At 39.6% G+C, this 208,799-nt stretch overlaps 3 protein-coding genes across 4 annotated transcripts; 2 read left to right on the top strand and 1 right to left on the bottom strand.

The window, feature by feature from the left end:
• Positions 1–16,631: 16,631 nt before the first annotated feature.
• On the top strand, positions 16,632–20,078 carry LOC115221609 (A-agglutinin anchorage subunit-like). The gene is made up of 2 exons (XM_029791808.2): positions 16,632–17,051; positions 19,232–20,078. The coding sequence occupies exons 1-2, from the start codon at positions 16,682–16,684 to the stop codon at positions 19,504–19,506; spliced, it is 645 nt and encodes a 214-aa protein (XP_029647668.2). The 5' UTR covers positions 16,632–16,681; the 3' UTR covers positions 19,507–20,078.
• A 6,855-nt stretch (positions 20,079–26,933) lies between these two features.
• On the bottom strand, positions 26,934–114,826 carry LOC115221616 (kinesin-like protein KIN-7I). The gene is given in 31 exon segments (XM_036510717.1): positions 26,934–27,450; positions 30,542–30,612; positions 36,070–36,277; positions 43,396–43,496; positions 44,564–44,708; positions 46,314–46,431; positions 48,390–48,514; positions 51,338–51,410; positions 55,071–55,148; positions 57,277–57,404; positions 58,813–58,909; positions 62,653–63,153; positions 65,849–66,178; positions 66,181–68,583; positions 77,631–77,730; positions 78,929–79,014; positions 82,783–82,943; positions 84,447–84,516; positions 86,742–86,891; positions 88,828–88,953; positions 90,883–91,015; positions 94,117–94,247; positions 98,066–98,140; positions 99,375–99,442; positions 100,848–100,932; positions 102,367–102,477; positions 105,555–105,673; positions 107,711–107,800; positions 109,318–109,412; positions 111,522–111,581; positions 114,712–114,826. Coding segments are annotated over 30 exon segments (6,099 nt in total). The 5' UTR covers positions 111,572–111,581; positions 114,712–114,826; the 3' UTR covers positions 26,934–27,379.
• A 667-nt stretch (positions 114,827–115,493) lies between these two features.
• Positions 115,494–157,554, top strand: LOC115221618 (coiled-coil domain-containing protein 84-like). 2 transcript variants are annotated; one of them, XM_029791818.2, is made up of 9 exons: positions 115,494–115,704; positions 121,061–121,230; positions 124,152–124,244; positions 141,538–141,604; positions 142,327–142,389; positions 147,477–147,590; positions 149,624–149,741; positions 152,420–152,552; positions 157,224–157,554. In XM_029791818.2, the coding sequence occupies exons 1-9, from the start codon at positions 115,573–115,575 to the stop codon at positions 157,399–157,401; spliced, it is 1,068 nt and encodes a 355-aa protein (XP_029647678.1). In that variant the 5' UTR covers positions 115,494–115,572; the 3' UTR covers positions 157,402–157,554. The 2 variants fall into 2 exon arrangements, with proteins under 2 accessions (XP_029647678.1, XP_036366609.1); XM_036510716.1 differs by having other exon boundaries at positions 115,495–115,704; positions 149,627–149,741.
• The last annotated feature ends 51,245 nt before the right edge of the window (positions 157,555–208,799 follow it).

Here is a 208,799-nt window from a genome sequence, read left to right on the forward strand (position 1 = left end):
TCCGAAGACCCGGCAAGACTAGTCAGTCCACCTGTGCATACCTTTCTTCTTGTGACACTTGTGAAGACCGGTTGAGGCAAGTGAAAATCAAATCAAATCAAATCAAAATAGACAAAATAGATGAACATCAATGGAATTTGTATCTGTGGTACCAGTGCCTGTGGCACACAAGAAATCCATCAGTGCTGTAGTCAGTGCGGTGGGCACATGACAAACACCATCCGATCGTGGCTGTTCGCCAGCCTCATCTAGCACCTGTGTCGGTGGCACATAAAAACACCATCCGAAGACCCGGCAAGACTAGTCAGGCCTACCTGGGACGTAGTCAGTCCACCTGTGCATACCTTCCTTCTTGTGACACTTGTGAAGACCTGTTGAGGCAAGTGAAAATCAAAACAAATCAAAATAGATGAACATCAATGGAATTTGTATCTTTGTGGTACCAGTGCCGGTGGCACGTGGCACACAAGAAAACCATCCGAACGTGGCCGTAGCCAGTACCGCATCGACTGGCCTCCGTGCTGTGGGCACGTAACAAGCACCATCCGATCGTGGCCGTTTGCCAGCCTCATCTGGCACCTGTGTCGGTGGCACATAAAAACACCATCCGAGCGTGGCCGTCTGCCAGCCTCGTCTGGCACCTGTGTCGATGGCACATAAAATCACCCACTACACTCTCGGAGTGGTTGGCGTTAGGAAGGGCATCCAGCTGTAGAAACACTGCCAGATCTGACTGGACTGGTGCAGCTTTCGGGCTCCCCAGACCCCAGTTGTACCGTCCAACCCATGCTAGCATGGAAAGCGGACGTTAAATGATGATGATGATGATGATGATGATATGTATATATATATATACATGTTTTTTCTGAATTTTTGTGAATATGTATAGAATAATATATCAGTTGAATGGCCTGGTTTTCACGTTTTTTATTATGGTATTTTACCATTAAAAAATATATATTTTGCAATGTTCATAAAGTTCATAATATTTATAATGCTCATAAAGTTGAATTAGAGCTTTCATACTTTCGTAGTAATCTTCAAATTTCAAAATGTATTTAATTGATAATTTTGAGTCGAAATCCAGCAGCTTCTATGGCTTACCTAAAATACATAAGTCAAAAGAAATTCAAAATGCCATAAAGGAACAAGGTAGTGAATATATAAAACTACTACAACCAAAAGACCCCTCATAGCAGGTCCAGCCTGTCCTACACATCGTCTGAGAAACCTCATTGACATTATCCTAAAACCATTATGCAGTCACATACCCAGTCTCATTCGGGATGACATCGTTTTCCTATCACATGTGCCCAAAATTACAGAATCCAATTCATTGTTAGTTTTGATGTTACAAACTTATAGACGAATATTCCACATGATCTGGGAATTACTGCCATAAAATATTGGGTCGAGAGAAGCAATCCTCAGTAGATTTACTGTAACCTTCATTCTAGACGCGGTCAGCTACATCTTCGAAAACAATACATTCCTTTTCAATGGAAAAAAACCTATCTCCATATTCAAGACACAGCTATGGGGTCGTGATTTGCTCCAGTTTTCGCGAACTCAGTATTGGGATACTTAGAAGAAAATCTACATAAAAAAATTGAAGAGAACTACAGCATGACCTTTAAAAGAGGACACATGGAAAAGATACTTTGATGATTGTTTCCTAATTTGGGCCAAACCCATAGAAACTCTGGAAGAATTCAGCACCCTCCTCAACAATCTACATCCTAGTCTAAAATTCAGAAGAGAAATGAGCAATACACAATTACCATTTCTAATGGTAATTAAAAACAACACAATCACAAGTGATACTTATTATAAAAGCACAGATACATGCAAGTATCTATATTTCAAATCATGCCACCCAACACACACGAAACGCAACATCCCGTACTGTCTAGCCAAGAAAATTTGTACTATAGTAGATGATCTAAATACCAGAAATACAGAACTTGTAGAACATTAAAGATTTCTGCTCAAGCAAAATTATACTCTCCTACTTATAGAAAACTAGCAGTATTGCCCGGCGTTGCTCAGGTTTGTAAGGGAAATAACTATATAAGCGTTTTTAGAGAGTTACTTCCCTTATATAAACCAAGCAAAAAATGCATTAAAAATGCGGAAAATGATAGTAAATTTTTTTTAAATCGTAGACTCATCGTAGATGCGCGTTAATACCCAGAAGGGCTCGATATGAATCATGACTATAAGATACCCGCTTTTGGTTAAACTGCACCGCAAAATGTGGAAGTAGTTAGGAATCTAAATCGGAGTAGACAGACACACACACAACTTCAGTTTTATATATAAAGATAGCATACAACAAGCAAATGGGATAGCTATAGAACTTAGAAAAAGACTAACCCATCAATGGAACAAAATACCATTTCTAGTAACACACAATCCGCACCACCAAAAGATTTTTAACATCATCAAAACAAATGTGCCAATCATAAAACAAAGTGAAAAATTTTTTTTTAAATCATAACTAATCAAAAAATTTATCTTAAGCAAAAGGCAACCACATAACCTAAAGAAACTTTTAACAAAGGTAAAATTCAACATGAAAAAGCAGGATAAAACATTTACAGTATCAAAGTGTAATAACAGATGTGCAACGTGTCAATAGAAACATACCGGTAGATCAATAGAACAAAAAAAATGGACAGATTTTTGCAAATGCAGATATGAAATGCAAAAGCAGAAATTTGATCTGCTGCATTAAATGACCAAATTGCGAGGAACAATATATAAGCGAGACAGGGAATACATTATCTGAACACTCACGAGTCCACAGACAATAAATCCAGAACACCAATGTTCGCCAAATTCCACTGAGTGAACATATAGAAACCTATGGTCAGAGAATGTTTCTAATTTTTCCTTTCCACAAACCACAAGACACAAGTGAGGTTGGATGAAAGATAAAAGAAAAACGGTTTATTAAAATGTTCAAACCTGTTCTGAATGGAAATAACAAATATATAATAACCAGTTAATGATGTGAATTAAAAAAATGTCTTTAACATATGAATATAAACAAATTACAGAATATCAGTATGACCGGCATACTGTGATGTTTAAGCTGCATGCTGATTGGTTAAAAACCGTATTCCAAAAATTCAGCTTGTTGGAGCATTCTAAGAGGTACTACAATTGTCAAGAACTCGACTGTCAGTTAAATACATTTTGAAATCTGATGATTACTATGAACGTATAAAAGCGCTAATTGAACTTTATTAACATTACAAAATATTTTTAATGTTAAAATACCATAATAAAAAGCATAAAAACTAGACCATGTTTTAACTTTATTCAACTGATATACGCATGTATATCTATCTATCTATCTATCTATCTACCTACCTACCTACCTACCTACCAACCAACCTACCTATCTCTCTCTCTCTCTCTCTCTTGCTCTCTCTGTATATATATATATATATATATACATATATACAGGGGTTGGACAAAATAATGGAAACACCTTAAAATTTCAAACAAATTAATTTTAATATGGGGCAGAACCGCCTTTGGCAGTAATTACAGCTTGAATTCTACAAGGTATGGACTCATATAAAGTGCCTTACGAGCACCAAGAACTTGACCTCTTTGAAAGTCCAATAGATCTGTAATTTTAATGAATTTTAATTACCTTTTTCTAATGATATCTGAAAAGAAACAGCAATTTTAGCAAAACATATTAAGCAACACTAATAATAAATCAAAAAACATAAAAATATCAGGCTTTTGACAGTTTTACAGATATTTCAAAATTATGATGCTATGATGCTAGGGGTTTCTATCATTTTGTCCAACCCTTGTATGTATGTATATATCGCCACTACACACATTTTTTTTCTCTCCTTGTTTCTTTGTGTTCCTTTCTGTGGAAGAGCGTAGGCTCGAAACGTTAAAGACTTTCAATTCCCGAGTGTTATACTAATACATCTGTTTATTTTCTTCATCACTTGTCTTCCTCTTGCTTTTTTCGTGAATTCTCCCTATACACACACACACACACACATATATACATATACATACATACATACATACATATGCACACACACACACATTTATGTATATATGCTTATATGTTATAATTAACAGATTTGGAAGGTAGTCTGCCAAACGTAACTGAATGCCAAATGAAAGAATCTTGTCCAGGTCTTAACTTTTCTAGGTTGAACTATGTGAATGCAGGTAAGGTATATAGTTCTGATGCTGTTGTTGTTGTTGTTGTTGTTGTCGTCATCGTTGTCATCTTGTTGTTGCTGCTGCTTGTTGTTATGCAACAAGACAGGTAAGGGTGATTAGGTGATGGTCTAGAGCTTAGGGGCGGGAGACTCCAGACCTTGGAAAAAACAAAAAACTTTGGTCGTCTTGTAGTCGAGGGCTCTTCGTTGATGCCTAACACCACTGGGAGGTGGCCCTCGAAGTCGCTGGAAATAGAAATCTCCAGGTTCAAATTCTTGAGCAGCTGTTGCTGCTGCCGTTAATCTTGATTCTGTTTTCAGCTTTTCAGAGAAGAAAAGCTTAAATGAGAATGGAGAGGATACACACACACACACACACACACACGCATGTACATAAAATATATAAAAAATATCTATGCATACATATGTTTATGTATATGTATATATATTTATGTGTATGTATGTATATATATATATATTTCTCCTTCCGGTCTTTCAAAATGTGACCTCATGTGTACCAGTGTACCGTTGGCGATTTTTTTTTCCTCTGTCTTCCCTTCTCTGGATCTTTCCTTCTCCTATGTTTCCGACGAAGAGCTCCGCTCGAAACGTTAAACCATCCTTCTTCCCTTCTTTCCTGAGCGTCCAATAACACTATATTTGTTCCACGTCCTTGCGTTGTTGTGTTTTTTTTGTTTTCTTGTTTGGATTAACTTTATATATATTATATATATATACAAAATGGCACAAGAACGCAAAACATTCAAATAGACGATACAAAAAACACGGACGGGTCATTCGAAGCCCCTAATCTTCAGTCAAGAACCAGATCATCCTCGCAATTTTGATGCACACACTCGTTACTTGCTGAGTGTGGAACATGATCTATGAGACCGGTGTAGCTTGGAATGCAGAAGCTGATTTGTGCAGGGCTGAAGGTCTTAAACGCAGCAAGAAGGACAAGAAGTTGAGAGGTGAGTGGGTGGAAGGAACGTACTTGTAACAGCCATGAAACTAGTCAGCTCCGAAGAAAAGAACCTATTATAGACAAGTGAGACAAGTGAGACCATAACCCGTGGCTACTACATGGGATGTAGCCAGTCCACTTATGCATACCTTTCCTTCTTGGGACACAAAACTCTACTTGTGAAGACCTGTTGAGGCAAGTGAGAATCGAAATCGATCAACATCAATGGAAATTGCAGCTGTGATACCAGTGCCGGTGGCACGTAAGAGAGCCATCTGAACGTGGCCGTTGCCAGCGCCGCCCCGACTGGCCTCGTGTCGGTGGCTCGTAAAAAGCACCATCTGTTCGTAGCCGTTGCCAGCCTCGCCTGGCCCCCGTGCCAGTGGCACGTAAAAAGCACCATCTGATCGTGGCCGTTGCCAGCCTCGTCTGGCATGTAAAAAGCACCCACTACACTCACGGAGTGGTTGGTGTTAGGAAGAGCATCCAGCCGTAGAAACTCTGCCAGATCAGACCGGGCCTGGTGCAGCCTTCTGGCTTCCCAGACCCCAGTTGAACAGTCCAACCCATGCTAGCATGGAAAGCGGACAATGATGATGATGATGATGAAATGGCAGAGACAGAGAGGAGACAGCACGCCTGTGAGTCAAAGACAGAATAGTGTTTGTCAGTGAGTGACTGCCAATCATTCGAGTGATCCTTTATTTTGGCTGTTCTCTAGCATGTCGGTGTGCATGGCTGCAGCACTGTCCAAGAAGTGAGAGCAATACTGAACTGTAGTTCTCACTCGAGCTTTGTAGAATATCAGCATCCATCCATCCATCCATCCATTCATCTCTCTCTCTCTATCTATCTATCTATCTGTCATTTATCTTGTTTCAGTCATTTGACTGAAGCCATGCTGGGACACTGCCTTGATGGGTTTCAGTGGAAGAAATCTACCCCAGTACTGTTTTTTAAATCCTAGTAATTATTATATCGGTCTCCTTTGCCGAACCGCTATGTTACGGGGCACACCAACCGGTTGTCAAGCAGTAGTAAAGGAGACACGCAGACATACAGATACAATGAGGCACACACACACACACACACATACACGACGGGCTTCTTTCAATTTCCGTCTAGCAAATCTATTTATCAGTCTGTTTGTCTGTATGTATGTATGTATGTATGTATGTATGTATGTATGTATGTATGTATGTATGTATGTATGTATGTATGTATGTATTTATTAGTTAAGCCATAGGTATTTACACGAAAAAATTATATTACTCAATACAAGAATAAAATATAAAATGATGCAATGTGTTTGTAACAATACATAGTAAATTAGTTTCATGCTCAGCTCTTGTTACACACACTTTGTATACAAAGTGGTGGTATCTTCCTGTGTTTCAGGAAGTATTTGTCAGAGTGGTGACATTAAATGAAGTCGCAGATCTGGAATTTAAAGTTTGCTGATTTATTAAGGATTTTGAGGGCCAGAAAATCTTCTGAGTTATAAATAACCCGTAAATTTGGCCCCATTTCTGTATGGCCTGCATCTTCCAAGGATGTTGCACATTATACTGAAGTCAGGAGTACATTTATTTTAGCTCCAAAGATGACTCAGAATTTTTGTTGTTTTCCTCATTTCTATATTACTGAAAGTAGATTGACTGGAGTATAATCGTTTAAATATACGTCCGACAATATTTAGTACAAGTATTCGAAGCAGCAAGGTTAACATAAAGGTGTCTGCATTTATTCTTAACAAGTTTCTGCTCGAGCGTGAGAGGCATACGCTGAAAGTTTTTGATTCGGAGAAAAAAAACCCTGTAGAGATATTATGTGTAAAAATACATCAAACAGAACTGCACTACACATGAATTCAGCAGACTATTACGGTGTTTCGACATCATTTTGTCTCTCCAGTAGCAAACATCTCATCGGTTATCTTGAGCTAGGCCGAGATTTTTTTCTCTATACAGAAAACAGCAAGCAATGCATTTGCTGGTGTGTACTGAGGCATGGTAAACTGGAATTAATTTAGTATAAGTTCTACGAGAGCAGATCTCATCCTAAACAGCAGTAATAACAATGTATTTTTAACTTAGTAACACTTAAATTGATGACATACAGAAAAAAAAAACGTCCTTGAAAGTATAATTGAAAAATTTGCATCAAACCAACAAATATTGTAACCAATTGCAAGCAATAATGTTTAAACTTAAGGAATCCATGAAGCTTACCCATGTATTCCTTTACTTTTTAAAAGCTCTTTTATGTAAATATATTTTTAAATCTCTTTTATTTGAAATATATTTTAAGGTTCTTTTATTTAAAAAATATATTTAATAGCTCTTTTATTAAAAAAATACTTTTAAGGTTCTTTTATTTAAAATATATTTTCATTACACGAATGTTCTGGTTATTGATCTTATAGTGTGCCTGCTGAAATTTCCTGCTGTGTTGCCTAGGAAAGTAAATATATTAACAGATGGAGACATACTGTTCTGGAAATCTACATCAATTAGTCAGGAATCGATGTTTTGCTATCATGGAGACAACAATTTACAATTTAAGAATATTTACGTAAACCACACTTGGTGTTCTGATAAACAGGTTAGTTATTACATTATATTATAATCGTTAACAGCTAAGATGCTTTAAATAACTTCAGAGCTTTAGACACTAAGGTCAGTACTCGACTGGTACTTTGTATCGACCCAGCAAAGATGAACGGTCAGTTTAATAGCAGCAGTATTTAGGCTCTATTATTATTATCATTATCATTATTTCAGGAATGATGGACAATTTTCAAAAGTACTTGGCCTGTCAGTGGAACGGGGCGCTTTGGTCTATTCGGAATAAAGCCTACAAACATGGTTATGTTTGAATCATGTGCAACTGGACTCGTTCAATGTCAGTGCTGAATTTGGAGATTTATGTCAGACAGTCGCTATCACATGCTAACAGCCGAGCCTATCGAGTACATCGACTCACCACTTCCCTTTGGCAAGAAAAAGTGGGTAGTCTTACGTTGTGTGGAGACTATGGTGAAAGAGGATGTATTAAACAAGTTTGAAAGAACTTGAGACAAACACTTTTCTCTTCGATCAAAACCTCGTCAACTGTTTCATGTTACAACTGAAAGTGAGGAAAAAAACGAAAGTGCCACCATCCATTAATTTATGAAAGATTGCTGAGAGGGGCCAAATCGGTGTGGTTAAATGGGCCTACACAGTTGTGGGGTTGCAGTAAGAACTAGTTGAAGGTACTTGTATTTTGATGTCTCAGATAAGCCGGGGATCTATGCGAATATGTTTTCTGAATTAACCCCATGCGATTATTATACCTATTTCTTTACTACCCACAAGGGGCTAAACTCAGAGGGGACAAACAAGGACAGTCAAACTGGTTAAGTCGATTACATCGACCCCAGTTTGTAACTGGTACTTAATTTATCGACCCCGAAAGAATGAAAGGCAAAGTCGACCTTGGCGGAATTTGAACTCAGAACGTAACGGCAGACGAAATACGGCTACGCATTTCGCCCAGCATGATAACGTTTCTGCCAGCTCACCGCCATGCAATTATTATACCATTGAAAGGTTGTTGTGTCTTCTTTTGCAATCTTTGGGAATGGTTTTATCAAACAAGAGTTGATCCTTCGTACCTACATTTCTTTGTTTGCAACCTTTTTGTTCGTCTGGAAGTATGTTTTCATTTTCCAAGAAGAAACACATGCTTTCTGATAAAATACTTGTGAATAACTTGCAAAGAATAGGAAGGCAAGAAGTAGGGCAGAAATTGTCAGTAGCTTTCCATTTTGGTGCATCCTTCAGATAAAGTACTGCCCGTCCAAGTGTCATCTATGAGGGTAATGACTTTGCATTGTTTAAAATTCTTTGTCTTCTTACTCTTACTCTTTACTCTTTTACTTGTTTCAGTCATTTGACTGCGGCCATGCTGGAGCACCGCCTTTAGTTGAGCAAATCGACCCCGGGACTTATTCTTTGTAAGCCCAGTACTTATTCTACCAGTCTTTTGCCGAACCGCTAAGTTACGGGGACGTAAACACACCAGCATCGGTTGTCAAGCAATGCTAGGGGGACAAACACAGACACACAAACACACACACACATACATATATATATATATAATATATATATATAATATATATATATATATATATATACGACAGGCTTCTTTCAGTTTCCGTCTACCAAATCCACTCACAAGGCATTGGTCGGCCGGGGCTATAGCAGAAGACACTTGCCCAAGATGCCACGCAGTGGGACTGAACCCGGAACCATGTGGTTGGTTAGCAAGCTACTTACCACACAGCCACTCCTTCTTGATCGTTTTTGACATGTATTTCACATCACTCTCATAACTTTGTTGTTATTTATATTGTTAAACATTGTTATATAGTGTAGATTTATCACCGTTACATAGATACTCTAACGAGGACCTTAGGGAAGTGGTTAGTTTTTCTCCATCTGCAGCCCCTAAGCGTTTGTTTAAGCTAATACACCCCTCAATTTTTGCTTAAAAGAAGATGGCAGACAAGAATTGTTCGCCCGTTGAAAAGGACGGCCAGTCATCCGCACATCTGCCAAATCGTAAAACTGAGTGTCACCACCGTCACCGTCACCGTCACCTTCACCACTACCACCGTCACCGCCACCACCGTCGCCGTCACCGCCGTCACCGTCACCGCCACCGCCGTCACTGTCACCGCCGTCACCGTCACCGCCGCCACCATCACCGCTGCCACCGTCACCGTCACCGCCGCAAATGTCAACCAATACAACAATGACCAGGAAAATCAGGATACATAAAAAATAACTTTTTTTTACACATAGCACGTGCATATTCAGCCACCACTACCGCCGTTAATGCCAACACAGTAGCGGAAACTGACAAAAATGACAAATCTTGACCTAACGGGTTCGTCGTATCTGCAGTCTGGCAAACACAAGAACACAAAAATCTGTCGACAGCTGATTTAAGAAATGAAAAATCCATATTAAAGAGAAATTGAAGAAGGGTAACTCTTAACACACCCGAAGCCATTGTGCAGGACTACTGAGCAACAATAACTTATAAAACAATAGGAGTTAAAAGCCGTAGATTAGAACGAGCAACACAACAACAAATCGAAAAATGTCTACGTCCAGTGTAGGACACTAAAACCTATGTCGCAAGAGAGAAGAAATATGGTACTGTAGAGGTGAGGTCTGCCAGAGGAGGAAGCAAGGAAGCACTCCACTTTGACCCTAAAAATGAGAACTTTTTCCGGTATCCATATATCTGGGTCGTAGAGTTGTAAAAAATTTGAGACGTACCATCAGAAACAGACATCTGCTGGTTGGTAGCAGCTGTCCTCCTGGACAGAGAGGACAGAACAAACATTCTACATGCACGGAAACTGCTTAAACAAAACTGACTAGGGCAAGGCTTAGAGCTGGATAAGTTTAGAAACGATTCCGGACATCATAAATTAACCTGTGTGGGGACACAAATCATCTAAATACCTTTTGCTCACAACAAAAGAGAGAAGTGAGTCTTCCCTCACCTTTGCACGCACCACCACAATAATAACAAAAACAACTACAACAACAACAGTAACAACAATAACAACATCAGCAGCAGCAGCAGCAGCAGCAGAAGCAGCAGCATCAGCAGCAGCAGCAGCAGCAGCAGCAGCAGCAACAACAAGTGGAGGCGCAATGGCCCAATGGTTAGGGCAGCGGACTCGCGGTAGGAGGATCGCGGTTTCGATTTCCAGACCGGGCGTTGTGTGTGTTTATTGAGCGAAAACACCTAAAGCTCCACGAGGCTCCGGCAGGGGGTGGTGGCGACCCCTGTTGTACTCTTTCGCTCCAAGTTTCTCTCACTCTTTCTTCCTGTTTCTTGTCCCCGACTTCCTACGTAACTCAGTGTCGGTGGTTGACCTGCTTTCTCTTCTACGGGTCTTACGAATAGTAAAGGACCACGTTTCGGACTTCTCTCATCTTGCGAGCTCTGGGACGAAGACCATTCGCTCCACAGCAACAATAACAGCAGCAGCAGCAGCAGCAGCAGCAGCAGCAGCAGCAGCAGCAGCAGCAACAACAACAACAACAACAACAACAACTGCAACAGCACCAGCATAGACAGGTGACCACTACGATAGCAGCAACAACAATCACAACAGCAAACAAGAACAGCAGTGGAAGCAACAGCAACAAACAGAACAGCGAACTCACCAACATCTATGGCTTCTACATACCAACAGTAATAGTAGCCCTAAGAGCCGAAGGGGAAATTAAACACATAATGTGGAACGTTGTACCAGAGTGACCAATAACCCTGCAGTGTTAAAGAGAAGCGTCAAAAGACAAGTTCATTAATGAAGCAAAAAATATAAAATATCTGTGGTCAGCGAATGAAAATAAAAGAAGGTTCGGGTAAGGAAAAGCAAAACATATATTCAACACGCGACGGCGTACTGATGTATGGCCAAGGGGTAGTGATACCTGATACTCTACAAAAAGGAACGTTGAAAGAATTCCATATTGGAATTCAGGGGGTCGCAAGGATGAAAGCGCTTATGTGCAGTTATGTTTATTGACCAAAGATGGACAAGGAAGTCGAAAACGTAGTAAAAGGCTACAGAAGATCTGCTCTGGCAGCAAAATTGCCTACTAAAAAATGGGAGTCTTGGCCACAAGTAAAAAGTCCATCGACAAGACTACACACTGATTTCGTGGGTCCGTTAAATGGTTATTACTACTTAGCAGTAGTTGACAGTTTTACAAAATGACCGGAAATAGTTAAGTGCAAAAGACCAGCCTCCTAAACGTTAACAAATGCTTTGCATGAATTATTCGCAAGATTTGGCACCACAAATGTGATTGTATCTGATAATGGAACGCAATTTCTGTCCAGTGAATTTAGAAAATTCTACGAAATGTTCACGGTAGAACATAAAACGATATCCCCTTACCATCCAAGATCAAATGAACAGGCAGGGCGTTTTGTGAATACCCTCAAAAGAGCTTTGAGAAAAGCAAACAAGGAAGTCACAGACGAAGTCGCTTTGCAGTAATTCCTAAGAGTATACAGGGTGATACCGAACCCCAGTACACCAGCAGGAAACTCATCAGCTGAACTGATGTTCGCAAGGTTGGTGAAATCAGTTTTTGATAAACTGTTACCTGGCGAGGGAAGAAAATGTACCCGGAAAGACAATCCCAAACTTTTCAAAATTGGTGATAAAGTGTCCATGTGGTCGTATAAAAATGGAAAGCAATACTGGAAAGAAATAAAAATTACAAAGCACATAATAAAAATAATGTACGAAATAAAAGGCAGAAAAGCTACTGAAAAGGGCACAAACCAATTGAAGAAGAGATTCATAGAAAATGAACCGGAAGAACCTATGGAATGGCTGTAAGACACATTACAGGTGGTTGAATCCACGCGTACAAGTGGAAGAAAAAGGAAGAACAAATAGATGCCAAGAAGAAGAATATTAAGTTGAAAAAAAACACGCTAAGAAGGGAGGAGGGATGAATAAAGTAAAATAAAATTACTTGCTTCCCAAAGGAAAAAATGAAAAAAGACTAAATGTTGTAGTGAAAATGGTACACCCTTTCTCACAGGAGAAAGTGGTTCATACCACTTTGTCACTATAAAGTCAGATAGTCTGTCGTTGTAGGAGGTCAGGGGCAGTAGAGTCGTTGTACGAGTTCTCAGTTGGAGTCAGTGTCACTTACGTGATACATACGAGTTCGAGTTACCGTCAAAGTAGACATTACAAAGACGTTGTCTTGTGGAGCAATCAGTGATAGCACGACAGACGAGTCAAAAACAATACTGGCGACAAGAATATTACAGTGCCGACGACACATACATGTAGACGATGATCCACATTAAAAATGAAGTATGTGAAGTTAGCACATCGATGCTGAACCACTACAGTTCATCAGGGGAACACTTTGTTGTATTTGCAACGCCCATGCAGAGGATTAACTACAATGGTAAAACGCACGTAGGGAATAAATGATATAAAACTTGTTTATGATAATTTCTCCTACATTTTCTATGTACATCACAACCGCTAATAACTACCGCGTACAGTAGTAACTAAATCACATTATTGGAAGTAGACTGGAAGAGTTTCACTTACATGTAGTGAAAGAACTATCTCAGTTGCTTTTTGTAGACATGTCTTTACTGATTTAGTTATTGTTTTTTTTTCAATGATATTAATGATGAGGTTAAATTGTAAACTGGTAGTAATTACTGTAAATGTGAATAAACTCTTATAGTCTCTAAATTTTACTGTCTCCCTCCAGGTTAACTTCACGTGTATCACAAAGGACTGGATTGAAAATTATAAAATTAATTTGGTGAAAATTAATGATCATTGTTCTGCGGATATGGTCCGTAAGTATAGTTCTAAATGTGTCAGAGTCACAAGAGAGTCGGCTAGACTGGTGCTTTGAAATATTTGTTCCGGCACTCTGCATTCAAATTCTATTGAGGACTAGTTTATCATTTATCCATTCAAGGTCGACGAATAAAGTACCAATCAAGTACTGGTCCAATTTCAAACACACACTCTCTCACCCGCTCATATATATATATGTGTGTGTGTGTGTGTGAGAGAGAGAGAGAGAGAGAGAGAGAGGGAGAGAGAGAGAGAGAATCGAACCCAGGACTTGACTTGTACTTTATTCATCGATCTGGAATGGACAAATGATAATGTGCTCAACAGAATTTGAACTCTGAGTGTAGAGAGCCAGAATAAATATCTCAAAGCATCAGTCTAGCAGACGCTTTAACCACTCTCTCTCTCTCTCTCTCTCTCTCTCTCTCTCTCTCTCACACACACACACACACATACACACACACACACACACACACACACACACAAACTTATTAGTAGCCCTAATAATGTAAACATTATCGATGAGCCAGACTTACTGTATGTTTTTTTATTTATTTATGCGCTCATTAGTTGCGAGATAGTATCAGAGGGGAAAATCCCTGAATACCTCGGACTAGGGGAGACAATGTGCTGATGTGCATTGGCTGCGAGATAGCGTCAGAAGGAAAACCCCTTTAAGACGCCGAATGTTGAAAAACACTAAGTTTGTGAAACAAACGAAAGTAGTAGCAATTAGCACATTTGGTAGGAGTTACATATATTTCTAAGATGGAAGAGTCCTACTCGTTCACGAAACTTTAAGTCATATGGCGCTAAGTTAGACTGTCCATTCGACTAAAGCGATTCAAGGTAGAGACCCAGCATGGCCACGGTCCAATTACAAAAAATAAGTAAAGATAAAAGATATGAAGTAAAATATACACGTATGCATACATCTGTCTATGTGTGTGTATACACACACACACACACATGTACTTGTGATCGTTTGGGCACTTACCACATCAGTAATTGTGAGACACTGCACTTCCACAGAACCAGAAAAGACACAAGAAATTACGAAATAGTTTTAAACCATAGCAATTCTACATGCTCATTAACATTATATCCTTAGCAATCCTACATGCTCATTAACATTATATCCTTAGCAACCCTACATGCTCATTAACATCATATCCTTAACAATCCTACATGCTCATTTACATTATATCCTTAGCAATCCCACATGCTCATTAACATCATATCCTTAGCAATCCTACATGCTCATTAACATTATATCCTTAGCAATCCTACATGCTCATTAACATCATATCCTTAGCAATCCTACATGCTCATTTACATTATATCCTTAGCAATCCTACATGCTCATTAACATTATATCCTTAGCAATCCTACGTGCTCATTAACATTATATCCTTAGCAATCCTACGTGCTCATTAACATTATATCCTTAGCAACCCTACGTGCTCATTAACATTATATCCTTAACAATCCTACGTGCTCATTAACATTATATCCTTAACAATCCTACATGCTCATTAACATTATATCCTTAACAATCCTACACGCTCATTAACATTATATCCTTAGCAATTCTACATGCTCATTAACATTATATCCTTAGCAATTCTACATGCTCATTAACATTATCATCATCATCATCATCGTCGTTTAACGTCCGTTCTCCATGCTAGCATGGGTTGGACGGTTATCCTTAGCAATTCTACATGCTCAGGGCGTGTAAGTGACTGAGAGTACAATACGTACGTCTACCATTCTGAACAGGACCTGAATCTGTTGCAGAGTTAACCTCACGCTGTTGCTGATCCTCATTTTTAGCTGAATGAACTGAAGTAGCGTGAAATGAAGTGATTTGCGGAAGAGCAAGCACAACACGATACCCATACCAATATCGAAACCACGATCTTATGGTTGTGAGTCTAACAGTGTAACCATTTGGCCAGGCACCTTCACACATGTGAATCAGAAGTGTTTGATTATATAAGCGTTGGATCTTTTCCTTTTGAAGGCCAGATTTCAACACAATTTCTAGTTAACTAAACACTTTTAAACTTCGTATACTGGCAGAATGTGTTTATAAAACATTATTTTTTCTTGGCTTTATTGAGAAAATTCTATATGTTGTAAGATATTTCGTCTGAAAATCTGAGCATTTTGGCAATTTTAGCCAATCGATTACCTCCATTTAGGTAAACAACATTTGCTGCGTCTAAAACTAAGACAACATCCTGTAACTAACCTTAACCCTAATTTTTTTTCTTAATTGTTAAAATGATTTAATTGTTATGTGTGTAAAAAAACCCGAAAGCAATGGAAAGTGATTTAAACAATTAACAATCAAAATAATTCTATAATTTTTTACACACGCTTTCCGTACGTTGTGTTGAAATCTGGCCTTCAAAAGGAAAAGATCCTAAGCGTTTGATAAATGAGTTGATACGGCTAAGGACTCGTTGTACAGTACGGTCCGGAAATCGGATCTACTACATTACAAGCATAAGCTTAAATCCTAACCACTATTCCACGCACTTTTGCTTGACCCTTAATAATCTACTTGGTCAAAAAAAAAAATACACATGCCCACAAACACTTTCTCACACTAAGACATGCTTTCACACTCAAGCATACACGTATACTCTACACCAGTGGTTTTCAACCAGGGTTCCGCGGAACCTTAGGGTTCCGCCAGTACAGTCCAGGGGTTCCGCAAGAAGTTACAAAACTGCTAAAATCGGCAGTAATTTTTAATTCTCCTGTGCAGATATGTGTGCATAAGACTATTAAATTATTGCACAGGGGTTCCTCCAGCCAGTGGAATGTTTCTCTGGGGTTCCGCTCCAGCAAAAATGTTGAAAAGCACTGCTCTACACGCAAACACACACACACACACACACACACACATACTCACACGCACTTGCTTACGCTACCACATACACATACGCTCACCTGTTAATACATGATGTTGTTAAAAGTTATTTAATTTGTTTTGTTTTTCCCTCCTCTGAAGCCCTGAAGAGTCGTCCAACGGTTGCATCAACAACAGCGACAACAACATCAACGATAATGCAGTCGACTAATACACAATCTTCAACTTCAACATCGCTAATAACATCACTAGCCCCCTCCTTTTCCATTTCTTTCTCTTCTTCTTCCGTCTCCTCATCACCTCCGTCTACATTATCTTCCTCCACCTCCACCTCTTCTCCATTGTCTGTACCATCCTCTACTTCCTCCTACTCATTCTCCTCCTCTTTCTCATATCCCTCATCATTATGGTCATCGTGGTCGACACTGTCATCGTCTTACCACAACGCAATTACACAAGAAGGAACATCTTCAGTAGAAGCTGACCCAGTCGTTACCTCGACAGTTACAGAAGCAGGAGGACCATCAAATGCTGAAGGCCATCCAGTTACCATAGTCCCAACAACCCGTGAGTTTCTCCAGTCTTGATTTCACACTTTCGAAAATTTTTTGGGGTCCATAAGCTCTTGAAGGAAACAAATTTCGGGAAAGTAATGAGCGAAAATGAAGCATCAGCTTGGCTAGCCTTTGCAGAAGTAGGGCAAAATTTCCTTGGGAAACACAAAAGTGAAAACTATAAAGACCTTGTTACCAACTTGAAATCAAATTTTCGTGACAAAATTCGCATTAAGTTACGCTTAGCGTACCGTTTTACTTCCACACCAGTGATTCTCAGCTGGGACCCATAGAAATTCTTTTGGGTCCAAACAAGCAAAATAATAAATTGAAGATCCACAGTGGTATTTTATGGACTCTGTGTTGAAATTCCGCCGGGGTCGACTTTATCTTTCAGCCTTTCTGGGTCGATAAAATAAGTACCAGTTCAATACTGGGGTCGATGTAATCGACTTACCCTCTCCACCGAGATTACTGGCCTTGTGTCAAAATTTGTAACCCTATTGTAATATTTTATTTTATATAAAGGCGGCGAGCTGGCAGAATCGTTAGCACACCGGGCGAAATGCTTAGTGGTATTTCGTCTGCCGTTACGTTCTGAGTTCAAATTCCGCTGAGGTCGACTTTGCCTTTCATCCTTTCGGGATCGATTAAATTAGTACCAGTTACGTACCGGGGTCGATATAATCGACTTAATCCGTTTGTCTGTCCTTGTTTGTCCTCTTTGTGTTTAGCCCTTTGTGGGTAGTAAAGAAATAGGTATTTGGTCTGTCTTCACATTCTGAGTTCAAATTCCACTGCGGTTGACTTTACCTTTCAGTCTTTCGCAGTTGATAAAATAAGTAACAGTTGATCACTGGGGTCGATGTAATCGAGTAGCTCCTTGCACCTGAAATTGCTGGCCTCGTACCAAAATTTGAAACCAGTGTGGTGAGTAGCTTGCTAACCAACCAAATGGTTCCAGGTTCAGTCCCACTGCATGGCATCTTGGGCAAGTGTCTTCTGCTATAGCTCCGGGCCGGCCAATGCCTTGTGAGTGGATTTGGTAGACGGAAACTGAAAGAAGCCTGTCGTATATATGTATGTGTGTATATGTATTTGTGTGTCTGTGTTTGTCCCCCTAGCATTGCTTGACAACCGATGCTGGTGTGTTACATCCCCATCACTTAGCGGTTCGGCAAAAGAGACCGATAGAATAAGTACTGGGCTTACAAATTATAAGTCCCAGGGTCGATTTGCTCGACTAGAGGCGGTGCACCAGCATGGCCGCAGTCAAATAGCTGAAACAAGTAAAAGAGTAAAAGAGTAAAGAGTATATGGATATATGATGACAAAATAAGTCAAAAAGAATAAAATTTCATGTTTTGTCTAAATAAAAATAGGTAGGATAAAACTTTGCACCCCAATATCAAGTATTATTATCATCAATCCATGGACATTACTGTCTCAAGTTCAAAAATTCATAGGGTCAGTTACCCGATTTCCATTGCGTATAGGTGACCAAGGTCACCATATTCCTGTGAACGGGATGCCAGTTCGTCCCAGGGTTACTCATTTAAAGCTGAGTGAACAAAAGCAACATGAAATGACATGTTTTACTCAAGAACACAACGTATCACCTGGTCCAGGAATTTGAAACCTCGATCTTGCAATCGTGAGAGCAACACCCTTAACCCACTAAGTATGCGCCTTTCACCCATATATTATACGCACCGCTAATTTTGAACTTGATATTAGCAGAAAAAGTGTATACAGTACTTACAGATTAATGGATTTATAACTTTCTGTTACCATTATCACTATTATCTTTAACCCTTTAATATTCAGATTAATCTGTCAAATGTAAAGCCTGTTTAATTACATTATTTTAAATTAATTGTACAGCATCTTGTAACTCTGGGATATTGATGATGTCCCTGTTTATTTTTAGAATGACTTTGTAGGGTAGGTGTGAGAGGTCAGAGCTGGCTGGTTTGAGAATAAAACAGGAAGGCAATTTTGGCCTGATATGGCCGGTTTAAACACTAGAGGGTTAAAGCTACCAATCACTGTATTGGTAACTTTTCGTTACCAATATCACTATTATCTTCTGTTACCAATATCACTATTATCTTTATCAATGTTACCAATATCACTATTTGTAGTAAATGGTATGTTCCAACAGTTAGCCTAATTCTCATATTTCTGTTCCAGCGAATTTATGCTGGTGTCCTTGTTCACAGACATCGATGAATTTGACCCAAGAGGAACTAGGGATGAAGTTACGCCAAATCTCTTCAGAGTTATCCATTCCACGTAAAATCACATCCAAGTACATACGTTCAAAAATCAGTATAGAAGACAAAAGAGCTTCTTCTTTCTATATGGGCTCTGCCATAGTGCTTACCATCACCATTCCTTTTGGCTTGATCATTCTCATGGATCTATTCCCATTGTTTAAATGGGCATATGGTTATCTAATTTCATAAAAGAAACCCTAACAAAATACTCATTTTTTTATTTTCTGTCTTCAAATTTTCATTGAAAATATAATTTCAATGATCTTTTCTTTTGTTATTATTTTACGGTGGTTGTTTCACACTATTTTATCACAGAATGCTATGTTGCTTAAGCTTCTCCTCGTACACAAATTTTCACAGATGTGCAAATTAATGTCACATGCTAACTGCTCCAGGTGTACAGCTGTGCTACATCTGCTGTTGTTGACGGAAATTATTTTTCTTTTAACGAGGCCAATTTGAAAGACCAGCTCACACTCTTTCTCAATGCGACGATGGCTACTTTTGTTAGCCACTTGTGTGAGCAACTCAGACTACGAAGTCGAATGTGTTGGAAGGAAGGAAAACAGTGTCAATAATTGCTGGTCTCCTGGTTGTATGCACAGGTCTCAACTGATTTGCCCCAAGCTTGCACTGTGTGGTGCCTTATCGATTTGTCCCACAAAAGCACATTCTATGGTACCCTGTCTATTCCTCCCAAACATTCACTGTATTGTAGCTTAGCGAGTCAATTCAAGCATACATTATTTGGCACCTTACTGATTTGCTCCGAATACCCTCAATATGGTATTATACCAATTCACTTCAGACACTAAATTAATGTAGAAAACACTTTTATGGGATAAAAATTTGATTTTTTGAATTTTGAAATTTTCAATGTATTTTTCTGTTAAGTGGAATAAAAAAAATTTTACAATTGTATCAGACGTTTCATCTTATTTTTATCACTTCTCATGTAGAAATTCCCCGTGTTACAGCATACCGCACTTTTGAAAATCTTGCCGTAACGCAGAATTTTGTAGTATGAGACCTATTTTCCATTGATGTTATAAACTGAAATTCATCCCGAAAGTTTTTTTTGAAAACGTATAAATAAATAGATAAAAAAAAGAAACAAATCAACAATACAACCATTTTTGTGCATGAAAATATGCATGAAGTCACTAAAAGATGGGCACTATCTTCTACACTACAGATTATCATCATAATTTGCTTGACGAGTGAATAAGTGATACAAAATTGTTTGATATCAATAGGCGACAAATTTCAACTTTTTTTGGTTACAGATGCAATGTATTGGTTTATGTCTATCACTGTTTGAGTTGCATAATAGTGGTTTTATCTCCAATTCATATTATATATATATATGTTGTTTAGGAAATAGACATAATTCCTGTACAAAATCGGTCTCCTGATTCCAAATATAACCTTCTTTGTGACATCAAGTCTAGTTTTTAAGTTATTGAACACTACTATAGTCACTATGTATGTGTGTACGTTCATTACCTTGTTCTAATTCTAATTTTTAAAAAAACTTCCATATGTAACGTGAAAGGATCTATCATCGAAGCACTGGTAGGGTGTCGAGATCCTTTCTAGTCACATACAAAATTCTTGCAGAAAACAAAAAGACGAAACTCAGGTTAAAGGTGAACAGACAACTTGGTTTATTGATTCATGGTTGTACGTTGTCTGATGGGGGAATAGACAGCCTCTGAGATACTGCTGGTGTTGGTCGTTGAGGTTGGTTGAAGTTGGTTGAAGCTGGTGTGTGGCTGTCAGAGCCAGGAAAACCGTGACCGATCGCAGTGCTGTCTTGAGCCGAAGAGAGAGATTTGAGGTTCGCGGGCTCGAGAGATGTTTTCCCGCACATGCGCATGGGGAAGACTTCCGGTGGCCACCCGGAAGTAGTCCCATTCTGCGCATGCGCGCCGAACCCTACACAGTAGCATCACTACACATACTTTTTAGATGTGGTGAACTGAGCAGTAGAAAAGGAGCAAGATATCCTTTTTGAGAAAGGTGTTGCGTTAATTCTACAAATGTATTTTGTTGTTTGTGGAGAATACACATTACCTGAAATTTGAAAAAAGAAAACATCACTGATTTTGTTGAAAGAGCGTATATGGCATATTTTGGGATCAAACTGGGGGAGCACCACATAGTGTCTGCAAACAATGTACAAAACATTTGCGACAATGGACTACAGGGACATCGAAAAGTATGAGGTTTGCTATACCAGTGGTATACACACACACACATGCACTCTCTCTCACTTTCTCCTCATTCCTCACCACCCCTACACATTCAATAATACTATAAAAAGAGACAAAAGTTAAGGATCACATGTTTGAATGTTCGTGGCCTGGGCTCGAAGAGGAAGCAGGCTTTCCTTCTCGATGACCTCAGGTCACACAGAATAGTTGTGATGGTTGCTGCAGAGACCAGGTTGGGCAAGCTGCAGGCCTTCTCAACCCTCCTGAACGACTACAAGAAAATAATTTCTCCTAGCCAGGAGGGAGGGAGGGAGTAGAAGGGTGGCAGTCTTGATCTGGAAAAGCCTGGCTCTGCAGACATGTACAATCTTCGTGGACACGGAAGGCGAGTCGGTCGTTATGGATCTAACGTACAGTAGTAAGGCTTTCGGGTTGGTTGGCATCTACGCGCCTGGGAATGCAGGCAAACAGGTTGACTTCTTTCAACGCCTGGAGAACTTTCTGGTGACATCAAGGACAGTAGTTGTGTTAGGCGACTTTAACGCTATACTGGATGCATGCTTGGATAGCATTGGCTCAAAAGATAGAAAGAGTAACTCATGCCTCATCAATCTGATGAAGCGATTCAGGCTGGCAGATCGATATAGACATGATCATCCGAGCATTCCATGTGGATTTGGGCAAGAAATGACGGATCGATCAGGTCTTATATAGACAGGATAGTGGTAAGTATTAGAGATAAGTCTAGTTTTACTTGTCCACAATTTACCTATGTACCCTATACGGATCACAAATTAGTGACATGAGGTGCATATAGATAAGGTACATAGATAGGGATCTGGCTATTAGAAGCTAAACAAGACACTATTGGATTGTGAAGCATACCGTAGCCAGATTAAGGTATTAGTTAAGAGGGCACTAACCGGTGCGGTGATTAACAACTGGTGGTGGAGTGCCCTCAAAAGAGCCTTTCGGATTGAGTCAATTAGATTTAGCAAGCAGTTAAGTCTCGAGCGGACTAGAGTAGAAAGGGATCTAGTTAAGACATTAGAAGAGGCACTGAGATCGGGTCCTGTATCACAAGTGTTGCCAAGCACGAGGGATGCAGAGTCCGGGCTAGGATACGTGCAATGGGCTGTGAAGGTATCAATGTTGCCAGATGGGCTCACTCAGAAGAAACCCAATGTGGCATCAATGCTACGATTGGGTCTTTGGCAGATGAGTCCGAACAGGAGATCCAAGGACAAGAGGAGATATGCAAGGCCTTTCACAAGCACTTTGCCACATTGTTCAGGAGGACCATGGAGATGCCTTACAGCGTTTTCTGGCTGGCGGCCCGCGTCTTTCGGCCCGTGATGCTGAGCACTGCGAAGGACCAATCACAGCCAAGGTGGTCAGAGAGGTACTGTCCAAGTGCCACGGGGACAAGTCGCTGGATCTGGATGGTCTTCCTTACGAATTTTATAGTAGCATGCCAGACTTGTTCGAGAACGTACTGGCCAGTCTGTACACGAATTGGCAGCAGAATGGGAGGATCCCCAAATCTGTAAGCCGAGGAGTGGTGACACTGATCAAGAGGAGCAAGGGGGATAACGTCAATAATTTTAGGCCCATAACTCTGTTAAACATAGAGTTAAAGATTCTGGCCAAGGTGCTTGCGAAGAGAGTTAGGGTTGTTGTGGGCGACCTAGTGGGAGAAGCACAGACATGTGCCATCCCAGGAAGGACGATACAAGACAACTTCACCTCATTCGCTACGCCATAGAGCGGGTGGGTAAAATGCATGGCAACGGTGGGGCACTGGTGAATTTGGACCAGTCTAAGGCGTTCGATAGGGTTGACCACGAATATCTGGCGGCGGTCCTCCGGGCGGCCGGATTTGGCCCGACCTTCCGAGGCTGGATTAAAGCCATATATGGCAATATCGAATCTGTAGTCCGGGTGAATGGGTTCTTCTCGAGCTCCTTCGCGATCAAGTGTTCGGTTCACCAGGGCTGTCCCCTGTCTCCGCTACTGTACGTATTGGCGCTTGAGCCACTGCTGCGGAAGCTGAGGGACACTGGGGTGGACCCACGTGATCTGAGTTATAGAAGAATGTGTCGGCGTATGCAGATGACATCACCATCACTGTAACTGATGAAGGGCAGCTACCTCGTATAGAAGACGCCATTAAAGGATACGAGATGGCAGGAGCCAAAATTAACCAGGAAAAATCAGTTGGCTTGCAACTCGGCACCTGGTTGGGCAAGTCGATGCCTCCCAACAGCGTCGTTGGTCGCTGGACGGAGGGCCCAGTTAAAATGCTCAGGGTCTGGTTTGGACCAGACCTCCAGGTGGAGGGAACTGGAGTGAGGTGGCGAGCAAGGTGACATCCATAGCCCAGAAGTGGTCTGGGAGGAAGTTATCCTTGTTGGTAAGGGCGGAGTTTGCGCAGGTGTTCATGGCATCTGTGATAACCTACCGCCTAACTGTCGTGCCTTACCCCGGTTTGTGGATGACCAAGTCGGAGAGGATCCTTTTCCACTTTTTGTGGGGAAGTAGAACTCCACTTGTGAGGCGCTCCATCTGTTGCCAGAAACCGTTAAAGGGTGGGCTGGGGATGCCCTGGCTAATGATGCGCAAGTACGCACTGAGACTGAGACATCTCCGGTGCCACCTGGATGGTGAGCAGGTGTGGTCATCGCATGCCGAGCTGGTATTCCCAAAGGTAAAGTCACTTGTGAACTTAGGTGCATGGATCCCGCGGAGACCCAAGTTGGGGGAATGGCGGGAGGAGTGCAGACAAGCACTTTTCCTCTTCTCTCAAGTGAGCAATGCTGACAGCAGGGTTACCACAGCGGATTTTTACAGCGGGTTGGTAGAGCTTAAGTCCGATGACGACCTGGGAGAGACTCTAGGCTTTGATAAGGGCCAGCTAGCCAGCCTGTTCGGGAGGACTTTTGTGTCGAGATTTCTGGATAACTACCAGAAATCTTTGACCTGGCTGTGCTACTGATGGGCTTTACCGGTTCGAGAAAGGTTGTCAAGGCATGGTATTGAAACCTCTCCCATGTGTCCAAGTTGCAGGCGTGCCAGTGAAACGGTTATGCACGCCTTCATACACTGTGAGGAGTTGAGGGAGTTGATGGCCTTTGCCGAACAGCTGATATCAGATGCAGAAAGAGTACGGCTCTCGTCCGAGTCCATGATAAGATTGTACCACCTTCCTCTTTCACCAAAGAAAAGAAGGTAGCTTTTCTCTGCATAGTAACCATACTGAAAGATGTGGTATGGAAGACACGAGCGGAAGGAATCACGACAGGTCAATTCATCTCCGGACATGGGCTGGTGAATTACTTCGTCACCCATCTTTCAAGCAAAATCTGTCTGGAGAGGAGGAGCCTGCCACAAAGAGTATTCGGTAAAAGATGGAAATTGTAAGGAAGCTGATATGCAAGGTGCTGTGCTTGCACGGTCAGCTCACGTGCAAGAATGGAAAGTAATCACTTAAAAGGAAACCAACCGGCGGGTTAGTCTACTAACCCGGATAGAATAATGTAATACCCATCATGTATATTTAATTTAATCACTTGTTTTCATATCATTTTGTTCTCTTGTATAAACCCATCCATTTTTAATTGTGTAATGGGTGGATTTGACTCTTATATGTTCCTTGTCTGTCCTTGTTTGTCCCCTCTATGTAAACCTTTATAGGAAAAATAAAGAAATCCTTTCGGCTTTAGACCTTTTAAGGTCTAGTCACTGACCACAGAGCTACTCAGTCATGTTCCAGCTCCAGCGACAGACGACCAGCCATGCTCCACCTTCAGCCACTACAACGCTAATGTATGCCCGCAATGTAGGACATTCTCAATCTCCGCCGCCGTCATCACCATCGTCGTACTTCATCTTCATGTCGTCTCCACCATCATCGACTTCAACAACATGTACACATCAACACCAACCAAGTTTAACTCGCGCTGTCAGTGTGAATCTTTCACCACAGAATACAGTTGCAGTATCTCTAAAGAACTTACTATATCAAGACTCGGCACGGCATGATAGCCCCAACCTCTACAAGCGTAGTAACCGGCTCTGACACGTGAACCGCTACCATCTTGTTATAGAACTCTTACTATTGTGTACCTCGTGAACTGGTAAACTAACTCTATCTTAACTCAATATGCTGAGACTTATCCTATGCTCTGTATTTCTGTTTATGTGCATTCACCTTTTGTCTGTGACTTCTGTCGCACACACGAACACACAGACACAAATACTTGTCGCATGCACTCACACACTCTCTCTCTCTCTCTGTACACATTGACGGTTTGTTGTCCTCCTTCCTTTACTCCTTTGGCACCGTATGTTATATTATCTCTTATTATGGCATCTCTTATTATGCTAGGGAACGACCGTGCGGTGTTCTAAAGGGGACATTTATCGCCAACTCCTCTCGTGCGGTCGTCTAAACCCTACACACACATAAGCACAGGTATGATCACAAACAGAATCTGAATCTCTCAAGAGTATATCATGTGGAAAATGTATTAAAAAATTATTCATAATTTTATTAGAAAATAAAATGAAATTATGTTTGAAATAGCATTACTGACAAGTAATGGTTTCTCCTTTGTAATTCGTTTCCCTTACAAGGCCAGTTACCTGGTTTCTATGGGGTACAAATGACCAAGTTCATAGTGTAGACAACCGTAGTTGAATCCATATCCGAACGTTGGTCATCTGGAGTTATCTCCCCAGGTCACATCATTAACGAGGTGGCGCTCGTGAGATAGGGGATAAAAAGACGGGCAGAGCCAAAAACGGCTTCTTTTTTGCTGACCAAGCGGCCTGTTACTAACGGCATTGGCTCCCTCCCTGCTACTGGACTACACAGTGTCGATTTGAATTGAGTGGAATTTACTATACCAGTCATGGAAAGCGGCAAGACGAAAACCTTTTTTTATTCAACTTCATTCTGTTCTGTTAAATATACAACCTGTGTACGAAGGCTCTCCTCCCGGATTGGAATAATTATACCAAGTACATGAACGCCTCAAAAACTCATACAAATTCTTGTTGTTTTTTACTGGATTAATTCCTACAGCTATTTGAAGGATGACCAGACATTATATTTAAATTAGTGGGCTAAAAACCTGCTAAAGTGGTGACCCAGACGTCGGAAACTATTCGCCGGATAGTTTCTTTAAAAGAAGAAATCGGAAAAAAAATAATGCATTTTAAATAGCTCGTTCTCCTTTTTTATTTTTTTTTTTGTCATCCACCTGTGTGAATGGTTTTCGTCTCCATTACTTGACCATGCGCTTCATGCATGCATCCTAATGCATTTTATTTACTTTGTTCTAAAAATATTATTTAATTTATGTAAAAAAATTATATACATTTTTTTTAAAAAAAACCTTTGTTTGTAAAAAATAATTTATTAACAAAAATTATTCACTTTGCGTTTTAATCGCGCATGGGCGAATCTATCCATTTGCATACGCGCAAGTCATAGGATCAACTCCTTATGACTAGCTAGCGCGGATGCGCAACTGCACGTGTGCGTGCACCGGGACCACTGTTCACCAGTAGTACCTTAAATTAGTGGGCTAAAAACCCGCTGAATTAGTATACCCACCGGATGGAACAGCAGTCCGTTAAAAGTCTTGAGGCCCGTAATTTTGAGGGGAAGTTGGTTACATCAACCCCTTTACTTTATTTAGTCCAAAGAGAGGAAAGGCAAAGCTGACCTCGGCAGGATTTGAAATCAGAATGTAATGAACTGGGAGAAATGTTACAACACATTTTGTCCAATGCTGCCAGCTCACCATCTTATGAATTTCTTACAGGTGACCAAAATGGTTTTATTGGCTTTTACAATCATCTTTCATACTTCTAGATGGAGTCAAAGGCGGTTTTATGTTCACTGGTGATTCTGAAAGGGAAATTTAAATCACATTTTAATCTTTCTCAGTCTAAACCGTCAAACCATACAAGAACATTCATATACTAATTAGGACCTAATTTTAACATAAATGACAATATTAAGGCATGAGTTGACTAACATCAACATAATATTAACATTTTGCATTTAGATTGGCCATAAGGGGCCTGTTTTATATTCTGCTTGTTGTGTATTCAAACAATGTCATTCTAAAAATAACAATTACATCGTGAAATCTTTAAGTGATTAGATAATGCATGATTAATTCAAAACAATGTCAATGAATAAACATTATGTTTGACAGAGTAATCTGAATGCTAAAGAGTTATGCGATATAAAATTACAGATATTTTATGCTAAACCAAAATCAAGGTTATAATGAAAATGCGCTGGACTACAGGTGAAATATATTCATACAGGTGTGACTAGATTATTAGATGCATCTCACGTTCAGCAATGCATCCTCCTCCTCCTCATCATCATCAACACCATCATTTTTGTTTAACATCCGTTTTCCATGCTAGCATGGGTTGGACGGTTCAACCGGGGTCTGGGAAGCCAGGAGGCTGCACCAAGCTCCAGTCTGACATGGCAGTGTTTCTACAGCTGGATGCCCTTCCTAATGCCAACTACTCCGTGAGTGTAGTGGGTGCTTTTTATGTGCCACCCACCGGCACAGGGGCCAGGAGGCTGACAACGGCCACGATCGATTAGTACTTTTTACGTGTCACCGGCACAGAATAATCAGGAAAATTATTTATTTTCTTTATTGCACACAGGGGGCTAAACATAGAGGGACAAACAAGGACAGACAAGGGGATTAAGTCGATTATATCGACCCCAGTGCGTCACTGGTACTTATTTAATCGACCCCGAAAGGATGAAAGGCAAAAATTCCGCCAAGGTCGACTTTGCCTTTCATCCTTTCGGGGTCAATTAAATAAGTACCAGTGACGCACTGGAGTCGATATAATCGACTTAATCCCCTTGTCTGTCCTTGTTTGTCCCCTCTATGTTTAGCCCCCTGTGGGCAATAAAGAAATAAATAATCAGGAAAATTAGTTCTTATAGCATTAAAGCTTATGGGGGGCCCAAATCTGATTATAAGAGCTGAGGTGAACTTTTGAGACTTTGAAGAGGCTAGGGATCACTTACAGTGGAGTGAGCAATAGAAGGCCCCAAGTGCCTCTGCTACAGATATAATACGGTGGTCACTAACAATGCACAAACTGCTGTTTTAATCCTTCATGCTCTCTAGCTTTCATGGTTAGCTTCTATGTAGGTTACTACAACAAAGGAGATGTGTGGCTTAATGGCTAAGGTATTCACCTCACGATTGTCAGGTCATGAGTGTGATTCCTGGCAATGCATTGAGTCCTTGAGCAAGACTCTTTATTTCTTGTTGCTCCAGTTCACTCAACCGGTAAAAACGAGTTATTGTTGTACTTGTAATCCAAAGGGCCAGCCCTGTTGCATTCGGTATGTCACGCTGAATCATCATCATCATCATCATCGTTTAACATCCATTTTCCATGCTAGCACGGGTTGGACGGTTCGTCCGGGGTCTGGGAAGCCAGGAGGCTTCACCAGGCTCCAGTCTGATCTGGCAGTGTTTCTACAGCTGGATGCCCTTCCTAACGCCAACCACTCCGTGAGTGTAGTGGGTGCTTTTTATGTGCCACCGGCACAGATGCCAGGGGAGTCTGGCAGCGGCCACGATCGATTGGTGCTTTTAACGTGCCACCGGCACGGAAGCCAGTCTCTTTGAGAATTACATTAAGATTACTCATGTCTGTGGAGTACTCAGCCACTTGCATGTTTATTTCACAAGCAGGCTGTTCTGTTGATAGGACCAACTAGAACGCTCTTCATTATAACCAATGGAGTGCCAAACCACCACAGACAAAAGGAAATTAGCAGAGACATCAGAGACATTTGATAGAATGTCAAGTAGAATTTGTTCAGGCTCTTTGCAGACTTGGGATCAAATCTCGCCAAAGTTATCACCAGGAATGATAAATAAAGAAGCAGTGGAGTACAGGAGAACACATTCCTCTTTCTCTCTCTTTTTCCGAAATGGCTATGCTGTACTGTAAGAAGGTTCCTGCAGGACCACTTACACTCCTCCCATCATGAGTAATGGAGAAGAGTTGAGCAAGAGAAGTCAGAAACTATTTTGGTAAATAAAAATGGATATGCTACTGGAATTGTCCAAGGACTGACTAATGTGCAGTACAGGAAGGGAAGGAACTATAGGAGATAAAAAAGGGGACACTACTACTTTTACTACTATTACTGCTGCTGCTGCTGCTGCTGCTACTGCTACTACTACTACTACTACTAATAATAATAATAATAATAATAATAATAATAATAATAATAATAATAATGATAATATTTCTTTCTGATATAGGCACAAGGCCTGAAATTTTTGGGGTAGGGTAATCGATTATATTAACCCCAGTACTTAACTGACACTTATTTTATCGACTCCACAAGGACAACAAAAGGCAAAGCTGACCTCAGCTGAGTTTGAATTCAGAACATACAAACTCCACCAAGGTCAACTTTGCCATTTCAACCCTTCACAGGCATTGGGGTCAATGTAATTGATTAGCCCATCTCCTCCAAAATTTCAGGCTTAGTGCATATAGTAGAAAGGGATGTAATCGACAGATCTCCACCTCCCACAAGCTGCCCTTGTGGCAAAAATTTGAAATAGTTATTTCTGCCTTAGCGAAGGCAGAGGTATTGTTTTCAGTGATGTTTGTTTGTTTGCTTGTTTGTCCAAGGACAAGATAACTCAAGAACTGCAGGATGGATTCAGATGAAACTTTCAGAGATGTTTGGCCCTGTGACTGGCATGAACTGATTAGATTTTGGGATCAATCCAGTACTGGACAAGGACTCTGGATTATTTTCTGATTTTTTACTTAATTTTTGAGAGCAGTCAGATTCATTTTTAGCATTCTCATTTTAAAAATCATCTCCGGCTAAACGTTGGGAGGACGGTGTTGGTGCCTCGGCACAGGTTTGCACACTCTGAGTGCTTGTTATTATTATTTAGATTTAAAAAACTTACCAGCTGCTTCACACCTTTCAGTACCAGTCGACTTATTTACAACAGCTAACTTCTTTGTGATGGCAACATTTCTGTAACAGCAGAGATAACAGTTATTAATTAATTAGCAAAACAGTCAGTCATCTTTTACAATTTTTGTGTTAACATGAATTGTGAGATATCTTGTGCATGTCTTTGCATTCGTGTGTATTTCTTCAACTTGAGTGAGTACAAATATAGAAGCATTGGTATCAGTGGTTGGTATGTGTCTACACACACACAGAAATAAGAATGGTAGATACCATAGCCACTCATAATATAGAGGAGTACTGGTGGAATGTCCCAGTGAAAACCTCAATAAAATGTAAACAATAGACTTGATATAATGATTTAGGATGTTTGTTCCTTCTCGAGCCATGCCTGGCTCATAAGGGCCGGTTTCCGGTTTCCTTGGCATATAGGTTCCCAACCTGCACGGGAGGCTGGTCCGTCGCAGGTGGGCTGCAAGATGCAGGAGGAAAGAGTGAGAGAAAGTTGTGGCCAAAGAGTCAGCAGAAATTCGCCATTACTTTCTGCCGGAGCCGTGTGGAGCTTAGGTGTTTCACTCATAAATACACACATCGCCCGGTCTGAGATTCGAACCCGCGATCCCTCGACCGCTGCTCTAACTACTAGGCCATGTGGCTCCACAATGATTTAGGATAGAGAAGAGAAACTGTGTACAGTTGTGGAAATCAGCTACCCAATGGATGTTAACAAAGCTACAGATCAGTGAGAAAGAAAATACCTATGTTGAACTTTTGAGAAATCTGCAATTTATCTAAATGACAAGTTCAGGTTTATACCTGTAATTATTGGAGCACTGGGATATGTAATACACTGCCTAAATACCTGTCTGGAGAAATTAGGCTTCTCAAAACCAGAAAGGAGAAGGCTGATTTGAAGACTACAGATCCAAGCCATCACTGGAAATGTAAAAATCTGGAAAAGTCCTTAGGGATCAGAAAGCATGGAATAATATCATCACAAGAGTCCATCATCCAGCAGCGCCCACAGTAGTGTATTGGTTGAGAGGGCAGCTTCCCCTTTCAGTTGTCAGTCAGGGATTTTTTTATTTTTATTTTTACTGAACCCAAAACCATATGGTTGCAAAGAGAGCTTCTTAACCCTTTAGTATTCACAACCCTAACCCTAACCCTAGCTACATGGTTTCAGGTTCAGTGCCACTGCGTGGCACTTTGGGCAGGTGTCTTCTGCTATAGCCCCGAGTCAACCAAAGCTTTGTGATTGAATTTGGTAGGTGGAAGTTACTGCCATGTGTGTATGTGTGCGTGCAGGTGCTCAGTGCCTCTCCGAGAGGGAGAGAGGGCTTACTCTGTCAAAAGTCATGCCTGGTAAGTTCTAGCAGTTTATCATCTAAGTATATGTATAAGCATGTCTAGATATGCAAGTAGATGCAATGAGGAAACACTGTAGTGGGAGGATTCGGACCACCTCACAAAGTGACTAAAGGTGGACAGACTCATTGTTATAAAGCAAAGAACTGTGAGTGATTGGCAGTTTCGGTTGGTAAGCAGTTTACTGTGAGCCCTGATTGAAAGCATTGAATCTCGTGCAATAGAGATAGTAGTGCATCATGTAAACACTTTCTTTCCCCCTGCTCCATTAAATTATATATCCAATATACAAGGATATAAAACATACATAAAAAAAACATACAAATCTGTATGTATACACACATCCATACATACAAACAAACTAACAAAACATACTGTGTTGTTGATGTTGAAATTCCAATGAAGGTGCCGTGGATCTAGATTACAAACTGGCTCTTTCTCTAATGGCAAGAACACTTGAAATATAACTGAATAATGACATACATATATATATATATATATATATATATTATATATATATATATATATATATATATATATATATATATATACATCCCTCTATCTCTTTCTTTCACTCCCTCTGACTAGGGTAACCATGTACCACCTCTCCAGCAAGACAGCTGTTTCTGTCTCTCTCTCGCACTCTGACCTCTCATCACCTTACAGATGATCACCTTTTCTCAAAGGATTTTTGTCTTGCAAATTACTTGGTGACCACACTGGTGCTGGTGTCACATAAAAAGCATTCAGTCCATGCTGTAAAGTGGTTAGCATTTGTAAGGGCATCCAGTAGTAAAAACCATGCCAAAGCAGACTTTGCCAGTGCTGGTGTCATGCAAAAGGCACCCGGACCACTCTGGAAGATAGGAAGGGCATCCAGCCATAAAAACCATGCCGAAACAGACAGTAAAGCCTAGTGCCAAATCCTGTCAAACCATCCAACCCATGTCAGCATGGAAGATGGACATTAAATGGTGATGACAAACATCATCATCATCATCGTATAATGTCCAACCCATGCTGGCATGGGTTGGACAGTCTGACACAGAGCTGGCCGGCCAGCTGGGAGCTATGCAGACACTAATTGTCTGATTTGGCATGGTTTCTACGGCTGGATACCCTTCCTAATGCCAACTTCTTAACAGTGTGCTGGGTGCTTTTAATGTGCCAGTGACATGGGTGCTTTTTATGTGGCACATGGACTTGAAAAGACAAGCTTGTATGGGTACATTTTACATGCCACTGGCATAGGTACCATATCATCATCATCATCATCGTTTAACGTCCGCTTTCCATGCTAGCATGGGTTGGACGGTTCAACTGGGGTCTGGCAAGCCCGAAGGCTGCAACAGGCCAGTCAGATCTGGCAGTGTTTCTACAGCTGGATGCCCTTCCTAACACCAACCACTCCGAGAGTGTAGTGGGTGATTTTATGTGCCACCGACACAGGTGCCAGACGAGGCTGGCAGACGGTCAACATATGACATTGGTAAAAGCCACAACTACACTTACATGGTTGTTTACTTATGGGGATGTAAACAAACCAATACTGGGTGTTGAGTGGTGGTGGGGAGGACAAACAGACAACAAGACTGGCTTCTTTCTGTTTCTATCTACCAAATCCATTCACAAGGCTTTGGTTTCGCCTGGGGCTATAGCAAAAGACACTTACCCAAGATGCTACACAGTGGGATTGAACCCAGGAAAAGGTGGTTGGGAAGCAAACTTTTTACCACACAGCCATGCCTACATGACACTAGCAACGGCCAATACCACAGTTTCACTTGGCTTGATGAGTCCTCTCAAGCACAGCATATCACCATGATCTCGGTCACTTGTCATCACTTTTTCACTTAGCAATTTTACTTAGCTTGACGTGGCTTGTCAGGTGCAGCAAATTGCCATATCTCTTGAGCTATTACTAGCTGAAGTAACAGTAGTCGCCTGGATGCTAATTCTGTGGACATGGTTCTGTTTATTTGTAAAACGAAATGACTTAGACATACTCTTTACTCGTTTACTTGTTTCAGTCATTTGACTGCGGCCATGCTGGAGCACCGCCTTTAATCGAGCAACTCGACCCCGGGACTTATTCTTTTGTAAGCCCTGTACTTATTCTATCGGTCTCTTTTGCCGAACTGCTAAGTAACGGGGACATAAACACACCAGCATCGGTTGTCAAGCAATGCTAGGGGAACAAACACAAACACACATATATAAATATACATATATATACGACGGGCTTCTTTCAGTTTCCGTCTACCAAATCCACTCACAAGGCTTTGGTCGGCCCGGGGCTATAGTAGAAGACACTTGCCCAAGGTGCCACGCAGTGGGACTGAACCCGGAACCATGTGGTTGGTAAACAAGCTACTTACCACACAGCCACTCCTGCGCTACAATTTTTCATGTAGCTGTTCATGTATATTTGTCTTCATGCACACATGCATCATCATCATCATTGCAGGATTTGAACTCAGAACGTAGCGACAGGCAAAATACAACACTAACGATTCTGCCAGCTCACCACCTTAATGATGATGGTAATAATGATGAATATGTAAGAGTTAGCACTTCCTTCTCTAAGCTTGGATTTGAAATCGGATCCAAGAATCATCGATTGTCAAATACCAATGCATGCAAAGGCGTGAAATTAAGATTCCTTTGTTCTGACAAAAAGTGATTGATCGTCTCCCTTTGACCTCCGACCTGAGCCATGTCAGGCGAAGTTCAAGGGGACGAACGATGATCTACTTAAACAGTAACTGTGTTGCGATATATCTATTTTTCTGGCTATTTGAGATTTTATAAATAGAACGGAAAAATCGGCTATACACAGAGAACCGGAGCTGACATTAAAGCAGACACTACGCGTTTTGGAGACGACTAGAGAATATGCCTAAAGGTGACTGTCCTGAATGATTTACTCACACACACGCAAACATATTCTTCTTTAATATGTATTCTGTACAAGCATTCTTTAATATGTATTCTGTACAAGCATTCTTTAATATGTATTCTGTACAAGCATTCTTTAATATGTATTCTGTACAAGCATTCTTTAATATGTATTCTGTACAAGCATTCTTTAATATGTATTCTGTACAAGCATTCTTTAATATGTATTCTGTACAAGCAATGCGTAGCATTGCTTACAAAATTTATGTAGTGTAAATAAATCTCTATTTAATCATGAAACAACTTATGTATTTATTAATACATACACACATCCACTACAAATATATACATCCTCTTTTATCTTTTACTTGTTTCACTCATAGGACTGTGGCCATGCTGGGGCACTGCCTTGAAGAACTTTTAGTCGAATGAATCAACTCTAGTACTTGTATTTTTAAACCTGATACTTTTATTCTATCAGTCTCTTATGCCAAACTGCTAGCTTATGGGGATGTAAACAAACCAATACTGGGTGTTGAGTGGTGGTGGGGAGGACAAGCAGACAACAAGACCGGCTTCTTTCTGTTTCTATCTACCAAATCCATTCACAAGGCTTTGGTTTCGCCTGGAGCTATAGCAAAAGACACTTACCCAAGATGCTACACAGTGGGATTGAACCCAGGGAAAGGTGGTTGGGAAGCAAACTTTTTACCACACAGCCATGCCTACACCTTTACAGCCACACCGTCATTTAACTTCATGTGCAAAAGTACTAAAATACATTTTCTTTTACTCTAAATTGAGTTACAAGTAAAAAAAAGGAGTGGCTGTGTGGTAAGTAGCTTGCTAACCAACCACATGGTTCCGGGTTCAGTCCCACTGCTTGGCATCTTGGGCAAGTGTCTTCTGCTATAGCCCCAAGCCGACCAATGCCTTGTGAGTGGATTTGGTAGATGGAAACTGAAAGAAGCCTGTCGTATATATGTATATATATATAAGTGTGTGTGTATGTGTTTGTCCCCCTAGCATTGCTTGACAACCGATGCTGGTGTGTTTACGTCCCCGTCACTTAGCGGTTCGGCAAAAGAGACCGATAGAATAAGTACTGGGCTTACAAAGAATAAGTCCCGGGGCCGATTTGCTCGACTAAAGGCGGTGCTCCAGCATGGCCGCAGTCAAATGACTGAAACAAGTAAAAGAAAAGAATAAAAGAATAAAACTGCTGATATAAGTGAAGACAGAGCATAGACTTACTTGTGAACTGATAATTCCTTCTTCAGGTCTTCATTATTCTTCAATGAATTCAGAAGCTTCTGCTGTAGAGTCTCTAATTTGCGGTGAAGTTTTGCCTTTTCGGCCTCCAGTGTGACAATAGCCAGCTGGTCAACAACGCCACGTGATGGGATCACATTCGATTTATGTGGACTGGATGGTTTTGCAGGGACTTCCCTTTTGATGCTTACTGTAAATATTAAAAAGAAAAAGAAAAGTTTAGAGAGGAAGGAAGGAATGATACAGAAAGTGGGAGAGAGTAACAGGAAGAGACATAGAATAAAAGAGGGATAACAAGGTGGAAATGAGGAAAAACAATGAGAAAAATTCCCTTTCATCTCTCGCATGTCTCATAATTCACAAACCCCAGCCTGTTGTATCTCACTTCCTTAAAATAATACAGCTTTCACATATTTTGTTATCAAATCACCAACAATTTAAATTGACCCTCTAACTGTACAATTGCCCACTTCATTATCAATAAATTTGCAACATAAAAACCTCTAAAGCCACTAAAGATATATATACACTAGCAGTATCGCCCGGCGTTGCTCGAGTTGTAAGGGAAATAACTATATAAGCATTTTTAGAGAGTTATAGCCAAAAAATAGCAAAAAAATGCATTAAAAATTGAAAAAAAATTAAGGTAAATTTTTTTTTTAAATCGTTGACACATCGTAGATATTTTTAGAGAGTTACTTCCCTTATATAAAAGCGAAAAAAATGCATTCAAATGGAAAAATATGATGGTAAATTTTTTTAAAATCGTAGACACATCGTAGACGCGCGCTAATACCCAGAAGGGCTCGATATGAATCACGACTATAAGATACCCGCTTTTGGTTAAACTGCACCGCAAAATGTGGGAGTAGTAACGGATCTAAATCGTAGGAGACAGACACACAACTTCACTCTTATATAAAGATGCTTTTTTTTTTCAGTCATAGAGTTAGATTTATGAAGGTCTTCAGTAGAAAATCCTTCGAATTCTGACTCGCTGCTTGATATAATGAAATTCGTATCCATTTTTTGTCAGAATTACAAATTTTGAAAACACAATAGGAACAAATTTCAGAAAAAAATCTCCCATAATTCACGGAATTAAAATTACACTTCGATTTTTGTACAAAACTGTATTTAAAGTGTTTACGAAGTATAATACGTGTTTTCACGAATGTACTAAAGAGATTTACTCTGATATTCTCATTTAAATATGAATAGGTAAATTCGGGCAGTTTGGTAACGAAAGGGTTTATATAAGTGTCGTCTGTTTATACATAAACACTGTTTCATACTTTCAGTTTAGTCTTCCTCAAATCACTTGCTATTTACTCTCTTTTGTCGCTATTTACTCTCTTCCAAGAACATTTTCACTCACTCTTATCTGTTAGCTTGCCATACATTTTACTCATGTATCTATCAGCGTGATAGACAGAAACAAATATTACATCTAGTTTCACTTTATTCGTTGCACACTGTGCGTTTGCGTGTGCTGTAAACCAGACTAAGAAAAGCATTTGACATACACACCAGAATGTGAGTTTTCTGTAAATTTTGCTTAATTGGAGTTTAAATTTTAAAAACTGGACCTGGCAAAACCCGATGCATTCTACTCTTAAAAATGCTAGGTAAATTGTAATTGAAGAAATCCTATATTGTAGATTTCTATAACTGACAAAGGGAGGCAGATAAAATCTGCCTTTTATAATAAGAGATACATACACACACACACATATATATATATATGTATAATTCTTTTACTTGTTTCAGTCATTTGACTGTGGCCATGCTGGAGCACCGCCTTTAGTCGAATCAAATCAACCCCAGGACTAATTCTTTGCAAGCCTAGTACTTATTCTATCAGTGTCTTTTGCTGAACCGCTAAGTTACGGGGACCTAAACACACCAGCATCAGTTATCAAGCGATGTTGGGGGGGGACAAACACAGATACACAACACACACACACACACCACACACACACACACATATATATATATATATACACACACACACACATATATATACGATGGGTTTCTTTCAGTTTCCACCTACCAAATCCACTCACAAGGCTTTGGTCGGCCTGAGACTATAGTAGTAGACACTTGCCCAAGGTGCCACACAGTGGGACTGAATCCAGAACTATGTGGTTGGTAAGCAAGCTACTTACCACACAGCCACTTCTGCACACACACACACACACACACATATATATACTCACATACACACGTGAATTAATAGTTGCACATTGCACTTTGTGAACAACATCATTGGTTACAGGTTCTTGACAGGTCAGTCACTGGTTCCTACATTTTTTTCTAACAAGGGATTGTCTGTGTGACTTGATGAAACAAACATCACAAGGGATTTTTCTTAAAAAAACGCATTTATTCTTAGAAATAGATTAAACAGGATCTTAAAAAAAAAAGTCTTCACTGTCATTTTCTCCAAGTCACACTTGCCTCAACAAATAGTTTCAAATGTGACATTCGTCAACAAAAGGCAAGCTGTGAAATACACTTTAAGCTTTTAGCATTCAGATTAATCTGCCAAAAGCAATGCTTATGTATTCACATTCATCATCATCATCATCATCGTTTAACGTCCATTCTCCATGCTAGCATGGGTTGGACAGTTCGACCGGGGATCTGGGAAGCCAGAAGGCTGCACCAGGCCCAGTCTGATCTGGCAGTGTTTCTACAGCTGGATGCCCTTCCTAACGCCAACCACTCCATGAGTGTAGTGGGTGCTTTTTATGTGCCACTGACACAGGTGCCAGACGAGTCTGGCAACGGCCACGATCGGATTGGTGCTTTTTACGTGCCACTGGCACGGAAGCCTGTCAAGGCGGCACTGGCATCGGCCACGTTCGGATGGTGCTTTTTATGTGCCACCGGCACGGAAGCCAGTCTAGGCGGTGCTGGCATCGGCCACATTCGGATGGTGCTTTTTATGTGCCACCAGCACAGGGATCACAACTGCAGTTTCCATTGATTTTTGATGTTGTTGTACTTGACTCAATTGTTTTCAATTAATCATGTTATTATCTCAGCTTTGGGATTTCAATGGTATGATTGTTTTTTTTGAGAACTGCATTGTAGGGTAGGTGTAAGAAGCTGGATCTGGCCAAATGAACACAAAAATTAGTAGAATATATAGACCAGACATGGCTAGTTTAAATGCTAAAGGGCTAAATTTATTTCATGAGGTGTCTAAATTTTAATTAGACAACTTCAGCTCGGCCATGTTCTATAACCAGTTTTCTCTCAACTCATTAGTATTCCATTGCTCATACACATTAACTCTCTCAGACTTGGGGCCCCTGTGTCTAACTTTACCCTCCACCTGGACTCCTGAGCAAAAGAAAATAAATAGTTTCATATCATCATCATCGTTTAACGTCTGTTTTCCATGCTAGCATGGGTTGGATGGTTCAACTGGAGATCTGGGAAGCCAGAAGGCTGCGCCAGGCCCAGTCTGATCTGGAAGTGCTTCTACAGCTGGATGCCCTTCCTAATGCCAACCACTCCGTGAGTGTAGTGGGTGCTTTTTATGTGCCACCGACACAGGTGCCAGACGAGGCTGGCAAACGGCCAAGATCGGATGGTGCTTTTTACGTGCCACCGGCACGGGGGCCAGACGAGGCTGGCAACATCCACAATCGGATGGTGCTTTTTATACAAGGCAAACTAATGGACGGAATCACAATAGAATTGGGAGAATAATAATAATAATAATAATAAGCCTTTCTCTCAACCACTGAATTCGTTTATAACAGATTCAGGAGAATAACAATAATATGCCCATCTTTCAACTACCATATCTGTTCATGTGAATCACTGCTTTCCTCATTACTTTTGCCAGTTTGATTGTCCAAATCACTTTCATTGTCTGAGTAAGGTTAAACTCTTCATCCACAGAACAACTGTATTTTCCAGCAATCCTAATATCATCAATAATTTCCTTAACTGCAAAAAGTCTCGGCCTTGCCACGTTTACAAGACAAAGTGCTATACTCACCACATGCTCAATTTCATCACAAAATCATTTTTCCCCCTCAATTAAAACCAAAAATAAACAATAATTATGAGAACACCATTAACAATGAACCATAAACAACATATTTGACTGCAAAGCTGCCACATGATCAGTTGTCTAATTTTAGTATTTTGTCTTCTATTTCTATGTGCGTTGTTCATTACAGCTTTAACACTTTCGTTCCCAACCTGGCTGAAACTGGCTCTGGTTCTGAGTACAAATGTTTTGTTTTTATAAGTTTTGAATTAAAATCTTCCGCCAAACCTTAGTCACAATTTATGTTCCTAACACTAGCTTAATGATGACTAAATTATTTTACCAAATTTTTTGTTGTCTATCTATCTATCCGCTCAGTCGAAGTCAACTCTCGGTTACTCATTGGATCAGTGTCCTCCAGTCAGTTCTATCCTGGGCCGCTTCTTTCAGATTGGCTATGTCCATTCCGGTATCACTCTTGATGGTGTCAAGCCAGTGGGTTCTTGGTCGGCCTCTTCCTCTCCTGCCACTTACCATTCCGAGCATGATGTCCTTCTCCAGGGATTTTCTCCTCATAATATGACCGAAAGATGCCAATCTATGCTTGGTGATCCTAGCTTCTAGCGATATTTTCGGCCTGATCTGCTTAAGAACTTCTCCATTTGTTGTATTTAAAGTAATTGAAATAAAAACAGAGCATCTCAAAATAAATACAGTAGCGAAAGGGTTAACAGGAATCTTGTGGAGATTTTAAAAAGTTATTCCTGCTATTGCGATAACATGGCATGATAAGGTTATCATTACTTATTCAGCAAAGCATGCTTGTTTCATTTCTTCCTGGTCATCACAAATCCTCAGCATTTAAGGATGATGTGTTGTTACCTACCATGCAGCATCTTTTCACTTGTTTCAGTCATTGAAGGGTTTTTGTCAAACAAATCAACCCCAGGATTCTTATGTTTTCCTAAAAGTCCAAGACGTATTATACTTGTAGTGACACTACTGTGTAAGGTTCAGCGCACATGCACAGAATTGGGTTACTTCCGGTTGGCCACCGGAAGTTTCCCTCATGCGCATGTGCAGGAAGTGAAACCAAAAAACACTGACCGCTAAATCCTTCTTCCTTTCTGGCATAAGCGGCGCTAGCGGACGGACGTGTCTTGACTTTCACTCAGAGAACCTCACCCCAACGAATCGTTTTGACTCGCAACAAATAAGCATCGCAATCAGTCCTGCGGATTCGGCTGCCAGGTTCCCACTAGAGATACACGTGCACTCATTCTTGCCTGTGACCGAGAATAAACCACCATTTACTGTTGTAGTGACGTCATATTCCAGTGTGCGCACACGCAACGTCCTTCTTCAGTGCGCATGTGCGGGGTTGGAACCTTCTAGAACCTTCTGGAAAGGCATAGGGAAGTTCCCTCATGTGCATGCGCTGGAGACTGAAGGGGACAGTTACTAGGGCGTTTTCCTTAATAGCGCCGAGACGACCTGCTCTGTTGCTGTTGAATATCTGTTGCTGCTGAATTGTTGTAACAAGCTTACAAACGTTAAAATTCAGCCTTGCTATTTCGCACCTAGTGGATACCAAGATACTAACGAACTTCTTTTGTAAATAAGAAAATAAAGAGTTATATATATTTTTTAAGGTTGCGTTACTTGTTCCTGACTGGTAGTCTCTGGAATCTAAAGAAAGGAAATTGTGTTGCATCCAAGTTGCACCCCACAGGTGTAAAGAAGCAACCAGTTCCCTTTACACTGTTATCGAAGACCGCCTGACATTGTCTCTGTTTACTCTACTTAAATTGTATGTAATGGGATCAGATTGGACACCCCTCCAGTGTTCCCGAACCTAATCCTGTTACATACAGTTCTCTTTTACTGAACCAGGGACATAACAAACCAACACTAGTTATTAAGTGATGGTGGAATACAAACCCACACACACACACACACACACATATATACACTATGAGCTTCTTTCAGCTTCCAGCAACTAAATTCACTCTCAAGACTTTGGTTAGCCCAGCATTATAGTAGAAGACACTTGCCCAATGTGCCATGCAGTGGGACTGAACCTAGAACCAATGTGGTTGGAAGCCAAATACCATACAAAAACCGTACAATTTTCCCTTCACAGTGAAGGAGAAACCTTTTGTTGCACGCAAGCATAATAGCCTCCTGAATTTTTAATATTCTGTTCTTACTCAGGTGATTATACTTTCAAAACATTCCCGTCCACCATTAATTAGGTCACCTAGATAACAGAAGCCACCAGTTATTTCTTGAGCACCTTCCAGATATTTGAGGTTACCTATTAACTGTGTGCTGTTAATACTTAGTGTGTCTCTACACCTGCAACAGAGAATTTACCTTGCTTTTTAGCCAGCTTATGATCTCACTACATTCCTTTGTGTCCTTATTGCTTAGACTGGGCATACCAAAGGGAATTTCCGCCAATTCCTTTTCTACATTTCTAAGAACCCATTCGGTCACCTAGAAAGTTTCCATCTGAGGCACAAGTCCAGGCAATTGTACATGCATGCCAGTCTCCACCTCTCCATGCCACCAATGTTGCCCAAGGGAAAGGCAAAGGTCAATACAGCTTGTCACCTGGGGCAACTCATTTCTACACCTGAGTGAACTGGAGCAACATGAAATGAAATGTTTTGCTCAAAAACACAATACACAGCCCAGTCCGGGAATCAAACTCACAACCTCACAACTGTAAGCCTGGTGCTCTAACCACTGAGCCATGCATCTTCATTGTAACAGGCGCAGGTGTGGCTGTGTGGTAAGAAGCTTGCTTACCTCACGGTTCCAGGTTCAGTCCCACTGTGTAGCAACTTGAGCAAGTGTCTTCTACTATAGCCTCAGGCTGACCAAAACCTTGTGAGTGGATTTGGTAGACAGAAACTGAAAGAAGCCTGCCGTGCATATATATATAAAAGAATCTTGACCTGAAAGAAGCCCATCGTATATATATGTATGTATATATGTGTGTGTGTGTGTGTTTGTGTCTGTGTTTGTCTCCCCAACATCGCTTGACAACCGATGCTGGTGTGTGTACGTCCCGTAACTTAGCGGTTCGGCAAAAGAGACCGATAGAATAAGTACTAGGCTTACTAAGAATAAGTCCTGGGGGCGATTTGCTCGACTAAAGACGGTGCTCCAGCAGGGCCGCAGTCAAATGACTGCAACAAGTAAAAAAATAAAAGAATCTTGACCTAACATAGATGCAGCCCCTCTGAAGCTACTTGGGAAAAGACCGGAATTGCAAAATAAGAACTTACTTGTATTCTCATCTGAATTCACTTGAGCTCGTCGCAGCTCTTCTTGTAAGTATTTGATTTTGTCCTCCAAGATAGAAATGGTTTCTTTGTAAGAACTTTCACTGAAAGAAAAAAAACAACAAAAATAAAGTATGCCTGGGAAGAAGCAAAGAGTTGGTAACAGGAAGGGCATCCAACCATAGAAAAATCTACCTCGATAAAACCTATGTCCAACATGTGCAAGCAGAAATTAAAGTGAACATTAAAACAATGACACGTCTGACACAAGATCTCCTCCTCCAATGTACCCCCACTCACAAAATTCCTTGTCTTTCAAGTCACTTGGTGACCCTGCTGGTGCTGGTGTCGTGTAGAAAGCATCCAGGCCACATTGTGAAGTGGTTGGCATTTTGGAAAAAGCACCCATCTGTAAAAATCCTGCCAAAACTGACCTCACCTGTGCTGGTGCCACATAAAAAGCACTCGGTCCACTCTTCAGAGTGATTGGTGCCAGGAAAGGCAAACCAGATACAGTGGCCTGGGGTAGTCTTCTACCTGCTCAGCTCCTGTCAACCGTCCTACCAAAGTATGCATGGAAAACAGACGTTAAACAATGACGGTGATGATCATTAAAACAATATACTGATGATGATGATGATGATGAAAAAGGAATTTCCACAGACACAAATTTTATTTGAGATTAAAAAACAAATAACAAACATACAGGCGCAGGAGTGGCTGTGTGGTAAGTAGCTTGTTTACCAACCACATGGTTCCGGGTTCAGTCCCACAGCGTGGCACCTTGGGCAAGTGTCTTCTACTATAGCCTCGGGCCGACCAAAGCCTTGTGAGTGGATTTAGCAGATGGAAACTGAAAGAAGCCCATCGTATATATGTGTATATATATATATAATATATATATATATATATATATATATGCGTGTGTGTGTTTGTGTGTTGTGTTTGTCCCCCTAGCATTGCTTGACAACCGATGCTGGTATGTTTATGTCCCCGTTACTTAGCGGTTCGGCAAAAGAGACCGATAGAATAAGTACAGGGCTTATAAAAGAATAAGTCCCGGGGTCGAGTTGGTCGATTAAAGGCGGTGCTCCAGCATGGCCGCAGTCAAATGACTGAAACAAGAAAAAGAGTATACTACAACAGACAGAATAAACCAAAAAATACTTACAGTTTGCTGAAGTGTAATTTAGAAATTTTGTTCGTGGCTTCAGCCCGTGCTAAACTCATGAACTTATCGGATAATTGCTTCCTCAGATCTTCTACATCATCTGTATTCACACCTTTGCCTTTTGATTCCATATTGGTAGTACAATCTTGAACAGAATAAAAAAAATAATAAATAGAAAGAATGAAATTAGTATAAGTATTACATTGGAGGAAGAATTAAGAATAAAAAAATAAAAAACTAGAATTAAGAATAGAAACCCCTCTCTCTCTCTCTCTTTGGGAGAGGCACAAGCACCTACACGTACATGTACACACACGGCAGTAACTTCCGCCTGCCGAATTCAATCACAAAGCTTCAGTCGGCTCGGGGCTATAGCAGAAGACACCTACCCAAAGTGCCACGCAGTGGGACTGAACCCGAAACCATGTAGCTAAATATAGAATAACCTACAAAAACAAAGAGAGAAGAAGAAAAAAAAACCAATTTCAGTCAGGTACAGACATGTCATGTGGTTTGGAATTTTCTTTTGCCAGCTCCGCCTTGACTGGCTTCCGTGCTGGTGGCACGTTAAAAGCACCAACCGATTGTGGCCGCTGCCAGACTCCCCTGGCACCTGTGCCGGTGGGACGTAAAAAGCACCCACTACACTCGCGGAGTGGTTGGCGTTAAGAAGGGCATCCAGCTGTAGAAACACTGCCAGATCAGACTGGAGCCTGGTGCAGCCTCCTGGCTTCCCAGACCCCAGTCAAACCGTCCAACCCGTGCTAGCACGGAAAACGGACGTTAAACGATGATGATGATGGATTATCTTGTATCTTCAAGATTTCAACAATGTGATTGTTTTATTCTGAGAATGACATTGTAGGGTAGGTGCGAGAGGCTGAGACTGGTCAGTCTGAACATAAAATAGGTAAGATACTTTGGTCAGACCAAAATCTGGCCAGTTTGAATGCTGAAGGGTTAAGGAAAACGATAATATACAAACTCAGTGTGACAGTATAACATTATAAACACAATGCATGCAGTTTTTGTCTACCCAATTTTATTTGGATGTTTTAAAAGATAGAAAGATAAAAAAGCACATTGGACTTGAGCTTCATCCATCTATCCATTTTCTTTGCCCGATCGTGGCCGTTGCCAGAGCCGCCCCGTCTGGCCCCCGTGCCGGTGGCACGTAAAAGCACCATTCGTTCGTGTCCGTTGCCAGCCTCGCCTGGCCCCCGTGCCAGTGGCACGTAAAAGCACCATCCGCTCGTGTCCGTTTGAGAGTGGCCGCTGCCAGTACCAACTGACTGGCCCTCGTGCTGGTGGCACATAAAAGCACCCACTACACTCTTGGAGTGGTTGGCATTAGGAAGGGCATTCAGCTGTAGAAACTCTGCCAGATCAGATCGGAGTCTGATGATGATGATGATGATGATGATGGATACATTTTGTTTTGTCTGAATAAAAGATGCAAATTTTTACACAAGAAATGCCACTGATCTTAAGGATTACTAATGAAACTAATCCAGAGTTTAGTAACAACAATGACAGTCACACAAACTCCCTTTCATGCACAAAGACAACAACAACAAAATAATAAGAAGCAGCAGCAGCAGCAAATCTGAAAAGGAGATGAGGAGTTGCTTTTGCTCTCAAGAAAATACTAAGAGTTCTGACACTTATTTCCAAGATACATCAAAATAGCATAAAAAATCCTGAAGAAACCAATTCTATGACTTTCATAGAAGACAGAATGGAAGCTTACTTTGTTTTTCACTCATCGTCTCTGTTTGCAGTTTGTGTATAGTTTCTTTAAAAAGGCCATTTTCCTTGCTGAGTTCTTCGATTTCGGACGTAAAATTCTTAATCTCAGTTTGTAAACACTAAAGAGGAAGAGAAAAACATTGTCTCAGTAAACGTTTGAATGTGTGTGTGTGTGTGTGTGTGTGCTGAAAGGTGAAGGTGTTCTCTGAAGATGAAATACAACAGCAATTAACATATTCACAACCAAATCTGCAGTAATGTATTAAGAATGAAGAGGAACATTGTTGCAAGTTAATAAATGTCGTTTCAAGAAGAAATACATTTATACAGAATAATCATGATCTTTCAAGAAATTAGCCAACAACAGGGAACACCGGGTACCCTGTTGGTATCCGCATGTTTTTATATATTATGAAAGCAATACTCTCTCTTTTACTCTTTTACTTGTTTCAGTCATTTGACTGCAGCCATGCTGGAGCACCGCCTTTAATCGAGCAACTCGACCCCGGGACTTATTCTTTGTAAGCCCAGTACTTATTCTATCGGTCTCTTTTGCCGAACCGCTAAGTGACAGGGACATAAACACACCAGCATCAGTTGTCAAGCAAAGCTAGGGGGACAAACACAGACACACAAACACACGCACACACACACACACATATATATATATATATATATATATTATATATATATATATACGACGGGCTTCTTTCAGTTACCGTCTACCAAATCCACTCACAAGGCTTTGGTCAGCCCGAGGCTATAGTAGAAGACACTTGCCCAAGGTGCCACGCAATGGGACTGAACCCAGAACCATGTGGTTGGTTAGCAAGCTACTTACCACACAGCCACTCCTGCGCCTATGAACACAATGAAGAAAAAGGAAGGCAACATAGAAGGGACACATTTTAACAAATATTGCATTAGTTTAACACTTACAAGGAACAGAAAGAGTCTTGATGTTTCAGATGTAAGGTCCTTCATCAGAAGGAAAATATTACAGAAAAATAAAGGAATGAATGAGAAAAAGTGGTTGGAGAAAATAAAATGGGTTAGGGGATTAGGGATGAGGAGCCAGGTGGAATGTGGTTCCATAGGGTGGGCGGTGAAGTTAAGCAGAAGGATGGGAGGGGGTATCTATCTATGTTTTGAGATGGGCGGGGTGGGGTGTAGGTGAAGGATTTGGTTGGGTAAGGAAACTCAGAGAAGTGACTGAACTTTTGAGCTCTGAATAAGTAAATTCATAAATATAAATACGTGAAATCGAAATCGAAATTGAACCAATCCTATGACTGGCACCCAACAGTTGCCAGGACCGCTGGACTGACTCCTGTGCAGGTGGCAAGTGAAGAAACACCATTTCGACCCTGTGCTTGAGGAGATTCATTGAGTCAAGTACACCGACATCAAAATCAATGGAAACTGCAGTTGTGATCCCTGAGCCGGTGGCACATAAAAAGCACCATCTGAACGTGGCCGATGCCAGCGCCGCCTAGACTGGCTTCCGTGCCGGTGGCACGTAAAAAGCGCTATCCGAATTGTGGCCGATGCCAGTGCCGCCTTGACTGGCTTCCGTGCCGGTGGCACGTAAAATGCACCAATTCGATCGTGGTCATTGCCAGCCTCGACTGGCACCTGTGCAGGTGGCACGTAAAAAGCACCCACTACACTCGTGGAGTGGTTGGCGTTAGGAAGGGCATCCAGCTGTAGAAACACTACCAGATCAGACCGGAGCCTGGTGCAGCCTCCTGGCTTCCCAGATCCCTGGTGAAACCGTCCAACCCATGCTAGCATGGAGAACGGACGTTAAACGATGATGATGATGATGATTCAATAACATTTATTCAATAATGTTCAATAAAAACTGAATAAATACATTTATTTATTTAAATAAGGATTCATTATGTCACCACCCCACAAAAAAAAATAACAAAAAAAATATAGAAAGAAAAAGAGAAACAGGAAAATTGAGATAGACAGAAAAAGTGAAAAATGAGTAAAAGAGCAAGAAAGAGAACAAAAGTCATAAGTCTGAAAGAGAAAAGAAAGAAAGAAAAAAAGGACAATAAAATCTCACCGTGATCACATGACATTGCTTTTGTTCAGCTTCTCTTATTTGATTTGCCATTGCAGCACAATTACTACATTCATGGATGTTAGATTTGCTGGAAAGATGGCTGTCACTGGGAAGTGTACACATCTCTGTAGATATATAAATATACATGTGTATGATATTTGGGATTGTATGTACAGAATGTAAAGTATAATAGCCATCTCAATATGGCTAACCACAAAGGGTAAGTGTTACTGAAGCTTTTAGCCCCAGGAGATCATCGTCTCCAGCTGGCTTTAGGCACACTATCTGCGATCTCCTGGGGCTAAAAGCTTCAGTAACACCCACCCTTTGTGGTTAGCCATATTGAGATGGCTATTATACTTTACATTGCCAAGCGGTTACTGTTTACATCTCGTTCAGAGATTTATTATTGCTATGTACAGAATGTTCAGGCTAAATTGGATGATTTTTTTTTTCTTTTATGTCTCATGTTTACAGAAACAGCTTGATGTATTGGTGAACAGTTAAAGGCATTGGAAAGCATAAAGATTAAGGTTTATAGTTGAGAATAAGTTAGTGACACGGACAACTGGAAGCCATCTGAATATTGGAAAAGAGTTAGTTAATTTTTTGGCTCAAAAAGCAAAAAGCAAGGCCATGTAGGGGGACATGGAGTTATGTACAGGGTGGTGTTCATGTAAAGAGTTCAGGCCACTTGTGGTCAAGGGAAACTTTGAACCGAGCGGTCGTCGGCATCTTCACTATCTCGTCCGGCTATCTCTCCTTCAATTGAGATGAATTACCCAGATAATGATAATTTGGTGCTCCTTTGGTGTGTGATCCACAAGGTTGTATACTTTAGGTTACTTTATTCTTTTACTTTGTTTCGGTCATTTGACTGTGGCCATGCTGGAGCACCGCCTTTAGTCGAGCAAATCGCCCCAAGACTTATTCTTTGTAAGCCTAGTACTTATTCTGTCGGTCTCTTTTGCAAACCACAAAGTTACGGGGACGTAAACACACCAGCGTCGGTTGTCAAGCGATGCTGGCGGGACAAACACAGACACAAAAACATATACACACACACATACATACATATATGTGTGTGTATATATATAGACAACAGGCTACTTTCAGTTTCCGTTTACCAAATCCACTCACAAGGCTTTGGTCAGCCTGAGGCTATAGTAAAAGACACTTGGTTCTGGGTTCAGTCCCACTGTGTGGAACCTTGGCCATGTGGTTCGTAAGCAAGCTACTCACCACACAGCCACTCCTACGCCAATAAAAAAGTTGCATTGACTGGGATTGTAAATTATTTTGTACAGACATAACATTGTAAATGCATTTTTTTCAAAATTCTTACTAATCTAATAAGAAAACCATATAATAATTAAAATAAGCACGTAAATCACCCACCAAAGTAAATTTGCTCACGTAGATCACCCGGAGAGCAGGACTAACACAAAGTAAACTAAAATCTGACCTAAGGTAATTTCCTTTAAATTGTAGATCACACAGCAATGTGGTAGGTTTTTTTTTCTTAAGAAATGATGTGAATTTAGTGCTGGTTTCTTGTAAAAATGCAACTACCTTCAGCTCATTGTTGATCACATTGTAAAAACTTTAGCCAACATCTTAACCCTTTTGTTACTAACCTGGCCAAAACTGGCTCTGGCTATGTGGTAAAATGTCTTGTTTTCATAAGTTTTGAATTAAAATCTTCCACCAAGCCTTAGTCACAATTTACATTCCTAACACTAGCTTAATGATAACTAAGTTATTTTACTAAATTCTTTGTTATATTTAAAGTAATTGAAAGAAACACAGAGCATCTCAAAATAAATACGGTAATGAAAGGGTTAAGGGATTTTAGAAATTGAAAAGCAAACTAAAAAGTAACTTAGAGTAATCTTCCTTGTAGACCACATGCCAAAGGAACACCAATGATTCATACTGGCTATCAAAATGCCAACATCATGACTGCTGCTAAAAGCTTTGTGCACATGACAAAGACTGTAAGACATGATATGAACATCATGAAAACCAAGTTGCCCCAAACTATGATGGTTTTTGGATTTGTCTTCAGTGACGGTGACATCATGCTGCCCCACATTTTTCAACAGCGCCTTAGGCTCAAATCAGAGGGCTATGTGAAGCTGTTGGGGACTGTGGTCAAAGCTTGGCTGGGGAATGTTGCTGCTGGAAGGTCATATATGTAACAGCAGGATTCGGCTTTTTGCTATATCTCTGGAAAGAATCAGAAATGGTTAACAGAGAAGTTCTATGGCTTCACCAGCTCTAATTTCTGGTCTCCTAATTACATCCAATTGTAATCCCATGGATTACTCTATGTGGGGCACAGTTGAGAAAGATACCAACTGCTCTGCCTGCTGGTCGCAGTCAAATGACTGAAACAAATAAAAGAATAAAGGCATTCACATGCTTTTACACTCTCAAACACACACACACACACACACACACACACACAAGCACAAGTGTGAGTGAGTTGGGTCTGTGGCTATTTTGAAAATCCCTTATGGAGTGATGAGCATGCCCTGCATAGTTATGGGCTCCACTTTGGCAAGGTACAGCCAGGGGCACATATATACACACACAAGTTTGTGTGTAAAAAGCACCATCCGATCGTGGCCGTTTGCCAGCCTCGTCTGGCACCTGTGCCGGTGGCACGTAAAAAGCACCCACTACACTCACGGAGTGGTTGGCGTTAGGAAGGGCATCCAGCCATAGAAACACTGCCAGATCAGACTGGGCCTGGTGCAGCCTTCTGGCTTCCCAGACCCCAATTGCACCGTCCAACCCATGCCAGCATGGAAAGCAGACACTAAACGATGATGATGATGATTATCTGATGATTGTGATGATGGTCAAAAGTCAAATATGAACAGTCAAGTCACAAAATGTTAAAAACAGCATAACAGAAATCAGAGAAAATCTGAGGCTCTTACCTTTCTGCTTTTCAAGTTCATCCTCAAGGCAACTTGTTTTGTTCATTTGATCTTCAAATTTTTTGCGGAAGAACTGAACAAAAATATAAACCAGAATACTTTTAGAGCAAAATACAAAAGGAACAATAGTTCTTCAACTTACTTTTTCACTGAAGTAAGTCACTGACTTGATTGTATCAAATCCAGTTGGCTACCTCATATTTATTTGATTTACATCAATTAACCCTGTAGTCGTTATGTGTGTGTACCAGGTGAACAGATGCAAAAGGCATGTGTATGTCTTTGAAGTAAACAAATGAGTGAATCGATTCATAGTTAAAAATAATTTATTCACTGGACTTATTTGTCGTTGGTACACACAATTCTTCACTACATGCAAAATGTTGACAACTGCCAAGAGTTGCTAGAAATAGAAACAGGGTACATCTGTGGAAGTGATGTGTTAGAAATGAATATGTTTGTGTGTGTGTAGTTCATCTGAGACATTAGTCTTCCGTGGAACTTCGAACAATTCTCTCGAGTCTCTACGGTCATTCAAAACATGACGTGTCGTAGACCTTGCTCGTTTGCCTGCTAGACCCTTCTTCCTCCTGGTCTGTCTGTTGACCACCGTATTTATAATAATCGTGGCAGCTAGAAGGAGAGACATATTGCAGCAGAGCTTGTACCTAAATAGGTCAGCTCCTGTTCATTTGAACTTCGCCTAACATGGCTGAGGTCGTAGGTCAAAGGGAGATGGTCAATCACTTTTTGACAGGACAAAGAAAACCTTTTTTCACGCTTGTTGATTGTGGTGGTTTGGACAACCGAGAATTCTTAGATTCGGTTTCAAATCTAGGCTTGGAGAAGGAAGTGTTAATTTTTACAACCCTTTAGCATTCAAATTGCTTTGTCAAATGTAATTGTCTTCAATTAATAATTCGTTATCTCTTAGCTTTAAGATTTTGATGATGTGATGGTGTATGTTTAGACTGACATTGTAGGGTACATGTGAGAGGCCAGATCTGTCTGGTCTGAACATAAAACTGGTACAATAATTGGGCCGGATATGACCGGTTTAAATGCGAAAGGGTTAAAAGGGTTAAGTTTACCTTTTGTGGCTTAACCCTTTAGCATTCATATTTACTATGAATGTAATGTTTATTTATTCACACTGTTTTGAATTAATCATGCATTGTCTCTAAACTTTGCGACTTTGATGATGCGAATGTTTACTTTTTAGAATGACAATGTAGGGTAGGTGTAAGAGGTCAGATCTGGCTCTTTTGAAAATAAAACAGGTAGAGTATTTGAGCCAAATACAACTAGTTTAATGCTGCTGCTGCTGATGATGATGATGGTAGTGGAGGTGGTACCGAGTCATATACTTCAGCTTAATGCATATGATTGGCTGATGAGGTACGCAAGGGAAACCTAGAGAGCAATTGGTTAGTAGACTAATCAATGGTTAGTCTACTAACTATGATTAGTCTCCTAATCAATATATTTCTTTACTACCCACAAGGGGCTAAACACAGAGAGGACAAACAAGGACAGACAAACGGATTAAGTCGATTACATTGACCCCCAGTGCGTAACTGGTACTTAATTTATTGACCCCAAAAGGATGAAAGGCAAAGTTGACCTCGGCGGAATTTGAACTTGGAACGTAACGACAGACGAAATACGGCTACGAATTTCGCCCGGCGTGCTAACGTTTCTACCAGCTCGCCGCCTTATCTCCTAGTCTCCTAATCAATAGTAGACTAATTATAGTCCAATCTTCTTTTAAAAAGAGTCTACTCCTGTGTAGCCATATTGTTGGAGCTGTAGTGATGCTGCTGTGTTAAGGTTCAGCGCACATGCGCAGAATGGGATTACTTCCAGTTGGCTACTGGAAGTCTTCCCCATGCGCATGTGCGGGAAACTGACCTCTAAAACGCGGTTCGCTCATTCTGCCTTTCTGGCCCTAGCAGCACTCGAGAACAGACGTGTACTGGCAGTCTCTGAAGACTTCATACCAACCAAGCAGCGAACCATGACGAATCATTTCGACTAACAAACAAGAATCCGTACTACAGATTCGGCTGTCGGTTTCCCTCCAGAGAACACGTACACCAGTTCTACATTACGACGAGAAATAAACAACATTTTTGCTGTGTTCGTAGATCGCCTGACTTGTCTGTTATTTTAACTAAAATTGAATGTGACGAGATCAGATAGGACACCCCTCCAGTGATACCGAATCTAGATCCTGTTACAGGGCTTTAGTAGAAGACACTTGCAGAAGGTGCTATGCAGTGAGACTGCACAAGGTTTCAGGTTCAATCCCACCGACCAAAGCCTTGCAAGTGAATTTGGCAGGTGGAAACTGAAAAAAGCCCATCAAAAGAAAGACCCAGGACTACCTTATGAAGGAAACTCACTGCAACAGCACACCTAACTTGGGGCTTAATTCTCAGATGGGCTGCAGTTATTCCAATTTTGCAGTGCAGGGTTCAAGAACACCTGAGGTCTTGACAGCAACTGGCACAAACTGATAGCAGCCAGTCAGGATCCTGTAATTGTTTATCTTTCTTTCTTCTGCATTACAAGTGATGATTCTCAGTTTTGCAGCCAATGAGGCAAGGTTGGAACCAGAGAATGGGTTACTTATGGTCTCTATCATAAATGGTTCCATTAACAGCAAACAGTGAAATTGTACGCAAAATAAATATCAATGGAAATAGTAGTTGTGATACCTGTGCCGGTGGCACATAAAAAGCACCATCCGAACGTGGCCAATGCCAGCGGCGCCTCGACTGGCTTCTGTGCCAGTGGCACGTAAAAAGCACCATCCGAACATGGCCGATGCCTGCGCCACCTTGACTGGCTTCCGTGCCGGTGGCACGTTAAAAGCACCAACCGATCGTGGCCGCTGCCAGACTCCCCTGGCACCTGTGCCGGTGGCACGTAAAAAGCACCCACTACACTCGCAGAGTGGTTGGCGTTAGGAAGGGCATTCAGCTGTAGAAACACTGCCAGATCAGACTGGAGCCTGGTGCAGCCTCCTGGCTTCCCAGACCCCGGTCGAACTGTCCGACCCATGCTGGCGCAGAAAACGGACGTTAAACGATGATGATGATGTACAAACAGCAATGCTGTGTGGTTGTGAAATTTGAACTATGAATGCAGAAAACATTCGAAGACTGGGAAGAAATAAGGCCAACAAGCTCCACTAGATATGCCATATCAGTGTCCAAGTACGACAAATGTCTTTAAAGAAAAACTGGGCATAAAAGGCATCAGGTGTCATATAAACAGTGAAGATAGAAAGAAAGATACAATCATACACGAACCCCAGCACATATTTTTAAGTCAGGTACTTATTCTACCAGTCACTTTTGCCAAACTGCTAAGTTATGGAGGTGTAAACAAACCAACAAATATACTACGAACCACATGGTTCCGGGTTCAGTCCCACTGCACGGAAACTGAAAGAAGCCCGTCGTATATGTATGTACATGTACATATGTTTATGTGTATGTGTTTGTACCCCAACATTGCTTGACAATCGATGCTGGTACGATTACATCCCCGTAACTTAGCGGTTCGGCAAAAGACCCGACAGAATAAATACTAGGCTTACAAAGAATAAGTCCTGGGGGCGATTTGCATGACTAAAGGTGGTGCTCCAGCATGGCCACAGTCAAATGACTGAAACAAGTAAGAGACTAAAAGATAGAGAGAGGAAGATGGATATAGTTTTACTTACTTCAGCCTTTTCAGCTTTCCATTCATACTTTTCCAACTTTTCGGACTGCAATATCTTTTCACGTTTCAGTTTTTTCAGCTAGAAAAACAAAAGCATTGAGTACATTACTTTGTTAAACATAATGCTTATTTATTTAATCGAAATTGAACCAAATTGACTGGCACCGGCAGTTGCCAGGAGCCCTGGACTGGTGGTACGTAAAAAGTGCTATCCGAATCGTGGCCGATGCCAGCGTCACTTCGACTGGCTTCCGTGCTAGTGGCACATAAAAAGCACCATCCGAATTGTGGCCGATGCCAGTGCCGCCTCGACTGGCTTCCGTGCCGGTAGCATGTAAAATGCACCAATCGCCTGGCACCTGTGCAGGTGGCACATAAAAAGCACCCACTACACTCACGGAGTGGTTGGCATTAGGAAGGGCATCCAGCTGTAGAAACACTGCCAGATCAGACTGGGCCTGGTGCAGCCTTCTGGCTTCCCAGATCCCCCGTCGAACCGTCCAACCCATGCTAGCATGGAGAACGGACGTTAAACGATGATGATGATGATGATGTTTTGAAGTAATCATGCATTATCTCTTAGCATCGAGACTTCAATGATGTGATTGGTTATTTTTTAGAATGATGTAAAAGGCTAGGCTCAAGGTCAGATCTGGCAGCTTTGAACATAGAGCAGATCCGGGTCGGGTATACCTAAACAATTAAATACTACAACCAGCTGTACACTTGTAAGAATTAGCACTTCCTTCTCAAAGCTTGGATTCGAAATCAGACCCAAGAATCATTGGTCGTAAAATACCAATGCACAAAAAGGCGCGAAATCAGAATCTCTTTGTACTGACAAAAAGTGATGGATCGTCTCCCTTCGACCTCTGACCCGAGCAGGTCAGGCGAAGTTTAACAGGACGACCAGCGACCTACTGTACGCAATAACATTCTTGCAGTATATCTATTTTTCTGGCTATTTGAGATGTTATAAATAGAACGGAGAAATAGGTATCTAGAGAGAACCCGAACCAACGTTTAAGAGAACGCCACGCATTTATGAGGACGACGAAAGAATAATCAGAAAGGTGACTCTGTCATGCATGATTTACACACACGCACACACACACACCATCAAACATATTCTGCTTTAATGTGTATCCTGTATTATGCATTCCTTTAATATGTATTATTTGCAACCACTATTTAATATGCATTTTGTACAAGCGATGTGTAACATTGCTTACAAATTGATGTAGTGATAATAAATCTTTAATTTATTACAAAGCACTTATGTATTTATTATACATCCACGCATCCACTACACACTCCTAATGATCAGAATTATTAGTTCAAATGCATTTGAGCCCTCAGTTGAGGTATATGTCTCTCCTTTCTGTACCATCATCATCATCATCTACATTATTCTCAACTGACAGTGAGTTCAATAGCTTTCTTCAGCTTTCACTTGTTTCACCCAGTGAACTGCTGCCATGCTACAGCACCACCGTGAAAAGTTTAGTCAAATAAATCAACCCCAGTACATTTTTTTAAAGTCTGGTACTTATTCTATCAGTCACTTTTGCCAAACTGCTAAGTTATAGAGGTGTAAACAAACCAACACTGGTTGTCAAGTGGTGAGCAGGAAACGCACATACATCTAGCAGCAGCAGTAGCCATGGCGGCGGTGCCACCAGCACCATCATCTAACATCTGTTGTCCATGCTGGCATGGGTCGGATGGTTTGGCTAGAGCAAGCTGAGAAGCTGCACCAGACCCCAGTACATATAATAGGCTTCTATTTCCATCTACCAAATTCATTCACAAGGCATTGGTCAGCCCAAGGCTATATTAGAAGACACTTGCCCAAAATGCTGCAGAGTGGGACTGAACCCGGGACCATGTGGTTGCAATGTGAGCTTCTTAACCACAACCAAACATACAGTTATTTTGGGAATGTTTTTCTGGCATCAGGACAACACAGTGACAACAGGGGTTTTATGTTGTACATCCTCTTGGATGCAATGCTGTACACTTCTGTAAATATATAAATGTATGTTGTTGGTGACCAAACCACTAAATACAGGGGATGAACAACAGATATATCTCTACAAGGTTGCCCAGCCTGCCAGAATCTCCCTCAAACTACAACAAACTCTCTTACAAAAACAAAAACGGAAATGTTATCCTGAATGAATTACATGTAAAAATGCTGTACTTACCATTTCTGTCTTCTCTTGAATATTCTTCTCCAAATTTTCCAACTTATCTGTTAGAAAACTACATTCTTGAACTTTTTCTTTAAGTAGATTCTGAACATCAGTAGAGTCATTGTATACTCCAGAATTGTCTGTTAAAATACATACACACAAACATATAAAAATATATAGCATAAAGATTGCAATCTGCAGTTAAAAATTGATGCTATTTACAGAAACATACATCACTTTATATCGTACAACTAAAGGTAGATTTATGGAATAATCTTTAAAGAAAGCATACTTAGAAAATGTGCGCAAAATTTTATCAAAATACATGTTCTTTTGTTAATGTTTTTTCATCAAGTTACCAACATTGTCCTCAAATACCTCTTGCACCCTATGTGTGTGTGTGTATATATATATATATATATATATATATATATATATATCCCTTTTGTTACCATATTTATTTTGAGATGCTCTGTGTTTCTTTCTATTATTTTAAATATAACAAAGAATTTAGTAAAATTACTTAGTTATCATTAAGCTAGTGTTAGAAACATAAATTGTAACTAAGGTTTTGTGGAGGATTTTAATTCAAAACTTAGAGAATAAAACATTTGTACTACAGAACCAGAGCCGGTTTCAGCCTGGTTGGTAATGAAAGGGTTAAATATTATATTCAAGGGCGGACTATACTCGAAGATTTACGGTACTTAGTTCCCACACAAAAGGGTTACACCATCATTTGGTTGCAGTTTATAGCAAGTCAAGAAACTATGTAGGTGCATGCTCTGAGAAGCATGGTGCCTTGCTGTACTTAAGAAGACCTGTACTCTGCAGCAGGAGTGTTAAGACTGGGCCCTCTGGTGGTGTGTAAAGCACTTGTTGCAGTGCTGCATAAAAGCACCCGTGTGGCACCATGTAAAAGCACTTATGCAGTGCCACATAAAAGTACCTGTGTTGTGCTACATAAAAGTGCCCATGTAATAACATGTAAAAGCACCCAGCACATTCTGTAAAGTGGATGGTGCCAGCCCCCTCGCCCCAACTGGCTTCTGTGCCAGTGGCATGTAAAAAGCACCATCTGAACGTGGCCAATGCCAGCACCACCTTGACTGGCTCCCATGCCGGTGGCACGTAAAAAGCACCCACTACACTCTCGGGGTGGTTGGTGTAAGGAAGGGCATTCAGCTGTAGAAACATTGCCAGATCAGACTGGTGCCTGGTGCAGCCTCCTGGCTTTCCAGACCCCAGTCAAACCATCCAACCTATGCCAGCATGGAAGGGCACCCAGCCAAATCAGAATGGAGTCTGGTGCATCTCCTCATCTTGCCAGCTCTGATCAAACCATACAATCCATGCCAGCATGGACAACGGATATTTGATGATGGTGATGAAAAGGGAACACAATGGTATTGCTGAACCCTAGGCCAATGACCAAGAAGTCAGTTGCTCTCAACACCCAAATCTCTTCCACTCTCTATTTTAGTTAAAAACAATGGAAAGAAAACGTATAAAAATAAGATCAAAAAAGGTAAAAAAATGATTCCTTACTCGGTTTTTGGATGGTTGAATTATTTGAGATCTCTTCTTTTATTTCACTAGATTCTTTGTTCATTGATTCATTATTAGATCCAGGTGTCACATGCAACTAAAAAGAATTAAAAAGAAAAGGGTAAAAAAAAATCCCACCAAAATCAAAGAGAAAAATGCTTTTCATAATAGGAACCCTTAACCCTTTAGTGTTCAGATTATTCTGTCAAATGTGATGTTTGTATATTCAAAATGGTTTGAATTAATCATGCATTATCTTGTAGTTTAGAGATTTCAGTGATGTGATTTGGCGAAGTTTCGGTTGTCGTAGCACATGTTTCCGTCGATTTCCGTAAAAAACTTTTATTTTTTTACATATGGCTTTGCGGGAATATTTGAAGTAATGAGAGCGAAAGAGACTAAGAGGAAGCGATTTTATGACGAGGGAATTTCTTTTTGAAGTCCCCGTGTGTGTGTTTGATGGGGTGTGGGAGACAGACAGTATGTTGTGTAAGTGAAGTGCTTCTGTTAGTGTGTGCGAAGAGACAGAGAGAGTAATGTGTGAAAGAGAGAGATAACTGAAATTTTTTACTCGGTGTATGTGTATATGTATGTCTGCATGTATGTGTGTGTGTATGTATCTATGTATGTGTGTGTGTATGTATCTATGTATGTGTGTGTGTGTATGTATGTATGTATGTATGTATGGCCGATTCAGTGTTTACATTTTTTACGGAAATCGATGGAAACGTGTGCTACGACAAACGAAACATCGCCTGTGATTTTTTTTAGGTAGGGCTGAGGTGAGAGGCGAGATTTGGTCAGTTTCAATATAAAACAGGTTAAATATTTTGGCCAGATATGGCCGGTTTGAATGCTAAAGGGTTAAACAATGGACATCATCCATTTTTTATGTATCTATGCATGCATGTATACCCACACACACATCGTCATTTAACGTCTGTTTTCCATGCTGGCATAGGTTGGATGGTTCGACTGGGGTCTGGAAAGCCAGGAGGCTGCACCAGGCACCAGTCTGATCTGGCAATGTTTCTACAGCTGGATGCCCTTCCTTACACCAACCACCCCGAGAGTGTAGTGGGTGTTTTTTACTTGCCACCGGCATGGGAGCCAGTCAAGGTGGTGCTGGCATTGGCCGCGTTCAGATGGTGCTTTTTACACGCCACTGGCACAGAAGCCAGTTGGGGCGAGGGGGCTGGCATCAGCCACGTTCAGATGGTGCTTTTTACGTGCCACCGGCATGAGGACCACAACAACAATTTCCATTTGGTTGTAATTTGATTTCATTTTGATGTTGATGTACTTGACTCAATAGGTCTCCTCAAGCACAGCATGTTGCTCTACGATCCAAGGGTACTTTTTAAGTTGGCTGGTTATGCGACATTGGTGTAGGTAACAGCTGTGATCTCAATTTATTTGCCGGGTCTTCTCAGTCACAGTACCCCCACAATCAACATTACAAAATTCCACTCATAAGGCTTCAGTAAACGGTTTTGTAGCCTCAGATAACTAATGTAAGTAATATCTTGTGAGCAAAATTTTGGAACCATAAGTTGTGTAGAAGCTCACAATGTGTGTATATTAAATTGAAATCGAAATCAAATCGATGACTGGCACCTGTGCTAGTGGAGCGTTAAGAGCACTATCCAAGCGTGATCGTTGCTGGAGCAGCTAATTGGCTTCCATACGGGTGGCATGTAAAAAGCATCACCTTACTGGCACTTGTGCCGATGGCATGTGAATAAAACATTCAAGCGAGGTCATTGCCAGTGCCGCTGGACTGGCTCCTGTGCAGGTGGCATGTAAAAAACACCATTTGAGCTTGGCCACTGCCAGTACCACCTAACTGGCCCTCGTGCCAGTGGCACATAAAAGCACCCACTACACTCTCAGAATGGTTGGCGTTAGGAAGGGCATCCAGCTGTAGAAACTCTGCCAGATCTGATTGGAGCCTGGTGCAGCCATCTGGTTTGCCAGTCCTCAGTCAAATCGTCCAACTCATGCTAGCATGGAAAGCAGACGTTAAACGATGATGATGATGATGATATACAAATATATGTGTCATCATCATCATCATCATCATTTAGCGTCCGTTTTCCATGCTAGCATGGGTTGGACGGTTCTACTGGGGTCTGTGAAGCCAGAAGGCTTCATCAGGCCCAGTCAAATCTGGCAGTGTTTCTACGGCTGGATGCCCTTCCTAACGCCAACCACTCCGTGAGTGTAGTGGGTGCTTTTTACGTGCCACCCGCACTGGTGCCAGACAGAGCTGGCAAACGGCCACGAACGGATGGTGCTTTTTATGTGCCACCAGCACGAGGGCCAGGCGAGGCTGGCAACGGACACGAAACGGGGCAGTGCTGGCAACGGTCGCGAAACGGAAAGTTCTTTTACATGCCACCGGCACTGGTAACACATCTGCAATTTCCATTGATCGATTTCCATTGATCGATTTCGATTCTGATCCTCACTTGCCTCAATGGGTCTTCACAAGCAGAGTTTCGACATGCCACCGGCACTGGTAGCACATCCGCAATTTCCATTGATCGATTTCGATTCTGATCCTCACTTGCCTCAACACGTCTTCACAAGTAGAGTTTTGTGTCCCAAGAAGGGAAGGTATGCATACGTAGGCTGGCTCCATCCCATGTAGAAGGCCACGGGTTGTGGACTCACTTGTCCTGCCAGGTCTTCTCGCGCACAGCACACTTCCAGAGGTCTCGGTCTCTAGTCATTTCCTCAGTGAGACCTAAAGTTCGAAGGTCGTGCTTCACCACCTCGTCCCAGGTTTTCCTGGGTCTGCCTCTTCCACAGGTTCCCTCAACCGCTAGGGTGTGGCACTTTTTCACACAACTATCTTCATCCATTCTCACCACATGACCATACCAGCGCAAACGTCTCTCTTGCACACCACAACTGATGCTTCTTAGGTCCAGCTTTTCTCTCAAGGTACTTACACTCTGCCGAGTGTGAGTACCGGCATTACACATCCATCGGAGCATACTGGCTTCATTTCTAGCGAGCTTACGCATATCCTCAGCAGTCACGGCCCATGTTTCACTGCCATGTAGCATGCTGTTCGTACACACGCATCATACAGTCTGCCTTTCACTCTATGCGAGAGGCCTTTTGTCACCAGCAGAGGTATGTGTATTGGTGTAAAAATTTTATAATCAACTGATAGTCTTAAAGGCATTGGTCTTTAATGCTTCCGTGTTAAAACTGGCCATATACACTCCAAATATTCTACCTGTCATATTCAAACTGGCTGGATCTCACCTCTCACACCTACCTTATAATGACATTCTAAAAATAAAACAATCACATCGTCAAAATATCAAGGCTACAAAATAATGCATGATTAATTCAAGACAGTGTGAATAAATAAGCATTGAGCTGAAGTAATCTAAATGCTAAAGAATTAAGTATTTTTTTTAATTGATTGTACCGGTGGCACGTAAAAAGCACCCACTACACTCATGGAGTGGTTGGCGTTAGGAAGGGCATCCAGCCGTAGAAACATTGCCAGATCAGACTGGGCCTGGTGCAGCCTTCTGGCTTCACAGACCCCAGTTGAACCGTCCAACCCATGCTAGCATGGAAAGCGGACGCTAAACGATGATGATGATGATGTACTGAACTTAGCACTCATTTCAGTTTAGTGTGGAACTAAACTAGATGAAAGTATGGCATTTAAGTATGTGTATGAATGAAGCAAGCAAATTTTTTCAATTGATTATTAAGATACAGAACAAGGGCAGAAAAGTTGATGGAGAAGTCAAAATTGAATTATCAAATTTTAAAAAAAAATTTTTAATTGGAAAAATCAAATGTAAATACCTGATCTTTTTTTGTCAGTTGAGACTGTAGACATAATGCTTGATGTCGAAGTTCTTCAATTTCTAAGTCTTTGTCCTTAATTTCATTATATTTCTTTGCAATGTCACTCTTCAGCTCTAACAATGAGCCTTGAAGACTGGAATATTTCTGAAGAATAGTATCCAATTCATTGGACTGACATTCATAGAGTTGACACTTCTCTTCCAATTCCTTCTTGAGATCCGACTGTATACCAGAATGAGTTATTTCTAATGACTTGAGGTTTTCAGAAAGAGAGTTATATTCTTGGGTCTTAACCATAAGCTGCTTTTCCAAATCATTAATTTGATTTTCTTTGTCTTGTTTGAAAGCAGCTAATTCATTGGTCAGCTCAATTTGTTCTTTACGTTTTTGTTCAAGCTCACATGCAAAGTGCTTCTCAGTTTTCATTTCCCCAGCTTGAAGCTCAGACAATTCTCTGGAATGTGCTAAACATTCTTCTGACTTCTCAGACAATTTCTCCTTTAGTTTCTTCACCATTTTACTCTCCTCCATCTTTCTTTCTTTAAGTTGAGATAATTCTTGAGAAAGAGCTAAGCACTCTTGTGATTTCTCAGACAATTTCTCTTCTAGTTCTTTCACCATTTCACTTTCCTCAATCTTTCTTTCTTTAAGTTCAGACAATTCTCTGGAATGTGCTAAACATTCTTCTGACTTTTCAGACAACTTCTCTTCTAGTTCCTTTACTGTTACACTCTCCACCATTTTCTCTTCCTTAAGATCAGACAATACTTTCATAAGCGCTAAACATTCTTGTGATTTGTCATTGAATTTTTCTTCTAGTTCTTTCACCATTTCACTCTCCTCCATCTTTCTTTCTTTAAGTTGAGATAATTCTTGAGAAAGAGCTAAGCACTCTTGTGATTTCTCAGACATTTTCTCTTCTAGTTCTTTCACCATTTCACTTTCTTCAATCTTTCTTTCTTTAAGTTCAGACAATTCTCTGGAATGTGCTAAGCACTCTTGTGATTTCTCAGACAATTTCTCTTCTAGTTCTTTCACCATTTCACTTTCTTCAATCTTTCTTTCTTTAAGTTCAGACAATTCTCTGGAATGTGCTGAACATTCTTGCGATTTTTCAGACAATTTCTCTTCTAGTTCCTTTACTGTTACACTCTCCTCCATTTTCCCTTCCTTAAGTTCAGACAATACTTTGGTCAGCGCTAAACATTCTTGCGATTTGTCAGACAATTTCTCTTCTAATTTTTTCACCATTTCACTTTCTTCAATCTTTCTTTCTTTAAGTTCAGACAATTCTCTGGAATGTGCTAAGCACTCTTGTGATTTCTCAGACAATTTCTCTTCTAGTTCTTTCACCATTTCACTTTCTTCAATCTTTCTTTCTTTAAGTTCAGACAATTCTCTGGAATGTGCTAAGCACTCTTGTGATTTTTCAGACAATTTCTCTTCTAGTTCCTTTACTGTTACACTCTCCTCCATTTTTCCATCCTTAAGTTCAGACAGTACTTTGGTCAGCGTTAAACATTCTTGCGATTTGTCAGACAATTTCTCTTCTAGTTCTTTCACCATTTCACTTTCTTCAATCTTTCTTTCTTTAAGTTCAGACAATTCTCTGGAATGTGCTAAGCACTCTTGTGATTTTTCAGACAATTTCTCTTCTAGTTCCTTTACTGTTACACTCTCCTCTATTTTCCCATCCTTAAGTTCAGACAATACTTTGGTCAGCGCTAAACATTCTTGCGATTTGTCAGACAATTTCTCTTCTAGTTCTTTCACCATTTCACTTTCTTCAATCTTTCTTTCTTTAAGTTCAGACAATTCTCTGGAATGTGTTAAGCACTCTTGTGATTTCTCAGACAATTCTCTTCTAGTTCTTTACTGTTCACTCTTCTTCATCTTTCCTTTCTTAAGTTCAGACAATACTCTGGAAGTGCTAAGCATCTTGTGATTTTTGCACACTACATTTCACCATTTTCTCTTCTAGTTCTTACTGTTACACTCTCCTTATTTTCATCCTTAAGTTCAGACAATACTTTGGTCATGTGCTAAACACTCTTGCGATTTCTCAGACAATTTCTCTTCTAGTTCTTTCACCATTTCACTTTCTTCAATCTTTCTTTCTTTAAGTTCAGACAATTCTCTGGAATGTGCTGAACATTCTGCGATTTTTCAGACAATTTCTCTTCTAGTTCCTTTACTGTTACACTCTCCTCCATTTTCCCATCCTTAAGTTCAGACAATACTTTGGTCAGCGCTAAACATTCTTGCGATTTGTCAGACAATTTCTCTTCTAGTTCTTTCACCATTTCACTTTCTTCAATCTTTCTTTCTTTAAGTTCAGACAATTCCCTGGAATGTGCTAAACATTCTTCTGACTTTTCAGACAACTTCTCTTCTAGTTCCTTTACTGTTACACTCTCCACCATTTTCTCTTCCTTAAGTTCAGACAATACTTTCATAAGCGCTAAACATTCTTGTGATTTGTCATTGAATTTTTCTTCTAGTTCTTTCACTATTTTACTCTCCTCCATCTTTCTTTCTTTAAGTTGAGATAATTCTTGAGAAAGAGCTAAGCACTCTTGTGATTTCTCTTCTAGTTCTTTCACCATTTCACTTTCCTCCATCTTTCTTTCTTTAAGTTGAGATAATTCTTGAGAAAGAGCTAAGCACTCTTGTGATTTCTCTTCTAGTTCTTTCACCATTTCACTTCCTCCATCTTTCTTTCTTTAAGTTGAGATAATTCTTGAGAAAGAGCTAAGCACTCTTGTGATTTCTCTTCTAGTTCTTTCACCATTTCACTTTCCTCAATCTTTCTTTCTTTAAGTTCAGACAATTCTTGAGAAAGAGCAGAGCATTCTTCTGACTTTTCAGACAATTTCTTTTCTAGCTCTTTCACTATTTCACTCAACTCTCTTTTTCCATCCTTAAGTTCAGACAATTCTTTGGAAAGAACTGAACATTCTTCTGACTTGTCCGACAATTTCACTTCTGGTTCCTTTACTGTTACACTCTCCTCCATTTTCCCTTCCTTAAGTTCAGACAATACTTTGGTAAGCGCTAAACATTCTTGTGATTTCTCAGACAATTTCTCTTCTAGTTCTTTCACCATTTCACTTTCCTCAATCTTTCTTTCTTTAAGTTCAGACAATTCCCTGGAATGTGCTGAACATTCTTGCGATTTTTCAGACAATTTCACTTCTAGTTCCTTTACTGTTACACTCTCCTCCATTTTTCCATCCTTAAGTTCAGACAATTCTTTGAAAAGAGCTGAACATTCTTCTGACTTTTCAGACAATTTCTCTTCTAGTTCCTTCACTGTTATACTCTCCTCCATATTTTTTTGTTTAAGCTCCGACAATACTTTGCTAAGCGCTAAACATTCTTGTGATTTCTCAGACAATTCCTCTTCCAGTTCTTTTACTGTCTTGTTCAGCTCTATATTTCTACCTTCAAGCTCAGAGAATTCTCTGGAATGCACTAAACATTCTTGTGATTTAGCAGATAACTTTTCTTCAATTTCTTTTAATCTTCATCCATCTCACTTTCTTTAATTTCAGGAAGCTCTGTTACTCTTTCATTATCATCCATCTTTCTTTCTTTCAGTAAAGACAATTCTTTGGAGAGAAATAAGCACTCTTGTGATTTGGCAGAAAGGTTCTCTTCAAGTTCCTTTATCATTTCACTATCCTGTGCCCTAAGATCAAGTTCTGCAGCTAAATTATGGCATTCATCAACCTTGGATTGCAGTTCTTTTTGACAAACATTCAATTTACTGTCAAGACTGATAAAACCAGCATTCTCAGCAGTAAGTCTCTCTAATGAGTCTTTCAAATTAGAATTATCTCTCTTCAGTTCATTAATGTAAGTCAGTTTTGATTTTAATTCTTTTCTGAGTTCTATAATGTCATCTTCATTGATGTCAAAAGAATTTGGTTGTATATTATCAATATATCCTGAATGAGATAAATTTAGCTCTAGTCCATCACAAATTTCTTGTTTGGCAGATTGAAGATTTACATCAGCAGAAAACAGCTGTTCTTCTTGCTCTGCATCTAATATATTAAAATCTCTTATTTCTTTCTCCAAAGCGGCAAAATTTTGGATCTTAGATTCCGACGATTCAAATAGTAATTTATGTTTCTCTTTCAGATCATTCAACTCTTTCGTTTTATGAGAAAGTTCACTTTTCAACAAGATAATATCTGCCTTCTCTTTACTCTCACCCTCTGATCTTCCAATTTCTTCAACAAGTACATCATATTCTAGAGCTTTGGATTCTAATCTTTGTAAAGAACATTGCAAGGCTTCTATTTCCTTATCTTTTTGTGTTTTATAATCAGAGAATTTTGACTTCATTTCGCTTAATTGTTCAACCAAATCTTCACATTGTTGTCTTTTAGCCTCTAATTCTGCTTTGTTTGAAAGCAACTCTCCTTTCAGGTAGTCATATTCTTGTTTGTCAAGTGTACAGTCTCTTGCCAATGAATTTAACTGATGCAAATTATTCTGTATCTGTAGATTCTCATCTTCAACAAGCTCTCCACTTCCATGTTTGAGCCTTTCTAGCTCAGAATCAGATTCATTGGAATTCTGTTGACTAACAATAATAGGGTTGGACCTCACTTCACTTACACTTTCAAAGGATTCTAATTTAATTTTGAGTGATGAACATTCTTTAGTTTTAATTTCAACTTCTTTTTTCAGAGAATTAATTTCATCCTTCAAAGAATGACATTCTTGAATTTTCTTATCTAGACTTGTTTGGCATTCAAGAAGCTGACTTTTGGATGCTAAGTCAGAAATATCACTTGAGTCATAATCTTCAAGAGACGTAATTAGGACATCAGAATCATCCTTATCATTATCTTTCAAGTTAACTTGATGAACAATTGAAACGGATTTCCATTGACTCCTATCAGCAGAGTTTAAGCTCATAGATTTTCTGATGCTGGTATCTAACTGTTCGATTTGTGAAAGATCTACATCTTTTTGAGCTAGTAAGTGTTCTCTGGTTTCTTTCAAAGATTTTTTCATTTCTAAAACAACAAGATGAGCAATCTCCACATTTTCTTGCAATTTTGTACATTCTTCACCTTTTATTGCAAGTTCAAGTGCAATTTTCTCCTTTTCTCTAATTGTTGCTGCTAATTGTTCTTGAAGTTCAGAAAGAACATCATTGTTATCTTCTGGTGTTTTACTTTCTTCAGAAGTACTTAATTCAGGAATTTTATCATCTAATTGCACTTGCTGATCCACTGATGCTCTTGATAAATATGTTAGTTCTTCTGCTTTGAGTTTTAGTTTGTAGTTCAATTTTTCATTATCTTGCATAACTTTATTAAGTTGTGTCTTCAAGTCGATGTATTCTTTATGCTCAAAAACAGGCGTTTTGTCCTGAACAAGTTGATTAAGTTTGTCATTTTCTGCAATCAATTTATTAAGTTCTAGTTTTTGTTCATTATTTTCCGATGATAAGAAAGTTATTTCTTCAGATTTAGATAAGATTTGCTCTTTTGCCAATTGAAGATCATGAGACAGTTTCTGAACCTGGCTTTCCAAAATTTGGACTTGGGACTCCAAATTAAATATTTGATCATTAAGCAGGTTATAGTCTGCTATACGTGCAGATCGTGAAGCTGAACGACTAGTGATGTTGCTTAGATTCAGTAACGGCCTATCTCCAGAATTACTACAACAGCTAGTATCTAACAAACTAGATCTTTGTGCATGCTGAAGCTCTTCTTCAAGGCTCTTCACACGTTCTTGACTATTTTGCAGTTTAGACAGCAAGTACATATTTTCAATTTCTGTACTTTGCACTTTTTGCATCAGATCTGTTTTTGAGTCAATGAAAGCTTTCACTTCTCTGTCATGATTCGTTTTTTCTTCTTTCAGCCTTTGTCTCTCCTTTTCAATCTTTTCCTCTTCCACCTGTAAGAACAAAGAAATACTTCTGTAGTGATGCTATTTTGGAAGTTTTCAGCACGCATGCACAGAGTTGGATTACTTCCGGTAGGCCGCCGGAAGTTCCCTCATGCGCAGAGAACTGCGAACAGAAAGTTTTCCCGCTAGATCAGTCTTTTTGAAGCTGCAGCCCTATCAAGTGGACACAACTAAACCTTCTCTCAAGGAAAACCTAACACGTAGAAAAGCCCCCTTCTACGAGGGAACGAAGACAGCATTTTGGCTCACACAAGTTAACTGTTGTGAATAGTTTTATGGACTTGGCTACCGGTTCGCCCCGAAGAAAATATATGTGCATATATTTTATTTGCGAATCCAGACAAAAATAAAGTATTATTTATTGCTGTTGAAGATAGTCGAAGCTTTGGTTTTCCTTTCAACACAATTGAATGTAACAGGATTAGACCGACACTCCTCAAGTGTTCCTGAGACCTTCATCCTGTTACACTTTCAATAGGATTCGTGTCACAGATAATTTTCCTATAATTACATTGTATTCTGCGATGAAAGGTTTGACTATTTCTGTACATTCACTCACACTTCATAACATAATTAGCAAAGAAAATAATCTTAATTCTCAACAGCCCCATTCATCTAATAATAAACAGGCATCATGTAAGCAATTGGGGGAAGTGGAAGTGTGTGGGAAAATATATACTTTCTTACTCTTTTACTTGTTTCAGTCATTTTGATTGATTGTGGCCATGCTGCAGTGCTGCCTGGACTTATTCTTTGTAAGCCTGGTACTTATTCTATTGGTCTCCTTTGCTGAACTGCTAAGTTACGGGGATGTAAACACACCAAGATGGTAGTAATGTGATGGTGGAAGGACAAACACATAACTATATATATATATATATATATATATATATATACAAATAAATAACAGGCTTCTTTCAGTTTCCGTCTAGCAAATCCACCCACAATGCAGGGGAAGATGTAGATGAAGAGTTACAAGTGGTTCAAGGAGTTCAGAGGGCGACAAATGGAGCAGATGAATATGAAGGAGTAAGGGAAACTGAGCTTGCATAATTTCTGAAACCCTAGTGGAAGATGAGAGGAGTCTGAACAAATGCAGACACAACCTTTCAGAATAGAGTTTGAGCAAAGAATGTAGCCTCAATGGTGCAGATGGATTATGGATACAGGCTGAGAAATCTGTGGCTTGGAGAGGAATAGGACATAGAGTTTGTGTGAGCGTGAGGTGATGTGTGGTATTTAGGTTGCAACAAAGTCCATGGACATCAAAGAAGTAGGAAAATTGTTCACAAGATTCAGTGTTGGTTTCTGACATCTTGGGGAAAATGCCAAGGATGAAAGTTTCTCAAAAAATCATGAGAATGCTCAGCCAAAAGAATGCTTGCGACAGAGTGGATTCTGACAAAGGTGCCCATGGGTCAAAGTGGTAGTGCTAAAAAGAGTGATATAATGGAATCTATTGTTCAGAAAAGGAAGAGAAAAAAAGGGAGAGAAAGAGATCCTGTTGGCAATTAGTGGCTGATGCTAACTGAAAGTGATCTACAGAATCTGTTTATAGATTCAGTTGAAGAAGTTCAAAAGAGAAAAAAACATTTTGATATTTCGTTGCACCTCTCAAATCCACGCAGAAAAGATATTTCATCTTTAACCCTTTAGTATTTAAACCGGCCATATCCGGCCAAAATATTCTATGTATTTTATGTTCAAACTAGTCAGATATGGTCATTCATAGCTACCTTATTGTGTCATTTTAAAAATAAACAATCACATCATTGAAATCTCGAAGCCATGAAATGATGCAAGATTAATTTTACATGGTGTGAATACATAAGCTTTACATTTGACAGAATAATCTGAATGCTAAAGGGTTAACAATTAGGTTTATAATATTCAAAATTGCCATCTTATAAGCCTAGTTAAGTTGGTGTACAGCACCAAGATGTGGTGCAGAGCTTTCTAATAGGAATATCTAAAATAGGCATAGGCATGGATATGTGGTAAGAAGCCCGTTTCCCAGCCACATGGTTCTGGGTTCAATCCCAGTGTGTGGCCCCTTGGGCAAGTGTCTTCTGCTATAGTCTCGAGTTGACTAAAGCCTTGTGAGTAGATTTGGGAAATGGAAACTGAAAGAAGCCTGTTGTATATATGTGTGTGTGTGTGTGTGTGTTTGTCCCCCCCCCCCCATCACTGCTTGACAACCAGTGTTGGTGTGTTTAAAACAGACTGATAGAATAAGTACAGTAATTAAAAATAAGTCCTGGGGTCGATTTTTTTGGTTAAAACTCTCCAAGGGTGTGCTCCAGCATGGTCACAGTCAAATGGCTGAAACAAGTAAAAGAATTAAAGAATAAGAATAAAATAGAGACGAATAAGTGGAGGCAAGTGGCTTAGTGGTTAGGGTGTTGAACTCATGGTCATAAGATTTTGGTTTCAATTCTGGGACCAGGCGGTGTGTTGTGTTCTTGAGCAAAACACATCACTTCATGTTACTCCAGTCCACTCAGCTGGCAAAAGCATGTCATCTTGTAAAGGACTAGTGCCGCATCCAGGAAGGAATATACACATCACAGTAACTGGGAAACTAGCCTTATGAATCTATATGACTCAGGAAGGAACTTTAAACCCCACAACCCAACCCTTTTTTTTCTCTTCTCTGTCTCTCGCTGGGTAACCAGGTAGCTCCTCTATAGCAAGACACCTGTATCTATCTCTCAGTCACACTAACCTTTTATCCTCTGACACAAGTCCCCTCTTTAAATGCCCCTACCCTCCCCAAAATTCCTTGTCTTGCAAGTTACTTGGTGACCCTGCCAGTGCTGGTGCCATGTTAGAAGCATCCAGTCCACTCTGTAAAGTGATTAGCATTTAGAAGGGCATCCAGTCGTAAAAACTCTGTCAAAACAGACACAGTATCCTGAGGTAGTCTTCTACCTGGCTGGCCCCTGTCAACCGTCCTACTTATACATGTGTAAGAGTTAGCACTTCCTTCTCTAAGCCTAGATTCGAAATCAAATCCAAGAATCATCGGTCGTCAAAAACCAATGCATGTATAGGCGCGAAATTTAAAGATCCTTTGTTCTGTCAAAAACTGATTGATCATCTCCCTTTGACCTGCGACCTCAGCCATGTCAGGCGAAGTTCAACTGTACAAGCGCTGACCTACTTAAGTGGTGGCTCTGTTGCAGTATGTCTATCTTTCTAGCTGTTTGAAATATTATAAATACAAGGGAAAAACAGAGAAAGAAACACAATCGGAGCTGACACACCAGCAGACACCCCACGTTTTGGAGACGACAGAGAAAATGCCTACAGGCTACTGTTTCGAATGATTCACGCACACACCCACACACACAAACATATTCATCTTTATTATGTGCTCTATGCAAGCAATGTGTAGCATTTGCTTACAATTGTATGTAGTGTATTTATAATCCATGTAAATAAATCCCTTTTTAATCATGAAACAATTTATGTATTTATTAATACACACACACATCCACTACATTTGGTGACCCCGTCAAACAAATTGCGCCTTCCCCGGAACCAGCTTCATCAACCACGTTGAAGAATTACAGCTTGCACATCACCCGGCAATGAAACACCTGAGAATTCCGACGAACACAATGGACCTCCCGGAACAGAATCCAGCGGCCAACATCATACCTCAGATCGACATGGCATTCCAAGCGGCAATTTCTTTGAAAATTCCACCATTCTGGACCCACGACCCTGCATTATGGTTTTACCATATAGAGGCACAGTTTTCCTCTCACAGAATACTGAGCAATGCGTCTCGACTTTCGCATGTTATCGGTTCTCTGTCGCCAGAAATAACAAACGTTGTCCGTGATCTTATCATGGCACCACCCGGTTCTGTGTCGTACGACACTTTTAAAACCACGCTGATAAACAGAACCTCCGAATCGCAACAGAAACGACTTCACCAGCTTCTGATATCGGAAGAATTGGGTGACAAAACGCCGTCCCAGCTTCTTTGTAGAATGAAGCAGCTTCTCGGAGATGAGAGCCTCCCAGAAAAAATTTTCAAGCAGCTTTTTCTCCAGCGTCTGCCCTCCAATACCCAGGTTGTTCTCGCTTCTACTAGAGAAAATACATCCATTGAAGAACTGGCGGATCTAGCTGACAAAATAGCCGAAGTACCGCACAAATATCCAACGGTATCGACGGTGACGCCAGCCGTTCCCAGTACCAATCCTTTCCGTGCACAAACCAGTTCTTCCGATTTTTCGGACTTGCGTGCATTAATGACACAGCAAGCTGCTCAAATACAGATCCTCACAACCCAAATACAGGCCCTAAAGCTTAGTCCCCAGCGTCGAAGCACCAGCCAATCGCGACGAGAGGCAGACGGTCCCGAAGCCCCAGTGCTACCCGCAATTCACATGACACGTGTTGGTACCACCGGACATTCGGAACACGGGCACAAAAATGTACGGTACCGTGCTCGTTTTCCTCACCCAGTTCGGGAAACGGCACAGCCAGGAATTGAACGCGACGGAAGTTCCTGGTTTGCACCCACACAGTCGCCTGTTTTTCGTTTGCGATCGGGTAACAGGCACGCTTTTCCTGGTTGACACCGTGCGGAAGTCAGCATCATCCCTGTCTCCAACACTTCTGGAAAAAGAAAAGAGACATCAGTCTGTCTTCAGGCAGTCAACCATTCACCCATTCCAACCTACGGTGAACAGTCCCTAACATTGAACTTAGGACTACGCCGCACATTTCAGTGGGTATTTGGCGTCGCTAAACTGCCGACCCCTATCTTAGGAGCCGATTTCCTGCATCATTTCGGTCTCCTGGTAGACATAAAGAACAGACAACTTGTTGACAGCACCACCAGGCTTACTGTGCGTGGTATAGCCGCTCGTATGGCCACAGTATTGCTTACAACAACGACTCGTCACAGTTCCATCCTGAAGGAATATCCGGACGTCGCTCGACCAGTATTCCACAACCAGCCGATCAAACACGACGTTACCCACCACATCAAAACCAGCGGTCCACCTGTTGCTGCAAGGCCCAGAAGGTTACCATCTGATCGTCTCCAGGCCGTCAAGCGGGAATTCCAGCACATGCTTGACCTCGGAATCATCCGCCCTTCCAGCAGCAACTGGTCCTCGCCGATACACTGCGTCCCAAAAAAATCATCGACCGATTGGCGGGTTTGCGGCGATTATCGATCGCTGAATAAAAGCACTATCAGTGATGCCTATCCGGTGCTTTTCTTCAAGACTTTTCGAGCTCGCTGCATGGAGCTCAAATCTTTTCCAAAATCGACCTTTGTGCGAGCATACAACCAAATCCCAGTGGAACCTGTGGACATCTCGAAGACAGCAGTTACTACGCCTTTCGGAATGTTTGAATTCCTGCGTATGCCTTTCGGTTTACGCAATGCAGCACAGACATTCCAAAGGTTTATCGACATAGTGACTAGAGGTTTGCCTTCGTCTATACCTACATAGACGACATACTCGTGGCCAGTAACTCGGACGAAGAACGTAACCAACACCATCACCTACTATTCAAACGCCTCCGTCAATTTGGTGTTGTTATCAACCCTACTAAATGTTTGTTCGGAGTTGCTTCCCTTCATTTTCTTGGGCACATCATCGATAAGAATGGAATTTGTCCCCTTCCCGAGAAAGTCATGGCCATCGTGGATTTTCCACCACCCACATCTCTCCGCAAATTAAGGGAATATCTCGGTCTAGCGAATTTCTATCGATGGTTCATACCCCACCTCGCTGAGATAGCGCAACCGCTCATGGATTTGCTACATCAGCGAACTTGCAAAATTGCAGATATAGCTCTGACCGAAGATCAACTCGCTTCTTTTGCTGCCCTGAAAAAAGCGTTATCTAACGCTACCATGTTGGTTTATCCAAAACCAGACGCCCCACGATGTTTACTCGTTGATGCATCCGATTCCGGAGTTAGAGGTGTACTACAGCAGCTTGTTGACGGTATATGGCAACCGTTGTCTTTCTTTTCTAAGCGGTTAAAACCCGCGGAAACCAAATACAGCACATTCAGTCGGAAATTATTAGCGGCATACCTAGCCGTTAAGCATTTCCGTCACATGCTAGAAGGTACCAATTTTGCCATATACACCGACCACAAGCCATTAGTATATGCATTTAACACCAAGCCGGATCGCCACTCGCTGAGAGAAATCCGCCACCTCGACTTCATATCGCAGTACACAACGGATATACGCCACATCAAAGGGACGACCAACTTAGCAGCCGATGCACTTTCACACGCGCAGATCAATGCTATCCACACCACGTCTACAATTGATCTGGCACGTATAGCAGCTGACCAGGAGAATGACGAAAAACTTCTAAAGCTCCAGAATTCGTCATCTCTGAAATTTCAGCATGTTCCGCTACCATCATCCACAGCCCATATTTGGTGTGATATCTCCACTGGTTACCAACGCCCTTATGTACCACAGAAACATCATCGAGAAGTTTTCTCCACTCTGCATTCTCTGTCACATCCTGGTATTCGCTCCACTCAAAAGCTGATATCGACCCGTTTTGTGTGGACCAGTATCAACAAGGATATCAGAGAATGGACCAAGTGCTGTGTTGCGTGCCAAAAAGCGAAAATCCACCGGCACATAAAATCATCAATCGGTTCATTTTCGCAAACCGACGCACGATTTCAGCACGTTCACATTGATATCGTCGGACCCCTGCCACCTTCGCAGAACTATTCGTATTTGCTTACCTGCGTAGATCATTTTTCGCGATGGCCCGAAGCCTGGCCCTTATCTGATATATCAGCAGAAACGGTCGCCAAAACGCTGATATCACAATGGGTTTCGCGTTTTGGCACACCCACAACAATCACCACCGACAGAGGACGTCAGTTCGATTCCCACCTTTTCACCGAGCTGACTCGTCTCCTCGGGTGTAAACACACCCGCACTACGGCTTACCACCCTGCAGCAAATGGCATGGTCGAATGCTTTCACCGCCAACTCAAGGCATCTATCAAAGCAGCTCTAGACAGTTCTCACTGGTTGGAACATCTCCCTCTCATCCTCCTTGGAATTCGATCCACGGTTAAGGAAGAACTGGGATATACTCCGGCTGAACTCGTTTATGGCACAGCACTCACCTTACCTGGGCAGATGATCGAACCTGTTTCACAAGGCTTTCCTGACCCACAACAATATGTGCACCGATTACGGACATCCATGTCGCAGTTATCACCTTCAGGCCCCAGACAACAGAACGTCGTTTCACGAGTCCCAAAAGATATCAACACTTGGACTCATGTTTTCGTGAGGAATGATGGGATACCATCTCAACTTCGCCCACCATATTCCGGGCCCTACAAGGTTATCAAAAGAGAACCCAAGTATTTCGTCCTCCATATTGGAGGCAAACGAAATACAGTCTCGATTGATCGTTTAAAAAAAGCTTTCATCGAGGAGGACTTACATTCAGTTCCCTCCTTTCCTCGAACAGACTCAACAACTCCAGCAAACACCACAGATTCTGCACAACCCCGACACACCAAATCGGGAAGAACAGTTCGATGGCCAGCAAGGTTTATGCAAGTTTTTCGGGTAGGTTCCGAACTTTTAACTTGTCCATCTTCCTAAATGAAATGCATACATCAACACATAACTCACATAACTGCATCACCCACATACAAACCCAGAGAAATCAAAGAACATTTATGTGCATAAAAAAAAAAAAAAAACGAAAACAAAAACGTTGTTCCACATCAACGAAAAACTGTCTGTATGAACATTTACGGAACATTTCACAATCGAACTTTGCCGATGAACATTTCTTTCATTTTTGCATGTTTTGCATGTTTTGCTTTCTTGTAAATATATTTTTGCTAACTGCATATTCACACACATTTACAAGTCATATTCTCATGTGTGCTATCACTCGATCTTTTTCGCCACTGAAAGACACCTTGCCTCTATTAGACCTCTAGTGGGTCAAGTAATCAATAGACGCACATCTCTTTCAACGTGCCAACATATTTCTGCCTGGGCACAAATACATATTGCCCACCATATAGCACACACAAACAGTAAACCTTTGCTTCATAATTTTATTGTTCATTTGTCTGTTACGATGTGTAAATTTTTTCTGCATACACACAAAAAATAACATTTCCAATATCGTTCGATCTCTGTGGCTTTCTCACTTTCTTCTCTAAGCCTAGATTCAAAATCGAATCCAAGAATTATCGGTCGTCAAATACCAATGCATGTATAGGCGCGAAATTTAAAGATCCTTTGTTCTGTCAAAAAGTGATTGATCATCTCCTTTGACCTGCGACCTCAGCCATGTCAAGCCAAGTTCAACTGGACAAGCGCTGACCTACTCAAGTGGTGGCTCTGTTGCAGTATGTCTATCTTTCTAGCTGTTTGAAATATAAATACAAGGGAAAAACAGAGAAAGAAACACAATCGGAACTGACACACCAGCAGACACCCCGCGTTTTGGAGACGACAGAGAAAATGCCTACAGGCTACTGTTTAGAATGATTCACGCACACACCCACACACACAAACATATTCATCTTTATTATGTGCTCTGTACAAGCAATGCGTAGCATTTGCTTACAATTGTATGTAGTGTATTTATAATCCATGTAAATAAATCCCTTTTTAATCATGAAACAACTTATGCATTTATTAATACACACACATATCCACTACACATGCATGGAAGACAAATGTTAAATGATAACGATAAATATGGCCGTTGCCACGTAAAAAGCACCATCCAATTGTGGCCGTTTACCAGCCTCGTCTGGCACCTGTGCAGGTGGCACATAAAAAGCACCCACTACACTCATGGAGTGGTTGGCGTTAGGAAGGGAATCCAGCTGTAGAAACACTGCCAGATCAGACTGGGCCTGGCACAGCCTTCTGGCTTCCCAGACCCAGTTGAACCGTCCAACCCATGCTAGCATGGAAAACGGACGTTAAACGATAATGATGATGATAAATAATAACCTATGGATATACATACACTCAATTTGATTCCATCGTTGACACACTGTAACTCCAACTCAAGGAATTCCTTGGTTTCATCGTGATCAGGGACAGAGAGGCGAGGTTTTTTAGTTGGGCTGTAAAGAAAGTTTATAAAACCAATTTTCAATGCAGTTTCACTACCACATACATCAAATACACCATTCTTCTAAAGAAGATGATAATATCTGCTTCATAATTTTCATAGTTCATGCATGCAAAGGAGAAGCAAGTACTGGCAATCCCACTGTATGGCACCTGGGACAAGTGTCTTCTGCTGTAGTCCTGGGACAACCACACACATACACACACACACACACAATGGGGTTCTTTTTGTTTCCGTCAATCAAATCCACTCACTGGTGGAGCGCTAAGAGCACCATCCAAGCGTGATCGTTGCCAGAGCAGCTGACTGGCTTCCATGCTGGTGGCACGTAAAAACCACCATTCGAGCGTGATCATTACCAGCATCACCTTACTGGCACTTGTGCTGGTGGCACGTGAAAAATAACATTCGAGCGAGGTTGTTGCCAGTGCCGCTGGACTGGATCCTGTTCAGGTGGCACGAAAAGCACAATTTGAGCATGGCCGTTGCCAGTACCGCCTGACTGGCCCTCATGCTGGTGGCACGTAAAAGCAGCCACTACACTCTCGGAGTGGTTGGCGTTAGGAAGGGCATCCAGCTGTAGAAACTCTCCTAGATCAAGATTGGAGCTTGGTGCAGCCATCTGGCTCACCGGTCCTCAGTCAAATCATCCAACCCATGCCAGCATGGAAAGCGAACGTTAAACGATTATGATGATGAGCTGGCAGAAACGTTAGCACACCGGGCGAAATGCTTAGCGGTATTTCGTCTGCCGTTACGTTCTGAGTTCAAATTTCGCCGAGGTCAACTTTGCCTTTCATCCTTTCGGGGTCGATAAATGAAGTACCAGTTACACACTGGGGTCGATGTAATCGACTTAATCTGTTTGTCTGTCCTTGTTTTTCCCCCTCTGTGTTTAGCCCCTTGTGGGTAGTAAAGAAACAGATTATGATGATGATGATGATGAAGGCTTTGGTCAGCCTGAGGCTTCAGAAGAAGACACTTGCCCAAAGTGCTACACGATGGGATTGAACCTGAAACCATGTAGCTGGGAAGCAAGCTTCTTACTACACAGCCATGCCTGCACCTAGATGTTGGATATCAATTAAAACAAAGAGTCAATACATACACACAAGAGCCTGTACACACCCACTCACACACACATTAAAAATATAGTCGAGAAAAGGTTAAAATAGATTTGGAAGTCTTACCTGGGCATATGAGACTCATTTTCTTTCATTGTTAACATATTCTTTAACATTTCATTTTCAAACCTCAGGAAATGTTCATTTTCATTCTGGAAAAAATCAAAAACAATGCATTTCACAATACTGAGACAGGAATAAACAATTTGACCGTTTTGTGACCAACCTGCCTGAAAACACTCCTGGTTCTATGATGAAAGTTTCTTCATTTGAAACGATCTTAATTAAAAGCTCCCATCAAAATTTCGTGCTAATTTATGCTGCAGGCATCAGATTGATAATCAGAAAATTATTTTACTAATTTACTCTTTTACTTGTTTTCAGTCATTTGACTGTGGCCATGCTGGAGCACCGCCTTTTTAGTCGAGCAAATTGACCCCAGGAGTTATTCTTTGTAAGCCTAGTACTTATTCTATCGGTTTCTTTTGCCGAACTGCTAAGTTACGGGGGACGTAAACACATCAGCATCGGTTGTCAAGCAATGTTGGGGAGGGACAAACACACACATATATACGACAGGTTTCTTTCCGTTTCCGTCTACCAAATCCACTCACAAGGTTTTGGTCGGCCCGAGGTGCCATGCAGTGGGACTGAACCATGTGGTTGGTAAACAAGTTACTTACCACACAGCCACTCCTACACCTAAATTCTTCATTATTTCCAAAATTAATTGAAACAAAGGCAGAATATTTTAACAGAAATATGGTAACAAAAGGGATTAAGTGACCTGAATTAAAACCTTCCATCAAAATTTCATGTTACTGTAAAAACCCATGTAATTTGCGCACTTGTGTAATTTACACAGGTGATTTTCAGGATAAAATTTCTTAAAAAAAGCTTCTACTCATGTAAAATTCGCACCCAAAAGTTTTCAGAATTGCTGATATGGCCAGAGGGAAAAGGTTTTCACTTTAGATGTATTTAGCATAATTTCACTTATTTATGATTAGATTTTGTTAAATTCTCATAAAACAAAATTTCTGTTTAACAGGTCTCACATTGAAAGCTATTGAACTACAAAGTGTTTGTGTTGTTTATAATAAACTTTATTTTACATTTCTTTCCCACAAGAGATTATGTCCGATCTTTAGCATACTGCTGTATGTCTTCTCAAATCACGATCACAGGAAAAGTTATTGATAAGAATTATCAACAAAAACAAAGCTGATAAATATGCACAGGTGTTGCAAATTAAGCTTAATTACCAATAAACATTAATGGTTTTAGTAAATTTATACAGAAAATGTAAGCATTATACCATCCAGCATAAATAAAGTCAACTTCATCATATTTAACCCTTTAGCATTTAAACCGGCCATATCCGGCCAAAAATATTCTACCTGTTTTATGTTCAAACTAGCCCTATCTGGTCTTTCACACCAACCCTACAATATCATCTTAAAAATTAACAGCTACCTTATCAAAATCTCATAGCTACAAGATAATGCTTGGTTAGTTCAAAACAATGTGGATAAAAAGCATTAGTTTTGGCAGAATAATGCAAACACTAAAGGGTTAAGCCCTTATTTTTTCTGTAAAACCTATTCTGACATTAAATGAGTCAACTTCCAGTATGAATGCTTGTCTTGTATGTCTTTCTTCAACAGATAAAATATTTCTAAAAAAATTCTGGAAATCATCTACTTATGTAATTTACACACTTTGAAAGTTTATTTTTATTTTTGGGGAAAAAAATGCGTAAATTACATGGGCTCTTACAGTAATTTATGTTCCAAACACCAGATTAATAACGAGAAAGTTATTTTACTTTCTTCATTATTTCCAAAATTAATTGAAACCGGTGGCACGTTAAAAGCACCAACCGATCGTGGCCGATGCCAGACCCCCCTGGCCCCTGTGCAGGTGGCACGTAAAAAGCACCCACTACACTCGCGGAGTGGTTGGTGTTAGGAAGGGCATCCAGCTGTAGAAACACTGCCAGATCAGACTGGAGCCTGGTGCAGCCCTGGCTTCCCAGACCCCGGTCGAACCGTCCAACCCGTGCTAGCGCAGAAAACGGACGTTAAACGATGATGATGAAAGGCAGTGTAATTCAAAAGAAATATGGCAGCAAAAAGTTAAACAAGAGCATCAAGGTAAGGAGAGAGAGAATAAAAAGCACCTGGTGCCACAAAAAGGCACCTAGTACACTCTGTAAGATGGTTGGCATTAAGAAGGACATCCAGCTGTAGAAACTGAGCCAAAAGAGATAATAGAACTTGGTGCAGCCCTCTGGCTTGCCAACTCCTATCAAACCATTCAACTCATGCCAGCATGGAAAATAGACATTAAATGATGATGAACTCTATTTGGGAAATAGTTGAAAGAAACTAAGATGAACAATTTTTTTTTTTAGAGAAACAAAACTAAACAATAAAAGAAATAAAGATGCCACAGTCAAGGGCCAACAAGGATTCATCCTGAATCATATTATTATTATTGTTTTTAAATTCCTTATGCATTAAAGAGGATATGTTTTCTTCCAAATAAATTTCATTTTTTTGTTTAAGCTCCGACAATACTTTGCTAAGCGCTAAACATTCTTGTGATTTCTCAAACAATTCCTCTTCCAGTTCTTTTACTGTCTTGTTCAGCTCTATATTTCTTCCTTCAAGCTCAGAGAATTCTCTGGAATGCACTAAACATTCTTGTGATTTAGCAGATAACTTTTCTTCAATTTCTTTTAATCTTTCATGAAAAAAACAAATAGAGTCTCTGTGTGTCACTCAACCTGCAAGAAACAGCAGCCAGATCTCCCTGATCATCTTAATGAAAGGAAATGACATATTAACATAGCTTTATATATCCCCCTATAAAAGATGGGACGACCACAATAGGAACGCCTGTTCATCATATAACTGCTTGATCTGGATTGACTTGGGGTTAAAAATAATAACAATTTGAAGAAAGAATAAAAGCCAAGAAAAAAAACGTTCACTATTATCTTTCATCATTTACTACAGTACTTGGACTGAGGTCATATTGGGACACTGCCTTGAGGGGTTTCAGTAGGACAAATTGACCCCAGGACTTCTGTTTTTATTTTTAAGTTTGCTACATGCTCTGTTGGCCCGTTTTGCCAAACTGTGAAGTTAGAAAGGTGCCAACTTTTTTGGACTGCAGCCCCCTTGACACCCAGGCCACATTCCTAGTGACCCCACCCCAGCTAACTATCACAAACATAGACCTCTTTCTGAAGCAAATTCAAAGCAACTGTATTTCACAAATAAACTTAACCTAACGAACCCGTAATTTTGTTGTTTGCACATGAATCACTACCCCATTATCGCCCTGCTTTCCTTCAATGCCCCCTTGGAATTTTCCACTGTCCCCAGGGGAGTAATAGCACCCACTTTGGGAACCACTGATGTAAACCAACCAATGCCAATTGTCAAGGGTGACAAAAAGTCAAAAAAACATTGTGTTTGTGTGTGTGTGTGTGTGTGTGTATTTAACCCTTTAGTGTTCAGATTACTGTTAAATGTAATATTTTTTCACTCAAATTGTTTTTAATTAATCCTGCATTATTTTATAGCTTTTGAGGTTTCAATGATATGAATATTTATTTTTAGAATGTCAATGTAGGTTAGGTGTGAGAAGCTACATATCACCAGTTTGAATATAAAGCATAGAATATTTGGGCCGGATATGGCCGGTTTAAACACTAAAGGGTTAAGTGTGTCTGCTATTTTCAAGATTCTCGTTTGATGGTCTTACTTGTGCCAAGTACTGACATGTCAAAGAATACAAACAAAAATACAAGATAAAAACAAGAAAAACAAAAACAAAAAATGGCTAAAAGAAGAGAAGGAATGCAAAAAACATAACAACAAAGTAGAAAACTAAAAGATCAAACCTACTTTACATTCTGTTTGGACAGAACAGCTGACATAGTTAACTAGAGGTTTGCCATTGGAAATACGCTTCAAGTTATTACTGGTATCAGTAGTTTTGCTCTCATCATCAGACAGTGAGGTTTCGGCAATGCTGTCAAGAAATCTCGCAGGAGTTCTACAAGCATCTGTGAAGGAAAAGGAACAGAGATTAGATTTAAGAGCTTTGTCTAGACTGGTGCTCTGCAACTGGTATGCCGCGAGACAGTACTAGTTGTGCCACAGTGTAACCCGATTATAATTTCTACCCTTATACTTTTAGTTATATTTTTAGTTCAGGTGGAGGCGCAATGGCCCAGTGGTTAGGGCAGCGGACTCGCGGTCATAGGATCGCGGTTTCGATTCCCAGACCGGGCGTTGTGAGTGTTTATTGAGCGAAAACACCTAAAGCTCCATGAGGCTCCGGCAGGGGATGGTGGTGATCCCTGCTGTACTCTTTCACCACAACTTTCTCTCACTCTTACTTTCTGTTTCTGTTGTACCTGTATTTCAAAGGACCGGCCTTGTCACTCTCTGTGTCACGCTGAATATGCCCGAGAACTACGTTAAGGGTACACGTGTCTGTGGAGTGCTCAGCCACTTACACGTTAATTTCACGAGCAGACTGTTCCGTTGATTCGGATCAACCGGAACCCTCGTCGTCGTAACCGACGGAGTGCTTCCCAGTTCAGATGTGCCGCTCAAGTTTGAAAAGAATAAAAGTATACCACAGGTGAAAAAAAGGTTGTGGAACACAGGTCTAGACATCAAAAGGTTATGTTTTACTTCCAGTGGAGTTGCCTGAATGAAACATAGCCAAGTTCCAGAGTAGGAGGGACAGCAACTATGGCTCTTTGCAGTGCTTTTGATACAATTGCAATGGGATGGGTAGGAAACGACATTGATTCGTAGTCTGCTGCAATAAGATTCAGTTTCATTAAGATATCCTATCTGTCGGGTCTGAATACATGACACAGGGTAGATTCCATAAAAAAGCATCCAAAGACTTGGAGATGGTTGTGTTAATCCTTTAGCATCCAGATTACTCTGTCAAATGTAATACTTACTTCAGTCACAATGTTTTGAATTAATTATGCATCATCTAATATACTCTCTCTTTTACTCTTTTACTTGTGTCAGTCATTTGACTGCGGCCATGCTGGAGCACCGCCTTTTAGTCGAGCAAATCGATCCCAGGACTTATTCTTTGTAAGCCTAGTACTTATTCTATCGGTCTCTTTTGCCAAACCGCTAAGTAACAGGGACGTAAACACACCAGCATCGGTTGTCAAGCGATGTTGGGGGTACAAACACAGACACACAAATATATACACACATACATATATACGACAGGCTTCTTCCAGTTTCCGTCTACCAAATCCACTCACAAGGCTTTGGTCGGCCCGTGCCTATAGCAGAAGACACTTGCCCAAGATGCCACGCAGTGGAATTGAACCCGGAACCATGTGGTTAGTTAGCAAGCTACTTACCACACAGCCACTCCTGCGCCTATTACTGCTTTTACTTATATAACAATTAATTACTATAAGATTGTATCAATTTTTCTTTGTGTTTTCCAAGTTTTAGATGTAACATCCGCTTCAGCTTTACACAACCATTACATTTTAAAATGTAGGGAAAAAATTTAAAACCTGTTATTGGTGCTTCAATTTTCCTCTTCAAAAGTCCTGGACACCATGTCTTCCTCCGAATGATTCTTTGCTGAAAGGACAAAAAAAGAATTCTTTTACTAACAAAATAAAATACTAAAACAGCATTTATTTCAATGGATTTCTAATACTAAAGAAGGAAACCAATGATGGCCTGCATTGGTAGCAGTTACTTAATAAGGCTCACAAAATTGAATAATTTTATGTGAGGGTACAATTACAGCAGTGGTTCTCAATCAGGATCCATATGGCTCCTGAAGGTCCATGCAACAAAGTAGTAAATTGGGGACCCACAATAGTATTTTAAGGGCCTCTGAAAAATGTTGCTTTAGCTATATGTATTGATATACATTGCAAGAAACAGCTAGGTTTCTTTCTCCAGCATTTTACATAGTTTGACCTACACAAGTTAATGTGTGAAAAACAAAATAGGAATTTTGAAAGAAGTTTCCATAAAACTAGTTTTTAAATATTGAATGGCTATGGGGGTCCACCAGACTAAAATAGTAATCAAAAGGGGTCCATAGATAAAAATGATTGAGAAACCTGTGTCGGTGGCACATAAAAAACACCATCCGAGCGTGGCCGTTCGCCAGCCTCGTCTGGCACCTGTGTCGGTGGCACATAAAAAACACCATCCGAGCGTGGCCGTTCGCCAGCCTCGTCTGGCACCTGTGTCGGTGGCACATAAAAAACATCATCCGAGCATGGCCGTTTGCCAGCCTCGTCTGGCACCTGTGTCGGTGGCACATAAAAAACATCATCCGAGCATGGCCGTTTGCCAGCCTCGTCTGGCACCTGTGTCGGTGGCACATAAAAAACACCATCCGAGCATGGCCGTTTGCCAGCCTCGTCTGGCACCTGTGTCGGTGGCACATAAAATCACCCACTACACTCTCGAAGTGGTTGGCGTTAGGAAGGGCATCCAGCTGTAGAAACACTGCGAGATCTGACTGGCCTGGTGCAGCCTTCGGGCTTCCCAGACCCCAGTTGAACCGTCCAACCCATTCTAGCATGGAAAGCGGACGTTAAACGATGATGATGATGAAACCCTAATGTACAGCTATGTCGTTAAAATGTTTGCTTCATAGCCAAGGTCTGAATTCGTAGGACTGTGATATGTTAGCCAATTATTTTCAATGAAAGCTTTGAGAGTAAAATTTGATAGATGGAAACAGCGGAAATCCATATTATATAGCTGATCTCTAATTGTGAAGGGAACCTGTAGAAGAGGTAGATCCAGGAAGATGTGGGATGAGGTGGTGAAATATGATCTTTGGTTGTTGAGTCTCATGGAGGCAATGACAAGTGACCGAGACTTTTGGCAATTTGTTGAGCTTCAGAAAACACATCAAGGTAAGTGGAATTATGGTTGTGGCCAGTGCTGATGACACATAAAAGACACCCAGTACATACTCTAGAGTGGTTGGTGTTGAGAAGGGCATCCAGCTGTAGAAACCAAGCCAAAAAATGAAGGCTGGAGCCTGGTGCAGCTCTCCTCAGAAAAGATTTTGGAGGGTAAGTTCAAATCATTTGAGCACTACTAAGTATTTTCTATATTGAGTATCTCTGGATGTCATCTGTTAACTCTCTCTCTCTATATATATATATATATATATGTGTGTGAGTGTGCGTATATATATATATATATATAATAACAAAGGGTAAAATTAATTAATTAAGAAGTAATCAATAATTTTCCCCAAGTAGAATTCGGCATGAAAAAAGGACCATTTCATGGTAAACTTAAGTAATACTTAATAAATAGGGTTCAGCAAAGATTTGCTTTACCACATACCGAAGTTTAGAAATAGCAGCCAAAAACGTTAGCTATTTCTTCTACTTTAAAAAGGGACTCCCAGAAAAACCAAAAGTATGTGGTAAAGCAAATCTTTGCTGAACACCTATTTATTAAGTGTGTATATATATATATATTATATATATATATATATATATATATATATATATATATAGATAGATAGATATTGTTACCATCAGTTAACATCAGTTTTCCATGATGGCAGGATTTGGACATGTGTGGGGGTCTTTATGTATGTGTTTGTCCCCCTCCCCACTACTTGACAACCGGTGTTGGTGTGTTTACATCCCCATAACTTAGCGATTTGGCAAAAGAGACCAACAGAATAAGTACCAGGCTATATAAGAGATAATAAATACAGGGGTTGATTCGTTTGACTAAAATTCCTCAAGGCAATGCTCCAGCATGGCTGCAGTCTAATGACTGAAACAAGTAAAAGATAAAAAATTATGATATACCTTGGTATTTTCAGAAGTCGAGACACATATCATTTTCTTCAGTGTGTCAATTGTATTTTGGTATTTCTTCTCCAATTGTTCTTTCTCTGAATCATTGCTTATGAATCTATAATAAGGATTTAAGTTCTTCTGTGGAGTCTGTTTCTTATACTATGGGAAAATAAAAGAGAAATGTTATACACCAACAAACAAAAATGTTTCATAAATATTTTTTAAATATTAACAAGGCGCAGGTGTGGCTGTGTGGTAAGTAGCTTGCTAACCGACCACATGGTTCCGGGTTCAGTCCCACTGCGTGGCATCTTGGGCAAGTGTCTTCTGCTATAGCCTCGGGCCAACCAATGCCTTGTGAGTGGATTTGGTAGACGGAAACTGAGAGAAGCCTGTCATATATATGTATATATATATATATATATATATGTATGTGTGTTTGTGTGTCTGTGTTTGTCCCCCTAGCATTGCTTGACAACTGATGCTGGTGTGTTTACGTCCCCGTCACTTAGCGGTTTGGCAAAAGAGACCGATAGAATAAGTACTGGGCTTACAAAGAATAAGTCCCGGGGTCGATTTGCTCGACTGAAGGTGGTGCTCCAGCATGGCCGCAGTCAAATGACTGAGATAAGTACAAGATAGTAAAGCAAATGATAACACTGTGTGACATGTCTTTTGTCCTTGGGCAGCAACTCTTATTTCCTATTTGCTTACCCCTAGAAAGTATGAAAAATGGCAAATAGTTCCTTCAAACTTTGCTTTTCTTACATTTATTCAAACCGCAAAGAATCCCTCTCAAAACAAGGCTGTGATGCACCCCAACTACTCCTGCTCATGATCAGAGAAGCACATATTGTCAGCCACTAAAGGACGTACTCAAAGGGTTAAGGGTCAAGCAACTTACAAAACCAATTTGTGGTACTGAGAAGAATATTTGACAGGCAGAAAATAGGTATAAATCACAAAAATCTGTACCAAATGTAAGCTATCAACATACAAGTGATAATAATGGAGACCCAGGCAAGCTCACAAAAAAATAAGCTTCATACAATGTGGTTGATGTACTGTAGCAATACATACTAAAAGTACATACACATACAACAGTTAATATCCATTATGCTGGCATGGGTCAGCTGGTTCTACAGAAGCAGGTCGGCTACAGGTAAGCTCCAATGTCTGCTTCAGTATGGATCAGATGGTTCTACAGAAGCAAGCTGGCAGGTTACAGGAGGGTGCTAAGCTCCAATGTCTGCTTCAGCATGGTTCCTATGTCCTTCCTAATGCCAACGACTTTACAATGGGTGCTTTTTTTGTGCATTCATCCCCCCCCCCAACATCTCTAATCACCCTCTCTCTCTCTATCCGCTCAGTTGAAGTCGACTCTCGGTCACTCGTTGGATCAGTGTCCTCCAGTCAGTTCTATCCTGGGCCACTTCCTTCAGATTGGCTATGTTCATTCCGGTATCACTCTTGATGGTGTCAAGCCAGTGGGTTCTTGGTCAGCCTCTTCCTCTCTTGCCACTGACCATTCCTAGCATGATGTCCTTCTCCAGGGATTCTCTCCGCATTAATTTTAAATTTATATTAGTAACATTCTTCGTTATCAACATAAATGGATAACCTCTTAAAAAAGACATAAGCTCACAAGTGAAGAACCCACCAACTGAGATGAGGTGTGGTATTGAGCAGGGTGGTTTCATGCCAGGTGATGAGAGGTTAACCCTTTTGTTCCCAACCTGGCTGAAACTGGCTCTGGCTCTGAGTACAAATGTCTTATTTTCATAAGTTTTGAATTAAAATCTTCCACCAAACCTTAGTCACAATTTATGTTTCTAACACTAGCCGAATGAAAACTAAGTTATTTTACAAAATTCTTTGTCATATTTAAAGTAATTGAAAGAAACACACAGCATCTCAAAATAAATACAGTAACGAAAGGTTTAGGGTATGATAGGGGAAGAAGAACAGGAGTCTCGCTGTAGGGGAGATACATAGTTACACTTTCAATGAAACAAAAAAATGGTAGTAAATTGTAAAAATTAACAAAAAATATTTATAGCTGAAAGAAAAATAAAATCAGATAACTATCAGTTACCGATTCCAGTTGCTTCTTCAATTGGTGAATTTCCTGTTGATAGCGTTTCAAAATAGCCTTGTTCGACACATCTGTGATTTCATTAATCATTGGTTGATTATTTATGGTTTTGGCTCGACTGGCAAACTGCAAAGAGAGACAACAAGAAAGTGAAAACCCATTACTCAATCATCATCAACATTTAAGGTCTAGTTATCATGCTGGCGTGTGTTGGACAGCTTGACAGGAACTGCACTGGGTTCCATAGCCTGTTTTGGCTTGATTTCCACAGTTGGATGCCCTCCCTAATGCCAACCATTCCACAGATGGATTGGATGCTTTTTACATGGCAACATCATCAGTGCTTTTTATGTGGCACCAGTACCAGTGCTTTTTAAGGGGCAACAGTACCAGTGCTTTTCTGTTTGACACCAGCACCAGTGCCTTTTATGTGGCACCAGCCCTAGTGCTTTCCATGTGCTACAGCACCAGTACTTTTTATGTGGCACTAGCACCCACACCAATGGTTTTTACAAGACACCTCGGTTTTAAGGTCTCAGTTCCAGCATTTGTGCTGGAAGCTTTCAGAGTGTTTGGGTGTCAATCTAAGGACAGTGCAATCTGGGGACATGTACTGAGAGTGATAAAAATGAGACAATTATGTGACCACATAACCTCTAACATCTGCAGACGGCAACCCCCTTGATTATTATGTGTGGGGTGCAGTTGAGCAAAGAGCCCAACAAAACTCCTTGTTACACCAAAGATGAACTGAAGGGAAAGAATTATGGCAACATTCACCACCTTAAACAAGGAGACCATCCACAATAAATTTACTCTTAACTATTTCAGGATATTGAGACATCCGTATTATTTTCATTTTTGCGTAATTCAGAAAACAATTTATTCACCACAGTCAGTATATGTGTATTAATCATCATCATTTAACATCCACCTTCTATACTGGCATGGGTTGGACAGTTTGACAGGAGCCAGCCTGGTAGAAGACTACCTCAGGTTACTGTGTCTATTTGGGCAGGGTACTTACGACTGGATATCCTTCCTAACACCAACCACTCTGCAGAGTGTACTGAGTGCCTTTTTGCATGGCACCAGCACATGTAAGGTCAGTTTCGGCATGGTTTTTAAAACTGGATGCCCTTCAAAATGCCAACCACTTTACAGTGTGGACTAGATGCTTTTTACATGGCACCAGCACTAGCAGGGTCACCAAGTAATTTGCAAGACAAGGAATTTTGAGAGGAGAGAAGGTACTGGAGGAGGAGATCTTGTGTTAGATAATGAAAGGTTACAGTGTGACAGAGAGACAGAAACAGGTGTCTTGTTATAAATGACTAGCAATATCGCCAGGCGTTGCTCGGGTTTGTAAGGGAAATAACTATATAAGCATTTTTAGAGATGTAAAATATAATAGCCATCTCAATATGGCTAACCACAAAGGGGGGGTGTTACTGTAGCTTTTTAATAATACATTTTTAGAGAGTTACTTCCCTTATATATGCCAAAAATGTATTAAAAATGGGGAAAATTGATGGTAAATTTTTTTTTAAATCGTAGAATCATCATAGATGCGTGCTCGATATGAATCACGACTATAAGATACCCGGTTTTGGTTAAACTGCACCGCAAAATGTGAGAGTAGTTAGGAATCTAAATCGTAGGAGACAGACAGCACACAACCTCTCTTTTATATATAAAGATATATATATCATCATCAACTTCCATTTTCCATGTTGGCATGGGTTGGATGGTTTGAGAGGAACTGGCCAGCCAGAGAGCTGCCCAGACTCCAATTCTCTGTTTTAACATGGTTTCTACAGCTGGGTGCTCTTCCTAATGGCAACCACTTTACAGAGTGTGTATCATGTTTTTTTACATGCCACTGGCACGTGTGTATTTATGTAGCACCGACATGAGTGTATAAAATACTGAATGTAAATAAATACAGAACTGAAGAATGAATAGAAAAGTGATACAGATTAATGTATACAAAGAAGGGAAAAAAACTCAACAACATATTGTAGATTCAGTCAAGAAATTAACATTGCTACTTACTCGCAGAGTGGAATGTGTCTCATCAATTGCAGTTGGGTTAATAGTGCAAATAATAGCAGTCTTTGAATTACCTCCAAGACCATTCTGAAGTAATCTTGTCAACTTAGAATCTCTGTAGTTAATATGCTGGTGACTGGAAAATAAAACAAGAAAAAATTCACAATTTTAAATGCAATGGAACATATAAAATATTGTACACACACTCAAGCATAGGCATGGCTGTGTGGTTAAGAAGTTTCATTCCCAACCACATGGCTTTGGGTTCAGTCCCATTGCATGACACCCTGAGCAAGTACTTTCAACTATAGCTCAGGGCTAACCAAACTCTTGTGAGTGGATTTAGCATGCAGAAAACAAAAGAAGCTCATTGTGTGAGTGTGTGTGTGTGTGTGTGTGTATATATATATATATATAAAGAGAGAGAGAGAGATAGATAGATAGATAGATAAATTGACAGATAGATATAATTAAATTCAATATATATATGTTTAAATTTGTTTGGGCAAAAGCCTTGTAATGAGCTCTTAAAAGCTGCGCTCCTCTATGCCAGCTACCACTTTTAGTTCCATCTTCTAAGGTAATCTGATGGTATGGTTATACAGCATGGAATCCCTTTCAGTGTAGGATAATAATAATAAAAATAACAACAACTAGTAGAACACATGGGGTGTAGAGCCATACGTTGTGATTCATTAATAAAGCTTATGAACTTCCGGCAGACACGTTAGCGCACCGGGCGAAATGCTTAGCGGTATTTTGTCTGTCGTTATGTTCTGAGTTCAAATTCCGCCGAGGTCAACTTTGCCTTTCATCCTTTCGGGGTCGATAAATAAAGTACCAGTTTCGCACTGGGGTCGATATAATCAACTCAATCCCTTCGTCAGTCCTTGTTTGTCTCCTCTGGGCAGTAAAGAAATATATATATATGTATATATATATCATCATCATCATCATCGTTTAGCGTCCATTTTCCATGCTAGCATGGGTTGGACGGTTCTACTGGGGTCTGTGAAGCCAGAAGGCTTCATCAGGCATATATCAAGTCCTTAAGAATAAAATGTCCAATTTTCTTATGCACAATGTTTGACAGTCGTTAGCTCTAATGTTTTATCCTGACAATTCTTTGTTTTACAATGCCAGACCAAATTAGAAAGAAAATAGTTCTAACTCAATTTATTAGGAAATCAATCAATCTAAATGGGATGCAATTCAATTTTGTGCCAGAAAGATGTACTACTGATACTTTTCTGCAAGAAAGGCAACTGTAGGATAAGTACTAAGTCAGGAGTGAGCTCCCGCACTTGGAATCTGTTGACCTATAAAAGGACCTGTAACAGGACCAGAGCTCAAGAACACTGGAGGGGTGTCCGATCTGATCCTGTCACATACAATTTAAGTTGAATAAACGGAGACAAAGTCAGGCGGTCTTCGATAACAGTAAGTGGTGGTTTATTCTGCGGTTACTGGTAAGAACTAGTGCACATGTATCTCTAGTAGGGAAACCAGCAGCCAAATCCGCAGGACTGGTTGCGATGCTTTCTCGTGCGAGTCAAGACGATTCGTCGGTTCACTCCCGCTTCGTTAGGGTGAGGTTCTCTGAGTGTAGGGTTGTTCCCTGAGAGAAAGTGAAGCCACGTCCGACCGCTAGCGCTGCTCATGCCAGAAAGACCGATTTAGCGGTCAGGTTTTTAGGTTCCAGTTCCTGCACATGAGGAAAACTTCCGGTGGCCAGCCAGAAGTAATCCAATTCTGCGCATGTGCACTGAAACTTACACAGTAGCGTCACTACAGACTTTTCATTTCATTCCACTCTGTGATTTGGTTCCACTGATGAAGCTTGGGGTAGGTCCTCCCGAGGTAAATAATGCAGCATTTTGTAATTCTAACACAACAACCAAGTCAAGTTGGAGATGAAGATAGCTTTTTGAGATTAATACTGTTTCTGTCACTATAAATTTTATATATATATACTAGATATTTTGACCCGTGCTTCGCTTGGATTTTCATGGTTTGTGTCAACACGCTAATTGAATTTAAACTCAAATCAGCTGATTTGAGTCTGCAAGCTTAAGCGAAGAAAAAAAATCAATAACCCAAGCAAGCTTGGCCGCGGCCAAGTTGACAAAATAATTACACTTTTACATGTGCAATTAAGATCACAAAAATAATTCAAAATTACTTAAAATTTTGTGAAATTTGATACTTTTTTCTAGTATATTTTGACGGTTCATGATGCAAATGAATGCTAACATTTTGGCCTTTAACACAATGCCATTTTTACCCATGTCAACCAAATAATGCAAACAGAAAAAATTAAATCTAAAAATAGGGCAAAAATGTACTCTTTTTAAAAGTTGAAAAATTTTACCCCCTTTTCCAAAATCTCCCAAATTTTTACACCCACAATTAAAGATAACCGCCTCTAGCCCCTGCAGCAACACAAAAAGCCACCATTATTCAAACAGCGCAACCTGTCTATCCCATAAAACTCAATTTTTCACATATTCCTCACCATGGCAACCAAATGGTAGTCCTGAGTGACTTGCAACCCTCCTCACACCATTGCCCACCCCATTTTACCCCCAGTGTAAATTTTGGCGCCAATCCAACCGCATCTACTGCCCCTTAAACCATTCCCATCACAAAATGAGACAAATAACCAAGGAATCAAACAACTTTTTCACATTTCAGCTTTATGGATACTGATATATGCATACCCACATACACATACAAACATGTGTGTGTCTGTTTTGTTCTTTAATAGCAGTATCGCCCGGCGTTGCTCGGGTTTGTAAGGGAAATAACTATATAAGCATTTTTAGAGAGTTACTTCCCTTATATAAAGAGCAAAAAATGCATTAAAAAAACGAAAAAGTGGTAAATTTTTTTTAAATCGTAGACGCGCGCTAATACCCAGAAGGGCTCGATATGAATCACGACTATAAGATACCCGCTTTTGGTTAAACTGCACCGCAAAATGTGGGAGTAGTTAGGAATCTAAATCGGAGGAGACAGACTCTCACACAACTTCAGTTTTATATATAAAGATATGCCATAACCAAATGGTCTGACAAAGAGATATTATTAAAATATCAAGCTTAAAAAAGCACTTATATGAATATGATTGACTAAAATGTGGTGGCTCAGTATGGCTGCAATCCAATGACTGCAACTAGTAAAAGGAACAAAGAATAAAACAGTAGTTAAAAAAAGAAAGCTATTTCTCGTACAAACCTGATACCATCACTAAGTTTGCTGATTACTTGTCCTAAAACTGAGAGACTTTTATTGATAGCACAACCTTCCCGGAACCGGTCACCAGTATTTTCAGAACATTTTTCAGATCCAGCTAAATCTATGAAATACTGCAAAATTGAAAAGTAGTGGAGGGAAGAAAAAAAAACTCAATATTATCCTGTGTTACAAAATGCATTTTAAATGTTCATCATCTATCGTTACAAGTGAAACGGACAAGTGTTAATCTACATCAAACGAGGTCCCTAATGAGCACATGTTTTACAGTACAAGTCTGCAGAACTAAACATCTAACACTTCATCATCATCATCATCTTCGTTTAGCATCCGCTTTCCATGCTAGCATGGGTTGGACGGTTCAACTGGGGTCTGGGAAGCCAGAAGGCTGCACCAGGCCCAGTCTGATCTGGCAATGTTTCTATGGCTGGATGCCCTTCCTAACGCCAACCATTCCGTGAGTGTAGTGGGTGCTTTTTACGTGCCAGACAAGGCTGGCAACGGCCACGATCGGATGGTGCTTTTTAGTGCCACCGGCACGAGGCCAGTCGGGGCGGCGCTGGCAACGGCCACGTTCGGATGGTTCTCTTACGTACCACAGCTGCAATTTCTATTGATGTTGATCAATTTCAATTTTCACTTGCCTCAACAGGTCTTCACAAGTAAAATTGTGTCCCAAGAAGGAAAGGTATGCATAAGTGGACTGGCTACACTGTGTAACAAAATTTTAATGTCTTTTTTTTTTTTTTTGTCTTTGGTAAGTAAGTGTTTTTTCCTATTTGCTCCTATTTAGAAATCAAAGGAAATTCTTGCTATTCCCTTCAAACTTTGGCTTTTGTGATCTGGACATCAATGTTTTGAAACTAACCTATTTTCCTTTACATCTCAGACAGAGCCAGTGCTGAGATGCTGAAGAAGAAGTGGATCTTTTCGCCTTGACTGGCAGTTTTTAAAAATAATTTGTAGTGGTGTTATATGAAATTGTCACCCATAATTATGACCCTAGTATCGATCTATTGCATTTCAATCTGGGTTAGGGTTAGGGGTGAGGGGAAGGGTATCTTTTTCTTCAGAAATGTAAATAAACCCAATCTGTTTCTTAAATGAGGGACATTGTCATATGGCAGAAAATATTTTCACCTCAATAGACGTCATTGATTGGTTGAAATTGCAGAAAATATCTTACAAACTACAGAATTTTCTCAAGAAAGCCAAGAGAAAAAGATGTTTTAAAAACACATTCTACCAGTATACAAAGTTTAAAAGTGTTTAGTTACATGGAAATTATTTTAAAAAACTGCCGGTCAAAGCGAAAAGATCCGAAGAAATATCATTATAGCAAATATTCTGCTCAATATCACAGATTTACTTGACCTTAACTACCCTTAGTAGTTGACGATATGCGCATCTCTGATTATGAGCAGAAGTAGTGGAGGAACATCACAGCCATGTGTTAAGAGGGATTCTTTGGGGTTTGAATAAATGTAACAAAAGCAAAGTTTCAAAGAAATATTAGCCATTTTTCATACTCTCAAGGGGTAACTAAACAGGGTTGTTACCCAAGGACAAAAATTGTCTTAGTGTAATTTACAATTCTATCTGCATACACTTAAAAGATATTAGATACAAAATTTCACTGGAAAGTTATGTGCCTTCCACAAATCCCAGGATGTTATATAACTATAAATTCCTTAACTATAAACGTGACTAGAATTAAGGGATTCTTTTGAAAACGAACCAAATGCACTAATAATTCGTCATGTTTTCTATATATCTTACGTGGCCGTTGCCAAGCGCCGCCTCAACTGGCTTCTGTGTCGGTGGCACATAAAAAAAGCACCATCCAAACGTGGCCGATGCCAGCGCTGCCTCGGCTGGCTTCTGTGCCGGTGGCACATAAATGGCACCATCCAAACGTGGCCGATGCCAGCGCCGCCTCGACTGGCTTCTGTGCCGGTGGCACATAAAAAGCACCATCTGAACGTGGCCGATGCCAGCTCCGCCTTGGCTGGCTTCCGTGCAGGTGGCACGTAAAAAGCACCCACTACACTCGCGGAGTGGTTGGTGTTAGGAAGGGCATCCAGCTGTAGAAACACTGCCAGATCAGACTATGGCCTGGTGCAGCCCCTGGCTTCCCAGACCCCAGTCGAACCGTCCAACTCGTGCTAGCGCGGAAAACAGACGTTAAAAGATTATGATGATGATGATGATATAGACACGCAATGACACAGACATATACAACATATACATATGCGTGTGTGTATATGAGAGTGAGTAAGTTTACAATAGTCCTCACCTCTCCTGAAATTGAAACCAGTCCATCACAGGGTTAACTTCTCAGCTTTTCCTGGAACTCACAGCTGAGTGGATTGGAGCAAGGTGAAATGAAGTGTTTTTGCCCAAGAACACAACAATTCCGCCTGGTCAAGGAATCAAAACCACAATCTTTATATTCGTGAGTGTTATATCCTAACCACTAGTAAAAGAGCAGAATTAAAATCTACAGTCTATCATAAAATGTTCTTACTGTACCAGGAGGCTACATAGTTATATTCTTTTATCTCCCTCTTTACTGACCCAAAGTTATTAGCTAATCCCTTAATATTTTTGTTCATCCTCATTGATAATTAGTCACAGGTGTGGATGTGTGGTTAAGAATCTTGCTTCCCAGCCATGTGGTCTTAGGTTCAATCCCACTGTTTAGCACCTTGGGCAGAAGTTTATTGTTATAGCCTTGGGCTGCACAAAGTCTTGAGAAGATTTGGTAGACGGAAACTGAAAGAAGCCATCTGTATGTGTGTGTGTATGCCTAAACTTGTCATGACAACATCTGATGGTTGTAAATAAGAATCACCATCATACAAACAATGTCATTTCATTTCTTGTGTCTGGCCATGGGGAAAAAAAATTCTCTTGCTTGGAAACATGAGCATTGGTGACAGCAAGAGCATCCAGTCATAAAAAAATCTGCCTCAACAAATTCTGACTGATCCATGCCAGCAAGGAAAAGTGGATGTTAAATAATGATGGTAGTGATGATATTTAACACTGAGGTGATTATTTTTGATGTTGAAAATATTGGTAATAATCGGATCCAACTCTTTTATGACTTAAATACGTGATCACAAACCATAATAAAATGAACTGCTCAACATGAAGGATTAGCTATGTTCATCTCCTAGATATGGCTAGGTTATTCAATCTTTTCTTTCTCAAAACTATATCTTCTAGGTTACTTTTCCTTAATATTTTCATGTCATCACTAACCTCTATTTCCCAAGTACTGTATTTTCTGGTCATACAAATTGAATTATCAGACCAAGATTTACAGTCAAATACAAAGTGGGTTAACTATATATACCAAGACTATGGAAGACCAAAAATTCCATGTGAAATGCAGCAAGATTTGGAAGGACAGTGACATCATCATCATCATCATCATTTAGCGTCCGCTTTCCATGCTAGCATGTGTTGGACGGTTCAACTGGGGTCTGGGAAGCCAGAAGGCTGCACCAAGCCCAGTCTGATCTGGCAATGTTTCTACAGCTGGATGCCCTTCCTAACGCCAACCACTCCGTGAGTGTAGTGGGTGCTTTTTACGTGCCAGACGAGTCTGGCAAACGGCCACTATCGGATGGTGCTTTTTACGTGCTACTGGCACGGGGGCCAGGCGAGGCTGGCAACGGCCATGAACGGATGGTGCTTTTTACGTGCCACCGGCACGAGGCCAGTCGGGGCGGCGCTGGCAACGGCCACGTTCAAATACTGTCACTGTCTTTTCACATCCTGCTATGTAATATGTTGACTTGCATGCTGGAAAATATGGGAGATACAGTTGGGACAACCTCCTTTTATGTAACTAGACAAAATCTCTTACTGCCTATGGATGAGGGGAAGAAAATTATTAGATGTAAAACTAAAATATACTTACCAATAAAGAAAGTCGCACAGATTCATCTCTTAAATCATCATCATCATTATCCTGTCGTTCTTGGCTCTCAATAATCTACAAATATCAATCAGATTTCATGTATAGGCACAAAGCAAGTTCCTGTAGAAGATGGTATAATTGACTCATAGTCAAGTAAATAATTACTGTATATTACTGGTGACAATCATCATCATCATCATCATCATCGTTTAATGTCCGCTTTCCATGCTGGCATGGGTTGGACGATTTGACTGAGGACTGGGGAACCAGATGGCTGCACCAGGCTCTAATCTGATCTGGCAGAGTTTCTACAGCTGGATGCCCTTCCTAACGCCAACCACGCCGAGAGTGTAGTGGGTGCTTTTATGTGCCACCAGCACAAGTGTCAGACAGGTGGTACCGGCAACAGCCATGCTCAAATGGTGTTTTTTATGTGCCACCTGCACAGGAGCCAGTCCAGCGGCACTGGCAACAACCTCGCTCGAAAGTTTTTTTTCACATGCGACCAGCACAAGTGCCAGTAAGGTGACACTGGTAACAATCACACTCGAATGGTGCTTTTTTAAATGCCACTGGCACGGAAGCCAGTTAGCTGCTCTGGCAACGAACACGCTCAGATGGTGCTCTTAGCACAATATATGTTATAAAGAGGTAAGGCAGTGAGCTGGCAGAATCATTAGCACACCAGACATTTCGTTTGTCCTTATGTTTCTAGTTCAAATTCTGCCAAGGTCTGTTTTGCTTTTCATTTTTTTGTGGGTCAACAAAATAAGTACCAGTTGAACATTTGGATTAATATAATCTCTTTCTTTACTACCCACAAGGGGCTAAACGCAGAGAGGACAAACAATGACAGACAAACAGATTAAGTTGATTATATCGACCCCAGTACGTAACTAGTACTTATTTAATCGACCCCGAAAAGATGAAAGGCAAAGTCGACCTCGGCGGAATTTGAACTCAGAACGTAGCGGCAGACGAAATACCGATAAGCATTTCGCCCGGCGTGCTAACGATTCTGCCAGCTCGCCGCCTTTATTATTTGGATTAATATAATCGACTAGCTCCCATCCCTGGAGTTGCTGGTCTCATGCCAAAATTTGAAAACAAACTATATTTTATAAAGCAGTTGGTGGTTTGAAACAGCAATATAAATTACCTCTAGAGCCCAAGAGAGGTTATTGAAAGAGCTGGTGCTTCTAACCCATGGCATAAAGTTGATGTCAGGTGAATTCATTACAGTGTGAATGCCACTAAGGAAATGATGCAGAATGAATAATTAAAAAAAAAAACTGCTGATTTAACTTACCATACAAAATATTGCATGTGATCTAGAGCTCTCTTCATTTCTGGCTGTTTCAGCCACACGTCTTCTTGCTGGAAGAATGAAAAGAACAAGAAGATTTGAGATTTTAGTGGGGTTCCTATAACCCAGCAATATACGGATCAGAATGCTTACACTGATACACTTTTAAATTCAGCTGAGAGCAATGAAAGACAAAGTTAATCCTTCTAGACTTTTTCTTTTAAGAATATTAATACTAGGCACAGAAATGGCAGTAAGGTCAAAAACTTTGCTCTACAATCAGCTAGTTTAAGATCCAGTCCCATTCCATAGCACCTTGGGTGACCAATGCTTTGTCAGTGAGCTAGGTAGACAGAAACTGTGTGGAATCCCATCATATGTACATGTGTGTGTCTGTGCGCGTGTACTTTTGTATTTGTTCTTATTACTGCTTGATAACCAACGTTGATTTGTTTACATCCTCTTAATTTAGCAGTTTGGCAAAATAATCCAATAGAATAAATACCAGGCATGAAAATATGTACTGGAGTTGATTTGTCTGACTAAACCTTGGACAAATGCCTTTTACTGTAACCCTGGGCTAACCAAAGCCTTGTGAGTGAATTTGGTAGATGGAAACTGAAAACCCACCTTTCCATAACTGCAAGGGTTAGACAGTATTTGTCGAGGTGGATATTCTATGGCCAGACACCCTTCGTGTTGCTAACCCTCATCTGTTTCCAAGCAATATTTCCCTTTGACCAGACATGTTTTCAGAGAAGATTGGGAACAAAGGATACCACATGCACAACATTTTGAAGCAAAGAGACAGTAGCACATGCATACATAAAAACATACATATATACAACAGGCTTTTTACAGTTTCTATCAACCAAATCCGCTCGGAAGGCTTTCATTGGCCCAGTGCTATAGTAGTTGGAACTGAACCAGAAACCATGTGTATGGAAACAAATTTTTGACCACTGCCACAACTGCTATAGAATAAAGATTGAAACAGATCAAAACCAGCCAATTCTTGCTGGTGTTGCTCTAAGACTACAAGCCTGTCTTGCCAGAGCAGAATTCTGATAAAAAATAATGCCAACCCTGATCTTCCCATCTTTTCCTTTATCAGGTATAAATTTTCTAGGAGTAAACCTTAACCCTGAACCATGTTTTAACCCTTTAGTTTTCACATTATTCTGCCAAAACTAATGCTTTTTTATCCACAATGTTTTGAACTAATCATGCATTATCTTGTAGCTATGAGATTTTGATGAGGTAGCTGTTAATTTTTAAGATGATATTGTAGGGTTGGTGTGAGAGACCAGATCTGGCCAGTTTGAACATAAAACAAGCAGAATACTTTTGGGCGGATATGGCCGGTTTAAATGCTAAAGGGTTAAGAGAGATTTAACTACTATTTCTAGAAGGTTAGACAAGACAGAGGTTCCTTTACTGGTTCAAAACCAGCACTAGGAATAGAAATATACTTACAATCTCCTTTCTTCTTAATGGCTAACATATCATCTATGTTTTGAAAGACCATTTCCTTCAGCCCACTCACATGAACCACTCGATTCTGGGAACAATGGAGAAAGAACAAATTAGCTTGCTCCAAGAAACTTTTCTTCATGGAAATATCATATTTGACAGCATAGATGAAGGGAGGAGGAGGGGAAGAAGAAAAGGAAGGCAAAGAAGAAGAAAGCAAAGAGGCGGGGGAGGCGGGGGAGGAGGAAGAAGAGGAAGAAGAAAAAGTGGAAGAAAAAGAAGAGGAAGAAGAAGAAAAAGAAGAGGAAGAAGAAGAAAAAGAAGAGGAAGAAGAAAAAGGAGAGGAAGAAGAAGAAAAAGAAGAGGAAGAAGAAAAAGAGGAGGAAGAAGAAGAAAAAGAAGAGGAAGAAGAAGAGGAAGAAGAAGAAGAAGAGGAAGAAGAAGAAGAAAAAGAAGAAGAAGAGGAAGGAGAAGATGAAGAAGTGGAGGAGGAGGAAGAAGAAGCAGCAGCCAGTGCCACCACCACCATCATTTAATGTCTGTTTTCTTTGCTGGCATGGGTTAGATGGTTTGACAGGAGCTGGTTAGGCAGAAAACTGCACCAGGCTTCACTGTCTGTTTTGGTAGGGGTTTTACAACTGGATGCCCTTCCTTACACCAACCACCTTACAGAGTGGATTGAGGGCTTTTTATACGGCACCAGCACATTTTCCCCAACAAAAATTGTTACAGGCATGACCCTCCATGTCTCACACACAATCAGTGCCCCTAACCTCAAGATCCTTTGAATGAATCACATGCTGCACAGCCTAAAAGCATTTTGGCCTAGCATACTGCAGCCCATTTTGTGTTTGTGTGTGTGTGGCTCCTGCCAGAGAAGTACTCTTAACTTCCATATTAATCCTACCAGAATCAGAGGACCTACAAAGGACATAGATTACAGCATCATCTCCAAGACCAAACTGTTAAAAAATATATTTTAAAAATCATTAGGATACATTGACCCCAACAGATTACTGTCCGATCTAGAAGAAATTTTTTTTTTTTATCCACTACCATAAAACTAGTAGAGGCACATGGCCTAGTGGTTAGAGCAGCGGACTTGTGGTCGAAGGATCGCGAGTTCGAATCTCAGACCGGGTGATGTGTGTGTTTATGAGAGAAACACCTAAGCTCCACGTGGCTCAGGTAGAAGGTAATGGCAAACTTCTGCTGACTCTTTCACCACAACTTTCTCTCACTCTTTCCTCCTGCATCTTGCAGCTCACCTGCAACGGACCAGCATCCCGTCCAGGTGAGGAACCTATACATCAAGGAAACTGGGAAACTGGCCCTTATGAGCCAGGGATTGCTCCAGAAGGAACAAACAAACAAACCATAAAACCAAAGCTAAGACCAGCTTCTAAAAGCCTGTAGCAGGGTTAGATGGAATTTTGAAAAAAAAATTACCACTCCAGTTACCATCAGCATATCACAATGACAGAACAGAGATAAAAAGAAATCTTATTGCAATATTATTTACCTCATCTTCCAATAGCTTCAGTGTCTTTTCTTCAACATCAAGCAAATCAGTGATTTTTTCATTATATATTTCCATGTATGAAACTCGCAGAAGAAACTGTCGATTTGGAGCCTTCAAATAAAAAAGAAAAGAAATGATAAAAAGAAGTCTTTCCCATTCTCTTACAACTGCCTTACAATGTCAAGACAAGGAGAACACAAACATACATGTAAACACACACATACTTATGTATGATGAGTTTCTTTCAGTTTCCGGCTACCAAATCCAGTCACAAGATTTTGATCAGCCTGAGATTATAGTAGGATATACGTGCCCAAGATGCCACACAGCGGAACTGAACTTGAAATCATATTGTTGAGAAGCAAAGTCCTTAACCACAAATTTATCTCTATAAACATTAAGGATAAGAAAAGGATCACTTTATGGTCCACAGTCCCAACACTGTTAAACCAATATAGTTTATAGTTTCCTGTACTAAATACTATATGGAACTGGAGGCGCAATGGCCCAGTGGTTAGGGCAGCGGACTCGCGGTCATAGGATCGCGGTTTCGATTCCCAGACCGGGTGTTGTGAGTGTTTATTGAGCGAAAACACCTAAAGCTCCACGACGCTCCAGCAGGGGATGGTGGTGATCCCTGCTGTACTCTTTCACCACAACTTTCTCTCACTCTTACTTCCTGTTTCTGTTGTACCTGTATTTCAAAGGGCCGGCCTTGTCACTCTCTGTATCACGCTGAATATCCCCGAGAACTACATTAAGGGTACACGTGTCTGTGGAGTGCTCAGCCACTTACACGTTAATTTCACGAGCAGGCTGTTCCGTTGATTCGGATCAACCGGAACCCCTCGTCGTCGTGACCGACAGAGTGCTTCCACTATATGGAACTGAATATGCTGGAAAACAGTTTTTAATACAAAATAACAAATTTCTAAGAGGGAAAAGTCCAATTTAATTAAGTGACCAAGATGTATGACTAGCCTTACATAATTAACCCTTTCCAGATCATATTGCTAATGAAATACACTACCAATTGTTTGTGAAATACAGGCATCTCCCACTTTTGGAAGAGGTCCATTCTTAAAGAATTTTGCAATAATCTGAAGTTCTGTAATGTGAAACTGCTTTCCCCCAAAGGCACCACACCTAACATAATGCAAGAGACGATGACAATCATCAATTTGGAGGTGTTTATATTAAAATAACCAACTATTTCTTTGTTATGCTGGTGTTTGGAATATGACTTAACCCTTTCATTACTGTATTTATTTTGAGATGCTCTGTGTTTCTTAAAATTACTTTAAATGTAACAAAGAATTTAATAAAATAACTTAGTCATAATTCAGCTAGTGTCACGATCATAAATTGTGACTAAGGTTTGGTGGAAGATTTTAATTCGATACTTAGGAAAACAAGACATTTCTACGACAAAGCCAGAGCCAGTTTTGGCTGGGTTGGTATCAAAAGGGTTAAAGGGTCTTAAATAAACTTATGAAATCAGAAATTTCTCATCATCAAACATCTCAGGTAAGTTAGCAACTAAGGAATAATGCAGATATTACAAACCACTGCAATTACCCCATGACATTCACTGCAACCATGTGTCCCCTATCACGTGACGAAGCTATTTCCAGATTTAGATAGGTCTTCACTCCATATAAAATTTATCAGTAAGAATGTAGCAGAGAAAGCTTTGTAATTGTGACATCCTTTAGGACACTATCAAATGACATAATCAAACTATCTTTCAGCCAAACTGTAAATTGGCTGAGCAGAAGCCAATTAGGCTATCTTGATTAGTTCTATAACTAGCCAATTAGTAACCACCTTCCTGAGCCTCTTTTGCAGTATTTAAGGGAAATATAGTTAAAAATAGAAATGTAAAGAGGAAAAAAAGGCTTTCGCTAGCAACTGGAGAATATTAACACTCTCATCGTGTCTCTCTGTTTAAGTGCACATTATGATAACATTCAAACTGTTTGAGAGTTTTCCTACTTCTGTTAACTTGTTGAGAAAAATTTCTATAACCTTTGGAGACAAAGCCTACTAATGACTTTATACTTAAGACACAGCCATTTTCACAGGAGACAAAAATGCAGAAGTTATTTAATGTTCAGCTACAAAATATAACTGAATCTCAAAAAGGCAAAGGAATTATGTGTACTTTTGAAGAGATAGTTGATTTTTGTTCTTTGTAGCAAAACTAGTTATCTTTTAATAGTTAATCTATATATATAAAGCTGAAGTTGTCTGTGTGTGGCAGGTTTGGTAGCCTTCAACTAACACTATCTCCTCCGAGACCCCACGGTGCAAGATGACCAAAATTGAGAGTATGATAGAAGAAGGTTTGCTCTTCATTCCGTATGAAATAAAATTCAAATCGGACCATGTTAACACCAAAAATTATTTACATCAAAAAGCTGCTCTTTTTCTATGAAAATCCCTATTTTTTACGATTTTTGACAATTGTGTCGCCATTTTTCGGTGTATTTCAACCAAAAAAATGTTCACTTAAAGAGAATAACAAGCTACATAATGCAACATTTTTACTTCTCAAAAATTCCAATTCTAAGGGTCGAAACAAACCCAAGCAATGCCGGGCGATACTGCTAATAATTGTAATATTTAATGCATACTCTCTTTTTACTCTTTTACTTGTTTCAGTCATTTGACTGCGGCCATGCTGGAGCACCACCTTTAGTCAAGCAAATTGACCCTGAGACTTATTCTTTGTAAGCCCAGTACTTATTCTATCGGTCTTTTTTGCCGAACCGCTAAGTGACAGGGACGTAAACACACCAGCATCGGTTGTCAAGCAATGCTAGGGGGACAAACACAGACACACAAACACGCACACACACACACATATATATATATATATATATATATATATATATATATATATATATATACGACAGGCTTCTTTCAGTTTCCGTCTACCAAATCCACTCACAAGGCATTGGTCGGCCCGGGGCTATAGTAGAAGACACTTGTTCAAGATGCCACGCAGAGGGACTGAACCCGGAACCATGTGGTTGGTAAGCAAGCTACTTACCACACAGCCACTCCTGCGCCTATATAAAACTATAATATAAACATAATAAAAGGAATAAAATGATATGGCTAACAATATCATTTCTTCATTGCTGTTTTTTTTCTTACCAAAGAAATGTCTCAAGTTTACTTACATTATCGATGGCATCAAACATGGACTGCATTGCCATTGGAATTATTCCTTTCTCTTCTTTTGACCCAGACATTGTGTAGGTTTTCCCTGAAGAAGTCTGGCCATAAGCAAAAATGGTTCCTAAAAATGATTAAAAAGTAAACATTATTTGTGTATGGGCAGAGAGAGGGAAGAGGATAGCTACGATGAGAGGAAGAGAGATGTTTACATTGAATTGATTTAAACAATGGCTCTATAGTTTAACCCTTTAACATTCAAATTACTCTCTCAAATGTAATGCTTATTTATTCACACTGTAATCTACATTATCTTGTAGCTTCAAAGATTCCAATGACATGAAAGGTAGGTATGAGAGGCTGAATCTGGCCAGCTTGAACATAGAATAGGTATAAAATTTGGGCCAGTTTAAATGCTGAAGGGTTGATTATAATGCAATACAACAAACCACATACCAGGTCTTTATTCAGACAGGTGGCTATTTGCAACATTAATGAATGGCATAGGAGTGGCTGTGTTGTAAGTAGCTTGCTTACCAACCACATGGTCCAGGGTTCAGTCCCACTGCGTGGCACCCTGGGCTAATGTCTTCTACTATAGCCCTGGGCCGACCAAAGCCTTGTGAGTGGATTTGGTAGACGGAAACTGAAAGAAGCCCATCGTTTATATGTATATATATATGTATATGTTTCTGTGTTTGTCCCCCTACCATCGCTTGACAACCGATGCTGCTGTTTACATCCCCGTAACTTGGCGGTTCGGCAAAAGAGACCGATAGAATAAGAAGTACTAGGCTTACAAAGAATAAGTCCTGGGGTCGATTTGCTTGACTAAAGGCGGTGCTCCAGCATGGCTACAGTCAAATGACTAAAACAAGTAACAGAGTAAAATAGAATGTTACGTTCACTATTTCCTACATTGCAGAGAATGAATTCTCATAAAAATGTACAGACTTATGCTTTATATAGTTTCATACACAGGGTTTGAGTCAAAACCTATGGCTAGAGTAGAAGGCACTCACCCAGTTGCTATGCAACTGAGAGACCAAAGAGAAAATCGTGATTGCAAAGGTGAGGAAGTGATGGAAGAGCACACCCCCTTCCTTCAGTCATGAATGACCATCAGATTGCACCTAGAAGGTTACCCTCAAAAAGCACCCACTACACTCGTGGAGTGGTTGGCGTTAGGAAGGGCATCCAGCCGTAGAAACTCTGCCAGATCAGACTGGAGCCTGGAGCAGCCCCTGGCTTCTCAGACCCCGGTCGAACCGTCCAACTCATGCTAGCGCGGAAAACGGACGTTAAACGATGATGATGATGAAGGTTGTTTAGAGATCAGCCTGCCCTCTCCATGCCACAGATGTTATCCAAGGGAAAGGCAAAGTCCGATACAGCTTGGCACTAGTGCCGGTGCAGTTCATTTCTACAGCTGAACTGGAGCAACATGAGATAAAGTGTCTTAATCAATAACACAACACACAGCCTGGTCTGGGAATTGAAATCGCTACCTCATGATTGTGAGCCCGATGCTCTAACCACTGAGCCATACCTTCACATATGATTACAAAGCAAACTTCTTAAGTGCACAACCACAGCTATTCCCATACTGCAAGACCAAGACTGAAGATGTGGCACCCTCTCAACCACATGGTTCCGGGTTCATTCCTACTGTGGGGCACCTTGGGTAAGTGTCTTCTACTATAGCCTCAGGCTGACCAAAGCTTTGTGAGTGGATTTGGTAGACAGAAAGTGAAAGAAGCCTGTTGTATATATATGTGTGTGTGTATATATACATACATATATATATATATATATACATACATACATATACACACACATATATATATGTGTGTGTATATATATATAATATATATATATATATATATATATATATATATGTATGTGTGTGTATATGTTTGTATGTCTGTGCTTGTCCCCTCAACATCGCTTGACAACCGATGCTGGTGTGTTTACACCCCCGTAACTTAGCGGTTTGGCAAAAGAGACCGATATAAGTACTAGGTTTACAAAGAAAAAGTCCTGGGGTCGATTTGCTTGACTAAAGGCGGTGCTCCAGCACGACAGCATTCAAATGACTGAAAGAGAGTAAAAGAGAGGAGTGAAAGAAAACAAAAAAATCTTAAATGAGAAAATTGCCTACCATTGAAACCCTCCATAGTGGCACAAATAATTGGTTCCACAGTTTCATGATAAATGTCTGCAGTGATGTCATTACAATCATAAACACGATCTACAAAAACAAAACAATGTTTCACCATTAGTATTTCTGTAATCAGCTGGCAGAATTGTTAGTATGCTGGATAGAAATAGCTAGAGACATTTGATCTATAGTGGGTATATGTGTGTTACCATTGTTAGGTCGGTGAAGTGCTGATTAGGTGTGGACTGCGTGTAAATGAAAAATAAACACTTACTAAATATAACAATTTTTATCCTTTTGGAGATGCATTGCAGGATGTTGTGGCATTCTTGCATGCACCATTTAAATATAAACAGAGCAAGCAAATATATCATCAGGAAGTACCTAGTGAGAGAGAGGTATCACAACACCACGTGTAGGGCACTGAAGCAAAGAAAGAGAGCTGGCAGTCCTAGCTGTGGGCAGTTGGCAAGCTGACTGCCCAAAAGGGAAAGAGGAAGTGTCCTTTTAGTTGGGCTCCTTATATGCCTTTCATAACTTCTGTTAAGGGCTGTTGTGTTTTGCACATGCATTATGGCTGTCTGCTTTGTCCCTTCTGGGCCTTTTACGTTTAGCCCTGAGATAATCCAAGCAGTCATGGCAGGTATGCTACAGATCTATCTTAATGTTCTGAGTTCAAATTCCACCATGGTCAACTTTGCCTTTCGTCTTTTTGGGGTCATTAATTGGTAAAGGGGAAAAATTCTGAAGCTTGGAATTTTGTTATTGGCGCAAATGTTGATGTATTGGCTGAATGCTATTTTTCTGTTTTTGGGAATTTTGATCTGGGATCTGTGCTGAGCCATCCTTTGATGTAGACTGTTTTTTGTTTGGCCTATGTATTGCTCTTGACACCCAGAGCAGGTTAGTGCATATATCAGGTTTTCCAAAGCACATGTGAAGCTGCTTTTCACTGTGAAACGTTGTGCCTGTTTGAAGGAGAACTCTGATCCCTCGATTAAATTGACGCATATCCCACAGTTAGGTCTTCCATATTTTTTTCACTGACGGCTTCTATGTTGTTGTTGAGTGTATTCGGGCTTGTGTTAGGAGACTTTCCATAGATTTGGGTTGTCTCTTGCTTTTTATGATGGTGTGTTTGAAGGATTAAGTACATTCTGAGATCCTTTTTATATACACATTACACACACACACACACACATGTATTTGTATATGCGTGTGAGTGAGCATATGTTTGTTTCCTTTATTCATTCATATTGGCTTGAATTAATCATTGCAATATCTCATAGCTTTGATATTTCAACAATGTGACTGGTTATTTTTAGAATGATAACATTGTAGGGTAGATGCGAGAGGCCAAATCAAGTTGGTTTGAGCATAAAAACAAGTAGAATATTTGGAGCAGATACAACCAGCTTAAACGCTAGAGGGTTAACGCCCATTTTTTCATGCTGGCATGGGTTGGATGGATTTTATTATAGGATATTTTACACAAAGTGGCATAAATTGTTTGAAGATGAGGAAAAGATAACACGCTTTCATCCTCTCTCAGTTTGCCAGCATTTCTGTTGACACCTTCCTTTAACAAGTAAAATTTAAGCACTTACCAAACATATATGACTGATTATTGGTTCCTTCTGTAGCTGAGATAATTCTCTTCTCTCTGGTTTGCCAAGCCAAGTCACTGCCATTGTGCTTCTCACTACAAGAGAAAAATATGTACATATAAAATTGGCTGTGTGGTAAGTAGCTTGTTTACCAACCACATGGTTCCAGGTGGCATGTGATCCGTGTATATATTTATATATAGAAAGAATTTGGTATAAATTGCAAATAATATGATATATAATGATTTAATAAGAACTCCATGTAATCTATTATACTTCAAGAAGATACATCAAAGGAAATAGTGCCTCAGAAACAACTGTGAAGGCAAAAATCTTGAATATATCTTTCTATTATATATGACAATTGGAGAGAAAGTAATTCAAAAGTGGGCGTAACATTTTTACTAACTGACACAGAACATTCAAATTGCACATAGTGGGAGAGTAACTATTCCTGAATAATTCTCCTTTACAGTTTTCTCTGCAGGCAGATAGTGGCAGCATTTTGCTTCTGCATAGAATCCATCAACTTCTTGATAAAAGCAAGGTGCAGATTGTCCAATATCCACAAAAGGTTGCAGCTTGTTAATAGAAATAACACCACTAACAAGAACAATCTGCATAGATGGATGAAAGAATTTAAAGAAGGGGAAATTGGCATTGGAAACAAGCCACACCCTGGAAGAACATTCACTATGACTACTGATGCAGATCACCAGTAGTTGGGAATGAATTGATTTATGATCTATGACCTTGCTGCACAAAAGCATGGTGGTCACAATGCATTAAAGAAGATTAAGTATCGGAAAATGTATACAAAATGGGTACCTTAGCTACTGACACCCAATTTGGAAGAAAGAACGAACACCATTTTTTATCTGATTTTATCATCATCATCATCACTTAGCGTCCATTTTCCATGTTGACATGGGTTGGACGATTTGACAGGAGCTAACTAGCTGAAGGGCTGTTCAGGTTCCATGTCTGTTTTGGCATGGTTTCTATGGCTGAATGCCCTTCCTAATGCCAACCCCTTTACAGAGTGTATTGGGTGCTTTTATGCAGCACCGGCATGGGTGCTTTTTATGTGACACCAGCACCTAAGGGCCTGCAAGACTAGGGATGCTCAGTTGGAGAGGGTTGCAGGGGATGAACATGTATGCAAGGACAACCACGTTTTTTTCTTAATTTAATGTGTCTTTTCAAGCACAGCAAACCACCAAGAGTTTTGGTCCTGTCATCCTCTCTTTGAAACCTGTAGATCCTTAAGAGATGAAATGTGGGCTTATCCTTATGATTCAGATATCAAAAGTTCAGTACATGGAATGGACTTGCAACTTTTCTTCAAAACTTCAGAAGTTTGACCTTTTTGATACCAACCTACCCGAGATTGCTCCAGCTTCTATAACAAAAACTTTCTGTTCTAAATTATAATCTTCCATCAATTAAATTAGTTTGTTAAATTATTCCAGACCCCAGCTTAATTATTAGAAAGTTATTTTACAAAATTCTTCATTATTTAAAAAATTAATTCAAACAAAGATAGCATTTGTTAACAGAAATTTGGAATAAGGCGGCGAGCTGGCAGAAACGTTAGAATGCCGGGCAAAATGCTTAGCGGTATTTCGTCTGCCGCTACGTTCTGAGTTCAAATTCTGCAGAGGTCAACTTTGCCTTTCATCTTTTCGAGGTCAATTAAATAAGTACCAGTTACGCACTGGGGTCGATATAATCGACTTAATCCGTTTGTCTTTCCTTGTTTGTCCTCTCTGTGTTTAGCCCCTTGTGGGTAGTAAAGAAATAGGTATTTCGTCTGTCGCTACATTTTGAGTTCAAATTCCACCGAGGTCAACTTAGCCTTTCATCCTTTCGGGGTCGATTAAATAAGTACCAGTAACGCACTGAGATCTATATAATCGACTTCATCTATTTGTCCGTCCTTTTTTATCCCTTCTGTGTGTAGCCCCCTGTGGGCTGTAAAGAAATAAGAAATATGGTAACAAAAGGGTAAAGAGCCTATGATCAGCACAAAGTCTGTTGGGACAACAAAGGAACCATTCTCCAAGATTTTTTCTAAGATATCTCTCAAGTGAGACTCAATTCCAACAACTAAGACAGTACCGATGATATCTACGAGATTTACAGACTGCCTAAATAGCAGTAATGGTCATCCTGTAAGGAATGAAAAAGAAATAGAAGCTTACCGTTCATTAAGTGGCCGTAGTCGAATAACGACTTGAATCTTGTCTGACATTTTATTCAATCTGCAAAAGATAAAACAATATCATCATCATCATCATATTTGTTTAATGTTTACCTTCCATGCTGGCATGGGTGGAACAAATCAAATGGAAAGCAAAATGTTTTATACAATAATCCCTCGACTATTGCGGGTGTTACATTCCAAAACCTCCCACAGAAATAATTAAAATCTAAAAAAGTATAAATACCTATCAGCCACAAAAACCCAGATTTACTGAGGAGTCCATGATATAAATTTACATATATTCGCCAGAAAAATCTGCAATGTACTGAGTGCACAATAGGTGAACCACGATATGGTGAGGGATTACTGTATATCAACCCTTTAGCATCTATACCAACCACATCAAACCCAAATATCCTATCTGTTTTATGTTCAAACTGGTCAGATCTAGCTTCTCATACCTGTCCTACAATGTCATTCTAAAAATATACAATGACATCATCAAAATGTCGAAGCTACAAGATAATGCATGGTTAATTCTAGGACAGTTGCGTGAGGAAGTGCAGATCTCTAACTGTGGAGGGAACCTAGGGAAAGACATGATCTTTGGATGCTGAGTCTCACAGAGTGATGACAAATGATTGAGATCTTTGGCAAATTGCTGTACTCAGAAGACTTGTCAAGCCAAGTGAAATCGTAGTCATGGACTGTGCCGGGGACACATAAAAGGCACTTATGCCAGTGACATGTAAAAGACACTGACTACACAATTGGAATGGTTGATATTAGGAAGGGCATCCAGCTGTAGAAACCAAGCCAAAATCAGACTGGAGCCTAGTACAGCTCTCCAGCTTAGCTGTTTCGGTTAAACCATCTAACCCATGCCAGCATAGAAAACAGACACAAAATGATGATGATGTTAATAGATAAGATAATCTGAATGCTAAAGAGTTAAAGGCCAAAAGAGATTATCATTACAAGCATTGGCACTAGGTCAACATTTGTGTGTGAGCAGAATTTTTTAAGTTACTTCACTAGCACTTAGTTTATTGGCCTTTGGAAGGATCCAGCCATTTTCTCTGCCTTCTATTCCCGGGAGGGTTGTTGGGGTATAATCCTAAGGCATCTTTTTCATAGGGTCCTATCAAAAGCAATTGTCATTACACTTTCCAGCTGGATTACCAAGTGTGACCAACTGAAAGTATAGATATCATCTAACTATTTCATTCTTAGGTTACCCCTCGGTCTCCTGCCGGTTGGCTCAGCTTGAATAATCAATCTTGCAATTCTCTCTTGTGCCATTCTAATCACATGTCCATGGTACAAATGCTGTGACCTTCCTGATCACCGAGGTTATACACCCTGTCAAGTAACATAACTCCATAGATCCATTTGAGGAGCCCCGTTTGTGATCATATTGTGCCAATGGCACGTAAAAAGCACCATCCGAACGTGGCCGATGCCAGTGGCGCCTTGACTGGCTTCCGTGCCGATGGCACGTAAAAAGCACCAACCCGATCGTGGCCGTTGCCAGCCTCGCCTGGCACCTGTGCCGGTGGCACGTAAAAAGCACCCACTACACTCTCGGAGTGGTTGGAGTTAGGAAAGGCATCCAGCTGTAGAAACACTGCCAGATCAGACTGGAGCCTGGTGCAGCCTTCTGGCTTCCCAGATCCCCGGTCATACTGTCCGACCCATGCTAGCATGGAGAACAGACGTTAAACGATGATGATGATTGTTTAACACAAGATATTTTTATGAGTTATTACATGTCATTTATGTAAATAAGATATAATGCATTAAACAATAACACACTATTCAAATAATATCATAACAGTTTAACATTCTAAGACAACAAGTGTAATTAAGTGAAGAATTGCTAAAATGTGGATCGTGGGAATTTAAGGAGTTGAAACTAAAGCTTCTTGTAAATATTGTAGATGTGAACTAAAGGCAAAATTCCAAGACTTAAAACTCCCAACAAACTCTAAGAGAACATACTAATGCAACATCTTTGAAGAACATCTCGCACATTACTATCTTATAATGTGTCATGTCAACATGAAGGATCGGTTAAAGAAATGTGGGCCATCTTTCGTTTTCACCCGCAGAACATAGTCATGCGAGTCATTCAGTTGACTTATACAAGAATAATAATGGTGTTAGCAAAACTGTATCTAATCTGAAAATGCACCATACAAAATATAATTCCATAATTCCTGACTGCAACTATTTATGTTAGAAAAAAAAAAGCTCGGATTTTTTGCGTGGAATCAAGTACCCTGACCTCCTTAATATGTTGCAAATCCCATATTTTGGTTCGGAGGGGGGGGGGTTAGCCCCACCCTTCCGAACCCAAATATGGGATTTACAGCATATTACGAGGTCAGGGTACTTGATTCCACGCAAAAAATCCGATTTTTTTTTTTCTTAGTGAAAATCGTGCGGGTGTTAATCTGTAATTTTACCGAAAAAAATGTTTTATTTTGACACATTCTACCAGTTTACGAAGTTTAAGTGTTTAGTTAACTAGAAATTGTGTTGAAAACTGCTGTTCAAAAGGAAAAGATCCCATTAACAGTATACAAACCAACCAGAAAATATTCGCTATACTATATAATAATAATAATAATAATAATAATAGAAAAACTTGGTAAACGGCTATAACAGTAATGACTTATGCAATTTGAAACACAAACGTGCGTGTCAAAATATTAGTGTTATTTTCCTACGTTATATCCGTACTTTGGTCTACTAGTTAGAAAATACTTATGTATATATAAAATAACTAAATCAAAAGCACTTTACAATTCTGCTGATTATATAGAGATTAAGGATATTCTGTTCACTTTTAATAAGGGCATATTGTCCAACATCATATATATACATGCATACATTAAAATTGGTGATCTTCGAACTTATATATATATATATATTATATATATATATATATATATGTGTGTGTATATATTATATATATAAGTTCGAAGATCACCAATTTTATTTTTTTTAGATAAATTACAAAAAATATTTAGATTTTGATGCTATTCAAAAGAAATCGGACATTTCCTGAGAAGTGGGAGAGCTGACTTGAAAGTGATGTCGGGTGAAACTATGACAAATAACAAGTATAAACAAGCACCTTAATTACTGTTAATATTAGAAGTCCAAACATTTATTGTACTTACGTTTATTTGAGATTGTGTTTACATACACGATGTAACCAAGATATAATAATATCGAACAGAAATCGTTCGGCTTCTGATAAAACGCAAACAGTGAATACAAAATTCAAACTTTAACGAAAACGAATGAGGAACATAATTTAAGCTTGCCACGCTTGTATTTCATTGGTTGATTAAAATAAACTACTGATGTTGATTGGTCAATAAATTTGCAACCGGTGTAGACGGAATAAAAGTAACTGTGGATAAATCTGATGTGTTGATAAATTTTTCTAACAGAAATTTTACAGTCATTTACTTTTCCTTGACATTATAAAATAAGAAATTATTTTGAAACAAATATAACCAAGTCTTTGTATATTGCAATTAGATCTAATTTAATATATAATTGATTCTTCCGTTTCATAGTTGAAAACATAAAAAGAGAAGTCAGTTCCCGCTGGAACTCCGAACGTTATTGTGCTTTTAATAAATGCCGCATGCAATATTTACTTATCTTCATTTGCTTCTTGTGTTTAAAACCTCTTTGTGACATTTCTATCTCCCAATCTCTCTATCTAGGTATAATTAATTATTTTATTCTGTCTAGGTATAATGAGATAAATACGAAACAGCATGCAATATTTACCTATCTTCATTTGCTTCTTGTGTTTAAAACCTTTTTGTGACATTTCTATCTCCCAATCTATCTATCTAGGTATAATTAATTCTTTTATTCTATCTAGGTATATTTCACTCTTTTATTCTATCTAGGTATAATGAGATAAATACGAAACAGCAGTGCTGAAGAAGTAAAGCAATTCAACCTTTAGTAAACACGGTGTTGCATTGTTTACCTTTTCATTTAGAATTACAGAATTAATCATGTCTTCTGACCCACAGCAATTCCAGTTTTGCTCTATATGTCATGCAAGTCATACTGGAGGTAAAAAACACGTCTATTCCAAGAAACATAAATTGTTTCTAGATAAGGCATTGCAGCGGTTTGATGAGAAAGTAAGTAACTCAGTTCGCATTCATTACTGATATTGTTGGTTAGCCACAGGCAGGACTCTAAATGGTTAAACATAGTCTTTTACGTGTTTCAGTCATTTGATTGCGGCCATGCTGGAGCACCGCCTTTAGTCGAGCAAATCGACCCCAGGACTTATTCTTTATAAGCCTAGTACTTATTCTATTGGTCACTGTTGCCGAACCGCTAAGTGACGGGGACGTAAACACACCAGCATCGGTTGTCAAGCGATGTTGGAGAGACAAACACACGTACATATACATATATACGACGGGCTTCTTTCAGTTTCCGTCTAATCCCCTCACAAGGCTTTGGTCAGACCGACGCTATAGTAGAAGACACTTGCCCAAGGTGCCACGCAGTTTGACCGAACCCGGAACCATGTGGTTGGTAAGCAAGCTACTTACCACAGAGCCACTCAACTTGGGCCATCATCTCGTCTTTTCGCGATCTTTTGATTTAAGAACTTTGCAGTTATAAATGGAGCATAGCTACGCAAATGTATCTCCACTGAAAGTTACGAGGAATCTAAGCCGAAGGGGGCACGATTGTGCAGATGTGCCTTATAATTTTGTTACTATAGCTATTTCTTACTTTACTACAGATTTATTATTCATTAACAATTTATTCTTCCTTCATGTTTGGATTATTGTGTGTAATATGGTTGATGAAAAAGTTGCCAACGAATTAGCAGTAATACCTGTCAGTGACAATACAATATCACAGAGAATTTGTTCAATTGCAGGGCATTTAGAAGGAATGCTTATTGCAAGACTGCAATCTGGTATAGATTTTGCAATACAGCTAGACGTAAGCAGTGATATTGCAAATTGCACTACACTTTTAGTTTATGTCAGATAGAGGATCTTTTCGGTTTGAACGTTAGTTTTTTTCTAGCGGTGTTATATGAAATTGTCACTCATAATTATGACCCTAGTATCGATCTATTGCATTTCAATCTCTTTTAGGGTTAGGGGTGGGGGAAGGGTATCTTTTTTCTTCACAAATGTAAATAAACCCAATCTGTTTCTTAAATGAGGGACATATTCATACGGCACAGAATGCTTTTTAACTCAATAGACATCACTGATTGATTGAAATTGAAGAAATAAAACAACAAATATCTTACAAACTATAGAATTTTCTCAATAAAGGCAAGAGAAAAAGATGTTTTATAAACACATTCTACCAGTATACGAGGTTTAAAATTTTTTAATTACCCAGAAATTATGTTAAAAACTGCCGTTCAAACCGTAAAGATTCCAAGTAGATATGCGTGGCAAAATGATGTGTTGGAAGACTTGTGCTGCCTAAATTTGACATCGTATACAACTGGTGCAGACATATTTGCTACATTAAAAGACTGTCTTGTTGGGCAGTATAAATTAAACTTGAAAAACTGCAAAGGGATTACAATTTGGAATCACTTTTATACACTGACAAGCTCTGGTATCAAAGGGACTTTCGGTGAATCTTAAGGAAGCATTGAAAAGTGCATTTAAGATTGTAAATTTCATTGAAGAGAGCTCACTAAATGGTAGAATATCTGAAATATTCTGTTCAGAGATTGGATCCCGATACACCCACTTGCTGTATCACAAAGAAGGTTGTTGGTTGTCATGAGGCAAAGTACTTAGCTGGGTGTATGAACTTAGAACTGAACTTATGTTTTTGGTAGAAAGAAATAATCCCATGGCACAACTTTTTGAAGAGGATATTTGGGTTACCAAACTGGCTTATTTACCTGATATTTTTGGCATTCTTAATGATCCAAACATGAAACTTCAAGGAAAAAGTGGCAATATATTTCAACATATTGAAGGGTTTCAGAAAATCTTTATTCTAGGCACAAGGCCCGAAATCTTTGGGTAGGGGGCCAGTTGATTAGATCAACCTCAGTACGCAACTAGTACTTAATTTATCGACCCCAAAAGGATGAAAGGCAAAGTCAGCCTCGGCGGAATTTGAACTCAGAACGTAAAGACAGACGAAATATCGCCAAGCATTTCACTCAGCGTGCAAAGATTTCTACTAGCTCATTGCCTTGAGGGGGTTTCAGAAAATGCTGAGTCTATGGCAAAGAAGACTTAAAAGTGATTATTACATGTTCCCAACATTGTTACAATACAATGCTGAGAACATTGTCAGTGATGACATTATGAAGATTAAAACTAGAGATTTTGTCACTTCTTACTTTCCTATCTTGAAGCTTTGATAAGTATTTCCCTGAAAAGAAATTTGAATCAGTGAAGAAAAAGCCCGTGGAAAGCAAATCCATTTGCTTTCCAAAGCCCTGCATCAGTAATTGAGTTAACCCTTTAGCATTCAGATTATTCTGTAAAATGTAAAGCTTATGTATTCACACCATGTAAAATTAATCTTGCATCATTTCATGGCGTTGAGATTTCAATGATGTGATTGTTTATTTTTAAAATGACACAATAGGTAGCTATGAATGACCATATCTGACTAGTTTGAACATAAAACAGGTAGAATATTTTGACCGGATATGGCCGGTTTAAACACTAAAGGGTTAAACTTATTTCCCTGAAGAGGAAGCTGAATTGCTGCATCTTAGTTGTTCCTTCACACTTAAGAATGGTTTTGAGAAATTAAATTTGTGCTAATTTTGGATTAAGAACAAAGAGGAATTTCCACTACTGAGTAAAAAAGGCTTTTCTATTATTATTGCTTTTGCAACTACTTTCTTATGTGAACTGGGATTTTTGACATTAACTCAATTGAAGACAGGACAGAAACAGGCTCAACCCTGCACCTGATATGCATGTAGCATTGTCTTCCTCTGTTCCTAACTGCAATCAAGTGCTTATTAACCCTTTTGTTACCATATTTCTGTTGAGATGCTCTGTGTTTCTTTCAATTAATTTTAAATATAACAAAGAATTTAGTAAAATAACTTAGTATCATTAAGCTAGTGTTAGGAACATAAATTGTGACTAAGGATTGGTGAAAGATTTTAATTCAAAACTTATGAAAACAAGACATTTATACTACAGAGCCAGAGGTGGTTTTGGCCGGGTTGGTAACGAAAGGGTTAACAAACAAGGGCATCAATCTCATTAAATGACATTTTTTTTCAAATATTATTTACTTTACCTTTGTGTTGGAATTTCCTCTAAATATATTTTTCTAAAAATAATACTCTGACATCCATACAAATAGATAAATACAATTCCAATATGTGCGGAATATAAGAAATATACATATGAATTGCCGATGCTAAATAAATGAACCTGGGGAATAGAGTTTGGCTTTGGGTGTGATGGGTCACGATGCAAAATGTGGTTCTTGCTGTGGGTTGCAGTAAAAAAAGTCTGAAGAATGCTGCTCTAGGAAACTGACTCAGCCTAAGGGGACAAGATGGCTCGCCAACCACCTGGATGTCATCGAGGCATGAGAATAAATGATTGAATGTGATAAAAATAAAGATAAAATGAAATAGAGTAAAAAAGCACTACAAGATAACAACAAAAGGGGCACCAAGGAAGAGCAGTAAAGTAGAAGGCATATATATAAGGCAGAACATGCAATCCCAAACACACACACATACATATATGTGTGTGTGTATAAATACATATACACACACACACACACACACACATATATATATATATATATAGAGAGAGAGAGAGAATGTTAGTTATGGTCAGTTCAAAGGGTTACTCAGGGTTCCATGTCCATAAGGCGCTTAACTGAAGTGCTTTATGGACGTGAAACCTTGGGTAACCCCATAGACCAGCCATAGTTAACTTTATCTAAATACTCTACTGCTCTATAACTTAGAGTGTGCTTCTCTTTTCGATTTATGATTTACTGACAAGATATATATATATCTATTTTTATATGTATTGATATGAGTAGGTCAATTCGGGAAACAAATGCTATGACCTACTTTGCTCGTTGTAGTCTGAAAGTCTGGAATACAAAGTTATTGTCCTTTGTTCCGTCAGATTCTGGAAGGATTAATGAGTTTTAAGGCGACCTTTGGCCTTGTGCCGGTCAGGGAAAGTTCGAGGAAGCTACCCTTTAAAAAGCGAACGAGCTGTGAGTTTGAAACAGTCGGCCGGCAGTTCTGGCAGAGACGGGACTGATATGAAGGCGGTCAGTAGAGGAAGACAGACAGGGAATCTGAGGAGCTGACAAGCGAGAGAATGACAGTGTAGAGGAGGACAGACAGGGAATCTGAGGGGCTGACGAGCGAGAGAATGACAGTGAATGTGAAAGAGGAAGACAGGCAGATAAGATCTCGGCGAGAGGCAACGACAACGTGGAGAAGGACATACACATAGGATTAAGGAGCGAGAGAGAGGGACTACGGTATGAGGGCACTGGCTATTGTAGTAGCTCGTAACGGTATGTTTATTTATGTTTGATATATGAAAAGAACTGTTACAGAATTTTCCAGTAAATATTGGTGCTTTGGTGTACCATTTATCTATTTTTATATATATAACGCACACATACCAAACAGACTTCCACACAGTTTCCATCTACCAAATTCACTCACAGGGCATTAGTCAACCTGGAGCTATAATAGAATACACTTGTCCAAGGTGCTACACAGTGAGACTATACATGAAACCATGTGCAAACCTCTCAAACACAGCCATATTGGCACCTATTAGATATTGATTTCAAATTTTGGCACAAGGCCAGCAAGTTGATTAGATGGACTCCAGTTTTCAACTGGTACTTATTTCATTGACCCCCTAAAGGATGAAAGGCTAAGTCAACCTCAGCAAGTTTTGAGTTCAGAATGTAACGATAGACCAAATACTGCTAAGCATGCAAACGCTACAGCCAGTTCACTGCTTTCGGTGCCTACTAGATATTAATGTTATGTTGAGATCACTTCAATCTTCTTTGTCCTTCTTCATTGTTAAATGAGTTCTTACAAACAATAACTCTGAGCACCTTTTCAAACTACACCTGTCTAACACCCGTGGACATATTTACAAAGTCAGAAAACAGCACAGCTCCCATGACTTTAGGAAACATTTTTTCACACTGAGAGTTGCTGAAGCATGGAACAAACTGCCGGCATCAGTTGTTAGTTGTCGGAGCACTGCATCCTTCAAAACTTCCATGCTTTCTGAGATTCACCAACACTACACCTGATTTTCTCCCCTCCATACACACACAAGCATGTATCTGACTCATACATTATTCGCTTTCCAGACATTTTTACATTACTGCATATACTTTATACGCACTATCTGACAAGTTGTGGTGCACCTGAGCACTGTATATAATAATTTCATTACTATTTTTTATTATTATTTTGCTTTCTTTCTTTCTTTTTTTTTTTTTTTTTTCCAGCTTTCTCTGTGTAGAAAAGCAATTGAGAATCCATCTGTGATAAATTTATGCAATGAAAAGATGAACCTGCAAAATGTTTGGTGCTATTTTTGTTCTGTTGAAATTGAGAGACATTCAGTAAATGGTAATTTCCTCATCATGGAACATAACCTATTGGCTCACCTAACAACGTATGTCATGTTTATTTTATTTATATTTTGTCTTGTTCTTTGCAAGCTTTATTTTTATCTTTGTAGAGTGTCTTTTATTGTTTACTGGAGCAATGACTTTGAAGGGTTTGAGACAAGCAAATTGACCCCAATACTTATATTTTAGAATCTGGTACTTATTCTATCGGTCTCTTTTGCCAAACTGTTAAGTTATGATGCTATAAACAAGCCATCACTAGTTGGTGGAGATGGGCAAACACAACGATATAAAAGGAAGTCAAAAATTACCTGCAATAATAAATCTCTGAACGAGGTATAAACAGTAACTGCACGACAATGTGAGTTTGGGTTGACGAGGGAGGGATGGCCTCCCTTTGCAAATGCTGATGGGGCACAGAAAGTGTGTCACTGGCCAGCTGGAGGCGATGTTCTCCTGGGGCTGCAAGCTACAGTAACACCCACCCTTAGTGGTTAGCCATGTTGAGATGGCAAATTATATCTCACAAAAATAACCTGTTTTTGCTGAAACATTCTTTAGGTTGGCCACATTTCCTTCAGTGCTCACATACTATATGGCTCAGAATCCTGAACGTTATCAAAGAAGCTTGAGAGGCAGTTGGATGGAACCTACACTCACCTCCTTATGAGAGCTCAAAATCTCTCGTGGAAGCGCCGTCCAACCAAAATGCAAATATATGGGAAACTACCACCTGTGTCATCTCTTGTGAAAGGTAGGAGAGTCCAGTTTGCTGGACATTGTTGTAGAGCTGAAAAAGAAGTAATTTCTACTCTTCTCCTCTGGAAGCCATCTACTCGCAATACCAGAGGGTGCACACTCTCCTACCCTGATGTAATCTCCAGGGATACAGGCATCCAGCAACAGGACCTCCGTAATGCCATGATGGACCGTGAAGTCTGGCGTAGCATGGTAAATTCCATTGTCTCGACCACGGTCGAACAATGATGATGATGATGATGTAAATGTGGTTTGACCTTGATCGCTTCAGTTTTGTTTTGTGTGTTACACAGTAAACATGGCCACTCTGCTTTTGGTGTGCACCAAGGAAGAAAAGAGATCAGTAATCCAATTTCTCTGGTCCGAAGGTGTGTCATCATCATCATCATCATCGTTTAACGTCTGTTTTCCGTGCTAGCACGGGTTGGATGGTTCGACCGGGGTCTGGGAAGCCAGGAGGCTGCACCAGGCTCCAGTCTGATCTGGCAGTGTTTCTACAGCTGGATGCCCTTCCTAATGCCAACCATTCCGTGAGTGTAGTGGGTGCTTTTTACGTTCCACTGGCACAGGTGCCAAGGGAGTCTGGCAGCGGCGATGATTGGTTGGTGCTTTTTACATGCCACCGGCACAGAAGCCAGTCAAGGCGGCGCTGGCATCGGCCACGCTCAGATGGTGCTTTTTATGTGCCACAGGAACTGAAATTCATTGCAGATTTTCAGTACAATAGGGGGACCGTGTTCTACTGTGTACAAGTATGTATGAGTGGATCAAGAAGTTTAAAAATGACCAGACATTGTATATTGGGCTCTCCATCTACATTACAGTGACTTATGCCCCACCTCCACTGAACCAAATTTCCTCCCAAGCACTGTACCTATCTCACCCCTTTCAGGGGTGAGGCAAGTTCAGTGTTAATATTTAGTTTGGTATCAAATGATACTGCTTATGCGATATGATTGGATGACAAGAGAATCTTTTCTCTTTTATTTGTTTCAGTCATTGGACTGTGGCCATGCTGGGGCACCACCTTGAAGGGTTCAGTCAAACAAATCAAATCCTGTTACTTGTTTCTAAGTCTGGTATTTATTCTGTCAGTCTGTTTTGCCAAACTGCCAAGCTACAAGGACATAAGCAAACCAACACCAGTTGACAAGTTGTGTGTGTATGGGTGGGTGGAGGTGACAAACGCAAACACACACATCATCATCATCATCGTCTAGTGTCCACCTTCCATGTTGGCATGAGTTGGATGGTTTGATAGGAGCTGACCAAGCAGGAGCCTGCTCCAGACTCCTGTGTCTGTTTTGGCATAGTTTTTACAGCTGGATGCCCTTCCTAACACCAACCACCCAGCAGAGTGGACAAAGTGCTTTTTATGTGGCACACAAATTCATTCACAAGCCATTGTTCGGCCTACTGTCGAAATTTTTTTTTCCTACAAGAGTTCCGGACCCTAGTAATGAACTCATTTGCATACAGCCAATCAGAGCTCACCTTGACCAATTTCTTGGTAAAACACACTCTACCAAGTAAACTCAAGACAAAGAACAGTGTTGTAAGTCGACCGATCGCCAAATTATACCTGATTTTAGAAGACAAGTAATTAGATAGATTTGCATCTATACCTATTATCAGATTATGTCAGGGCCCCATATGGTAAAGATGTGGATGGGAAAAATGTGGGTAGAGGGTGATGTGATAGCAACTCTTACTGCTTTATAAAGTAAACAACGACACAAATAACTACGCAGAGACAGCCATGGTTGAAACAAGAACAAGAATAACAAGCATTATTAAAAGAGAAAAGAAATATGGTCATTCCTTACCCAAGTGACCTTTTCTTATTGCCCATCGCTTGTTATGTGCTCATAAATTAGTTTGATAGTTGAGCTGTATGCAAATGAGTTCATAACTGGGGTCCGGAACTCTTGTGGGGAAAAAAAGTTTCGTGGCCTACTGCTATAAGTAAAAGGCACTTGCCTAAGCCACCACACTGTGAACTGAACCTGAAACTATGTGGTTACAAAGGAAACTTTCTTAACCACAAAGAAATTACAAAATTGCTACAAACTTGGTTTGAGCAAACACTCCAGAATGCAAAGGCAAGCATCATTAGAACAAGGTTTTATTTACTGAGGAAGTTTCAAATGAGTTATCAACGTGTTGCAGTTGTCATGATGTTATTCTATACTTTCTCTACTTCCAGAGAACTTCACAAAACCAACACAAGACTGTTCTTTCAGAAAAATTTTTTGAAGAACTATAATAAATATATTTTTACAGAAAAAGAATTTGAAAGGTAATTTCTATACTTACATTCATGTATATATGCATATGTTGGGGAGTTGCCATTATTTAATGTGTAGGAAAGAATAATTGTAAATTCAGTACATGGATCCTCGTTAATCACCAATTTGTCAATTGGTGATCTGGGATAATATGGTATGCTCAATTGCAAACCATGTTACACTTCTAAAGAATTGATCCATGATAGCAGAAGTCACTAATCAATCAAAGATTCTGCTTGGTCTGCAAAAGTTACTCCGGTGACCATCCACAACGCTCAACAACACAGGTTACCCAGAATGCCCTGGTTATTGTTTGCGTTTACATGCTGTGATGTGAGTCTATATTTTTCGTGTGTACATGCACCCCTCTACATGGAACCAGTGAACAGAAAAAATAATTTTCACTGTCATATTTTTATTATTTACTGATCATATTACTAAAGTTTGTTGTATATATCTCTTATGATAAAAGCCACAGTTTCTCTGCCTGTTACCATGTTCGTTTTTAATACAATTGTACAATATACAATTTCTTCAATTGGAATTTACCTATGATTGTTTGAAGTAGATTCGATTGGGTCATGGCATGTAATTTTTTTTCAATTTGACCCCCAATTAAGCAAAAATTAGATCAAACTCGATATTTTACGATTTGCCTCTCTCATTTCATATGCTTCACTCTTTCTCTTACCACACTTTCTGCTACTTTCTCTTTGCAAGTGTACACACACATAGACACGCAAACATATACATATACGATTGCCTCTCTCATTTCAAATGCTTTCCTCCGTCTATTACCACACTTTCTCCTACTTTCTCTTTGCAAGCGGGGAAACAGATACACGTGCATTGTTTGTGGGGGGAAGTTCTTTTGAAGTTGGTGTGCATCGGAAGCATTGATGTACATGTGTGCGTGCGTGAGTGTGTGTGTGTATGTGTGTTTGATGGCGTGTGCGACACAGAAAGTGTGGTGTGTAAGTGAAGTGCTTTTGTTAGTGTGTGTAAAGAGACAGAGAGAGTAATGTTGTGCTGTGTGTGTATGTGTGAAAGACAGAGATAACTGAACTTTTTTTATTCACTTTTTGTAGTGAGTGACTGAGAGAGAGGTTATGTATGTATATATGTATGGCTTCAGTGACACATACCTACGTACACCTAAAGCACGCACACAAACGGAGCGCGAACTTCAAAAGAACTTCATGCTCTATCTATCTGGTTTGCCATTCCTCACACACACACACACATACACACGCAAACATATACATATATGATAGTGACAAACACAAACGTTTCAAACAACTACATACAAACACTCGAACACACACACACACACACACACGTGTGTGTTTGTTATTAGTAAAAAAGGCGCCAAACACAATTCACTTTCTCATTCGAACACATTTGCAAACACACACCAACGGTCGAATTGCCATAACTCAGCAGAAAAGGTAAATTGGTTTTTAATTTACTATCTGTCGCTAAATTTTGGTAGTATTAATTGGCAAGTGTACTTCAGTTGTCAATTGTTGAAAGAAAGAAATTGTAAGCTAAGAAGGTGTGTGTGTGTATGTGTGCGTGTGTGTGTGTATGTGTGCGTGCGTGTGTGTCTGTGTAGGAAGTGAAGGATAAAAATATGGCAAGAAGTGGACAGATGTACATATATACATACATCCATACATACATGTGTGTGTGTATGTACGTGTATTAATGTGTGTGTGTTATCTCTCTCTATATAAAGCTGAAGTTGTCTGTGTGCGGCAGGTTTGGTAGCCTTCAACTATCTCCTCCGAGACCCTGCGGCGCAAGTTGACCAAAATTGAGAGTATGATAGAAGAAGTGTTGCTCTTCCTTCCGTAGAAGATAAAATTCAAATTGGACCATGTTAACACCAAAAATTATTTACATCAAAAAGCTGCTTTTTTCTATGAAAATCCCTATTTTTACCATTTTTTCACTGCTTTGTCGCCACTTTTTGGTGTATTTCAACCAGAAAAATGTTCACTTGAACACAATAACAAGCTAAATAATGCAAAATTTTTACTTTTCAAAAATTCCAATTCCAGCGGGTCGAAACAAACCCGAGCAACGCCGGGCGATACTGCTAGTTATTACAATAAAACAATATCTTAATATAAGGTATACTAGCCATCTCAATATTGCTAACCACTAAGGGTGGGTGTTACTGTAGCTTCTAGCCCCAGGAGATCATCGTCTCCAGCTGGCTTTAGGCACACTTTCTGTGGCCTTATGGTATTTGCAAAGGGAGGTCATGCTTCCCTCGTCAACCTAAGTGATATGCACGGACTGCAGTTTCTAGGTATTTGCCTGTCTTCAGCGTACTGCAATCACCGGTTTTCGATGAAGGGAGACCGTTTGCAAATCCTTATATATGGTTTTTCCAGTAACTTTTCGTCACTGATTTCGAAAAACTCTGCAAGCAATAATAAATCTCTGAACGAGATGTAAATAGTAACTGCATGACAATGTAAGGTATACTAGCCATCTCAATATGGCTAACCACTAAGGGTGGGTGTTACTGTAGCTTAATATCTTAATACATGTTTAAAAAACAGTTTGGAGATGTTATGAAACCAATTTTTCCTTTTTATGTTGGGTTGTCATCAATAGCGTTATTATGGATGACAAGGGTGATGTTTTGGCTTTGACAGCTGATTGTAATCTTGTCTGTATCTGGAAGGTCTACACAGATTGAAAGACGGACTGTGATGTGTGTGAGTGTGACTGTACATACATGTGTGTGTTTATGAGGGAGTTCACACACACACACATAAGAATTTTCTCCTCGTCAGCGATAAATACAGTAAGAAATAAATGAAATACTTACTTATACCCATGAAAGAAGCAAACACTGAGCTCATGACTTAGTGTTTGCTTATAAGTAAGTATTTCATTTATTTTTTACCGTATTTATCGCTGACAAGGAGAAAATTCTTATGAATTATCTCTCAAATTGGGACTGATACTATAATAACGGAATTTAAGAAATTTCTGTCGGCTTACTTCGAGACACGTGCTTATAGTGATAAATTATATGGTTATTGACGATTTAAGTCTATTTTCGGCATATTTGGCATTAGAATTTTTTTCTTTTGCCCTTGTTTATAAGTTGTCTATAAATTTAACCTTTAAAGGTATTTTTTAATATGCTGGCCATTGATAGAATTTTTTTCGAAAAATTTTATCCTATATTAGATGTAAATTATATATATATAATGTTAGTCTTGCCAGAAATTAGGTGCCCTCTCTGGTGCTGGTGCACTGATATAGGGCATCTAGTTCTACAAAAAAGTTATCAAATGAAGAGAGACCCTTTAAATCTTTTTTGTCTAGTGCTGGGATTGTGATAAAATTCAGCCAGTACACCCTTTAAATCATCATCATCATCGTTTTAATGTTCTCTTCTTTATGTTTGCATGGGTCAGACAGAATTTATTGAGGCAGGTTTTCTTCAGCTGGATGCCCTTTCTGTCACCAAGTTAGGTGATATTTCCCACCTGGCCAGACATGTTTCTGCTGAACATTGGAAATGAATGACACCACTTCGATGATAGCAATGACCCTTTTACAACTATCATGTGATATGAAAGCAAGGAGGGAGACACACACACACTGTGTACACATATATATGTATACTCCTTTACTCTTTTATTTGTTTCAGTCATTTGAATGCAGCCATGCTGGAGCACCACCTTTAGTCGAGCAAATTGACCCCAGAGCTTATTCTTTGTAAGCCTAGTATTTATTCTATTGGTCACTGTTGCCGAACCACTAAGTTACGGGGATGTAAAGAAACCAACAACAGTTGTCAAGTGATGTTGGGGGACAAACACAGACACACAAATACACACACACATATACGATGGGCTTCTTTCAGTTTCCATCTACCAAATCCACTCACAAGGCTTTGGTTGGCCTGAGGCTATAGTAGATGACACTTGCCCAAGGTGCCATGCAGTGGACTGAACCCGGGACCATGTGGTTGGTAAGCAAGCTACTTACCACACAGTCACTCCTGCGCCTATATATATATATATATATATATATATATATATATATATATATATATATATATATATTATATATATATATATATATATATATATATATATATATATATACTAGCATTAAAGACCCGTCGTTGCCAGGTCATAGTGCTAGTGCATATATATATGTGTACATATTACATGTACATCTATATATATACATCTACACATAAAATACAAAATACAAAGTTGTATCTTGATATCACTAGTGATAACAATACTCAAAATATATAACAGACTGGAATTGTAAGCCCGTCTCTTGTAATTTCGATCAAGTGTATCTTCTCCTCCCTCTTGTATAGAAGTGTGGCTACAATCCAGCCTACCTCTACTTCTGGGGTGGGGGGGCATTTTTAATTTTTTTTTGGGATGTCCTACGTCCCAGATATAAAGGTAAAGATAAAATATTTCCACTTTGCAAGTTCGAGTTGAGTACTCAATTGCACGCTTCGTTGACTCGAACCTTGCTTCTATTGTGGCGAATTTAAAACCTCTGATTAGATGTCTTTCATAGTCGCACCAAGACACTTTTCGAAGGTGTTTTCCTCCATGTGTTCAAATCTTTTTAACAATTCCAGTCTGTTATATATTTTGAGTATTGTTATCACTAGCGATATCAAGATATAACTTTGTATTTTGCATTTTATGTGTAGATGTATATATATAGATGTACATGTAATATGTACACATATATACATGCACTAGCACTATGACCTGGCAATGACGGGGTCTTTAATGCTAGTATATATATATACTGGCGTAAACACATAAATGTGAAACAAGGTGGAAAAAAAGTACTCAAATACCAGTGGTAGAGTAATATGCTTTATTTAAAGCAGCAGAAAATTCAACAAAACCTGTTACTCTATATGCATACAGTCCCCTTCTTATTTTCATAAATTCCTCTTCCAAACAATTTTGACGTCATTGCTTATAACGGATTTTTAAAAACACTCATTATCACTGTGAACATTATGTAGCAAGCCATAGAAAAGTTTTAGTCCGTCTTGAGGCTGATTGATTTTCCTTGTCTTTCCTGATGAGAAGACGGCATAATGCACACTTTATTCCTTCGGAATTAAGAATATGCAGTCTTCGAAACATGTGTTGAAAGTAAAGGAATTGTGTTAAAATCTTCATTCGACTCCATTCTTTTATTCATTTTATATATATATTATATATAGATATATATATATATATATATATATCTCTTATGATAAAAGGCAGATTTTATCTGCCTCCCAAACAGTTTGTTTTTTATACAATTCTACAATATAGAATTTCTTCAATTGGAATTTACCTATCATTTTTACAAGTAGATTCCATCGGGTCGTGGCATGTAAAGTTTTTTCAATTTCACCACCAATTAAGCAGAAATTCGAGAAAAGTAAATATTTTACCTTTTCCCTCTTTCATTTCAAGTGCTTCACTCCTACCATTACCACTACACTTTCTCCTCCTTTGTCTTTGCAAGTGTGCAATGATTAAAGTGAAAGTATTTATATAAAAGGGATGAGCAATTAATACTGGTCATCCTTTTTGCTAGAAGATCCGCTGTGGTCTTATATGCTACACCAATGGTTTTCAATTCATATTAATCAAATTAGTATTCAATTTTTAACCCTTATTATGTGTGTGTGTGTATTAGCAATTCGTATAAAATTGCATCAATGACTTGAACTTGAATAGAGGTACCGTCTTTACGGAAGCATTTTTGTTAAAATGCCTTCGATAGAAGAAAGTCCAAAAATGAATTTCGCTGCAGCCGTACACTTCTATACAAGATTCAATTGATCAAAATTGCAAGAGACGGGCCTACAATTCCAGTCTGTTATATATTTTGAGTATTGTTATCACTAGCGATATCAAGATATAACTTTCTATTTTGTATTTTATGTGTAGATGTATATATCTACCCATACACACACACGTACACACACACACACACATACATAGGGGCAGGTGTGGCTGTGTGGTAACAAACTACGTTCGAAGATACTGTACTTGATATGGGCGGTAGTACCTTGCCGGTCTATGGCCTACCTTCAACAAACCGGGAAGGCACAAACACTCTGTCTTCACATTTGCTGCGTGAGACATGTTTTAATGTTGACGAGCTTGCCAAGTACATAGCCGACAATGAGCCAAAGCTCCTTCCAGAACAGAAGTTCGCTTACAACTCCGTTGTTAATTCAGTCCGGGCCAAAGCTGGGGGGATATGGCAGGTGTAGCTGTGTGGTAACAAACTACATTCGAAGATACTGTACTTGATATGGGTGGTAGTGCCTTGCCGGTCTATGGCCTACCCTCAACAAACCGGGAAGGCATAAACACTCTGTCTTCACATTTGCTGCGTGAGACATGTTTTAATGTTGACGAGCTTGCCGAGTACATAGCCGACAATGAGCCAAAGCTCCTTCCAGAACAGAAGTTCGCTTACAACTCCGTTGTTAATTCAGTCCGGGCCAAAGCTGGGGGGATTTTTTTCCTGGACACTCCTGGGGACACTGGGAAAACTTTTGTCAACAAATTAATATTGGCTGAGATTAGGCGAACACAAAGCATTGCCATAGCTGTGGCATCATCTGGAATTGCGGCTACTTTGTTGCCAGGTGGCAGGACAGCTCACTCCACTTTCAAGCTTCCACTTGACTTAGCGAAGACTGAGACACCAACTTGCAACATCAGTAACAGCTTCGATCAGGCAGAAGTCTTCAGATGATGCAAGCTTATCGTTTGGGATGAATGCACGATGGCCCACAGAGGTGCTCTTGAGGCACTAGATAGATCTCTCAGAGACATCAAACACTCTTCAGCTCCCATGGGAGGCATAACACTTCTTCTTTCAGGGGACTTCTGACAAACACTTCCCGTTATTCCCAAAGGGACTAGAGCTGATGCAGTAAGTGTGTGTCTTAAGTCATCCACATTGTGGCCACTGGTGAAGACTCTCAAACTTCACACCAATATGCGTGCTCATATGCGACGTAATATCACATCAGCGGCATTTTCTCACACCCTCCTTGCACTTGGCGAAGGCAAAATACCAGGGGATGAAGATGGTAATATTGCCATCGATTCCATTTGTACCATTGTTAAAACACCTTCTGATCTCAGAGATGCAGTGTTCCCAGATCTACAAGCTAATTATCAGAATATGGATTGGATTGGCCAAAGGGCTATTCTGGCCCCGAGGAATAAAACTGTTCACCATATTAATGATAAAATGCTAAAACTCATTCCTGGGGATGTCTAGGTATATAAGTCTATCGATACAACTCCTGACCCAGAGACGTCATCAACTATCCAATAGAGGTACTTAATTCCTTTGAGCCCCCCCAGACTACCACCACACATTCTCAAACTTGAAGTTGGTGCCCCTATAATGCTCATTAGAAATTTGGTTCCCCCAAAACAATGCAATGGCACACGTTTGATCGTTAAGTCCTTATCTCCCACCGTAAACTTATATCAATATTTGCCTGAATAATCATCATAATTCAGTGCAATCATTAACAGTACTTTCAAGCAATTCAGCCCCGAGCATCGCCGGGCAATTCTGCTAGTATATATATATACTAGCAGTATCGCCCGGCGTTGCTCGGGTTTGTAAGGGAAATAACTATAAAGCATTTTTAGAGAGTTATAGCCAAAAATAGCAAAAAAATGAAGGTAAATTTTTTGAGAGTTAAAAAGGTCGAGTTGCGTCCTCTAGACAGTCTGTGGTTTGTGTTTCTGATTCTCGACCCCATGTCGAATTTATCGATTTTTTTCAGAACTGGGGGAACTTTTCAAAATTTTCGCTGCGTTAGTTTTGAATTATGACATTGGGCTATGTGTGTGTCAAGTTTCATCAGAATCGGTTGAAAGCCGTGGTCAGGGTGAGGGTACAACCTAACAGACACACAGACAAACTGCCGTTTATATAGAGAGAGATACAGAAGCAATGTGTCTTGGAAAATATATGTTTGTGAAGGCTGGAGTGTGTTTGAGAGACAGTTCGAAGACAGATTTGTTATCGACGGCAGCAATTCGTTATCGACATTCATAAAAAAACGAGGAGGGTCGTCTTGGCATGCGCTAGAAAGAACAGCAAAATTTCTTAAATCGATGAATTTCGTCGCCCAATAAAAATATTAACGACATTTTTTGAATATTTTCTTTATGTTTTTAGACCAAAAAGGCTTCTCCCATGGTTTTGAAGGGCCAAAAACAACAAAAAAAAGTGTGGGACTATGAGGGTGCGTGAATTCTGGGTCGTATTGTAAAAATTTCCGAAATATTTTTTCATAAAATGATGCCCCAGCTTGTCGGAGGCTATGATATAAATTGGGGAAAAAAATCCTCGACACCAGTGCGTAACTGATACTTAATTTATCAACCCCGAAACGATAATACATTGCCCCCCCCCCCCCCCCATTTCTGGTTTATTTACATTTTGTCTAAATTTGTTCTGGCAAGGGGCAAAACACAGAGGGGACAAAGATTTTTTGACTGCTATTTCTAAACTTCGGTATGTGGGTGAAGCAAATCTTTGCTGAACCCTAATTATAAAGTATTACTTAAGCTTACCATGAAATGGTCTTTTTCATGCCGAATTCTACTTGGTGAAATTACTGATTACTTGTTTATTAATTAATTTTACCCTTTGTTATTATCTATCTATATATATATATATATATATATATATATATTATATATATATATATATATATATATATATATCTTTATATATAAAAGAGAGGTTGTGTGTCTGTCTCCTACGATTTAGATTCCTTCCAACATTTTGCGGTGCAGTTTAACTAAAACCGGGTATCTTATAGTCGTGATTCATATCAAGCCCTTCTGGGTATTAGCGCGCGTCTACGATGAGTCTACGATTTAAAAAGAAATTTACCATCAATTTTTTCCATTTTAATGCATTTTTCGCTATCATATAAGGGAAGTAACTCTCTAAAAATGTCTACGATGAGTCAACGATTTTTAAAAAATTTACCATCATTTTTTTTCCATTCTTAATGCATTTTTTTGCTATTTTTTGGCTATAACTCTAAAAATGCTTATATAGTTATTTTCCTTACAAACCCGAGCAACGCCGGGCAATACTGCTAGTACATATATATATATATATACACACATAGATGGAGAGAGAGAGAGAGGGGTGCAGCAGTGGCTGTGTGGTAAATAGATTGTTTACAACATTGCTCTGGGTTCAGTCCCACTGCGTGGCACCTTGGGCAAGTGTTTTGTTTGCCGACCAAAGCCTTGTGAGTGGATTTCGTAGATGGAAACTAAAAGAAGCTCGTCGTATATATATATATATATATATATATATATATATATATATATATATATATATATATATATATACATGTATATATATATATACATATATATAGGTGTGTGTGTGTGCGTGCGTGTGTGTGTGTGTACGTGTGTGTGTGTTTGTGTCTGTATTTCTCCCCCCCCCCAACATCGCTTGACAACCGATGTGGTGTGTTTACCTCCCCATAACTTAGCGGTTCTGCGAAAGAAACCGATAAAATAATTACGAGGCTTACAGGTGTTGATTTGCTCGACTAGTTTAAGTTAAGTTGAATTAAGTTTTAGCTATGAGAGTGAGATGTCTAAGAATTATGTGGGATTTGGCTGCTATTTCTAGCTATAGAAAAAAGATGTCTATGATCTGTTCGAGATTTGGCTGCTATTTCTAGCTACGAAACATTTATGTTTATGATTTGTGCCAGATTTGGCTGCTATTTCTAACTATAGAAAAAAGATGTCTATGATTTGTTCGTGATTTGGCTGCTATTTCTAGCTACGAAAGAGTGAGATAGAGAATGAGAGAGAGAGAGAGATTTGCTTTTTCAAATCTCGGTTAGCAAAGGAAATGTGATTAGTATAGTATCAATTGAATGTCTAGACAAGTGTAGCGTTTGAAAACATCACTTCCTTTTGCCCTTTGATCTCTGTGTATGTATGTATATATGCATTGTGTATAGATGTAATTATGTATATTTCTATGTATGTATGTGAATTGTATAAATGAAGAAAGTGAGAGAGGGCGAAAGAAGAGAGAGATAGGAAAGATGAAAAAGAAAAAATAGGACTTCTTGGGAGTGATAAATAAAATATTTATATATTTATAGGCGCAGGAGTGGCTGTGTGGTAAGTAGCTTGCTAACCAACCACATGGTTCCGGGTTCAGTCCCACTGCGTGGCATCTTGGGCAAGTGTCTTCTGCTATAACCCCGGGCCGACCAATGCCTTGTGAGTGGATTTGGTAGACGGAAACTGAAAGAAGACTGTCGCATATATGTTTGTATATCTGTGTTTGTCCCCCTAGCATTGCTTGACAACCGATGCTGGTTTGTTTACGTGACTTAGCGGTTCGGCAAAAGAGACCGATAGAATAAGTAATAGACTTACAAAGAATAAGTACTGGGCTTACAAGGAATAAGTCCCGGGGTCGATTTGCTCGACTAAAGGCGTTGCTCCAGCATGGCCGCAGTCAAATGACTGAAACAAGTAAAAGAGTATGTAAATAGAAAGAAACAAAACACTGATGAACGTTTATTTATATATATATATATATATATATATATACGCGTGTGTGCGTGTGAGTGGGTCTCTGTGAGTCTGTGTGTATGCATATATATACTAGCATTATTACCCGGCGTTGCCGTGTCTTGGTGCTAGTTTAGTATAAATTTGTTAAATTAAAAATTTGGGGTAATAAAACATACAATGACATTAAAAAGAGGAATTAAAATTACAGAGAAAAATACATAGAAGATAAATATACACACTTACAAAAATACATAAAAGTTCATCTACAGGCCGTTTCGGAGATGCACCAATTAATATGAAACATTGTGCTTGAGGAGACCTGTTGAGTCAAGTGCATGTACACGAACATCGAAACAAGTATCAATGGAAACAGTAGTTGTGATACCTGTGTCGGTGGCACATAAAAAGTACCATCCGAACGTGGCCGTTGCCAGCGCCGCCTCGACTGGCTTCTGTGCCGGTGGCACATAAAAAGCACCATCCGAACATGGCCGATGCCAGACCCCCCCCCTCCTGGCACCTGTGCAGGTGGCATGTAAAAAGCACCCACTACACTCGTGGAGTGGTTGGCATTAGGAAGGGCATCCAGCTGTAGAAACACTGCCAGATCAGACTGGAGCCTGGTGCAGCCCTGGCTTCCCAGACTCCGGTCGAACCGTCCAACCCGTGCTAGCGCGGAAAACGGACATTAAACGATGATGATATCATATATTTAAAATCGACACTCCCCTCATCAGGACGTTTTTTACACACAACACAGTACACGAAACAAATGCACAATTACATACCGGCTACATGCGAAAGACCAGACATTACGTACTCCCCCAAATTCTCATAGATACTGAATGCTACTTTATAAGCATATAATTCAATCTAGCAGATCTGGACTAATTCACTTCTGCACTCAATTAAATTTTTAATCTTTTAATTTCTCCCATTCATGCAAAGCCACATATTCGAGTTCAAGTCCTTTTATACATTTTATACTAATTGCTATTTTTTCTTTTAATCAAGACTAGAAAACTTGAAATGTGGGATTGGGTTTTTTTGTTAGGATTTCAGAGAGTAAAAGTTTTAAGTGTGGTGCACAGCAGGTTCTTGTAGAGGAGTTACATGGTTACTCATATTTAGAAGAGAGGATGGAAATGATCTGTAGAAACTGTGAAGGGATAAATTCTTTTCTACTCTAGGCACAAAATTTTGGGGACAGAGGCATAGGAGTGGCTGTGTGGTGAGTAGCTTGCTTACCAACCACATTGTTCTGGGTTCAGTCCCACTGCGTGGCACCTTGGGCAAGTGTTTTCTAATATAACCTCGGGCCGACCAAAGCCTTGTGAGTGGATTTCGTAGATGGAAACTAAAAGAAGCTCGTCGTATATATATATATATATATATATATATATATATATATATATATATATATATATAGGTGTGTGTGTGTTTGTGTGTCTGTTCCAGGTTCAGTTCCACTGCGTGGCACCTTGGGCAAATGTCTTCTATAGCCTCGGGCTGACCAAAGTCTTGTGAGTGGATTTGGTAGATGGAAACTGAAAGAAGCCCGTCATATATATGTGTGTATATATATATATGTATTTTTTCTCCTGGCAGTAACACACGAAACACGAACCTCAGGATGAAAAATATCAGCTAAGATATATTAAGTTTCCGACCTGTTTCCTCCTTTCATTGTTTTTTTGCAAGTATTATCACCATCATGCCTTATTGTTTCCCCTTTTATTATCGTTGTCTTTCGTCTCAATGCTAGCTGAAGCATTTCTCCACAACATATAAACTCTCACTCACAGAAACTTATTCACACGACCGCAAAGCTTTTCGTCTCAAATCTTGTCTTTCTGTCGCTTAAATCTCTACCCCATCTTTCCCAACTTTCACTCATAGAAACTTATTCACACGACCGCAAGCATTTCATCTCAAATCTTGTCTTTTTGTCGCTTAAATCTCATCTTCCCCAGTGCGCGGTGCACCCGCCCCCTCCACCTGTACCGGAAGTCCTTATCTCACCTTGTCTTCCTTTGCTTTTCTTCCATGAATACTTAAAGGCCTTAAGCCAATACCACCCCTACTATATAAGGTGGTGACCATACGGCGCAAAACATGATAGTGTGGTGTAGTAGGTTGAACTTAAGATCATTGCTTTGCTTATGAATTCTGCCAAATGCGAGCTTTCTTCTTTTCAGGTACATGACGCCACTGCTCCCCGTCCCTGGGCCTCTAGGGCCCATACCTTCCACACCCTCAGGGTGGGCACCCTCAACGTTGGCACACTGAAAGGTAGGTCTGGCGAGATAGTCGAGATGCTTGAACGGAGATATGTTGATGTATGTTGCATGCAAGAAATAAGGTGGAGAGGAGGATCTGCTAGGTTCCTCACAGGCAAAGAACACAGGTACAAGATTTTCTGGGCAGGGAACACTGACGGGGTTGGTGGCGTGGGTATACTTATCGCTGAGAAATGGGTAGATAAAGTAATTGAGGTAATCAGAGTAAGTGACAAAATACTTAAGATTAGAATAGTGCTTCATCATAGATTAGCAACCATTATATCGGCCTATGCCCCTCAGCCAGGGCTACCCGATGGACAGAAAGACAGTTTCTATGACACCCTACTGCAGACCACTTCATTGACGAACGACAGGGACCTTCTCTTTGTGGCTGGTGATTTCAATGGGCATGTTGGACGACATGCTGGGGGCTTCCATGGCGTACATGGAGGCTACGGTTATGGTTCCCGCAACGAGGAGGGAACCAGGCTGCTGGAGTTCTGCGATGCGAATAGTCTTATGGTTTGCAACACTAACTTCAGGAAACCGACAAGCCACCTGGTCACCTACCAATCGGGCCGGCATACTAGCCAAATCGACTACATCCTTGCCAGAAAAAGGGAAGATGGCTGCTTATAAATGCCAATACCTTCCCAGGCGAAGAATGCACCCCACAACATAGACTGGTAGTTAGTGACTTTAGGATCAGGACTAAGAGGGCGACTAGAAGACGACCAACATGGAGAAGAAGGGTCTGGAAGCTTAAAGACCCTGCGAATAGACAGAGATTTAGAGACATGTTACTTGAAGCCTTTGACGAAATGGAAGGGGGTATAGCTACGCATGGGGTAGAAGACAACTGGACGCTTCTGAGGGACAACCTGCTGAAAGCCACTGACCAGATCTGTGGCTGGTGCAAAGTCCCTTTAAGACCCAAAATAACGTGGTGGTGGAACAATATTGTTGACAGGGCTATTAGACAAAAGAAACAGGCTTGGAAGGCCTGGAAAAACGGTGGTAGCAGGGAAGTGTATCAGACTGCCAGAAGGGAAGCTAGGAGACAGGTCTATCTAGCCAGAGGGGAAGCAGATAAGAAGAAATTTGCCAATGTCCTGCGCCGTGAGGACGAAAGACTTGAGGTATTTCGTGTTGCAAGACAGTGTGTGAGAGAGAATCGTGACGTGGTAGGAGAGAAATGTGTTCGCAAGAATGACGGTTCGCTTGCGCTAAATGAGGATGCAAAGAGAGAACCTTGGAGACGCCACTATGAAAGGTTGCTGAATGAGGAAAATGAATGGGATAAAGAGAGTCTGCCGAATGTCGACCCAACAGAGGTACCAGCAATCCGAGTTAACAATTCCTTAGTAGTTAAGGCAATTACAAGCATGAAAACAGGGAAAGCCCCAGGCCCATCAGGAATTACTGCAGAGATGCTCAAAATATCTGGTAGTGTCGGCTATAGCATAGTCACCCGTATAGTTAACCAGGTGATACATGAAGGAGTCATACCCAATGACTGGTGTAGCAGCATAATAGTCAACTGCTACAAAGGTAAAGGTGACGCCCTAGATACAAATAACTACAGGGGCATCAAGCTGCTGGATCAGGTAATGAAGGTTATGGAGAGGGTTATAGCCCAATTAATTAGAGAGAGAGTTAGCTTAGATGAGATGCAGTTTGGGTTCGTGCCAGGGAAAAGTACTACTGATGCTATATTCCTGATAAGACAGCTGCAGGAGAAATACCTAGCCAAAGATAAGCCCTTGTACCTGCCTTTTGTTGACATGGAGAAAGCCTTTGACAGGGTCCCCCGATCCCTTATCTGGTGGTCAATGAGGAAACTAGGGATAGATGAATGGTTAGTGAGAGCTGTGCGAGCCATGTACAGAGATGCTGCTAGTAAGGTGAGGGTTGGCAACGAGTAGTGAAGAATTCCGGGTAGAGGTTGGGATCCACCAAGGTTCAGTCCTCAGTCCCCTCCTATTTATCATAGTCCTCCAGGCAATAACGGAGGAATTCAAGACAGGATGCCCCTGGGAGCTCCTCTATGCTGATGACCTTGCTCTAATTGCTGAGTCACTATTCAGAACTGGAGAAGTTTCAGGTGTGGAAGCAAGGTCTAGAATCGAAGGGCCTCAGAATCAATCTAGCCAAAACCAAAGTCCTAATAAGTAGGAAAGTAGACAAGTCACAAACGCCTTCAGGTAGATGGCCCTGCTCGATCTGCAAAAAAGGTGTAGGTAGAAACTCTATAAGGTGCACCAAGTGCAAGCTATGGACACATAAGAGGTGTAGCAATGTCAAAGGAAGGCTAACTAGGAAAATAGTTTTTGTCTGTGGCAGATGCTCAGGAGCAATAAACACTGAAAATGTGCAGAGACCAACGTCTACCATGTTCCAGGGAGAAAAACTAGAAGTAGTTGATAGCTTCCGCTACCTAGGTGACCAAGTCAGTAGCGGGGTTGGGTGTGCTGAAAGTGTAACTGCTAGAGTAAGAATAGCCTGGGCAAAGTTTAGAGAGCTCTTACCCCTGCTGGTGACAAAAGGCCTCGCGCTCAGAGTAAAAGGCAGACTGTATGATGCATGTGTATGTACAGCCATGCTACAGGGTAGTGAAACATGGGCTGTGACTGCTGAGGATATGCGTAAGCTCACAAGAAATGAAGCCAGTATGCTCCGATGGATGTGTAATGTCAATGTTCATAATCGACAGAGTGTAAGTACCTTGAGAGAAAAGTTGAACCTAAGAAGCATCAGTTGTGGTGTGCAAGAGAGACGGCTGCGCTGGTATGGTCATGTGACGAGAATGGCTGAAGATAGTTGTGTGCAAAAGTGCTACACCCTAGCAGTTGAGGGAACCTGTGGAAGAGGTAGACCCAGGAAAACCTGGGACGAGGTGGTGAAGCACAGCCTTCGAACATTAGGTCTCACCAAGGAAATGACTAGAGACCGAGACCTCTGGAAGTATGCTGTGCGTGAGAAGACCCGGCAAGACTAGTGAGGCCATAACCCGTGGCCCCTACCTGGGACATAGTCAGTCCACCTGTGCATACCTTCCTTCTTGTGACACTTGTGAAGACCTGCTGAGGCAAGTGAAAACCAAAAACCAAATCAAAATAGATGTACATCAATGGAATTGTATCTTTGTGGTACCAGTGCCGGTGGCACATAAGAAAACCATCCGAACATGGCCGTAGCCAGTACCGCATCGACTGGCCTCCGTGCTGTGGGCACGTAACAAACACCATCCGATCGTGGCCATTCGCCAGCCTCGTCTGGCACCTGTGTCGGTGTCACATAAAATCACCCACTACACTCTCGGAGTGGTTGGCATTAGGAAGGGCATCCAGCTGTAGAAACACTGCCAGATTTGACTGGCCTGGTGCAGCCTTCGGGCTCCCCAGACCCCAGTTGAACCGTCCAACCCATGCTAGCATGGAAAGCGGACGTTAAACGATGATGATGATGATGATGTATGTATGTGTGTGTATGTATATGTTTGTGTGTCTGTGTTTGTTCCCCCAACATCGTTTGACAACCGATGCTGGTGTGTTTACGTCCCCGTAACTTAGCGGTTCGGCAAAAGTGACCGATAGAATAAGTACTAGGCTTATAAAGAATAAGTCCTGGGGTCGATTTGCTCAACTGAAGGCGGTGCCACAATCAAATGACTAAAACAAGTAAAAGAGAGGCCGGTCGATCAGATTGACTCCAGTATGCAACTGGTACTTAATTTATCAACCCTGAAAGGATGAAAGGCAAAGTCGACCTCAGCAGAATTTGAACTCAGAACATAAAGACAGGCGAAATACCACTAAAGCATTTCACCCCAGAGTGCTAACGTTTTTGCCACTTTTGTGACAGGATAAATTGTGCCGACAATGTGTCCAGGTGACTCCTCAAATTGCAATGGCTTTGGGTTAAAAAAAATACAAGGAGATCAGTTAATTATGATTTTATTCAACATATTCCTCACTCAGATTCACACACTTGTTGCAGTGGTCCTTCAGTTTTTCTAAGCCCTGTAAAAGAACTTGGAAAGTTGAGCCACCAACTAGGCCATAGCCCCACCCCTTGTATATAGAAATATACACACACATACAAGAGGGGTGCTGAAAAGTTTCTGGCTTTGGGTAAAAAAAAAAAATACAAGGAGATCAGTTAATCATGATTTTATCCAACATATTCCTCACCCAGATTCACACGCTTGTTGCAGTTTCCTCCAGTTTTTCTAAGCCCTGTAAAAGAATTCAGAAGTGAGGGCTTCCGACTAGGCCTTTCATGATACCCTTAACGTCAGGAAATTTCCAGCACCTCTACATATTTGACAATTTCTTTTGATATGCTATAAAATATTATCATAGATGCAATTATCTTTTGTTTTTCAGACATAATGAATCTGTGCTGAAGGCAACTAAAGATCTTGAAAAACAATTCCAGACAGAAATTTTTGTGGTATGATGCATTTTATCTTTAGATTTTTTCAGTCCTTTATTTTCTGTTTACATTTAGTTTACAGAGTGTGGCACAATGTCCAGGACAGAAGTTCAGGTACTGGACTGGTCAAGTAACTTTAGGTCTTTACCCTTTCGGTACCAACCCGGCTGAAACTGGCTCTGGCAAAGTGAGCTTCTGCATCTAAATACAAAGACTGAAACAAAGAGACAGTTAAACTGTTAGTGTAGTTCTTTAGCTTGCTGCAGCCATCAGGGTCGATGTCTGGGTGGAGGACCACCTTTAGTTGATAATTAATCACCATGATCACCGTGACCGAACAGGCTATCAGATGTTGCTACACATTGCTGGTCACAATGCGCTTCGCATTGTTTTAGCCTTCAAATGACGCCACCCCACTGGCTAAGCGAGCAGGCCAACAGAAGAAAGAGTGGGAGGAAGTTGCGGCGAAAGAGTGCAGCAGGGATGGCCACCACCCCCTGCCGGAGCCTCGTGGAGCTTTAGGTGTTTTTGCTCAATAAGCACTCGCAACGCCCGGTCTGGGAATCAAAACCATGATCCTACAACGCGAATCTGCTGCCCTAACCACTGGGCCATTGCGCCTCCACAGTTGATAATTAATATTGCACTATAATTATCTTTTTTGTTTTTTGGGGGTGTTTTTTTTTTTGCTTTGTTTTGTATTGTTTTCTCCAATTTAATTTTTTTTTAAATCATTTCAGAAAATGCAAGACATACATAAAGCTGAGTTACATAAGTCTTCCGTTGCTTCTCATGTTCCTGAGGTTTGTATCTTCTATCTTCCTCATTCTGTCTTCTGTCTTCATTGTCGTTTTTAACCCTTGGTCAGAACTGCTCTAGAAAACCTATTATCAAAATGTACCCCATCCCATTTATTTTCTACTGATAGTACATATCTAAGACTGGGCAATTCAAAGTTTTTTTTGTTTTGTTTTTTTTTTTCATATTTTAGAAAAATGGTTCAATGGGTCAAGCAACTATTATTTTGATCAGTCAGCAGTGAGCTGGCAGAATCTTTAGCACGCTGGGCTAAATGCTTAGTGGTATTTCGCCCATCACTATGTTCTGAGTTCAAATTCTGCTAACGTTGACTTTGCCTCTCATCCTTTCGGGGTCAATAAATTAAGCACTAGTTAGGCACTGGGGTTGATGTAATTGACTTAGTCCCTACCCCCAAATTTCAGGCCTTGTGCTTTCAGTAGAAAGGATTATTTTGATCAGTAGTTCTCAACCATTTTTTGCCTATAGACCCCTTTGATTTCTGTTTTACTTTTCTGGACTCTCAATAGCCATTCAATGTTTCAAAAATCCTATTGTGTTTTAAGAATTAATTATCATTAGGAATTGTGCAGTAAACCAATTTATTGCAGATAAGTTTTAGCAACAAAATTTTGAAATATTTTGTGTATTGTAGAGGAATAAGCAAGTCATTGCACATACATTTTAACAACAAGATCTTATATGGACCCCAGCTGAAAACAACTGATTTAGATGTTTCTTTGTCGTGCTTGTCATTATTTTTATTATGTTAAAAAGCACCGTTAAAAACCACCAACTGACCGTGGCCGCTGCCAGCCTCCTCTGGCCCCTGTGCCGGTGGCACATAAAAAGCACCCACTACACTCACGGAGTGGTTGGCGTTAGGAAGGGGTATCCAGCTAGAGAAACACTGCCAGATCAGACTGGAGCCTGGTGCAGCCTCCTGGCTTTCCAGACCCCGATCGAACCGTCCAACCCATGCTAGCATGGAAAACAGACGTTAAATGACGACGACGATGATGATGATGATATTGTTGTTGTTGGTGATGGTGGCGGCGGTTGCAGTAGTAGCAGTAGTAGCAGTAGTAGTAGTAGTAGTGTTGGGATCATGAATGGCAGAATTAGTAGAGCATCGGACGATGTGATATGTGGCTGCATCCTTGCCTGCTGACATCAACTTTGTCTTACATTGCACAAAGCTTAATAAAATAAGCAGTAGTCTTTCACTGACCGTATTAGTTCTTCGAAATGTGTGACCTTAGTGCAAAGATAGAGACAGCTTCATGGTGCCACGCAAAAGACACCTCCTAGATGCTGTAAAGTGGTTGGCATTAGTAGGAGTATCCAGCCATAGAAGCCATGCCACAGCAGACAATGGAGACCTTAGCTGTTCTCTGGCTTGCTAGCTCCTCTTGAACCATTCAACCCAGGCCATCATGAAAGACAGACATTAAACGATGATGATGATGATTTTTGGAGGAAATTGCTGAGAATGGCCTGAGTGAATGGGTCAATTCTCAGCATGTCCTTCTAGGCCTAGATTTGCCGAATGATTGGGAAAAAAATGCTGAGAATAATCTGGATTAATGGGCCAATTCTCAGCATGACCTCCTAGGCCAGAAAACACAGCTTGGAGAGGTACTTGTCCTTGGTTGTCAGAGCAACCTTGAAGCTTTATCGACTTGAATCATTTCCAGTACTTACCTTCATAAATCTACATTGCGAATTCAAATTTAAAGAAGTTTGAATTTGCTTCTCATCTTTCTAAATTAAATAGAGTATGAGTCATGTCGTTGTCATTCTGTATCATACACTTTTGCAGTATGTTGATGACACCAGTTGCATAGCTAGAGTGTGTGCCAGCAGGGGCAGCCCTTCAGTTTTCCACCCCTGTTTCAAACAATAAACAGATCATGTATTACTATATCAATTCTTGCATTTAACAGTGAGTAGCGTCTGTGTCCTAACATTAAAACTACTGTTAAGTGGTTTCAGTACAGCCTATACAGACTTATAGTCTACAGCAGACCCAGAAGTGGTGCCACCCAAAGCACAACGGTCCCTTCCCATCTGGTTACACTTGTGGATGACACTACAATGAAAGACTTCCCATTAAACACAAGTTCTCCCTTCGGATGAAGCCATAGCTTTACTTCTTCATAAGGTTTACATGGCAAAGATATTGGGAATGGTTTTCCATTTCCTCTCCCAACTGGATTGCCATCTGTCCCTTGATAGGCCTTGTTTTTAGTCCTGCTAGGTTTCCAGAAATCCTCCTCACAAAAGTAGTAAGCTACTCAAGTGGAGGAACTGGTTTAGTCACCATCCATTCAACCATGGAGCTGGTAATACTGGTTTACATAGTACCAGGAGCAGGTTTCGTCAGCCTGTGTAATGAGATCTGTGACCTGGCCATCACCAGTAATGTACTGGGTTCAATTCAATTGAACTGCCAGTTACACATCTTTAAGATTATGTATTGATTGTTGTCATCATCGTTATTCTTATTACATTTTGCCATAGCTATATGGTTAAGAAGTTTGCGTCTCAACTATATGGATTTAGGTTCAATCCCTAGAAAAGATCTGGCCACTGCCCTTCCTCATCTGACTAAGCCATTTAAAAAATACATACGTAGGCACAGGCATGGCTGTGTAGTATGAAGTTTGCTTCCAAACCAAATGGTTTTGGAGTTCAGTCCTGTTGTGTAGCACCCTCGGCAAGAGTCTTCTGCTACTGCTTCAGGATGACCAAAGCCTTGTGAGTGGATTTGGTAGACAGAAACTGAAAGAAGCCCATTGTATATATATATATATTCTTTTTACTCTTTTTTACTTGTTTCAGTCATTTGACTGTGGCCATGCTGGAGCACCGCCTTTAATCGAGCAACTCGACCCCGGGACTTATTCTTTTGTAAGCCCAGTACTTATTCTATCGGTCTCTTTTGCCGAACTGCTAAGTTACAGGGACATAAACACACCAGCATCGGTTGTCAAGCAATGCTAGGGGGACAAACACAGACACACAAACACACACATGCATATATATATATATACATATATACGACGGGCTTCTTTCAGTTTCCGTCTACCAAATCCACTCACAAGGCCTTGGTCGGCCCGAGGCTATAGTAGAAGACACTTGCCCAAGGTGCCACGCAGTGGGACTGAACCCTGAACCATGTGGTTGGTAAACAAGCTACTTACCACACAGCCACTCCTACGCCTATTATATATATATATATATATATATATATATATCAATAATAATAGTGATTGTTTCTTATTAGGAACAAGAAGGTTAATAGGAGAGCAATAGAAGTGCTCAAGTAAATGAGAAGAGTATATGCTTGTCTAAATGAAATATTGTTGCCTCTTCTGTGATTTTGTGCATCCGTATTCTATGTATAAGAAAAAGCATTTCTTTGTATGTGATTAAATGTTCAAGATATGATATGTTAAGTGGATGACCTTAAATTTGTTGTTTGTTCTACAACCGAAGTTTGTTTATATATATATATATATCAGAGACCTCCTTCGGTCACAAATGACCATGGTATTGCACCTAGAAAGTTACCCTCCGAGGCACAAGACCGGGCAAGGTTGTTTATGGAAGACTAGCAGTCACCCATGAATACCAGTCTCCCCTCTCACCATGCCACCGATGTTATCCAAAGGAAAGGCAAAGGCCAATACAGCTTGGCACCAGTGACGTTGCAACTCATTTCTACAGCTGAGTGAACTGGAGCAACGTGAAATAAAGTGTCTTGCTCAAGAACACAACACGCAGCCTGGTCCGAGATACGAAGTCACAACTTCACGGTCATTAGTTCAACGCTCTAACCACTGAGCCATGCATCTTCACATATACACACACACACACACATATCTTTGTGGGTACGTCTTTGTGTCTGTGTTTGTTCCTCACTACTGCTCGACAGCCGGTGTTGGTGTGTTTACATTCCTGTAACTTAGCAGTTCAGCAAAAGAGACTGATATAATAAGAAGCAGGCTTAAAAAGAAAATAAGTACTGAGGTCGATTAGTACGACTAAAATTCCTCTATGCAGAGCCCCAGAATGGCCACAGTGTAATAACTGAAACAAGTAAATGATAAGAGAGGGGCACAAACATGACTGTGTGGTGAAGAAACTTGCTTTGAAACTATGAGATTTCAAGTTCAGTCTCACTAGGTGCCACCTTGGGCAAGTTTCTTCTTCTATGGCCCCAGACATGCCAACACCTTGCAAGTAAATCTGGTAAATGGAAACTGTGTGGAACCCCATCATATTCTTGTATGTACGCATGTGTGCCTTTGTGTTTGTCTCCTCCCCACTGTTTGACAACCAATGTTGGTTTGCATACATCCATAGGCGCAGGAGTGGCTGTGTGGTAAGTAGCTTGCTAACCAACCACATGGTTCCGGGTTCAGTCCCACTGCGTGGCATCTTGGGCAAGTGTCTTCTGCTATAGCCTCGGGCCGACCAAAGCCTTGTGAGTGGATTTGGTAGACGGAAACTGAAAGAAGCCCGTCGTATATATGTATATATATATGTGTGTGTATATTATGTGTCTCTGTTTGTCCCCCTAGATGCTGGTGTGTTTACGTCCCCGTCACTTAGCGGTTCAGCAAAAGAGACTGATAGAATAAGTACTGGGCTTACAAAGAATAAGTCCCGGGGTCGATTTGCTCGAATAAAAGGCGGTGCTCCAGCATGGCCGCAGTCAAATGACTGAAACAAGTAAAAGAGTAAAGAGTATCCCAGTGACTTAGCAGTTTGGCAAAAGGTTCCAATAGAATAAGTACCAGATTGAAAAAAAAACAATTATCATTGGGGTCAATTGGTTCAACAGAAACCCTTCGAGGTGATGCTCCAGCATGGCTGCCATCCAATGACTGAAACAAGTAAAAGACAAAGATAGAAAAATAGGTTAGACATCTGCTATAAAATATTCCTGCTGGTGCCGTCAGTGCCCTCTTTTTAAATCAGTTAAACTTTGTAATTAATTACTGTAATTAGTTTGAGGTTGTAATAAATTGATAATTTTTATCTTTTTTCTCCACATGTCGTTTAACATTGTGTCATCTGCAAGGCTAAGAACATTACAAGGCAATCATTAAAACCAGATGTTACATCACACACATTACCACAATTCAAGAAGACCATCGCAGCATTTGGTGATGGCCTAACTCTTATTAAAATGAAGGTAAGTGTATTTATATATCTTAATTATTTAAATATTGTGTACGCATACAGGTGGAGGCATGGCTGTGTGGTTAAGCAGTGCACTTCCCAACCACATGGTTTTAGGTTCAATCCCACTTCATGGCTCCTTGGGCAAGTGATTTTTTTCTCTTGCTCCATGTTAACCAAAGCCTTGTGAGTGAATCTTGTAAACGGAAACTGAAAGTTTGTTCTGTGTGTGAGTGTGTGTGTGTGTACACGTGTGTGTGTACACATGTGTGTGTGTACACATGTGTGCATGTGCATGCATGTGAACATGCAAATATATAAGTTAATGTAGTAGTTGCATCAAGCAGTAATGAAGACTAAACAAAATTTTATTCAGTTCAAATTTGTTCTGACCGCACAACCAACCTTCACATAACTGTGTGGTATGAAGCCTGCTTCCAAACCACATGGTTCCAGGTTGAGCCCCACTTAGTGGCACCTTGGTCAAGTGTCTTCTACTACAGCCTTGGGCCGACTAATGCCTTGTGAGCAGATTTGGTAGACAGAAACTGAAAGAAGGCGGCAAGCTGGCAGAAACGTTAGCACACCGGGCAAAATGCTTAGCGGTATTTTGTCTGTCTTTACATTCTGAGTTCAATTTCAGCCGAGGTCAACTTTGCCTTTCATCCTTTCAGGGTCGATAAATTAAGTACCTATTTCTTTACTACCCACAAGGGGCTAAACATAGAGGGGACAAACAAAGACAGACATAGGTATTAAGTCGATTACATCAACCCCAGTGCGTAAATGGTACTTAATTTATCGAACCCGAAAGGATGAAAGGTAAAGTCGACCTCGGCGGAATTTGAACTCACAACGTAATGGCAGACAAAATACCGCTAAGCATTTCGCCTGGCATGCTAACGCATCTGCCAGCTCACCGCCTTAATTTAGGGTCAATAAATTAAGTACCAGTTACGCACTGGGGGTGATGTAATCAACTTAATCCCTTTGTTTGTCTTTGTGTGTCCCCTCTGTGTTTAGCCCCTTGTGGGCAATAAAGAAATAAGAAACTGAAAGAAGACCATTGTGTATATATAGATATATAAACTTTATTATTTCTAAATCTCTCAAGGAGAGACATACAGTATCAGTACTTTAAAGTAAAGATTATTTGCCAACATAATTTGGCAGTCCTGGTTGGGATGAATGTTACTGTTGTTTCAGCCCCAGGAAACATCATCTCCAGCTGGCTATGACGCACATCTGTGTCCTTATGTATAAATATCATACTCCTTTAATGTCCATTTTCCATGCTGGTATGGGTTGGACAGTTTGACCAGAGCTGGTAAGCTTCACCGGGTTCCAGTCTAATTTGACTTGGTTTCCTACAGGTCGATGCCCTTCCTAACACCAACCACTTTACAGTGTGTGCTGGGTGCTTTTAACGTGCCACCAGCATGAGCACTTTCATGTGACACTGGCACATGTGACTCGTGTGTGCACCTGCAGGAGTGCCTTTTATGTGGCACTGACACAGGACTCTTTCAGGCCAATCCTCTTCACCAGGAGATGCAGCCTTAACACTTTTACTATGGAGGACGGATCTTCTTGCATATTATTTATATATATATATACATGAGTCATCTAAGAGACGATAAGTCAGGGAACAGATATACCTATTATATATATATATTTAATATAGGATAATCAATGGCCAGCATATTAAAAAATACCTTAAAGGTTAAATTTATAAACAACTCATAAATAAGGGCAAACGAAAAAATTTCTAATGCCAAATATGCCGAAATTGAACACATTGTCCATAACCATATAATGTTTCACAATACGCATGCTACTCAAAAAAAAAGTCAACTGAAATTTCTAAAAAAATTCCATTATTACCATATCGGACCGATGTCAGGGTTAGTTCAGAAGAACCCTCCCTTCATCAGTAATAAATGTGGCAAAGAAATAAATGAGATACTTACCATTGATCTTCAAGAATTGATTTTAATATTTTTGTATCTTAATACCAATATTGTTATTGTTGTTTTTATTATGCAGAAGAATGTAAACATTCCCAATGTACACAGCGGGGGTTTGCCACCCTGGATGCAAGTGTCTGACAACTCAACAGAACATCAAGTAATCGGCCCTAGTATAGTAGACTATCAGAAACACTGTAAGTATTTTACAGATTTAAAAGGAATTCTTTTATTGTTTTACTTGTTTCAGTAATTTGACTGTGGTCATGCTGGAGCACTGCCTTGAAGAATTTTAGTGAAATGGATCAAACCCAGTACTTTTTTTTTTTAAGCCTGTTACTTATTCTGTTCGTCTCTTTGGCCAAATTGTTAAGTTATGGGGATGTTAACACACCATCACCAGTTGTCAAGATGTGGTGAGGGACACACAGACACACCAACACACACACACGCATGCACCCATGCGTGCACACACGCAATGGGCTTCTTTCAGTTCCCTCCAACCAAATCCATTCGCAAGGTTTTAGTCAGCCTGAAAACGCGCCCCAGGAGCCACACAGTGAGACTGAACCCAGGAACCATGTGGTTGGCAAGCAAACTTCTTACCACACAGCCACACTAGTTAATTTAATTTTTTTTTTTTTTTATTATGCAATTATACTGGCCAAAAATTATTCATAACTCTTCTTCAATATGTGAAAATCTTTGTCAACTGATCAGGCAGGCCTGAGTAAACTGGACTGCAGCAACATGAAATGAAGTGTTTTGTTCAAGAACACAATGCATTGCCCAGTCCAGGAATTGAAACCACAATCTTACAATCATGAGTCCAACACCCTAAACACTAAACCACATGCCTCCATGTAATGACGATGATATACACACAACAAGCTTCTTTCAGTTTCTGTCTACCAAATCCATTTGCAAAGCTTTTGTTAATCCAGGACTATAGTAAAATAGTAAAAGACACTAGTAAATTTCAGTGAATACAGTAAAGACATGTGACCTAGAGATGAGAGCATTGCACTCATGATTGCAAGATTGAGGTTTCAATTCTTGAACTGGGTAGTGTGTTGTGTCCTTGAGCAAAGCACTTCATTTCACACAGCTCCAGTGTCACACAGTAGGATTGAACATGAGACCACATGGTTGGGAAGCAAACTTCTTAACCATACAGCTACATCTGTGCCTATACAAAAGTATTCGTTTTTTCACACTGGTCACCACATTCCAAGCTGTTTGTATCACCGCCTTTTCGGTGAAGCTTGGAGTTCTTCAAGCACTTCCATATGAGCTGCCTCCAGTGCATCCTGAGAATTGCCTGGTGTGGTGGTCATGGGCCTCACATTGCCAACTTCAAAATTACTGAGGCCATGATCACCCAGCATCACCTAAATCATCATCCTCATCCTTTAACGTCCATTTTCCATGCTAGCATGGGTTGGACAATTTGACCAGAGCTGGCAAGCCAGAGAACTGCACCATGTTCCAGTCTGATTTTGCTTGGTTTCTGTGGCACCAGCACAAGTGCTTTTTACATGGAATTGGCACAAGAATCTTGCAGGTCAATCCTCTTCACCTGTGAAGGAAAGGTCTTCTTGTGTATAACCCTAACCCTAACCCTATATTGTGTATAGCAAGATGCTAGGTATCCTGGTCCTTTATCATCTCATCCAAAAGGTTCAGCTTCCTGAGGTCATCCTTCAGTACTTTGTCCCATGTTTCCTGGGTCTCCATCTTCCATGAGTTCCATCCAAGAAGAAAGCAGAAAATAGCCAAAAAATTCACTCATCTTTGCTAACACCACAACCACATATACATTCACCACTGGCATTTAGGGTCCAGGAGAGGACTGTTTGGCTATAAAAGATCTCGTTGTTAAGAGAGTGGACATTGTCGTGAGTTTTCAATGAATAACCAAATAAAGAAAGTGTAACTGTAAAGACAAATGCTTTAGCTCTTTATCTTTGTTTTACATATTTTGGTCATTGAACTGTGGCCAAGCTGAAGCACCATCTTGAAGGATCTTAGTCAAACAATCGACACCAATATATTTTTTAAAGTCTGTTACTTATTCTGTGTGTGTGTGTGTGTCCACATAGATAGAAAGACATCTGATGAATTAAATAAAGCTATATTTTTATTTCACAAAGGTGGTGGAGTGGCTGTGTGGTAAGTAGCTTGCTTACCAGCCACATGGTACTGGGTTCAGTCTCACTGCATGGCACCTTGGACAAGTGTCTTCTACCATAGCCTCGGGCTGACTAAAGCCTTGTGAGTGGATTTGGTAGACGGAAACTGAAAGAAGCCCATCGTATGTATGTATATATATATATATATATTATATATATATATATATATATATATGTATGTGTTTGTGTGTCTGTGTTTGTCCCCCCAATATCGCTTGACAACTGATGCTGGTGTGTTTACGGCCCCGTAACTTAGCGGTTCGGCAAAAGAAACTGATAGAATAAGTACTAGGCTTACAAAGAATAAATCCTGGGGGCCGATTTGCTCGACTAAAGGCGTTACTCCAGCATGGCCACAGTCAAATGACTGAAACAAGTAAAAGAATAAAAAAAAAAAAAAGGAATAGGTTGATGTATGTTCAGTGAGTGTATATAATCAATACTGATAATCATTGCTTATAATCAATAATATTCACTTAGAAAGATAGTTTCATGGTTATGTACAGTCTCTGACATACTGCAGATCAAATATACATTGTGTTGGGTATTTCTTTGAATAAAATATAAAACGGTAGTGCTAACAATATTCATTTGAAACATGTAAAACATAATGTTGAAATTAAAAGCCAAACAAAAAAAAAACCAGAATCATAATTACGATTTCCATTAATTTCAAATTTCAGTAACCGATGTCAGGATGTCTAAGTTGCCAAAAGAACGTGTTGGAGCCAACTTAAGCAAAGAAATATCTGTGAATGCTCAGTGGTTGCCTTCCTTTGGTTGTGTCTGGAACAACCGTCGCAGACTTGATACAAAGTAAGTTGGTTTTTTTTTTTCATTGTCTTTCTAATAATAAATAAGGAAATTATTGCGTATGGTGCTCAGGGGCACTACAACTCATCAAAGGTGCATGTTGAGACCCCCTTCGGTCATGACTGACCGTGGGATTGCACCTAGAAAGTTACCCTCCCAGGCGCAAGTCCGGGCAAAGTTGTTTATGGAAGACCAGCAGTTGCCCATGCATACCAGCCTCCCCTCTCCACGCCACCAGTGTTATCCAAGGGAAAGGCAAAGGGGCCGATACAGCTTAGCACCTGTGACGTCGCAACTCATTTCTACAGCTGAGTGAACTGGAGCAACGTGAAATAAAGTGTCTTGCTCAAGAACACAACACGCAGCTCGGTCCAGGATTCGAACTCACAACCTCACTATCGTAAGCTCGACAGTCTAACCACTGAGCCATGCGCCTTCACTAAAGGTGCATGTACAGTACATAGAATTATGTACAAAAGTCAGGAAAGTGAACAGTGTACGAGTCATGATATACATGTGTGCATGCATATGGAGCAAGGGGACATCAGGTGTGGTGTTGGCAAATTTCAGTGAATACAGTAAAGACATGTGGCCTAGAGGTGAGAATATTGTATTCATGATTGCAAGATCGAGGTTTCAATTTTCGAACTGGGTAGTGTATTGTGTTCTTGAGCAAAGCACTTCATTTCACATAGTTCCAGTTCACTCAGCTGTAAATGAGCAACTCTGAAATGGACTATGCAGGGGGAATGCTATGATTTTGGTCACTTATGTGCCATGGTCTGTGGGTAACTTGTGCAATGAGTCCTAGGGTTTGATACATTACCTATTTACTCTCTCTGACAAAACTGAGCTACAGACTTTACTTGGCCCTTGGGTGCCTTTACTAGAATTCCACTGTTGTAAACATCCAAGTCAAGTCTTTGGTCTGAAGATAACTTCTTCCTTTCTTATTGCTAGTATCATACGCTTTGACTAAGGAAGGACTATAACTGCACTTCCTTAGTCAAAGAATGAAGGGCAGTTATAGGTGCTGCCCTTCCTTCTGTGACTAAGCCACTGAAGGAAAGAGAATATATTGTCACAGGCATGGCTGTGTGGCTAAAGAGCTTGCTTCCCAACCATGTGGTCTCTGGTTCAGTCCCACTGCATGCCATTTTGGGCAAGTCTCTTCTTCTATAGCCCAGGGCCAAGCAAAACATTGCGAGTGGATTTGGTAGACAGAGACTGAAAAAAGCCCATCATATATGAATGTGTGTGTGTTTCTGTGTCCCCTGTCATGTCATCACTTGATAGTAATGAATAAACATCACCATTATACAAGTGATGCTGTTTGTTTCCAGTCTTCTCTGAAAGTATTTCCAGTCCTATGGAAATATCACCTCGCTTGGAAACAAGTGGGTGTTGGCAACTGGAAGGGCATCCTGCTACAGAAAAGTGAAAAGTAAATGTTAAACAATGGTGATGATAACAATGATGATGATGGTGATGACAATGATCATGATGATAATGATGAGGATGATGACAATGATCATGATTGTGATGATGATGGTGATGGTGGTTGTCATCGTGGAGATGATGATGATGATGATGATGATGATGATGATGATTGGGGTTCAATGGCAAAAAACAAAACTTAACATTGGATTACTGAACCCTCATTTGAGTGATTTTTTTCCCCCCATTTAATCCCTCTGATACCAACCCACCCACAATCACCCTTAATTTTATGGTGCAAACTTCTTGTTTTAAAGTAACCTAAATTTTTTTTAAAAAAACCTTGTGTCAAAATTTAGTGGTAATTCAGGCTCCAAATACCAACTTAATAATCCTTTCTATAATAGGCACAAGGCCTGCAATTTTGGGGGAGGAAACTAGTTGATTACATCAACCTGAGTGTTTCACTGGTACTTATTTTATTGACCCTGAAAGGGTGAAAGGCAAAGTCAACCTCAGTGGAATTTGAATTCAGAGCGTACAAACGGACAAAATGCTACTAAGCATTTTGGGCACAGGAGTGGCTGTGTGGTAAGTAGCTTGCTTACCGACCACGTGGTTCCGGGTTCAGTCCCACTGCATGGCACCTTGGGCAAGTGTCTTCTGCTATAGCTTCAGGCCGACCAAAGCCTTGTGAGTGGATTTGGTAGACAGAAACTGAAAGAAGCCCATCGTATATATGTATATATATATGTATGTGTGTGTAATCTTTGTGTGTCTGTGTTTATTCCCCCCCCCAACATAGCTTGACAACTGATGCTGGTGTGTTTACGTCCCCGTAACTTAGTGGTTCGGCAAAAGAAACCGATAGAAAAAGTACTAGGCTTACAAAGAATAAGCCCTGGGGTCGATTTGCTCGACTAAAGGCGGTGCTCCAGCATGGCCACAGTCAAATGACTGAAACAAGTTAAAGAGTGAAAAAGTAAGCATTTATCCCAGTGTGCTAATGCTTCTGCCAGCTCACCACCTTAAACATCAGATTAATAATAACAGTTATTTTATTAAGTACTTCAATTAGTTTGATCATTAGATGTCTTATTACTGAATGTGTACCAAGTGATAGAATTTGAACCAGGAACCGTTATATCTAAACTAAGAGCAATAACGTTCATCATCATCATCATCATAATCATTATCGTTTAGCGTCTACACTTTCATGCTCACATGGGCCAGATAGTAATTTGCTGAAGCAGATTTTATGGCCAGATGCTCTCCCTGTTGCCAACCCTCACTTGTTTCCAACAAAGGTAATATTTCTTCATGATCAGACATGTTTCCATGGACAACTGGAAAGGATAGTAACACTCACAACTGTCACACAATGTCAAATAAAGGAGACAGTAAGATACACAAATACATGCACACACACACACTTAGATTTTCGCTATAAGCTTCTGTTAGTTTCTGTCTACTAAATCCACTCACAAGGCTTTGATTACCTGAGAAATATATAGAAGATGTATGAATGACCATGCACAGGAGAGGTGACAAATGAATGACTCCTTTAATACACTGCACATCATCACCATCATCATCATCATCATCATCGTTTAACGTCCGCTTTCCATGCTGGCATGGGTTGAACGGTTCAACTGGGGTCTGGGAAGCCAGAAGGCTGCACCAGGCCCAGTCTGATCTAGCAGTGTTTCTACGGCTGGATGCCCTTCCTAACGCCAACCACTCCGTGAGTGTAGTGGGTGCTTTTTACGTGCCACTGGCACAGGTGCTAGACGAGGCTGGCAAACGGCCATGATCGGATGGTGCTTTTTACGTGCCACCAGCACGGAGGCCAGTCGGGGCGGCGCGGCAATGGCCACGTTCAGATGGTTCTCTTACATGCCACCGGCACTGGTATCACAGCTACAATTTCCATTGATGTTAATTGATTTCGATTTTGATTTTCACTTGCCTCAACAGGTCTTCACAAGTAGAGTTTTGTGTCCCAAGAAGGAAAGGTATGCATAAGTGGACTGGCTACATCCCAGGTAGAGGCCACGGGTTATGGTCTCACTTGTCCTGCCGGGTCTTCTCACACATAGCATACTTCCAAAGGTCGCAGTCTCTAGTCATTTCCTCGGTGAGACCTAAAGTTCGAAGGTCGTGCTTCACCACCTGCACAGTCGCTTACAATAAATGCACAAATGATAAATGAGTCTGAGTGCCAGAAGGAAAAGAAATACAAAACCAATAGAAGGTTTAAGAGAAGATTTCATTTAGGTATTGACATGTGTGTGTCTGTGTATGCGTCATATGTACATAATAATAATAACAATAGACAGGCCGTCATGTATACATAATGTGTATGTGTGTGAGATAAAATACAGAGCATTGAAAGAGTCTATAACAGGACATTAGAAGAATGTTCTCGCACAATGAAGATAAATACCAGTTTGTAGTAAGGTACACAATAGTTGAACTGTAACAAGAAGTTGTGGTGTAGAAGCAGAGCCGGTTGAAATACGTGCTGTGTAAGAAGTTGTGGCTACTATGCCGCTGCCGGTCACGTGATACAGGAAGATCTCACAGGTTGTACTTGCTGTTAACCATGGTGAAGTATTCACAAACAGTGTGGAGATAGAACCTGGGTGTGCATAGAGAGATGTTGTTGGCGACAGAGATGGAGGTCCTGGTACTGCTGGACAAAGTATTGATGTTTCTCCATGTGGGCTACTGGTGTTATCTGTCGCTGGAACTGGCTGTGTGGTCAGTGGTTAGACCTTAGAAGGTCTAGAGCCAAAGACCTCGACTCGATGAATCACTGAAGTTTTATAGCAAGCTATTGGCTCAAACGGAGATTTAGAAGAGACTGTCTCACGTGACCTTATCAGAAGGCTGCGATTGGTTTGGTTGCACATTGGCGCGTAATAGAGCACGAGACAAACTGCGCCAATACCAACTAATCAGAGTAGTGGACACAACAGGGTCCAAGCGGCCGAAGGCTAGCTGTTATCTGCTACGTCCGTACTTATGTAATATAACAGAGAGATAGAGAGAATTTCTCTAAGCGTCCGCTACAAAGACATTCACCCAAGGTTCCACACAGCGGAACTAAACCCCAAACTATGTGATTGAGAAGCAGAATGTACCTATGCTTGTATGTACCTATGCTTTATCCACATATGTACCTATGCTTTATCTACAAATGACATAATGATATTTTTTATTTTTTTGCTTCAGGCATCAATTCTTGAAAAAGAAGGCAAATATGTTTGGTAAAAGACCAATGAAAACAGGAAAGTCAGCAACAGCAGTAGCATCAACAGGAGCACCACAATCCAGAGTGTCTGGCAAAAAAGATGTCCATCCAGCCGTAGTTTCTGTGAAACCTTATAAGAAAAAGAGATGTGTAACTTAGTTGAATGGTCAGGCTTAGCACATTTGCATTTAAACTGGCCATACATATCCAGTCCAAATATATTTACTCGTTTTACATTCAAACTGGCTAAATCTGGAATCTCTCACCTACCCTACATGGAGTCCTCAAAATAAACATCATTGAGATCTCAAAGCTACAAGATAATGCTTGATTAATTCAAAACAATTTGAATAAATAAGCCTATACTTGGCAAAATAATCTGAATGTAAAAGGGTTAAATTAATATTCAAAGGCAAGATTAATGACTATGCCATATGCAAGTGGGCATATGGCGTAGTGGTTAAGAGCGTGGGCTACTAACCCCAAGACTCTGAGTTCGATTCCAAGCAGTGACCTGAACACTAACAATAATAATAATAATATCGAAAAATGCCTTAGGAATGAGAACCCAGGTTCAAAATTTCCCCAAGTCACCTGATGAAGGCTGGAGGGTATATCAGCCAAAATGTTGTGTTAACAACAGACAAGATGAGGACAAATATCTGTCGATTTTAGATAATGTACATAATTCTTCATCTCTTAAATATAGAACTGCAAGATTACCCAGTTGTTGTTTAACCTCCCCAACACAGCCCTGTTTGGGGAGACATATAAGGAAAAATGTTCTGTGATCAGTGACCATCCAGACTTTTTATATATCCAAGACTACATGAAAAAAATACGTGATAGAATAAAATAGCTATCTGTGTATCATTCTTGATGTAGATACATCACAAAAAAAGGCAAATTTACTGTGATGCTCATCCATCATCATCATCATCATCATCATCGTTTAACGTCCGTTTTCCATGCTAGCATGGGTTGGACAGTTCAACTAGGGTCTGGGAAGCCAGAAGGCTGCGCCAGGCCCAGTCTGATCTGGCAGTGTTTCTACAGCTGGATGCCCTCCCTAACACCAACCACTCCGAGAGTGTAGTGGGTGCTTTTTATGTGCCACCTGCACAGAGATAATATTATCCAGAGATAATAGCCCTCATGGGCGTACTGTGTTTAAAACACAAACATATCAGTAGCATGAACATTATCCAGCTATGATGAGAATGTTAGATGCACATTTCTGCTTCATTGGGCTTTGTTAGTAGCATGTACACACTGAGAATCACATGCTAAGACATAGGAAGAAAGATGATTGAAAAATCACTGGTATTGCAATTAGCTACCCAGCTGAATGTGAAAGCACATGGCCCGGTGGTTAGGATGTTGCATTCACAATTGCTAGGTTTTGGGTTTGATTTCCAAACTGGGCAACACAACATATTCTTGAGCAAAACACTTCATTTCACATTGCTCTGTCGTTGGGAGAGTGCCAGAATTGTCAACGCATCAGTAGGAATACTTTACGATATATCTTATGGCTTTATACATTCTGAGTTCAAATCCCAGTATCCATCCCAAATCTAGTCATATTAGCCAAAGTTTTTGTAATCATCTTAATGGTAACAGAGGAGGGTATGGGACCTCCCAGGTCATATAGAGAGTGTTGGAGAAGGTTCACATGCACAGGACCTGCAGATGAGCACTAGATTAAACCCAGTAGGATAAAAATCAGTTATGTGCTACAGAAGCAGTACTAGATTAAAATAGCAATCTGTGCATCATACTTAATGCAAATACACCACCAAAAGGACAAATTTACTACAATATTTATCTGGAAATTTATCTCTTGTGGACATATCGAGTTAAATAACAAAAAGTATACCAGTAGCCAACAAAAATCACACACCAGTGGCAGTGAGAATGCTAAGTGTGCGTTTTTTCTTTGTTGAGCTTTGTCAGTAGTATGTACTCACTATCAGCTGCATACTAATACAAAATCCAGAAGGTTATAAACTACTGAAGGTATCACATTAATATTCAAATTCTCAAACTCTAATTCCTTGTTTATTTCTTTTTATCACATTTTCCTAAAGAGCTGTATCATTTGTAGTAGATTTCCATTGGGCCAATCCCTGGGTCATTGCATTTCTGGTGGTTACAGCAACAAGGGAGTGAGTGTCTGTACAATTATCCTTCTATCATACTTCCACATTCTTCAAGAGGTCTTGTCTTGCAAATACTTGATGGCCTCGCTAGTGCTGGTGCCATGAGAAAAAAAAGCACCAAATACACTCTATAGAGTGGTTGGTGTTAAGAAGGGCATTCAACTCTTGAAACCATACCAAAACAGACACTGAAGCTTGGTGCAACCTTCCAGCTTTTTGATTCCTGCCAAGCCAAGATTCCTTGCAGTCCATGCTAACATGGAAGAAGTGGTGTTAAATGATGATGATGATGTGTTGGGGTGTTGTATATATTGAATTTATTTTGCAAGAATTTTGATCTGAAACCATGTGTTGAAACAAATATTGTTATATTTTGGAAGAGTTTCAAAAATAAAATCTATAAAATGCACCAGCTGTTGTTTATTTATATATCACTTTTTCTTTCTTTTTGAAAACTCCCTCAAATTATTCTTTGCTACACCAATCAGTTGTTTTGTCAATGAGTATACATTTTTTTTTCTTTTTAAACCAGTGGTTCTCAACCAGAGTTCATATAACCTTTGGGTGGGTGGGGGGAGTCCATATAACTCTTCGGGGTCCATATGACCCTTGGGGGTCTGTACGACCCTGGTGGGAGTCCATATAAAATTCTGTTGCTAAAATTTATCTCCAAAACATCAGTTATATTTCTGCAATGCACAAAACATTTTAATAATTATTTTCCTACAATTCCTAATAATATTTTAATGATAAAAATATAATAGGATTTTTTAAAACATCGAATGGCTATTGAGAGTTCAGTAAATGAAAATAGAAACCAAAGGGGTCCATAGGTTAAAACATGTTTAAGAACCACTGTTTTAAATGCTTGGCTTTCAATTTATAACAGAGGTGTGGGTTTTTCTTTTTTCTTTTCGGTTATTTTTTGCTGTTGTTAAATTTTGGCATAAAGCACACAAGCTCATAACATTTTCTTTGTTCTCCTTTACTTAAGGATTAGTTTTTAAAAATTTATTTTTACTAGCATCAGAACTTATATGTGTTTCGATTGACTTTTGGATTCCTTATTTTTATATTACATATTCTGAGCTGGCAGAACTGTTAGCATGCTGGGCAAAATGCTTAGTGGCATTTAACCCGTTTTTACATTCTGAGTTCAAATTCCACCTAATTTGACTTTGTCTTTTGTTCCTTCTGAGTCAATATAATTAACTTATTCCCTCACCCAAAATTGCTGGCCTTGTGCCAAAATTTGTAATCAATATCATCATCATCCAGTGTTTTAAATCTGGGTTTTGTCCCCGTTAACAGGGGTGGCTGGATCTACCTCAATGCCATAACAACCGAGGTAGGCAGGTGCAGCCCACCCCAACCTTTAGGCTGGCTGGTGCCCATTCTCCTTTGCTATCATGAGGCTTTTTTTTAGAACTGGATTTTCTATGGGGAGCATGCCCTTGCTTACCCCCAACCTCAGTTTCTAGACATGAGTGGTCCCGAGACCAAGGCCTCTACCACAATTTCATTTGAGGGATGTAGTGATATGACATCCGTGCTATCTACAATACAATTTACAGGACCATAGGAGTGTTTGCAGTACTGCTTCTGCTGTCACAGATTGACTTTTGGAGTCCTTATTTTTATATTATATTGGTAGCATGTTGTCAATAGCTGTGAGTTGCTAATCCATTTGTTCTTCATATTAACCCTTTTGTACCAACCCGGCTGAAACCGGCTCTGGCTCTGTAGTACAAATGTCTTGTTTTCATAAGTATTGAATTAAAATCTTCCACTAAACCTTAGTCACAATTTATGTTCCTAACACTAGCTGAATGATAACTAAATTATTTCACTAAATTCTTTGTTATATTTAAGATTGATTGAAAGAAACACAGAGCATCTCAAAATAAATACAGTAACAAAAGGGTTAACCGTTAGCATTCAGATTACTCTTTCAAATGTATTATTTATTTATTCACACTGTCTTGAATTAATCATGCATGTTCTTGTGGCTTCAAGATTTTGCTCAAGTAGCTGTTTATTTTTTACAATGACATTATAAGGTAGATGTGAGATGTTGAATCTGGTCAGTTAACCCATAAAAGAGGAAGAATATTTGGACTAAGATATGGCTGGTTTAAATGCTAAAGGATTAAGCATCTTCCTCTATAATCATATAGCTTCTGTAATCTGGTGTAAGGCTGGTTCCTTTGGAGCTTGGATGGGTTTAGTCTATCCCTTACAATATTCAAATGAAGGAAGTCTTCTTTACTGCCAAAGTAATGGTTGACCTTGATTTGTTCAGAATTTTGATGGGTGTTTCACAACCGGAGCCTGAATGGCCCTTTGAGGTCCATATAAGATTCTATTGTTGAAATTTATTGGGTACGAATTGCTTATTCTTTTACAATACTCAAAATATTTAGCAATGTTTTATACAATTCCTAATAATATTCAATAATAAAAATACAGATTTTTTTTACATACCTTGAATAGTTATGAGGGTCAAGTTGAGTAAAATAGAAATCAAAGGGGTCCATAGGTAAAAAAATGGTTGAGAACCACTGGATTAGGGCCTCATGTAAGATAAGTCTTAGTTCACAGGTACCTACATGACAAAAAAACTACATCATTCTTGCAAATTCTCTACAAATTTTCAGTATCAATTGATGGATATACTAAGGTGGTGAGCTGGCAGAACTGTTAGCATGCTGGGCAAAATGTTTAGCAGCATTTCATCCGTTTTTACATTCTGAGTTCAAATTCCACCAAGTTTGACTTTGTCTTTTTTGTTCCTTCTGGGTCGGTTAAATAAGTAACAATGGAGTCAATATAACTAATTTTTTCCCTCACCCAAAATTGCTGGCCTTGTGCCAAAATTTGAAATCAGTATCATCATCCAGTGTTTTAAATCTGGATTTTGTCCCCATTAACAGGGGTGGCTGGATCTACCTCAATGCCATAACAACCGAGGTAGGCAGGTGCAGCTCACCCCCAACCTTTGGGCTGGCTAGTGCCCATTCTCCTTTGCTATCATGAAGCTTTTTTGGGACTGGATTTTCTATGGGGAGCATGCCCTTGCTTACCCCCAACCTCAGTTTCTAGACATGAGTGGTCCCGAGACCAAGGCCTCTATCACAATTTCATCCCTTTACCAGTTGAGAACACACAATGCACATCACCCAAGAAAGGAAGGATGCAGAGGATCGCTAAATGCAAAAGATACCAATAGAATTGCAATATTCAGTTTGAAAAACTAGTGAAGGAAGAATATTATTAGCAACTATAATTGTCCAAAATCTTGCTGAAACAGCTGGAATATTCAAGAACAGAAAAAAGAACAAAGGAAGAAGTCATTGGAAAGAGAAGAAATTACATGGCCAACTCCTGCAATAAAGTGAGGTCATTGAAAGTAAAGAACACTGGTTGTGACTGAAGGACAGAAACCTGAAATGAGAAATTGAATTGTTAATTATAGCCACTCTGGAACAAGCCTCCGCAGTGAATATGATAAAGGCAAAGATCAGTAAAAGTTAGTCAGAGGACAAACACAGAATCTGTAGGAAAGAAAACAAAAGTATAAGCCATCATTTGAATGAATGCAGTAAGCTAGCACAAAAAGAGTATAAGTGCAGGTATGACTGTGTTGGTAAAAGAATGCATTAGAATGTTAGCCAAGTATATGGATTCAAAGTAAGAGAAATAAGTATGAACACAAACAAGAAACTGTCATAGAAAATGAGAATTACAGGATTTTTTAGGACTTCCCTGTAAAAACTGACCATGCTACTGAAGCAAAAAGACCACATATTGTTATAAACAACAAAAGAAATAAACTTATGAGATCATAGATTTACAGTACTATATGATAACAAAATGGATACAAAAGAAATTGAAGAAGTTAAGAAGCATCAGGACCTGGCTAGAGAGATGAAGAGATTGAAGAAGATAAAAATAATAACTATTCCTGTGGTAACTGGTACACATGGTATAACACACAAAATGCTATCTAAGAGGCTGAAGAATATTGGAATTGAGTCTTCCATTGTTGGCCTGCAGAAAAGTGCAATCTTGTATTCTATAGAATTCCTCAGAAAGATTTTTGAGATTTGAGGAAACCTGGTATCACCAAACCTCAAGACGTCTCTACTAACTAGTAGAGCATATAGTAGTTATAATGATAATAAGAAAAAACTATTAACACCTATATTACTAACAATCAAATAAGAATAAAAACAAATGAAGAATGAGATTGGTAATAAAATAAGAAAAACACAATGATACTGCCACTAATACTACTAATAATAATAATAATAATAATTCTTCCTACTATAGGCACAAGGCCTGAAATTTTGGTGGAGAGAATAACTCAACCCCAGTAGAATTTGAACTCAGAATGTAAAGACAGACGAAATGCCGCTAAGCAGTTCAATGCTTCTGATTTCAAATTTTGGCACAAGGCCAGTATTTTGGGGGAGGGAGTAAGTCATTTACATTGACCCAAGTACTCAACTGAAAAGCAAAGTTGACCTTCGCGGAATTTGAACTCAGGATGTTAAGATGGACAAAATGCTATAAAGCATTTTGCCCAGCATGGTAAGGATTCTGCCAGCTCCCTGCCTTAATAATAATAATAATAGATAATAATAATAATAATAATAATAATAGATAATAAAGGGTTCAAATTTTTGGTACAAGACCAGGAATTTCAAAGGAGTGGATAAGTTGATTACATCAACCCCAGTACTCAACAGATACTTATTTCATTGACTTCGAACTAATAATAATAATAATGGTAATAATAATAATAATAATAATAATAGGTCTCTGAGTGAGACTTGGAGCCAACTTGTACAAATGTAAAGCAAAAGTCAAACATAAAATAATAATAATAATAATAATTTCAAATTTTGACACAAGGTCACCAATTTCAGAGGAGGAGGCTAGCCAATTACATTGACCCCAGTGCTCAACTGGTGCTTCTTTTATTGACCCTGAAAGAATGAAGGGACCAAGGTAGAATTTGAACTCAGAATGTGAAGAGGGAGGAAATACTGCTAAGCATTTTGCCCAGCTTGCTAACAATTCTGCCAGCTTGCTACGTTAATAATAATAGTAATAATACTACTTTCTGTTATATACACAAGGCCTGACATTTTGGAAGTGGGGGTACGTCAATTACATCAGCCCTAGTACTCAACTTGTATTCACTTCATCAACCCCAAAAAGATGAAAGACAAAGTCAGCCTTGGTAGGCTTTGAACTCAGAATGTATGGATGGACAAAATGTTGTGAATCATTTTATTCATCATACTCACAATTCTGCCAGCTCACCACCTTTATGATAATAGTAATAATAATGATAACAATAATAATAATAATAATGGACTCACCTGTCAAAGACAACATATGAGTGTTTAGCTTTTGCTTAACGACCTGCACAGATGATTTATTTATAGTGATCAAATGTATGTGCTATACATTAGCTCATTTGCTTCATCAAATGAATGACACCTGTACAGGTGCATGGTATATCACATGTCAGGTGTTGAAGTGATCGTTAGAACAAAGTGAAATGAAGTTGTGGCAGAAGTGATTTATGCTGTCATTATGTGTGAGATGTTTTCGTTTTGAGTTATTTAGGCTTAAATACCTGGATATCAGCTCCACAGGCCTTTTCGTTCCAGCAGATCACATGACCTTGTGATTAGCCGAGCTTGTTGTTCATATTGGTCAGTTTCCAGCTGTCCAATCATGTTGGCACAACAATTTGTTTTGTCTTACACGAGAAATTAATCACCAGCCCTGGAAGCCTCCTGATCTCTATAAGAACAGCAGTTCTTGACTGCTTTAGGTCTTTGGCACACACCATTCACCACACACTACTCATCTCTGATAACGATGTATCTGACACCAGCCAGTCTCCGTTTTCATCTCCACAAGACACCTGCCTACATCATTGCTGTATGAACACCACACGACCAACTGACCATCGGCTACCTCTACAGACTACCAAACAGTACGTCAATTTTGTCCACAAGATCAACAGTCCAGCCAGACCACGAAGTCTCTCACACATCTTTGTTGTAACCTGTTATTTATTTTATTTCATGTATGGCATTCATTGTATTTTATAACGGAGAATAAATCATCGCTTACCAGTTCATTTTCATCTCAAGTTGTATATCATTTTTACATTTCATTATTTACCCATCTTCATTGTAAAATGTTTTGCTTAGAAACACAAAGTGCCATCTGGTCTAGGAATTGAAACCATGTATGAAGGTTGATATAACTGTTCTCAAAGTTAAATACACAAGAGAGTGCAATGCAATATGTAATAAAAGAGATTGAATTTGTCTAGTGAATCATCATCATCATCATCATCATCATCGTCGTCGTTTAACATCTGCTTTCCATGCTGGCATGGGTTGGACAGTTTGACTGAGGGCTGGCAAGCCAGATGACTGCACCAGGTTCCAATCTGATCTGGCAGAGTTTCTACAGCTGAATGCCCTTCCTAAAACCAACTGTTCCGAGAGTGTAGTGGGTGCTCTTACGTGCCACGGCATGAGGGCCAGTCAGGCAGTACTGGCAATGGCCATGCTCAAATGGTGTTTTTTTCATGCCACCTGCACAGGAGCCAGTCCAGCAGTACTGGCAACGACCTCGCTCGAATGTTGTCATTCACGTGCCAGTAAGGCAACGCTGGTAACGATCACACTTGAATGGTGCTTTTTTACGTGCTACTGGCATGGGAGCCAGTCAGCAGCTCTGGCAATGATCATGCTCGGATGGTGCTCCACTAGCATGGATGTCAGTCAAGCGGTGCTGTCATCGAATTTGATTTCGATTTCACTTGTCCCAACAGGTCTTCGCAAGCTGAGTTTAGTATCCAATGAAGGAAAGGTATGCCTAAGTGGGCTGGTTACACCACTGGTATAGGCCACGGGTTCTGAACAATATTTCAACAGTCCTTCTGTCTTCTTCGGGATAAAACAAAAATAATACATAGAAATGCTAAAATTCAAAATTTCCATGGGACCATCCTGCATTCCTTCCCAGACAAAAAAAGATGTCATCAAATTTTGCTAACACATAACTGGTTAAAACAAGAGAGAAAAAAAGGAAAAAGAATAGAACATTGAATTAAAAAGTTTTCTATAAATCTGATGGAATTTTCCCCATCATTTGGTCATCCTTCCATAGTGTGCTGCTAGTGGTGCTTTGTCGATCTTAACGACAGAGGTTCCAGTTGATCCAATCAACGGAACAGCCTGCTCGTGAAATTAACGTGCAAGTGGCTGAGCACTCCACAGACACAGCCTGACACAGAGTGTGACAAGGCTGGCCCTTTGAAATACAGGTACAAGAGAAACAAGAAGAAAGAACGAGAGAAAGTGATGGTGAAAGAGTACAGCTGGGTTCACCACCATCCCCTACCGGAGCTTCAGAGAGCTTTAGGTGTTTTCGCTCAGTAAACACTAACTACACCCGGTCTTGGAATTGAAACCGTGATCCATATGCAGCCCAGAGATATATTTATTTTCATGTATTTTGATGACTGTAAGTTCGGTGGAATCGCAATATTTTCTGAGAATGTGTACTTTCAGGTTTTTCTCAAAGTTACTTTCATTTGATGTAAATTACTCAGTAAGTTCCATTGAAACAATGTAATTGTACCAGGTATCATAACAAATCCCATTAAGTTCTTCATTTAATTCTTTTTTTTTTATTGTACAACTAATAGGCGTAGGAGTGGCTGTGTGATAAATAGCTTGCTTACCAACCACATGGTTCTGGGTTCAGTCCCACTGCATGGCACCTTGGGCAATTGTCTTCTACTATAGCCTTGGGCCGACCAAAGCCTTGTGAGTGGATTTGGTAGACGGAAACTGAAAGAAGCCCATCATTTAGATGTGTGTATATATATAAATGGAGTTTAACGCAGGTATAATTCACATACTTTTACTTCCGACACATGTTTCGAAGATATAACTGATATTATTCTGGCTGGTTGCACATCTAAAATAAAACGAGTTACAACCTCTTTACTTGTGTGATGTTTTGTTACCCTGATAACTATTTATCTATTTTTTCCATGTTAACTGCTAACAAGGAAAAAATACACACATCTATTTATATATATATATACATACATATATATATATATATACACACACATATATATATATATGTGTGTGTGTGTGTGAGTGTATATGGTCGTGTGTCTATGTTCCCCCCCCCCAACATCATTTGACAACTGATGCTGGTGCGTTTACGTCCCCGTAACTCAGTGGTTTGGCAAAAGAGACCGATAGAATAAGTACTAGGCCTGCAACGAATAAGTTCTGGGGTCGATTTGCTCGACTAAAAGGCAGTGCTCCAGCATGGCCGCAGTCAAATGACTGAAACAAGCAAAAGAGTAAAGAGAGTAAATCAACTTGTGTTTGGTGCAATTCTGCTGCATACACTCAATTGAAATCATTACATGTCCCACATTCTGTATAAATCATAACATTTCTACTACGATTTCTAAATGGAGTCCATCTGAGTCAAGCTGTTGCAACATCACTGTCATTATCGTTGTTGTCACCACCACCACCATCCTCCTCCCTCTCCCCCTCCTCCTCCTCATCATAATCATTGCTATTATCATTTAACCATTTTGTTACCAACCTGGCTAAAACCACTTCTGGTTCTGTAGTACAAATGTCTTGTTTTCATAAGTTTTGAATTAAAATCTTCCACCAAACCCTAGTCACAATTTATGTTCCTAACACTAGCTTAATGATAACTAAGTTATTTTACTAAATTCTTTGTTATATTTAAAATAATTGAAAGAAACACAGAGCATTTTGTTTATTTTTAGAATGACAATGTAGGGTGTATGTGTGAGGGGCGAGATCTGGCCAGTTTGAACATAAAACTGATAGAATATGGCTGGATATGAATGGTTTAACCCTTTTGTTACCAACCTGGCTGAAACCACTTCAAGCTCTGAATACAAATGTCTTGTTTTCAAAAGTTATGTATTAAAATCTTCCACCAATCCTTTGTCACAATTTATGTTCCTAACACTAGCTTAATGATAACTAAGTTATTTTACTAAATTCTTTGTTATATTTAAAATTAATTGAAAGAAACACAGAGCATCTCAATAGAAATATGGCAACAAAAGGGTTAACAAATGATTAATTTAACCCTTTCGATACCAACCTGGCTGAAACCGGCTCTGGCTCTGAGTACAAGTTTTCATAAGTTTTGAATTAAAATCTTCCACCAAACCTTAGTCCCAATTTATGTTCCTAACACTAGCTGAATGATAACTAAGTAATTTCACTAAATTCTTTGTAATATTTAAAGTAATTTAAAGAAACACAGAGCATCTCAAAATAAATACAGTAACAAAAGGGTTAAAGTTTGTGTTCCATGCCAGCATGATTTGGCTGATTCAACAATCTGGAGCACTGCAACGAGCTCCGATGTCTGCTTTGGCATGATTTCTTCAGCTAAATACCCTTCATAGCGCCAACCACTTTACAGAGTTTACTGGGTGCTTTTTTTAAGGGACACTGGCACTAGTGAGGTCACCAAGCAACTAGCAAGACAAGACCCCTTCAACTAAGTGGAGAGGGTAGTATTGAGGGCAGTGGGTGGGGACTTTATGCTGGGTAATGAGAGGTTAAATTGCAGTAGAAGAACAAAAACTGATGTCTTGCAACAGAGGAGACACAAAGCTACCCCAGTTGAAAGGAAGAGAAGATGGTGGTGAAAGGGTGTCAGAGCATACCCTTAAGTTACAGGAAGGCGATTATACAGGGTGGTATCAAAAAGTTCCCCAACTAGTTCTGATTTCTTTATTGTCCACAAGGGGCTAATCATACAGGGGACATATAAGGATAGACAAACGGATTAAGTCAATTACATCGACCCCAGTACCTAACTGGTACTTAATTTATCGACCTCGAAAGGATGAAAGGTTAAGTCAACCTTGGCGGAATTTGAACTCAGAACGTAAAGTCAGAGGAAATACCATTAAGCATTTCGCCCAGCGTACTAACGTTTCTGCTAGCTTGCTGCCTTTTATTTGTTTGAAAAGTATTCTTTTATTCTTTTATTTGTTTCAGTCATTTCACTATGGCCATGCTGGAGCACCACCTTTAGTCGAGCAAATCGACCCCAGAATTAATTTATTGTAAGCCTAGTACTTATTGCCGAACCGCTTAGTGATGGGGAGGTAAACACACTAGCATCAGTTGTCAAGTGATGTTGGGGGAACAAACACAGACACACAAACATATACATACACATACACACACACACACATATACACATACGACGGGCTTCTTTCAGTGTCTGTCTACTAAATCCACTCACAAGGCTTTGGAGGGCTCGAGGCTATAGTAGAAGACACTTGCCCAAGGTGTCATGCAGTGGAATTGAACCCGGAACCATGTGGTTGGTAAGCAAGCTACTTACCACACAGCCACTCCTGCGCCTATTGTTCAAGTTTAATAAACTTGTAGCGCACCAACAGATGGCAGCACATGGTTGCATGTACAGAGAGAGCTGGTAGTGACCATCATGAGGCAGTGTGTAAGTGACATCACTGTGTTTACTTCACAAGTTGTGAAATTCGGATTCTTTGAGATCACATGTATGCTGCAGTCTGCGATGTTGTCATGGGTGGAAGCAAAGAGCCAACGTGAAATTTTGTGCTAAATTTGGGATGTCTGCTATAGAGACATTGAGCATGCTTTTGCAATCTTATGGCAACAAGACAATGGATCATAAATGTGGAAGAACGTCCCTGAAAGACAGAGCTATCTGAAAGACCTACTATGAGCATCACCCTCGGAAATGTGGTATTGAGCATTGAGAATTTTTCCCCCAGGGCTAGACTATCAATCAAAAGCTCCCCCCACCATGTATCGGGAACAACTGTGTAGTATGTAAGATGAACCCACAGGTTAACTGTAAGATTAGGAAAGTATTGATAGTTTATAGCAAACAGTGTACTGAGGGACAGTGCAGAAACAAGAAAACAACTTACAACGACAAATAATGTGAGTTCATGGCTGTTTCCTGCACCAGCTTCACACAGAAGCCCCAGCCCTTCCAAAGTGCCTTGGATCACAGGACGGCCTGCTGTACTTACCTTGGATCGTAGGGCGACCTGCTGTGCTTGAGGAGACCTATTGAGTCAACTACATCAGCATTAAAAAATCAAATGGAAATTGTAGTTGCGATACCTGCGCCGGTGGCATGTACAATGCACCATCCGTACGTGGCCGATGCCAGCGCTGCCCTGACTAGCTTCCATGCTGGTGGCACGCAAAAAGCACCAACCAATCATGGCCATTGCCAGCCTACCCTGGCACCTGTGCCAGCAGCACGTAAAAGCACCATCCGTATGTGGCCGATGCCAGCGCTGCCTTGACTGGCTTCCGTGTCGGTGGCTCGTAAAAACCACCAACTGATCATGGCCGTTGCCAGCCTCCCCTGGCACGTAAAAGCACCCACTACACTCATGGAGTGGTTGGCGTTAGGAAGGGCATCCAGCTGTAGAAACACTGCCAGATCAGACTGGAGCCTGGTGCAGTCGCCTGGCTTCCCAGACCCCGGTCAAACCGCCCAACCCATGCTAGCATGGAAAATGGACGTTAAACGATGATGATGATGATGATGATTGGGGAGATGGTATGGAGTATAGGGGAGTGGATAGGTGAACACTAGCAGGAGCTCAAAAGAGAGAAAAGCTCCCCAGCACTCTACCAACAAGCTCAATTAGAACAAAGAGGCTCAGTTAATAACGTAGATGCTGAGGTATTATCAATGCTTAGAACAGACAGAAAATATTTTGATTCTACTGAACCTACAGTCATTAAAATACATAAAGATAAATATATTTCTGGGCTACAAGCAAACACACTCTGGAAGAATGAACAAAATGATAGGAGAATTCCATCAGATTTATACTTTCTTTTACTCTCTTTTACTTGTTTCAGTCATTTGACTGTGGCCATGCTGGAGCACTGCCTTTAGTCGAACATATCGACCCCAGGACTTATTCTTTGTAAGCCTGGTCCTTATTCTATCGGTCTCTTTTGCCGAACCGCTAAGTTACGGGGACGCAAACACACCACCATTGGTTGTCAAGTGATGTTGCGGGGACAAACACAGACACACAAACATATACACACACATACATATATACGATGGGCTTCTTTCAGTTTCTGTCTACCAAATCCACTCACAAGGCTTTAGTTGGCCCGAGGCTATAGTTGAAGACACTTGCCCAAGGTGCCATGCAGCAGGACTGAACCCAGAACCATGTGGTTCGTAAGCAAGCTACTTACCACATAGCCACTCCTGCACCTATAGGAAACTTTTTAATTCAGTGTTCTCTTCTTTTTCCTATTTCCTTTTTTTCCCCCTTGTTTTAACCAGTTACGAACAAACAAAATTTGATGACGTCTTTTTTGTCTAGGAAGGAAAAAAATAGAAATAAACAAGTAAATAAATAAATAAATAAAGGACACGGATACAAACAATATAGTAAGCAAACCCATATACACACACATACAAAACACATAGAAATGCATTCACACACACACGAGCATGCACACACAAATACATACACACAGATAGAGACGCAAATACATGCACAGAAAAGGATACACACCACAGAAAGACAGAATGGACTAAATAGAACAGGAAGAAACATATGGGATGGAGAGTCACTGAAGAGGTCACAGGGTGTGTAATGGAAGATTTCCAAACAATGACATAAAATAGGAACAATAAAAAATCTCAAGTGAAGAACAAATATATAGCGTGTGTGTTTATTGGCAAAGAAAAAAAAATGACCATCCCAAAATATAACAATATCTGTTTCAACACATGATTTCATACCAGGAATCTTGAGAAATAAATACATAAACATACATCATCATCATCATCATCATCATCATCGTTTAACGTTCGTTTTCCGCGCTAGCACAGGTTGGACGGTTCGACCGGGGTCTGGGGAGCCAGGGGCTGCTCCAGGCTCCAGTCTGATCTGGCAGTGTTTCTACAGCTGGATGCCCTTCCTAACGCCAACCACTCCGCGAGTGTAGTGGGTGCTTTTTACGTGCCACCTGCACAGGTGCCAGAGGGGTCTGGCATCGGTCACGATCGGTTGGTGCTTTTTATGTGCCACCGGCACAGAAGCCAGTCGAGGTGGGGCTGGTATCGGTCACGTTCGGATGGTGCTTTTTATGTGCCACCAGCACAGAAGCCTTTCGAGGCGGAGTTGGCATCGGTCAGGTTCGGATGGTGCTTTTTATGTGCCACTGGCACAGAAGCCAGTCGAGGCGGTACTGGCTACGGCCACGTTCGGATGGTGCTTATACATACATACATAAATATATATATATATATATATATATATATTATTTATACATACATAAATATAAATATATATATATAACACAAAGTAAGTTAGGGGTTATGGATCCAACCCACTAAGGGATAGTATTTATCCAATATACTGTTGGTAAAGTACCCAAATTCTTAATACATAAGTGTTTTTAATTGCAATGCAATTAACTTATTTATTGTATTAAACGGGTGAAGGTAAAGAAATATTTTACCGTTAATTTATAATACAAATAAGAAAATGAAGAAAACTAAATTGTTCTCCATTTTCTTATTTGTATATATATATATATATATATATATATAATATATATATATATATATATACGAGCAAAACGCCCCCAGTCCAATGGTCGTGCTGAGTTGTCAAACATTTAAACCAAATTTTCTCAAAACAACGTGTCCGACCGTCCCATAGGCCTCCCCTTTGAGAAACACTGATTTTACCTAAATTTGAGGCACTAACAAAAGAAGAAATAAAGATAGACTTTTTTTTTATTCCAAAGAAAAACGATTTTATTCACTTTATCAATAGCATTCTCACCTAGAACCGATTTTTGTAATTTTTTCAAGACTTAAACACGCCCTGATACCGTCAGTATCTACATATGAAATTTGAGCACAATCAGATGGAGGATGCCCGAGATCCTAGAAGACACACACACAGAACGGATTTTATATAATATATATATATATATACATATATATCACGTGATCACGTGACCGACCAGTCCATCAGATATAGTTACACATCGCTGGTCACAATGCATTCGCATTGTTTTAGCCTTCGAATGACGCCACCCCGCTGGCTAAGGGAGCAGGCCAACAGAAGAGTGGGAGAAAGGGTGGTGAAAGAGTACAGCAGGGATCACCACCCCCTGCCAGAGCGTTGTGGAGCTTTTAGGTGTTTTCGCTCAATAAACACTCACAACACCCAGTCTGGGAATCGAAACCGCGATCCTGCGACCGCGAGTCCGCTGCCCTAACTACTGGGCCATTGCACCTCCACATATATATATATATATATACATATATATATGCATATATATATACATATATATATATATATATATATACACACACACACATATATATACATACATACATATATATATGTATATATATACATATACATGTTGATGGTGTGTTTATGCCCCCAAAACTTAGCAGCTCAGCAAGACAGACCAATAGAATAAGTACCAGACTTTACAAGAAAAAAAAAAATGAAAAAAATAAGTACTGTGGTTGATATGTTTAACAAAAAAATCTCAAGGTGGTGCTCCAGCATGGCCACAATCTAATGACTGAAACAGATAAAAGACATATACATATATATGTAAGTTACTGTATGTCCATCTTTCCCGCCTCATCCTTTTTTTGTATATTTCTTCACCATCACTACGATCCCCCATCTCTGCATCTTACTATTTCTGCCTCTCTTTTTGCTCCTGTTTGAAAGCTATTTCCAGTCAGTTTTTTCTCTTCCTTCAAGCCCTTTCTATCACCCACTTAAGTTTCTCTCCTCTCACTCACTCCCTCTTTCTCTCTCTTACTTTCCCCATTTCCTTCTCTTTTTTTTTATCTCCCTGCCAATCTCATGCAAACAACATCGCTTGCACTTTTAAATTCCTTCTTCTTTCAGTGTCAGTTGCAAAGTGTCAAATTTTAACAGATGAATTGATTAATGTAGAACTGTTAACGACTGTGACATAAGAGATGATTTTAATTTAAGCAGGATGCAGGTTCAAATTGCAGCCAAATATAGTTTGTTTTTTATGTAAGAAAATGTCTTCTAATGATGTTTCCATTAATAATGGTTTCAAATCTTGGCACAAGGCCAATTACATTGATTCCTGTATGCAACTGGTTCTTATTTTATTGACCTCAAGAGGATGAAGGGCGAAGCTGACTTCAGTGGAATTTGAACTCAGAACATAAGGACAGACGAAATGCTGCTAAGCATTTTGTCCAGCATGTTAACAATTCTGCCAGCTTGCCGCCTTAATATTAATGATAATAATTCTTTCAACAATAGGCACAAGACTTGAATTTGGAGGGGAAGGGAGTAGACCATTACATTAACCCTTTTGTTACTGTATTTATTTGGAGATGCTCTGCGTTTCTTTCATTTACTTTAAATATAACAAAGAATTTAGTAAAATAACTTAGTTATCATTCAGTTAGTGTTAGGAACCAAAATTGTGACTAAGGTTTGGTGGAAGATTTCCATTCAAAACTTTTGAAAGCAAGACATTTGTACTACAGAGCCAGAGCCTGTTTCAGCCGGGTTGGTAACGAAAGGGTTAACCTTAGTGTCTCACTGGCACTTAATCAATAGGATGAAAAGCAAAGTTGACCTTGGTGGAATTTAAACTCACAATGCAAGGATGGACAAAATGTCGCCAAGCACTTTCCCTGGCATGGTAACGATTCTGCCAGCTCACCACCTTAATAATAATGATAATAATAATAATTCTTTCCAAGGCGGTGAGCTGGCAGAATCGTTAGCACACCGGGCAAATGCTTAGCAGTATTTCGTCTGCCGCTACATTCTGAGTTCAAATTCCGCCGAGGTCGACTTTGCCTTTCATCCTTTCGGGGTCGATTAAATAAGTACTAGTTACGCACTGTGGTCGATATAATCGACTTAATCCATTTGTCTGTCCTTTCTGTGTTTAGCCCCTTGTGGGTAGTCAAGAAATAGGTATTTTGTCAGTCTTTACATTCTGAGTTCAAATTCCATCGAGGTCGACTTTGCCTTTCCTCCTTTCAGGGTCAATAAATTAAGTACCAGTTACATACTGGGGCAATCTAATCAACTAGCCCCTTCCCCCAAACTTTCAGGCCTTGTGCCTAGAGTAGAAAAGAATAATTCGTTCTACTATAGGCACAAGGCCTGAAATTTGGGGAAGAGGATTAATTGATTACATTGACCCCAGTGTTTCACTGGTGCTTATTCCATTGTCCCCAAAGGGATGAAAGGCAAAGTCGACCTCAGAACGTAAGGACAAATGAAATGCTGCTTAGCATTTTGTCCAGCATGCTAATGATTCTGCCAATTCACTGCCTTAACAGTTTGAAATTTTGGCAAAAGGCCAGCAATTTCAGGGGAAGTGGTTAGTCAATTACATCAACCCCAATACTCAACTGGTAATTATTTTACTGATTCTGAAGGGATGAAAGGTAAAGTCGACCTCAGCAGAATTTGAACTCAGAATGTAAAGATAAGCGCAGGAGTGGCTGTGTGGTAAGTACCTTGCTTATTAACCACATGGTTCCGGGTTCAGTCCCACTGCATGGCACCTTGGGCAAGTGTCTTCTACTATGACCTCGGGCCGACCAAAGCCTTGTGAGTGGATTTGATAGACGGAAACTGAAAGAAGCCCGTCATATATATATATATGTATGTATGTGTTTGTGTGTCTGTGTTTGTCCCCCCCCCCAACATTGCTTGACCACCGTAACTTAGCAGTTCAGCAAAAGAGACTGATAGAATAAGTACTAGGCTTACAAAGAATAAGTCCTGGGGTCAATTTGCTTGACTAAAAGGCAGTGCACCAGCATGGCCACAGTCAAATGACTGAAACAAGTAAAAGAGTAAAAAGAGTATAGCCATGGCAGTGGCTTCTGATCTTAACTGATTGTGTTATCATGTACATTGTTTTGTCTCGGTATAAAAGATGGGCTACAGCAAATATTCTACTGAATACCACAGATTTGCTTGTCAGTTGTTTGACCTTAACCAGTTGACCATGTCCCTAAGTGGCTGACTACATGTGCATCTCTGATCATGAGCAGAAATAGTGGGGGAGCATCATAGCCATGTGTTGAGGGGAATTCTTTGGGTTTGAATAATTCACCTTTGGAAACATGGGTATTTCATTCAACATCCTTAAGCAACCCTTTTGAGCAGGATGGGTTACTCGACCAGAAGAAAATTCTAATTGGGCCCCACCTGCAAGGTCATGCGCTGTTTATCTTGATATGAGATCACCATGTCGCGCACATATGGTTGTGATGCATATGCCTGGTGTACCCTTATCAGACAGGTAGTCATGATGGGTATACTGGGCTTCTTATATTTTACCCCATTGTTGCAAAGGGAGCTTCTTACCTATACAGCTATGCCCGTGGCTATGTTTAGCAATGTTTTCTGGGGACTGAATGAGACTGCCTCAAATTTCAAATATTGGTTTAAAAGCAAACAAGATTTTATAGAAGGAAGAGTCAATAAAGCAGTGGAATGAATGTAATTAATTTATTGGTCTCATACATAAAAGAAAACTGCAATCCAAATTGGTTTTGAATTTGAGATAAAACTAAATCCAATAATTTTTTTTCCCTATTCTTTCTTTTTTTTTTGTAACACTTTGAAGTTTTGTTCGTTCATCCACCATGACATTCACACTGAATTTCGTTCATCAAACCAGAAAATGACCCAATAAAATATGCATTTACTTGAAAGACTATATTCTCCCTAGTGTGAACCACCACCACATTGTGACCAGCGATGTGTAGCAACAACTGGTAGGTCACGGTGATCACAGTGATATATATATATATAGGTGCATTAGGTTATGTACCAATAAATTTGCACAAAAACCTAGAAATAATATGTTAGATTCGCCAAATCCAACATATTCTTTTCTACTCTAGGCACAAAGCCCGAAATTTTTGGAGAGGGGACCAGTCGATTACATCGACCCCAGTGCGTAACTGGTACTTAATTTATCGACTCCCGAAAGGATGATAGGCAAAGTCGACCTCGGCGGAATTTGAACTCAGAACGTAAAAACAGACGAAATACCTATTTCTTTACTAGCCACAAGGGGCTAAACACAGAGAGGACAAACAAACGGATTAAGTCGATTATATCGATCCCAGTGCGTAACTGGTACTTATTTAATCGACCCCCGAAAGGATGAAAGGCAAAGTCGACCTCGGCGGAATTTGAACTCACAACGTAATGGCAGACGAAATACAGCTTAGCATTTCGCCCGGCCTGCTAACGATTCTGCCAGCTCGCCAAATCCAACATTTTAGTGGCACAGTGAAGATTTGTAAGACATTCCAGAAATACTCCGAGATTTTCTATGTGAATAGATGCTCGCAATTGGCTGTATGCTTCAACAGTTCAACCAACTCAACCATATATTTACAAACACTGGGAACTCTCTTAACTCCAAAGGTCTTTGTTGCTTTGTTAAGCAACCAGCTTGAACTCTCTCAAGAGCGTAAACTCACAAAAAAATAAATAAATAACACACACATACGCGTGCGCGACTGATTTCTTTGATCTTTCGTTCACCAAACCCACTCACAAGACCTTGGGTTGCCCAGGGGCTATAGTAGGAGACACTCGCCCAAGGTGTCACGCAGTGGAACTGAACTCGTGACCAAGTTGTTGGTAAGCAAGCTTTTTACAACGAATGTATAAAAAAAATTGCGTGGATATAAACTCTGTTCTATTCTCTGTCCGGTAACCATTCAATTATAGAAATATTGATTTTTGACAACAGCACAAGGTCTTAAATTTGAAGTGAGGGTGTAGGCAATTAAACCAGAGTTGACATCGGCGGGGTTTGAACTCGGAGCATAAAGAACAGTAATTGCAGGAATATTAACAAAGTTTGAAACTTCTAAATTCAGGGAAAAATTAAGGAGTCAAAATTTCATTTCATCTATTTGAAAATTTATATATAAATCAGGGAATGTACTCATGACACCTGTAAGTTTAACAAGTTTCCGAACTGCTGTTTTACACCTGGCGTAAAAAGTTTCGGGCACGACTAATGGTTTGTAACAAAAGAAGTTTAAAGTATGGCTTGAAGATAGAAATAATAATGAATATTTAGCATTTCTTACGATAATATTCCATCACGGATGATTTTTTTCTGAATTACCAAAGGGACATAATAGTAAAACATCCAGTCTTGGAAAAAATGTAGCAGTTTTGGCAAGAAGAGAAACTGACTTAATTTAGAAAACTTATTTTATAAAAAAATAAATTAAAATAAATTAATAAAACATCACGGTCTTGTATGTGTGCTTTTTTTTAATGCCCTAGTAAAATAAAAATTACGAATGGGTCGGTGCGTGATTAAATATACATTAAAACACATTTGAAAAACAGTAGTGCTGAGTTAGCGAAATTTAATAATTTTTCAGGTCACCGATGGAAAAGTGAAGTGACAACGTTTATAAAGTGGGTAATTAATGTTGCGGCTGGATTTTTCTTTTTTAAAAAAAAATGGTCTGGTTTTTCTTTTATAAGATTCGCGGATTTACTATGGGTGTAGACGTTTAAAAGTAAAGTATATATAATATAATTTGGAGCGAGTGCGTCAGTGGGGGAAGATGTTTCGTATGGACAGGGACAGATTAATGAAAAGCACCAGCTGAAAACGAGGCTGTGGTGAGGCGGAGGAATATTGAATAACATCAAAATAGTCAAGATGGCGTCACCATCCATCTCCGTTGTCATTACAAAGCTCTACTGCTCTCCCTACTCGGCAAATTGTCGCCACACTGTAGCGATCGAGCATTTACTGCAGTGCTAAGCACCATCTCGCCCCTTTTAACTAAACCGTGATGTCTGTGTATACGCAGTCCAATGAGAAATACCAACACCTGCGACATCAACAAAATCAGGAGGCGGGAGAAGCTGTTATTGGTTTTACAAGCGCTGACCGTTTCTGTTATTTCCTTCTTTATCAGCCCGTCACATGTATAATCTTTGCTATGAGTGTTTCTTACCAAATTCTTAATATCGATTCGGACATCTGTACTGAAGATCTGAGTGTCACATCTGATAGGAGTGCTAATGCTTCCAGCCTGGAGAATCGTCTTTTAGCCCTGGGACAAGATGACAACAGCGTCAGCGAATATTTCAACTGTATCGTTTACCTTCTTTTTAAAATTAACACTGTTATCAAGTATAATAATCTCAAAGACAAAATAACCTTTCTCACTGGAACTTTGTTGAGGATAAGTTTATTATAGCATCTTTTCGGGTAAGAGCAATATTTTCTTTCTTTTCTCTAAAACATCTGTTTATATACTGTGTGTACATGCTCACCCACCTAAAACCTCTTCCCTTATTCACATTACATGCTTGTCGCCGTCTCTGGTTCTTTTTACTAAATTTATTTATCTTCAAGTGTTTTCTGAATGTTTTTTTCAGAAACCGATGATGTCTTTACTTCCCAATGTTAAAGATAAACTTTCACACCTGCTCATCACATATTTTTTAAATAATTTTTAAAACATTTCAGATAATTTTAAAGCCATTCTTATAATCACCTACTTTCAAATATTGCATAATTTTAGAGGTTTCTTTTCTTCCCCCAGTAAAAATAATTGTCAAAGTTAAATTTGTAGAACATCATTACATCCCTAAATTAATATTGTACCAGCATAAACTTTATTTTAGTCGACTACCACTGTTCACAAGTCATTTGATACTGTGGTTTCTCTTTTTAAATTCAAACCACACTCTGTCTCTTTGCCATATATTCTCTTTATAATATAAATATGTGCCGTGTGTCTTCTATTTAGTAAGAGTGAGGCGATGTGGATGACGATTTTACAGTTTGTTTACTATAGTTTTGGAGGAATTTTCGATTTGTGCTACACTCTTCCTGGATCCTGCTCATTAAAGCTTCTCTCTCAGGCAACACCAGAATAATATAGTTTTATTATCTCTTGCCAGCCTGTTTTTTATTGTTATTTTTTAAATTCGTTATTTCATTTGATTTTGTATAAATTTCTACTTCCTTTCTTTCTAATTTTCATAATTATGACATTTTTATGTACATTTTAAAGTAGTATACCATCTACCAACTTTATAGACAGTACAGTTTATAATATAAATCGATATAATAACTTCGAACCCCAAAACCTTAATAATATTCTAAGAAATTATTAAGTCCTAATATAAACACAACATATGATTTGCATACAAACTTTAATGTCAATTTTTCTCGATTTTCAATTTATTTTTTCTATTAAATACATGGGATTATTTTTTCTCGAATCCCTTCATCGTTGTTTGTATTAATTGCCTTTTTTTATTGTCATAAACAATCGATCAGATTGTTCATTAGGCGCAGTTCATCACGATAATCTGTTTTCATTAAGTCATACCTAGTTGCTAGTTACAATATGGCTATATCAATCAATCAATAGCCTCATATCTCGATCTTTAATACTAATTCAATTTATAAGTAGGTATATTCTGCTATATAATTTTTGTCTTAGAGCAAAGTTGGAAATAACTGAATCGTCACACACAACCTCGCTTCGCTATGAATTATATAGCTTTATTATTCAAGTGTCATTAATTGTCTAACTAATCGGTTTTTTGAAGACTATTATCTTTTGTGCATGTGAATATTATATACTCCAATTAATTGATAGACGGCGCAACACATTGACCAGCTAATTCATGTGAAATTAAGAGTACAGGTCCTATCAAACATTGATTATTGTTCCACTTGCTTTGAGTTCAAGTTTGTCATATTAGCAATTTATATTTATTTCAATAGATAAATTTCAAATTGACACTTCTTTTATTTTAACAATTTAAAAAACGTTTGACGATTTCGTTTTTTTTTTTTTTTTCTTTATTGTATTTGTCTAATTTAGAGTCGCCTAAAGCTCGAAATTAGGTTTTCTCTTTTTTAAAGAGACATTTGTACATGATTTTTTTTAAAGATTACATAGTATGAAAGGAATTAATAATATAAAACTACTATATAACTACAGGTTTTTTTTTTATATATGTCTCTATGAAACATCTAAATTAAATTACATTTAATGTACCAGTTTTTAAAATATTTAACTTCAGTATTAAAGAACCAACTTTAAATTGTTGGGAACAGTTAATGTTGTTGACATGAGCAGAAATTAGACAAAGAGAACAGCTGAGTCAGTACTTTATAGGGGATTGGGAAAACTAGAAACTCTATTACAGAATAAGTAAAAACCTTTTTTTATGTTAGCTGGTTTTAGCTTTTTCTTCTTAAGTAAATTTATATAACGTTTGTCTGTAAGAGCTTTACGAATTTATGTTTTAAGACTGTTTGATTCCCATTAGTTTGTCAGTGTGGGATGTAGGACAATTTTTTAAGGTATTTTCTCTTAGCTGTTTGCTGTTACGGATTTACTTGAAAATTATCCATTCAGCTGAGACTGATGGAAGTCAGCGAAGCATTAAATCATTCGTTTACTTTAAAAAAAAATTCTTACTCCATTATTGACCTGTATTGAGTTTTCATTATTTTATTAACACACACACGCGCACACACATACATATATATATATATATATATATATATATATATATATCACCATCATCGTCGTTTTTAATGTCCTCTTCACTTTTCCATGCTTACATGGGTCAGGCGGATGTTTGACGCTCGGATGTTATTCCTGTCTTCAATATTCACGTGTTTCTAAGCAAGGTAATATTTCCCCGTGACTGGATGTTTTACCATTGAAGATTGGAAATACGAAACACTGCTTGTATGACGGTGGCACTCATTTACAACTATCACGCGATGTCACGACAAGAGAGCACACACATATGAATACATATATATAGTGTAAATGCAAAGAACAAAAAAAAAAAAAAACGCAGGATGGATAACTTTTAAGAAACATGGTATTAGCTTAATGCTTTAACAGGAAGAGAAAGCTGTAACGTTTCAGATATTAGTTCTTCATCAAAGGAAAGAGAAAAAGAATAGGGCGAGTGGGAAAGAGGAATAGTCAATGAGAGAAGAAATAATGAACATGAGGTCAGGAAACAGATGGGCATGAAATTTGAAGGGAGCAGAGGGTGGATGTATATGTGCTAATGTAGGAGTGTATTCGTGTCTGGAAGCAGACTTATTGGGTGGGGTATGTGGGGTATTTGGGAGAAGTGTAGTGTGTATGTGTGTAGGGGGTGACTATGTAGTCATTAAGTATGTGTGAAGAAAATGTGGAAGTGAAAAGGTTTGAGCAGGTGTGAGAGTTGAGGCAGATGGGAAGGCCGGAAGAATGTGGAAGGGGTGATAGATATGTGCAAGGATGTGAGTGTGAGATGGTTTTTCATGGAAGAAAGGATGGGTGTAAAATAAACAAAAGGTGCAAGTGTGACTGTGGTAAGAAGTTAGCTTTGTAGACATATGGTCATGGGTTCTGAGTGTCATTCCTACTGCTTGGCAGCTTGAGCAAGTGTCTTCTACTATAGCCACGAACTGACCAAAGCTTTGTGAGTGAATTTGGTAGAAGGAAACTGAAAGAAGCCCATTGTGTATATATATAGATATAGGTATATATAAATATATATTGGCTCCAATAAAGGAAAAATATATAATGACCATTATTTTTAGCTTGTTTCTTATGTATCACTCTGTGTAAAAACCAGTTTGTCTGGAGCTCATCCATGGATTTACAATATAGAATTATGATGAACCATAACTTTTGGGCCTTTCCATAAGAATGCTTGGAGTTCTTCACTAATCTAAATATTGTTAGCCTGGTGTGCCACAGAGCTTATGAAGTATTTTGCTCAGATTGATAATTAGTTCTCTCTCTCTCTTTATATATATATATATATATATATATATTATATATATATATAATAAAATATTAGGGAATAAATCCAAACTTACAGGGAAAAATCAGATTTAGGATTGAATCCAATTTTATAGTAAAATATTATATTATATTAAATTAGAGATAAAACCACTATTAGGCAAATCAAACAATGAAAAACTTAAGCCAATACATAGAATTAATTAAATTATATTATTTTAAATATATATCAAAATTATTAAAAATTTAATAAAAGATAATGAGTAAAACACTACGATCGTTTCATGGCTGTCCAATTCTTAATAATTCGAGTTATGGTTACAGTCAATCTTCAGGTGATTGAAATATTTATCTTAGCGAGGTTTAGCCTAATAGTGGTATTATCTCTAATTTAACATTATATATATAGGGAGAGTTTACGAAAAAAACAAAAGACGAAGACAGGTGGTGTACAAAACGAACAGATGTATTAGTATAACGCTCAGGAATAGAAAAACGGACACAGAAAAAACAAGGAGAGAAAGAATATATATATATATATATATAGTGTGAGAGAGACAGGGAGATTTATGAGTGTGTGTTTTGTGTCAGTGTTTGTCTCCTTCCAGACAACTGTTGTCAGTACGTTTATGTCCCATAACTTAGCGGTTTGGCAAAAACAACCGATAGAATAAGTACCAGGCTTTAAAAAAGAAGCAAAATAAGTACTGGGGTCAATTTGTTTGACCAAATATTCTTCAAGGCAGCATTTCAAGATGGCCGTAGTCTGATGACTGAAACAAGTGAAAGAGAAAAGAAAGAATAATTAAGAGCTCTGTGAGAGAAGAGAGATTGAAGAATAAATTAAGAAAAAGCATTCAAGAATTACAGGACACTGGGAAAAAGCCTGGAAGAGGATTGATGGAGTGTCCAAAGGGTTATGAGAAACTTATGTTTAAAAAAATATTTGGTGGAGCAAATGAGAAGCCAAGAGTAATGTGGAGGGTGTGACAGATGGAGTGAATGTGAAATGTTTTATCAAAGAAATAAAAGCAAAAGTATTCTAGGAAGAGGAGAAAAGAGTAAAAAAAACTTCTTTTTTTTTTTTAAATTACAAAACTGGTAAAAAATCTGGAGAGATTTCATGAGTGTCTAAAAGATGGTAAGGAATTAGTAAAATCCTCAAGGAGGAGATTCTGGTTAATTTCACTGAGAGGTAGCTGTGTTGAATGATTAAGAGCAGCAATGCAAAATATTAAAGGGTTAGCTAAAGGTGCAGGGTGTGAAACAATTTGGTAGGGTTTGAAGGATAAAAAAATCTGTTTAGAAGAGTGAAGAAAAAAAGGGAGGTAAGTAGTAGCTGAAACAATGTGTGTGTGTGTGTGTGTATTACCTAAAGAGTTGGTGGTAATAAACAGGAAGTGGAGAGGGAAGGAAAGTGTAATACACAGCTGTCAAGGAAAGCAGGACTGGTGAAGTGGGCGGTGTGCATCCTGATACCAGTTCGTGTGTGTATATATGTATGCATGTATAAGTGGAGAAAAAAGTGTGAAACATGTAGAGAGCTGGTGGTTGGTGTTGGTATGTTTCAGGGAGACAATTGGTGGTTGAATGGCTGAGTATGTGTGGGTATATATGTGTGAGTGTGCTGGGATGTAGGGGATAAGATGGTAGAAGAAATGAGGTGGTTGCAAATGTGTGTATGTATGTAGAAACAGTTGGTGTGTTGAGAGCATGTGCTTTGGTGCAGAAGTGGTGTTGAGGGCTTGTGCTTTGATGCGAAAGTGGTGTCAGTACTGGGGAAAGATGTGAGTGGAGGGCATCAGAGAAATGGGGAGGAATGATATAGTGATGGAACAGGCGAAGTGAAAAAGTAAGAATTGAGGCAGAGAATCCGGACCAAAAGGCATATAAGTTTGGAGAGAGAAAATGAGTTCCTGTTCCCACTGGAGGTGAGTGGTATGGGATCATGGTGGGTAGCCATGCAGAAGATCAAAGGAATTGAGTGGAATGGTCGGCAGAATGGAAATATGAAGAGACAGGTGAGCCGTTGCTAGTGTCAGATATCAGTGAGGTGTTCCACAAACCTGTTAACCCTTTGGTAGCTGATTTGTCCCAGGGTACATATATCAGATTACTAGAGGTATGGCAACAACAGTCCCTAATATGAAGGGAATGGAAGTTGGATCCAATGAGGATGGTGGTGTTAGAAAGGAAAGGGCAGTTAGGGTAGCATTGACAGAAGCAAGGAAGAGATTTAGGAGGGAACAAGATGTAGGGAGCTATGGAAGAGGAGGCTGTAGAGGTTTTAGCACACTTAAAGGCATAAATGAGTGGATGAGAGTGGCAGCATTAGATTGTAGGCAATGGAAGAGGCAGAGGATGGTGCTTTGTAAGGGCAGAGTGGTAGGTAAGAGGAAAAGGAATGCAATGGATAAGATTACAGACACAGGGTGTAAAGGCTGAGATATGACCAATGCAGGAAGGGGTAGCTTGGATTGGAGAGAAGTCAGTGGACAGATTGTGTTGAGCTTGGGTTTTGAAGTCATATTTACAGCTGCAGAGGTGTCAGAGGCAGAAACTGGAATAGAAACACTTGGTGTGTGTAGGGTATGAAGAGGAGGAGTCAAAGTAGGAGTTGGTGGGTTTCTAGAAGATGGCAGGAGAGGGTGAAGATAAGATGGTCAATGGAGATGGTGGTGTTGAAGGAATGAAGGGAGCTGTCAGATTTGGAGAGAGGTGTGAAATGAGTTGATGAAGGTGATGGAAGAGTTTCGCTCCTTGCAGGAGAGAGATGTGCTGATACAGTCAAGGCAAAATGGCCATATAGCTGTGAAGTGGGGACAAATTTTGAGGCTTGATGTAACTAACAAATAAGCTGACATAGTTGGGTACTATTCTTTGTTTCTAGAGCAACTGCAGTGACTTAATTGTAAATTTTGCCTGTGAAGAATAAACAATTGAGGAACAAGGATAAATTGTGGTGCAGGGTGTGAAGGACATGTTTGAAGGTGCAGAAGACTTCATCTTTAGGAATGACAGTGTCTGTGCATTGATATCCATGGAGAAAATGAGGCAAGAGGAAGCTGGTGGGAGAATGAGGCATTAAAAAACAGAGCATGTTTGATGTCATGGATGTGGGGAGAGAGAAAGGAGAGCAATTTGGGTAGGGGTTACAAAGAGGCTGTCGAGGTAGGTGAAAATGGGATGTGGTAGTAGCAATTAGAGGTGTGAGGAGGAGGAGGATGTCAAGGTAAGCAGTTGCATACATATGACAGGCTTGCTCTATTTTTTTTTACAGGGCTCAGGTCAGCCCAGTGCTATGGTAAAAGACACTTGTGCAAGGTGCCACACAGTGCTACCAAACCTGAAACCATGGTTAGAAAGCAATGCCTGGTGCCTTGCTGTACTCAAGAAGACTTGTGCTCCACAGCAGAAGTGTTAAGGCCAGACCCCCTGGTGATGAAGATTAGCCTGCAAGAGTCCTATGTCATGTAAAAAACACTTGTGCCGGTGCCACATGAAAATGCTTGTGCGATACCATGTAAAAGCACCCGGCACACTCTGTAAAGTGGTTGGCATTAGGAAGAGCATCCATAGAAACCATGCCGAATCAGACTGGAGTCTGGTGCAGCTCCCCAGTTTGCCAGCTCTTGTTAAACCGTCCAACCCATGCTAGCATGGACAACAGACATTAAATGATGATGATCTATATGTAGAAGTACACTTCCATACATGTATGTGTGTGTGTGGAAAGAATTTATTTTACTGGTTTACTGACTGTAGCTATCCCTAGGCGTCTAGCTGTGATCCTAGTACACTTCTTGCGCACCCATAGGTACTACTACACCATATGAAATTTCTACTTAGTCATTTCCTGCATATCAATAATTAGCCATTTCCTTGAAGGCAGTAGAGTCCTGTCTTCTCTCCTTACTCACTAAAACTTTAATCTTCTCTAAGTTTACTTGGAAGCCTCTTGATTCTAGGTTTTATTTCCACATCTGGAATTTCTCTAAATCTTCCACTGATTCGGCATGGTGTCTATGGCTGGATACCCTTCCTAACGCCAACCACTTTACAGAATGTGCAGGGTGCTTTTACATGGTATCGCACAAGCATTTTCATGCTGGCACCATGTTAAAAGAATTATGTTAAAAAGCACCCGGTACACTCTGTGGAGTGGTCGGTGTTAGGAAGAACATCCAGCTATAGAAACCATACCAGAACAGGCAATGGAGCCTAGTGTGAGCCCTGGCCTTACCAGCTCTGTTCAAATTGTCCAGCCCATGCCAGTATGGAGAACAGACATTAAATGATGACGAGTTCCCATGGACAGCTAGTCTTGAACTTCTCTATTGTCGTTAAGAGAATGCTGAGAGCCAAGTTTTAAGGGACATCTTCCTGTATCTTCACAGCTTCCATTGCCAACTCTCACATAACTGACTGCTTCTCTATGAATGGTATTCATTGCTCTGACAAGCCTTTCATCTACATTTGATTTTCTTGAAGACCACTAGACTACAGTTTGTTGTGTCCCATGAAAGGCTTCTCCAGATTCAACAAGTGCAAGATAGAGAAATTTACTCTTAGCATTAGTAATACTTCAACCTGGTATAAATTAAAAACATCTTATCTGATTCAAGCTGATTACCTTCCTAATTAGTTGCATTAAAATAATTACACTACTACACAGCTATTGGGGTACCTTCCTGTATAACTGAGTGACCAGCTTGAGCCCCACTTCACCAGATATTTTATCTCAGACTGCATTTCAAACTGACAACTTTATGCTCACTGTGGTCTCGCACCTCTTGAAAGAACTCTTCTGACGAAGAGACTAGTGGTTTGATCACTTTTTATGGTGCCCTCATGACTAACTCCTCTTGAAGGTGATAGCACCAGATCCTCCTCTGGGTTGGCATAAGTGGAGAGGTGGTCAGTTGAAGACATGGCTCATGACAGTCAAAGCCGATATGGAGCTCATTTCTGGCCCTCAAGTCTTTGGCATTCATCACTGGAACCTAGAATGGCTTCAACATGCTGCAGAATCGGCTGCCAATGGACATGCCTTGACCCATGATGCAGTGAACTAGATAGGAGCTGGTTTAACCTCTCCTGGGTGAATGCTGTTGCAAGACAAGAAACCAAGATATTTTAGCATCTCATTGACTATCCCCTGCTAGACCTGCTGTTTTCTCTGTTGTCATGTTCTTAGTGACCATTTTGTTCATATTGTTCCCCTCAGTAGCTGGTCCTTCTGTCGGGTATTATCGGGATATTTCCTTTTCCTTCTATGCATTTCAACACATATCAACTTGTAGTAACATTTCCAAGCCTCTTGTCAATAGTTAGGGTAAGTGCACCACTGTCTTTTGAACATACTTTTCCCCAGCAGTGTCTTGATTAATTCTCACATACTACTTTACAATCTGGGACACCTCAAACATCTGATCCTCTCCACACAGAAAATTGGCAAACCACCAGCTTTCAGCTTCTCTCTATGTTGTTTGTGTAAACTTGTTGTTTACTTACTGTTCTTTTTTTCCAGTCTTTCTTGGCTTGTCTTTTAGGATTTGTATTCTATCTACAATAATATGTGCTAAAACAAATCAAAATAGATGATCATCAATGGAATCTGTATCTCTGTGGTACCAGTGCTGGTGGCACACAAGAAAACCATTCGAACGTGGCTGTAGCCAGTACCGCATCGACTGGCCTCCGTGCTGTGGGCACATAACAAACGCCATCCGATCGTGGCCGTTCGCCAGCCTCATCTGGCACCTGTCCGAAGACCCGGCAAGACTAGTCAGGCCATAGCCCGTGGCCCCTTCCTGGGACGTAGTCAGTCCACCTGTGCATACCTTCCTTCTTATGACACTTGTGAAGACCTGTTGAGGCAAGTGCAAATCAAATCAAATCAAATGACACTTGTGAAGACCTGTTGAGGCAAGTGCTAATCTAATCAAATCAAATGACACTTGTGAAGACCTGTTGAGGCAAGTGATAATAATAATAATAATCATAATCATAATCATAATCATAATCAAATCCAATCAAAACAAATCAAAATAGATGAACATCAATGGAATTTGTATCTTTGTGGTACCAATGCCGGTGGCACACAAGAAAACCATCCGAACGTGGCGGTAGCCAGTACCACATCGTGCTGTGGGCACGTAACAAACACCATCCGATCGTGGCCGTTCGCCAGCCTCCTCTGGCACCTGTGTTGGTGGCACATAAAAACACCATCCAAAGACCCGGCAAGACTAGTCAGGCCATAACCCGTGGCCCCTACCTGGGACGTAGTCAGTCTACCTGTGCATACCTTCCTTCTTATGACACTTGTGAAGACCTGTTGAGGCAAGTGAAAATCAAACCAAATCAAAATAGATGAACATCAATGGAATTTGTATCTTTGTGGTACCAGTGCCGGTGGCACACAAGAAAACCATCCGAACGTGGCCGTAGCCAGTACCGCATTGACTGGCCTCCATGCTGTGGGCACGTAACAAACACCATCCGATCGTGGCCGTTCGCCAGCCTCATCTGGCACTTGTGTCGGTGGCACATAAAAACACCATCCGAGCGTGGCCATCTGCCAGCCTCGTCTGGCACCTGTGTCGGTGGCACATAAAAAAAAAACACCATCCGAGCGTGGCCGTTCGCCAGCCTCGTCTGGCACCTGTGTCGGTGGCACATAAAATCACCCACTACACTCTCGGAGTGGTTGGCGTTAGGAAGGGCATCCAGCTGTAGAAACACTGCCAGATCTGACTGGCCTGGTGCAGCCTTCGGGCTCCCCAGACTCCAGTTGAACCGTCCAACCCATGCTAGCATGGAAAGCGGACGTTAAATGAGGATGATGATGTCACTTTTTATCTGGTTTAAACATTGCTCCAACCATGAAACTGGTCTTAGCTTTCAGCAAGTAGTCTTGTAGAAACTACATGTCCTTTATAGGTTTCTTACCTATCCCTATACCTTGTTATATGAGAACCTTTCCAAAATTATGTTTAACAGAAAGATGTTTCCTTTTCCATACTTTCCTTTGCCACTGTTTTTGTCTTTTGCTCATTTAGGACTTATTCTGAGGTTACTAATCATTCATTATGTTGAATTGTATTTGGTTCGGAAAGAAATTCCTGTTGAATGCTTCTTTGGTCTTCATTGACATATTTAATCCTTCAGTATTCAGATTTCTTTATCAAATGTAATGCTTATTATTCACATTGATAAAAAAATTAGCCATGCATTACCTCGTAGCTGTGAGAATTCATTGATGTGATTGTTTAATTTGGAATAATATTGCAGGGTAAGTGTGAGAGGCCAGATCTGGCCTGTTTGAACATGAAACGGGTAGAATATTTTGGCCAGTTTAAACGGCTAGAGAGTTAATCAAGATATTTCCTCTCATTATCTCTAACATAATCCCATCTATTTAGCAAACTGTTATTCCTTTAGGTATGAAATTCTTCAGGGTTCAAAACAAAGAAACACCCAATATCATTTTTAGTCTCTTCACATTAACCCTTTTTTTTGTTACCATATTTCTGTTGAGATGCTCTGTGTTTCTTTCAATTAATTTTAAATATAACAAAGAATTTAGTAAAATAACTTCGTTATCATTAAGCTTGTGTTAGGAACATAAATTGTGACTAAGGTTTGGTGGAAGATTTTAATTCAGAACTTTTGAAAACAAGATATTTTACCAGAGAGCCAGAGGCGGTTTGGTATCAAAAGGGTTAATAAACTGTTTTCCTTCTAATGTTGCAATGATTGTCAGATTGAACAAAATCAGGATAGTTTAAGCAAGATGAAGCAGAACCTCCATATTTTGTGTAGTGTTTCCAACTGATGACGCAACTTTGCATTAACTATTTCTTTTTAGTTTAACACTTCTTGACAGATTACACCCTTCATATCCCACTAAACACACAGCATAACCTTTTTGGGTTGTCCTGATTTGGGAATGGATTCTCCTTTCTCATTGGGTGCTAACCATTGTTGTTTTCATTAGATGACTATAGAGAACCCACTTTTCATCACTTGTGATGATTCTACCTGGGAACAGTTCAGTTGTTAGTCTACTCTTCAGTGAGAATTAAAGAGAAACTCTTTGATCAAGCTGAGAAGCAGCCAGACAATGAAGGACCCACTGACCCCGTTTAGACAGTTTTTCTAGTTCATGAAGATGTTTTATGATTGAAATGTAACTTGACTTGAACTGTTTACAAATTCACATGCGATTTGCTTTGGATTTGCCTCAACTACAGTTTTCAGGAGCTCAGCATTGACAAAACTTGATCATCTAGATTGAGGGGAATTTGTAAGAGAAAAATTTCCAAAGTGAAACTGGACCATTCATCGTTGGCATATCCAGACACATAGCTTCGAATGCTAAAGAGTTCTTTTCAAGTTATCTGATATGGGTCTGATCTAAACTCATTTTAAAAGAGTAAAATCAATATGAATTTAATCACTGCTGTATGAAGTAATCTGCAAAAAAAGAAAAATAATATTAAAAATGTAGAAGTCAATGCTGATTTTACTGTAATTTTTTGAAAAAATACCTTCAAAATGATTGTCAGAGATGTGACAGGACCTTCTTTCCAACGTTATACATTCTTCACCGGAGAAGGACTTATTAATCACAACCATCTGTTTATCTCATTTCTTGGAGAGAATGAAATCTATCTGGATTTTATGTTCATATAACTCGGAATATGATCAAAATGGTTGGTTGGTTTCTTAAAAGTTTGTGGGTAACTTATTTGGAAGCCTTGATCCCTCTTCATTTTTTCAAACCATGTATGCAGTCATCATGTATTCCGAAGTAGACATCATGGTGTTGCCCAGCTGTCAGTCCTGATTATGTCATGTAAACTGAGAATAATAAGAGCTGTTGTTTTTTTGCCTTTTACTAGTTGAAGCTTAATTATTGTCATACACTCTGACTACTTCAGTTACTTTATGTATCCATATTTATCTTTAGAGAGAGAGGGGAAAGTGTGTTGAAGACCATTGCATGTGTTTGTGTTCCTAACTCAAACATCACCTAACTTAGTAGCGCAATAAATATATATGGGTGAAATAAGTACCGGACTCTGTATGAGCGACTAATACCTATCAAGATGATGCCCCAGCATGACCACAGTTTAATAACTGAAACTAGTAAGACAGTGTGTGTGTGTGTATATATATAAAGGCGGCGAACTGGCAGAAACGTTAGCATGCCGGGCGAAATGCGTAGCTGTATTTCGTCTTCCTTTACGTTCTGAGTTCAAATTCCGCTGAGGTTGATAAATTAAGTACCAGTTACGCACTGGGGTTGATGTAATCGACTTATTCCATTTGTCTGTTCTTGTTTGTCCCCTCTGTGTTTAGCCTCTTGTGGGTAGTAAAGAAATAGGTATTTCATCTGCCGTTACGTTCTTAGTTCAAATTCCACCATAGGTTGACTTTTCCTTTCATCCTTTCGGGGTCAATAAATAAAGTACCAGTTATGCACTGGAGTCGATGTAATCGACTTAATCCCTTTGTCTATCCTTGGTTGTCCCCTCTGTGTTTAACCTCTTGTGGGCAATAAAGAAATATATATATATAAAAAAATTTTTCGTAATGATAAAAATGAGATAAAAAACCAAGGCTCTGTAGATTTTAGAACATTTATAGGTAGAAGGTCTTATAGCTGTTTCCAGGATATTTATTATATCCCTTCATTGGAGATGGTGTGAGAGGATGGGTAAATAATAGTTAATTTAGATAAGATACAAAATAGAGAGTGAGGTGGAGGAAAGAAAATAGATGTGAGATATGTAGGGATATTGCATTTGTAGATCCATTTTTTAGGCAGAATGGTATACATATAAGATTCTAATACCATATGAGTAAAATCCAATAGTATTTAAAATTGATCATTCCAAGTATAGAGTTTATACACAGTGTTATTGAATCAAGGGTTTTATTTAAAGTGACCTTATATATATATATATATAAAAAATTTAAAAAAAACCTATATCAGAAAGTACACTCTAAAAAATAGAGCAGTAATTATTGCAAGAAAATTTCATATAGAGTTATCCAAGGTTTCACAACCACAAAACCAAAGCCTTGTGGATAGCTAGTCAAAATCTGTATAAATACAAAATTTAAAATATTTACATTGCAGATGTGAGGAAATGCTCAGAATTTGAAGAATACAAAAAAAACGTAAATGAGGGCTGGTTATTTCCTCTTAATCAAAGGGGAAAAATTTTTTATGGACTCGGAGAGGCCTAACGAGCAAATGGGGGAGATCCAGTTTTCCAGTAATTAGTGCTTAAAGTGGATACATTTAGAAAACACTTCTTTTCAGCTGTTAATGCACCAGGCTTCTTATAGTCCTTAAGAATTTTGGTTCTCTCTTTGAAGCAGATCTTGCAACGGCCACGTCCATTAATATACAGGCTTGGATAATCAATTAATTTCCACCTGATATCACATGGGGTCCCTGATCTTTGAGGTGCTACACATAGCGAGCCAGAGATGTGACAAACTGTCTTACTGGGACTCTGAAGGATGACTGGTGGTTAAGAAAATGTCTCTTGAATGAAGTATTCGCCGAACCCATATATTTATAAACATGGGATGTGGCCTTATTTGCACTCCTGGTAACATATGGTGCGGGGCTGGTCATCCCATCAGTGTCAAAGATAAATGTTTGGTCCTCATTTGAGGTGGCGGAACTGGGAACGGCAGATACCTCCTCCAAGTCATTGGTTTTGGATAGGTCATCATTTCTAGGTATGTCATTTGTACTGGTGTTCACATACATTGTGGGTCTGGTCACTCTATCTGCATCTATGGGTTGTTCATTATCCATAGCGGTGATACCAGGATCTTTGGTGACACTCTCTGTGATGCTGGTCCTGGCTTGGTTATTATCTCTGGGTGTAGCAATTGTATTGGTGTGAGACCTGGTTAATCTGCTAATAATATTACTGTTTGATGTTACTGTTATTACGGATATTAGGTCTAGATATCACTGTAGCTTCATAGATGACCTCTTCAGCCTTGCATCGGCCTCCTATTGGACATGTATTATATACCCTGCAAGAGCAACCTGCCTCCTCCCTTGGATTGTATGTACTTCATAAAATGTTTTTTTTTATATTAGGTGCACAACTAAAGGAGACTCTCAGGCTGTGCCTGTTAAACAAATGCCTGTATTTATGTGTGTGTGTAAAATGTTTGTCTATTAATCTAAGGAAAATCTTTCCCACACAAGTCTTGACGTTGAGTGAGAAGGGTGGAGCAAACCAAATGACATTTCTGCGGTGCTTCCTTTTCTGGGTGCTAGGGTCAGGCATGTAGGAAATGCCAGTGCCTCATTGTAGTGGGCGGAGAGGGGGAGCAGTGACGTCGAAGATGTCTTGGCTTGAGGATAGATTTGAGATCCTCTTGCTTACACCTTTCACTAGGGTCTTGAAAACTATGGGTGTGGCGGGGTGATATATAAGACAGTCTCTCATTTGGCTTGTGATAGGGCCTGTATGTACCAGAGCTCAGATCTAAAGTAACATCTAAAAAATCTACTGTGGTAAGATTAGTCTCAATAGTGATCTTGAGACCCATTGAGCTTAAGGTGCTACTTAGGTCCTTTCTAAGTCTGTCTAACATGTAGCCATTGACTCCTTTAGAGATGGCTTGGGTGTCATCTCCGTTTAGGCCAAAGAGGACCTTGGATAACTGTATTTAAAATTTTGTTATTATATATATATTATATAAAATCTGTTCTGTCTGTCTGTGTGTGTGTCTTCTAGGATCTCGGGCATCCTCCATCCGATTGCTCTCAAATTTCATATGTAGATACTGACGGTAAGTCTTGAAAAAATTACAAAAATCGATTCCAGGTGAGAATGCGATCAATAAAGGGAATAAAATCGTTTTTCTTTGGAATAGAAAAAAGGCTATCTTTATTTCTTCTTTTGCTGGTATCTCAAATTTAGGTTAAATCAGTGTTTCTCAAAGGGGAGGCCTATGGGATGGTCGGACAAGTTGTTTTAAGAAAATTTGGTTTAAATGTTTGACAACTCAACACCGTCCATTGGACGGAGGGGGGACGTTTTGCTTGTATATGTATATATGTGTGTGTGTGTGAGTACCTCAGTCATCACTCCCTGTGGACTCCAGGATAACAATGTACAAGGAGATATGTACTTTTATAAAACATATATTAAATTATTTCTAAGACAGTGATTATTTAAAAGGCACTTATATTGATCTCTATACTTGCACATACTGTTAGATTTATTATCTGAAGAGTATTAGTATTATTGTTATTGCTGGGAAGTGATCCCCAAAGTACTAATATCATTTATACTAGATATTTATTATTTACAGAGAAGCTAGTGTTGTATCAACTACATGAATAATTAAAGGTATGCTCCACATCGTTATTGCTATTTCATTTCTTATTGTTAATAGCTGCTATATTATCAGCTAAATTGTGTGTGTTTCTGACTTCTTGTCTTGACATCCTGTGATAGTCGTAAATGGGTGTCACTATCGTACAAGCAGTGTCATTCATCTCTTATCTTCAAATCTTCTGTAAAAGCATTTTGACATAAATGCCATGACATCTAAATTCAAATTTAGATTACATAATCATATATATTCCTTTAATAATAAAAGGAAAGCTCTTAGCACTTCACTGGCTAGATTTATCAGGGATCTGAAAGAAAGTAGTGTTCTATACTTGGTTCCTTAGATATATACATACTGCACTTTCATACAAAATGAGGATGGGCTCTTGTAATCTGTGTTTGGTGCAAGCACAAGAAATTCTCAGTCGTAAATTTAATCTAATTAATAAGCATAATGAATTATTGATCTATTGTTCCTACTGTTCTTGGAAAATTCCATTTCGCAAACTTGCATTACTTATGCTTTATCATAAGTATTTCTATATACAATGTCTGCTACATCATAATATTTCCTGCGTAAATTATTTTCTCTATAACTAAAAATTTATTACGGAGATGTACTTGCATAGCATGTGACATGATCTGAGATCATGTGCTGAAACAAAAACAATTGCAGCATGGAAGGTGTTTATAAACTATTTAAAAACACACAAAAACTGTTAGATTCCCTTCAACATTTAAATTTAATTTATCAAAATATTTTTGCTGCTTTGAGACCGCGACCTGTTCACTGACAAAATTCGTACTGCAGCTTCAGTAAATTAGTAAATTTATTTAATTTCAGTTGGAAATTATCTAATATTGAACTATAATTCTTATGGCCTTATTTTGTATCTTTATTCTAATTACTTGCCTTCATCATCTCATGTCTTATCTTTTTTCTCTTTATATTTCTCTTCTTCCTATTAACAACACTTCTAGGAATTTAGTAGTAAACTGCTGTATTTTTGTCCCTTGGGTTTCTTGCTACTTCTCTAGTGTATATGTATTCAATAAATCTTACTGTTCCCTGGTCTGTCACCCTTAGCCATTTACAATAGATTAAATGAATGGGAACTAATAAGACTTTTTGTCTTCATAATTCCACTGTTTAAGTGTTTCTCTGTTAGTGGTGACAACTTGCACTTGCTGTTTAATTTATTACTGATTATTTAAGTCCCCACCTTTCTGGTGATATATATCTAACCAAATTCAGCTATGTACACTAGTATTACTCTTACAGTTTATCTGAAGAAATGACTGGTGGAACTATCAAACACTTTCTCCAACTCCATGATAAAAAAAAAAACCAAAAAAAAAACAGGAATACCAGTTTGTTATTAGCCAAGTACTTCTGCAGTTACCTCACCTAGAAGATTGCATCTGTGATGCCTTTTCCAGGCATGAAACCAATTTGCATCTCATCTAGATCTACTGTATCACAAATCATTTGTGCTATGATTCTCTCTATGACCTTCATAGCCTGATCCAGTTGTTTGTTTCCTCTATAGTTGATTCTCTTTAAGGCATTGCCTTTCTCTTTTGTAGCAGTTTAAAATTATACTTCTATGTCAATCATTAGATATCTCACACATACACACATTCATTTTTATATGTATGTGTGTGTGGATGGATGGATATTCATATGCATAAATTCAAAATGATTATTCTTACTTTATTGGGTGAAGGTGCATCTTTCTTTTCCATTTCTGATCTCTCATCAAATCACTCTCAATGGTTTTTTTTTTTTTTGCCTCTTCTATTGATTACTAAAATTCAAATATGGTTCACGCTCTAGTAACCTAGACCATATGTAATCTTGAATTTTTTAAAATATACCAGTTTTATTTTTAAAAAAAAAGACCTTCTGCTATAGCACTTGCCCTTTCATAATGCATATAAACTCCATGGTTCATCAGAACAACACATCAGCTTAATTACCTCTTTTCATCACTGTTTTACCATCCTCTTTTCCATGCTGGCATGGATTGGATGGAGTTTATTGGGGCAGAATTTTCTACTGCTGGATGCCCTTCATGTCGTAAACCCTTGCCTGTTTGCGAGCAAGGTAATCATTCACTGTGACCAGACATGTTCTTGTGGAATATTGGAAATGAATGACACTGCTTGTATGTAAGGGACTCTTATTTACAACTACCACAAGATGTCAAGACAAGGGGACACAAACACACACACATCTAAATTGAAGGAGTGGAAAAGGTAAAATCCAGGCTACATATTTTTTTTTTCGTTAGGGATGCTCAACTTAGCTAATCATCAGGCTGAGAATACCTTAATTAAATGAAGGTTACATTGTTGCTTGGAATTTCCAACTTAACTCACTGCATTGTTCCTTATTGTACACTGTCCACTTTTTGTTCTTTTGTAAGCTTCAAGCAGTCCTGCCATGGACTGCTTGAAGCTTACAGATTTCCTACACTTGGATCCCTGGATCTTACCCTTGTGTGTGTATGTGGGTGTATGTGTGTATATGTTCTTATGTACAGGGGTTTGGCAAAATAATGGAAACACCTTAAAATTTCAAACAAATTACTGCCTTTGGCAGTAATTACAGCTTGAATTCTATGAGGTATGAACGTGTACAAAGTTTGAATTGTTTCCAAAGGAATTTTTGTCCATTCTTCAGCTAAAACAGTCTCCAGTTCTTGTAGTGATGATGATGGAGGATATCAACTCCTTACTTGTTTTTCTAAAATGCCCCATAAATGTTCAATAATATTGAAATCTGGGGACTGTGGTGGCCAGATAAGATGTTCAACTTCATTAGAATGTTCTGCATGCCATTCAGTAACAGCTTTTGCTGTGTGAATTGGGACATTATCATCCTGAAAGATTGTGTTTCCCTCTGGAGACAGTTCTGCAACCATAGGATGAATTTGATCAGATAAAATACTTAAATAGTCTTGACTATTAATTCTGCCATGAAGGGAAACCATTGGACTAGCAGATTTCCAAGTTATAAACCCCCCAGATCATCACAGATCCTCCTCCATGTTTAACAGTTGAAAGAAGGCAGTCTGGGTCAAATGCTTCCTTTGGCTGTCTCCACATGTATACTCGGCCGGTGGTCTGAAATAAGGTAAAGGATGACTTGTCCGAGAAAATAACATTCTTCCACTGCTCTATGGACCAGTTTTACTCCACTCTAAACGCTTTGCAACGTTTGTGTTTGAAAGTAGTGGTTTTCTGATTGCAGTCCTCCCATGAAATCTAGCTTTGTGCAGCTCCCGGTGAACAGTTTTTGTGGAAACTGGGTTCTTGAGGTGGTCATTAAACTCTGCAGTAATTTGGGGAGCTGTACTTTTATGATGCTTTCTAGCTATTCGTGTAAGAGTCCGACGGTCCCTTTCTGAAAGTTTTGTTTTGATGAGGAGGTTTTTTCCCTCTTTCTCAAAGGCTGTCGTTACTTTTGAGACAATACTTCTTGATACACCAAACATTTCGGCTGTTTTCATTATGCTAGCGCCTGCCATACAAGTACCAACAATTTGACCTCTTTGAAAGTCTGATAGCTCTGTCATTTTAATGAATTTTAATTACCTTTTTCTGATGATATCTGAAAAGAAACAGCAATCTTAGCAAAACATATTAAGCAACACTAATAATAAATAAATAAATATACAAGCTTTTGATGGTTTTATAGATATTTCAAAATTATGATGCTATGATGCGAGGTGTTTTCATTATTTTGTCCAACCCCTGTATGTGTATATGTGTATGCTTGTAATCAAACACTCTATTTAAGCAAAAAATAAACTCTAAATTCACAGTTTGAAGACCAATTTCAAGCAAGAAACTTCGATCAGAGAACACCTTTTGTAAACATCAAATTATTAAAGTGGAAAAATTATCATCAACAGATGATGCAGTACAACCATTTGAAGAGGCTCCATGTAATTGAACAATGCAATCATTACATCAATTTACATGTAGGGATGTCCTCAGCTGCATAAATGAATAAATAGAATTTTTTAATTAGTTGGACGCATATAATTTTACTCAAATGTTCTAATAGAGCAAGATTAGGGAAAGAGTCCATGTTGCCACTAATGTAGTTAAGAATATACTACACTTCTAAGAACTGTATGAAGTTTGTTGGGGGTCATAGCTTATTAGTCTTATTATCAAATCCACTACCAAATCCATTAACAAACTTAATGTAGTATATTCTTAGCTACATTAGTGGCAACATGGACATTTTCCATATTCTTACTCTATTAGAGCATTTGAGTAAAAATTATATTAATGTGTCTAACTGATAAAAAAATTATATTTATTTAGGCAGCTGAGGATAGGCCTGCATTTAAACTGATGTAATGATTGCATTGTTCAATTAAACGGAGCTACTTGAAACAGTTGTACTGCATCACCTCTTGATATCCTGTTGCTTATTTTGATTTTATTCACCTTAATTTGAGTTGTACGGATAATACTGCACTTATCTGGTGCTTCAACTTAAGTACCTAATTCAACTGGATTTCTCTCTCTCTCTCATTAAACGATGATGATGATACATACATACATATATGCACTTAACATTAATTTTTTTTTAATTAATCTTTAATTATGAATTGTTATTTCTTGTTTACTATTCTTTTATTCTTTTACTTGTTTCAGTCATTTGACTGCGGCCATGCTGGAGCACCGCCTTAAAGGGTTTTAGTCGAAGGAATCGACCCCAGGACTTATTCTTTGTAAGCCTAGTACTTATTCTATCGGTCTCTTTTGCCGAACTGCTAAGTTACGGGGGCATAAACACATCAACATTGAATGTTAGGTGAAGGTGGAGAAATGAACACAGACACAAAAACACACACATACACACACGACAGGTTTCCTTCAGTTTCCACTATCAAGACTTTGGTCTGCCCAAGGCTATAATAGAAGACACTTGCCCAAAGTGCCATGTTTATTCTTTTTGGTGTTATGTTTTGACTGTCTGACTCCTTATACTAAATTTCTACCAATCATTTGGCTCCTTCACTATTCCTTTTCATCTAAACCTCTCTACATGTTTGTGTTTAACCCTTTCAATCAATTTATCCTATTCTTTCTTTTATTTTTTCTTTCTATCTTCTTTCTTTACTTTTGCCTCTTTCTCTCTGGTCATTACTGTTTTCTTTGAAGCTACTCTGGAAATGCTCATCACAGTTCATTTCTGACCTCTTTATATCAGTGGTTCTGGCCCTTTTTTTATTATCCAGACCAGATCCAAAACCTCAATTTTTTTCTAAATCCCAAAAAGCAAAACACAAATCAATTAACCCTTTCGTTACTGTATTTATTTTGAGATGCTCTGTGAATCTTTCAAATTACTTTAAATATAACAAAGAATTTAGTAAAATAACTTAGTTATCATTAAGCTAGTGTTAGGAACATAAATTGGGACTAAGGTTTGGTGGAAGATTTTAATTCAAAACTTATGGAAACAAGACATTTGTACTATAGAGCCAGAGCCGGTTTCAGCCAGGTTGGTAACGAAAGGGTTAAAGAAAAATTATATTTATAGAGGGAAGACTGTCAGGGGTTGCTGGAAGGATGCTTAAGTTAATATTCAACCCTGAGAGCCGCAGTTGAAAACCACTGCTCTATATGTAGATATTTAAATACTGTTTTTCTTTTATCAGCTAAACAACTGTTTGAGTATATAAATACTAATCAATAGGTTCAGCTTCAAAATTAACCCTTTAGCACTTAAACCAGCCATATCAAGCCAAAATATTCTGTTTCATGTTCAAACTGGCTGGATTTGGCCCCTCACACCTACCTTGCAAATATCATTCTAAAAATTAACTGCTACCTCATCAAAATCTCAGAGCTGTGGCATAATGCATGGTTAATTCAAAATAGTGTCAATAAATAAGCAATATATTTGATAGAATAACCTGAATGCTAAATGGTTAATCTTATGAAATGAGACCCCATATGCTTCCTAAAACTTTATTTTATTTACATGTCCAAGTGGATGTTTCCTCACTACTTGACTATAGCCCCTACTACTTCCACCAAATTATTTGTATCAATATATATAAGTAAATTTATCCCAGTTTCCTAGTATTAATTTATTCATTCTGTCATGAAGAAATGACTATAGGTTATATTTAATATATAGAGAATACCAAACGAGTTCCCTATGGATACCGTATTTATTACAACGATTGGCTTGTAAACGTATCTAACGAGCGAAAGCAAGTTAGATACGTTTACAAGCCACGAGTTGTAATAAATACAGTATCCATAGGGAATGAGTTTGGTATTTTATTTATTACACACGAATAAACGACCATATTTTATTAACCCAATAACTAAATTCTTCACGTTTAGTTGTAACTTATGAATGACAAAAGTAGTGCCGTCACCGTGACCTCGGGTCATCACCATGGATTGACCAATCAGAAGCAGCGCTGTCACCGTGACCTCGGGTCATCACCATGGATTGACCAATCAGAAGCAGCGCTGTCACCGTGACCTCAGGTCATCACCATGGATTGACCAATCAGAAGCAGTGCTCGCAGTATCTGACATATGTTAGATACCAAAAATATCTCAAAGTGTTCTCACTCACATATGTGTAATAAGATTTGATATTACATAGCCATTGTTATATTCATATTTTCCATCTTGTTAATTGATTATCCGATCCATATGTTGTCGAAACAGTTGTAACCAAAGACTAATTGTGACACTAGTAACTTCTTTTTTTTTTTTTTACTTGTTATACATATGTATTTTTTATTTTATTTTTTGTATTTTATTGGTTTCAACCAGAGGCTGTGCCATGCTGGGACATCATCATTAGGATGGTTGCATGTTTACTTCAAATTTACTTCCCAGCCCTTTCTCTGGAATTGGTTCTGGTGAAATTATGAGATAGACAAAGCTTTTCTTCTTCGCGTTTCTTGCTGCAGTGTGGGATCAGTTGTTATTTCAGATAAAAATTGTCTAAACATTCTTAGAACACCTCCACATCTACATCTCGTAGATCTCTGAGGGTTTTCTGGCAGGGCCTTTGAACTCGAAACTGTTTCAGTATTACGTCCTTACTCTAGGTAGAAAGTGCTAAACCCTCCTGGGTCTTCCATGTATATCTTACTGCACATCCTTCACATCTTTGCTGTAGGTATTAGAGCCTCAGCTCCTTTATCCTCTCCCTGTAGCTCATCTGTTTCACTAATGCAGTCTTCTCAGTGTAGTAGTGTTGGATTAACAAGGTTTCTTTTTTTCATTGTTCTGAATGATCTCAGAATCCAAGCAACCATTTGCCAGCACCTTGTTGCCTTCTTCACAATATGCATATAGAATGACGCCTCATCACTCATGTAGATTCCAAGGTAATGCACCAACTGTGACTCTAGGATTGCAATACCCACTGGCTTTCTATATTCTGATTGCAATCTGTTTGTGGCTGATAGCTAAGTGCCTGAAAATTTTCAGCATTGAACTGCATGGTGTTTTCTTTAGCCTATTTATATATTGCACTCAGGTAGCTTTGTATTGGGTTGTCCAGAAAGTTCGTACCGATTTTTAAAGGAAAGAAAAAGGTCGATAAATACTTGCCATTACATTTTTAATCAACCAAATACGAACCATTTTGTTGCACAATGCATCTCCATCTTTCCTTTAACTTCTTGGAAATAGTATTATTTGTGTTTTTGTTCTTTAAGCATTACATCCTTGAGATCACATAGAGATTATACTTAATTTTGTTCTTGGTTTAACATTCCTAAGATTATGTTGCCTTCAGGCTACCTGATATTTGGTCAAGTTGTATATGTGTGTGTGTATCTAAGAATATATATATATATATTGCTAATCAGTACTTCAGAATTCCCTTCTCATGTGCCTGGACCTTCTGCATTACAAACCCTCTGTCCCTGGTATTGACATTGCTTTGACATTGCTCCAACTCTTACTGGTGTAAATTGTTTCATAGTCCATCTTTGATGGCTGACCCAAACAATCTCCACAGCTTCCTAGAGCTTTAATTTCCTGGTTTATGGTCTTGCTGGTGTGCCTGATTCACTCTTCCTCAGATTGTAGCAATGCACTACCACCTCTTGACTTGGTGGCTTTGAATTCTTCTAGCACTGGTAAGTGGAGCTTGGAGGTCTTACTGTAAGGGTTGAGCTGTAATTTGGGGAAATACTCAGCCATCTTCATATAAATTTATTGCACCAAGGAGGAAGTCATAAAGTAGGATAACCACTGCAGTTTAGATAGGATGTTGTACTGGAAGCACCACACCTTAAACCGCTCAAGTAGCAGACTATTCCTGAGATGAGGAATTATTTACATTTGGCAGATAGGTATCCTCATCTTGTTTGTTGTTACCACGTTTCAGCCTTCATCAGGTGTCCTGGTGGAATTTCAAACCTGGGTTCTCATTCCTAAGGTATTTTTATGCTGATGATATTATTATCATAATTTATTCAAGTCACTGCTTGGAATTGAACTTGGAATCTTGGGGTTAGTAGCCTGTACTCTTAACCACTACGCCATATGTCCTGCATAATCTTGTAGATTGCAAGCCTTGTATATTCATCAGTTTCTTGGCCTCCTAACTATATTCTTCCCACCTCTAGTTGTAGGATCACGGCAGCTAGAAACAGGACCATGGTTATTGTGTGCCTTGCCATAATACCTTCCCGGTCTGCCATTTGGTGGTGATATTTCCCTCAGCGAACCTCATCTTCAATGAATCCATATACAAAAGCAATAGTTTGACTAGTACTTGCTAGTACCCCAATGCACTTTGAATTAGCTGGTAGGACACACATAAACAAGCTTTGACAAAATCTAACCATATTACTGAAAGAGAGTTGTTGTTCCTCTTCGTTTCCCTAATTATCTGGCAGACAGCTGATATATGCTCACAGTATCCAGAACGCCCTAGGACGCTCTCTTTTTGGAGTATTCATGTCTCATTTCCTCACCTCAACAATGATGGACTAAAAAAAACTTCACCTCAACTTTTAAGGATCTCTCTCATTCTTAATACTGGTCCTGTTATGTATATATATATAGGGAGAGTTTACGAAAAAAAAAAAAAAGACAAAGACAGGTGGTGTACAAAACAAACAGATGTATTAGTATAATGCTCAGGAATAGAAAAAGTCTTTTATGTTTCGAGCCTACGCTCTTCTACAGAAAGGTACACAAAAAAAACAAGGAGAGAAAAAAAATGTGTGTAGTGGCTAACGATCGATCATGGTTTTGTATATATATATATATATATAACCAGTGTATGCTGAAGGTATCCAGAGTACCCTAGGACTTCCCCTATTTGTGGTGTTCATATCTCATTTCAGTGTATTTGTTGGCAAATATATATATATGTGGTTATCTTTTGACAATGATGGACTAAAAAAAAAAATCTTTACCTCAATATTTAAGCATCTCTCTTGATATCGGTCCTGCTGTGTTGTGTGTGTGTGTGTGTGCATATACATGCATACATATGTATGTATGGAGAAAAGTGTAGAGGAAGAAATTGTAAGAAAACATTATATACCTTTATCTTTACGTGCAGCACTTACATTTGACCACTTTCTTTTATTCTTTTACTTGTTTCAGTCATTTCACTGTGGTCATGCTGGAGCACCACCTTGAAGGGTCTTTAATTGAACACATCAACCCCAGTGCTTTGTTTTTTTTTTAAACCTTGTATTTATTCTATTGGATCTCTCTCTCTCTCTCTGTATATGACTTGCTTCATCTACCACGTTCACTCACTAGATATTGGTCAAGCCAAGCGTTATAGTAGGTGACACTTTCCAAGATGCCATGGAACACCTTGTGGTTGCAAAGCCAGCTTCTTAATCACACAGCCATGTCTCTGCACCTGTGTGTGTGTGTTTTTTTTGCTTCAGGAATGAAATGTAGAAGTGCAGTATTACAGATCTCAGATCACTTTTAAATATCTTTCATTAACAGGGAAAATATTTAAATTCAGCATATCGTATTTTTAACTACGTCCAAATTCATTAGTTTTATTAATTGTATTTAAAAAAAAAATTTTTTTTTCCAAAATATATTTCTGGGGGATTAAAAAAAGCCTTGGTTTTTGTCTCTGTTACAAAATCATTGGTAGTTTAATTCTTTAGCATATCTGGCCCAAAATATTCTACCAGTTTCAAATTGACTGGATCCAGCCCCTCACACCTATCCTGAAATGCTGTTCTAAAAATAAGCAATCACACCACTGAAGTCTCAAGGCTGTGAGGTAATGCATGATTAATTCAAAACAATGTGAATAAATAAGCATTAAATTTCACTGAGTAATCTGAACGCTAAAAGGTTTAAAATAGATATTTGTAAAAATCAGATAACAATGCAGATTGATTAACAAACATTTCCCCCTCGGCTTTCAATAATGTTGTGTTTGTTTTTATAAAATATGCATTTGCTTCCCAGGACAATTGTTCAATTCATTGTAGGTCTTATTTTAATTTTCTAACTTTGAGAAAATTCAATGTCTTTAAAATAACCCAAAACCCAAGAAGATAATGTAGTGTGTTCTTGTTTGCCTTCTTCGACACTTGATCTAAGTACTTCATTACTCCTTTACTTGTTTCAGTCATTTGACTGTGGCCATGCTGGAGCACCGCCTTTTAGTCGAGCAAATTGACCCCAGGACTTATTCTTTGTAAGCCTAGTACTTATTCTATTGGTCTCCTTTGCTGAACCGCTAAATTACGAGGATGTAAACTGTTGAAGAATATAACTGTTGAAGAATATATCAAAACACCATTAATCCTTTCATTAGCATATTTCTGTTGAAAATATATTGCTTTTGTTTCAATTAATTTTGAAAATAATGAAGAGTTTAGTCAAATATCTTTACCGTTATTAATCCAGTGGTAAGGTAGTGAGCTGGCAGAATCATTAGCATTTCAGGCAAAATGCATAGTGCTATTACATCTGTCCTTATGTTCTGAGTTCAAGTCCCACCAAGGTTGACTTTGCCTTCTGTCCGTTCAGGGTCGATAAAATAAGTACCACTGGAACACAGGGGTCAATGTAAACGACTTACCCCATCCCTCAAACTTGCTGGCCTTGTGCCAAAATTTGAAATCATTATTATTAATCCAGTGGTTGGAACATGAATGAACATGAAATTTTGATGGGGAGACTTTACTGTAAATCACTTCAAAACAGGAAGTTTGTGTCGTAAATAGAAGCAGTATCAGATGGGTTCATATCAGAAGGATAAAATAAGGCTGGGCAACGTTTCACACAGAGAAAGTAGTGCTTTTACAAAATTTCCTGTCGTGTCTTGCTGGCAGTTTGTGACAATCTTTTTTTTTATTGATCCTTTTGAGACACACAGTTTTGGTATGTGCAACCAAAAAGACCAAAATGTTTTTTTTTTGTTGAGATTGTAAATGATGGGTGCTTGTAGAAAACAAAAGGATAAAGTGTCTAAAACTACTTTATTAGTATGGGAAACTACGTATATTATATAAGCCATTTAAGAAACACACAAAAACCGTTAGATTCACTTCAACATTTAAATTTAATTTGCCAAAATATTTTCATCGCTTTGAGACTGTGACCTCTTCACTGACAAAATTCCGTGTTGCATCTTATTTTGTCAATGAACAGGTTGCGGTTTCAAAGCGACAAAAATATTTTGGCAAATTAAATTTAAATGTTGAAGTGAATCTAACAGTTTTTGTATGTTTCTTAAATGGCTTATAAACAACTTCCACGCTGCAATTGTTTCCGTTCCAGCACATGATCTCAGATCAGGTCACTTGCTATGCAAGTACATCTCCGTATATTATATAGTTTTATATTTTATCTACTGAAAGATGTTTCATCGGGCTGATGGATCAGCCTCAGAGTCTTTTTAGCTTGTATCACTTGGGCTGATCAATTGGCCTGGGTGCCCCAAGAGGGTTAATTCAAATCCCTTTTGTATGTTACAAGAACTGTTAGATTGTTTATTGTCAAATGTTTCTCGTTTTCATATTCCAACCAAAATCAGTCTTTGGAAACTTAGATTCTTTTTCATTGAATTATTTCTTCAAATCTAGTAATATGTTTTTTTCAACCCTTTTTTTTTTCTGTTGATAAAATGTTATTTCTGCATAAAACAATGAATAGTGCAACTTATAAGGCACCCTGTCCATTGCAGACTATTGATGTATGCAGCAGGCGAAAGTACATTGCTAATATGTAGATGTGACATGGCTTTTTAGAACAAAGATGGAAAATAGGTTCAAAATTACTCAATCAACAATAGAAAGGTAAGTGTGTGTACAGAGATTCTTTGCGAATTGAATTTATGTCTGAATTTATCAAAACATTTGATAAGTCATTTTGTGTTTGTCATTAAACTAGCAGTATAGCCCAGCGTTGCTTGGGCTTGTTTTCTTTTCGACCCTTTAGAATTGGAATTTTTGAAAAGTAAAAATTTTGCATTATGCAGCTTGTCATTCTTTTTAAGTGAACATTTTTCTGGTTGAAATACACCGAAAAATAGCAACACAGCAGTCAAAAAGTCGTTAAAAAATAGGGATTTTCATAGAAAAAAAGCACCTTTTTGATGTAAATAATTTTTGGTCCTAACATGGTCCGATTTGAATTTTTTCTTCTACGGAAGGAAGAGCAACCCTTCTTCTATTATACTCTCAATTTTGGTCAACTTGCGCCGCAGGGTCTTGGAGGAGATAGTGTTAGTTGAAGGCTACCAAACCTGCCATACACAGACAACTTCAGCTTATATATATATATATATATATATATAGATAATTGAACTTTTACAAGCTTTTTAATCATTAGTTTTGAGCCTTTAGCTTTCAGATTACTGTCGTGCCAGACAAAATGCTTAGCATTTTCATCCATCTTTACATTCTGAGTTCAAATTCTGCTGAGGTTGACTTTGTCTTTCATCCTTTTGGGTCAATGAAATAAGTGTCAATTGAGCATTGGGTTT

Source organism: Octopus sinensis, linkage group LG18 (assembly GCF_006345805.1).
Source record: "Octopus sinensis linkage group LG18, ASM634580v1, whole genome shotgun sequence".
NCBI lineage: Eukaryota > Metazoa > Mollusca > Cephalopoda > Octopoda > Octopodidae > Octopus > Octopus sinensis.

Excerpts from the sequence above, each read along its gene's own strand:
- LOC115221609 (XM_029791808.2), top strand. The coding sequence starts at position 16,682 with ATGCAGTCGACTAATACACAATCTTCAACTTCAACATCGCTAATAACA. Across the intron at positions 17,052-19,231 it reads TACCATAGTCCCAACAACCC|CGAATTTATGCTGGTGTCCT; the intron begins GTGAGTTTCTCC and ends TTTCTGTTCCAG.
- LOC115221618 (XM_029791818.2), top strand. The coding sequence starts at position 115,573 with ATGTCTTCTGACCCACAGCAATTCCAGTTTTGCTCTATATGTCATGCA. Across the intron at positions 141,605-142,326 it reads TCCAGACAGAAATTTTTGTG|AAAATGCAAGACATACATAA; the intron begins GTATGATGCATT and ends AAATCATTTCAG. Across the intron at positions 149,742-152,419 it reads AGTAGACTATCAGAAACACT|TAACCGATGTCAGGATGTCT; the intron begins GTAAGTATTTTA and ends TTCAAATTTCAG.